The sequence below is a fragment of the Prionailurus viverrinus genome, chromosome B2 (genome assembly GCF_022837055.1).
Source record: "Prionailurus viverrinus isolate Anna chromosome B2, UM_Priviv_1.0, whole genome shotgun sequence".
Lineage (NCBI taxonomy): Eukaryota > Metazoa > Chordata > Mammalia > Carnivora > Felidae > Prionailurus > Prionailurus viverrinus.
Genome location: NC_062565.1, coordinates 29,906,526 through 30,194,883, shown reverse-complemented (window position 1 = coordinate 30,194,883; position 288,358 = coordinate 29,906,526). Strand labels below are relative to the sequence as shown.

Sequence of the window (288,358 nt, the reverse complement as noted above, 5' to 3'; positions counted from 1 at the left end):
ATTCCCACCAGCAGTGCAAAAGAGTTCCTCTTTCTCCGCATCCTTGCCAACATCTGTTGTTGCCTGAGTTGTTAACTTTAGCCATTCTGACTGTTGTGAGGTGGTATCTCATTGTTGTTACTGCTTTTTAATGGAATTCTTCTGGGCATTGTCCTCTCCATTAGAGTGTTTTTCCAACATTAACCAAGACTACATGGATATATCAGGCTCAAGATTATTATATGTCCTTCAGACATAGGGTAGTTTTAATTAATGTTCAGTAAGGGGGACCTGGGTGGCTCAGTCGGTTAAGTGTCCGACTTTGGCTCAGGTCATGATCTCACAGTTGGTGAGTTCCAGCCCCGCATCGGGCTCTGTGCCGACTGCTTAGAGCCTGGAGCCTGCTTCAGATTCTGTGTCTCCCTCTCTGTCTCTCTGCCCTTCCCCTGCTCATGCCATGTCTCACTTTCTCTCTCTCAAAAATAAATAAACTTTGAAAAATTAAAAAAAAATTAATGTCCAGTAGCAAGCTAGTAACTTTGAATGGAAATGCTCTAGTTCACTTTAGTAATCACTGAGAAGCACTCAGAGGCTTCTGCTGTAAGCTCCAGGACCTGCTGCGCATAGTGCTACTGGACAGAGTACGCCTTTGCACTGCACTCCAGCTTGTATTGTATGCTGTTTGAGCTTGGGCAGTCTTATTTTCACGTACCCTATCCAATTAGTATTGCTTATAGGGTGGATTGACATGCCTTCTGCTTTATAGTACTAGATAGAGAAGCGCTCCCCAGTCAGACATAATACCCATTCTCATGAAACATTCAGGCAAAGGAGACAGACTCTTCACTTAAAGATCATTTAAACATTCCAGTCCCACCCCGAATTTCTACCTTCATCCTGTAATCTCTTATTTTTCTGTATTTTTCAATCTAATCATAGGCCACATTAGTGCATCAGGAACAGGTTATCGTGCCGCCTTTGCATGTGGCTCCTGTGTAATGGAGTCCTGGAATCTTCTGCTCTCTATCCCCTGATCGTTTTACCCACTCTTATGTACAAGGCTTTGGATCCCCAGCAAGGGGTCAGGTCAAACTACCTTACCTATCTTGTCAATCTTATCTCAGGTAATTTGCCTGACTGTTCCTGATCAGAGTTTTCATTGTGATCTTTGCTTTCTTACTTTTTAAATTCTTCCAAACTGGGGTAATAAGAGCCATCTTATTTGGGGCTAAAAATATATATATATATATATATATATATATATATATATATATATATATAAATGTTTACTTACTTATTTTGAGAGAAAGAGAGAGAGTGCACAAGTAGGGGAGGAGCAGAGAGTGAGGAAGAGAGAATCCTAAGCAGGCTCCACTCTGTCAGTGCAGAGCCCAATATGGGGCTTGAACTCACGAACTGTGAGATCATGACCTGAACTGAAATCAAGAGCCAGATGCTCAACCAACTGAGCCACCCAGGCGCCCCTTGTTTGGGGGCTTTTTAACGTTGGGGGCAAGCATGGGGTCTCTTTGGTTTACCCAACCTTCCATAGTGCTGTTTTAAGACCTGTATTTTAACTTCATCAATGTTTTATTTATCCCATTGCTTAATAGACATCTGTATTAGGATTCTCCCAGTCAATGGATAAAGAAATTGTGGTTTATATACACAATGGAGTACTATGTGGCAATGAGAAAGAATGAAATATGGCCCTTTGTAGAAATGCGGATGGAACTGGAGAGTGTGATGCTAAGTGAAATAAGCCATACAGAGGAAGACAGATACCATATGTTTTCACTCTTATGTGGATCGTGAGAAACTTAACAGAAACCCATGGGGGAGGGGGAGAAAAAAAAAAGAGGTTAGAGTGGGAGAGAGCCAAAGCATGAGAGACTCTTAAAAACTGAGAACAAACTGAGGGTTGATGGGGGGTGGGAGGGAAGGGGAGGGTGGGTGATGGGTATTGAGGAGGGCACCTTTTGGGATGAGCACTGGGTGTTGTATGGAAACCAATTTGACAATAAATCTCATATATTGGAAAAAAAATGAAAAAAAAAAAAAAAAAAAGGATTCTCCCAGTCAAGTATCTTGGAACCATGTCACCCAATCAAGTTGACACATAAAATATACAAGTCCATACTTTGTCAACTTGCCACTGATAATGCATCTCCTTAAACCGTACTTAATTTCCAAATAAAAGCAATACCAGGGTCATAAGTTTATTTAAAATTATTCAACTATCCTGAATACAGCTGAAAACACACTAGTGTTACTGCCCTTCAGACCCAAAGACACACACTGACAGAAAGTGAAGGGATGGAAAAACATTTACTATGCAAATGGGAATGAAAATTTAAAAAAGCAAGTGTAGCAATACATAGACAAAATACACTTTATTATTTTTTAATTTAATTTAATTTAATTTAATTTAATTTGACTTTTTACTTAAATTTTAGTTAGTTAACATACAGTGCATACAGTCCTAAAACTATTGGTTTTAGGAATAGAATTCAGTGATTCCTCACTTACATATAACACCCAGTGCTCATCACTAGTGCCCTCTTTGATACCCATCCCTTATCTAGCCCATCTCCCCACCTCCTTCCATCAGCCCTCAGTTTGTTCTCTATCATTAAGAGTCTCTTGTGTGGGAATGCAAGCTGGTGCAGCCACTCTGGAAAACAGTATGGAGGTTCCTTAAAACACTAAAAATAGAGCTACCCTACACCCAACAATTGCACTACTAGGCATTTAGCCACAGGATACAGGTGTGCTATTTCGAAGGGACACATGTCCCCCATGTTTATAGCAGCACTATCAACAATAGCCAAAGTATGGAAAGAGCCCAAATGTCCATCGATGGATGAATGGATAAAGAAGATGTGGTATATATATATACAATGGAGTATTACTTGGCAATGAAGAATGAAATCTTGCCATTTGCAGCTATGTGGATGGAACTGGAGGGTATTATGCTAAGCGAAATTAGTCAGAGGAAGACAAAAATCATATGACTTCACTCGTATGAGGACTTTAAGAGGCAAAACAGATGAACATAAGGGAAGGGAAACAAAAATAATATAAAAACAGGGAGGGGGACAAAACAGAAGAGACTCATAAATATGGAGAACAAACTGAGGGTTGCTGGAGGGGTTGTTGGGGGGGGGATGGGCTAAATGAGTAAGGGGTGTTAAGGAATCTACTCCTGGAATCATTGTTTCACTATATGCTAACTAATTTGGATGTAAATTTTAAAAAATAAATAAAATAAATGAAGAGTCTCTTGTGGAAAAATAAGATAAAAACATAGAGGGAGGCAAACCATAGGAGACTCTTGAATACAGAGAACAAACTGAAGGGCGATCAGAGTGGGGGAGGTTAAATGGGTGACAGGCATAAGGAGGGCACTCTTCAGGATGAGTACTGGCTGTCATATGTAAGAGATGAATCACTGGGTTCTACTCCTGAGGCCAAGACTACACTGTATGTTAACTCATTTGAGAATAAAATAAAAAGTAAAACAAAAAATAAATGGATAAAGAACAAGGAATGAGTGAAGTGAAAAAAAAGAGTCTCTCATCTTTTGTTTTTCTCTTTCCTCTTTTTTCCCCTTCTCATATGTTCATCTATTTTATTTTTTTTAAGTTTATTTATTTTGAGAGAGGGAGGGGCAGAGGGAAAGGGAGAGAGATTATCCCAAGCAGACTCTGTGCTGCCAGTGCATAGCCTGATGCAGGGCTCGACTTCACGAACTGTGAGATCATGACCTTAGCCAAAATCAAGAGTCAGACACTCAACCGACTGAGCCAGTCATCTGGTTTATTTCTTAAATTCCACATATAAGTGAAATCATATAGTATTTGTCTTTCTCGACCTGACTTATTTCACTTAACATAATACACTCTAGGTCCATTCACGTCATTGTAAATGAAAAAGAAAAATATTTCATTTTTGATGGCTGAGTAATATTCCATTGTATATATATGCCACCTCTTCTTTATCCATTTATCAGTTGGGCATTTAGGTTCTCTCCATAGTTTGGCTATTGTAGATAATGCTGCTATAAACATCGGGGTGCACGTACCCCTTCGAATCTGTATTTTTGCATCCTTTATGTAAATACCTAATAGTGCCGTTGCAAAATTATAGGGTAGTTCTATTTTTAACTTTTTGAGGAACCTCCATACTGTTTTCCAGGTAGGTACACCGGTTTGCATTTCCACAAGCAGAGTAAGAGGACTCCTCTTTCTCCTATCATGCCAACACCTGTTGTTTCTTTGTTATTAATTCTAGCCATTCTGACAGGTGTGAGGTGGTATCTCATGGTGGTTTTGATTTGTATTTCCCTGATGATGAGTGATATTGAGCATCTTTTCATGTGTCTGATGGCCATCTGTATGTCTTCTTGGACAAGTGTCTATTCATGTCCTCTGCCCATTTCGTAACTGGATTATTTGTCTTTTGGGTGTTGAGTCTGGTAAGTTCCTTATAGATTTTTGATACTAACCCTTTATCCAATATGTCATATGCAAATATCTTATCCCATTATGTAGGCTGCCTTTAATTTTTGTTGATTGTTTCCTTCACTGTGCAGAAGTTTTTAACTTGATGAAGTCCTAATAGTTCATGTTTGCTTTTGTTTCCCTTGCCTCTGTGTCTAGTTAGAAGTTGCTCTGTCTGAGGTCAAAGAGGTTGCTGCCTGTGTTCTCCTCTAGGATTTTGATGGTTTCCTGTCTCACATTCAGGTCTTTCATCCATTTTTAGTTTATTTTTGTGTATGGCATAAGAAAGCGGTCCAGTTATGTTCTGCATGTTGCTGTCCAGTTTTCTCAACACCGTCTGTTGAAAAAACTGTCTTTTTTCCATTGGATAGTCTTTCCTGTTTTGCTGAAGATTAGTTGACCATATATTTGTGGGTCCATTTCTGGGTTCTCTATTCTGTTCCATTGATCTATAAGTTTGTTTTTGTGAGAGTACCATACTGTCTTGATGATTACAGCTTTGTAATATAACTTGAAGTCTGGAATCATGATACCTCCAGCTTTGCTTTTCTTTTTCAGAATTTCTTTGGCTATTCAGGGTCTTTTTTGGTTCTATATAATTTTAGGATTGTTTTTTCTATTTTTGTGAATAATGCTGGTGATGTTTTGATAGGGATCACATTAAATGTGTAGATTGCTTTGGGTAGTATAGACATTTTAACAATGTTTGTACTTCTAATCCATGAGCATGGACTGTTTTTCCATTTCTTTATGTCCTCTTCAATTTTTTTCATAAGTGTTCTGTAGTTTAAGAGTTCAGATATTTTCCCTTTTGGGTTAGGTATCTTATGGTTTTTGGTGTAATTATAAATGGGATCGATTTCTTGATTTCTCTTTCTGATGCTTCATTACTTGTGTATAGAAACACAACAGTGGGGTGCTGGGTGGCTCAGCCAGTTAAGCGTCCAACTCTTGATTTAGGCTCAGTCATGATCTTATGGTTGTGAGATCAAGCCCTGTGTTGGGTTCTGTGTGAGCATGTAGCCTTCTTGGGATTCTCTTTCCTCTCTCTCTCTCTCTCTCTCTCTCTCTCTCCCTCTGCTCCTCTCCCCTGCTAGCACTTTCTCTCCCTAAAAGAAAAAAAAAACCCAAAAAACAAAACAAAAAAAGAAATGCATCATATTTCTACACATTGATTTTACATCTTGTGACTGCTGAATTCTAGCAATTTTTGGTGGAGTCTTTCAGGTTTTCTACATGGAGTATCATGTCATCTGTAAATAGTGAAAATTTGACTTCTTCCTTGCTGATTTGGATGCCTCTTTCTTTCTTTCTTTCTTTCTTTCTTTCTTTCTTTCTTTCTTTCATGTTTTTTTTCAATATATGAAGTTTATTGTCAAATTGGTTTCCATACAACACCCAGTGCTCATCCCAAAAGGTGCCCTCCTCAATACCCATCACCCACCCTCCCCTCCCTCCCACCCCCCATCAACCCTCAGTTTGTTCTCAGTTTTTAAGAGTCTCTTATGCTTTGGCTCTCTCCCACTCTAACCTCTTTTTTTTTTCTCCCCCTCCCCCATGGGTTTCTGTTAAGTTTCTCACGATCCACATAAGAGTGAAAACATATGGTATCTGTCTTCCTCTGTATGGCTTATTTCACTTAGCATCACACTCTCCAGTTCCATCCGCATTTCTACAAAGGGCCATATTTCATTCTTTCTCATTGCCACATAGTACTCCATTGTGTATATAAACCACAATTTCTTTATCCATTCATCAGTTGATGGACATTTAGGCTCTTTCCATAATTTGGCTATTGTTGAGAGTGCTGCTATAAACATTGGGGTACAAGTGCCCCCATGCATCAGCACTCCTGTATCCCTTGGGTAAATTCCTAGCAGTGCTACTGCTGGGTCATAGGATAGGTCTATTTTTAATTTTCTGAGGAACCTCCACACTGTTTTCCAGAGTGGCTGCACCAGTTTGCATTCCCACCAACAGTGCAAGAGGGTTCCCGTTTCTCCACATCCTCTCCAGCATCTTTCTTTCTTTCTTTCTTTCTTTCTTTCTTTCTTTCTTTTTCTTTCTTTCTTTCTTTCTTTCTTTCTTTCTTTCTTTCTTTCTTTCTTTCTTTCTTTCTTTCTTTCTTGTCTTATTGCTGAGGCTAAGACTTCCAGTACTATCTTAAATTGTAATGGTGAAAGTGGACATCCCTGTCTTATTCCTGACTGTAGAGGAACTGTAGAGACTGTTTATCCCCATTGAGGATGATATTATCTGTGGGTTTTTTGTATATGAACTTTATGATGTTGAGGTATGTTCCATCTATACTTTCTTTGTTGAAGGTTTTTTCTCAAGAATGGATGCTGTGCAAGCGCCTGGGTGGCTCAGTCAGTTAAGCTTCAACTTTGGCTCAGCTCACGATCTTGCAGTTTATGAGTTCAATCTCCGCATCAGGCTCTGTACTGACAGTGTAGAGCCTGGAGCCTGCTTCGGATTCTGTGTCTCCCTCTCTCTCTGCCACTTCCCTGCTCACACTCTTTCTCTCAAAAATGAATAAGCAGTAAAATATATTTAAAAAAAAGGAATGGAGGGGCGCCTGGGTGGCGCAGTCGGTTAAGCGTCCGATTTCAGCCAGGTCACGATCTCGCAGTCCGTGAGTTCGAGCCCCGCGTCGGGCTCTGAGCTGATGGCTCAGAGCCTGGAGCCTGTTTCCGATTCTGTGTCTCCCTCTCTCTCTGCCCCTCCCCCGTTCATGCTCTGTCTCTCTCTGTCCCAAAAATAAATAAACGTTGAAAAAAAATTTAAAAAAAAAAATAAAAAAAGGAATGGATACTGTATTTTGTCAAATGCCTTTTCTGAATCTATTGACAGCATCATATGGTTCTTATCCTTTCTTTTATTAATGTGGTGCATCACATTGATTGATTTGTGAATATTGAACCACCTCTGCACCCCAGGAGTAAATCCTACTTGATCATGGTGAGTAATTCTTTTAATGTTGGATTCAATTTGCTAGTATCTTGCTGAGAACTTTTGCATCCATGTTTATCATGGATATTGATCTGAAATTCTCCTTTGTAGTGGGGTTTTTGTCTGGTTTTGGAATCAATATAATGCTGTCCTCATAAAAGGTGTTTGGAAGTTTTCCTTCCATTTCTATTTTTTGGAACCGTTTGAGAAAAATAGGTATTAACTCTTCTTTAAATGTCTGGTAGAATTCCCCCGGGAGGCCATGTGGTCTTGGACTATTGTTTGTTGGGTAATTTGTGATTAATGATCAATATCTTTGATGGTTATGGGTTTGATCAAATTTTCTTCTTGTTTCAGTTGTGGTAGTTTGTATGTTTCTAGGAATATATCCATTTCTTCCAGATTGCCCAATTTGTTGGTGCATAAATTTTCCTCGTATTCTCTTGTGATTGTATTTCTGTGGTGTTGGATGTGATCTCTCCTCTTTCATTCATGGTTTTGTTTATTTGGGTCCTTTCTCTCTCTCATAAGTCTGACTAGGGGTTTATCAATTTTATTAATTCTTTTAGCCCCTAGAGTGAAAGCTTCAGGACATGTGTTTACCTTACACCCAGTCACTCCTCAGGACACTCTTCAGAAGCTGGTCTGTGCTGCGATCTATTCACCTCCTGAACACTGCTGGTTCAGAGTTTCCTGGGTACCTGAAGGGTGTTACACCAGTATGGAACTCAGTATGGAAAACTGTAATCCTTAAATTTCTGTATGATTTAACTTTCTTCTTTATAAGTCTTGGCTTTATAGTAATAAAATTATTTTAATTAAAAAATAATTCTTCCAGAGAACCAGCTCTTAGTTTCATTGATCTGTTCTACTCTTTGTTTGCTTCTATATCACTTATTTTTCTCCTAATCTTTATTATTTCCTCTTTTTCTGCTGGCTCTACACTTTATTTGCTCTTCTTTTTCTAGCTCCTTTAGGTGTAAAGTTAGGTTGCGTTTTGCTTCTTGAGGGAGGCCTTATTGCAATATACTTCCCTCTTAGGACCACCTATGCTGCATCCCAAAGGTTTTGGACTGTCATGTTTTCATTTTCACTTGCTTCCATGTATTTTTAAAATTTCTTCTTTAATTTCTTGGTTAACCCATTCATTCTTTAGTAGGATATTCTTTAATCTCTATGTATTTGTGGTCTTTCTAAATTTTTTCTTGTGGTTGACTTCAAGTTTCATAGTGTTGTGGTCTGAAAATGTGCATGGTATGATCTTAATCTTTTGTACTTGTTGAGGGCTGATTTGTGACCCAGTATGTGATCTATTCTGGAGAATGTTCTTTGTGCACTCGAAAAGAATGTGTATTCTGCTGCTTTAGGATGGAATGTTCTGAATATATCTGTTAGGTCCATCCAGTCCAGGGTGTCATTCAAAGCCATTGTTTCCTTGTTGATCTTCTACTTGGGTGATCTGTCCATTGTTGTAAGTGGGATGTTAAAGTCCCTTACTATTATTGTGTTATTATCAATGAGATTTTCAATGGTTAGTATTAATTGATTTATATATTTGGGTGTTCCAAGTTAGGGGGCATAATATTTATAATTATTAGATCTTCTTGATGGATAGACCCTTTAATTATGATATAGTGCCCTTCTTCATCTCTTGTTACAATTTCTGTTTTAAAATCTAGTTTGTCTGATATCAGTACAGCTACTCTGGCTTTCTTTTGATGTCTGTTAACATGATAGATGGTTCTCCATCTCCTCAGTTTCAATTTGTAGGTGTCTTTAGGTCTAAAATGAGTCTCTTGTAGGTAGCATATAGATGGATCTTGTATTTTTTATCCATTCTGATACCCTATGTTTTTTGATTGGTACATTTAGTCCACTTATATTCAGAGTAATTATTGATAGATATGAACTTAGCCACTGCCATACGGTGTTTCTGGTGATGTTTTCTGTTCCTTTCTAGCCTTTGTTGCTTTTGGTCTTTCTTTCCCACTCAAAGCATCCTCTTTTCCCTTTAACATGTCTTGCAGAGCTGGTTTAGTGATCACAAACTCCTTTAGATTTTGTTTGTCCGAGAATCTGTTTATCTCTCCTATTCTAAATGACAGCCTTGCTGGATAAAGTATTCTTGGCTGCATGTTTTCCCCATTCAGCACCTTGAATATATCATGGCACCCCCTTCTGGCCTGCCAAGTTTCTGTGAACAGACCTACTGCAAATCTGATTTGTCTTTTCTTGTAGGTTAATGACTTTTTTCTATTGCTGCTTTCAGGATTCTTTTCTTGTCTGTGTATTTTGTGAATTTGACTATGATATGTCTTGGTGTGGGCCAGCTTTTATTCATTTTGATGGGAGTTCTCTGTGCTTCTTGAATTTTGATGTCTGTTTTCTTCCCCAGATTAGGGAACTTTTCAGCTATCATTGCTCAAATAAACCTTCTCCCCCCTTTCATTCTGTTCTTCTTCAGGGACTCCTATGATACCAATATTAATACATCTTAAGGGATCACTGAGTTCCCTAAGTCTACATTCATGATCTAATACTTGTCTTTACCTCTTCTTTTCAGCTTCATTATTTTCCATAATTTTTCTTCTATATCACTGATTTTTTCCTCTGCTTCGTCCATCCTCGTTGTAATTGCGTCCAGTCAGTTTTGCATATCAGGTATAGTACTTTTTATTTTGGCCTGAGTAGTTTTTAGTTATTTTATCTCTTCAGTAAGGGACTGTCTAGTGTTTTCTATGCTTTTTCAAGGCCAGCTAGTATCTTTATGATTGTTGTTTTCAATTCTAGTTCAGGCATCTTATATCAGTTTTCATTAAACCCCTGGCCATTACTTCTCCCTGTTCTTTCTTTTGGGGTGAATCCCTCCATCTTGTCATTTTTTCTAGGTCACTTCTTTTTTGTGTGAATGTTAGGAAAGTCTGTTATATTCCTGCTCTGAGAATAGTGGCTATATTAAGAAGAGGTCTTATACCGTCTTGGGCCTGGTGCTTCAGGAGGTGTTTCAGATTGTGCATTCTGCTGTTGTGTTTTGGCTGTTCCTTCCCTCAAGTCAGTCCTCTGCAGAGTTTCTTTTTGCCTGTGTGTGGGGTGTTTGGACCTTGTCCACTGTGTGGCAAATTTTAACCAGGTATGTTTTGGTCTGCTTGGTAGAAGAAGCTAGATACTGTTTTCCCTAGAGCTGAAGCTTTGAAACACTCTATGATCATAGACTTGGTGCATGCCAGGGGTTTGTGCTGGTATTCTGGGGGAGGGTCCTGCTGCACTGATTCTCTGGTGGACATGCCCTTCGTGGAAATGCACCTGCAGGACACAGGGGGATGGGGCTTTGTGTAAGCCTTCACTGGGGGGTACTGTGTTGCTCACTGAAGTCAGTCAGTGCTGATGGGGGGGGGATGGCATCGTTCTGTTCTCTCCTCCAGGGAGCAGGGAGTTCACGCCTGCCAGTCTTCAGAAAGCCCCCACAGAAAAGCACACAATGACCCCTCTTGTGTCCCTGGTTTCCATCAGATCTCTGCCTTCACCCTGTCTGTGTCTAAGCTGTCTGTCTACCAGGCTGCACAGTACTCCCATGTTTCATCTCAGGCATGCAGCCGGGTTTCAAAACTCCAGATTTTAAGGATCCGTACAGCTCAGACTCATACTGAGCCTCTGAGGGAGGATCTTGCCACACTGTGATCTGTGCTGGTTTGTCCCAGAAAACAGTTGCATGAATGCACAGAGGTTTGGCATTTATGGTAAGGTGCAGCAAAAAGCTGGTACCAAGGTTTGCTGCCTTCAACTGGTGTCTTTGTTCCTATGCTAGTGAACAGGGCAGCACTTTGGTGGTGCTAGTTCTTTTGTCCTTGGAGATGCCATGCCACTACTCCCAAATACACTCCTAGAAAGGCAACTGTTTCAACCTGAGCGATCCAAGGGATCCTCAGACTACACTGTCTGCTCCTGGGTCTCCACCCTCCTTCCCTTCCAGAGCACTACTGAGCCTGCCAGGCAAGACCCCAGTGATGGTGCAGATTTCTAAAACCTCAGAATTCGAGCTCCACTGCTTATAAAAACTTGCAATAGTGAGCCCCTCTCCTTTGGTTTTGGGGAAGTGTTTTTCTTGTGCAATCCCCTGCGCGTGCTTCCTCTCTCTCTCTGTCTGGCTCCTCTCTTTGTGACCAGGACTCTCTCCCCTCTACAACACCTGAAATTCTCCCCCCATCCCATCAACTTTCCATAGCTCCTATCTTCCATGATGTGCTGTTTTTCTGCCTCTGGTTGTGTAGTCTTTAGATTAATTTCTTGGGTGTTCAGAATGATTTGATCTTTATCTAGCTGTGTTCAAGGGATAAGGTAAGCTTAGGGTTGCCCCTACTCCTCTCCCATCTTAACTCCTTCTCTTGCAAATTATATATCTGATAAGGGGTTAATACCCCAAAGATATAATTAACGCATACTGTTTAACATCAAACCTCCCAAACAATATGATTAAAAAATGGGCAGAAGATGGGGCATCTGAGTGGCTCAGTCAGTTAAGCATCCAACTTCAGTTCAGGTCATGATCTCATGGTTCAGGAGTTAGAGCCCCGCGTTGAGTTCTGTGCTGACAGCTCAGAGCTTGGAGCCTGCTTCAGATTCTGTGTCTTCTTCTCTCTCTGCCCCTCCCCAACCTGCACTCTCTCTCTCTCTCTCTCTCTCTCTCTCTCTCAAAAAGTAACTAAACATTAAGAAAATTTAAAAAAATGGGCAGAGGATTTGAATAGACATTTTCCCATTGAAGCAGGCAAATAGCCAACACACAAATGAAAAGATGTTCAAAATCACTACTCATCAGGGAAATGCAAATCAAAACCACAATGAGATATCACCTCACACCTGTCAGAATGGCCAACATTAACAACTCAGGCAACAACAGATGTTGGCAAAGATGCAGAGAAAGAGGATCTCTTTTGCATTGCTGGTGGGAATGCAAACTGGTGCAGCCACTCTGGAAAAGAGTATGGAGGTTCCTCAAAAAATCAAAAATAGAATTATCCTATGACTCAGCAATTGCACTACTAGGTATTTATCCAAGGGATACAGGTATGCTGTTTTGAAGGGGCACTGCTATAAACCAAAGTAGTCCTAAGAGGAAAGTATATTGCAACACAGGTCTTACTCAAGAAGAAAGAAAAGCCTCAAATACACAACCTAACCTTATACCTAAAGGAGTTAGAAAAGGAACAGAAAGCAAAGCCTAAAGCCAGCAGAAGGGAAATAATAAAGACTAGAGCAGAAATAAACAATATAGAAACAAACAAAACAAAATAAAACAACAACAAAATAACAGAAACAGATCAATGAAACTAAGCTGGTTATTCAAAAAAATTAATAAAATTGACAACCCCCTAGCTAGACTTATCAAAAAGAAGAGATATAACCCAAATAAATAAAATTGTGAATGAAAGAGGAGAGATAACATCCAACACCATGGAAATGCAAACAATTATAAGACAATATTATGAACAATTATATGCCAACAAACTGGGAAATATGAAAGAAATGGATAAATTCCTAGAAACATACAACCTGCAAAAAAACTGAAACAAGAAGAAGTAGAAAATTTGAACAGATGCATAATTAGCAAATAAATTGAATCAGTAATCAAAAATTTCCCAAAAAACAACAGTCCAGGGCCAGATAGCTTCCTAGGGGAATTTTACCAAACATTTAAAGAAGAGTTAATACCTATTCTTCTCAAACTGTTCCAAAAAATAGAAATGAAAGGAAAACTTCCAAACTCATTCTACAAGCTTAGCATTACCTTAATTCCAAAACCAGACAAAGACCCCACTAAAAAGGAGAATTATAGACCAATATCCCTGATGAAACTGGATGCAAAAATTTTCAACAAAACACTAGCAAATTGAATTCAACAGTACCTTAAAAGAATTATTCACAGGGGCGCCTGGGTGGCTCAGTCGGTTGAGCGTCCGACTTCGGCTCAGGTCATGATCTCACGGTCCGTGAGTTCAAGCCCTGCGTCGGGCTCTGTGCTGACTGCTCAGAGCCTGGAGCCTGTTTCAGATTCTGTGTCTCCCTCTCTCTCTGACCCTCCCCCGTTCATGATCTGTCTCTCTCTGTCTCAAAAATAAATAAACATTAAAAAATTAAAAAAAAAAAGAATTATTCACAATGACCCAGTGGAACTTATTCCTGGGCTGCAGGGCTGGTTCAATATTTGCAAATCCATCAAGGTGATACACTCATTAATAAAAGCAAAGAACAATATGATCTCAATAGATGCAGAAAAAGCATTTGACAAAATACGCCATCCTTTCTTGATAAAAACCCTCAAGAAAACAGGGATAGGAGGAACATACTTCAACATCATAAAGGCCATATATGAAAGACCCATTTGGAATTCTCTGTCTCTCTCTCTGCCTCTCCCCCACTCACTTTCTCTCTCAAAATAAATAAACAACAACAAAAATATTCTCTCTTTCCCTCTGCCCCCTCCCCAACTCGTGCAAGCACTGTCTCTAAAATTAAAATAAATCTTAAAAATAAAATACAACTAAGGGGCACCTGGGTGGCTCAGTTGATGAAGCATCTGACTTCAGCTCAGGTCATGATCTTGAGGTTCATGAGTTCTAGCCCTGAGTCAGGCTCTGTGCTGACACCTCAGAACCTGGAGCCTGCTTCGGATTCTGTGTCTCCCTCTCTCTCTGCCCCTCCGCTGCTTGCACCTCTGTCTCTGTCTCTGTCTCTCTGTCTCAAAAATAAATAAAACATTTTTAAAAATCTAATAAAAAATAAAAACACAACTATGAATCCTCTATTTTATTCCCCCTTTGCTTCTTTGTTTTGTTTTTTAAATTTCACATATGAGTGAAATCAATAAACAAAGAGAAAAAGGGAGAGAGAGAGAAACAAAGAAATAGACTGTTAACTATACAGAACAGACTGATGGTTACCAGAGGGGAAGCCGGTGGGGGGATGGGTGAAATAGTTCGTGGGGATTAAGAATTACACTTGTGATGAGCACAGAGTGATGTATAGAATTGTTGAATCACTGTATTGTACACTTGAAACTAATATTACACAGTATATTAACTAAGTAGAATTTAAAACTTAAAAAAATTTTTTTAATATTTATTTATTTTTGAGAGAGAGAGAGAGAGAGAGAGAGAGAGACAGAGTGTGAGATGGGGAGAGAAAGAGAAAGATACAGAATCCAAAGCAGCCTCCAGGCGCTGAACTGTCAGCACTTAGCCAACGTGGGGCTTGAACTCACAAGCTACAAGATAATGACCTGAGCTGAAGTTGGATGCTTAACTGAGTGAGCTACACAGGTGCCCCTAAATTAAAACTTAAAAAAAAAACAACCATAAAAGAGACACAATATATATATATATATATATATATATATATATATATATATAATGTGCAACAACTTAGGAGCTTTATGAGTCTGATTGCAATATTCTTAGACACATTTCTACACCAAGGGGCTAACTAAAATCACCACAACCAGAGCGAGGCCAGTGAACGAAGCTGAGTGGATCGCAGGTCACGAGTCTCCCTATCTCCCATGGGCAGGACAGCGTCTTCTCTAGACTCTGGTTTGGAGCTTCCTCTGGAGGCCTCAGAATCCAACCCTGACCCTCCACCCAGGGAGACCCCGCAGGGATTCCTCCACTGTTGAATTGGAAACTGGTTGTGACCAATCACCACCCCCCATCATTGAGGCAGGCAGGCAGGGGGTGCTTCAAGGGAGTGGGACTATGTGCAGGGCTGACTTTGGGGGCATGGTCTGGGTCTCACCTTCCAGGTGACCTATGGTTGCCCGGTGGGTTCGTGGGTTCTTATGGACCCCTGCTCAGTAGACATTGGCAGTTTGCCTACAACTGTGCCTGAATGAGGACCTGTGTTCCTGAACCGTGGCGGACACACACAGGTCACCTGCCACAAGTGGCAGGCGGCCAGTGTGGCGGAGCATCAGAGGAACTACCTGGAGGTCACGTGCATGCGTGGTATAGGCTCCGTAGGTACCTGGAGAAAGGGAAGGAGAGGTTGCAGCGCGCAGTTGGGAGGGTCACCTCAGCACTTCTGCGATCTCTCCAGAGACTAGGGCTGTGCTCCCTGGAAGAGGGGAGGAAAATGGAATAGATGCCCGAATACCATAGGTCAGGAGTCGAGGGATTAAGCCTTGGCTGTTCAGATCCTCTGCCAGAAGAGTGACTAACTAGCCTAGAGGTCCAGCTCTTCTCTCAGAAACAATGAAGGGATCCAGTCCCCCAGGGATGGAGGAAGAAACCATCCATCCCTGCAATAACCAACTAGCAATACCCTCTGGTTCTCTGTTAGCAGCTTTAAGAATTGTGGGGGACTTTCTCTCTCAGGCCTTGTTCTCTGCCCCATGTACTATGTGTTTGAACTTTTCTGAGTCACTCTGCTTCCACCCAGGTCAGAAGCAGAAATCCTTTTCTTCCCTCAGAGAGCTATAGCGTCCTAGTCTGTCCTGTCTTGTCTTCATCCTAGAACTTTTCAAGGAATAAGAAATGATCTCAGGTCCCTGTGTCCAGGCTGGCATCTGGGTTTTGTGCTCCCTTCCCCCACTTCAGTTGCCACATCCATTCTCAGGATAGTCACATGAATGCTGCTGGTGTGACCTATGACCAAAGCAAATTTTTTTTTTAATTTTCTGAGCCTTTTTCTCAGATTCCCCAAAGACACACATGACCTACCACCCCCTCTGACATGAGGTGACCCTGAGGTTCTGGGCCTTGGGCTACCCTGCAGAGATTACTCTGACCTGGCAGCATGACAGGGAGGACCACACCTGGACACAGCACTTGTGGACACCAGACTTTTGGGGGATGGGACCTTCCAGAAGGGGGCAGCTATGGTGGTGCCTTCTGGAGAGGAGCAGAGATACATGTGCCACAGGCAGCATGGTGGAACTGCCTAAGCCCCTCATGCTGAGACAGGATAAGGGGGGAGACCTGGACATAGACCCTCTTCTCAGAGGAATCAGGAGCTCTTGTGGAGAACTCCAGCAGGGTGGGGGCTGATTCCTGGGGTCAGGGCCCTCACCTTCCTTCCCCTCCCCAAAGTCACTTCTCAGCCCTCCATCCCCATCATGGGCATCATTGCTGGTCTGGTTCTCCTTGGAGCTGTGGTCTGGCATTGAGATCTGGAGGAAGAAGAGCCCAGGTAGGGAAGAGGTGGGAGGATCTGAGTTTTCTGACTCCACTGAAGGGTTTCAAGTCCAGGTGGCAGATTGTCCTGCTTTGTTAATAAGAAGTACCATCCACATGCATGTGCTTGCTCATTTTGGAGCTGACTGATGACACTCACACTTTTAGTAAATCACATGTGAAAGTGAAGGGCAAATTTTCACCCTAATGAATCTGATGATGGGGACCTGATTCCCAACAGTCATAGGACAGAAGGGAATTCCCCTGCTGAGGACAGACTCCAGAAGTGCAGTTGGTCTGGTCCACACACATGTACTTTTCTTATGTTTTCTGATCCTGCCTTGGGTATGGTTAAGAGTTCTGGAAACTTTCCTGGGATCCAGGACTAGGGAGATTCCTTTAGGACATCATAGCTTTCTCCCTGGCCTCTGTCATGATGTCTTCTTCCCACAGGAGGAAAAGGACTGAGCTACTCTCATGCTGCATGTAAGTATGAAGGGGGTGATCCCAGAAACCCTGGGATAGTGTAGACAGGACCCCATGGGGAGCTCACCCCCCACCATAGCTCCTCCTTTAGTCTCATTTCCCATGGCTCTGATCATGTCCTGTTTGTTCTACCCCAGGTGATGACGGTGCCCAGGGCTCTGATGTGTCTCTCACAACTCCTAAAGGTAAGGCCCTGGGAGACCTGAAGTGTGGGGTTGAGCAGAGGGGGCACGACTGGGTTATGGGGATTCTTTGAGTGGGACATTTTGAGCATATGGTGGGCTGCTCATAATGTCACCACTTAAAGCGACTGACTTGAATTTGTTCATGATTATTTTCTTTCACAGTGTGAGCCAGCCACCTTGTGGGGGACTAAGTAATACAAGGTTAGTTCTCAATCCCACTCCCCATTGTGACTTCAGGAATCTCTGACTGCACTTTCTTTCTGCAAAGTGTGTCTGAATGTGACTTAGCATAATGAGAGGAGGTGGAGAGACTGGCCCAACACGCTGCCCACCACGACACCTCCCCACATTGACCTTTGCCCCTTTCTAATCTACTTTCTTGTTCTAGCAGAGGCAGGACTAGATGTCTCTATCTCTGTCTTAACTTCACATTGCACTGAGTTGCAACATTTTTTATATTGAAAATAGGAATCTGAATATAAATTTGGTTTTTTTTTCCACATTCTTATCATGGGGGGGTTGCTTGATGGGTTATTTAAAAGAGATGATTCCTTACATTTGAGAAAAGAAATAAATGGAAGCACCGAGAACCTTCCAGAATACACACGTTTGCTGTCCTTCGTCTGTTGCATGTGGTTACAGGAGAGGCTGTGAGGCACCAGCATGGATGGGACTGTGACCAGTTGGTGCTCAGTGCATTTTGGGCTTTGACATGGTCACTTCTAAGCAGAGTCATTTTCTCTGCTCCTTTGTCCTTGTCTCTTCAGTGGAACTTTGTCCCACCAGGATCTGTGATGACAGGGACTGGGACATCACCCAGGCCTGTGCTGTGTCCAGGACAGAGATAGTTTATGTGGCCAGGTCAGCCTAAGGTCAGGCTTGGGTTAGGCCCTCAGCCCCCATCTTTGAATTTTTGATTTTTTTTCCTTTGTTTCCTTAAAGGATTGTGCCCATTCCTGCTCTTATTTTGAGCAATGGGGAACACTTATAGACTGTGTGGTTATGAGAGATCCAAACACCAAGAGCTCCTGAGGCTTTGGGTTTGTCACATATGCCACTGTGGAGAAGGTGGATGCAGCCATGAATGCAAGACCACACAAGTTGGATGTAAGAGTTGTAGAACCAAAGAGGGCTGTCTCCAGAGAAGATTCTCAAAGACCTGGTGCTCACTTAACTGTGAAAAAGATTTTTGTCAGTGGCATTAAAGAAGATACTGAAGGACATCATGTAAGAGATTATTTTGAACAGTATGGGAAAATTGAAGTGATTGAAATCATGACTGACCGAGGCAGTGGCAAAAAGAGAGACTTTGCTTTTGTAACGTTTGATGACCATGACTCAGTAGACAAGACTGTCTACAACACCATACTGCGAATGGTCACAACTGTGAAGTAAGGAAAGCTCTATCTTTTTTTTTTTTTTAATTTTTTTTTCAACGTTTATTTATTTTTGGGACAGAGAGAGACAGAGCATGAACGGGGGAGGGGCAGAGAGAGAGGGAGACACAGAATCGGAAACAGGCTCCAGGCTCTGAGCCATCAGCCCAGAGCCTGACGCGGGGCTCGAACTCACGGACCGCGAGATCGTGACCTGGCTGAAGTCGGATGCTTAACCGACTGCGCCACCCAGGCGCCCCAGGAAAGCTCTATCTAAGCAAGAGATGGCTGGTACTTCATCCAGCAAGGAGATCGAAGTGGTTCTGGAAACTTTGGTGGTGGTCATGGAGGTGGTTTTGGTGGGAATGACAACCTGATAGTCTGTTATAGGATCCAGCTCTTGTCTACACCAGTTTATACTTACAAATAAGTGGAGTGGCATTGTAGGCCAGTGAAGTGACTACTCAAAATGTCTTTTCCCTGTGTTTGTTCTTACTAGATTTTAAAGATCCAGTCTGTGCACTGACATTTTATATTAATTTTTTATACTTCCTCATACTTGGATATATTTCTAAGGAAAGGATCCCTAACATTTATCCAGTTTTTTTTGTTGTTGTTTATTTATTTTTGAAAGAGAGAGAGAGAGAGAGAGCGTGCACAAACGGGGGAGGGGCAGAGATAGAAGTGGGACAGGGTATCTGAAGTGGGCTCTGCAACTGACAGCAGTGAGCCCGAGGAGGGGCTTAAACTCTTGAGCCATGATACCATGACTTGAGCCGAAGTGGTACACTCAACCAACTGAGCCACCCGGGTGCCCCTAACATTTATCAGTTTTTATGTAACACCTCCAAAAAGCTTTTTTTTTTTTTAAAATCTAGTTTCTTAGTTTAAAGATAGTTCTACTCAAATGTGGTCTACAAATAGCTGATCAGCAAATTGTTTAGTAGACTCAAGGGAATAATATAAATCCTTATATTTTGCTTATAAGGAAACCTTTGTAGAGCTTTCCAGTTTACTCTCACTCTCCAGTTCTCATGGTGGGCTGGTAACAAAACATTGTAGACTGGTATAGACTAGCGTTGGCTCACAGACTACAAATAGCTTTAGTTTAGATGGACTTGCTTCCTAGCACCTGTCCTGGTCAGGTAAATACTAGTTATTATCATTATTTAAAAAAATTTTTTAACGTTTATTTATTATTGAGAGACAGAGAGGCACAGAGCATGAGCAGGGGAGGGGCCGAGGGATGGAGAGACACAGAATCTGAAGCAGGCTCTGTGCTCTGAGTCGTCAGCACAGAGCCTGATGTGGGGCTCAAATTCACAAACCGCGAGATCATGACCTGAGCCAAAGTCGGACACTTAACTGACTGAGCCACCCAGGCGCCCCAAATACTAGTTATTATTAAGAAGTTAATGAGGTTCCATTTTCAGTAATGTGGTCTTTTTTAATTGCAGTATAGTTGACACACACTGTAACATTAGTTTCATGTGTACAACATAGTGATTTGACAACTCTACGTGATGCTATGCTCACCACAATGTATAGCTACCATCTGTTATCATACAATGCTATAACAATACCACTGACTATATTCTCTACGCTGTAGCTTTCACCCCTGTGACTTAAATAAAAGCCTGTACCTCACAGTTCCCCTTCACCCATTTTGCCCTTCCCCCACTTACCTCCCCCTGACAACCATCAATTTGTTCTCTATGAGTCTGTTTCTACTTTTGTTTGTGTTTCTTCATTTGTTCTGTTTTTTAGATTTCACAGGTAAGTGAAATCATATGGTATTTTTCTTTTTCTGCCTGACTTATTTCACTTAACATAAGTCCATCCATGTTGCCAAAATGGCAAGATTTCACAATTTTATGGCTAAGTAATATTCCACTGCATATATACTCCACATCTTCCTTATTCATTCATCCATTGATGGACACTTAGGCTGTTTCCATATCTTAGCTATTGTAAATAATGCTACAATAAATATAGGAGTGCATGTATCCCTTTGAATTAGCGTTTTTGCTTTTTCAGGTAAATACCCAGTAGTGGAATTATTGGATCATATGATATTCCTATTTTTAATTTTTCCACAATGGTTGTACCAGCTTACATTCCCACCAACAGTGTACAAGGGTTCCTTTTTCCCCACATCCTCACCAACACTTGTTATTTCCTGTCTTTTTTATTTGAGCCATTCTGACAGGTATGATATCTCACTGTGGTTTTGTTTCTTTTTTTTTTATTTATTTTTTTAATTTACATGCAAGTGAGTTAGCATATAGTGCAACAATGTTTTCAAGAGTATATTCCTTAATGCCCCTTACCCATTTAGCCCATCCCCCCCCACAATCCTTCCAGTAACCCTCTATTTGTTCTCCATATTTAAGAGTCTTTTATGTTTTGTCTCCCTCTTTGTTTTTATATTTTTGCTTCCCTTCCCTTATGTTCATCTATTCTGTGTCTTAAAATTCTCATATGAGTGAAATCATATGATATTTGTCTTACCCTGACTGACTAATTTTGCTTAGCATAATACCCTCTAGTTCCATCCACCCAGTTGCAAATGGCAATATTTCATTCTTTTTGATTGCCAAGTAATACTCCATTGTATATATATACCATGTCTTCTTTATCCCTTCATCCACTGATGGACATTTAGGCTCTTTCCATACTTTGGCTATTGTTGATAGTGCTGTTATAAACCCATTTTTTCCTTGTTGATCTTCTGTTTAGGTTATCTGTCCATTGCTACAAGTGGGGTGTGAAAGTCCCCTACTATTATTATATTGCTATTAGTGGGCTTCTTTAAGATTTTTATTAATTGAGGGTGCCTGGATGGCTCAGTCAGTTGAGTGTCTGACTCTTGATTTCGGCTCAGGTTATGATCTCATGGTTTGTGAGATCAAACCCTGCATTGGGTTCCATCCTGATGGCGTGGAGCCTGCTTGGGATTCTATCTCTCTCCTCTCTCTCTGCTTCTTCCCCCTCGCTTGTGCTTTCTCTCTCTCTTTATCTTAAAATAAAATAAACATTTAAATTTGTTATTAATTGATTTATATATTTGGCTGTTTTCACATTAGGGGCATAAATATTTGCAATCGCTAGATCTCAAAAAAAATTTTTTTAATGTTTATTTGAGAGAGAGAGAGAGAGAGAGAGAGAGAGAGAGACAGAATGTGAGCAGGGAGGGGCAGAGAGAGAGGGAGACACAGAATTTGAAGCAGGCTCCAGGCTCTGGGCTCCGGGCTATAAGCACAGAGCTTGATGTGGAGCCTGAACCCACAAACTGTGATATCATGACCTCAGCCAAAGTCAGACACTCAACCGACTCAGTCTCCCAGGTACCTGGAAATTGTTAGATCTTCTTGTTGGATAGACCCTTAATTATGATATAATGCCCTTCTTCACCTCTTGTTACAGTCTTTGGTTTAAAATCTAGTTTGTCTGATATCAGTATGGCTACTCTGGCTTTCTTTTGGCATCCATTAGTATGATAGATGGGTCATCATCTCCTCACTCTCAATCTGCAGGTGTCTTTAGGTCTAAAATGACTCTCTTGTAGGCAACATATATATGGATCTTTTTAAAAATCCATTCTGATATCCTATGTCTTTTGATTGGAGCATTTAGTCCAGTTACATTCAGAGTAATCAGTGATGGATATGGATTTGGTGCCATTGTATTACCTGTAAAGTTGTTGTTCCTGTAGATTGTCTCTGTTCCTTTATAGTCTTTGTTGCTTTTGGTCTCTCTTTTCTTCTCAAAGAGTCCCCTTTAATATTTCTTGCAGAGCTGGTTTAGTGTTCATGAACTCCTTTAATTTTTGCTTGTCTTGGAAACTATCTCTTCTTCTATTCTGAATGATAGCCTTGCTGGATAAAATATTCTTGGCTGCATATTTTTCCCATTTAGCACATTGAATATATCATTTCCCTTCTATCTGCCAAGTTAGTGGTCTGCTGCTAATCTTATGTGTCTACCCTTTTAGGTTAAGGACCTTTTGTCCCTACCTGCTTTCAGAATTCTCGTTTTCTTTGTATTGTGCAAGTTTTACTTCTATATGTCTTGGTGTTGACCTGTTTTTGTTGATTTTGAAGGGGTTCTCTGTGCCTCTTGTCCTTGAATGCCTGTTTCATTCCCCAGATTAGGGAAATTCTCAGCTATAATTTGTTCAAATAAACCTTCTGTCCTTTCCCCCACTTTTCTTCTGGAACTCCTATGATATCGATATTATTGTGCTTTAAGGAGTCGGTGAGTTCCTTAAATATACATTTGAGATCTAACAGTTTCCTTCCCCTCTTCTTTTCACTTTCATTATTTTCCATTTTTTTAAGAGAGGGAGAGAGAACATGAGTGGGGTTGGGGCAGAGAGAGAGAGGGAGAGAGACAGAATCATAAACAGGCTGCATGCACCAGTGCAGAGGCCTACACGGGACTCCATCTCATGATGCTGAGATCATGACCTGAGCTAAAAACAAGAGTTAGATGCTGAGATACCCAGGGGCCACCATAATTTTATCTTCTATGTCACCTATTCATTTTCTGTTTCTTCCATCCTTGTTGTGATTATATACAGTCAGTTTTGCATTTCAGTTATAGCATTTTTTCTTATTTTGGCCTGGCTAGTTGTTAGGTCTTTTGTCTCTGAGGCAAGGGCTTCTCTGGTGCCTTCTATGCTTCTTTAAAGCCCAGCTAGTATTCTTATGATTGTTGTTCTAAATTCTTGTTCAGATATATTGCTTGTATCTGTTTTGAGTAAATCCATAGTTGTGATTTCTTTTTGATGTTTCTTTTGGGGACAATTCCTCCATCTCAGCATTTTGTATAGGTTTCTGTCTTTTGTGTGTTATGAAAGCTTGTTATGTTTCCTGCTCCTGAGAGTAATGCTATATTAAGAAGGGGTATTACACTGTCCAGGGGCTGGTGCTTCAGGAAGTGTTTCTGGTGTATGCTGGGTGCTCTTGTGTTTGGCTGCTTTTTCCTTCAGGTTAGTTCTCCGTAGTGTTCTTCCTTGCTTGCAGTGGGGAGTTTTTGGACCTTTAACTAGGTGTGCTTTGATTTGTTAAAATAAACCTGATTAAAAAAAAAAAAAGAAAGAAACCTGAGCCATTGATGTTCTATTGTGTTCCTCTGCCTATAATCTCTTGTCCCAGGCATCCATGGGTCTGCATTTCACCTATAGCTTTCACAGGTTTTAGCACTTATCATTACCTTCTGCAGATGTTCCCAGCATGAGATATATATTATACTAGGTTTCCCTATGTGAGTTCTGAGTCAGATGAAACAGAGAACAATCCCTTCCCTGGGTAGCCAAGAGGTTAGAATGTTGAAAGTAGGTTCTACTTTGTTCCTTCCAGCCTGCAGAAAGAAAGTGGGAATTGAGCTCTTTGTCCCAAATGCCCCATGCCATCCTGGAGTGGGAGTTGGACGAGGATGAGTAAAATGTCACAACATTTCCTACCATTTTGAATGTTACTTTTCTTGACTGGATGTTTGCTTGGTGGCTATACCTCTTTGAGCAATTTCCAGAATTCCTATATAATTATTTTTGTCAGTCTCTACTTATTGTTTCAAACATTTTTGTGGAGGAATAGGGCCTAGTCTACAATCTTACTGATGTCCTGAGCAAGATTCTTCCCTTTGTATTGCAATATAATAATTCAGAGCTTGATATGTAGATGAACCCGAATACCAGAAATATCAATGTATCAGTCAAGTTACCTCGAAAAACTGAATAGTATCAGGGAAATACAAATCAAAACCATACTGAGATTTCACCTCATGGCAGTCAGAGTGGCTAAAATGAACAAATCAGAAGACTATAGATGCTGGAGAGGATGTGGAGAAATGGGAACCCTTTTGCATTGTTGGTGGGAATGCAAACTGGTGCATCCACTCTGGAAAACAGTGTGGAGGTTCCTCAAAAAATTAAAAATAGATCTACCCTATGACCCAGCAATAACACTGTTAGGAATTTACCCAAGGGATACAGGAGTGCTGATGCATAGGGGCACTTGTACCCCAATGTTTATAGCAGCACTTTCAACAATAGCCAAATTATGGAAAGAGCCTAAATGTCCATCAACTGATGAATGGATAAAGAAATTGTGGTTTATATACACAATGGAATACTACTTGGCAATGAGAAAGAATGAAATATGGCCTTTTGTAGCAACGTGGATGGAACTGGAGAGTATTATGCTGAGTGAAATAAGTCATACAGAGAAAGACAGATACCATATGTTTTCACTCTTATGTGGATCCTGAGAAACTTAACAGAAGACCATGGGGGAGGGGAAGGAAAAAAAAAGTTAGAAAGGGAAGGAAGCAAACCATAAGAGACTCTTTAAAACAGTGGGGCGCCTGGGTGGCGCAGTCGGTTAAGCGTCCGACTTCAGCCAGGTCACGATCTCACGGTCCGGGAGTTCGAGCCCCGCGTCGGGCTCTGGGCTGATGGCTCGGAGCCTGGAGCCTGTTTCCGATTCTGTGTGTCCCTCTCTCTCTGCCCCTCCCCCGTTCATGCTCTGTCTCTCTCTGTCCCAAAAAAAAAAAAAAAAAAAAATTAAAACAGAATAAATTGAGGGTTGATGGGGGATGGGAGGGAGGGGAAAGTGGGTGATGGGCATTGAGAAGGGCACCTTTTGGGATGAGCACTGGGTGTTGTATGGAAACCAATTTGACAATAAATTTCATATTTTTAGAAAAAAAATTTTTTTTTCAACGTTTTTATTTATTTTTGGGACAGAGAGAGACAGAGCACGAACGGGGGAGGGGCAGAGAGAGAGGGAGACACAGAATCGGAAACAGGCTCCAGGCTCTGAGCCATCAGCCCAGAGCCCGACGCGGGGCTCGAACTCCCGGACTGCGAGATCGTGACCTGGCTGAAGTCGGACGCTTAACCGACTGCGCCACCCAGGCGCCCCTAAATTTCATATTAAAAAAAGAAAAACTGAATAGTATATATATTTATCTTATAGAAATATATTTATATTATATATTTTATATATAAATATTGATAAACATAGATATAGCTGATATAGATATAGATGATATAGATATAGATGTATCTCCCAAATCTTTATCCCTGAAAGGTCTGGGTCATTAATAGTCCTGCCTGAATAGTTTTCCATTGACTTTAATTAGAGGTCATGATAGTACTAAGTGATGCCCTAAGTTATCTTCTCTATTTTAGACATACTCTTTCTTAGCATCACTGTGTAGTAGCAGCTCAATTGCCCTTGATAATCATGATCAATCACTCCAGTCAGTACAGTAATTACTGTCTTTGAGTGTTTAGAGGCATGACGAGCCAAAGTGGGTGCGTGGTAGTCTTAGATTCCATTTCAATGGAATCATTGCTGTGTCTTCTAGTGAAAGCATTCCTCTCTTTGGAACTGATACCTCTAAGCCACATAGCATAAGGTCATGCGGATAGGGAGCAAAAATGTTGCTAGTGGATCCCTAAATAGTGAGTGGTGTCACTTCCATTTCCACATCCTTGATTTTTGAACCTGTAAATCCTGGCTATGAGAGAAATGGCAGCATATATTGGACTCTGTTTAGAGCCTCCTGGAAAACATTGCCCCAAATCTGCAAGGGATTAGCACCTAGATGGCATTCTGAGTCTTCAAAAGGTCATTCTCCATTCTATCAAGCCAGCTCCTTCAGAATAATGAAGAACATGGTAAAACCAATGAATTGAATGCCCATGAACACCTTGCCATACTTTATTTTCTGGAAATGAGTTGCTTGATCAGGAGCAGTGCTGTGTGGAATACCATAATAGTAGGTGTTGCATTCTGTAGTCCATAGATGTTGTTTGGCAGAATCATTGGCAAAGGCAAGTACATATCCAGAGAAAATGTCTATTCTAGTTAGAGCAAAATGTTGCATGTTCCATAATGGAAGCAAGTCTAATGTAATTAACGTGCCACAGGTATCTGGATAATTACCCCAGAGAATATTGTCATATCAGGGACTCAATGGTGGTCTCTGCTGTTGGCAAATTGGGAACTCATCAGTGGCTGTAGCTAGGTTGAGATTAGTGGGGAGAAATCTATGTTGCTGAGCCTATGTATAATCTCCACCCCTGTCATCATGGCCACTTTGTTCATGAGCCCATTAAGCAAAGAGGCTGACAGGTTTCCATAGGATGAGTCATCTTATCCACTTTATTAAAATCATCCCTTTCTGAGGTCACCTTTTGATGGGCATTTGCATGGGACATAAATATCTTTACATTTTTGTCCCCAGAGAATTCTGTCCACACACCTATTGCCCAGTTCTTCTTGCCACCAACTTTTCAGTCATGTTCCTTTCAAGTCCATCCAGTCAAAGCACTGGCCATAGCCTATGAATTGGTATACAATCACACCTCTGGTAATCTCTCCTTCCAAACAAAATGTACAACCAGCTGCATTACTGGGAAGATTTTCCCTCACAGCTGTCCTTAGGAGATGACCTTGAAAGGGGCTGTCATGCTGCTATTCAGTTTTGTAGTGCCTGTGTACTATGCAGAGCTATCTATAAACCAAGCCTGACTTTTCTCTTCCTTAGGCAACCATGTGCAGTGAATTCATAAATCCAGGCTGGGAGAGATTAGGTAAAAATGTAGAAGGAATTGGGGCAGTGGACATTTGATCCGTTTCCTCACATAATTTACACATGTCTTCAGAGCCTGGTTGAGCCCAATACCATTATATTTGGTGATGGAGTGCTGCTATATACAACCAACTTTATGGTTTGGTGAGTTGTACAAACCCAGTTCATGATGGGCAATTCAGATGGGGGACAAGTTATTCTCAATTGATGGCAGAACTTTGCCCCTAAATCCTGTGTGCACACTGTTATTCACACATAGGGGTCTCTGCCAAAGGCTCCAAAGAGTAGCTATATCTGTCACAATTCAAGCATGCGTGGACCTGCAAGATTATATAGTCCAAGTGGCAAAGCAGCTTGTAACCAGCCTGTACCTGTAGTTCTCTTGTTCTTGGCCCTGCTCAAAACTAACGGTTTTTCAGATCACTCAGTAAATGAGCTAGAGTACCACACATAAATGAGGCATATGCTGACCCCCAAATCCGAAGCGGACAAGGCATTATGCCTCTTTTGCGGCTGTAGGAGGGGTCAGATGTAACTACTTACCTTTCACATTAGAAAAGGTATGTTAACATGCCCCAGAACACTGGACCCACTACAAATTTCATTTAGGTGGAAGGCTCCTGAACTTACCAGATTTATTTCCCACCCTCTAACACACAAATGTCCTACCAACAAGTCTGTAACAGTTGCTACTTCTTGATCACTAGATCCAATAAGCAAAATGTCATGAATGCAATGTACCATTGAATGTCTTGTCGTAGGGAAAGGTGATCAAGATTTCTGCAAACTAAATTATGACATAAGGCTGGAGAGTTAATATACCCCTGAAGTAGGACAGGGCAGGTATATTGCTGGTCTTGCTAGTTGAAATCAAACTGCTTCTTGTATTCTTTATCAACAAGTATGGAAGAAAAAAGCTTTTGCCAGATTGATAGCTGCACTCCAGGTAACAGGAAATATGTTAATTTTCTCAAGGAAACCACATCTGGCACAGCACCTCATTGGGGTCACCCTTCTGATTAAACTTATGATACTCCACTGCCATTCATCAAGACTTATCTGTTTTTTGCATATACCAAATAGGCAAGTTGAAAGGGGATGTTGTGAGAAACACTACCTCTGCATCCGTATGTCTTTGATGGTGACACTAATCTCTTTATTCCCTCCAGGAATGCACTATTGCTTTTGGTTAACTCTTTTCCTAGGTAAAGGCCTTTCTAGTGGCTTCCACTTAGCCTTTCCTACCACAATATCCCCGACTCCACAGGTCAAGGAACCAATGTGAGGGTTCTTCCACTTGCTGAGTAGGTCTATTCAGATTATGTATTTCAGAGCTGGGGGAAGTGACTAAGTTCAAGACTCACAAGGCCTGCTGTGAGATTGACCTGAGCTAAAACTTCATTCATCACCTAACCTCCAGACTGTGACCGGTAGCCCACAGTGCAGTTTTGGGTCTCCTGGAGTTAGTATCAGCTCAGAGCCAGTGTCTAGTCTTCCCTCAAATATCTGATTATTTCCTTGTCCCCAGTGCATAGACACCCTAGTAATATGCCATAGGTTCCTTTAAGGAAAGCTGGGACAAAGATTAACAGTACAATTTTTTTGCAATATACCAGTGTCATTCATAAAGTGGATCCAGTCCCCATTTTGTTCATAGGGTCTTGGGTCTATAAACTGGCTCAAGTCTGGGAATTGACTGAGGAGGCTCTCTGTTTGGGTGATTCCATTTAGAACTCTGCTCACTAGATCTAGAACACTTCTGCTTATATAGATCAAATAAGGATTGAGTAGATTGCCCATTTGTTTAAATTTTAGGGACATCATCCATGGTCAACTAGCCACTGCCAGTCAGACTATTGTGATTAATGCTTTAAGTATGCTGTCCATTATGGCAACCCTGCATTTGGTGATTAAGTGCCTTCTCTTGGACCCTGCCACCCCAGGTTACAATGATCTTCATTGCCTTTAGGAGTCCCAGTTCAGGGGCCCCTGGCTGGCTCAGTTGGTTAAGCATCTGACTTTGGCTCAGGTCATGATCTTGAGGTTTGTGAGTTCAAGCCCTACATTGGGCTCTGTGCTGACAGCTCGGAGCCTGGAGCCTGCTTCAGATTCTGGGTCTCTCTCTCTCTCTGCTCTTCCTCCACTTGAGCTCTGTCTTTGTCTCTTTTTCTGAAAAATAAACATTAAAAAAAAAAAAAGAGTCGCAGTTCAGGGTAGTACTTCTCATGGTAATTCCTGACCTACAGAGAAGAGTGACCACAGAGTTCTTCAAGGAAGCTGGGGTTTCCCTCACAAACTGATTTCTCACATTCATGGTGAAAGATGTGTCCTCTGGACCCTCTTAACATGAATAAGCATGTATTATAAGACAAATGTATTCTAACATTCTAATTTCCCTAAGCCTTTGGGTATCTTCCTCTACATTATATAAAGGCAGTTCTGGCATTTCAAATTTCTTTAGTGTAGGCCACATTTTGGTCCATGTTTCAGTCAACCAAAATACAACCTGTTAGAACCTTGTCTATCTCCTTAAGCTACAATATTGAGTCCAGAATCTCTTCTAGTGGGCTCATGTCAATAACTATAGACTCACCCAACTTTACATTTCTTCTACCATAACTCCAGACCCCTAATGTTCATTCCCACACATATTGCCTGGATTTCTTTCTTCTTTCTTTCTTTCTTTCTTTTTTTTTTAAATTTTTTAAAGGTTTATTTATTTTAGAGAGAGAGAAAGAAAGAGAGAGAAGCGGAGAGAGATAGAGACACAGAATCTGAAGCAGGCTTCAGGCTCTGAGCTGTTAGCACAGAGCTGGTCACGGGGCTTGAACTCACAGGTCATGAGATCATGACCTGAGCTGAAGTCAGACACTCAACCGACTGACTGAGCCACCCAGGCGCCCCACATGTTGCCTGGATTTCTGTCTGTATAAATTAGAAAAATCATGCAGTGCTTTTGGGGTGAAGCTCACTCCTAATGGTTTACATTATCAATCTTACCTTTCAGGGCCTGCTGGGACTAGAGTGTAGTTATAGGTCTATAAGCAAATGAGCGAGGGGTGGGAATCAGTCCTGAGAGGGGAATCAGCAGTGTCTTACAAGGTGACTACCTCAGGGGAGGCCATTACAGTGTCCATAGGCAAAGCAGGGTTAACTTCCTCAGATGGGGGTCAAAGGACTGATTCTACTGTTAAAGAAGACTGTGCAGAATTTGGGAGTTCAATGTCTCTAGTTATCAGGATCTGCCCATATGTTCCTATTCCAATTTTCAGGATCCCACTCCTTTCCAATAAATGCCCTCACTTTAACAGCAGACATAATATCAGTTTGGGAATTCAATTTGTAATTTATCCACTTGCGAGATGAGACTGCAGGTTTGGTGTTTGGAAAGTTAAGCTCTGACAACAGAAGATGAATTTTTGTTTCAGAGCAGACAGAAATTTTCAGGTGATTTACGTGGCCCTTGAGCTGGGAAGTTGAATCCCTGAGCCCATCCTTTCCTTTCCTTAATTTGTCTAACACAATTAGCAGCAAACAGTCAATCTTATTATGTTTGTTAGTTTGATGAAAGTGTTCTAATATATCAAATACATGGTCACCTATGTACTTTGCCTTTTATAAGTATTTGATTAGAGTATCTAGTTGTGACATTCTGAGTATCTCTATTGCCATGGATTGTCAAGTGCCCTTTTTACTACTTAAAATAAAGTCATTAGTGCCTTTAAATCTTATCAGATTGAAGAACCAATTCCAGAAACCCCATAATCATTTCAGGCCTTAATAAATATTAAGGAATTAGCTTATACAATTGTAGAGAGTGGCAAGCACGAACCCTGTATATGTTATCAGAATGGAAATTCAGACAGGAGTTGGTGTGGTAGTTCTGAGGCAGAATTTCTTCTTCTCCGGAAACCTCAGTTTTTGCTCTTAGGGTCTTCAACTGAGTAGAATAGGCCCACTCACATTATCAAGGGTAACCTCAATTTACTTAAAGTCAAATGATTTCAGATGTTAACCATATGTGCAAACCCAATCCTAACATGTACAAAATGTCTTCACATTACCACTTAGATTAATGTTATTAAAAAACTGGGTGCTATAGCCTAGTCAAGATGACATAAAACTAATCAGCATACATAAGGTATGAAAAGGAGATAATCGTTCAGTGTGTGAGAAAATAATAAAAATTTAATTACTCCCTAAGCTCTAAGTAAGTTGTTTCATTGATTTGTGTTTAGCAAATGTGGGGATAAAAGAAATAGTAAACAAAAATTTATGTCCCTTAAAATTTCAATAAATTACAAAAATCCCTTCATGGGTGGCACTGTGTATACCCATCACATCCATCTGGTTTCACATGTAGAGACATTAACATTGGTTAGTGGGTTCAGGTGGCGACCACCTTATATCCAACCACTATAAAGTCCCCTCATCACTCTTTCAACTAATAGTCAAATATCCACTGATGATCTTTACCTATACTCATTACTTCATTAGGGGCTATAAAAGGATGATTTTTCCCTCATTCATTCTGAATTTGTTAATTGGAATCCTGTTGGAAAGATGATGCTTCCCCATCATTAATTTGGGTCCTCTGAAATAAATTTCTGACCAAAAAAAAAAAAAATAGGATAATGGCTTGAATTCCCTATTTATTTGTTTATTAAAGTGAGTTTGTAAACAAAAACAAAAAAGAAAAAAATATATAAAACAAAACAAAAGAAGAAAAAGGAGTTTGTGCCAAAAGTGATAAAAGATTCATTTATATTTTACTAATTCAAGTGTAAAACACACGGATCATCAGTAACAGCTTAATTTTCAAAAAATTAACACACCTCTTTTACAACCCATAAGTCAAGAAATAGAACATTACCAGCACCACAGAAAGCCTTCTCACACACCCCTCAATCACTGAGCTCTTCTTCCTGCCCCCAAATAACCATTAATCTGAATTTTAGCAACAGATTACTTTTTTCTGTTTAAAACTTTATATAGATGGAATCATACATTGTGTGTTGTGTGCATGACAATATTATTTGTGAGATTCATCTGTGTAATTGTGGGTAGCTGTCTTTTGTCCATTTTTGTTACTTGTGTAGCATCCTATTATGTGAACATGAGTCAGTTTATCCACTGTACTGCTAATAAATTTTGGGATTGTTTCCATCTTTTGACTATCACAACCAAAACTGCTTTGAATAATACATCAATGTTTCACATATTTTGTTGTTGTTGTTGTTGTTGTTGTTGTTATATACCTAAAAGTGGAATCCACAAGTATAGGGAAGGTGAATCTTTATCTTTGGAAGATAAGGACAAGCCAATTTTCAAATTGGCTGAACATATTTATTCTTTTCAACAGCAGTGCTCAGCTCTTTCACATCCTTGTCAACAGTTGACATTGACAGATTCTCTCATTTAGAACATTATGGTTGATGCATAGTGGCTTTTAATTTTGGGGAAATTTTTTTTGACTCAAAGGACACCGAGTCTATATGCTCAATGTGGAAATAAAAGAATGTCACTGGATCATTTCACAAGGTCATGTACTACTTATAGACTTGCTCTTAAGGTCAGTCACTAGACTGGAACTTACAGGCAAACCACAGACTGAAGATTCTAACTAAAGAAGGGAGTAAAAATATAAAAAAAAAAAAAAAAAGAAGGGAGTAAAGACTATGCCTTACTTTGTCATGCACTATATTGCAGAGAGAGAGAGTTCTTTTGCTTCAGGTTAAGGAAAGTCAAGGTGAACTATCAGGGCCCAGGGTAGTGATAAAGAGCTGATGGAAATGATTAAGGATGCTGCAATACGTAGAGTTACACACTGTCTAAATGCACCAGATAGTGTCAGTTCCTATGGTGAATTTCCTTCACTGAAAAAGCCTGGGGGAAGAAACAGGCCTCAGAAAAAGGCTTAAGATGGTAATAATAAAACAACAGCCAAAATAATACTAACAATTATATAGTGCTTTGCACATGTTAAGACATTTCACCCTTTTAATAAATGACTGGTGTCTTTTCCAGTTTTCAAGATGAGCACACAGGTACAGAGAGTTTAATTCACTTATCTAAGGCCACACAAAAAGTAAATGGTGGAGCCTGAATTAGAACCCAGGCAATCTGGCCTCAGGGCTCTGCTCCTGACTCTGTACTATCCATTGAATCAGGTTTGGGGGTTGGGGGATTCATGCAGAGAGATTCTGGGAAAGGAAGAAAAGGAAAAGGGGACAAGTAATCTTATTATCATCCAATAGACTTAAAAAAAAAAAAAAGCATGTCTGGACTAATGGGATACATCCTACCCTGTTGCTGAAAATAAAATAATGAAAGCCTGAACATGTCTAGGTTCGGATCTCAAAATCTTCAGTGCACATTGAGCATAATGGCTCGGTAGGGAAGCCCAACTTAGCAGAGATCCAAATGGTGGGGACTGCAAATCATTCTGGGAGTTACCCTTAGTTTTTACACACCTGTGTCAGGTATTTATGATTGCTTTAGCAAAGCACAGATGACACAGAATTATGTCTAGTTTCCCCTGGGTTTTGAGGTTGTAGAGAAGCCAATCAGGTTAGTTAATAATCTACATTTATATTATCCACACCAGTGGGTAGGGACCTTGTATTTGGCCCCAAGTCCAAGGCATTCAGAGGCCAGACCATGAGGTTCCAAACCCTCCTTCTGCTCCACTCTGGAGCCCGTTTACTGATTATGGTAAATCTGGAGTCATTTTACTGATTAAGCTCACTATGGGCTGGTGAACATGGAGTCTGGAGAAACTGATAACGAGAAAGGAGGAGCAAAGGAAAGCTATCTGAGTGGGTGCTTGGGCAAAGAGAATAGCCCATCTCTACTTCCTCCCAAAGCCCTGGACATCTCCTCTTCCCTACACCTTTCTACCCTTTCTGTCCTCGTCCCCTAGCTCTCTTTCTTCCCTACTTGCCTTCTCTATCAACAAAAATAAATTGCCTTTCCTTGGAGAAAAGTTCACTCTATGAAGTAGGGAGAGCAAGAAGGATTGCCTGGGGCTGGAGCAGCCAGATGACCTTGATGGTTCACCTAGAGTGTCCCAAGATCAAGTGTCCAAGGTAGAATGGGCCAATGATTGCTCCATGGGTAAAGAGAAGCCTCAGGGAAGACGCTTACAGAGCCATGTTTGCATTTGAGCATCTCCAGTTTAAGGAGGCAGATGTGAAGCAGAACCCTGCCCTCAGGGTTGCCCTCTCCCTAGGACTTTTTCCAGGCTTTTACTTTCCACCCCCCACCCCACATCCTTCAGTTTCTTCTGATAGTTCTCATGACTCATATGCACTTTTGTTGGGATTAGATTTTAGGATTCTGGAAAAGCCCATCAAAGTTAGTGGAGGTTTGTGTTTATAGAAGTGGGTGGGGATTTCAGAGTTAGTTCTCCACAGATATTGAGATGTCTGGAGAAGCTGGTGCAAGCAGTTCCTAACCATCTTTCTACTCATTTGGGGATCCCTGACCCTGACTGAAACCCAGGCCGTCTCCCTAACTCTGGTTCCTTATGTCCACCCTGTCCCTCTCCTGGCCTCTCTGTCTTTCTGTCCCTCTCATCTGTCCCAGCTGCACAAAGCAATAACAGGCCCCCAGGGATGCCTCTCTGAACAAAGGTGGGGTGCAGAAGAGAGCCCAGGGAGTAGCAGAGCCAGAAGGGGGGAGGGTGGGTTCACAGCCCACTCCCTGTTGGACCCCAAGGTAACTGTTTCCACCCCTGGCACTCACTGCCTGTTGTATTTCCACACCATGTCTGTCCACCTGGCATAAGCAAGCCTGGCTTCCTGCCACTGCCTTCATGGACCACAAACAGTTCCGGCACTTGGACAGGCCACTGTGCTCATCACAGCATGAGCTGTGGGCAACGTGGCTGGAGGACAGGAGACCTAACTATTGAGATCAGAAGGATAAGGGTACAGAAATACTTCTGTAGTGTTAGCGGTGCCAGCAGAGTTTGGACTGTCCAGCAAGGCTTGTGAGTGATGTCGAGATTCTTGTAAGGACAAGCTGGGCTTTCCCAACTTTAGAACAAAGGGTTTTCACCATGTTGTGTCCCGGGAATGCACTCACCACCCTTCCCCCTATCAGCCTGGGAAATGTGTGTAGCATTTTGCTTCAGCTGTCATATTCAATCTGGTTTGTCACTGATTCTTGGTCCCTGGTCTCAGTCTTATAGATGTTGGTGACCCCAATGGGAGCTTCTCCAGGGGACACTTTTAGCCCCTTAGAATGGTGAGGATTTCATCTCTCTGAAGGAAGACTAACAGTATGGACGATGGCAGGCAGGTTGGCTACTGAGGCCAAGGACGATGGAGGAAAGATAATGGAAAGATCTTTTGCAAAGATCCTGAGGTGCTACTTGACTCGTGTGTGGGCTCACAACTCCATCTGGAGGTCACAAATGAGCTGCTGCTGCCCTAAGATTCTGGGGGGAACCCACCACATCCATGGTCACCTGTTGGGGAAGGAAAGAGTCCTCTGTTGGCCTCACTCAAGGGAGGGTGGGGACAGGACTGACCCCTGCATCCACCTCTTGTCCCGACAGATAACTGGGCTATGTGAGATTTCAGACATATTTTCTGTGGGTAGCTTGCCTAGAATGACCCCAATTCCATTCATGTCCTTTTTAATGAAAGATCCTGAGGTTTGAGTAAGGTCAGAGAAAGGGCCAGTGAGAGAGAAGAAGGGAAAGTGAGTGACCGCAGAGAAACAGAAGGTCCCTTTGGCCTCATAATTGAATATGGGACCAAGTATACACGGGAGACTCTTTGTCCTTCCCCTCTGTCCCCAGCGTTCCCCTCTTAGACCTGTGATCCTTACCCTGACCTTGTGAGCTGGTGCCCACTCTGATGTTGCCCCATCTGGATTAGCTTTCAACACTGTACTCTGACATTCAGCCTAGAGAGTAGTTTGTCTTCTGACTACTGGTTAGGGAGGTAATTTAGGAACTCATGATCCCACTGAGAACAACTGAGAAAGCCTGATGAAACATAGTTTATCTTATTAAAATTTTCAACATGTAGACACAGTGAAGAGGCCCAGCCAACATCTAGGAGAGGACTGTAGCCTGGAGAGGTGAGGTCAGGGAGCCCAGAGCTCCAGATTCACTTTTGCTCTGAGGACATCAGCCAAGACTGAGGAGATAAGCAAGAAATCCATCCGAGCTTTTGGCTGCTTTGTGGTGCTGAGCAGAGAAAGACGTGAAAGCCTGGTGCCTAACAGGAGTGAGACCCTGATAGACTAACCCCCACAGTAAGTGGTGATTCTAAAATGCTGCTTCCTGGGGCGCCTGGGTGGCTCAGTCAGTTGGGTGGCCGACTTCACCTCAGGTCATGATCTCACGGTTCACAAGTTCAAGCTCTGCATCGGGCTCCATGCTGACAGCTCAGAGCCTGGAACCTGCGTCAGATTCTATGTTTCCGTCTCTCTCTGCCCCTCACCTGCTCATGCTCTGTCTCTCTCTCTCAAAAATAAATTAAAAAAAAAATTTAAATGATGCTTCCTCTAACCAGAAGAGACTCTTTAAAAAAATTTTTTTTAATATGAAATTTATTGTCAGATTGGTTTCCTTACAACACCTAGTGCTCATCCCAACAGGTGCCCTCTTCAATGCCCATCACCCACTTTCCCCTCCCTCCCAGTCCCCATCAACCCTCAGTTTGTTCTCAGTTTTTAAGAGTCCAGAAGAGACTCTTTTTAAAACATTTTTTTAAGTTTATTTATTAATTTTGAGAGAGACAGAGACAGCGTGAGTGGGGCAGGGGCAGAGAGAGCGGGGGAGAGAGAGAGAGAATCCCAGGCAGGCTTCATGCTGCCAGTGCAGAGCTGACGAGGGGCTTGAACTCATGAAACTGTGAGAACATGACCTGAGCCGAAACCAAGAGTTGCCCGCTTAACCAACTGAGCCACCCAAGTGCCCCAAGAGACTCTTAATGATGCAGAGAGCAAACTGAGGGTTGCTGGAGGAGAGGTTGGTGGGGGATGGGTTACATAGGTGATGGGTATTAAGGAGAGTACTTGGGATGAGCACTGGGTGTTATATACAAGTGATGAATCACTAAAATCCACAATAGTATATGTTAACTAACTAGAATGCAAATAAAATTTTCAAACAAGCCATTTTTTTTTTCTCAGTTGAGTTGTTAGCTAACAGTTCAGACTTTGAGGAACACTACGGCCACACTAGAAGACCAAGGTGGTGTTTTGGTTTTTTGGTTGGCTTGTTGGTTATTTAGTCCTCTGCGAGGGTCACATAAAAACTGATAAATGTTACAGACTCTCTCCCCAGAGTACTTCCATGCAGAGGGAAATAAAAACGTTAACATGACACGTCAGTGCACGCAGAGGCCCCCTGAAGTCTTACAGACCTAGGTGTTCTGTTGTCAGAGACAACGGGTGATGACATCTTGAATAATCATTTCAACACCCCCAATACCTTTCCGTATATTTGTCAGCATAAACTGGAGTAGACAAAAGCTGGATCTAATAGTATCAGGGGAATGAGAGGAGATATGCCATCTATTGGCTTGTTCTTTCAGCCGAACCTGAGTGCCTGCAGGGCACCGGATCAAGCTGCAACCTCAGGTCTGTGCTCTGAGAACAGCAATCAGCCATCCTTTCTCCAGCCCTCGCCCCCAGCACCCGAACTGCCATCCTGTTATTCGACTCTCACATTGAGAGTCTTCTTAGGAGGTAGAAGCCACCTCTCTGCATAGAAAAGGAAAATCTATTTTCCTACCATTCTTCTAGTTAGACAGCACGAGGCTCCACTAGGCAGCTGACCATGTGCTGGCCCTGACTCAGGAGGTGGTGTCAGCAAGGCTAACACTGTGCAGAAAGCATTTGCACAGGAGCCGTGTGGGCAGTTACTACCTCCTGTTGCCAGGAGCAGCAGCAACGTCAGTCCTGGACTCAGGGCCCAGCGTCCTGCATCAGGGGAGTCGGTGGTGTGACAGGTGATGTCTGTGCAGAGCAGTAGGGGCAGTGGGTTCCTGTGTGGGCTTCAACCTAGGGTGGGATTATGTATTCCATTCCTGGCTCTGTAGCCCCAAGCCTTCCCCAACATAATCTCATATTTAGAAAAAAGTTGGATTCCATTGTTCGCTCCAAAAAATTGATCAGGGGAGTAGTTGCAGAGAGCAAGCATTCAGAGGTGTTTGTCACACCGAACCGTGAACCACTCCCTAGTCCTCCCACTCGTCTAGACCCCAGGATACAACAATGACATGTGTCTCACAACATCACGTCTCCTATTGACAAGGTATGTGCTCCCCTCTCTTTACAAAGGAAAAGAAAACGTATTTAAATGTGGTTTTAATGCCCCTCCCCAGGCTGGCTGCTCTGATCGCTGACCTCACTGGCTCCAGATCTGGCTGAGCGCCAGGCTTCTCACAAAATGCACAGGCCTCTCCCCAGACCCACAGACTCAGAGTCCACTTTGCAAGATCAAGGAATCGCTAATTTAACGAGCCCTGCAAGTGAGCCCGATGCATAGCCGTGTGGGAATCCTCATCTCCATTCTTGCTACTGAAAGTGTGATGTAAAGACCAGCAGCAGCGCCTTGTCCTAAACGCAGAATCTCATACTCTACTCCACACTTTGTGAGCCTTAAGACGGTGTTTGGGGGAGTCCTGTGAACTGGGAAGTTTGGGACTCCCTGGTCTAGGTGCCTTTAAGGTGAAGCCAGGACTGTGCAGACTGCTCTGAGTGTGGGGTCTGATCGGATCTTTTGGAACTGGGGGTCCAGGGTTTGGTCCTTTTTCCTTTTTCTTCTATGGCCATCACCCCTTTAGTGACCTCATCTATGCTGAAGGCTCTAAACATCATCTATGTGGTGTCATCTCCAAAATCGGTTTCTCTAGCCCAGACATTTCTCCTAAATTCCATACTCATCCATGCTCATCTGACTGCCAAGTTGATTCTCTCACATTTCTAATAGACATCTCATCTCATGTCTCTTCACTGACTGTCTGTGATGCCTCTCCCCAAATATGCTCCTTCCAGAATTTTCCCCATCTCTGCTGACAGCAACTCCATCTTTCCACTTGCATAGTCCAGAATTTTGGGGTCCTCCCTGGCTCCTCTTTCTCATACTCAAGATCTAATTCATTAGATTGTGCTGTAAGGTCCATTTACAGATTGCTTCCAGAATCCCATCACTTCACACTCTTTCCACTGCTTAGACCCCAGTGGAAGGAGCAGACATCCCCAACCTGGAACACTGAGCTGGTTTCCTGGATTCAGGAACACTGAGCTGGATTCAGATCACTCACTGTAAGTGGCGACAATCTCACCCCACTGCATCCTCAAAACGTCCCACTCAAAGAATTCTCATAACCCAGTCGTGTTCCCTCTGCCCAACCCCTCCCCACTTGAGGTCCTCCAGGATCTTACTTTAGGAGCCATGAGAGACACATCAGAGCCCTGGGTACGGTCACTGCCCGGGTTAATACAAACAGGATGAGGTCAGGAGATGAGACTAAAGGAGGAACTATGGAGTGGGTGAGCTCCCCATGGGATCCTGTCTACACTATCCTAGGGTCTCAGGGATCACCTCCTCCATACGTACTTGCAGACTGAATGTAGCTGCCTCCTTTTCCACCTGTGGGAAGAAAACACCGTGTTTGAGGCCATTTAGGAGGCAGGGCCATGAGGTCCTAGACCTAGTTCTGAACCCCAGGGAAACTTCCAGAACTGTGGCTACAGATTGAGGGCAGGATCAGGAAACATGAAGAAAGTACCTGTGTGGGGAATGGACAAACTGCCCTCCTATAGTCTGTCCTCAGCAGGGGCCTTCCTCTCTGTCCTATGACTGCTGTGAATCAGGTCCCCATCACCAGATTCATCAAGGTGAAACATTTGTCCTTCATTTTCACGTGTTTTACTACAAAGAAATTGTTAGCATTCCACTCCACACTGGACTAGCACATGTGTGTGGGTGGTACTTCCCATTAAGTGGGATAGGAAAACTCAGAGTATAGCCTCTCCCTACCTGAGTGCTTCTTTCTCCAGATCACAGCTCTAACCAGCACAGTAACCACAGGAGAACCAGACCAGCAACCATGTCCATGATGAGAGGAGGAGGCTCTGGGAGAGAAGAGAGGGACCCTGTACCCCAGGCATAAGCCCCTACCTTGCTGAAGTTCTTCAGAAGGGACATCTCCCCGAGAAGAGGCTCTGTGCCCAGGTTTCCCTCCTTACCCCATCTCAGGTCGACGGGCTCCTGTAGCCCCTCGTGCCGCACATGGCATGTGTATCTCTGCTCCTCTCCAGGGGGCACCACCACAGCCACCAACTTCTGGAAGGTCCAGTCCCCTGCAGGCCTGTGTCCAGAAGCTCTGAGTCCTGGGTCAGGTCCTCCCCATCACGTTGCCAGGGTAGAGCCCAGGGCCCAGCACCTCAGGATGACATCACTGTCAGAGATGGGGTAGTGGGTTACCTGTGTCTTTGGAGGGTCTGAGGAGAAGGGTCAGAAAATAAAAAAAAATTCATGTCTGTCTTGGGCCACTGCAGCAGCATTCATGTGACCATCCTGAGAAAGGACAGTTCAACTGGGGTGGGAGAAGGGAGCAATAACCTAGACACCAGCCTAGGCATAGACATCTTGGATGATCTCTTCTTGTCTGGAAAGTTCTTTAATTAGGACAAGATAGCCTAAGGTAGGAGGCAGATCTGGGGGGGGGGGGGGGCGGGCGGAGAAAAAGTATTTCTGGTCCCGACCTGAGGCCCAGTGACTCAGAGAAGCTGGAGTCCGAATTCAAACACATTGGTTTTGGGGTAGAGAACAAAACTAAGAAAGTCCCCATGGTTCCTAAAGCCGCTGCCAGAGTCGCTGATCAGTTACTTCAGAGATGGTTTCCCCTTCCATCCCCGAGGGATTGCATTCCTTAATTGTCCAGGGAGAAGCGTGGGCACTCTGGACAGGTTGCTCTTTGGTACCCAGTCTGAACACCAGAGCTGTTTCCTTCCTCTCTCCACCCCTGGAGTGGGGGGCGGGGGGCATTCTGGCATCAGTCCCATTTATCTCTCCTAATAGAGAGACACTGGCCCCAGGCTGAGGGAAGACTGGGGAAGTTCCTTGCCCCCTCGTCCCTGCGAGCTGCGGCATCTGCTCTCTGTTCTGCAGGTGCCTACGGAGACCCTCCACCCACTCTCCGTCCAGGTGGTTCCTCCAGCCCTCGGCCACACCGGCCACTTCCCACTTGAGGCGGGTGATCTGCCGGGTGAGGAGCGCAGGTCCTCGTTCAGGGCCCCGTAATCCGCGCCGTTCTTGGAGAATTGACTGTACCCGCGGGGGACCCGCCTGTCCCGCCCCACTTCTCATCCAGAAAGCCCCAGTCCCGGTGAGACCCTGGCCCCGCCCCCGCGAGAAATCCCTGGGTTGTTCTTGATCTGAGCCTGTTCAGCTTAAATTGGAAACAAAACCCGAGCAAGCCCTCTGGGCTCTTTCCCAGTCTAGGGGCTTGTCGGTGGACCTCGGGGTGACCTTCGGACCTGGAAATAAGGGCGGACATTGGGATGGGGGTCGTGACCTGGACTCGGGCCCGCTCACCGGACTCGCTCTGGTTGTAGTAGCCGCGCGTGTTCTGCAGGCTCACTCGGAAAATCTGTGCGTTGTCCTTGTAAATCCGCGTCTGCTCGTCCCAATACTCCCGCCCCTCCTGCTCCATCCACTGCGCCCGCGGCTCCATCCTCTGATTCGGGGCGTCGCTGTCGAACTGCTCGAACTGCGTGTTGTCCACGTAGCCCACGGAGATGAAGCGGGGCTCCCCGAGGCCGGGCCGGGACATCGCTGTGTGGAAATACCGCAGGGAGTGGGAGCCTGCGGGCGCGGAGGGGCTGAGACCCCGCCCGACCCTCCTCCTTGCGCGGGGCCAGGGTCCCAGGGGGAGGCGGCCGGGAGGGCAGGGGGAGGGGGACCAGAGTGGGTGAGAGCGGGGCCTAATCTGGGAGGGACGGGGGAGGACAGGTTGGGGGTGGGCAAGGGGCAGGTGCTGGTCTGGGGTCAGGGCGGCGGACAGTCGCCTTCCTCGGGGTTCTGCATCCCCGCGGGCGGTCCCCGCGCTCCTGCCCCGCAGAGGCCCTTTCCTCCCGACCCCGCAGTCACCCGCCCAGGTCGCGGTAAGAAGTAGGCCTCCCGAGAACAGGAGGAGGACGGGTTGTGGGGTCCATGCAGCAGACCCTCGGGGTCTTGGGAAAAGCTGAACGGAGCCTGTTCCCGAGAATTTTGTATGCGGCAACAGCGGTGACGCTAATTGTTTCTCTAAAACGGGAAACTCAATGGGAGTGCGCACTGGGCTTCCGTCATCAGTATCCAGGCAGGAGGACGTGACCCAGGCTGTGAGAAGGAGAAGTAAAACCAGGGGAGTTAAGGACTCCCTAACCCTGGCCTTCCCTGCGCCAGACACCGCCCTCGTGAGGGTACACGAAGAGTCAGGCCCTCCCGGGAGTTCTGAGACTTTGCCCTGACCTCTCTCCGCATGCACGGTGGTCAGGTGACGTTGTCATCCTGTCTTCCTGAGTCCTGGCCCAGGGGCTGTCTGAGGAAAACAGGGAAAGACGCACAGGCTGGGCTCAACTCCTTTTCCTGCACAGTCCTTTCCGGAATATTCGCTGAACTGGATTCTCTTACCTCCTACCCCTTACCTTTCTTCCTCTGGATTATTCTAGAAAACTCACTCCCAGGGAATTCGATACAAGAGAATGAGCTCACCCTGGGGACAGAAAAGGAGGGACAGAGGTTTTCTCTTTAGACATGGAGAAGCTGTACCTGATTCCAGTTTCCTTCTTGTTGATTAACGCTAGTGGTAGCACAATGTTGGTAACCCCTGAACATCAGGAATCTAAACTGTAAATGTGATTTTGGCCCCACCCTACAGAAAAGTGACCACCCAGCACAGCAGTCAGACTCACAAAGCTCTTAAGTTTTCCCAAACAATGTATCAGTGACTCCTGTGTTTTATTCATTTTTGAAAGACAGAGAGAGACAGAGCACAAGCAGGGGTGGGGTGGAGAGAGAGGGGGGACACAGAATCCAAAGCAGGCTCCAGGCTGTCAACACAGAGCCTGACGCAGGGCTCAAACTCACAAACCGTGAGGTCATGACCTGAGCCAAAGTCAGATGCTCAACCGACTGAGCCACCCAGGGGGCCCTGACTCCTGTGTTTTAACATTACCTTCATTCCATAGCCCCAAGATTATCTGTGTGAATGCTGGCCATTTCCTCAGTCCATGGATACACAACTGTTATGTATATTTCTGCTGGAAGAGTGGGCAAGCTATAATCACCTCCCAGTTGCAAGTGTTCAGTGCAGCCAGATGCCCTTCACCAGTGTTCTTCCATTTCCTGTGTTTGAATTAATACTTAAATTATGTGCATATTGTTGGGGCACTTGGTATTGTTTTCTTTACCCTGAATATCATAAGGAGGCAATGGGTTTTCAGGGAGCCCCCAGAGTATAGTAAATAGGAGATGCAAAGAATGTCTTGCTACATCCTGTAGATAGAGATTTATTAAAAATCTGTATAACAATGTATTTAAATCTGAGAATTCCACTGCTTAGAATTCTTTCCCTCTGCTTCTTTTCCTCACCCTGTGCCTGCAGCCCTTCTCTCTGTCTCTCTCATCCCTCAGGCCCTCTCCTCCCCTTAGTCTCCACCATCCTGTCCCTCCTGGATTGTGGCCCTGGTGCCCTGCATCACCTGCTACCTGGGGCTCATCTCCCCACAGGGGAGTCTAATGTCCTGCTAATGTGAGTCAGCGGTCTTGCTAATATGAGTCAGGTCACATCATGTGTTCACTGAAAATGTTCCAGTGGCTCCGTCTCACTCTTGAGAAGCCTCTAGAATGTAGGGCACATGAGCACAGGGGCTTTGGGCTATTTTGGTGAAAGCTGTCTCCCAGCATAGAAAGCCATTCCTGGTGTATAGTAGGCTCTAAATTAATTGTTGTTGAATGAATGAATGAAATGTGACTATTAGTATTTAATTGCATCACATAAAAATCATAAAATGAAAAATACATAAGCAAAAATAAGGAAAGTTAAACAATTTTTTTTAAGTTTTTATTTTTGAAGGAGAGACAGAGACTGAGCATGAGTCGGGGGGAGGAGCAGGAAGAGAGGGAGACACAGAATTCGAAGCAGGCTCCAGGCTCTAAGCTGTCAGCACAGAGAGCCTGATGTGGGGCTTGAACCCACAAACCGTGAGATCATGACCTGAGCTGAAGTTGGATGCCTAACTGACTGAGCCACCCAGGCACCCCAAGGAAAGATTTTATTTCATCCATCTAGTGTGCATGAAGTTTCATAAATTCATTCCAGGGGCAAGACCTCTATGTACACTTGAGGCTGTGCAGTGGTTTCCTATTGCCGCAGAACAAATTCCCACAACCATAGTGACTTACGACAGCAGCCATCCATGTGTCCCAGTTCTGCAGGTCAGCAGTCCAGTGTGATGCTGAGGGTTCTCTCCGGTGTGTCACAGGCAGTGTTTGCACCTAGCGCTCAACATCCCCTCCAAGCTTGAACAGAGCTGTTGGCAGAATTCCATTTCCTGGAGCTGGAGGACTGCGGTCCTCCCCCTGCAAGGGTCCACTTCCTTGCACAATGTCAGTGGGATGCTGCTGTCAGCTCCTGTGGCCACCAGCACTGCTTGCCTGGTGGTCCCTTCCATGGTCAAGGCCTCCCTTGGGGTGCCTGGGTGGCTCAGTCAGTTAAGTGACAGACTTCAGCTCAGGTCATGTGATCTTGCTCAGGTTCATGAGTTCAAGCTCTGCATCAGACTCTGTGCTGACAGCTCAGAGCCTGGAGCCTGCTTTAGATGCTGTGTCTGCCTCTGTCTCTGCCCCTCCCTGCTCATGCTCTGTATTCTTTCTCCCAAAAATTAAAAACAAAACAAAACAAAAAAACCTTTTTAAAATAAAATAAAAATTAAAAAAGGCCTCCCTCACCCTGAGTCCTGCTCATTCAGCCAGGCCTTCAGTCAGGAAGAACTCCATCCTGTTAAGGGCTCACCTGATGAGGTCAGGATTACTCACAATAACCCTCCACTTTTAATTCAGCTGATATGACCCTTAACTGCGCATGCAAAGTCCATTCACACTAGCACCTGGATTAATGTTTGATCCAACAACTGGGAGAATATGAACAACCTGAGGTTGGTAAGGGCATCCATTGGAATCTGCCCGAGACAGCCTGGTTCTTCCTTTTTCTCTAATTGGATCACAGTCAGAGACCAAAGTCCAAATAAATAGATTGTTTGAATGTTAATAGTATGTATTCTGTCCCCTTAGATATAGATATTCTTCTTAAATCTTAAAACTAATGGATGATTGTTTAACATCTCATAGTTAATTTAGAGCCAACAGAGAAAGAGAGAGAGAGAGAAACCCAGCTGGAAGCTGCCGTGTGTTTTATGTTCTGGGACCCAGAGTCACACACCATTACATCAGCCTTTTCTGTCTGAAGTGAATCCTTCAAGGCAGCCCACACCCAAGAGAAGGACATTCAGATCCACCTCTGGAAGGGAGGCTCTCAAAGGATTTAGGTACACGGTAAAACCAAAATTAAAATTAAATATTGTTTTTTGGATTTGGTAAGTCAAATCTTACTTTCACCCATTATTTTTATTGAATGCTTCAGAATTCTCTTTGGAAGGTAATAATGAGAAGTTTATATAAATTGAACATCCATAATAAATTTAACATGTCTCAGTATGTTTTTCAGTGAGATTTGGTAGAAGAGATTTAGGCATCTACAAATTCTAAAAAGCACTGTTACTATGTACCATTTTTTTTTTAAAGCAGCTCTGTTGTCATTTCCATTCATTTCTTCGATTTCATCGGTGGTTATTCCTTTGTATGATTTCCAGCTTAATTTACATTGAGCAACGATGTACTTTTTTGTTCTGTGAATGTACTGAATCTAGGTGAATGTGAGGTTAATGTGCCCCCTCAAATCCTTCACAAGACAGAATTGCCTTGCACACTGTATGCAACATTGTATGCTGGAAATCAATTGAGATGCCAGTGAGCAAAAGATCAAATGCCCTATGTGTAGCCAAAGCTATTGTTGTTATAACATTCTGTATCCTCTCTCTAACATAGTGCAGAATAATTGACCATGGTTTTGTTCCAAATGCAAATAGTTCTTTCGAAGTATCTTTGAAACGAACTTTGGTATTTCATTTTTAATTTCCTTAGAAACATTAACCTGGAATGAATGGTTAACAAACTCCAATCTGAAAAATGACATTTTAAGGAGTTCTGATACAGTAAACCCCTGGGCACCTGCACTGGGACAAGAAACAGAAGGAATGAAGCCCTGTTGACCACTGCCCAGTCCCATCCCCCCATGTGTAACCTCTGTCCTGAGACTCCTGGTTACAATTCCTTTGAGTTGCCCTAAAGATATTACAATAAGTGTATATATTTCCAAACAAAATATTATTAGTTTTTGCCTGTTTTTAACCTTTCTGTAAGTGAACACATGCTGCACATATTTTTCTGTGACTCAGTGTCTTCTCTCGTTGACTTCTCTCTGATTTGTGAGACGTAGTTCACTCATTTTTACTGGTGTAAAGTTTTACATTTTGTGACTCATTTCCTATTTATGTTTATGTTGTCATTCCAGTTTTTCCCATAAACATTACTGAACGTGTCTTCTGGGACACAAGGGCCAGGGATTCCCCAGAGTGTACGATCAGGGTTAGGATTGCTGGACTGTATGCAGGATGTGCTGTAACCAGACCAGCACACGCGAACTTGATTTCCAAAGTGCTTGTGTCAGTGTAACCTTTCACCAGGCGTGTGCATGTGTCTCTGTTGCTGTTTCTATTGCTCTGAAAATGAAAACTGAGAGGCAGCTCTTTCACCTGAAGGGCAGGCAATAAGTGTGAACATTACTGCTTGGTTGCAGGACCGCCCAGGTCTGACCCTATTAATAACTTGATTTCCTTTACTTGTATTCCATATACCTAGTTATTATACTTGCAGCCTCTAAGTCCAGATATGCTTCCTCTCTGAATCACCATATAGTATTATTTTATTCGTTTGGAATCTTTTATTGTATATGTTTAGAATCATCCATAATGGAGACAGCGGAAGGGAAAAGTGGGGGCAGATGGACACAAGCAAAGACAAAAGACAATAGAAAATAAAAGCAAGAACAAGAAGAGAGGAATTGCAAACAGTGAGTAAAGACAACATTTTCAAAGTGCAAGGAAATAAAAGAGAGGTAGAATAAAATAAGTTTTAGAGAACTTTACTAGAGATCTATTGCTGTGTACCAGATGACCCCCCCAAATTACTGGCTTAAAACAACAAACACCTCTAAGCTCATGAGATACTACAAAGACAAATGCAATGGAGCAGAGGCTGATGGGAGGAGCTGGACAAAGAGGACGAATTTATAGATGGAATAGGCAGTAGGTGGTTGGTTTACAGATGGAAATGACTTTGTTAGTCCTCCTGGAAGCAGATGCCAAAACAAGACAGGGTTAAATTCATTGTCATATTATCAGAGGAAACACCTATCAGAGCATAGGAGAGGGAGACAGAAAATGCTGGAAGAGCCAGCAGACCAAGATGCCAGTCTGACCCCACATTATGGCCTGCAGGAGAAAGTTGTGTTGCACTATCACAGATCACCAGGCAACCTAAGTGAAGGTGAGCAAGGCTGGAGAGGAGTCCTCAGCTACAGTCAGCCCTCAGAGAACCCCATGCCGCCTGGAAACCAGCCTGCCTTCATGTCCCTGCTGTGACCTGTTACTGTATAACCCAGCCCATGAGAAGCAGGGCCTCTGCAGAAATACTGACATGGATTGCAGAGCACAGGTGTGGGGGCCCTTGTGGGCTACCTGGGAGTGTGACCCAAATCTTCCTATCTGAGGGGTCTGGGCCCTCGGAAATCAAGCCATTTTCAGGCTGGGTTCCTGCACTTGTCCCTTCATAGTTACAATGGGGTGAGGGAGAACCAGGAGGCACCCACGTCTGTCACCCAGGTTCCCCCTACATTGCTCTTATCCCAGTTGTGTAAGAGGAGTCCCACCCCCTCCAGAGGATCAGGGTGGATTACTTCTGCCTGGAGAAGAGCAGACTCCTACCCTGGGCACAGGGAGTCCAAACATCCCTGGTGACGGCCATAATGTGTATGAGGTTCAATCGATCCTTATTCCAGGACCTCCAACCTGCCACTCCCAGAACTACAGAGAACAGGAGCATAACCTCCCCCAGTGGGTGATTGGAAGCAATGGTACATGGATCGATACCTGCTTCCACCCCTTGGTTCCTGGACTCACATACTCTTCCTATTGAGACCACAGCACCATATAGAGATGTCTGATTCCATAAATATGTTGCATCATGGAAAATGGCAGGGTTTTCCCCCTAAAACTGACATCTTGTGCCTTAGAAGGCCATCCAGCATTTTGTGTGGCCGACTAGATCTGGACCATCTGAAATGTGACATGACAGGTAGATCCCATAGTCATGGCATATCCTGTACCTGCTTCACTGCGAGGGATCTCCCAGCCACATACCGTGTTAAGAGCAATTCTGAGCCCATTGATCAGGCCTTTTGATAGCCCCTAGACAGTGTCACTGGCTCTGTGGGGAGGAAAGGAAAGCGCTCACATGGCATAGGTGTCTGTCCCTGTGAGGATGAATGTCTAGCCCTTCCAGGATGGAAGGGGCTCAATGCAGTCAACTTGTCACTTCATGGACAGTTGACCACCTGAAGAGATGGTGTTATAGCAGGGCCCAGTGTTGGTCTCTGTTTCTGACAGGGTGGACATTCAGAGGTAGCAGTAGACTAAATGCGAATCATTGCTGCTGGATTCCTATGTGGCTTTATCTCTGCCATGTGGTCACTCCATTCATGCGCCCATTCCACCGGTCCTGGGCTGACCACTGATAAAGGCTTGCTAAGGTCAACTTGTCTGCTTAGTGTTTCAGTGTCTCTTCAGGGGTGGATGATTTCTGATGAGTGTTAACATGTGATTCAGGCTTCAGTGCAGAGAAACCATTTCCATTTAGGATGGACTGCTGTGGACCTGGCTAATTTATGACTTAGTGTGTTATACAGAACCCAGCATATATGGTCATTTTTTAAAAGTTTATTTTGAGAGAGAGAGAGAGAGAGAGAGAGAGAGAGAGAGAGAATCCCAAGCAGGCTCCACACTCAGCATCACGAACTGTGAGATCATGCCCTGAGCTGAAATCCAGAATTGGATGCTTAACTGACTGAGCCACCAGGCGCCCTGCATATGATCATTTTCAATCATGTGCCTGCTTGGTGTCCCATGGACAAGCATTCTCTCTTCTCAGGTCCTGAAACACACCACGTGTTACCTCTAAAAGGGAATCTACTACTCTTTGTGGATGGCATGGGCTTTACTACAATACCTGAGGTGCCAGCATGTGATTCTCCTACTAGTGCTTTCCTTTAGCTCCACACTGCATCCTTTCCCAGCATCGACCCTTCTACCATCAAGAGGTCCAATAGATGGTATCTGAATGTAGCATGGCCTGGATCTTTCTGTTCTGGTCCCACTCAAAGCTAGCATCCCTCTAGGTCATCCAGACATGGGCCAAACGTAACACCTATGTGTGAAGTGTGTGCTGCTGGAACCCCACGTGTCCCCTGGGCCATGTCCTTCCTTCTTTGCAGTGAGAGATGCAACTGGCAATAATCAGTGTCTTACCTTGGAGGGAATATCCCTGCATGCCCCTGACGTCTAGATCCATAAACCTTAATCAGGTGGCTATTCCCTGCACCTTAAAAAAAATTCATTTACTTAATTTTTAATGTTTAGAAAATGATGGTAGTTAGCATCAATGACCAAATTTACCATAATTTTATTTTATTTATTTATTTTTTTCAACGTTTATTTATTTTTTGAACAGAGAGAGACAGAGCATGAATGGGGGAGGGGCAGAGAGAGAGGGAGACACAGAATCGGAAACAGGCTCCAGGCTCTGAGCCATCAGCCCAGAGCCCGACGCGGGGCTCGAACTCACGGACCGCGAGATCGTGACCTGGCTGAAGCCGGTCGCTTAACCGACTGCGCCACCCAGGCGCCCCCAAATTTACCATAATTTTAAAGAATAAAATGTAAAATTTACCATCTTAACCATTTTTAGGTGTACTGTTCAGCGTATTAAGTACATTTTTATTCCAAGGCAACTGTTAACACCATCTATCTTCAACTCTTTTCATATAGTCAAGACTGAAACTCTTTATCCATTTAACAAAAATCTGTCGTTATCCCCTTCTCACATCCCCTGCAAACTATCATTCTATTTCCTGTCTGTATGGATTGGCCTATTCTAGGCCCCATATGTAAGTGGAATCATACAGTACCTGTGTTTTGGTGGCTGGTGTATTTCAGTTAGCACAATCCTCTCAAGGTTCATTTGTGTTGTAGCGTGTGTCAGGTTGTTCCTTCTTTTTAGGGTCGTATTGCATTCCATTGTATGTATATACCGTATTTTGCTTATCCCTTCATCCCTTGCTTAATTCTTTTGGCTAATGTAAATAATACTGCTTCTAAGTATGGGCTTATAAATATCTGTTGATATCTCGTCTTTCAATTTTTGGGGGTATATACCCACAAATGGAATGGCTGGATCATATGATAATTCTATGTTTAATTTTTTGAGGAAGCTTCATACCGTTTTCCATAGTGGCTGCTCATTTTACATTCCCAACAGTGTACAAGGGTTCTAATCACTTTTCCTGTTCACTGGCACTTGTTATTATTTTTAAAAGAGTAGCCATTCTCGTGCGTGTGAAGTGGTATCCATGGACCCTCATTTGTCCCCTTGTACGAGGGCTGGAAGAAACCACTTCTTCCCCTAAGAATTGGTATCTCACTGTGGTGTTGATTTGCATTTCCCTAATGATTATTGATGTTGCATATTTTCTCAGATGCATTGGCCATTGTATATCGTCTTTGGAGAAATATCTGTTCAAGTCCTTGGACCGCTTTTTAATCAGGTTGTCTTTTTTCATCTCAGGAGTTGTCTAATGTGTTCTGAATATTAATCCCTTATCAGATTTGTGATTTGGAAATATTTTCTCCCATGTTTGGATTGAATTCTTACTCTGTTGATACTGTCCTTTGATGCACAAAAGTTTTAAATTTTCATGAGGACCAATTTGTCTATTTTTTCTTTTGTTGCCTGTGCATTTCATGTCACATTCAAGAAATCTTTGTCAAATCTAATGTTGTGAAGCTTTGAACCATGCTTTTCTTCTAAGATTTTTAATTTTGGCCTTTATGATGAGGTCTTTAATCCATTTTGAGATTATTTTCAATGTGGTATTAGGTATGGTTCACCTTTTTTCTTTTGGATGTGGGTATCCAGTTTTCCCAATCATTTGTTGAAATGATTGTCCTTTTCCAACGAATGGTCTTGGCACCCTAGTCAATAACCACTTGACCATATATCCAAGTTATTTTCTGGACTCTGTTATTCCATAAGTATGTATATCTATTTTTATGCCAGTACCACACTCTTTTGATTACTGTCACTTTAAAGTAAGTTTCAAAATTACAAAATTCAAAACTAGGCCTTCAAATTTGTCCTTTTTCATGATTGTTTTGGCTTTTGGTGTCCCTTGACCCCAAATAAAATTCCATATGATTTTTCTATTTCTGCAAAATATATCATGAGATTCTGATAGGGATTGCATTGAATCTTTTGATCGTTGTGGGTAGTATTAGCAGCTTAATAATATTAAGTCTTTCAATCCAGAAAAGTCTTTCCATTTCTTAATGTCCTCACTGATTTCTTTCAGCAGGTTTCTTAGTTTTCCCTGTACCAGTTTTTGCCTCCTTGGTGAGGTCAGTTTTCCACATATTTTATTTTTATTCATGCTATTGTAAATAGAATTGTTTTATTAATGTCCTTTTGAACTGTTCATTGTGAGTGTATAAAAATACAAATGATTTTTTCATGTGATTTTGTATCCTGCAACTTTCCTGAATCCATTTATGAATTAAAATTTTTTTTTTGCAGAATTAAAAAAAATTTCTACATAGAAGGTTGTATAATGAAACAGGGATAGATTTACCCCTTCCTTTCCAATCTGGATGCCTTTTATATCTTTTTCTTGCCTAATTGTTCTGGCTGTAACTTCCAATACCATATTGACTAGAAACGGTGAAAGCAGGCATCCTTGCCTTGTTCCTGATCTTAAGGGAAAATCTCTTAGGCTTTCAACACTGATATTAACTGGGACATTTATAATTGGATTTTATTATGTTGGGGTAATTTCCTTTTATTCCTTGTTGTATAAGTCCTTTTATAATGAAAGGGTGTTCAATTTTTTCTTTTTCTGCATTAATTGAGATTATCATGTGTGTGTGTTTTTTTTAACCTTAATTTTGTTAATGTGATGTATTACTTGATTTCCTATGTTGACACTTCCTTGAATTCCAGGAATAAAACTCACTTGGTCATGATGTATAATCCTTTTAATATGCTCTTAAATTCAATTTGCTACTATTTTGTTGAGTTTTGCACCAATATTCATGGGGGATATTGATCTGTAGCTTTCTTCTCTTGTAGTGTGTTTGTCTGGCTTTGGTATCAGGACCATGCTAACTTTATAGAATGACTTCAGAAGAGTTTCCCTTTTCTTCAAATTTTTGGGAAGAGTTTGAAAAGGATTGGTGTTAGTTCTGTAAGTGTTTGGTAAAACTCACCAGTAAAGCCATGAGGTCCAAGGCTTTTCTTTGTCAGGTGTTTGATTACTAATTTAATATCCTTTCTGGTTATAGGTCTATTCAGATATTCTATTTTCTTATAATTGTGTCTTGGTAGGTTTTAGTTTCAGGGAATCTATCCATTTCATCTAGGTTTTCCAGTTTGTTGGCAAGCAATTGTTTATAGTGCTCTCTTATAATCCTTTTTATTTCTGTAGAATAGGTAATAATATCTACACTTTCCTTTCTGATTTTATTATTATTATTTTATTATTTTATTTTTTATTTATTTTTGAGAGACAGAGAGAGAGAGAGAGAGAGAGAGAGAGAGAGAGAGGCAGAGTGTGAGCGGGGAAGGGGCAGAGAGAGAGAGAGGGAGGCACAGAATCCAAAGCAGGCTCCAGGCTCTGAGCACAGAGTCTGATTAGGGCCTGAATTCAGGAACTGTGAGATCAAGACCTGAGCTGAAGTTGGATGCTTAACCAATTGAGCCACCCAGGCGCCCCTCCTTTCTGATTTTAGTAGTGTGTTTTCTCTCTTTATGTCTTTAGTCAGTCTAGGTAAAGCTTTGTCAATGTTATTGATCTTTGCAAAGAATCCGTTTTTGGCTTCATTGATTTTCTTCATTGCTTTTCTATTCCCTGTTTTATTTATCTCTGATATAATATTGATTCTTAACTTTCTTCTGCTTGCCGTGAGTTTATTTGTTGTTTGTTTACTAGTTCTTAAGTTGTAGAGTTTGATTGTTGATTTGAGATCTTTTTTGATAAAAACATTTGCAGCTATAAATTTCCCCATTAGCATTGTGTTCCTGTATTCTATAAGTTTGGATATATTGAGTTTTGTTTTCAGGTGTCTCTAAATATTTTCTGATGATTTTCTTTGGTGGTATACTTGTTTTACTGTTAAATTGACACATCTGAACCAAAATATTCACAATACTTGATACACTTTAAAGAGAATCATGTACTATAGTCTTAGATGTAACCACAGAACAAGCAGAACAAAAGGCTTTAAAATATATCCATAGTGTGTATTATTTCAATATTCATTCATTTACAAGTTAGACTTTTTCTTTTTGTAATTCTTTAAAGTTATTTATCTAGTTCTTTATTTATTTATAGCATGTGTGGGTGAGTGGGGAGATGGGCAGAGGGAGAGAAAGAATCTTAAGCAAGCTCCATGCTCAGCATGGAGCCCAAAGCAGGGCTCGATCTCATGACCAGGAGTTCATGACCTGAGCTGAAATCAGAAGTCTGATGCTTAACCAATGGAGCCACCCAGGTGCCCCTCTTTTCCTTTTTCTTTCATTGTTTTATTTATTTATTTATTTACAAAAATTTAAAAATGTTTATTTTTGAGAGACAGAGAGAGACATGGCATGAGTGGGGGAGGGGTAGAGAGGGAGACACAGAATCCAAAGCAGGCTCCAGGCTCTGAGTTGTCAGCACAGAGCCCAATGAGGGGCTCGAACCCACGAGCTGGGAGATCATGACCTGAGCTGAAGTCAGATGCTTAACCAACTGAGCCACCCAGGCGCCCCACTGTGAATTATTTTTAAACATCAAAATGAGTACTGTATGAAATTTTAATTCTATAAAATCAAATGCTGTAAAATTATTGCCAACTGCTTTTGCATATCAGAAACAAATTTATAGATATTTTTATTTTATTTATTTTTTTTTAAATTTTTTTTCAACGTTTATTTATTTTTGGGACAGAGAGAGACAGAGCATGAACGGGGGAGGGGCAGAGAGAGAGAGGGAGACACAGACTCAGAAACAGGCTCCAGGCTCTGAGCCATCAGCCCAGAGCCTGACGCGGGGCTCGAACTCACGGACCGCGAGATCGTGACCTGGCTGAAGTCGGACGCTTAACCGACTGTGCCACCCAGGCGCCCCTATAGATATTTTTAAACATCTCAGGGCACACGGGTGGCTCAATTGGTTAAGCATCTGACACTTGGTTTCAGCTCGGGTCACAATCTCACGGTTCGTGAATTCGAGCCCCACATCAGGCTCTGTGCTGACAGTACAGAGCGTGCCTGGGATTCTGTATCTCCCTCTCTCTGCCCCTCCCCTGCTCTCTCTCTCTCTCTCCCTCAAATAAACTTAAAAAAATATTTTGAAAACAGCTCAATGTACTAAGTCTTATCCAGGTGTACAACGTAATATTTTTTCAATAAAAAGCTGTATATCTAAAACAATTCAAGAACTCACAATAGAATAAACTGTTAAAAATGTGCAAGTTCACTAGACATGACCTACACTCTGTTGTATATGGATAGAGGTTTAAATGCTTATCTTATTGTAAAATACATTGAGTTTTTTGTATTCCCTGGTTATCATACATTGTCTCCTTTAAGAGGAGGTATGGTACTGTTACCTCCAGTTTCTAGTTCTGGTAATGAAACCTCCATGAAGTCTGTTAACAATTCATTACTGGTACATTTATGAAGGCAGCTCACATGATTTGCAAACAAAAACTTCAGGCCTCGTGTTATTTACCAAAGAATTCAGTGCAGCAAGAAGAGAAAGCCCAGTATGCAAATTTACAGACTAATCTACAAACTAACCAGTTTCTGTGATCCAAACTGTGTCAAACTTTCAAGGTATTGTCCATAAAGTTCCATATCATTGTGACCTGCCCCTTCTACCCACAGAGGCTGCATTGGTCTTTGACAAGACTCAAACAATGTGAGGCCACGTGAAGGGTCAAGATGACTTCATCTTCAGTCCCGTGAATTAATACTGGAGAGGTTATCTTAGAGACTTTGTCAATGTTTGGGAATGCATCCAAACAGTAGGTCTTCATGGTATCAGGAAAAGTGACTGGCATTGCCGAGGTCAAAGGGGAATGAAGAATTATGCAAGAACTCTTACACCAAGCCACAAGATCCACAGATGGTACTGTCCCTCTCTAATTTGGTCATTATAGAATCACATTTTCAGGGCGTTAATCCATATCTTGTCCTAAGAGCAAGCCAAGCAGCTTCTATATCTGCATAGAGGTTCTTGTCTGGTGGTTTCCCAGAACTTGGGCCATACCCAGAATAATCCTATGAGAGCATATGACAATTACTCTGTGATCCCAGTCCTATATAGAGTTGCTCATCTGACCAAGATCAACAGCACTTCCATGTGAGAAGAATAAAGTGTACTTGACATTGGGTGAACAACGTGCAAACATGCAGACAATTCTGTTGCCTTTACTGGTTCTAGTCATGAAACACTAATAGCATCTCTTTGTTTAGAAGAGTGCTGCCAGTCTGCTGGTTGTGATCAGTGTAAAGTCCAGAGGCCTCCACGTTCATCATACATCAGCATATAAATTGAATAAGGAGGCAAAAATGCTAATTTTGAGGCCATTTTCCCAGGAAAGGCGGACAGCAGAAGAGGCCACATAGTTCACTAAAGGAGAGGTTATTCTTCTATACCTGAGGTGTGGGGAGGAAAGGGCCAGGAGGGAGTCCCTGCCCATGCACTGTTCTCCACAAGATGCGACCCACGCTGCAGCCACTGCCGCCACCTCCCCTTCTGGCAGAGCAGACACCTCTCCAGATGCAACCAGGTCTTCTTCACCCTTACTTTCCTTTCTATGCTCCTCCTCAGCCTCCTCTGCGGGGCCGGCTCTCCTGATGGGAGGAAGGTGGACATGGAACCGAGGGGGCGGGGGGGGGGGGGTGGGGTGTGAGCAGAACTCTCGCTAAGGAAGGAGTTGGTCACTGACTTAAATGTTTTTTAAATAGTTCACTTGGGATTTCTTTGGGCCCATTGGTTAAGAGTGTGTTTAATTTCCTCCAATTTGTATATTTTCCGGTATTCCTTTTGTTTTTGATTTCTTTTTCTTTTTCTTTTTAAAAAATTTTTTTTTCAATGTTTTTATTTATTTTTGGGACAGAGGGAGACAGAGCATGAACGGGGGAGGGGCAGAGAGAGAGGGAGACACAGAATCGGAAACAAGCTCCAGGCTCCGAGCCATCAGCCCAGAGCCTGACGCGGGGCTCGAACTCCCGGACCACGAGATCGTGACCTGGCTGAAGTCGGACGCTTAACCGACTGCGCCACCCAAGCGCCCCTTGTTTTTGATTTCTAACTGCATCCCATTGTGGTTGGAAAAGATATTTTGTGTCATATCTCCTTTCAATACTGTTGAGTCTTAATTTGTAGTCTAACATATAGTGTATCCTGGACAATGTCCCATGTGCGCTGGAGAAGAACGTGTATTCTGTTATTCGTGGGTAGAGTGCTGTGTATGTGTGTGTCAGATCTAGCTGGTTTCTTGTGTTGCTCCAGACCTGTGTTTCCTCACTTTTCTTCTGCGGGGTGCTCTATCCAGCTTTGAGAATGGGACAGTGAATTCTCCAGCTACTATTGTGGGTCCCTACTTCTCCTTTTCCTTCTATTAAACTTCGATTCATAGATTTTGTTGATCGGGCATTAATGCTAAAAGTTTATCATTGTCAGATATTCTTGCTCTATTGAAACTTTGTTGTTTTGTCTCTTCTAAATTTCTTTTATTTAAAACCTATTTGGTCTGATATCAGTAGAAAATACTCCAGTTCTCTCTTGATTACTGTGTGCAGGGGATACCTTTTCCTTCTTTTCACTGTCAAACTATTTGTGTTTTTCGAAAAAGTGAGTCTCTTTTAGACAACATAGAGTTAGATCATCTTTCTGTCACCATTCTGCCAGCCTCTAGTTTTGACTGGAGTATTTAATTCATTTACATTCAAAGTAATTGCTGATAAGGAGGGACGTGTCTCTGTTATTTGGCTATTTTCTACATGCCTTATAAATACATTGTTCCTCATTTCTGGATTTGTTGTTTTAGTTTAGCTTTTTTAGTGAAATGGCTTAATTCTCTCTCATTTCCTTTTGCATATATTACTCTTTAGACATTTTCTTTATGTTTGCCATGGGGATCACATCACACATCCCAAAAGTATAGCCCTCTAATGTGTATTTCTACAAGCTTATCTTCAATAACAGACCAAAAGTCTCATTTTATGAAGCTCAATCTGATCCCCTTGCAGTAATTGATGTCAGAAAATTACATCTTTATACATCATCCCAAAACATAGACTAATAATTGTTTTCGTGTTATTTGTTAAATCAAGTCAAAAACAAAAAGTGGAGTTACAATTCAAAGTTACAATAATAGCGGCTTTAAAAAAAATATCAGTCTTTTAAATCATGTAGAAAACAAAAACTGGACTTATAAAAAGTCACACTAAAACGATGTTTATAATTGCCCATTTATTTACCTTCACTGAGATCTGTATTTCTTCACACAGCTTCAGTGACTGTCCAGTGTCCTTTCACCCTGAAGGATTCCCTTTAGCAAACCTTGCAGGGCAACTATGGGGAAATGAACTCTCTACCTTTGTTTACCAGAGAATGTCTTCATTTCTCCCTCACTTTGAAGACCCATTTTGCAGATATAGGATTCTTGATTGGAATATTTTTCTTTCAGCACACAGCATATCAGCCCATTGCCTTCTGGTCTCTAGGCTTTCTGATGACAAATCTGTCAACTTTTTAAGGAACCATTGTACTTGATGAGTCACTTTTCTCTTAGTGCTTTCAAGACTCTTTGCCTTTGGTTTTCGTTTCATTATAATGTGTCTTGGTGTGGATGTCTTTGCGTTCATCCTAAATGGAATTTACTATTCTTCTTGGATGTTTATATTCATGTCTTTCATCAATTTGGATCAAGTTTTCAACCATTATTTCTTCAAATAATCTCTCTTACTTTATTCTCTATCTTCTGTCTGGGACTCCCAAAATGCATATGTTGGTCCCTTTTCTGGTGTCTCAGTGCTCCCTTAGACTGTTCACTTCTCTTCAATGTTTTTCATTTGGCTCCTCAGACTAGATAATTTCAACTGTTCTCTCATCAAGCTCAGTGATTCTTTGTTCTGCTTACTGTAGTCTGCTCTTGAATACCTCTAGCAAATTTTTCATTACAGTTGTTGTACATATCAGCACCAGACTTTCCTTTCAGTTTCTCTTCATGTTGTGTATCTCTTTGTTGATATTTTACTTTATTCATAGCTCAATGTTTTGACTTTTTGGGTCTTCCTTTAATTCTTTGAACATCTTACAGACTGTTGATTTAAAGTACTTGTCTAGGAGTGGCTGGGTGGCTCATTTGGTTAAGCATCTGACTTCAGCTCGGATCAGGATCTCATGGTTCATGGGTTCAAGCCTTGCATCGAGCTCCATGCTGTCAGCTCAGAGCCTGGAGTTTGCTTCAGATTCTGTATCTCTCTCTCTCTCTCTCTCTCTCTGCCTCTCCCGTGCTCACACTCTGTTTCTCTCTCCCCCTCTCTCAAAAATAAATAAACATTAAAGAAATTTTAAAAATTAAACAAAATACTTGTCTAGTAAGTCCACATTCTGATCTTTCATGGGGTATTTTCTGGGTTTTTTGTTTGTGGGTTTGTTTGAATGAATCTTATTTTCCTGTTTCTTTGTATAATTTTTGTTTTGTTGTTGAAAACTGGTCACCTCAATCTTATAATGTGGTAACTCTGAAAATCAGATTCTTCCCATCAGCAGGTTTATTTTTGTTTTGATTTTTGATTGTTGTAGTCTGTGTGCCAGAAATCAGCCTGAGGTGTAAATTTCAGCTCTTCTCATGTCATTTTTCAGCCTACACTTTTCCCTGAGCATGTGTGTGGTAATTTTCTACATCCCTGCTCACCTCCTCTACCAGTGATGTTCAGAGAGGCTCTGAGAGCACAGTGGCAATGCCCCTGGGTGGCCAAGGGCTGACAACAAAAGCCCTTATACCTGCTTAGCCAGGACATCCCCCAGGGACTCCCTGGGCTACTGCACCAGGACAGGGCTCTACATAGGGTTTGGCTTGTAAATTGTTTCCCCAAATATACTCTGACTTTGATGCTTCCTCCCCACTGAGTAACCAGGGACTTTGGCCTTACAGAAGAAAAGGTCTGTAGGCCATTAAAGTTGGTTCCCAGATCTGAAGCCAGATCCACAAACATGCTGGATGTTCCAATGCATAATCTGGCACTTTCCATGGAGAGGACATTGGACTAGGAGTCCCTGTCACTTGTTCCTGCTGCAGCATTTGATGCTGGAGGCTGGGATACTGGTTCTTTCTTTCAGTCATGTAAATGCCATAATCTTCACTCCTGACAACTTCAGGTCCCTCTGTCTGCTATCCATAACACTTGAGTCAGGAGCTCTGGTACCCAAGTTCAAATCTCATTTATACCCCGATGGCTAACCAAGGGGTTTGAGAGTGGCTAGCCAGGAGCTCCCAAGGGCCTCAATCTCTGTAGCTGAGCCAATGACCTACAACAGGAAAAGCCCCTTCCTGAGTCCCAGACATCTCAAAGGCATCTGGTGGTTAAGCACTGCTTGTCTACAGTGCCCAATGTGATTGAAATGTGAGGCACTGTGCATAGTCCTGGTTGCTTGCTCAGGCAACCAAGGCCAGCAGGCAGGCAGTAAACTCAAGTAGGAACATGTGCAGATGCATCCACACATGTACAGGACCCACCACACCAAACACCCATAAACTTTCCTCTTTCCAGCCTTCAAGTAAACATTAAGGAATTCTGGTCACAGCGTTCATTCCCTCTTTCCTTCTCTTCCTTCCTTCCTTCCTTCCTTCCTTCTTTCCTTCCTTCCTATTTCCAAGTATATTAAGTGGATATCTCTGTGCCCATCTGTGTGTTAGGCTTGGTAATCATTTAATGAAACAGACAGAACATATATTCTCCTAATGCTTACAATCTGATAGAAAAGAGACAATAAATAAAACATAATAATAGTAGTACCTTATATGGTACAGCTTGATTCGGGGCTGGACCCACGAACCATGAGATCATGACCTGAACTGAGGTCAGATGCTTAACCCACTGAGCCACCCAGTACCCTCACTTGTTTTCCTCTCTCATCCCTTTTCCCAGCCCTTGCTGGTCTCTACCCATGATCCTTCAGCATCCCTCTGCTTCCACCACTCACCAGACAGCAGCAGGAAAGGGCCCCATGATCAAGGACAACACCCTGGAGCAGAACTCAATGTCTTCTTTCCTCTCAAGCTTCGACCCATCCCCCAGCAGAGTACAGGCCCTCCCTGAAAGACACGTCCCTGTTGCGTGTTGGTCCCGGCTGAGCAGTGGCACAAACACAGCTCCTTCTCTCCCTAGCTGTCCGGCTCCCCCCTTGCATAAACACCCACGCGCAGGTGTTTGCTTGCTGGCCCCTCTGCCACAGGCACAGACTCCACCTGCAGCTCAGCTTCCCCCCTCCTGTAGCACTGAGCCAGCAGCTCCTAACTGGAAGGCACATCAGAAAGCCCAGGTGACCAGCAGGTCCCATCTAGAAGAAGTGGGCTGCAGAGGGGTCTGCACTTGACCTGACTCGGGAGCACTCCACCTTCATAGAGGCCTGACCTTGCCCTTCAACCTCACCCCTGGCCCAGGCTTGCAGACTGCACTTGGCCTTCCCTCCTCCTTCCTGGCCCACATGCACCTGGAATCACAGCTTCTTCCCAGTGCTGCTTGGTCCAGGCTGCCAGGGCCTTCCTGCCCCGATCCTAGCAGGGACTGGACAAGGCAATGCAGGCAATGCTGTAGCAACGTTCTTCTAAATGAGGTCTAGGTGGTAATTGAGACTTCCTAGGTGACGCTGTCTGTCTACCCTCTGTATCCTGAGACTGCCACCACACCACCTCCCCCCACTGCCCACATGGAACCCTCCCAGACAGGGGCCCCCTTGGAATTTCTGTTCCACTTTACATGCCTGGAAAGCTCACTGTTCAAGGAAATTCTTCCTATCAAAGTTAATTAGTGGAAATCACTTGTTTTGACACCAACATTTAAAGTAGGCATTTGAGAAATTAGCGCATGATTTCATGCTCTTTCTCCAGCAAGTGCACCAATGACGTATGAGGCAACCATTTTGATCCCAAGGAACTAGAACTGATGTTCCCTTGGGGAGGACCACCCCAAGAGATAGCAGGAGCAACCACAGACCTGCATGGTCCTTACTCTGGTTGTGATATGGTCACAGTCCCTCAATGTGGGGCAGGATGACTAACCATCCCAGGCAGCCCCAGACTGGGCAATGTATAAACACATTAGGACCAATGTATAAACACATTAGGTTCACAAGTGAGAAGGCAGTCACCCTCCATGATGGTCACAAATAAATGGTGGAATCAACAGAAAGTCCCCAGGCCCTGCACTCTCCACCTTTTCTTGTTTCATGTGTCACCTTGTTCTTTGACCAAACACAAAATGTGTTTTCCTATTTCCCTCCCCTCAAGCAGCTTGATTATGGGGAAATCACGTTGACCATCCCTTCCTTCAAATCTACAGGGCAGAGACCACCATAAGGAAGCGCTGGCTCAAAGAGGGCAAGGTGAGGCCATAGGGTACAGTCCACATGCTCTGCTCTAAATGGTCTTTTGGGCTGTGCCCTGAGAGGCTGGACAGGGAAAATCCTGGAGGCAGGATCAAAACAGAGGGCACAGCTGCCCCGAGAATGACTTGCCCCCCTCTCCCCAAATGGTCAAGGGGGCCTGCATCTCCTTTTGCATATGTTCCGAAGAGAAACTCCAACAAGAATGGGGGCAGGTGGAGGGAACCAGAAAAGAGTACAGGTGGAAGTAACCCAGAGGAACAATTCAGGACACAGGTCCTGGAGGAACAGTTTTAGGGGCTGCATAGTGGACAGAGGTGACCATCTGTGCTTAGGACTCATCTATCTGCTATAAGTGGATCCTCCCAGTGGAACATTATAGTCAGGGCTCTGGCACCACAGACTGACCCCTAGGTGTGGTCTTGTGGGTCTTTTTCTTGGATTCCTCATGATGGCTGGAGAGATTGGGGAAAGGGTGCACATAAGAAGGAAATAGGGTCATCAACTCTTGTCTGGATTCCTCCCCAGTGTTGAATCCCTCCCTGCTAGCTCTCTGACCCTTTCTTGCTTGTGCCCCTCTGATCCCATGATCTCCTGAGCCCTCTGCAGTCAGGACATAATTGCCACGCATCACCCCGGGGTGAGCCCTGCTGAGTCTGAGAGTAGAGAGAGGTAGGGTCAAGTGCTGAGCAGGGAGCGCAGCCCTCGCTGCCCAATCCTCAGCCAGAGCCAGAAGTGGCCATGCTCCACACTCAAGGCCCCGGTGACCCTGGCTGTGAGCTAAGGGTGTGGATGCAGATGCGGCTCACAGGCCACCTCAGCACTCACACTTCCCACTCCTGTTACAGGAGCTTGTCGTCCCCTCCGATCTGTGCGGATACAGATGAGGGATCCCATACCCCAGGAAAGCCCCTCCCATCCCACCATCTGCCCAGACTCTCACCTGGGCTTCCCTCAGCTGCTGGTGATTTCTTCCTGCATGAAAGGACACACACAACAATGGCAATAACAAAAGCAACAGAAGCAACCATAGCACCCCAATGGTTGGTCATCCATTCTGGTGCACCAGGGCATTTCTTGGAAAAAGGCCTTATATTAACCTGGGATCCCTACTTTCCTCTCCCCACCCTGGTTCCTGACCTGATCAGGGCCAGAGCCTCCTCCATGATCACTGCAGTCTCACCTGAGGGTACACAGTATGCAATGTGGTTCCAGGGGCTTCCATGTAGCAAGAGAACCTCTGCTCCTCTCCCTGGGAAATCCTTATGACCACACACATCCAGTAGGTCCCCTTCCCATCAGGAAGGACTCCCTAAACTTCTGGGCATCTTGGCTCACAGGATCCTCATCCTGAAGCAGGTCAGGAAGATATTCCCGGGAGGGAAACTGAAAGCCCAGCACGTCACAGTGACCATGCCCTCCAGGGCCTGGCTGCAGGTGACCTTTACTGTTGGGGACACTGGGGAAGAAAGCACAGAGCCAGCCATTCACATGGCAGAGCACTGCTGCCCTCTAAGTGAGACAGAGAGGACAGGTTTGCTTCTCTCATCTTTCCAGCTCTGGCTGAAGCCATCATTGACGCCAGACTTTCTCCAAGTCCCTTCTGCACCCTACAACCCAATTCCTTTCAGCTGGCAGGAGGATGCACCTGGGATCCAGGCCTCACTCTCACGGATTCTCATTTTGAGGCTGAGGAGGGGATATGGAGGGGGGGTGGGCTCCTGGGCTGAGGGGACTATAAGGGAACTCTCTGTGACAGGGTGGATGGAGCTTCCTCTCCTGCTTGACACCCACCTTCCTGGTTCAGTTTTCTGTCAGAGGGTCCATGGCTTTCCTGGACTAATGACACTGGGAGGGTGCATTTCCATCCCCACCTGCTTGGTGTCTCTATCCAGAGGCTGTAACAGCACAGGTGGGTCACGGTACCAGGGACCAACAGAACACACGTGCATCCCACAGGTCAAGGAGGGTTTCCTTGGACAGTGTTGCTGGGGGGAGGTCAATGGGTCTGGGGGAGGGGAAGGGCCCACACCAGGGTTGAACCTGTTCTGCCCCAGAAGTCCATCCAGGATTCTAGATATTTCTGCAGGCTTCCACCAAGCTCTCCCTGCACATAGGCTGAGGCAGCCTGGTTTGAAAGCCATCTGCACCGTGATTTCCTTAGCCAAGGTCTGCGCTGAGGACCAGGGAACTGGCCATTTATGGTCTTTGAGTCATAGAGAGGGAAGAGCTCCCATCATAGCGGAAATGACCGAAGCCCCTGGTGCTGTTGTCCTCTCAGATCTCTCAGCCCCAGATCTCCTGGAGTGGATATGAGCCTGCCCCCAGCCAACAATGACAAATCCCATCCTGTGTTCCTCTGCTTTCCCCACACCAGTGACAGATTCCCACCAGAGGGGCCCCTCTCTGCTCTCTTCCACATCTTTCCTGTGCTGGGTGAGTGATGACCACCCCTGGGCTGAAGTCCACAGAACCTCAGTCCTCACCCCCACCCTCAGGTAAAATCCAGTGGAAAGAGACAGGTCTCTGGTCTTGGCCTGGAACTTCCTTGGGAAAGCCCTCCCATCACCCTTGCACCCACCCTGCACTCACCTCCTTTCTGGGCCTGCAGGGCCACAGTGTCTGCCAGAGTTTTTGTGAGGCTCTTCCTGCGCTCTCTCAAGTCCTTGGTCTCTGTGTCCCACTTCTTAGGTACCAGGACTGCCTTGCCCACAGTCCCTGTGCCTCTGCCATGTCTATGTTACTGTCATCATGCAGGAAGGCCTGGCCCTCCATGCGTCCTTCTGTGAAAAATCTCCAATGCACAGATCCATCCTGGGACAGCACTATCAGGTTATAACAAAGACTGAGGGATCCTGGCAAGGGGGAAACTACAACTGAAACTGCCTCCTGGAAGTAACTGCTTGTCAAATATTTCTCAGTAAAGCTCTGCTGCCCTGAGCTGCTTGAAGTCTTGAGGATGCAGAAAATGCACATGTACAAGGGACAGGAAGGAGGCTTTCCAGTACAGGAAGATAGGCAAGGGGCCTGAAGGAGAGGGAAGAAGGAATGGCGGTGGGGGACGGGGGTGAAGACGGGTAAACATGCAGGACAGGAGCCAGGAGAGGGAGGCACAGGCTCCTGTAGGTGGTGTGGGTAGGAGGTCAAGAGCAGAGTTAGCCTGCAGGGAACAAGCGAGGGTAAGAAGGCCAAGGTGAAGGAGAGGTCTTGTCAGCAGAGAGGGAAGGGCATTGGGGAAGGGATCAGCATTTTTCAGAGCTAGAGCAAATAATCTTAAAATTTGTATAGAACCACAAAAGACCCCAAAGAGCCAAAGCAACTCTGAAAAAAAAAAAAGGAGGATTCCAGATTTCAAGTTACATTACAAAGCTGTAGTCATTAAGACAGTATGGTACTGGCACAAAAGCAGACACATAGAACAAATGGAACAGAATAGAAACATTCAGAAATGGAACCACAACTATATGGTCAACTAATTTTCGACAAGGCAGGAATGAATATCCAATGGAAAAATGACAATCTCTTTAACAAATGGTGTTGGGAACACTGGACAGCAACATGCAGAAGAATGAAACTGGACCACTTTCCTACACCATACACAAAAATAAACTCAAAATGAATGAAAGACCTAAATGTGAGACAGGAAACCATCATAATCCACAACAACTTAAAAAAATTTTTTTTTAAATGGTTATTTATTATTGAAAGAGAGAGTCAGAGCATGAGCAGGGGAGGGTCAGAGGGAGAGGGAGACACAGAATCTGTAGCAGGCTCCAGGCTCTGAGTTGCCAGCACAGAGCCCGATTCGGGGCTGGAACTCACAAACCACGAGATCATGACCTGAGGCAAAGTTGGACGCTTAACTGACTGAGCCACCCAGGTGACCCCACAACAACTTATTTTTTTTTTTTAATTTTTTTCAACGTTTATTTATTTTTGGGACAGAGAGAGACAGAGCATGAACGGGGGAGGGGCAGAGAGAGAGGGAGACACAGAATCAGAAACAGGCTCCAGGCTCTGAGCCATCAGCCCAGAGCCTGACGCGGGGCTCGAACTCCCGGACCGCGAGATCGTGACCTGGCTGAAGTCGGACGCCCAACTGACTGCGCCACCCAGGCGCCCCCCACAACAACTTCTTACTAGACACATTGCTGGAGGCAAGCCAGACAAAAGCAAACATGAACTACTGGGAGTTCATCAAGATAAAAACCTTTTGCACAGCGAAGGAAACAACCAACCAAAGTAAAAGACAATCTAGAGAATGGGAGAAGATATTTGCAAACAACATATCTGGTAAAGGATTAGTTTCGAAAATCGATAAAGAAGTTAGCAAACGTCACAACCAAAAATGCAAATAACCCAGTTAAGAAATGGGCAGAAGACATGAATAGACGCTTTTCTAAAAGAGACATCCAGATGGCTAATAGACATGTGAAAATATGCTAACATCATGAGAAAGAATGAAATCCTGCCATCTGCAGCAACATGGATGGAACTGGAAGGTATTATGCTAAGTGAAATAAGTCAGTCAGAGAAAGACAGGTTATCATATGTTTTCACTGTTATGTGGAACTTGAGAAACTTAACAGAAGACCATGGGGGGAGGGAAGGGGAAAAGATAGTTAAAACAGAGAGGGAAGGAGGCAAACCAGAAGAGACTCTTAAATACAGAGAACAAACTGAGGGTTGCTGGGGGGCTGGGGAGAGGGGAAAATGGGTGATGGACATTGAGGAGGGCACTTGTTGGGATGAGCAGTGGATGTTGTATGTAAGTGATGAATCACGGGAATCTACCACCCAAACCAAGAACACACTGTATACACTGTATGTGAGCCAAGTCGACAATAAATTATATTAAAAACAAACAAATAAACAAACAAACAAATAAATAAATAAACAAACATTAAAAATAAAGAAAATATGCTAATATTTTGCTAAAATGAGCAGCACAAGAAACAACAGATTTTGGCGGCCATGTGGAGAAAGGTGAACCCTCTTGCAGTGTTGGTGGGAATGTAAACTGGTGTAGCCACTCTGGAGAACAGTATGGAGGTTCCTCAGAAAACTAATAATAGTTTTATTATTATAAATGATCCAGCAATGGCAATACCAGGTATTTACGCAAAGGGTACAAAAATACTTATTTGTAGGGGTACATGCACCCCAATGTTTATAGCAGCATTATCAACAATAGCTAAATGATGAAGAGAGCCCAAATGTCCATCTACTGATGAATGGATAAAAAAGGGGTGGTATACACACACGTGCGCGCGTGCGCACACACACACACACACACACACACACTCACACGCAGACACACATACATATAATGGAATATATATGATTTATCCTCAAGAAATCTCCACGTGCATTTGAAAAGAATGTATATTCTGTTTATGGCTGGAATGTTCAATAAATGACAGATTTCTACTAGTGGTTTACAGTATGGCTCAAGTCTTCTTTATGTTTATTGATCTCTGCATAGATGTTCGATTCATTATGAAAAGTGATATATTGCAGTTTCTGACTATTACTGTTGTCTGTTTCTCAATTTCTGTCTGTTTTGTTTTCATGTATTTGGCGCTGAGTTATTAGGTGTTATATGTTCAGAATTGTTTCATCCTTCTGATAATTTGACCCTTTTATCATTATAAAGTGATGCTGTTTATCTTTACTAGCATTTTTTCTTTATGTCATATACAAATATTTATTCAAATAACATATATTTATATATTTATATCATATCCTGGTCGTGTTATATTTTATGTCTTATGAGTGCAGTATTGAATATTTGTGACCTTGTTTTTACTACCTATTCTCTCTAAAGTTACTCAATCACAGTCTTTTTCTCATTTGTATTTTACATTTTATGTTACGAATTGCTCTTTTTCTTTGTGCAAATTTTTTGACACATAGGTTAAATGTAGATTTCTGTAGGGAAATTTGTTTCTTTCTTATACATTTGAGTCAATATCAATCCAGGACAATAATAAACTAAACTAGGGGCGCCTGGGTGGCTCGGTCGGTGGGGCGTCTGATTTCAGCTCAGGTCATGATCTCACGGTCTATGAGTTTGAGCCCCGCGTCGGGATCTGTGCTGACAGCTCAGAGCCTGGAGCCTGCTTCGGATTCTGTGTCTCCCTCTCTCTCTGACCCTCCCCCATTCATGCTCTGTCTCTCTCTGTCTCAAAAATAAATAAACATTAAAAAAAAATAATAAACTAAACTAATGACTTGAAGGCATTTTGACCCAAAATAGCAAAGCAAATTTGAACTACAAATCACAGAAGCGTTAGTCTGTCATTGCAAATTCTTTGAAGTAGCTGTTTGCTCACTTCGGGCTAGCTCCAAGCAAACCTCCTTAGAATAATATCTTCTTGTTCTTGAAGATAGAGTCAATCTGATTCGTGTCACCCTTTCCTGAGGATATGAATCTATGAAGCTTAGGTTCCCATATTTTCAGGAAGGGATGTTTCTCATGAAGTAGAATAAGCTCTGGGCATTATTTCCTGTCTAGTAAGTTCATGAGCCTGAGAAGGCAAGCTAAGATTTTCTAGATTTGAAATACACCTTAAGTATCAGAGCAACCATCATCCCTGGCTTTTTGCCCATTATTATGTTTTGGCCTACATGATTATATATATATATATATTATATATAATATGTATATATTATATATAATATATATAATATATATTATATATAATATGTATATAAGATATGTATATTCTGTTTATGTATATATATATATATAATATATATAATCATTTTTAGTTGTTTTTATAGGAAGAGTCAGCCTTAAAACTTAGTCTACTGTGTTATTGGAAGAGGATCCCCATTCACAATTGTTTCATTTCTGCTGCTTATCCAGCACCAAAGGAGGTGGTAGAGTGCAAGTCCACCCAAACCAATGGTGATCTGTGTCTTGTGTGAGCCAGCACTGGTCTGTGAATGTGCATCAGCCCACAAACAGAGACAGAAATGAAAGTGAAACCTTATTCTGTCTCAGACTGGCAATTAAGACAAATATAAGCCTGCATATTGTCATTGGATCTGCTAAAAACAGTTTGATTATTAGCTGTTCGTGGACCAGAGGTGGAGGAGCACAGTGTTTAACCTGGAATGATTTTGCAGACTTTTGTGAGGGTCACATAAAACCTGGTAAATTTTGGATACTCTGCCCAGAAATACGGGCATGTACAAAGAAATATGAAGTGTCAGTGTATATATAAGGATCATCTGAAGTGTTACAGATCTGGATTACTTAATCCTAGGAAGAGACAAAGGCTGGAGAAGACATTTTGAACAACCACTTCATCACCCGACAGTGCTACTCCACTTAATTGTGAGTAGAACTGGAGTAGACAAAAGCTGGATCCCATAACAACTATCAAGGGGAAAAGTTGAAAGATGCCATTTTTTAGTCGCTCCTGCCTCCAATCTGACCTGAGTGCCTACAATGTATCATATCAAGTTGTAGTGTCAAATCACTGCTCCAAATGTTGCAATTTGTCATTCTTTTTCCATTCCTGGCCCCCAGTTTCCACGCCCAGAACTTGTATCCTCTTCTCACGTAAAAGGTTTCTACATTTAAAAATCTTGATGGAGGGCAGACACCAAAGAGAGGAGAACCCACTTTGCCAAACAGTCTTGCATTGGACATGGCATGAAACTTCACAGTCATGTGACCACCTGCCAGACTCTGCCTCGGGACATGTGACAGATAGGCTGGGACAGCACAACATGGCATTTGGCGCAGGTGTCTGAGTGACATTGGTGTCATGCAGTTGCAAGCGGCAGCAGCAATAACAGTCCTAGCCTCAGGATCCAGTGTCCTACATGAGGGGACTCTGGTGTGAACAGTGGCATCTATACTCAGCAGCAGGGCCCTGGTTATATGTGAGCCTCCACTTAGGGTCCATTGTGGATTCTGTTCCTGTTTGTGTAGACTCAAGCCTGTTCTGTGACTTTCCTTGAAATAGAACAAGGCCCCACATTGTCTCTCTTCCCAAGTCTCTGTAAATGTACATATGTATCACAAAGAGTCAGAAGTCAATGCAGGGAATAGCTTCAGAGAGCATGATTTCAGACTTTTTTTTTTCCAGTTTTACTGAGATATAACTGACATACACCATTGTGTCAGTTTAAGGCTACAGTTTCTTGACTTGATACATTTCTATGCTGCAAAATGATTACAATATGTTGTAATTAGCATTAGCTAAGACCTGCATTGTGTCACATTGTTACCATTTCCTTTTGTGTGGGGAAAACATTTAAGATCTACACTCTTGTTATCGCAGAGATTTTATGTTGAGCTGATAACCACTTCCTCAAGCTGCGACCTGGCTGTGCCCCATGGGAGAGAAAATATGTATCTCCCAGCAGGTCTTGCATTTTTCTTCCTAGAAAAACAAAATAAAACAAAACCGAAAAACCGAAAAAAAAAAAAAAACCCAAAACAAAACAAAAAACATTTCAATGTGCATGTAAGACCCCTTGCCACGATGAGGGCTCTCATCAATGACCTCACTGTATCTCTGTCTGGTGGAACACCTGGATTGCTTGTTGGTTTGTTACAAAATGCCCAGGCCTTTCCCCATCTACCACGTTAGAGTGTTGGGCGTGGACCCAGGAATCACTTAGTTAATAAAACCCAGAGGAAAGGCTGATGCACAGCCACGTGGGAATCCTGCTTTATGTACTTGCTTCTCAGTGTGTGATCTGAAGACCAGAAGCAGCACCAACCTTGTTATAAACCCAGAATCTCATGCTCTACTCCAGATTGTCTAGCTCTTCCTAAGTCCAGGAAATTCCTGTGCACACTGAAGGCTGGGTCCCCTGGAGTGTGTGCCTTCTAGGTGCAGAAGCAGAACTGTGCAGCATGCTCTAGGTTTGCTCTGATCCGCTTGCTTAGTGCTGACAAGTCCAGGGTTTGGTCCTGTTCCTCTCTCTTCTATGGCCATCATCCCCTTGGTGACCTCATCTATGCTAAAGGCTCTAAACATCATTTATATGGTGTCACCTTCCATATCTATTTCTCCGACCTAGATATTTCTCTACTCTGTGATCTGTATCCAACAGCCAACCTCACTTGTATTTCTAACAATCTCAGTTTCCACCCTCCTAAATTGGGTGCCTGTGATGCTGCTTCCCCAAATGTCCTACTTCCAGAGTCTTCTCTTTTCAACGGAAGTCACTCCACATTTCTACTTGTAGTCTGAAGGATTGGGTGCCATCCTTGATTCCTTCTTTTCACAACCCAAAATTAATACATTAGGAAATGTTGTAAAGTCCATCTTTAAATGTATCCAGGACATAAACACACACACACACACACACACACACACACACACAAACCAGAGCACAGTCACTTCTTATTATTTTTTCTCCTCAAACCCCAACATAAATCCAACATCCCCCCTACTGGTGCTTGACCTTCACCTCTCGATTCTGCACAGCAGCAAACAGATGCTTCTAAAAAGAAGTAGTCCCAGGCAGACCACCTGTTCTAAACCATCTAGTGACTCCACATGTCACTCAGAGAAAACTCAAAACCCTTCTAATCCTAAGGTCTAGACATCAGACGGCATTTCACATGCTCTCTGCTCCAGCCACAGTGGCCTCTCACCCTTCCTTGAACACAGGACACACTCTTGCCCTAGTGCATGTACCTTGAGGTTCCCCTGCCTGGAATTCCTTGAGACATGCTCTTCAACAACTCCTTGTGTCCCGCACATCTCTCAGAGGTCAGCTTCCCAGTGAGGCTCACACTTACCACCATAGTAAAGTAGCCACCTTCATTGTCCCCACACAGGTAACTCTCTGGGTCACCTTCCTCAAATCACCTACCAATTTCCAATTTAAACACTTCCCTCATTTACCACATTTATACAATATACGGTTGACTCTGAATTACACTGCTTTGAAATGTGCACATCCACCAATATGTGGACTTTTTTTTACAATAAGTACTGTCAATGAAGTTTCTCTTATGTTTTCTATTTTCTCCAGCTTAATTTACTGTAAAAATACAGGTACATATACATGTAATGTACAAAATATGTGTTAAATGACTGTTCTTGTTTTCAGTAAGACTTCTTATCAACAGTAGGTTATTATTAGTAGTAGTTAAGTTTCAGGAGAGTCGAAAGCTACACTTGGAGTTCTGACTGCACAATGGGGTCATTGCCCTCAGTCCCCACACTGTTCCAGGGTCAAGTGGAGTCTGTCCCTCACCCCTAGGACATATTCTCCACAAGACCAGCACGTTTGCCTCTTCTTACTTACTGAGGTGTCCTAGATGAAAAAAATAGCAGGTCCTGTATGTGGCACACGACATTGTCAGTGGAACGAGTGGTCAGTGGAGAGGGTCTCTCTCTTCTGGATGAGTCTCAGGCACAGCTGGTCCGTGGCAGCTCCCACACAAAGTGCCCACACCTCATCATCAGTGCAGCCTCTACTTTCCCCCAGGGCTGCTCCCCACTCCCTCTCTCTGCTCAGCTCCCTCCTCCCATAGCGTTTCCCTTGCACAGCACAGCACAGCACAGCACAGCACAGCACACAGTTACAGTCCTGTCTTCAGAATCACTGTACTTAGGCTCTATGGGGCCCTTTCTCCAATCAAATAGAAATCTACATTAGACGCTGCTTTATAAATCCATGAACTTGGATGGGAACAAGCACCAGCATCACTAGAACTAAGGGCAGGGAGAGGGGGCAGAGAGGCACGGAAGGTAGAAACTAACTGAAGTTTCATAAGATTGAGAAAATCTTAAATTCCTCTTCTGTCTACCTCCAGATCTAAAGAATAATCCAGAAGACAGCTCTAGAGGGAGGGGAGGAGATGGATGACTGAAAATTCATCTCTCCAAACCCCAGAGACTCCTGCGTACAGGGCCCACCTACGCCTGTGGAACAACAGCCCAAAGGACTCCTGGTGCTATAACCACCGGGGTCACCCGGGTAGAATGAGACAGGAACTCGGACACCAAGAGCAAGAACAGGCCTGATGCTGCATAGAAACAAGGGGGGGAAAACACCCAAAGATGGGGCTGAGGTCACGACCCAGGATGGAGCCTGGGCTGACTCAGTCACAGGAAGCTCTTGCTCCACAAGGTCCTGGTGACAGATAACATCCAAGCCCCTATGATCACAGGTCCTGGTGAGACAAGGTTCCACAGAAGGGACAAGGACAAGGAGCAGAGACATGACCCAGCTGAGGAGTGAGCATGTCATGCCAATGGTGCACTGAGCACCGACTGGACACAGGCCCTGTCCACACTCGGTTCCTCCAGCCCTCTCCTGTCCCCACCTGCAACAGACATGGCACAGGAAACATGCGGGTTCTGGAAGGTTCTCAGGGCTTTCATTTATTTTTTGTTCCAACTGTACAAATCCTCTCTTTTATTACCTCGTCATGCCCACATACCAAGAATTACAAAACGCAATTCATATCTGGATTCTCATTTTCAGTGGGGAAGTAAGGCAACAATACTCTGCCCAACATGAAATGAAGACAGGGATGGAGACGGTCCAGCCCTACCTCTTCTGGAATAAGAAAGCAGATCAGAAAGGGCACAGGAATCAGTATGGGGAGGGGTCATGGTGGGCAGGGTGGGGGCAGTCTCCTGCATCCTCACAATATGCTAATAGGAACGCAGACACATTCTGACACCATCCGCAGAAAGTCAAGGGATCTCGATGCCACCACGTGGGAGTGTGAACAGATCCTGCATCGCTCAGTGCACCACAGGCAGCGGGTCTCACATTGTGAAAAAAAATCATCATGAACACATTTAGGTCAGTTACATAAGTGCCACACACTCAACAGGCCCCCTCATGCTCAAAGTGTCCCTAGTGCCCCCACTCCTCCCCACTTCACCCTCCAGAGTCTTACCTTTAGGAGCCATTAGAGTTGAATCAGAGCCCTGGGTACTATAATCGCCTGGGGCAGAACAAACAGGACGTGATCAGAGCCACAGGAGTTGAGACTAAAGGAGGAGCTATGGTGGGGGGTGAGCTTCCCATGGGGTCCTGTCTACACTGTCCCAGGGTTTCAGGGCTCACCTCCTCCATACTTAAGTGCAATAAGTATGCTTGCACTCTGTCTCTCTCTTTCTCTCAAAAATGAATAAATGTTAAAAAATCAAAACAAAGTCATTTCTTTTAATATCCCAAATCCCAACAGAAAAGATGGTCAGTACTGAGAAACTGTCAAGCTTCTGGGAGGGTCGCAGGTTAAATGGGTTGAGTTACATGGGTGATGGGTTCTAAGGAGGGCACTTGTTGTGATGAGCACGGGGTGTTGTATGTAAGCGATGAATCACTCAATTCTACTCTTGAAACTAATATTAAACTGTATGTTAGCTAACTGAAATTTAAGTAAAAACTTGAGATAAACAAAGAAATGGTAAAAAGCAGCGATTGCTCAGTAACCAGCACAGGGGTTACTGTGGGTCGTATGGTGCCTTGTTTTTGTCTCTAATTAGACAAAGTAATATCATGGTTTCACAGTCTCCTTGTGTGCTGTCGATGTTCCGTGAGATGACTGGCTCATGTCCCACAGGAATAGTATGGCCCGTGGTGGCATCAGTCAGCTTCTCACCACACTGAGGCCCAGCTGTCAGTGTCAGACCAGTTCCCGATGTGGGGGCTGCTGTTTCTTCTGTCTTCAATTGCATATTTTAAAGCACCTACAACCTATCAATAATAACTATAGAATCGGTGTTTTGGGGAGCCTGGGTGGCTCAGTCGGTTAAGGGTCGGACTCCTGATCTCATGGTTTGTGAGATGGAGCCCCGTGTCAGGCTCTGTGCTGACAGTGTGGATTCTCTCTCCCTCTCTCTCTGCCCCTCCACCATTCATGCTCACTCTCTCCTTCTCTCTCAAAGTGAATAAACAAACTTAAAAAATATATTTAAGAAAAAATTTATCCAATTGAGGGAAATTTTTCAAAGAATGTAAAAACTACCACAATATCCCTGACCTATTAAGAAAATTGGTATTTTTACAGTTTATTCTTTCTAATTAATTTCTTTGAAAAAAATTTAAATTTGAATATATTCGACGCAAGATTACATTAGTTTCAGGTGTACAACACAGTGACTCACTTTGTGTCTATACCATGCCCAGCTCACCACAGTGTAGATACCATCTGTCACCACATAATGATGTTACACTGTCACTGACGATATTCCCTGTGCTGTACCTTTTATTCTTATGACCTTTTCCTTCCAGAGGTGGAGCCTGTGTTCCCACTCCCCTCATCCGGGTGCTCATCCTCCCAACCCCCTTCCCTCTGGCAATCATCAGTTTATTCTCTGTATTTATAGGTCAGATTCTGCTGTTTGTTTCTTTATTCATTTGTTTTGTTTTGTAAATTCCACATATGAATGAGATCATACGGTCCTTGTCTTTCTCAGTCTTAGCAGACACACTGCCCTGTTTGTCCATCCATGTTGTCACAAGTGGCAAGATCTCATCCTTTTTGTGGCTGCATAATATTCTGTCGTGTGTATTTGTATATGTGTGTATATACCACACATCTTCCTTATCCATATGTCTATGGGTGGACACAGGTTGTATCAGTGTGACTTTTACAAGAACCTCACACACTGAACATCATCTGGGATGAGGGCGCCCCCTGGTGTCTGGGTCCCTGTCCAGGTGCTGGAGCTGAATGAGACCCTAGGGAGGGCCGGGCTGAGGAGGAGAAAGGCAGCTAGGTCTTCTCTCCTTAGTCCTGTGGCTGCACGTGGCATGGAAGTTAAGGGGACACCCCTTCCCCCACCCCACTGTTCTGCTCTCAGGTGGATTCTGACTGAGAAGCCTGAGTGGGGTCTGGACTATAAGTCAGGTAGACATGTCTGACCAGAAGCCTGGGCGTCAGTGGGGAGAGGAAGAAACTTCCGACCAGCCATGGACTCCACAGGGGTCAGCCTCAGGGGTGAGGCAGGATTGCAGGAGAGGAGAGCTCAGGAGCCGGTGCCATTGCTGAGGTGTCTGTGTCCCTGTGCACCTCATCCTCTAACCCCTTGATGGTGATACAGGGAAAACCGAAAAGTAGAAACACACTTTTTGGACACCTTATTTATAAAATTCAAAACTCAGTTAAACAAAAATCATTTCTGATGTGGAAATAGCATCTCAATGTCTATATGGTAGTCTACAGTGTAGATGTGCACACTGGGTTATAGGACTAAGATGACAACTTCCCTAAAACTCCTGCCAGAAAATATAAAAGGGGTCCTTGTGGCGGAGGCACAACCTGGTCCCCAGAACTCTCTCTCCGAAGGCATATGACCCAGCTGACACCTGGTGTGAGTGCATCCTGTGCCACAAGTGTTAAGAGTGAACACACACGCTTCATTTAACACCCATCCTCCCCTGGGGATTGCACACATACATTTGTGGGTATTTTCCTCTACTGGACAGGGATCACAGCAGGAAAGGTTGTCTGAGAATTGGCTGCCTAATATCACTGGGGATGATAGGGCCCTGAAGAGATACATACCAGTAGAGGGAGTGCCATGACAGGCATATTGCATGAAGAACCTCCAATAAGTAGCTCCTGGTTACTCAGCTTTCCCTCAGCTGTTCAATCAAACACTAATGTAGGTGCTGCTGGGCAGGGACTTTGAAGATACAAGCAAGGTCTCGTATCAGTTGACCTTAAGTAAGGGAGATTACCTTAGGTTGGACGGCCCTAATCAGGTGAGTTTTTAAAAGGACTTGGTTCTTCCTGAGCAAAAGGATTCGAAGTGTGAGAGGGATTCAATGTGAATGGGTTCCCTATTGTTGGCGCTGAAAATGGAGAGGCACAATGGCCAACAATCCTTGTGGGCACTAGGGACCATTCCCGCTGGCAAGGAAATGGGGACTTCAGCCTTATAACTGTAAGAAACAGAATTCTGCCTCCAGCTCTGTATGAACTTGAAGGAGAAATCCACCTAAAGACGACAACGCAGCTTTGTAAAATCATGAACAGAGAAGCCATCTACATCATGTCTAGATTTCTGACTAAAAAACTGTAGGGAAATGAATGTGTGTTGGGGCACCTGGGTGGCTCAGTTAAGCGTCTGACTCTTGATTTCAGGTCAGGTCATAATCTCAACAGCTTGTGAGTTCGAACCCCTCTTTAGGCTCTGCATTCATAGTGCAGAGCCTGCTTGGGATTTTCTCTCCCCCTCTCTCTGCCCCTCCCACCCTCTCAAAATAAATAAATGTTTAAAAATTAATGAGTGTCCTTTAGAGCCACTAAGTGGTGGTAATTAGCTCTGCAGTAATAGAAAATGAATATACAAGCTCACTATGCAACAAATCAGCTCATTGCACTTTTTCCACTGAAATGAATGTGAACTACCATGCACACTAGTTGCATGAAACCAAACCTTTCCTGACTTTTCGGTGTATACCATTTAGTGGTTTTTATGTGATGCAATGAAGTTCTAATACAGTCATATTTCATTCATGTATTCAACAATTAATTCAGAGCCTACTAGGCTTTCTATCCTGGGGATACAGGTGTCACCAAATTAGCTCAAAGCCCCTGTGCTCATGAGCCTTACATTCTAGAGGCTTCCCTAGAGTGAGACGGAGCCACTGGAGCATTTTCAGTGAACACATGATGTGACCCGACTCACATACCAGGATCACTGACCCTGTGGGGAGAAGAGCCCCAGGTGGCAAGTGATGCGGGGCACCAGGGCCACAATCCAGCAGGGAGAGGGTGGTGGAGACTAAGGGGAGGAGAGGGCCTGAGGCATGAGAGAGACGGAGGGATGGGCTGCAGACACAAGGTGAGAAAAGGAGAGGTAAGGAATTCTAAGCAGTGGAATTCTCAGATTTAAATATGTTGTTATACAGAGTTTTAATAAGTATCTACAGGGCGTAGCAAGATATTCTTTGCATCTACTATTTACTATACTCTGGGGCTGCCTGCAAACCCATTGCCTCCTTATGATAATCAGGGTAAAGAAAATAATACCAAGTGCCCCAATAATATGCACATAACTTAGGTATTCAAACACAGGAAATGCATGGATGTTGGTGAAGGTCGTTTGACTGCACTGAACACTTGCAACTTGGAGGCTATTAAAGCTTGTCCACTCTTCCAGGGGAAATATACATAACAATTGTGCATCCATGGACTGAGGAAATGTCCAGGGCTCACACAGAGAATCTTGGGGCTATGGAATGAAAGTCATGTTAAAACACAGGAGTCACTGATATATTGTTTGGGAAAACATAGGAGGTTTGTGGGTCTGACTGCTGTGCTGGATGGTCACTTTTCTGTCGGCAGGGGCCAAACTCACTTTTACAGATTAGATTCCTGATGATCGGGGGTTACCACCATTGTGCGACCAGTAGAGTTAATCAACAAGAAGGAAATTGGCCTCAATGGGAATCTCTGGCCGGTGCATCAGGCACAGCTTCTCCAGGTGTAAAGAGAAAACCCCTGTCCCTCCCTCTCTGTTAGCAGGGGTAGCTCGCTCTCTGTTATTGAGTGCCTTGGAGGTGAGTTTCCTTCTAGAAGAGTCCAGAGGGAGAGAGTTGAGGGGTGGGAGGTAAAAGTCCAGTTCAGTGAATATTCTGCGAAGGACTATGGAGCAAAAGGGGGCTGAGCCCAGCTTGTGGGTCTCTCCCTGGTTTCCTCAGACAGCCCCTGGGTCAGGACTCAGGGAGACAGGATGACAAAGTCACCTGACCACCGTGCAGGAGGAGAGGGGTCAGGGCAAAGTCTCAGAACCCCGGGGAGGGCCTGGCTCTCCGTGTCCCCTCACAAGGGCGGTGTCTGGCTCAGGGAAGCCCAGGGTTGGGAGTCCTAGTCTCCCCTGGTTTTACTTGCTCTCACAGCCTGGGTAACGTCCTCCTGTCTGGATACTGATGACGCGACATCTCTTCGCACTTCCATTGGGTTTCGGGTTTCTGAAGAAGCCAATCAGCGGCACCGTGGTTCTGGGTTATAAAGTCCTTACAACATCACCAAGGTCTCCTCTATGCCTCAGACCCGCAGTGTCTGGGTCATGCATGGGTCTTCGCACCCTCTCCCGGCTGCTGTCCGGGCCCTGGCCGTGACCCAGACCTGGGCGGGTGAGTGAGGAGTTGGGAGGAACGTGCCTCTGCGGGTCAAGAGCAAACGGACAGCCCAGGGGGACACGGGACCCCAGGAAGACGGGCTTGACTACGCCCTCACTCGGGGAAAGTATCTGTCCGCTGTCCTCGCCCCAGACCTGCACCTGCCCCAGGCCCCGCCCCGGCCTGTCCTTCCTTGTGCTTCCCCGACTCCGCCCTGCTCTCCCTGACTAGGGTACACCTCCCCCTGCTCTCTAGGTCCCTTCCACCTGGGACCTGGACCCTGGGCGGGAGGAAGGTCTGACGGGGTCCATCACCTCAGGCTTCCACTCCCTGAGGTCTTTCCTCCCGGCCCTGTCCAGGCCCGACCGCTGGGAGCCCAGATCCGTCCTACTCCTGCCCCACACTGCCCTGTCTTCTCCCTCATGTGCTCTCCTGTTCCTGCAGAGGGGGCACGGGCCTCTCTGTCCCTGTCTGTGCCTCGTGTCCCACGGAGCTACAGCTCTTACTCCCTCGTTGAAGGTAAAACATTAGATGCAGGTATGTTTTCTTCTGTGCTTGCCTTATGGGGTTGATGGATTAATTAAAAAAGAATACTCCTTAAGTTTGAGAGAGTAAATCAATAGAAACCCTGAGAACCATCCAGAGTCAGCATGTTTGCCTTACTTCCTCTGGGGCTTGGGGACAGGAGAGGCTGTGAGGAGCCAGCATGGTTGGGATTGTGCCCAGTAGGTGCTCAGTGCATCCTGGGCTTTAATATGGTCACTCCTCAGCTGCATCATCAGTGCTGCTCCCTTGTCCTTGTCCCTTCAGTGGAACCCTGTCCCATCAGGCTCTGAATCATAGGGACTCTGATCTCTCCTGTGTCCAGGACCTTGTGCAGCAAGGCCTTCCTGTGACCAGGAGAGCCTAGGTTCAAGCCTGGGTCAGGACTCAGCCCCTAAGTTTTGCTTGTTTCAGTTTGTTTCTATGTTTCTATGGAGACTTAGGCTTGTCCTTATTCTTGTAGGATGATGGTCCCATTTTTCTCCTGTGTCCCCCAGTCTGGGGCAGCCTCAGGGGTCCCTGGGCCTTTTGTTGTCCCCACAGGCCCAGTGAGCCCCAGCACACAGGAGTCTCTGTGGATTTGCAGGATGAATTTTCAGACTCATCCATCCCTTCTCCTCTTTCTAGCGCTGTTCTGGATCATTCTTTCCATCTTTTCCCCATCTTTTTAAAAAAGCAGATTCTGTATCTTGACACAGCCCCAAAGGCAAGGGAATTAAAAGCAAAAATGAACTATTGGGACCTCATGAAGATAAAAAGCTTCTGCACTGCAAAGGAAACAATCAACAAAACTAAAAGGCAACCAATGGAATGGGAAAAGATATTTGCAAATGACATATCGGACAAAAGGCTAGTATCCAAAATCTATAAAGAGCTCACCAAACTCCACACCCGAAAAACAAATAATCTGGTGAAGAAATGGGCAGAAAACATGAATAGACACTTCTCTAAAGAAGACATCCAGATGGCCAACAGGCACATGAAAAGATACTCAACGTCGCTCCTTATCAGGGAAATACAATCAAAACCACACTCAGATATCACCTCACGACAGTCAGAGTGGCCAAAATGAACAAATCAGTAGACTATAGATGCTGGAGAGGATGTGGAGAAACAGGACCCCTCTTGCACTGTTGGTGGGAATGCAAATTAGTGCAGCCACTCTGGAAAACAGTTTGGAGGTTCCTCAGAAAATTAAAAATAGACCTACCCTATGACCCAGCAATAGCACTGCTAGGAATTTACCCAAGGGATACAGGAGTGCTGATGCATAGGGGCACTTGTACCCCAATGTTTATAGCAGCACTTTCAACAATAGCCAAATTATGGAAAGAGCCTAAATGTCCATCAACTGATGAATAGATAAAGAAATTGTGGTTTATATACACAATGGAGTACTACGTGGCAATGAGAAAGAATGAAATATGGCCTTTTGTAGCAACGTGGATGGAACTGGAGAGTGTTATGCTAAGTGAAGTAAGTCATACAGAGAAAGATACCATATGGTTTCACTCTTATGTGGATCCTGAGAAATTTAACAGAAGACCATGGGGGAGGGGAAGGAAAAAAAAAGGCTAGAAAGGGAGGGAGCCAAAGCATAAGAAACTCTTAAAAACTGAGAACAAACTGAGGGTTGATGGGGGGTGGGAGGGAAGGGAGAGTGGGCGAGGAGTTTCGAGGAGGGCACCTTTTGGGATGAGCACTGGGTGTTGTATGGAAACCAATTTGACAACAAATTTCATATTAAAAAAAAAAGCAGATTCTGAAAAAAAGCAGATTCTGGAGTGAGAGACAGGATCTGTTGGTTTCTCATCCTTATTAAATTTCAGTTAGTTTTTGTCTTCTCTGCTCACCTGCTGACCCCCTGCCCTTAGCTCTAGAGCTCCTGGTCCTGGTTCCAACCCTTATTCCTAGAGGGAAAGCAGTGTCTAATCTTCATTCACATTTGTCTTCAATATATGACCTTTGGGCCTAGGTACACCTTTTGTGAAGGAGAACTGTCATTGTGTCCTGTGCTGTGCAGGAGGGACGGTGTGGGATGGAGGAGGTGAGGTGTAGGGGGGAGACCAGCACTGGTGAGAAAAGTGGTGGCTTCCATGAACAGGTGTGGCCTGCGACTGATCTGGAAGGGACAGGCGCTCTATGCTGATCGTTTATCCAACTGATAATTGAGCGTCAGATACAGGAACACTGTTGTAGCATCTAGGACACTTCAGTGATGTAAAAACAGGCAGAATTTTCCGGCCCCATGGGGATATGTTCTGGTAGTAAGGGACAGAATATGTGCTAGTAAATAAGGGAAGTGTGTGTGTGTTAGAAGTTGGGAAGGGCTTTGAAGGAAGCTGACCCAGAGTTACCTGTGTTGGGCCAGGGAAGGTGGCTACTTTAGTACCAGAGGGAGCCTCACTGGGAAGGTGACCTCTGAGAGATGTGCAGGACACAAGGAGTTGTTGAAGAGCATGTCTCAGGGAGTTCTTTCCAGGCAGGGGAACCTCCAGGCACATGCACTAGGGCAGGAGCATGTCCTTGTTCAAGGAAGAGTGAGAGGCCTCTGTGGCTGGAGCAGAGAGCATGTGAAATGCGGTCAGATGTCTAGACCTTAGGATTAGAAAGGTTTTGAGTTTCCTCTGAGTGACATGTGGAGCCACCAGATGGTTTAGAACAATGGTCCACCTGGTACTACTTCTCTTTCGAAGCATCTGTTTGCTGCTGTGCAGAATTGAGAGGTGCAGGGCGAGAAACCAGTAGGGAAACTGAGGGAAACTAGTGCAGTGTCCAGGAGGGGGATGTCGGCTGGAGCTCTGGGGTGTGAGGAGGGAGAGTAATAGGAAGTGACTGTGTTCTGGATGTATTTAAAGATGGACCTTGCAGCATTTCCTAATGCATTAATTCTGGAGTATGAGAAGGAGGGCATCCAATATTTCAGACTGCAAGTAGAAATGTGGGGTGCCTTCCGTGGAAACCAGGAAGACTCTGGGAGTAGGACATTTGGGGAAGCGGCACCACAGGCACCCAATTTAGGAATGTGGAATCAGAGGTGTCTAGTAGAAATGAAAGTGAAGTTGGCAGCTGGATATAGAGTGCAGGGTGGGAGAAATAGGTTGAAGAAATAGATGTGGGAGGTGACACCATATAAATGATGTTTAGAGCCTTCAGCACAGATGAGGTCACTAAGGGGATGATGGCCATAGAAGAGAGAGGAACAGGACCAAACCCTGGACTCCGCAGTGCTAAGCAAGCTGATCAGAGCAAACCTAGAGCACGCTGCACAGTTGTGGTTCTGCACCTAGAAGGCACACACTCCAGGGAGACCCAGCCTTCCGTGTCCACTGGAATTTCCTGGACTTAGGAAGAGCTAGACAGTCTGGAGTAGAGCATGAGATTCTGGGTTTATAACAAGGTTGGTGCTCCTTCTGGTCTTCAGATCACACACTGAGCACCAAGCACATAAAGCAGGATTCCCACATGGCTGTGCCTCTGCCTCTCCCGTGGGGCTTATTAAGTAGTGTTTCCTGCCCTCCCCTCTCCCTGACACACACACACACACACCCCACTTTTTTTTTTTAATGTTTATTTACTTGTGTGAGAGAGAGAGACAGACAGACAGACAGAAAGAGTGTGAGCAGGGGAGGGGCAGAGAGAGAGGGAGAAACAGAATCTGAAGCTGGCTCTAGGCTCTGAGCTGTCAGCATAGAGCCTGGTGTGGGGCTTGAACTCACGAACGGTAAGATCATGACCTGAGCTGAAGTCAGACGCTTAACCAACTGAGCCACCCAGGTGGCCCAACACACATACACACACTCTTAAGATTATGGGCCAGGGGAGATGCCTGGGTATTTTGTAACAAAGCCACAACCCACCCCAGGGTTCCACTAGGACCACTGAAGTCATTGATGAGAACCTTCATTGTGGGAAGGAGTCTTACATTCACATTTAAATGTTTTTTTTTTTTTTTTTGGAAGAAAAATGCAAGGAAGATATGCTGGGAGAAACACAGTTTCTCTCCCATGGGACACATCAGGTGGCAGATAGAGGAAGTGGTTACAGGCTCAACATAAAACTCTGAGATACTAAGAGGTAGATCTTAAATGTTTGCAACACACACAGACACACACACACACACACACACACACACAAACGCAAGTTACTGAGACATATGCAGGTGTAGCTGACTCTATGGTGGTAATCATTTGCAGTATACAAATGTTTCCAATCAAAAGGTTGTGCCCTTAAACTTATAAAATGTTGTATATCAATTTTATCTCCATGAAAGTGGAAAAAAGTACTGAATCCTTGCTCTCTACAAGTATTCCTTCACAGATCCTCACTCTTTGTTTTAAACAACAGAGTCCAAGTTGTTTTAACTGAAACAATGTATATTTATAAGGAAATATATATATATATATGTATATACATATAGTCAGGGAGAAATATAAATATAAAATTTAAATATGTAATATAAGGAGAAGAAGGGAAGATGGCGGCGTAGGAGGACGCTGGGCTGACCGCGCGTCCTGCTGATCACTTAGATTCCACCTACACCTGCCTAAATAACCCAGAAAACCGCCAGAGGATTAGCAGAACGGAGTCTCTGGAGCCAAGCACAGACGAGAGGCCCACGGAAGAGGGTAGGAAGGGCGGCGAGGCAGTGTGCGCTCCATGGCGGGAGGGAGCCGGGCGGAGGGGCAGCCTGCCGGCCAAGCAGAGCCCCCGAGTCTGGCTGGCAAAAGCGGAGGGGCCAGACGGAGTGTGTTCTGACAGCAAGCAGGACTTAGCATCTGGGAGGTCATAAGTTAATAGCTCTGCTAGGAAAGTGGGAAGGCTAGAGGACAAAGGGAGGGAGAGCTTCTGAGCCCACGGACGACAGAGCTCAGTTTGGTGGGGAACAAAGGCGCTCGCCAATGCCATCTCCCCCCCCATCCCCCAGCCAAAATCCCAAAGGGAACCAGTTCCTGCCAGGGAACTTGCTCGCTCCGCGCAAACACCCAACTCTGTGCTTCTGCGGAGCCAAACCTCCGGCAGCGGATCTGACTCCCTCCCGCTGCCACAGGGCCCCACCTGAAGTGGATCACCTAAGGAGAAGCAGCTAAGCCTGCCCCTCCTGCCCCCATGCACCTTGCCTACCCACCCCAGCTAATATGCCAGATCCCCAGCATCACAAGCCTGGCAGTGTGCAAGTAGCCCAGACGGGCCACGCCACCCCACAGTGAATCCTGCCCCTAGGAGAGGGGAAGAGAAGGCACACACCAGTCTGACAGTGGCCCCAGCAGTGGGCTGGGGGCAGACATCAGGTCGGACTGCGGCCCCGCCCACCAACTCCAGTTATACACCACAGCACAGGGGAAGTGCCCTGCAGGTCCTCACCACTCCAGGGACTATCCAAAATGACCAAGCGGAAGAATTCCCCTCAGAAGAATCTCCAGGAAATAACAACAGCTAATGAACTGATCAAAAAGGATTTAAATAATATAACAGAAAGTGAATTTAGAATAATAGTCATAAAATTAATCGCTGGGCTTGAAAACAGTATAGAGGACAGCAGAGAATCTCTTGCTACAGAGATCAAGGGACTAAGGAACAGTCACGAGGAGCTGAAAAGCGCTTTAAACAAAATGCAAAACAAAATGGAAACCACCACAGCTCGGCTTGAAGAGGCAGAGGAGAGAATAGGTGAACTAGAAGATAAAGTTATGGAAAAAGAGGAAGCTGAGAGAAAGAGAGATAAAAAAATCCAGGAGTATGAGGGGAAAATTAGAGAACTAAGTGATACACTAAAAAGAAATAATATACGCATAATCGGTATCCCAGAGGAGGAAGAGAGAGGGAAAGGTGCTGAAGGGGTACTTGAAGAAATTATAGCTGAGAACTTCCCTGAGCTGGGGAAGGAAAAAGGCATTGAAATCCAAGAGGCACAGAGAACTCCCTTCAGACGTAACTTGAATCGATCTTCTGCACGACATATCATAGTGAAACTGGCAAAATACAAGGATAAAGAGAAAATTCTGAAAGCAGCTAGGGATAAACACACTCTAACTTATAAAGGGAGACCTATAAGACTCGTGACTGATCTCTCTTTTGAAACTTGGCAGGCCAGAAAGAATTGGCACGATATCTTCAGTGTGCTAAACAAAAAATATGCAGCCGAGAATCCTTTATCTAGCAAGTCTGTCATTTAGAATAGAAGGAGAGATAAAGGTCTTCCCAAACAAAAACTGAAGGAATTTGTCACCATTAAACCAGCCCTACAAGAGATCCTAAGGGGGACCCTGTGAGACAAAGTACCAGAGACATCACTACAAGCATAAAACATACAGACAACACAATGACTCTAAACCCGTATCTTTCTATAATAACACTGAATGTAAATGGACTAAATGCACCAACGAAAAGACATAGGGTATCAGAATGGATAAAAAAAAAAACAAACAAGAGCCATTTATTTGCTGTCTACAAGAGACTCATTTTAGACCTGAGGACACCTTTAGATTGAGAGTGAGGGGATGGAGAACTATTTATCATGCTACTGGAAGCCAAAAGAAAGCTGGAGTAGCCATACTTCTATCAGACAAACTAGACTTTAAATTAAAGGCTGTAACAAGAGATGAAGAAGGGCATTATATAATAATTACAGGGTCTATCCATCAGGAAGAGCTAAAAATTATAAATGTCTATGCGCCGAATACCAGAGCCCCCAAATATATAAAACAATTACTCATAAACATAAGCAACCTTATTGATAAGAATGTGGTAATTGCAGGGGACTTTAACACCCCACTTACAGAAATGGATAGATCACCTAGACACACAGTCAATAAAGAAACAAGGGCCCTGAATGATACATTGGATCAGATGGACTTGACAGATATATTTAGAACTCTGCATCCCAAAGCAACAGAATATACTTTCTTCTCGAGTGCACATGGAACATTCTCCAAGATAGATCATATACTGAGTCACAAAACAGCCCTTCATAAGTTTACAAGAATTGAAATCATACCATGCATACTTTCAGACCACAATGCTATGAAGTTTGAAATCAACCACAGGAAAAAGTCTGGAAAACCTCCAAAAGCATGGAGGTTAAAGAACACCCTACTAACGAATGAGTGGGTCAACCAGGCAATTAGAGAAGAAATTAAGAAATATATGGAAACAAACGAAAATGAAAATACGACAATCCAAACGCTTTGGGACGCAGCGAAGGCAGTCCTGAGAGGAAAATACATTGCAATCCAGGCCTATCTCAAGAAACAAGAAAAATCCCAAATACAAAATCTAACAGCACACCTAAAGGAACTAGAAGCAGAACAGCAAAGGCAGCCTAAACCCAGCAGAAGAAGAGAAATAATAAATATCAGAGCAGAAATAAACAATATAGAATCTAAAAAAACTGTAGAGCAGATCAACGAAACCAAGAGTTGGTTTTTTGAAAAAATAAACAAAATTGACAAACCTCTAGCCAGGCTTCTCAAAAAGAAAAGAGAGATGACCCAAATAGATAAAATCATGAATGAAAATGGAGTTATTACAACCAATCCCTCAGAGATACAAACAATTATCAGGGAATACTATGAAAAATTATATGCCAACAAATTGGACAACCTGGAAGAAATGGACAAATTCCTAAACACCCACACGCTTCCAAAACTCAATCAGGAGGAAATAGAAAGCTTGAACAGACCCATAACCAGCGAAGAAATTGAATCGGTTATCAAAAATCTCCCAACAAATGAGAGTCCAGGACCAGATGGCTTCCCAGGGGAGTTCTACCAGACGTTTAAAGCAGAGATAATACCTATCCTTCTCAAGCTATTCCAAGAAATAGAAAGGGAAGGAAAACTTCCAGACTCATTCTATGAAGCCAGTATTACTTTGATTCCTAAACCAGACAGAGACCCAGTAAAAAAAGAGAACTCCAGGCCAATATCCCTGATGAATATGGATGCAAAAATTCTCAATAAGATACTAGCAAATCAAATTCAACGGCATATAAAAAGAATTATTCACCATGATCAAGTGGGATTCATTCCTGGGATGCAGGGCTGGTTCAACATTCGCAAATCAATCAACGTGATACATCACATTAACAAAAAAAAAAAAAAAAAAAAAAAAAAAAAAAAGAGAAGAACCATATGATCCTGTCAATCGATGCAGAAAAGGCCTTTGACAAAATCCAGCACCCTTTCTTAATAAAACCCTTGAGAAAGTTGGGATAGAAGGAACATACTTAAAGATCATAAAAGCCATTTATGAAAAGCCCGCAGCTAACATCATCCTCAACGGGGAAAAACTGAGAGCTTTTTCCCTGAGATCAGGAACACGACAGGGATGCCCACTCTCACTGCTGTTGTTTAACATAGTGCTGGAAGTTCTAGCATCAGCAATCAGACAACAAAAGGAAATCAAAGGCATCAAAATTGGCAAAGATGAAGTCAAGCTTTAACTTTTTGCAGATGACATGATATTATACATGGAAAATCCGATAGACTCCACCAAAAGTCTGCTAGAACTGATACATGAATTCAGCAAAGTTGCAGGATACAAAATCAATGTACAGAAATCAGTTGCATTCTTATACACTAACAATGAAGCAACAGAAAGACAAATAAAGAAACTGATCCCATTCACAATTGCACCAAGAAGCATAAAATACCTAGGAATAAATCTAACCAAAGATGTAAAAGATCTGTATGCTGAAAACTATAGAAAGCTTATGAAGGTAATTGAAGAAGATTTAAAGTAATGGAAAGACATTCCCTGCTCATGGATTGGAAGAATAAATATTGTCAAAATGTCAATACTACCCAAAGCTATCTACACATTCAATGCAATCCCAATCAAAATTGCACCAGCATTCTTCTCGAAACTAGAACAAGCAATCCTAAAATTCATATGGAACCACAAAAGGCCCCAAATAGCCAAAGTAATTTTGAAGAAGACCAAAGCAGGAGGCATCACAATCCCAGACTTTAGCCTCTACTACAAAGCTGTCATCATCAAGACAGCATGGTATTGGCACCAAAACAGACACATAGACCAATGGAATAGAATAGAAACTCCAGAACTAGACCCACAAACGTATGGCCAACTCATCTTTGACAAAGCAGGAAAGAACATCCAATGGAAAAAAGACAGTCTCTTTAACAAATGGTGCTGGGAGAACTGGACAGCAACATGCAGAAGGTTGAAACTAGACCACTTTCTCACACCATTCACAAAAATAAACTCAAAATGGATAAAGGACTTGAATGTGGGACAGGAAACCATCAAAACCCTAGAGGAGAAAGCAGGAAAAGACCTCTCTGACCTCAGCCGTAGCAATCTCTTACTCGACACATCCCCAAAGGCGAGGGAATTAAAAGCAAAAGTGAATCACTGGGACCTTATGAAGATAAAAAGCTTCTGCACAGCAAAGGAAACAACCAACAAAACTAAAAGGCAACCAACGGAATGGGAAAAGATATTCGCAAATGACATATCGGACAAAGGGCTAGTATCCAAAATCTATAAAGAGCTCACCAAACTCCACACCCGAAAAACAAATAATCTGGTGAAGAAATGGGCAGAAAACACGAATAGACACTTCTCTAAAGAAGACATCCGGATGGCCAACAGGCACATGAAAAGATGTTCAACGTTGCTCCTTATCAGGGAAATACAAATCAAAACCACACTCAGATATCACCTCACGCCAGTCAGAGTGGCCAAAATGAACAAATCAGGAGACTATAGATGCTGGAGAGGATGTGGAGAAATGGGAACCCTCTTGCACTGTTGGTGGGAATGCAAATTGGTGCAGCCGCTCTGGAAAGCAGTGTGGAGGTTCCTCAGAAAATTAAAAATAGACCTACCCTATGACCCAGCAATAGCACTGCTAGGAATTTACCCAAGGGATACAGGAGTACTGATGCATAGGGGCACTTGTACCCCAATGTTTATAGCAGCACTCTCCACAATAGCCAAATTATGGAAAGAGCCTAAATGTCCATCAACTGATGAATGGATAAAGAAATTGTGGTTTATATACACAATGGAATACTACGTGGCAATGAGAAAAAACGAAATATGGCCTTTTGTAGCAACGTGGATGGAACTGGAGAGTGTGATGCTAAGTGAAATAAGCCATACAGAGAAAGACAGATACCATATGGTTTCACTCTTATGTGGATCCTGAGAAACTTAACAGAAACCCATGGGGGAGGGGAAGGAAAAAAAAAAAGAGGTTAGAGTGGGAGAGAGCCAAAGCATAAGAGACTGTTAAAAACTGAGAACAAACTGAGGGTTGATGGGGGGTGGGAGGGAAGGGAGGGTTGGTGATGGGTATTGAGGAGGGCACCTTTTGGGATGAGCACTGGGTATTGTATGGAAACCAATTTGACAATAAATTTCATATATTAAAAAAAATAAATATGTAATATAAAATATAAATTATACATAATACATACTAAAATGTCTTTTAAGATAAATATATGAAGTATAAAACAAATTATATTTGTATATTATGAGTATATATATTTATATATAATTTATATATTATATTTGTATATAATAAAATATATAACAAATTATATTTGTATAAAGTATAAAACAAATTATATTTGTATATTATGAGTATATATATTTATATATAATATATATTATATTTGTATATTATAAATATATACATATTTATAGGGAAATATGTATCATGTATATATTTAGTTAGAGTATTATGCATCATTTATTTCAGCGAAGGCCACAGAACACCCTGAGACCAAGGGCCAGGAGGAGAATCCATAGTCCCACCCTAGGTCAAGGCCCAAATAGGAACCACTGTCCGTGGTGCTTGGTAACAGATGCCACTGTCCACACCACTAGACCATGAGGTGATGACTGCTGTCGCTGCTGCTCCTGGCAGGAGCACATCGCCTGTGCCAAATGCAACAGCACTGTCCCAGCTTCCCTGTCTCCACATCCTGAGTCAGAGTCTGCTATGTGGTCACTTAACTGGTGGAACCTTAGGCCGTGTCCAGCTGCAACAATGTTGGCATCATGATTTTGATCTGGATTCCCGGGGAGTGAACACTAGCACCCTTGTACATGTTCATTTATACCAGTCTGCATTCCTGGCCATAGCCCTGTGAGAGGCCATGCATTCAGGTGGTCCCCAAGGTCACCCCTGTTGTAGGCAGACTCTAAGATGACTCCAAAGTGCCCATCCTCTTGTATTCATGCCCTTGAGTGACAGCCACTGTGGGAACAGAAGCTGGTTATAGTGACTTGCTGGTAACAAATAGAATAGGGTGAAGTCATACAAAGTATATCTGGGATCACCAGGCACAAGACATGAGGGACCTGGAGTCAAGTGTGCCCAGGTGGGCCATCAAGCCAGGCTGGAGAAGTAGGGGTTTCTGATGGAACCCAATGACAAATGACCCTGCATTCCTTTCCCTCCTGAAGGGTTCTTCTATAGACCTCAACCTCTACAACCACTGCCATCAGATGACATGAGGAGGAGGAAAAAGGTCACCAGCAGTGATGGTCATTGTGGCTGGAAGGACAGGTGAACTCTGTAAACAGGACAGGAAGAGCAGGGAAGAAACAAAGCCTCCCAAAGGTAACATCTGGGGAGCCAAACACTCCCCCAGGGCAGCCCCATGGCCACAAAATGAGGAGGAGAATAGTCTCTAGTCTCCCTGTGATGCCCCTGTGGGCCAGCTCTCCCTTCCTCCAACCCAGGACACTGTCCCAAGGAGCCCACACTGGTGCACCCTGTTTATATATCTCTGCTCATCTCCAGAACAGACCACCATGGCCACCCACTCTTGGAAGTCCTCCTCCCTCTGTATGTATTAGTTCAGTCGTGTGCAGCAGAAATCCAGCTCCCAGTAGGATGAATGGGACACAGCTTCTATGTGTCTCCCATGAGTGAGTCAAGCCATCCAGGGTTGTGAGGGTATGTCTGCCCCACAAGGCTATCCAGGCATGCAGCTTCCTGTGACTTGGCAAGTTGCCCTTATTAGCATGAGCCAGAGTACCTAAGACCATGTCCGTGGTCCATGTGCAGTTAGAGAAAGCAGGAAAAGAGGAAGTTTCCTTCCTTTAAGGGCAACACCTACTACTTCATTCTGCTTCACCACGATGGCCGGAATGTAGTCACACAGACAAACATAGCCTCAAGGGAAGCTGGTGAATGGATCTGTTTTTAATATGAGTTACCCTGTGCTCCCGTGAAACTCTATCACTATGGAATAAGGATGATTTTTGCTCTACTTAAATTTTTAAAAGTGGATAGGATGGAGGAGGAAATTTACTGTTCACTCTGTACTCCTTTATGTTATATAAAGTTTTTAAATCTTGTGCATGTCTCAGTCAGGTGACATGAATTTTGAATTTTTTTTTAATTTTTTTTCAACGTTTATTTATTTTGGGACAGAGAGAGACAGAGCATGAACGGGGGAGGGGCAGAGAGAGAGGGAGACACAGAATCGGAAACAGGCTGCAGGCTCCGAGCCATCAGCCCAGAGCCTGACGCGGGGCTCGAACTCACGGACCGCGAGATCCTGACCTGGCTGAAGTCGGACGCTTAACCGACTGTGCCACCCAGGCGCCCCTAATTTTGAATTACCAAGAAAGCCTACCTCATTTAGCAGACAGATATTAGGCAGTAATAGATGGTCAGCTCTCCGCTAGGCTGAGTTACAGAAATAAAAATTCACAGTGGGGTGAATAACCTGGTAAATGCAACTATTATAATGAGTTCTGGGACATACCCTCCAGACAGAAGCTTTTTGGTGCCTAATGTGGGCCAGGTGTTGTGCCACATGCTAGGGACAAAAAGAAGATGCAGGTACATACCTTGTGACATAAATGTCTCCTGCTGATGACCTTCTGTGCCAATCCCTGACTTTCCAGGAACCCTACCTCTGTGTCTTGTCCCGGTATGGGAATGGACTGAGACTTGGAAAGAGAATCTGCCCATTTTGTCCAAAAATTAGCGAAAATGTTTAGGTAGAGAATACTAACTTTCTTGTGTAACTGACTCATCAATACAAAAAAATACCACCAAGAAAGAAAATGGATGAAGGGAAAGAAACCAACAAAGTGGAATCACAAGAAGTGACTTTGTGGGATCCTGTATGTGGCAAACTGGAAGAAATAGTGGGAGACCAGGATTTGCCTGGGAGCATGACACAGGAAAGCAAAAAAAAAAAAAAAATGTTCAGTTTAGTGATGGTGCTTTCCTAGAGGTTTAGAAGGTCTGACAAGGCAAGGGGGAAATGTTCAGAGAGGATGACCTCTCAGGCTCGACAAAGGTGAGCAGACCTTTCCAAACGATAATGTGAATCTTGTATCTAGAACTCTGCTTTAATAACACAGCTCAGAGGGCGCCTGGGTGGCGTAGTCGGTTAAGCGCCGGACTTCAGCCAGGTCACGATCTCGCGGTCCGTGAGTTCGAGCCTCGCGTCAGGCTCTGGGCTGATGGCTCAGAGCCTGGAGCCTGTTTCCAATTCTGTGTCTCCCTCTCTTTCTGCCCCTCCCCCGTTCATGCTCTGCCTCTCTCTGTCCCCAAAATAAATAAACGTTGAAAAAAAAATCTTAAAAAAAATAACACAGCTCAGCTGTGCAGTTCTCTTCTCCAACAAGACACTCAGAATGATAATCATCTTGTTCAGTGATTGTGCACCTGTGTTTGAATCCACCCAGTATAGAGAATGTGCTACCCTCCATTCCTGCCATCTGTCAACTGGAACACCCTCATACACACAGATTCTATAATAAAGCCCAATGGGCTCCACCTTTTGGTCCACTGGCCTTGAGGAGTCTCCTCCCACTGAGTGTGGGTGGGGCCTGGAAAATCCTCTAACCAATGAAATGTGGCAGTGGTGATGTTGGATCATATACCACCTTGCCAGTTTTCTACTATATTCTCAAATTACAAGCTTTGCTGAGGCCAGCAGCTGCATTAGAAAGACCAGACACTGAGTTCAGCCTTCTGCCTACATCCAGCACCCCCAGCCCAACCAACAAGGGAACTCTCAGTCCTCCCCCTAAGGCAGGCTTTCCATTTCTTGAAGACAGAAATCCTATTTTCTCTTTACAACGTGAATGTCAAGTTCTTTGCTCTCCCTGCATCTGGGAGGCCCCATGAGTGAGGAAAGGCAGGATAGGAGGAAGTACCTTGAGGAGAGTGAGGCTAGACTTGGCCTCACCTCTCACCTTGGAGAGCAGGTATCACCAGGAGGTCAAGTAGAAACAGAGAAGACAGAGACAGCAGGGATTAGAAGGACATGAATGGCCACCCCAGTGTCTCTCAGGCCTGCACAGGGCTGTGCTTTGGGGCTGTGAATAGAACAGTGATGAAGAAACTCTGCCCCCACCCCCCATAGCTGGTCTTTCCCCCTCAGCATTGTGGACAGGCCACCTCACAGTCCAGATGCACACACCGTGGACTCTGTACAGCTTAAGTGTGACCCTCTCTCCCACCATCTGCAGCAAACGAACTCCATCAGCCAATGTAGAACCAACTCTTCTGTCACTTCAAACCCCATGGACTTACTTATAGGGACTGTGAGAAATGCATACCTTTCACAAGACTCAGTGCTGGCGGAGGAGAAGCTGTCAGAGCCACAGAATGAGGTGACTCTTAATGCAGCAGGTGAAAAGTTCCAGGAATGAAAAACAAAACAAAACAAAACAAAAAACGGTGGGCTCTTGGGTTCAGGAGTCTGACTGTTTTGTTAGAATCATCGTTCAGTGAATTGAGTCACTTAACTTCTAAGTGATCTTGATTTCTTTGCCTGTAAACTGGAATTGATAGCTTTCCCTGTCTCATGGGACTATTATGAGGTTGAAATGATTCAATTCATGCAAATCCCTTAAACCAGAACTCTGGTGAGGAAGAGAGTCCCACCAATGTAGCTCCTGTTTCTTCCTCCTACATGACATGTACCAGTTCTCCCTGTCACTCATCAGCCTGAGCCCCTCTCACTTCCTGCAGATGAAGAGCTGTTCTATCACATATATCCCATGGGGGTGGTGGTGAGGCAACCATGAAATGGCCAGTGTGGAGGTACAGTTGAGGGATCCTCAGAGCAATGGGTGCTGTCTCTCTCTCTCGCTCTCTCCCATATATATGTTCAATTATACACATCTATACAAACCTCCATACACAAATACCCATACACATTTCTATGGGATTGTGAACCCACCCAGAGAGACAGACACACAATCACATAACGCACTCCCTTCACATTTGCCATTTCAACTGGGGTCTGGCTGACCCCCACTTCATCTTTTTAAAAATTTTAGTATCTTGAGGGAGAAAAACCAGAGAATATTTGTCTCACTAGAAAGAATCCCACTCCCTAGGGACTCTGGTACTTTCTGGATCTCAGCATGCCTGCTCCTGGAGCTCTCCTGAGTGGGAGATGTGCCCTTAGATGGAGATCCTGGAATCCAGCGGCAGCCATGTGCACTGCCCGCCTGGTATTGGGACTCTGGGCGTCCAGCAGGTCTTCAGCCTCTCACCTTCTTCTGACTGCTCTCCCACCCTGGTGTGCCCCCCACTCCCCACCCCAGGATTTGCTACACAGAAGGATGTTGCCACATTACCTTCAGAATGAACAGAACACTGAGGTTAGGAAGTTCTAGATCAGAAGGAAGAAACCTGGACCTCTTCCCCACCCGAGTTCTTGTTGTTCTAGAGCACACCTCCAGCAACTCTACTTCCGACCATCTAAACTGCTGCTCAAACAACCCCAGTGATGAGAGCTCCAAGGAGAACCTGGTCAGCAGATGCCCCCTCGATGAGCATAGTGGCTGGGAAAATGGATCTGAGGAGTAAAGGAAAGGTGAGGGGTGTCTCTGTGCCTGGACTCTGCTGCAAGTCTCTAGAAGGGCTCCTGTTTCCCTGATATGTGGCTCCACTCCTCATCCTCTCCCTAATCCTGTCTCATGGTGATGGGCTTACGCAGTCCTTCATGTTACACATGGCATGTGAATCTGTGCTCCTCTCAAGAAGACAGCACAATGGCCAAGCACTTCTGGATGGTTCCATCCTCTTCTGCCTGGTCTCCACAAGCTTCTTGTCCTGGGTCTGGTGCTCCCTGGCACACTGCTAGGTCAGGGTGATATGTACGGGTGGAAGCCCAGGGCACACCATACATCAGGGTGACCTGACAGTCAGAGAGGGGGTGGTGGGTCACATGTGTTCTGGTAGGGTCTGTGGTAGACAAAACAGGGAGGGCTAAGGCAAAGCCTTCTAAAGCATCTACTACAAACCATGATGCCTACTGGCCTCCCATCTGTGCCAGGATAGCGGGCAATGATGAAATGACCATAGATGGCAGAGGTCCATGTCCAAACTCAGGTGGTTGTCAATGTCCTAGCCATCCTGCCACCGCCCACCGTCCTGTGTCCTCCTGGAGCCCCAAGTCACAGTGAACTGCAGGGTTGGGGGCCTGCCCAATCCTCTCCAGGACTAGGCAGTGTCAGTCAGGGCAGAGCATGCCGGCAGAGGCCCTCCAGCTTTTGTCCCTGCACCACCCCACCGGGCTGCTCTGCAGGGAACATTCACCCTGTAGACTATGACATTGTGATATAATAGAAGGATATATGTTGGTCCTCCAACAGTTCCTGCACACAGCTCGTAAAATGTTTGTCATTTCCTACATGATGAGAATCATAGGAGCATCTCTTTTTAGATTTGTTCCCACTTCCTGAGAAAGCTTTACAAAAGATCCTGGTCCATTACTTACACACAGTACCCAACTTCACTGCCCAATGTCTCTCTCCTATGCTGTGAGCCCTTAGGAGCCAGGACTCTCGGTGCCTGTAACCAAACCATTTGGCAAACTGTGGAATTCAAGCTTCTGTATGGATCTCATGGTAAAATCTGAGCAGCCTCCGTCTTCAGCTTTAGTTGAGCCTCTCGCTGATTTATGCCGTGAATCCACATGCAAATCTCTTCCCTGTTTCATAGGCTAAGTTCTCATGACATTTACTAGAAATTATTAAACTATAACCTATGCCCTGAAATCACTCTGTCCACTTTCACCCCACACCTTGCCCACCCTAACCTCTCCCTGCTTGGAACCCCACCCCTCTCCCATCAACCCAAATCATACACACACACACACACACACACACATCAGGCTCTACACAAAGTTCCACCTCATTCATGACACTTCCCTTCTCACTGGGGTGTCTGGCCTATCGACTCTGTGACCATTTCTCTACTTTTCATTTGACATCTAAGGAGGTACCTGTCTTCAGGATCTCTCAGTGTGCCTCACAAGCTCAATAACGTGAGCACAGAAGTATGGCTGCTTCCCCATCTTAATTGTAAGCTCTATGAGGTCAAACAGTAGGTCATACTTCCAGGTGCCCAACCTACAGTGACTTAAAGAAGTGTCCCTGGCCCACTGGGTCGGCTTAGTCAGTTAGCTAATTAATCAATGATACAAAGACCCTGCCCCTCTGACCAGACTGTAGCCGCCTTCACTCTCCAGTGACAGCTTGTGCACACCTGCCTGCCCCAGCTGCCACTAGGGGCATTCCTGACAAGAGGGTCTCACGTCCCTGGGGGTTGGGCTGATGTCGTCTGCACAGCACCTTCTGCTTTCTTCCCGGCACCAACCTGCCTGCTTTCGTGGGTGCTCTTTGTTCAGACTGTGCTCCGTGGTTTGGTTGTAGTATCGCTGCACATTTCTCAGATTTAAGTGCTTACTCTTCCTCTGGCCTGTGAAGAACTTGGTCTTGCCAACAAAATGCCTTGGCTCCTCCATCAACCCCTGGACTCAAGACTTTGTCTTCTTCTCACTGTCATGGCAGATGAAGGGTTGGTCACCCATGGAGCCCAAGGCACTAAATGCAGGGACTCCTGGAGGTGACTGAGACACAGCTGAGGAGAAACACTGCACACAGTGCATTCCTGAAGCCAGAACCAGTGCGTTCAGAGGAAGCTCCAGTTCTTACTGAGGACCTAGTTATCCATATGTGGGGAAGGAGTGTGAGCGTGTGTGCGTGTGTGCTGTGTAATAGGAGAGTAGGGCACACAAGATAAAAGAATAAGAAGGCAATTACACAACACTCTTCCCTGACCCCCTCTCCTCACACAAGTGATTGTGATATTCAAATCTCACACCCATCGTGCACTGGTATAATTTAGAGAACTAAAAAGGAAATCTTCCTCCATATCTGAAAAGTGCCATGAAGAACCTGATCTTGAGCAGGGCTTGAAGAACTGGAGGCATCAGGAGGAGTGGGGGACAGTTAGACATGTTCTCATGGCTCAGAGTGAGGTGTGAGGAGCCTGGAATGGGACCCTCCCAGGTCCCCCGTGTGATCTTGTAGCATCCCAACCCCTGCTGGTCCCACCGCTCTCCTGACCAAGGTCCCCTTCCTTCACATCACCCTCCCTGTCACTGTGGAAAAGGCACTGGCCTCAGAGTCAGGGTCTTTCGGCCCCCCCACACCCCCTGTTTCCTGGGAAACCCACTCCCCTCTGTGGCCAAGGCTTCTTTATCTCTAGAACAAAGCCATGAGGCTGGAAGGCCCAGGGCCTCCCAGCTCTGCTATGGGACAATTGTAAGGCCCTGGAAGTCACCCAGGATCCAGGTGATGAGTGTGAAGGAAGAAGTACAGGTGGAGGGAAGGATGCCCCGAGAGAAGGCACAGGCTTCAGCTCTTCTTGTCCCAGAGTCCCTGCTCCTGTTCTGTCCTCAAACTCATCCATCCCACCCCAGGACCTTTGATCTCTCCTTCTTCCCTCATGTGGCACACTCTCCCCACCTCCCTGCCACAACCTTTGGTCTGGCCTCCCTCTGGTGTCTGCTGACATTACTTCCTCAGGGACAGTTTGCCGCACCCCCTTCCAGCTGCACCCCATGGAAGGTGAGTAGCTCCTGCTCACGTGCAACCATGGCCAGTGAGCATCACATGATTGCATATTTACCACCTGCCACTGTACTTCCCATGACAACAGTAAGTTTTCTTTTTTGTAGGTCCCTATCCTTCGTGCCCCTCACAGTACTGTGTTAGTCAGGGTGCTCAGAGAAACAGACACAATAACATACGTGCATCGAGAGAGAGGTGGGTGTATTTTAAGGAACAAGCTCATAGGACTGGAGTGGGGCCGGAGGTCCAAAATATGCAGGGCAGGCGGGGGGGGGGGGGGCTGGGTGTGCTAGAAGAGCTGACGTGGCAGACGTGATCCGAAAGCAGTTTGGACAAGGACCTGGGTTGTATTTGTTCCGTCTGAGATTAGGAGAGTCTTCAATTTATCATTACCCTCATGTTGCACAACTTTTCCTTTGTTTTCAGTGTCAGTCTGCCACAATTGTGGAAATAATAGATACAGATTCAAGAACATAAATACAATACTAAGAATAAACAGAATGATGTGACAAAGCTTCAGTGCGTTTTAACATTGTTTGAAATATACTAATCATGAATCTTCTGGGTCTGAGAGGGAACAGGGAGACATAACACCAGCAATGAATCACAACCTGCTGTGTCACAGAGCATCTAATACTGTACAAACGTTATAACGCTTGGGAATGGCTTCCAGACTGTGTATGATTTAGTTCAAAGAAAACACTGTTTGACATTTCTAAAATTAAAACAAAATCCCTGCTACTTTTGTCAAAACTCACTGATGTCTTACACTTGCTAAACATGTAAATATTACATGCAAACAATGCTCCAAAGCTGTGTGAATGTGATCATGCTAAGCACATGCTGTCAGTGTTCAGAATGCAATGAACAATTAGCAATAATCAGGAAGAAAAGTGTGAAGAACATTATAAATTACCTTACACAGCAAGTTATTGGATTAGTAAAACTTTGTATAATAATCCTTATAGGGCTGATAAGAGCAACCAACATGGGAAAAGTGCCATGAGAAGTCACACTATCTACTGTGCAGTGAAGCAGAGCATTTTACATGGTGAACGAAGGCTGTGACCGGACTGTGAGCAGCACATGTCCCTGTGGTCCCTGTCACTGTGCTGCTGGCTGCAAACCGTGTGTCTGCCAGAATAAGACAAGTATTTGGACAACTTAGAGATCAAGCAAAAAACCATTATCAGTGTCGTTTCAACTATGTCACCAGAATGTGTTTTAATCACTTCAATACTAAATTGAAGACGTGTAAGAAGGAGGGTTTGGTTGATCTGAGAATCCAGGGCATCAAAGGTAGTCATCAGTGCTCAAACAAGATGTGACACGGTTACACGTCTACCCATGGTGCCAGTGTGGTCACAAAGTTCAGGGTCTCACACAAAGTTTTAGAGAAATTTCTGGATATTCTAACTTGGTACTGCGTAAGTCAGGTATTCAGTGATTTCAGGATGATACAGTGAAATGTGAATTGAAATAAATCACTTTAAATATTTACTTCAGGACACTTTGTATTCACATGTATTATATACAGTAAATGAACATCTGAGTTAGTTCCCAGAGGGGAGGGTGTGGGGGTTGGGACAGCGGGTGAGGGGGAGCAGGAACACAGGCTCCAGTTAGGGAATAAAGAAGTGACTGAATAGAAGGCACAGCATGAGGAACAGTCACTGATACTGTAACAGGATGTGTCGGGGCAGCTACACCTGTGGTGGAGAGAGCACAATGTGTGAACTTGTCATACGTTACCTTGTATACCTGGAACCAATGTGACATTATGTGTCAACTCTACTCAAATTTTAAAAACTATTTAAAATGACTCTATTACAATTTTGGTGCTTTTTGACTTTTTAAAAAAGTGTTTATTTATTTTGAGAGAGAATCTTAAGCAGGCTCCATGCTCAGCACAGAGCCAGAATTGGGGCTCAGTTTTACGACCCTGAGATCACGACTCGACTGAAATCAAGAGTCCGATGCTTAAATGACTGAATTACCCAGGTGACCCTCTTTTGGCATTATTTTAACATTTACTTATTTTTAAGAGAGAGAGACAGAGTGCTAGCAGGCAAGGGGCAGAGAGAGAGAGAGAGACACTGAGTCCAAAGCAAGCTCCAGATTCTGAGCTGTCAGCACAGAGCCCACAGGGGGCTCGAACTCAGGAACCACGAGATCATGACTTGAGCTGAAGTCGGACACTTAACCAACTGAGCCACCCATGCATCCCAACATTTTAAATGAAGTGAATGTGCATAACAAATTCTAATCTTGGGTATGAGAATTGATAAATAAAACGTATAATGATGGTATCTATCTTCCACAAAGTCAGCTATAAAAACAACAGGTAAATAAATAAACACTAAGAAGATTAAATAATTTCTGAATATTTGTATGGAAACCAGGACACTGGGCAGGTCTGGGCTCCTGCAGTGCTAAGATGCCAACAGCAGCTGGAAATAGTATCAAACCTGTTAGGGTCACTTTATAAGCATTCATGCAATTGGAGTAGGTAAAGGTTTGGAAGATAAACTTTTTTTCAGAGAGTTGGCGTTAATAACTTGTCTGTGAACAGTGAGGTCACTACTGTCTTTAGCCTTACCAGAGAGATTTGTTACTTATTACAGAAGCTGGATTAATCTGAGAAAGGAAGAAGTAATTAACTTACAAAATTAGTAATGGAATCAAAGGGGAAAACTATATAATATCATGTTTCCAAAAAAGTAATAGGACATACCATTTTAAAGAAAAACCCCCGGGGCACCTGGGTGGCTCAGTCAGTTAAGCGCCTGACTTCGCCTCAGGTCATGATCTCGCAGTTCGTGGGTTCGAGCCCCGCATAGGGCTCTGTGCTGACAGCTCAGAGCCTGGAGCCTGTTTCAGATTCTGTGTCTCCTTCTCTCTCTGACTCTCCCCCATTCATGCTCTGTCTGTCTCTGTCTCAAAAATAAGTAAACATTAAAAAAAATTAAAAAAAATCCCATATCAAGAGAAAGACAATTATTTAAAAATATATGTGATTTCACTTCTCATTTGAAATAAATAAACACATACAGAAGTTTTAAGTTTAATTTAATGAACCCTGATTATTTACCAAAGTATATAGATTTTATTTATTAAATGAATAAAATTAATCTCACTTAATCAAAAATGTCATTGTAATAAATGATATTTGTGCCTCAGTTAACTACAGCGACATTGAATATGTAACAACTTCAGCCAGTATTACAATAGAAAAAAAAATTTAATGTAATAGTTAAAGTGAGAGAGAATCTAGTACCGTGAGCAGCATAATGTTTATGTGCTGTTACATTAAAGACAATTCAATGGGAACACATTGAAAACTTGTTATGGGCTCACTTGTCCAACCAGGGTTCACAATGGCATATCACTTTGCTAATGACAACTGTATAAAAAAATCAGTCCAAAATACTTTTATTTTTTTTAGTTATTTACCTATTTTGAGAGAGAGAGAGAGAGAGAGAGAGAGAGGTAGGAGAGAGGGAGAGACAAAATCCCAAGCAGGGTCCCTGCTGACAGCAGAGAGCCCTATGAAGGGCTCGAACCCTCTAACCATGATGAGACCATGACCTGAGCTGAAGTCAGACACTTAACCGACTGAGCCACCCAGGTGCCACCCCAAAATACTTTTAAATCTCGACAACTAACTTTTTATAATAGTTTAAGAAATAAAATAGACTATAACTTACATCATTTGTGAGCAGTTTTCTAATACATGGTTTATTTAGAACATAGACACAGTATAACTTACATCTTTTTATTTATACATTGTATTATTGTACTGGTGCTCAAATGTTTTTCAATAATATCCTTGTCTAACATATGGTTTTCTGGCAGTATTGTTGACTCGCTGAATACCTGACATAAGAAATAAATGAAGATGACAAGGTGGGCACATGGGACAACTCAGAGTGAAGGGTTCAGGGAATTCAGAGTTTGTAATCTGGACTGTTAGCAGGGATGTTTAGAACCAGAAAGAATACACACACGCAGGAACATAATAGCAGCAGTCCCCTGACTTTCGTGCTCACCTTCCCTGTGTTTGAACCCTGCTGACCCATCCACATGGGCATCTCCATGTGATCACAAGACTCAGATCCCAGCACAACGGTACTTCTCTCTGAATTCACGAAGCCAGGACCTTGTTGGTTTCTTTGGTGGCCCCCGCTCACTGTGCTGTAGGACTGCACACATGTGGGCAGGATTCATGAAAATGTAAGTTCCCCCAACAACTCCCAATGGAGGGAAGGGTGGCTGGGGATTCCTGAGTAACTGACTAACCAGGGCTGACTCAGGGTTACCAGCACTAGCCAGAACCAGTTAGGAAAGGAATCACTTCCTGACTGTCTGTGGGGGGAAAAGAAACTTTCATCTTCAGGTTGAATAGTCTGGACGGGCTCCCACATAGGAAGGGAGAGTGAGGGCAGAGCACTCCCCCAAAGAGGGGCAGACAGGGGCGCCATCCATTCCCACAGCCCAGCAGGCCTGCAGTCCTTGCAGGAGCCCCCTGGCCCCCAGAATGTGCTCCTCGCCCTGTGGCCCCACCCTGCTTGAAAGAGGTGAGGAGGATGGTGGGGACAGGAGGAGAGGGCGCCCTGGCTGACCTGCCCCCAGGGCTCAGCATGCACACAGGCAACACCAATCACTCCCTGAACCTCTAACCCTTTAGGGAGCAAGGGGGTGGGGCATGTTGCTGGAGTTCCCTGAGGACAGTTTAAAGTCAGAGCTGGAAGAGGACTGTTTGCTTGTGCTTTCGGGTCCCCATCTCTCCCGGGCTGAGCACGGGATTTACACACGAATTTACACATGTTACCGAGTTTAAACCATTTGTGACTCTGCGAAGTCAGTGCCATATTACTGTCACAGCGTCACTATCCAATGTGAGGATAGCGGGTAGAAGTGCCAGATGACAGAGCTGCTGGAGCCCAAGCCTGTGACAACAGCCCCAGGGCTCTGTCTCCTGTGGCAACTTCATGAGGGAGGGGCTCAGAGGGCCTGCACTTGTCACGTCATGATGCCACAGTTCCCTGTATAACGTCAACACCACAGAGTGTGACCCTTTCAATGATGGAGGATTATAACCTAATCCTACTACAGAAATGCATTCCTGTGCTATGTCTGATTTGAAAACAAAAGTAAAACAAACCTTATGATGATGCCCAATTCTGTCTCCCTGAAGATTCTACAGAAATGAATGATTTCTGGGGTACCTGAGTGGCTCTGTTGATTAAGGAGCTGACTCTTGATCTGAGCTCAGGTCTTGATTTCAGGGTTTGGAGATTAAGGTCCACTTTGGGCATGGAGCCTACTTAAAAAAAATGAATGATTTCTGGGGTGCCTGGATGGCTCAGTTTTTAGAGCATATGACTCTTGGTCGTGAGTTCAAGCTCCACGTTGGGTGTAGAGTTTACTTAATAAAATAAAATAATTTAGAAATGGTCAATTTCTGAGGCACCTGGGTGGCTCAGTCAGTTAAGTCTCTGCCTCTGGATTTCAGCTCAGGTCATGATGTCAGGGTTCCTGATCACGAGTCCCACGTTGGACTCTGTTCTGAAGGCAAGTAGCCTGTTTGGGATTTTTTCTCTTTCTGTCTCTCTCAACCCCACCCCCATGCTCTCTCTCTCTCAATAAATAAACATTTTTAAAACTACTAAAAAAAAAAAAAGAGAAATGACAGATTTTTGAACCCTGTAAGTCAAAGAGAATAAATGTAAGTCTTCACATGACACCCTTCAAATACTTTAACTCATGTCACAGACAAGGTATATTGCATCAATATAAAAACAAATAAACAAAAGTGGGCTGCTTTCAGTAGGAGGGTGGATGCAATTATTCCAGCCCACCATTACTAGAAGCATGAGGTTCTCCCTAAGTCCTTTTGATGATGCTGATTAACTGATTAACTCTGATGATATATATTTGGGGCCTGATCTCTGCTGGGCACTGGGGATACAGCAGTAAGCAAGTAAAACAGGCTTGTGTGTTTATATATTAAATATTCAGCCTAAAGAGGCAGACATTTGGATCATGGAGCAGGGACACCATCCTGGAAGCAGGCCAGGATATCCTCCCTGAGCAGGTGACATTAACCTGAGCCCCCAGGACGAACAGGGGCTGACACGGGAGGAATGGCTCACTAGGAGAGCAGCTGGGGAGAAGTCCTGGCTGGTGGCCGGTGTGGCAGACTCTCAGGTCTGACCAAGTGCAGGGAAGCCGGCGGCGGCTGCAGCCTGGAGCTGAAGAGTGCGAGCCTGGACCCGGCCTACCTGGATCCCAGGATGTCCTCCACCGGCTACTTAGCTTGGGACCCAAAAAAGTTCCTCACCCAGGGACGCATCAGCCTCCTCCCTGTACCACAGCTAATGCTCTAGAGATGAGGTGACACCTGTGAAGGGCTCGGAACAGTGCCTGGCACACAGCTGATGCTCGAACACTGTTTGCTCTCATGGCTGGAGGGAAACAAGGTGGAGAGAGGGGAGGCTGAGGACAGAGGCCGGGCCCTGGAGCTCTTCCTGCCTGGTGTGGGAAACACAGTGAGGGTGGCAGTCCATGTGGAGGAAGGCTACTCGGGTGCAGTGTAGGGAAGAGATGGAGAGGAGGAGATACGGGGACCTGTCAGAAGGCCACTGTGGGGGCCACACTAGTGGCACATGTCAACCCTGTGTCTCCTATACCACCCCTGTGCCATCTCTACTCCTTTTCACACTCCTCACCTCATCGTCCTCCCATCACAGGTCAGCCTTAGGTGAGAAGAATTATTGACCACAATTGGGCAGCAGTCATCGTGACCGAGCCAACTATATGGAACCTTCTGGAAGAGGTGACCTGTAGTGTCTACCTGGTGAACTGGAAGGACCCTAGGAGCATCTTCTGTGGCCACAGTTTCTCCAGGCCCACATCACCATGTGCTGTGTCACTCTCAGAGCCACCAAGGAGCCATGGGCTGTCCATCCTCAACAAAGCCATTTCAGGAGGGGACATCAGGCCCAACTGGACACTTGCCAGTGTGGTGTCAGCCTCCTAACCCCACAGCCCATGAGTGGGAATTCAGCACAGGAAGTTTTCTCACCAAACCCACCCACATCCCTCTACCCAAATGCACAGTGAAGCCAATGACTGAGACCCCAGGGTCAGCAAGGAAAGGGTTTATTTGAGAAGCAGCCCAATGAGAGGTAGGAGGCCAAGGCTAAATATCCTCCCTGAAGGGGAAGGAACAATTTTTTTAAATGTACTCATAAGGGCTGAGATTATGTACATATTGATGGAAAGGGCGGGACATGTAACTATTGATGAGGAAAGATGGAGCGTGCACATCAAAAAACCGTATGTGTCACATACAGCCTGTGTTCACGTTGGGGTGGAACCAGCTTCAGCAGGAGGATAAATGTAGCCCCTGATCTCCTGAGGTTGTCTTGGGACAAGGAGTGAGGCACGGGGCACGCTCTAAGAGCCGGTATAAAGGGGATGGGGTCTCTGGCTCATTATCTTGATAAAGAATGCAGGACCTCACTTGTTCACAGGCTGGAGCCACAGCACCTGACCTTGATCCCAGGCTCCTGCAGGGACAGGAATCTGAAAAGAAACCATAGCTGAGTGAGGAGAAACAGTCCTCTGAAAAATAAACTCTAAATGTTCTGCTAGCTTCAACCACATGAATGCTGTGGGGCATGGATTCAGTTTGCTCCTGTGAGCAGCACAAGCAAGGGGCCTTCTGCTCTTGACAGAAGGATCCACCATTCCTGCGTGTGGTTTGCAATATCTCACAGAGCTGAATGCCCCTCGGTGCTGCGGAGGGAGGAGGTGCCCGGCCTCAGGAGGTAGAGAAACCCTGTGCTGTCTTGTGTAACTTGGGATGATCTTTGGACGCTTGCACAATTATTGACTTTAGAACTGATAAGGACATTTTCAGCTTCCGCTTTTTGTGGGCCCTGCTCGTGGGCTCCCAGGGAAGCTAGACTTTAACACTTGCCAGGATCAGAATGACTTCCCCAAACTGGAAAACATGGGCTCTACTTCTGGCCTGAGCACACATTGTGCCTCTGCTTCATTAGCAAAGAACCTAAAAGACACATATCAAACTAAAATAAGAGGAAAATTCTTCCTAAGTTCTGCCCCCATATTTTGGAAGCCTGCAAACTTGCATGTACAGAAAGCACAACTGAAGTTTGTAATTTTCTGGAATGTCTTTCATTGTGATGGTTTCTGACTCTTTTCATAAAAACACAAATACTCTGAACAAATATTCCTTCCTTCGAAGCACTATCTTCTTTGTGAGGATTGTGTATCCTGGGCAGCTGTCCTCACTATGGCTTGAATAAAACGCCCTTCCACTTTTTTAGAAATTCTGAAAGTTTTTTTCATTTTGCATGGACAGAACATTACAGAAAAGTAAATTGTTCAATTCTAAACATAATAGTAATGCACCAGGGCTTCCCTTTCAAACCAAGGGCTGTCCTGTGCCCTTGCTGCCACTATGGAGTGAGGGTGCGACTGATTCGGGTTTCCTTGTGAAGAAGCCATGTGGCTCTCACACTCAGCTATGCCCGACAACTTCCATGCTCTTGGGCCAGAAAGGATCACTGGACCTCCTGCTACCTTATTCTGCTCTCTCTAGTTGTTGGTGAGGAAAGAGGCCATTTATCGAGGCCCCTCACAGATGACTACAGTGCTGGTCTCTCAGGCTGGAGGAGCCTCTCCCTCTCAGAGAGATGTCTGGGGTCATGGAACCACGGTCCTTTCCTTTCCTCCAGGAGGAAGTGGGTGCATCTTCCAGCCCCCAGAGCTGTGTCCCCAGCCCTTGAAAACAGACTTCCTGAAATCACAAGGAAGACGGACGTGCTGCAGAGTCTGGAGCATTTCAGAGTTCAGAAGGGAATCTGATGTAGACACTTGTTGTCCTGTCTACCTTGTAAAAGTGCAGAGGTTATAATGTAGTGTGAGATTATGGGTCTTTGCCATACAGGGGAAGGAAGAGAGCAAGTTCTATACTGGGAATCCAACTCACAGACATGCCATTTATGGTCATTAAAGAGTGGGAAAATTATAGAGAAACTAAAGGAGCACTGTTTTCTACTCACATCACTTATGACCAATTCTTTTAGTCATGATAAAACCAAACCTAAAGAATTTCTATCATCTCTTCATTTTGCACAGCTTGGACACAAAATCAGGATCAAACACAATGTCCCTTCATTTGAAATGTCTTGCTCGTTGCTGCAGTTCACTTGACAGCTTCTCAAAGTGACCCAACAAACAACACACATCCCTCAAATTCAAGGACCTCTGAGGAAGACATGCCCTGAATGAGTTCACCTCATGGCGGGACCAGCTCGAGGCCAGATTTTGTGGCCCTTCTTCCTCTTTTAAATGAACTTGACTCCACGGTGAACAAATTGTCTTTCATTTCTTCTTCCAGAGCCCGTGTCAGCTGATTTGGACCGGGGATCTGGGACCCATCACAGCACCAGGAGGAAGCATCCAGGACAAGCCAAGTGAAGACCATTGTGGCACCAAAGAGAGGGAGTTTACACTGCGTATCATGAATGAGGAGGTGCTTTTCCTTCCCACTCTGTGTAACAGACACAAACAGCTCCTCAGCACCTTCTCCTCCTCCCCACTTTGTGGAAGGTCCTTGGCGCTTGCCCTGCCACAGTCCTGGGAGACAGGAGCTTTCCTGAGGTCCTAAGGACTCCTGAGAATCATGCTCAGGGTCCAGGGAGAGGGACTCATGGTTTTTGCACCAAAAGGCATCTTGGTTACTTCTCTGGAGTTTGATTAACTAGAGTTTGGAAAACTTTGTGAGAGATTAGAGATTTGGAAGATGTCGTCTCATTGAAACTCAGTTAGCACCTAACACCTTCTCCGTTATTTTCCAGCCAGAACATGAGGGACTCCAACCTGACAGACTAACAAAGAAACACATGGGCACAATCAGATGCAGGGACATTTCAAAGTCTAATAATGTGACCAAAGTCAAAGATGAACTGAAAGGAGAATATTTATTTATTTATTTATTTATTTATTTATTTATTTATATGAGAGAGACAGAGTGAGAAGGAGGGACAGAGGAAAAGAGAGAAACTCAAGCAGGCTCCATGCTCAGCACAGAACCTGACTTGGGGCTCAATCCCACCGACCTGGGATCGTGACCTGAGCTGAAATTAAGAGACTCAGCCAAATGAGCCACTCAGGGGTCCCACGAATGGAGACTACATAGAGGCTTGTAAGAGGTTGCAAAGGTACTGAACTAAAGTAGTCCCCTTCTTCGCAGGAAGTATGTTCCAAGACCCCAGGGGCTGCCTGTGATGGCGGATAGTACCGTACCCTACGTGTCCTATGAGGTTTCCTGTATGTTCCCACCCATGATCAAGCTTCATTTATGAATTAGGCACAGTAATAAATTAACAACAATAACTACAAAAAAAGAGAACAAGCCTAAGAGTATACTGTAGTCAAACTTTTGCATAACTGCCCCCAACTAATCTGATGTACTGTGCTCATTCTGCTTCTTGTGATGATGTGAGATGATAAGTGGCCTGCATGAGGAGATAAGGGAGGTGAGTGAGGTTATGCTTACTACTGACCTTCAACCCTATGCCACAAGGAGGATCACGTGCTTCCAGGGTGCACTTGACCTGAGCAATAGACAACACAGACAGCCACACCAGGGACAAGGAAGGACAGCTATAGTGACACTTCTATGTGGCCATGTGAGAGTGACGAGAATGTACCAGGAGACTCAGGGACCCAGGTCTTCCATGTATGATTGTGCATCCTCCTAATGATGATGCATCCAAGGACAATTCTAGCATACAGAACTCATGATGAGGAAGCAGATACTCAGGCAAAATCTTTCACATGTTCAGATCACACAGCATATAGGCTGTTTAGTCAGAATCCATCCGGGCTCTGGCTGCCCTTTGCTTTTGGGGTCTACTCTCCCAGCCCACCCTGCTGCTTGTACAGCCCTCCAGCCTGGTGTGCAGGCAACACATGGGCCCACAGATGCAGAGCAGGCACCACAGCACCAGGCTTGGGGGAGGGGACGTCCCGGGAGGGGGAGGGCCCGGACTGTGCCCTCCCTCCCTGAGGGCCCACGTCCACTGGCATTGTCCTGTGACAGAAGTCATACAGATGAGGCACAGGACAGGGATTGAGAGCCATCTCTACATGACTCTTCAGCAGGGACCAGGCAGGAGCACAATAACGACACCCCAGGGAGCGCAGGGTGTATCTTTTCAAAAGGTCACCATGTTACTGTTCAGGACTCCTTCACAGGGAAAATAGTCCCATTCTTTACCTTCAGTGGACCAAGGATCAGCAGACCCTGTATCCCTGAACTGGACATGCTTTCCCACGGCCTCTCATGACACCTTCACAGAAGTGTGTTCATTACCAGAACCACGTTGCACCCATACTGGGCATCCACGAGGAGACAAATGTGACAGACTCCCTGCCATCACATCAGGTGACTCTCAAGGAGAGCATGACATCTGTGTTGTCCACGTATCAGACGTCTCTGCCGCACTGGCTGCTGTGAGAAGACTCGGCGGGTGTGTTCCAGGTGCCTCACATCATTGTCCCATCCACAACGCACAGCCCACAGCCCACAGCCCAGCAGTGCCCAGGTTTCCTACCATATACAGCACAGTCCTGAAGCTTCGAATGCACAAGAACCTAGGTGCTTGTTGACAAGGCACCTTCCTGGGTGCATCTACCGACAGAGAAGCAGACGCACCACCTCTGGGACAGAGCTTGTGAATGTGCTCTTGAGCGGTGCCCCAGGTGCTTGGAGACCACACCTTGAGGAACATGGTCCTAGAACCGTGCTTCTGACGTTCCAGCACGTAGCAAATTCTGTGAGGATCTTGTTAAAAATGCAGATCCTGATCCTGTAAGTGGGTGCTTGAGCTTGGCCCTCAAGAAATTGTGCCATGTCCACTTCCCAGGGAGGATTCCATACACTTTTCATACCTTGGTGACGGAAGAAGACCCCTTGTGAGATGAGAAATCCTCCGTTTTTCTTTGGGGGGATAACAATTGTTGCTCAGGAGGATCTGATGACATCGATGCACTTACAATCCAAGGGCTGATGCTCCTCAGAACTGGAGCATCAGCGCAAATGCCCAGAGCACAGGGAGGAATACGGGCATCTCCCTGATGAAGGCTACAAGCAGCCATCAGATGGGGAGAGTCATGGTCATTGCAGCTTCTGAGGATGATGGAGGACAAAGCAGAGCTTGTTTCAGATTTAACTCAACCCCTTCCAAGGCCTCCATTCAAACTTTACTGCCTTTCTGGTGACTCAGTGCAGAGAATGTAAGAAAATTATCATGTACAGAGCGTATTTTTGCTAATACTATAGAAGCAGTGGATGAGAGGTGGCATGGCGGCATCCTTCTATGTCACTATGGGTTATAGGTAGTCAGCTTGTGCCCAGATCCCAGGCCTCCCCGGACTTCAGCTGGATATGCCTGAACACGGAAACTCAGGTGCCTGAATCCACCTTGTTCTCACAAGATCAGATCATGGGCTGGGACCTTTTCACCCCAAATCCTCTCTCAGGGGAGACTTCAGAAATGGCAGGAGGAGGGGGTAGAGTTAGTTCCTCCCCAGAGGACAATTATCAAAACTGAAGAAAAACATTAAAATAAATACTTAAAGCCCATGAAAAGGAACTGCAGGCAGGCAGAAACATGAGAACTTTAATCTTGAATGACCACCACTACAATAGACGAGAACCACAAGTTCAGAGCTTTCTCCCCTCTGGGTGCTCCCCTCCCCCAGTGTAACTGCAGCCCAGTGGCTCACAGGGCAGATGACAGCAGTCACAGTGCCAAGGAGCTGGATATTTAAAGGGGAAATTTGAAAGTGAGGGAGCAGCAGAGGGTTGAGACCTGAAATCTGAATAGAATCTCGGTCTAAATCCCTAGATGAGCACTTCACTCTTCATGGCTTGGGGACAATCAGGAAAGAGTGCTGATAATGCAGGAGGAACCAGAAGGAGGCCTCGTTTTATTTTTTATTTTATTTTTTTATAACAAGATATAGAAGTTTATCTAATAATTGCCATTATTTTCTTTTTTTTTAATATGAAATTTATTGTCAAATTGGATTCCAACAACACCCAGTGCTCATCCCAACAGGTGCCCTCCTCAGTGCCCTTCACCCACTTTCCCCTTCCACTGCCCCCCCTGCCCCCCTTCCCCCCATCAACCCTCAGTTTGTTCTCAGTATTTAAGAATCTCTTATAAAGCATCCAACTCTTGATTTTGGGACCATGAGTTCAAGCCCCACATAGGGCACAGAGTTGACTTAAAAGATAAGACCATAATGGTTGAAGGATGGACAGACTTTGTGGCTGGGAGGACATTTAGAAGTTTGGGGGAAATACCAGGAACAAGACGACCACAGAGGAGGTGAGGACCAAATTCTGAGGAGAACCTGCACAAACCTTGACTGACCCCCAAACCACACAGCTGGACAGAGGCTCACTCAAGACCCAGGATAAATTGCAGCCCCTGGAGGTGGGAAAAACTGGGTATAGATAACACCAGTCAACAATGTTCATGTCATAGTGGGGTCCATGCTAGTGAAACACTTTTAGGAAAAACACAATTGTCAAAAAAGAAAAAGAGACAATAGATTTCAGATTTGCTAAAACTAAAACACACAATCCACTTTTAAAGGACATATTTTAAAGGACATGCAGAGAAACAAAACTGTGTGACTATGCAAAAGTCAACACAAGCATGTTCCCTGTGTGACGATTTCCAGATATTGCAATCAGCACCAAACCCGGCCACGAGCATCAAAGAATGAATAAATATATGTTGAAAGAATTTAAGAAAATCGAATTATCAAAGGGTGAACAGAAAGGAAATCTGAATGAAGAAGTAGACTGTACAAAGAAGACCAAATTGACATTCTAGAACTGAACGGGGAAAAAAATGCAGTGACGGTTCAATGGGTAAACTTCACAGAAGGCCTGGGAAGGCAGAGTAAAGAATCAATGAGATTGAATACAAATCAATAGAAATTACCCAATCCAAAACATCAGAGAAAAAAGATTGAAGAGAAACTTATAAAACCTCAGAAGTCCACAGACAATAAAAAAAGGCAAACTGAAGATCAGACTCCAAAAACGGGAAGGAGGAAAAAGGCAGAAAAATGAAGAAATCCCGTTTGAAAACTCCTCTAATTTAGTGCAAAAAGCTTGAGCATATAGATGTGAGAAGCTCATCACTCACCAGAGAAGAGAAGCAAAAGAAAGCCACACTGAGGCTCTTCATGTCCACATGAGAGAATCAAAAAGAAGACAGGGGCACCTGGGTGGCTCAGTCGGTTAAGCGTCTTGACTCTTGATTTCGGCTCAGGTCATGATCTCTGGGTCGTGTGATGGAGCCGCGGTTGGATCTCCCTGCTGAGCATGAAGCCTACTTGGGATTCTCTCTCCCTCTCTCTTTGCCCCTTCCCTGAAATTGCACTCTCTCTCTCTCTCTCTCTCTCTGTCTTAAGATAAATATACATTTAAAAACAAAGCAAAAAAAAAAAAAAAAAAGAAAAAGAAAAAGAAAAACCAAAGGCAAATCTTCAAAGTTGACAACACCTTCCACACAGGATGTATGGTATTAAAATGTTCACAGATTCACTGATATTCCCCCCATGAAAAGGTGGAACTAATTCTCCTTCTCTTGTGTGAAGACTGGACTCAGTGACTCACTTCTCATGGACAGAATAAGGGAACGTGATAGTGTGTGACTTCAGAGATCAGGTCCCAAAGGGACTGTGGTTTTCTTCTCCCCCTTCTTCTCTTTCTTTCCCTCTCTCAGATCCTAGATTTGGAAGAAGGCAGGTGCCCTGTCAGAAAGATCCTCACTTGCAGACGGGCCCACGAGTGAGGAGCTGAGGCTTCCCCCTGAGAGCCCGCGGACACTGAAGTTCCCTGCCAGCAGCCACACGTGGGGGCGTGAACTTGATCCTCCAGCCCATGTCACACCTTCGCATCACTGCGATTCTAGTTGCATCTTGGCTGCAACTTAATGAGAAAGCTTAGCTGGAGCTGTCCTGGTCCCCTGTCTTTACACTTTAATTATTATTATGTTTATATTATTATTATTATTGCTATAATAATGTCATATGAAGCTGCAGGATCATGTTATAATCTGTGGCATCGCAATGGATAATGACGCAGACCTTGGAAACTGGACAGGGGTGCTGGCATTACAGACACTTTACACGAGGCAGATGCTGAAGAGCGGGGCAGGGTGGAGTCGGAAGGACTGTGAGGTGAGAGTTTAGGAGGAAGAGATGAGCAGAAATGCTGGAAATGTTCAAGGAAAGGGGCAGAGACATAGAAAAGGAACAGAGTCCTCTGGAGCCCTACAATTCTTCTGGGGAGAAGTAGGCTGAAGATGTTACGCCCCTGTAGACACAGCCACATGTCCGACTGCGTGCTGTGTACAAGACGTGCACTTTCAGGGCACCTGGGTGGCTAGGTTGGTTAAGCATCCGACTTCAGCTCAGGTCATGACCTCATGGTTTGTGAGTTTGAGCCTCAGTTCAGTCTCTGTGCTGACAGGATGGCGCCTGCTTCGGATTCTCTGTCTCCCTCCTCTCCACTCCCCACTCTCTCCCTCTCAAAAAGAAAGATAGAAACATTAAAAAAAATACTTGCACTTTAAGTATGAGGACACAGGCGGAATGTAAGTTGATGGAACAGCTGTGCCAGGCAAACTGACAGGAGGAGGCTGATATGTTAACATCAGGAGCAAAAGAGATTTGAAAAGAGAGCACATTGCTGGAGATAAGGAGAGCCTCCTCGTGAGAAATGTAATAGAATGAGAAATGTCACAAGTGCAGACAGAAAGGAGACCAGTGGCCGCCCAGGGCTGGGGGCTGGGACAAGGACCAGATGCAAAGGGGCATCAGGAAACTCAGGATCAGGGACGTGTCTCTATTGCCCTCATCTTACTAGTTCCATGGGTCTAAACCATTGGTGACATTCCTCTAACTGTGCATTCACACCTGGGACATTTTATCTCATCTGAAAACCTCAAGAAATAAAACAATAGTAGGGAGGAAATGGCACAGGAAAGATAAATTTAAACTAGTAAATATAAGTGAGGAAGTAAGTTTTAGGTCAATGTATTATAGATAAATAGAAGCTAGGAGAATTCATTGCAAGCTCCCTGCCATGAACTCATCTTGAAGGAAGTCCTGCAGGCCAAAAGAAATGACACCAGATGTTAACTCTGTTTATGAGTTTATGAGTGGAGTAATTAACACCAGAAATGGTGTTATTCTGTATATGTACATTTTCTTCCTAACTTCTTTAAAAGACATATGACTGTTGCAAACACTAAGAGGTACATGATATTATCTGACAATGTATGCTGGTGACACATGTAACAATACTAGCATTGAGAAGGCTAAGTGAAACTCTATCCTTGTATGTACTGGATGGAGTTCAATGTTGCCTTAAGTAGATTGTGAAAAGTGAAAGATGCAGGTTTCATCCCTACAACTTCAATAAAAATTAACGGAAATAAGTATAGCTAAAGAGCCACCGGAAGAATCGAAGCATAAACAAAAACTGATTGCTTGAAACAAAGGACGGTAGAAAAAAGGCACAAGAATGGAAAAGACATGACACACTTCAGAAACAAAGAGCAAAATGACAGACCCAAATCCTACCATGTCAGGAATCATATTCAATATAAACCAAGTAAAATTCCAATCAAAAGGTTGCCGTTATCCGAGTGCATAAATATCAAGATGGACTATGCACTGTGTAGAATAGAAACACTTGAACTACAAACTGAAAAATAAGTTAAAACTTAAAGAGTGAAGGAATGAATATCCCATGGGAATAGAAAGTATAAGAAGTCTGGTCTGTTGCATTAACCTGAAGCAAAATAGGCTGTCACATAGGGAGCATCGCTAGAGACAAAGAAGGACTTTCTCTAAGGACAAAAGGTCAGCATTGCAGCAAAACAAAGTAATGAATGGAGAAGACCCTCAGTACAGAGCTCTAAAACAGGTGACACATAAAGTGGAAGTAAGGTAAAGAGATGGAGAAATTAGCTATTATATTTGAAGATCAATACTCTTCTCTCATTAATAGAACAGATAAGGATTATATGACTTCAACCATTTCATGGGCCAAAATAGACCACAGACTGGCCCTAAATAAATGTGAAGGCAGGGAAATTATAGAGTACACTCTGTAACCACAGTGACACTAAGTTAGGAACTTGAGTATCTCTGGAAAATCCCCAAATATTTGGAAATTAGAACACACCTCAAACCCATGGGTCGTCATGGCTTAGAGAGGCAATCACAGGGAGGTCAGAATTGTCTGCACCTGAGTGACAATGTACAGAAATGACAATGTGAGGTCTGCAGATGCAACAGAAACAGAGGTTGTGATTTCACAGTTTGCAGGGACAGGAAGCCAGGCCTGAGGGACCCAGACAGCAGTCTGGGTTTCGAGGGTGCACCAAGACCCTGTTTCAAGGGTGCACCAAAGGGAGGAAGAGGCAGCACACCAGGGTCCTGCGCTCTCCAGGTGGGGGAGGGGGCCACCCTCCAGGTTCCAAATGTGGGGGTCTGACCCCCTGGCACAGGGGCTTCTCCCCTGTCAATCTTGGGCATGGTGTTGAGATGCCTGGGTCCTGCAGGCCTGGGGAGCAGGGAGGGGACACATTTGGGTCCTGGGGGAAATGGTAGGCAGAAGCCTGGGCCTGACTCATGGTTCATGTCCTTGTAGCCCCTGCAGTGTCCAGCCTCCACCCCACATCCTGTCTCTGAGCTCCAGGAACCCAGCTTCCATGACCCCAGCTGCTGGGCACCTCCCTGTTGGAGGCCCTGGGGCAGCTCCTCCTGGAGGAGTGTTTCCCGTGTTCACAAAGAGAGAAGGTCTCCAGGTGACACAGGGGTGGACAGCAGGTGGCTGTGAGATCTTAGCCCAGGGAGTGGGATCCGGAAACTCCAGAATTAGAACCAGGTCCCTTCAGGGTGCACAGACTTTGCTGTGCCTCCTCTCTGTTCTTGCCTCTCTCTGCCTCCCCAGCAAAAGGGGGTCTTGCTCTGGAAGAAAGGGAGCCCCTTAACCACCTCCCCTCTCTTCTTTCTCCTTCATTCCGGGATGTTTGAACTATTCCTATTGTAAGTATGGAAAAATGTCTAAACCTAAGTACAGTTTCCTGACCAATTACAGGGCTAAATCCTGTGTAATGACCATCAAGTGCAAACAGGGACATCCATCAGGGCCCCACCCAGATACCCCTGTGCCCCTTCCAGAACCCCTCCTCCCCCCACAAGGGTCCCCTAAGATGACCCTTCCCCTACCTCTGGCCCCTGGTTCCTCCTCCTGTTCTCTTGTTGGCCTTCATCCCCTAATGTCCCAGTTTCCTACCTCTGCTCACTTCTCCAGAAGCCTCCCCAGATTCCAGGTCATTATCCGCCTCCTCCTCTTCCCCTTCTTCGACCACATCTTAGGAGTGGACAATCCAGACTTGGTTCCCTGGAGGAGGATCCTGTAGCTCTGGAGGCAGAGGCAGGAACACCTGACAGGGACTCCAGGGTCAAGGTCCCAGCAGGAACCTGGGGAGAAGCCCAAAGGGCACTCGGGTTTTCTGTCGTCATCCCTGTGGCCACACGGGGGCGCTGCCGCTCTCCGGTTCTGCACCGCCAGGGGAGAGGAGTGGGCTGAGGTGAGTCAGGCTGAGCAGCGAGGGAGGGGGATGAAGGTACCTTCTGAGCAGTCCTGGGGGCAGGTGCAGGGGTGGGGCAGGGAGCAGAGGAGAGGAGATTCTGGAGCCCTGTCCTGTGTCTGTAGTTTCCCTCTGTCCTCCCCTCAATCCCTCTCTCCAGGCCCTTGAACAACCCCAGGAAAACTGAAAAGTAGACAGTTTTTCCTCCTGGACCTAGTACTTGTCTGAGGGCTACTGTAAAAAAGAAACTGTTTTATTTTAGAATAGTTTGAGATTTACAGAGAATTACAAAGTTAGCGCATAGTCCCTGTACACCCCACACTTGGTTGACCTGTTGTTAAAACCACCCTGAACCTCATGCATTTACCATAGATGATGACGCAATACTCATCATTCCTACTACTGAACTCCACACGGGATTTGCTTTTATCGGTTTCGTTTTCTCTTCCAAGATCCTACCCAAGATTCCACACTGAGTTAAGTCCAGTCATGTCTCCTTCAGGTTCCTCAAGCTGTGACCATTTCTCAGACTTTCCTGTTTGTTTGTTTGTTTGTTTGTTTTATGTTTGATTTTTTTTTTTATTTTTTTTTATTTTTTTTATTTTTTTATTTTATTTTTTTTTTCTGAAATTTATTGACAAATTGGTTTCCATACAACACCCAGTGCTCATCCCAAAAGGTGCCCTCCTCAATACCCATCACCCACCCTCTCCTCCCTCCCACCCCCCATCAACCCTCAGTTTGTTCTCAGTTTTTAACAGTCTCTTATGCTTTGGCTCTCTCCCTTTCTAACCTCTTTTTTTTTTTTTTCCTTCCCCTCCCCCATGGGTTCCTGTGAAGTTTCTCAGGATCCACATAAGAGTGAGACCATATGGTATCTGTCTTTCTCTGTATGGCTTATTTCACTTAGCATCACACTCTCCAGTTCCATCCACGTTGCTACAAAAGGCCATATTTCATTTTTTCTCATTGCCATGTAATATTCCATTGTGTATATAAACCACAATTTCTTTATCCATTCATCAGTTGATGGACATTTAGGCTCTTTCCATAATTTGGCTATTGTTGAGAGTGCTGCTATGAACATTGGGGTACAAGTGGCCCTATGCATCAGTGCTCCTGTATCCCTTAGATAAATTCCTAGCAGTGCTATTGCTGGGTCATAGGGTAGGTCTATTTTTAAGGAGAACTTCCTGGTACATTATAGACTATCCCTCATTGTGAATTAGGTTGCCCAAGGCTATGGGCCCAGGGAGACCACAACTGGACGGGCCATTCTCAACACAACATACCAAGAGCATACAGTGATCACTTGGTCATCACTGATGAAGTTACCCTTCACCCCCTGGCTAAGGTCGTCTTGCCCAGATTCTCCCCGTGAAGTTCTTCTTTATGCTTTGTCCCTTTCCACGAAGTAGTGTTAGAAGGAGGTCAGGATGTGCAGCCCAGAGATATGGGCTGTCCCAGTATGAAAATGTGCATGCAGGTTGTTGTGCAGACATGAGTTCTGTGATGAGTTGGGTAAACACCTCATAGAGGGATCAGCAGGTCCCATGCTTAGTCTGTGTTTGGCTTTACAAGAAACTGCTGACTGACGCCCACAGTGACTGTGTTACTTTGTATTCCTGCCATTAGTGACTGAGGCTTTCTGTTGCTCCAAGTCCTGGTCAGCACTTGATATTATCAGTGTTTGGATTCCCGCCATTCTGACAGGAGTGTGATGGCAGACCACTGTTGTTCCCTTTGCATTTCCCTAATGACACCTTCTGTGAGCACCTTCTCCTGTGCTTATTCGCCAGGAGTATATGTTCTTGGTGAGCTGTCTGCTCAGGCGTTTACTCATTTTTTTAATGAGTTTGGCTTATTGTTGCTTTTTAAGGGTTTTATGGGTGTTCTAAAACAAGACCTTTATCAGACATGTGATTTGCAAATGTCTTCTCCCAGTCTCTGGCCTGAACTTCTTTATAAACTAACAGTAGACATATATGCACGGATGTATTTGGGGGGTGGGTAGGAGAAAGGAGAAATGGCTCATTGTAATGTATTTTGGGGAGAGAACTTGGGTGACTGGGGGGGATGAGGGATTACCATGTAACATCTTTATTTTTGGATATCTGTGGTTATCTGCTGGATTCCCTCGTATGTGCTGGAGTGATGTTTTCAAAACATAAACTAGTTTAAAATACCTAACAGTTGAAAGATCATCCTCAGACCATTAATCAAGACTCGGGTTCTGATCTTCTACTTTAGGACCAATCGTCTTTTCCCTGAACTATTTTGCCTTTGAATTTTCATTTCTGAAGCAGGTGGGCTTGATTGTATAGACAAGTACTCCTAGGAGAATAGCTTAATATGCCCTGTAACATACAAAACCCATCATCTAGAAAGTATTTAAACTGACAAGATAGTAATAAATGAATAAAGGAGCACACCCCAGAAGCAAGAGAAAGATCGTGCTTGCCCCCGCCCTCCCACCCCCAGAGAACAGGGTCCTGAGAAATGGAGCAAAGTCTCTGTGAGTCCCCTGCCCAGGGCGCAGACAGGCAGGCCCAGTCCGCTCCCCCCGCCCTCCCCCCCCCAGCTCTGTGGCCTGAGCTGCTGACTTTCCTACTATCTCCTTCCTTGCTAAAGTGTAAAGAAACATGTATAAACTGGTTATGATGTGTACATATGATGTACAATATATATGAGGTGATGTATATTCCCTGTAGAAAAATTATAAAATGAGAAAAGCGAATGAGGACAAAGTAGAAAGGATGGTAATTCTCACACCTGAGCTACTTTGTTGCATTTTCTCCTAGTCTATGATAGATGCTCCTGCTGCTGGAACTCTGTCTCTAAGGTGATGAGGACAGAGTTCAGGGGTCCCAGCCCTGCTCTCTCCAGATGCCATTTCCCCAGTCAGCTCACTGTCCCCCTCCTGAGAGGGCTGCTTCTCACTTCCTCCCCTCTCCTCAGTCTCCTGCACCCCTCCCTGCTCCCCTCCTGAGGTGATGAGCTCCTTTGTTTCTCACTCAGATGAGAAGTACACCTTCTCCCTATCCTCTCGCCCATCTGCACCTGTGTCCTCACCTCCTAAGTGATAGTTGAGGCACCCCTCCTGTCTCAGGCTGCCCCTCCATTTGGGCACCTGCATCATCCATTTCCCCTTCTCTGCTGACTCAGCAGTTCCCCATACAAACATGCTGTCCTGGGGCGCCTGGGTGGCGCAGTCGGTTAAGCGTCAGACTTCAGCCAGGTCACCATCTCGCGGTCCAGGAGTTCGAGCCCCGCGTCAGGCTCTGGGCTGATGGCTCAGAGCCTGGAGCCTGTTTCCGATTCTGTGTCTCCCTCTCTCTCTGCCCCTCCCCCGTTCATGCTCTGTCTCTCTCTGTCCCAAAAATAAATAAACGTTGAAAAAAAAATTAAAAAAAAAAACAAACATGCTGTCCTGACTCCTATGCAAGAACATGAAACACAACTAAATACATGCAAACAAAATCCTCCCCTAAAAATCCAACATGTTTACATGACTCCGCCAACTCCTGCCCCATCTCTATTGCCTCCGTGCAGAACTTTCCTCACTCCGTTTCTCACCCACCATGTTGTCTTTAGCAAATGATAGAGACACAGAGTTTTAAAAATTCTAATACTCCTGCAGTACTTGAGGTCAAGTCAGATGTCCCCAATCTTCCATGCCCCCCCATCCTGAATCTCAGAGATTCATAATCATACCATCTTCACCACTGCTAATGGCTCAATTGGCACAGTGGGGGATTTTCTGCGTCCATCCTCATTTACAACCAGGAGCCTTACAAAAGCATCTATGGAAATTAACTGCTGCCCCCCACCCTTTCCATACCTGCAAGGGCACATAGTATAAAAACAGCTCCAGCAACATTTCTACTTTATCTTTCACGGTCAATAGTACCTGGTACATACGGGCTTGTGTCCGTTTGCCATGCATACTATTAAAGGGACAGAGAGTTTGGAATGATTCTGAGGCCCTTATGATCTGTGTTAACTGCGCATTATACAGTTGTCTTAACAATTCTATACCCTTTACTCCCTCATCCAAAGGCTTATATTTACTTAGAGCACACCATGGCCTATGGCTGCCACTTCCCATGTCTCCACCATGGCAACATTGTTCAGAAATGTATCTGATGGGCCATACTCTATGAGTTCTTCACGGATCCTGACAGTTTCCTGGAATGCTTGTTGCAGCTACTGCGGCTGTCTTGTTGCACCAATCTGTGCAGACAGTACAATTTGTGCAACAATGGCACGAGAAATCGCTCCAACATTGGAAGACACAATGGGATATTGACAGTCGACTGTCCAGTGAGATTGCAGGCCTACAACAGGCTGTGTGATGCTGCTGGGAGGTCAATTACTGAGCCTACAAAGACAAATATCATCACTATGTGATTGGAACACTACATCAATATGTGTAGCCGCATTACCGTTTAATAACACTAAATTTCCATGGAATGATGTTAGAGACAATTGCTCGGACAATCTAACGTGTCTATGGACATTCAACATCTGCAAGCACAGATATATGAGATTTTCAAAACCAATCTGGACATGTTATCCTGTTCTAAGGTCTTAGAAAGTATAACAGAAGGATGAGGAAAATTAAGCCCTGTAGAGCATGTTAAGATATTTAGCTTCTCTACTGCTATTCTGTTTGCATTAACATGCAATGTGTTTATCTTTGCATGTACAATCTGTGCCAGAGATGATGAGCCTGTCAACATATCGACCGACGACAGTTCGGGTTATGCCATGTCCTCCTACAGTCCATCGTATACAAAGAGAAAGGGGAAGATGCTGGAGAACAGCAGGCCAGATGCACCGTAAGAATGTCCTGAAGGAAAGGGACAGAGCAGCAAGAAACCGAAAGCAGTTTCATTCCCAGGACAAAAGGCCACCGGGACTGCTCCTTCTCTCCAGAAGGACATCATCCGGGCACCACCCTGGGGATAAGAATGTTTTGTCTGGTGCCAGATGAACTCATGACCCAGTATGGAAAACACTGCAGGTACATGACCTGACAAGAGGCCAAATACTACATTGTATGTGCTTGCTGTTGTCAACAAGTTGCAAAAATGAAAGAGGCTTGAGCCAGGGGACCGAGGCTTTGGCTCCTGGAGAATCTTAGCCCCCTGCTTTGCAATCCTCTCATCACCACACCTCTAGGACCAGTCTCTCTACATATTCCACACTCTCATTTTCTTTGTGTTTATTTATTACCAATATAGGTGTGTGACATTTCGTGTCTTCCTTTCCAAAGTGTTCTCCAATATTTCTAATAATCTTTATTTTTCTTATTATTTGAATGCAGCTTACACACACTGTTCCATTCCTTTCAGGTTTACAACATAGTGACTCGTCATATAATCCAATAATTGCACTCTTGGGTATTTACCCCCCAAAGTGAAAACACCAATTCTTTTATTTTTAAGGTTTATTTATTTTCACTGAGAGATGGAGAGAGAGTACAGAAGCAGGGGAAGGGGAGAGAGAGGGAAAGGGAGGGAGAGAGAGAGAATCCCTAGTGGACTCAGTGCTGTCAGCCAGGCACCTGATGTGGGGTCAACTCACAAACTGTGAGTGTACATGTCCACACTATAGAGCATTATATAGACACTGAGATGCTATTTCCAAATCAGAAATGATATTTGTTTCACTGAGTTTTGAAACATTTAGAAGTAGGAGTCCAAGGAAGTGTTTCTACTTTTCGGTTTTCCCTGTATCACCATCACGGGGCTGGAGGACAAGGTGCACAGGGACACAGACACCTCAGCAATGGCACGGGCTCCTGAGCTCTCCTCTCCTGCAATCCCACCTCACCCCTGAGCCTGACCCCTGTGGAGTCCAGGGGTGCTCAGAAACTTCTTCCTCTCCCCACTGTTGTCCAGGCTTCTGCTCAGACATCTCTACCTGGGTTACAGTCCAGACCCCACTCAGGCTTCTCAGTCAGAATCCACCCGAGAGCAGAGCAGTGGGGGATGTCCCCTTACCTTCCACCCCAGGGGCGCCACAAGACTAAGGAGAGAAGACCCAGCTGCCTTTCTCCTCCTCAACCAGGCCCTCCCTAGGGTCTCCTTCAGGTCCAGCACCTGGACAGGGGCCCGGACACCAGGGGGCGCCCTCATCCCAGATGATGTTCAGTGAGTGAGATTCTTTTCAAAAGCCACAAGGATACAACCTGTGTTCCCACCACAGACAAATGGCTAAGGAATTGTGTGGTATATACACACATATATACACACACACACTAGAATATTATGCAGCCACAAAAAGGATGAGATCTTGCCACTTGTGACAACGTGGATGGACAAACAGGGCAGTGTGTCTGCTAAGTGAACGAAATCAGACTGACAAAGACAAGTACCATATGATCTCACTCATATATGGAACTTAGAAAAGAAAGCAAATGAATAAATAGACAAGCAAACAGCAGAATCAGACCTATAAATACAGAGAACTCACGGATGACTGCCAGATGGAAGGAGGTTGGGAGGATGGGCACAGTGGGTGAGGGGAGTGGGAGACACAGGCTCCAGGTATGGAAGGAACAGGTCTTAGGAATAAAAGGCACAGCACAGGGAATATCATGAGTGATACTGTAACATCACTGTCCGGTGACAGGTGGCAGCTACACTCTGGTGAGCACAGCATGGTGTAGACAGAGGGTGAAGGGCCCCTGGGTGGCAGTGGGTTCTCTGATCATGGTCCCATGGTCATGGGATCCAGCCCCACAGGAATCAGCCTGCTTGAGAATCTCTTATTCTCTCTCTCTCTCTCCCTCCCTCCCTCTTTGCCTCTCTTCCCTGCTCTGGCTGTCTCTCAAAAACAGAGAATGTATTTAGAATTTGAGTCACTGTGTTGTACCCCTGAAACTAACGTAATCGTGTCTTTCAGCTATATTCAAAGTTAAAATATTTTTAAAAAGAAATTATTAGGAAGTATAAATTGTAGGGGTGCCTGGGTAGGTAAGTTGGTTGGGCATCCGACTCTTGATTTCAGCTCAGGTCACGTATGATCTCCTGGCTCTCCTGGCTCCTGGGTGTGAGACCTGCATCAGGCTCTGTGAAATGGTGCGTCCTCTCCCATGGCTGCAACTGCAGAGAAAACGTGCAGTTACAATAAGGCATGGGAAGGCTAAGTGAGACTGGCAGAAACACAGACCTCTATACATGCAGGTGTTCATGTGGTGTGTGGGGACAGAAGTGAGACTCGGGTGCAAAAAAAAGAAAATTAATTGGATGTGAGAGGAAAGGGACCGGACATAGAAATTATCAAAACATCCCAACACGGCATCAAGGTCGGGGGACATAAACTTGTCAGGCACCCATTAGGCATCAGGCACCATTGCCTGCACTACATGGTTCAAGACAAAGTCTCTAAGGAACAAGGAGACTCTGAAGAGTTGGAGGAACCAATTTCATGAGATCCTCACTCACTCACTGGAGGAGGAAATGTCCATCTCCTCAGGCAGTTCAGTACCATCGACCTCAGTTTGACCCTGCACCTCACTGAGGATCTTGGCACTGTTTTCACTTGACACAAATGTGATGGACAATCCCCTCGGGCAACTGGCCTGCACAGGCCTCCTGGAAGGGGACAGAGGGTAGCACTGGAAGACCCCAAAGTAGGAAGACACCCAAAAGGAGGGACGAGGGTGTAATGTATGAAGACATAGGAAATCAGGGGCTGAGAGAGGACACTGGGAGGTCCTTGTGGGTGTGCAGCTTACCCAATGCAGGTTGGTGTGGGAATCGCCAGGCCGGTGGTAGTTGATGGCAGAGTTCACCTGCTTAATGTCCATGCCTTGGCCACATAGGTTGCTGGCCACAAGAATTCGTTATTGAAGACCTTTGAACTACTGATACCAAGAAAGCCTTTGTCATAAAGACAATCATAAAAATGTTCACAGTCCTTTATCTCAGGGATTTCATTTCTTCCCAAGGACACAAGACATCTTTCCATCTCTCCCTCACCTCTCCTCCTGAAGGGTCTCACAGTGGATGGCAATGGCTGGCAAGTTCTGCTCCACTAGGAGCTGGGCCAGGGCAATGCAACACTGCACAGACTTCACAAAGATCTCACCTGTGTGTGGAGAGCAGGGGGATGTGGGCCCCTGGGTGTGTGTGGAGGGGAGAGTGACAATGTGCCAGAGTGCGAGATTTCCGGAAGTACACCCTCCACATGAAACCACTAAGTCCCTCTTATTCCCCACTACATGATTCCTTTTTTCCTCTAAGTATAATTACTCTTCCTTTCTCTCCTTTGCTTTGGATTTTCCTGAGCAAATCAGCCTCTGAGGAGATACAGAGAACAGTAACCAAATCTGGCAGACATGTTAGGAGACAGGAAGGAGGTACTCCATGACAAAGGGATAAGTATTGGAACTAGGGTCTGGAACGACCATGACCAATATTCCTGCTTATGAAGTATTAAACCTAAGACCTACCCTAATTCTGGGAGTAGTTTTAGTGTGAAAAAGTTGCACAATCCATAATCTGAAAAAAAGCTTCTCCTCAGGGTGTCATACAAGAAGAAATAAACATATTTAAGAACCCTAACAGGGCCAATGTATATGGGAATATTTAAGGATTTAAAAGTCCTCCAGATTTTTTAAAAAGTTTATTTACTTATTTTAGGACAGAGAGAGACAGAGTGAGTATGAGCAGGGGAGGGACAGAGACAGAGACAGAGAGATCAAGAGAGAGAATCTCAAGCAGGCTCAACACTGTCAGCACAGAGCCTGACACAGGCCTCCATCTCACAAACCATGAGATCAAGAGTCTGACCCTTAACCGACCGAGCCGCCCAGGCTCCCCAAAACACCAAGTCTTTAATTATTATTGATGGGTTGTAGCTATTTTAAAATATGCAATTGAAGACAGAAGAAACAGCAGCCCCCACAACAGGAACTGGTCTGACACTGACAGCTGGGCCTCAGTGTGGTCAGAAGCTGGCTGATGCCACCACTGGGCCATATTATTCCTGCGGGACATGAGCCAGTCATCTCACAGAACATCAACAGCACACAAGTACACTCTGAAACCTGACATAACTTTGTCCAATTACAGACAAAAACAAGGCACCATATGACCCACCAAATACCAAACATCTCCCTGTGCTGGTTACTGAGCAATCGCTGCTTTTTACCATTACTTTGTTTATCTCAAGTTTTTATTTAAATTCCAGTTAGTTAACATGCAGTTTAATATTAGTTTCAAGAGTAGAATTGAGTGATTCATCGCTTACATACAACACCCAGTGCTCATCACAACAAGTGCCCTCCTTAGAACCCATCACCCATGAAGCCCATCCCATAAACCTGTGACCCACCCAGAAGCTTGACAGCTTCTAAGTACTAACCATCTTTTCTGTTGGGATTTGTGGTAATATTAAAACAAATGACGTTCTTTAAAATTTTTTTAACGTTTATTCATTTTTGAGAGAAAGAGAGAGACAGAGTGCAAGCAGGGGTAGGGCAGAGAGACAGGGAGACACAGAATCCTAGTCAGGCTCCAGATTCTGAGCTGTTAGCATGGAGTCCCACGCAGGGCTTGAACTCATGGACCGTGAGATCATGACCTGAGCCAAAGCCAGATGCTTAACCAACTGAGCCACCCAGGTGCCCCAAAACAAATGACTTTTTGATAATTCGATTCCACTCTAATCAATGCTGGAAAACCTATATTACTTAGCGAAACAACACACAACACGTTACTTAAAAACATTCACGCATTAGTACGAGATCCATTCCATGTGCAGATGGGCCTATGGATTTAATGTAACAGAAAAACACAGTTAATGATACTGTTTCAGGTCCAGTTTGCAAAGAACCTCAGAGAAAGTACACATTGTGTAGTTTTAATATAGTATCAAAGATGAATGTCCATAATTATCTGAAACGGTTATAACACATACTATTCTCCTATATTTGGTCAAGGACATAAATTTTTTCATATACTTCAACCAAAACAACACAATAGATGCAGAAGCAAATTGAACATCCAGTGGTCTTCCAACCAGACAGACAAGAAAGAGACTTGCAAAAATGTACAATGGAACAAAACCAGTATTCTCACTGCCCCTTTTATTTGGGAACATTGGTACTTTCCACACAAACAATATTTCTGTTTTCATGTGATTTTACATGAATTAATAAATATATGAACCTGTTTTAGTCCTACTGTGGTAAATAAGGATCGATAGAATCCACAGACACAAAATTCTCCCTGGGAGCCTCACTAATTTGTAAGACTGTAGAGATATCCTGAGAACAAAATGCTGGAGAATCAGTGACTCACACAGCTCCTGGTCCAAGACTCAGGGACACAGTGTGACAAAGAGCGCTCTGTGCAATAGGTGAGGAGTCCAGGCCAAGTCCCAGGTCCCCAGGCCCGCCTCTCAGGGACTCTGGCCCCAGGGCGGCGTCGGGGGCGGGCAAGTCCAGTGTTGGGGAGTCCCCATCTGCCCTGGTTTCACTTCTCCCTGTCACAACCTGTGTCAGGTCCTTCTGCCTGGATACCGATGACGCGGCCTCGGTTCACACTCCTATTAGTGTCCAGTTTCCGGAGAAGCCAATCAGCGGCACCGCGGTTCCGGGGTATAAAGTTTCCGCACCGGCCTCCTGAGACTCACGTTTCTCCCTAAACCCCGAGGATGCGGTTCGTGATGTCCCGAACTGTGCTCCTGCTGCTGTTGGGGGCCCTGGCCGTGACCCAGACCTGGGCGGGTGAGTGCGGGGTCGGGAGGAAAGGGCTTGTGAGGGGCAGGAGGGAGAGGACCGCCCGGCGGGGACGCGGAACCCCCGGGGAGGCGACTGTCCTTCGCCCCGACCCCAGACCCCCACCCGCCTCCCGCCCTGCCCCGGCCTGCCCTCCCCCGACCCTCTCGGACTCCGCCCTGCTCTCCCCAACTCGGGTCCCCCTCCCCCTGCCCTCCCGGCCGCCTCCCCCTGGGACCCGGGCCCCGCGCGGGGAGGAGGGTCGGGCGGGGTCTCAGCCCCTCCGCGCCCGCAGGCTCCCACTCCCTGAGGTATTTCGATACCATCGTGTCCCGGCCCGGCCTCGGGGAGCCCCGCTTCATCTCCGTGGGCTACGTGGACGACACGCAGTTCGTGCGGTTCGACAGCGACGCCCCGAATCCCAGGGAAGAGCCGCGGGCGCCGTGGGTGGAGCAGGAGGGGCCGGAGTATTGGGACCGGAACACGCGGATCGCGAAGGACACCGCACAGATTTTCCGAGTGGACCTGAACACGATGCTCCGCTACTACAACCAGAGCGGTTCCGGTGAGCGACGCGGGCCCGGGTCCGGGTCACGACCCCCATCCCCACGGACGGGCCGGGGTCGCCCCGAGTCTCCGGGTCAGAGCGCTGCCCCGAGGCCGCGTGACCCCCGTCCCACGACCCTGGAAGAGCCCGAGGGAGGTTTTAGGCGGGTTTACTTTCGGTTTCACCTTAATCACTGCTGCTCTGGGGGCGGGGCGGGGACAGTGTCGCACAACATCCAGACAATGTATGGCTGTGACGTGGGCCCAGACCGGCGCTTCCTCCGCGGGTACAGGCAGGAGTCCTATGACGGCAAGGATTACATCTCCCTGAACGAGGACCTGCGCTCCTGGACCGCAGCGGACACCGCGGCGCAGATCACCCGCCGCAAGTGGGAGGAGGCCGGTGTGGCGGAGCAGGAGAGGAACTACCTGGAGGGCACGTGCGTGGAGTGGCTCGCCAAATACCTGGACATGGGGAAGGAGACGCTGCTGCGCGCAGGTACTGGGACCGCGGGGCCTCCTCGATCTCGCCTCCACTGGGGCTGGCTGCCCACGAGGAAGGGAAAATGGACTCAGTGTCACGATAGCGCCCCTCCCACGGGTGGGAAGAGGGAGATCCGCCTCGGAGTTCATCTGCCTACTAGTGGCTGAATCACCTTGACGGTGTTTTTCTCTATAAAGGACAGACAGGAATCCAGTCTCTCCCTGGGATGCAGGTTGAGACATCCCAGAAATAACCCATCAGCAGTTCCCTCTGACCCTGGCAGCCACCTTGTGAACCCTGACCTCCCCTCTCAAGGCCTTGTCTCCATCTGGGAACATATTTGGAGATCTGACTCCGGGTTTTCTGAGTCACTCACCCTCCACCACACTCAGGACCATAGTGTGTTCCCCCCTTGGACCTGCAGCCTCCTACCTGGGTTCTCTCCTTGATTCCAGAACTTAACAAGGATCAGGAGATCCCAAAGGCTAGACTGGGGTCTGGGTTTTGTGCTTCTTCCATCCAGACCAGTGGTCCTGTCCACCTCAGGATGGTCAGGTGGATGCAGTTTCAGTGGCCCATAAAGCTAAACCACAGTGTGGATTCTCTGTTTCTTCTTCCTCAGAATCTCCCAACACACGCATGACCCGCCACCCCATCTCTGACCGTGAGGTGACCCTGAGGTGCTGGGCCCTGGGCTTCTACCCTGCGGAGATCACCCTGACCTGGCAGCGTGATGGGCAGGACCACACCCAGGACGCAGAGCTTGTGGAGACCAGGCCTGCGGGAGATGGAACCTTCCAGAAGTGGGCGGCTGTGGTGGTGCCTTCTGGAGAGGAGCAGAGATACACGTGCCATGTGCAGCACGAGGGGCTGCCCGAGCCCATCACCCTGAGATGGGGTAAGGAGGGTTGGGGGTAGAGCCCCGTGTCAGGGAAAGCAGGGCCCTTCTAGAAATTTCAGAGTCAGGACTGAAGCTGGAGGTCTGGGCCCCTCACCTTCCATCCCTTTCCAGAGCCATCGTCTCTGCCCTTCATCACAATTCTGGGCATCATTGCTGGTGTGGCTGTCCTTGTGGTCACTTTGGTGGTTGGAGCTGTGATCTGGAGGAAGAAGTTCTCAGGTAGGAACAGAGTGGGGGGATGTGAGTTCTCTTGTCCCACTGGGGGTTTTCCTAGGTAGCACATTGTCCTGACTGGTTCCTGGGAAGTACCATCCACACACATGGACGTGCCCACTCTGGATCCGTTACTAACAATCACTCTGTAGCAAAGCACTTGTGAAAATGAAGAACAGATTTTCACTTGGTAATTCTGGTGATGGGGACCTGATTCCCAGCAGTGACAGGACAGAGAGGAAGGTCCCTGCTGAGGTCAGACCTCCAGCAAGTCAGATGGTCCTGTGACCCCACACCTCTTTCTTCATGTGTCCCAATCCTGTCCTGGGTGTTCAGTCAGAACTCTGGAAACTTCGTTGTGGACCAGAACTAGGAGGTTGCTCTAGGATCACATGGCCCACCTGTCCCAGGTCTCTAACATGCTATTTTCTTCCACAGGAGGAAAAGGACCAATCTATTCTCACGCTGCACGTAAGTATGGAGGGGGTGATCCCTGAAACCTGGAATGGTATAGACAGGACCCCATGGGTCACCCCCCTTCCCCCTTGGCTGCTCCTTTAGTCTCAACTCCTATGGCTCTGATCATGTCCTGTTTGTTCTACCCCAGGCGACGACAGTACCCAGGGCTCTGATTCGTCTCTAATGGCTCCTAAAGGTAAGACTCTGGAGGGTGAACTGGGGAGGAGTGGTGGCACTAGGGACACTGTGAGCATGTGGGGGGCTGTTGAGTGTGTGGCACTTATGTGACTAAATGTGTTCATGATGATTTTTTTTCACAGTTTGAGACCCGCTGCCTGTGGAGAACTGAGCGATGCAGGATCTGTTCACACTCCCACTTGGTGACATCAAGATCCCCTGACTTTCTTCAGATGGTGTCCGATGTGTCTGTGTTCCTATTAGCATATTGTGAGGACGCAGGAGACTGGCCCCCAAACCCACCATGACCCCTCCCATACTGATTTGTGTTCCGTCTCCATCCCTGTCTTTACTTCATGTTGGGCTGAGTACTGACGCCTTACTTCCCTACTGAAAATGAGAATCCTGATATGAATTTGTGTTTTGTAATTCTGGGTATGTGGGGATGATGAAGTAATAAAAGAGAAGATTTGTAAAATTGCAAGAGAAAATAAATGAAAGCCCTGAGAACCTCCCAGAACCGCATATTTCTTGTGCTGTGTCTGTTGCAGGTGGGGACAGGAGAGGGCTGGAGGAGCCAAGCGGGGATGGGGCCTGGGTCCAGTCGGTGCTCAGTGCATCCTTGGTGTGTCAAGCTCCATCCTCAGCTGGATCATGTCTCTGCTCCTTGTCCTTGTCCCTTCTGCGGAAACTTGTCTCACCAGGACCTGAGATCATAGGGGCTTGGATGTCACCTGTCACCAGGAGCTTGTGCAGCAAGAGCTTCCTGTGACTGGGTCAGCCCAGGCTCCATCCAGGCTCATGACCTTAGCCACATCTTTTGGGTGGTTTTCTTTTCCTTGTTTCTGTGGAGCATCAGGCCTGTTCTTGCTCTTGTGTCCAAGTTCCTGTCTCATTCTCCCCGGGTGACCCCGATAGTTATGGCACCAGGAGTCCTTTGGGCTGTCGTTCCGCAGGCCTAGGTGGGCCCTGCACACAGGGGTCTCTGGGGTTTGGAGAGGTGAATTTTCAGATTCATCCAATCTTCCCCTTCCTCTCGAACTGTCTTCTGGATTATTCTTTAGATTCTGGAGGTAGGAGGAGTCTGAGAGTTTCTCATCGTTATTACACTTCAGTTAGTTTCTACCTTCCCTGCCTCTCTATGCCCTCTCCCTGCCCTTAGTTCTAGTGATGCTGGTTCTGGCTCCCATCCACGTTCATGGATTTATAAAGCAGGGTCTAATGTAGATTTCTATTTGGTTGGAGAAAGGGCCCGTAGAGGCTGAGTACAGTAATTCTGAAGACATGACTATAACTGTGTGTTGTGCTGTGCAGGGAAAACGCTGTAGGAGGGGGGAGCTGAGCAGAGAGGGGGGGGAGCAGCCCTGGGGAAAAGTAGAGGCGGCACTGATGGTGAGGTGGGGGCACTTTGTACGGGAGCTGCCACGGACCGGCTGTGCCTGAGGCTCATCCAGAAGACAGAGGTCCTCTCCGCTGACCACTTGTTCCACTGATAATACCGTGTGCCACGTGCAGGACCCGCTATTTTTTAATCTGGGACACCTCAGTAATTAAGAAGAGGCAAACATGCTGGTCTTGTGGAGAATATGTCCTAGGGGTGAGGGACAGACTCTACTTGGCCTTGGAGCAATGTGGGGACTGAGGGCATTGACCCCATTGAGCAGTCAGAAATCCAAGTATAACTTTTGACTCCCCTGAAACTTAAATACTGCCACTAATAACGTACTGTTGATAAGAAGCCTTACTGAAAACAGGAACAGTCATTTAACACATATTTTGTTGTTACATGGATACGTAACATGTATTCTTACAATAAATTAAGCTGGAGAAAATAGTTAAGAAAACATAAGAGAAACTGCATTGACAGCACTTTATTGTAGAAAAGACCACATATCGGTGGATGTGCACAGTTCAAACCAGTGTTAATTCAGAGTCAACCGTATACTGTATAAATGTGGTAAATAAGGGAAGTGTTTAAATGGAAATTGGTAGGTGCTTTGAGGAAGGTGACCCAGAGAATTACCTGTGTGGGGACAGGGAAGGTGGCTACTTTACTACGGTGGTAAGTGTGAGCCTCACTGGGAAGCTGACCTCTGAGAGATGTGTGGGACACAAGGAATTGTTGAAGAGTATGTCTCAGGGAGTTCTTTCCAGGCAGGGGAACCTCCAGGCACATGTACTGGGGCAGGAGCGTGTCCTTGTTCAAGGAAGGGTGAGAGGCCACTGTGGCTGGAGCAGAGAGCATGTGAAATGCGGTCAGATGTCTAGACCTTAGGATTAGAAGGCTTTTGAGTTTTCTCTGAGTGACATGTGGAGTCACCAGATGGTTTAGAACAGATGGTTCACGTGGTACTACTCGTCTTAGCAGCATCTGTTTGCTGCTGTGCAGAATTGAGAGGCGAAGGGCAGGACACCAGTAGGGAGACTGTAGGAAGCCTGTGCCTTTTCCAGGAGGGGGGATGTTGGATTTATTTTGGGGCTTGAAGAGAGAAAATAAGAGGGAGTGACTGTACTCTGGTTAGTGTCTGCGTGTGTGTGTGTGAGTGTATGTTCTGGATACATTTAAAGATGAATTTAGCAGCATGTCCTAGTGTATTAATTCTGCGTTGTGAGAAGGAGGAATCACGGACAGCATCCAATACTTCAGACTGCAAGAAGAAAGGGGGGTTGTCTTCCAATGAAACAGGGAAGATTTTGGAAGTAAGACATTTGGGGAAGCAGCATCACAGGCACCCCATTAGGAGTGTGGAAACTGAGATTATTAGAAATACAAGTGAGGTTGGCTGTTGGATACAGATCACAGGGTAGGAGAAATATCTGGGTTGGAAAAATAGATATGGATGTTGACATCATAGAAATGATGTTTAGAGCCTTTAGCATAGATGAGGTCACCAAGGGGATGATGGCCATAGAAGAGAAAGGAACAGGACCAAACCATGGACTCATCAGCACTAAGCAAGCTGATCAGAGCACGCCCAGAGCACACTGCACAGTTCTGGTTCTGGACGTAGAAGGCACACACTCCAGGGAGACCCAGCCTTCCGTGTGCACTGGAATTTCCTGGACTTAGGAAGCTGTAGACAGTCTGCAATAGAGCATGAGATTCTGGGTTTATAACAAGTTTGGTGCTCCTTCTGGTCTTCAGATCACACACTGAGCACCAAGCACATAAAGCACGATTCCCACATGGCTGTGCCTCACCCTCTTCTGTGGGGCTTATTAAGTAGTGATTCCTGGGTCCACGCCCAACACTCTAACATGGTTAGTGGGTAGAGGCCTGAACATTTTGTAACAAACCCACAAGCAATCCTGGGGTTCCACCAGGTAGAGATGCAGTGAAGTCACTGATGCAAGAGCCCTCATTGTGGGAAGGGGTCTTACATCCACATTGAAATGTTTTTTCTAGGAAGAAAAATGCAAGACCTGCTGGGAGATACATATTTTCTCTCCCAGGGGGCACAGCCAGGTGGCAGATTGAGGAAGTGGTTGTCAGCTCAACATAAAATCTCTGAGATAACAAGAGTGCAGATCTTAAATGTTTGCACCACACAAAAGGAAATGGTAACTAAGTGACAAGGTGCAGGTCTAGGGTAATGCTCTGTTTGTAAGCATTTTGCAGCATAGAAACGTATCAAGTCAAGAAACTGTAGCCTTAAACTGACACAATGGTGTATGTCAGTTATATCTCAGTAAAACTGGTGGAAAAAAGTCTGAAATCATGCTCTCTAACGCTATTCCCTACATCGACTTCTGCCTCTTTATGATACATGTGCACAGTTACAAACTGGGATGAGAGAAAGAGAATGTGGGGCTTTGTTCTACTTCAAGGAAAGTCACAAACCAGGCTTGAGTCTACACAGACGGGAACAGAATCCACAATGGACCCGATGGGGAGGCTCACATATAGCCAGGGCCCTGCTCCTGGGTATAGATGTCACCCTCACAACAGAGTCCCCTGACATAGGACACTGGATCCGGAGGCTGAGACTGCTGTTGCTGCTGCCCCTTGCAACTAACTGCATGACACCACTGTCACTCAAACACCTGTGCCAAATGCCATGTAGTGCGGTCCCAGCCTATCTGTCCCATGTCCTGAGAGAGATTCTGGCAGGTGGTCACGTGACTGTGAAGTTTCATGCCACGTCCAATGCAAGAGTGTTTGGCAAAGTGGGTTCTCCTCTCCATGGCCTCTGCCCTCCGTCAACATTTTTAAATGTGGAAGTTTTTCATATGGAAAGAGGATACTAGCTCTGGGCATGGAAGTTGGGGGCCAGGAATGGAAAAAGAATGACAAATTGCAACATTTGGAGCAGTGATTTGACACTACAACTTGATATGATACATTGTAGGCACTCAGGTCAGATTGGAGGAAGGAGTGACTAAATATGGCGTCTTTCAACTTTTTCCCTTGATAGTTGTTATGGGATCCAGCTTTTCTCTACTCCAGTTGTACTCACAAATAAGTAGAGTAGCACTGTCGGATGATGAAGTGATTGTTCAAAATGTCTTCTCCAGCCTTTGTCTCTTCCTAGGATTAAGTAACCCGGATCTGTAACACTTCAGATGATCCTTATACATACACTGACACTTCATATTTCTTTGTACATGCCGGTATTTCTGAGCAGAGTATCCAAAATTTACCAGGTTTTATGTGACCCTCACAAAAGTCTGCAAAGTCATTCCAGGTTAGACATTGTGCTCCTCCACGTCTGGTCCACGAACAGCTAGTAATCAAACTGTTTTTAGCAGATCCAATGACGATATACAGGCTTATTTTTGTCTCGATTGCCAGTCTGAGACAGGATAAGGTTTCACTTTCATTTCTGTCTCTATCTGATTGTGGGCTGATGCACATTCACAGACCAGTGCTGGCTCACACAAGACACAGATCACCATTGCTTTAGGTAGACTTGTATTTTACCACCTCGTCTGGTGCTGGAACAATCACAGAAATTAAACAATTGTGAATGGGGATCCTCTTCCAGTAACATAGTAGACTAAGTTTTAAGGCTGCCTCTTCCTATAAAAACAACTAATCATGATTTATACATACATGTATAAAATAAATGTATACAATATATATTATATATTGTATATATTTCACCCACAAGAAAAATCAGGAGAATAATAATCATTTAGGCCAAAATATAATAATGGGCAAAAAGCTAGGGATGATCGTTGCTCTGATACTCAAGGTGTATTTCAAATTTAGAAAATCTTAGCTTGACTTCTCAGGCTCATGAACTTACTAGACAGGAAATAATGTCCAGAGCTTATTCTATTTCATAAGAAACATCTCTCCCTGAAAATATGGGAGTTAAGATTCATAGATTCATATCCTCAGGAAAGGGTGACATGAATCACATCAACTCTATCTTCAAGAATAAGAAGAAATTATTCTAAGGAGGTTTTCTTGGAGCTAACACAAAGTGACCAAAATAGCTACTTCAAAGAATTTGCAATGACAGACTAACCCTTCTGTGATTTGTAATCTAAATTTGCTTTGCTATTTTGGGTCAAAGTACCTTCAAGTCATTAGTTTAGTTTATTATTGTCCTGGATTGATATTGACTCAAATTTATAAGAAAGAAACAAATTTCTCTAGAGAAATCTACATTTAAGCTATGTGTCAAAAAATTTGCAGAAAGAATTGCACAAAGAAAAAGAGAAACTCGCAGCATGAAACGTAAAGTACAAACGGGAAAAAGACTGTGATTGAGTAGCTTTAGAAAGAATAGGTAGTAAAAAGAAGGTCATAAAACTTCAATATTGCACTCATAGGACATAAAATATAACATTACCAGGATATTATATAAATATATAAATATATGTTATTTGAATAAATATTAGTATATGACATAAAGAAAAAATGCTAGTAAAGATAAACAGCAACATTTTATAATGATAAAAGTATCAAACTATCAGAAGGATGAAACAATTCTGCATATATAGTCACCTAATAACTCTGCCAAATACATGAAAAGAAAACAGACAGAACTTGAGAAACAGACAATAGAACAGTAAGAGTCAGAAACTGCAATACATCACTTTCCATAATGAATAGAACATCTATGCAGAGATCAATAAACATAAAGAAGACTTGAGCCGTACTATAAACCAATAGTACAAATCTGACATTTACTGACCATTCCAGCCATCCACAGAATATAGATTCTTTCAAATGCACTTGGAGATTTCTTGAAGATAAATCATATATATTCCATTATACGTGTGTGTGTCTGCATGTTAATGTGTGTGTGTGTGTGTGTGTGTGTGTGTGTGTGTGTGTGTATACCACCTCTTTTTTATCCATTCATCAGTAGATGGACATTTGGGCTCTCTTCATCGTTTAGCTCTTGTTGATAATGCTGCTATAAACGTTGGGGTGCATGTACCCCTACAAATAAGTATTTTTGTATCCTTTGCCTAAATACCTGGTACTGCAATTGCTGGGTCATAGGGTATTTCTATTATTAGTTTTCTGAGGAACCTCCATACTGTTCTCCAGAGTGGCTACACCAGTTTACATTCCCACCAACACTGCAAGAGGGTTCCCCCTTCTCCACACACTTGACAACATCTGTTATGTCCTGTGCTGTTCATTTTAGACATACTGGCAGCAAAATGTGAGCATATTTTCTTCCATTTTTTTAAACATTTGTGTTTATTTATTTATTTTTAATATAATTTATTGTCAAGTTGGCTAACATACACTGTATGAAGTGTGCTCTTGGTTTTGGGGGTAGATTCCCACGGTTCATCACTTACATACATCACCCACTGCTCATCCCAACAAGTGCCCTCCTCAAAGCCCATCACCATTTCCCCCTCTTCCCTGCCCCCTATAAACCCGCAGTTTGTTCTCTGTATTTAAGAGTCACTTATGGTTTGCCTCCCTCCATCTCTGTGACTATATTTTCCCCTTCCCTTCCCCCATGGTCTTCTGTTAAGTTTCTGAAGTTCACATATCAGTGAAAACATATATCTGTCTCTCTCTGACTGACTTATTTCACTTAGCATAATACCTTCCAGTTCCATCCACGTTGCTGCAGATGGCAGGATTTCATTCTTTCTCATGATGTTAGCATATTTTCACATGTCTGTTAGCCATCTGGATGTCTTCTTTAGAAAAGTGTTTTCTAAAGTCATGTCTTCTGCCCATTTATTAACTGGGTTATTCGCTTTTTGGGTGTGGAGTTTGTTAAGTTCTTTATAGATTTGGGAAACTAATCCTTTATCAGATATGTCATTTGCAAATATCTTCTCCCATTCTGTAGATTGTCTTTTACTTTGGTTGGTTGTTTCGTTCCCTGTGCAGAAGGTTTTTATCTTGATGAACTCCCAGTAGTTCATGTTTGCTTTTGTTTCCCTTGCCTGCAGCAATTTGTACAGTAAGAAGCTGTTATGGATTTTGATGGGTTCCTATCTCAAATTTAGGTCTTTCATCCATTTTGAATTTCCTGTTGTGTATGGTGTAAGAAAGTTGTCCCATTTCTTTCTTCTTCCTGTTGCTGTTCAGTGTTCCCAACACCATTTGTTACAGAGACTATCTTTTTTACATTGGATATTCATTGCTGCTTTGTCAAAAATTAGTTGACCATATAGTTGTGGGTCCATTTCTGAATTTTCTATTCTGTTCCATTGATCTATGTGTCTGCTTTTGTGCCAGTACCATACTGTCTTGATGACTACAGCTTTGTAATACAGCTTGAAATCTGGAATTGTGATGCCTCCAGTTTTTTTGTTTTTCAGAGTTTCTTTGGCTATTTGGGGTCTTCTGTGGTTCCATACAAATTTTAGGATTGTTTGTTTTAGCTCTGTGAAAAATGCTGGTGGTATTTTGATAGGGATTGTATTAAATTATAGATTGCTTTGGGGAGGATAGACATTTGAACAATATTTGTTCTTCCAATCCATGAGCATGGAATGCTTTCCCATTTCTTTGTATCCTCAATTTCTTTATAGGTGTTCTATAGTTATCAATGAGAGTGCAAAACTTTTTCCTCTTTAGTTAGGTTTATTCCTAGGTATCTTATTGGTTTTGGTGCAATTCCAAACAGGGTTGATTCCTTGTTTCTTTTTTTGTTTCCTGCCTTGTTATTGGTGTATACAAATGCAACAGATTTCTCTACATTGATTTAACAATCTGTAACTTTTCTGAATTCATGTGTTAGTTCTAGCAATTTTGGGGTGGAATCTTTCAGGTTTTCTACACAGAGTATTATGATTTCTGTGAAGAGTGAAAGCTTGAATACTTCCTTGCCAATCTGGATCCCTTCTCTTTCATTTTGTTATCTGATTGCTGAAGCTAAGACTTCCAGTAGTATGTTAAATAGTAATGGTGAGACTGGACATTCTTGTCTTGTTCCTGACCATAGGGGAAATGTTCTCAGTTTTTCTCCATTGAGGATGATTTTATCTATGGGTTTTTCATAAATGCCCTTTATGATGTTGAGGCATATTCCATCTATCCCTATTTGTAGAAGGTATTTATCAAGCATGGATGCTGTATTTTGTCAAATGCTTTTTCTGCATGTATTGACAGGATCATATGGTCCTTGTTTTTCTTTTATTGATGTGGGGTATCATGTTGATTGATTTGCAACATTGAACCAAACCCACAGCCCAGGAATAAATCCCACTTGATCATGGTAATACTTCTTTTAATGTATTGTTGAATTCGATTTGCTAGTATTTTGTTGAGCATTTTTGCATCCTTGTTCATCAAGGGTTTTCGCCCATAATTCTCCTTTTTGATGGGGTCTTTATCTGGTTTTGGAATCAAGGTAATGTTGGCTTTGTAGACTCAGTTTGGACGTTTTCCTTCCATTCCTATTTATTGGAACAGTTTGAGAAGAATAGGAACACTTTGAGAAGAATTCTTTAAATGTCTGGCAGAATTCCCCTGGGAAGCCATCAGGCCCAGGACATTTGTTTGTTGGGAGATTTTTGAATACAATTCAATCTCTTTGCTTGTTATATATCTGTTCAAATTTTCTATTCCTGTTTCAGTTTTTTTAGTTTGTAAGTTTCTAGGAATTTTCCATTTCTTCCAGATTGCCCAGTTTTCTGGAATATAATTTTCATAGTATTCTTTCATAATTGTTTGTATTTCTGTGGTGTTGACTGTGATGTCTCCTCTTTCATTTATAATATTATCTTTTGGGGGTCCTTTCTCTTTTCTTTTTGATATGTGAGGCTAGAGGGTTATCAGTTTTATTCTTTCAAAAAAACAGACTTAGTTTTGTTGATCTGTTCTACTAGGGTTTTGTTTGTTTGTTTGTTTCTATATGGTTTCTTTCTGCTCTAATCTTTATTATTTCCCTTCTCTGCTGGCTTTAGGCTGTATTTGCTGTTCCTTTTCTAGCTCCTTTAGGTGTAAGATTATGTTGTGTATTTGAGACCTTTCTTGCTTCTTGAGATAGGCCTCTATTGCAATATACTTTCCTATTAGGACTGCCTTTGCTTCATCCCACAGGTTTTGAACCGTCACGTTTTCATTTTCTTTTTTTTTTCCACTCAAAGACTCCCCCTTACAATTTCTTTCAAGGGGAGCCATGGTGGCTAAGTCGGGTAAGCATGTGATTTCGGCTCAGGTCATGATCTTACAGTTTTTGAGTTTGAGTCCTGCATAGGGTGAGCTGGGGCCTCAGTTCAGCTGAGCCTGGCCTCTCTCTCTCTCTCTCTCTCTCTCTCTCTCTGTGCCTCATGGGATTCTCTCTCTCTCTCCCTTGCTCACTTGCACCCTCTCTCTCTCAAAAAAATATTTTTTCCTTCAGGACTGGTCTTAAACTCCTTTAGTTTTTGTTTGTCTTGGAAACTATTTATCTCTCCTTCTGTTCTGAATGGCAACGTTGCCGGGTAAAGAATTCTTGGCTGCAGGGGCGCCTGGGTGGCGCAGTCGGTTAAGCGTCCGACTTCAGCCAGGTCACGATCTCGCGGTCCGGGAGTTCGAGCCCCGCGTCAGGCTCTGGGCTGATGGCTCAGAGCCTGGAGCCTGTTTCCGATTCTGTGTCTCCCTCTCTCTCTGCCCCTTCCCCGTTCATGCTCTGTCTCTCTCTGTCCCAAAAATAAATAAATGTTGAAAAAAAAATTAAAAAAAAAGAAAAAGAATTCTTGGCTGCATATTTTTCCCGTTCATCACATTGTATGTGTCCTGCCACTCCTTTGTGGCCTGCCAAGTTTCTGTGGACAGGGCTGCTGAGAACCTGTTCTGTCTTCCCTTGTATGATAAGGACTTTTTTTTCCCCTTGCTGCTTTCAGGATTCTTTCCTAGTCTGTGTGTTTTGTGAATTTCACTATGATATGCCTTGGTGATGATCAGCTTTTGTTGAATTTAATGGGAGTTTTCTGTGCTTTGGATTTTGATGTCTGTGTCCTTACACAGATTAGGGAAACTTTCAACTATAATTTGTTTGAATAAACCTTCTGCCCCTTTTTCTTTCTTCATCTTCTGGGACTCCTATGATGCAAATTTTATTCCATTTTAGGAAGTCCTGAGTTTCCTAAGTCTACCTTCATGATACAGTACCTTTCTTTCCTTCTTTTCAGTTCATTATTTTCCATCATTTTATCTTCTATATCATTGTTTCATTCCTCTAATTCATCCATCCTCGTTTTTATGAACTCTATTTGGGTTTGCATTTCAGTTACAGCATTTTTTAAAACTATTTCTTAAATTTACATCCAAATTAGTAAGCATATACTGCAACAAAGATTTCAGGAGTAGATTCACTAATGCCCCCTACCCATTTAGCCCATCCCCCTCCCTCAACCCCTCCAGTAACCCTCAGTTTGTTCTCCATATTTATGATTCTTTTCTGTTTTGTCCCTCTCACTGTTTTTATATTATTTTTGCTTCCCTTCCCTTATGTTCATCTGTTTTGTCTCTTAAAGTCCTCATATGAGTGAAGTCATATGATTTTTGTTTTTCTCGGACTGACTAATTTCACTCAGCATAATACCCTCCAGTTCCATCCACATAGTTGCAAATGGCAATATTTCATTTTTTTGATTGCCGAGTCATACTTCATTGTATATACTTACCACTTCTTCTTTATCCATTCATCCATCAATGAACATTTGGGCTCTTTCCATACTTCGGCTATTGTTAGTGCTGCTATAAACATGGGGATGCATGTGTCCCTTCGAATCAGCATACCTGTATCCCTTGGATAAATACCTAAGAGTGCAATTGCTGAGTCATAGTAGTTCTATTTTTAATTTTTCGAGGAACCTCCATACTGTTTTCCAGAGTGGCTGCACCAGCTTGCATTCTCACCAGCAATGCAAAAGAGATCCTTCTTTCCCTGCATCCTCGCCAACATCTGTTGTTGCCTGAGTTGTTAATGTGAGCCATTCTGACAGAAGTCAGGTGGTATCTCATGGTGGTTTTGATTTGCATTTCCCTGATGATGAGTGATGTTGAGCATTTTTTCATGTGTCAGTTGGCCATCTGGATGCCTTCTTTGGAGAATTGTCTATTCATGTCTTTTGCCCATTTCTTCACTGGATTATATGATTTTAGGTGTTAAGTTTGGCAAGTTCTTTATAGATTTTGGATATTAACCCTTTATCTCATATGTCGTTTGCAAATATCTTCTCCCATTCTGTCAGTTGCCTTTGAGTTTTGCTGATTGTTTCCTTCTCTGTACAGAAGATTTTTATGTTGATGAGGTCCCAGTAGTTCATTTTTGCTTTTGTTTGCCTTGCCTCTGGAGACGTGTTGAGTAAGATGTTGCTGTGGACAAGATCAGAGAGGTTTTTTTCCTGCTTTCTCCTTGAGGATTTTGATGGCTTCCTGTCTTACACTGAAATCTTTCATCCATTTTGAGTTTATTTTTGTGTATGGTGTAAGAAAGTGGTCCAGGGTCATTCTTCTGCATGTCGCTGTCCAGCTTCCTCAGCACCACTTGCTGAAGAGACTGTCTTTATTCCATTGGATATTCTTTCCTGCTTTGTCAAAGATTAGTTGGTCAGATGTTTGTGGGTCTATTTCTGGATTCTCTATTCTGTTCCATCGATCTGAGTGTCTATTTTTGTGCCATCGGCTACAGCATTTTTAATTTTGACCTGACTAGATTTTAGTTGTTTTATTACTGCAGAAAAGATTCTGTGGTGTCTTCTATGTATATTTCAAGCCCAGCTAGTATTCTTATAATTGTTGTTTTAAATTCTAGTACAGACATTTTACTTACATCAGTATTGATGAAATCACTGACTGAGAGATCTATTTCTTGCTCTTTCTTTTGGTGTGAATTCCTCTCTCTTGTCATTTTTCCCAGAACAGAAAAGAAAGAAAAAAAACAAAGCAAAACAGAGACTATCAAAAAAGTGAGATCCTGGGTGTGTTTTGTCTGTTTGTTAAAATAATCTATATCCAAAAAACAAAAATTATAATCATAATAAAAATAAAATAAAATGAAAATACACAAATACACAAAATAAAATATATATAAATTAAGAAAATGAAAATAAAACATAAAAAAGGAATTTTTAAAACTAATAAATGAAAAAATAATGTAAAAAACAAAGAATAAAAGTAAAAGAGGAGCTCGATCCTATTTTCCCTAGAGCTGAAGCTTTGCTGTATTTTATGATCAGTAGAGATGGTGGGAGCAAGTGCTGGCCATCTGGAGGAGGGGCCTGTTGTGCTGATTCTGAGGTAGAAATGTGACTTCAAAGCGCAGTGGTCAGGGCTTGATGTAAGCAGTTCTCGCGTCCGCTAGATGGCGCTGATTTGCTTCCCGAAGCCTTTCAGGGCTGATGGGCTGATGAATGCGGAAGCTCCCACTCTCCAGCACTGGAGCTGAAAGATTGCGCCCCCAATTTTTCAGAAATCTCTCACAGAAAAGCAAGCAATTACTTCGCTTAGGTCCCGTTTCCCTTCTCTTGCATGTGGCTATCCAGTTTTCCCAATATCATTTGTTAAAACAACTGTCTTTTCCCAATGAATTGTTTTGGCACCCTTGTCAATAATCACTTGGCATATATCCAAAGAAATTTTCTGGACCCTGTTTTTTCATAAGTCTGTATACCTGTTTTTATGCCAGTACTATAATGCTTTGATTTCTGTAGCTTTATAGTAAGGCTTGATAGCTCTGGGTCTGACCTTTTTTACCACAAGCATGTGACTGAGTTTCAAAACTCCAAGTTTTAGGGATTCCCCTGGCCCGGACCAGCGCTGTTCCCTAGGAGAGGATCTCGCTCCACTTTTGCTGTTTGCGGGCGATGCCAGGAAAGTGGTGGCACAACCATGCAGTTGTTCCGAATTTCTGGAAAACAGAGCAGAATTCGGCACCACAGCTCTCTCCCCTCAGCTGAAGGCCCTGCTCCTACACTTGGGAGCAATGGAGCACGTGGGTGCCCCCGTCCTTCTTGTGACCTGGGGATCCTCAGAGCAGACTGTCACTCCTGGGACTCCTCCCACGTTGCCACTTGAGCACCTGTAAGCCAGGCACACCCCCACAGCAGCGGGCTAAAGTTCAGATTGTGCGCTACTTATAATTCTTGTGGTAGCTCTGTAAGCAGGCTCCCTGCCTGCTGCCCTAACTGCAGCTTTGGCTCCCCCAAATCAATCTCCTGCCTCCTACCTTCCAGAAGGTGGTCACTTTTCTACTTGTAGACTTAGAGTTTTTGTTCACTCCAAACTCCAATTGATTTCTCTGGTGTTCAAAGTGATTTGATAACTATCTGGCCGAGTTCCAGGGATGAGACAAACTTACGGTCCCCCTCCTCCTCTGCCACCTGAACTCCTCCCCAAGAACCCACTCTTACAAGGCCTGTGTCCGGCCTCACACCCCTCAGGACTCAGCTAAACAGCAGTTTGAAAAGTGCCCAGGACCTACGTGAAGGGCACCCACTTACTAATCTTGTTTTTGTTTTCTCCTGTTTTTGTTTTACTTCCAGCGTGGTTAATGAGCAGTGTCATATGAGTTTTGGATGTACAATTTAGGGAGCCCACAATTTTATACATTGCTCTGTGCCTGTCGGGATAAGTGTATTCTTAATCCCCTTCACCTGTTTCACCCCATCCCCCACCCCCACCTGCCCTCTGGTAACCATCCATATGTTCTCTATAGTTCTGAGTCTGGTTTTCGGTTTATCTCTTTTTCGCTTGGTTCCTTTGTTTTGTTTCTTATGTTCCACATATGACTGAAATCATATTGTATTTGTCTTTCTCTGACTTATTTCACTTAGCATTATACTCTCGTGATCCATTCATTTTGCTGCAAATGGCAAGATTTCATTCTTTTTTGTGGCTGAGTAACAGTCCGTTGCATAAATATCACCGCATCTTGGGGGCACCTGAGTGTCTCATTTGGTTCAGCCTATGACTCTTGATTTTGGTTCAAGTCATGGGATCGAGCCCCGTATGAGGCTCAGTGCTGACAGTGGGGAGCCAGCCTGCAGTTTTCTGCCTCCTTCTCTCTCTGACCTCCCTCGCTTGTGCTATCAAAATAAATAAATAAACTTTAAAACATAATATACCACAGGCTCTTAATCCATCTCTGGAAGGACACATGGACTACCTTCATAATTTGGCTATTGTAAAGAATGATGCAATAAGCATCGTGGTGTATATCTTTTTAAATTAGTGTTTTCATATTCTTTGGAAAAATACCCAGTAGTGGAATTACTGGGTCATCTGGTAATTGTATTTTTAATTTTCTGAGGAACCTCCGACTGTTTTCCACTGTGGCTGCACCCATTTGCATTCCCACTAACAGTGCACAGGCCTCCTTTTCCTCCACATCCACACCAAGACCTGTTGTTTCTTGTGTTTTGATTTCAGCCATTCGGACAAGTATGAAGTGATATCTCCATGTGGTTTTGATTTGTATTTCTCTGATGATGAGTGATGCGGAGTTCTCAGTTTGTCCCCTATTCAAGATGATGTTAGCTGTGGGTTTTCATATATGACCTTTGTTACGTAGAGGTGTGTTCCTCTAAACCTACTTTATTGAGGGGTTTAACCGCAAATTTATATTGTACTTTGTCAAGTGCTTTTTTCTGCATCCATTGAAATGATCATATGGTTATTATCCTTTCTCTTATTGATGTTATGCATCATGTTGATTGATTTGCAAACACTGAACCACCCTTGCAACCCAAGAATAAATCCCACTTGATTGTGGTGAATCATTTTTTTGATAACACTGTTGAATTTGGTTTCTACAGGAGTGAGGGGAGGTCTGTGCTGCTCTGGGCAACAGTGGTCTGGAGCTCCTGAGGTTGGGGCCCTAACACCCACCTGCTCAGAGCCTGTCCCTGCACCATTTGGCTGCACTGCCCTGCAGCCTAACCCTGCTTGGGATCCCAAACCACAGGCTTTCCAGCTTCTCCGGGTTTCCCTGTGCCACCAGCCCTAGCCTGCTGAGGTCTTCTGGTGGTCTTGGTGTGTGTTCCCTCAGCCCTGGACTTAGGGGACTTCCGTGGTCACCCGGGAGGCACACGTCCTGCTCTTGATTGGTAGACTATTCTAGGCATGGGGGGTAGAGGCCTAGGGCTTCCTTTGGACTGTACTTTTTTCCCTGGATTCTCGACTGCTCCGCTGAGCCCGGTGCCCATCACCCACCTGGAGGTGGTCACAGTTGCAGACATGGGACAGCTTGTCCCACTGCTCTGAGCCCCGCTGTGACTTTTGCCTTTCTGCTGGGGAGCGCCACTGCTGCCTGGGGTTCACTGTGGTAGTTGGAGGGGCAGTGGCCTCAGTGAATGTTGTGGGGGCCCCATCATCCGCCAGACTGCCCAGGGAAGGAGGGGGCCTGTTGCCCTCAAAGCTCAAGCCTGCTTCTCCAATCTCTTCACCTCTCATCGGGGTCCCCCATGTCCCTCACTCTTTCCCTGACATTCTCCTTGGTTTCTTTCTCTGAACCGCTTCTGGGTCCATCACCTCACCCCTCCTCACCCCCGCCAATTTCACTCCTCCCATGGGCCATTGCCTGCAAGGAAACTTCTGGCCTACTTCCCTCTCCCTAACTTTCCTCCACTCTAATTTTCTGAGGGGGTATTTTGCCCAGAGCGTCTCCCTCCAACTGCCGTCCTGCCATCACTAAGGGGAGCACTGCGGCATGGGGTGCAGCTTCTTGGCCAGACTTGTTCCTTGTTTTGGTGCCCCTCCTCCTCCCTCCCCTCCATTGCAGGCACCTGCTCTTGGACGTTCTCCATCCTGGGCCAGCACCCACACCTCCCTGTCCCCTCTCCTTCATCCCACCCTCACACTCTCGAGGCTTCCACTCTCCCTGTGGACTGGACTCTGTGTCTCCCTGGTCCCTCTGCACCCCTCTCCCATGGTCCCATGCCTGCTCACACCCCTTGCCCACATGCTGGGCCCTCACCAAGCTCTCCTCTCTCAGGAGCCCCTCCCATGGGGCCCTGCCATCCACACCCTTCCTCCTGGCTCTTGGCCCAAATCCCCTCCTCTCCTGTCAGCCTCTGATTCAAGTTTGTTCTGAGACATTCAGTGCCCCCTTCCCAGACCCTCAGCACTAGTCTCCCCTGCTGCCTCTTGCCTTCCCCTCTCCCCCACTGACCAGAAAACTTCTTGAGGTCCAGCTACCCAGATCCTTGGCCCTCACCCGCTCCTTTGGTTCCTTGACCCCAGTGGACCCCACTCCTGACATCTGGTCTCCAAACTTGTTGTTTCTGCCAGGTGGTCAGCACCAGCCTTTCCACACAGCCAGCCTTCTCCCAGCCTGCCAGTCCTGGGCTGGAAGTCCTTCCTTGGAGGGATGACCCGCCCCCCTCCCAGAACCACGCCCACCATGCCGGTCCTTCCCTAAGGTGTGCACCGAGGTGTGTCGGGTCTATTTTCTCTTCCACTGACCCTCCTTTCTAATATAGACTACCTTGGGCTCGCTGCTCTGTCTCTCAGAGACCCTCTGACTGCGTCTCCCCAGGGACACTGGCAGGTCCATCCCATTCCCCACCTGGGGGCCTCACCCTGCCATGCTTCCGCTCTGGTCCCAGGCCCACACCTTCCCCCCTCACCCCTAGGGCACTGGGCCACCCTAAACTCCCTTGTGGTCACAATCCACCCCACAGGCCCTCTGTGTCACTGTCCCCATCCTGCCTCTGGCTCCCTCTCCTGGCTCCTGTCCTCCACCCCCACCCCCCACGGACATTCCTTCTTCCCTCTCCTTCAGGCCCCTTGCCTATCTTCCTGTACTGGAAAGCCTCCTTCCTGTCCCTTGTACATGTGCATTTTCTGCATCCTCAAGACTTCAAGCAGCTCAGGACAGCAGAGCTTTTGTGAAAAATATTTGATGAACGGTTCCTTCCAGGAGGCAGTTTCATTTGCAGTCTCCTCCTTGCCAGGATCCCTCAGTCTTCGTTATAACCTCACGGTGCTGTCCCAGGATGGATCTGTGTATCAGAGATTTTTCACTGAGGGACGCGTGGATGGTCAGGCCTTCCTGCAGATGACAGTGAGATAGACATGCCAGAGGCACAGGGACTGTGGGCAGAAGAAGTCCTGGTACCTAAGACATGGGATACAGAGACCAAGGACTTGAGAGAGAGCAGGAAGGGCCTCAGAATGACTCTGGCAGACCCCCTGGCCCTGTGGGCGCAGAAAGTAGGAGATAGTGGAGTGGGGGCAAGAGTGATGAGAGGCCTTTCCCAGGGAAGTTCACGACCAAGAGCAGAGACCTGTTTTCCTTCCACTGGATTTACCTGGGAGTGGAGGTGAGGCCTGAGAGTCTGTGGACTTCCGCCCAGAGGTGGTCATTACTCAGCACAGGGAAGAGGTGGAGGAGAGGAGGGAGGGACCCTTCTGGCTGGATTCTGTCACTGGTGTGGGGAAGGCAGAGGAACACAGGATGGGATTTGTCACTGCTGGCTGGGGGCAGGGTCCTATTCACTCCAGGAGATCTGGGGCTGGGGAATCCGAGAGGACAACAGCACCAGGGGTTTCATTCATTTCCACTATGACGGGAGCTCCTTCCTCCCCTATGACCCAAAGACCCGTGGATGGCCAGTTCCCTGGTCCTCGGTGCAGTCCTTGGCTAAGGAAATCACGATGCAGATGGCTTTCAAACCAGGCTTCCTCAGCCTATGTGCAGGGAGAGCTTTGTGGAAACCTGCAGAAATATCTGGAATCCTGGATGGACTTCTGGGGCAGAACAGGTTCAACCCTGGTGCAAGGCCTTCCCTTCCCCCAGACCCATTGACCACTCCCCAAAAACACTGTCCAAGGAAACCCTTCCTGTCTTATGGGATGCCCGTATGTTCAGTTGGCCCCTGGGACTGTGGCCCCCCTGTGCTGTTATAGCCTCTGGATAGAGACACCAAGCAAGTGGGGATGGATATGCACCTCCCAGTGTCAGTCCAGGGAGGCCATGGACCCTCTGAGAGAAAACTGAACCAGGAAGGTGGGTGTCAGGCAGGAGAGGAAGCCCCAGCCTCCCCATCACAGAGAATTCCTTATTGTCCCCTCAGTCCAGGAGTCCTCAGGGACAGTTTGCTCCCTCCCCTCCCCCAGCTGCACCCCAGGGAAGGTGAGTAGCTCCTGCTCAAGTGCAGCCGTGACCAGTGAGCATCACGTGACTGCATGTTCACCACCTGCCACTGTACTTCCCATGACAATGGGGAGTTTTCTTTTTTGTAGGTCCCTATCCTTAGTGCCTGTCACAGTACTGTGTTAGTCAGGGTGCTCAGAGAAACAGATACAGTAAGATACGTGCATCGAGAGAGAGGTGGGTGTATTTTCAGGAACCGGCTCATGGGACTGGGGCGAGGCTGGAGGTCCAAAATATTCAGGGCAGGCGGGCCGGCTGGGTGTGTGAGCAGAGCTGATGTGGCAGACGTGATCCGAAGGCAGTTTGGACAACGATCTGTGTTGTATTTCTTCCCTGTGAGATTAGGAGAGTCTTCAATTTATCATTACCCTTATGTTGCACAACTTTTCCTTTGTTTTCAGTGTCAGTCTGCCACAATTGTTGTGGAAATAATAGATACAGATTCAAGAACGTAAATACAATACTAAGAATAAACAGAATGAAGTGACAAAGCTTCAGTGCCTTTTAACATTGTTTGAAATAGGAATCGTGAATCTTCTGGGCCTGAGAAGGAACAGGGAGCCATAGCACTAGCAATGCATCACAATCTGCCGTGTCACAGAGCATCTAATACTGTACAAACGTTATAACGCTTGGGAATGGCTTCCAGACTGTGTATGATTTAGTGCAAAGAAAACACTGTTTGACATTTCTAAAATTAAAAAAAGATCTCCGCTATTTTTGTCAAAACTCACTGATGTCTTACTCTTTTTAACCATGTAAATATTATGTGCAAATAATGCTCCAAAGCTGTGTGAATGTGATTGTGCTAAGCGCTTGCTGTCAGTGCTCAGAATGCAATGAACAATTAGCAATAATCAGGAAGAAAAGTGTGAAGAACATTATCAATGAACTTCACACAGTAAAGTCTTTGAAATAGAAAAACTTTGCATAATAATCTTTACAGGTTTGGTAAGAGCAACCAACATGGAAAAAGTGCCATCAGAAGTCACACTCTCTACTGTGCAGTGAAGCAGAGCATTTTACATGGTGAACGAAGGCTGTGACCGGACTGTGAGCAGCACATGTCCCTGTGGTCCCTGTCACTGTGCTGCTGGCTGCAAACCATGTGTCTGCCAGAATAAGAAAGTATTTGGACAACTTAGAAATCAAGCAAAAAATCAGTGTCATTTCAACTATGTCATGAGAATGTGTTTTCATCACTTAAATACTAATTGAAGACGTGTAAAAAGGAGGGTTTTGTTGATCTGAGAATCCAGGGCATCAAAGGTAGTCATCAGTGCTCAAACAAGATGTGACATGGTTACACGTGTACCCATGGTGCCAGTGTGGCCACAAAGTTCAGGGTCTCACACAAAGTTTTAGAGAAATTTCTGGATATTCTAACTTGGTACTGCGTAAGTCATGTATTCAGTGATTTCAGGATGGTACAGTGAAATGTGAATTCAAATAAATCACTTTAAATATTTACTTCAGGACACTTTGTATTCACATGTATTATATACAGTAAATAACATTGAGTTAGTTCCCAGAGAGGAGGGTGTGGGGGTTGGGACAGCGGGTAAGGGGGAGCAAGAACACAGGCTCCAATTAGGGAATGAAGAAGTGACGGGAATAGAAGGCACAGCATGAGGAACAGTCACTGATACTGTAACAGGATGTGTCGGGGCAGCTACACCTGTGGTGGAGAGAGCACAATGTGTGAACTTGTCATACGTTACCTTGTACACCTGGAACCAATGTAACATTATGTGTCAACTCAACTCTACTCAAATTTTAAAAACTATTTAAAATGACTCTATTACAATTTTGGTAGCTTTTTGACTTTTTAAAAAGTGTTTATTTATTTTGAGAGAGAATCTTTTTTTTTTTTTTGAGCGAGAATTTTAAGCAGGCTCCATGCTCAGCACAGAGCCAGAATTGGAGCTCGATCCCATGACCCTGAGATCACGACACGACCGAAATCAAGAGTCCGATGCTTAAACAACTGAGTCACCCAGGTTTTGGCATTATTATAACATTTACTTATTTTAAGACAGAGAGAGAGACAGAGTGCTAGCAGGCGAGGGGCAGAGAGAGAGGGAGACACTGAGTCCAAAGCAAGCTCTAGATTCTGAGCTGTCAGCACAGAGCCCACAGGGGCTCGAACTCAGGAACCACGAGATCATGACTTGAGCTGAAGTCAGACACTTAACCAACTGAGCCACCAACATTTTAAATGAAGTGAATGTGCATAACAAATTCTAATCTTGGGTATCAGAATTGATTAATAAAATGTATAATGATGGTATCTATCTTCCACAAAGTCAGCTATAAAAACAACAGGTAAATAAATAAACACTAAGAAGATTAAATACTATCTGAATATTTGTATGGAAACCAGGACACTGGGCAGGTCTGGGCTCCTGCAGTGCTAAGATGGCAACAGCAGCTGGAAATAGTATCAAACCTGTTAGGGTCACTTTATAAGCATTTATGCAATTGGAGAAGTTAAAGGTTTGGAAGATAAACTTTTTTTCAGAGAGTTGGCGTTAATAACTTGTCTGTGAACAGTGAGGTCACTACTGTCTTTAGCCTTCCCAGAGAGATTTGGATTAATCTGAGAAAGGAAGAAGTAATTAACTTACAAAATTAGTAATGGAATCAAAGGGGAAAAACTACATAATATTATGTTTCAAAAAAAGTAATAGGACATACCATTTGAAAGAAAAATCCCTTATCAAGAGAAAGACAATTATTTAATAATATGTGATTTCACTTGTCATTTGAAAGAAATAAACACATACAGAAGTTTTAAGTTTAATTTAATTAATCCTGATTATGTACCAAACTATATAGATTTTATGTATTAAAGGAATAAAATTAATCTCAATAAAAAAGGTCATTATAACAAATGATATTTGTGCCTCAGTTAACTACAGCGATATTGAATATGTAACAACTTCAGCCAGTATTACAACAGAAAAAAATATTTAATGTAATAGTTAAAGTGAGAAAGAATCTAGTACCATGAGCAATATAATGTTTATGTGCTGTTACATTAAAGACAATTGAATGGGAACACACTGAAAACTTTTTATGGGCTCACTTGTCCAACCAGGGCTCACAAGAGCATATCACTTTGCTAATGACAACTGTATAAAAAAATCAGTCCAAAATACATTTATATTTTTTAGTTTATTTACTTATTTTGAGAGAGAGAGAGAGAGAGTGGGGGAAGTAGGAGAGAGGGGGAGACAGAATCCCAAGCAGGGTCCCTGCTGACAACAGAGAGCCCTATGCAGGGCTCAAACCCTCTAACCATGATAAGACCATGACCTGAGCTGAAGTCACACACTTAACCGACTGAGCCACCCAGGTGCCACCCCAAAATACTTTCAAATCTCAACAACTAACTTTTTATAATAGTTTAAGAAATAAAATAGACTATAACTTACATCATTTGTGAGCAGTCTTCTAATACATGGTTTATTTAGAACATAGACACAGTATAACTTAAATCTTTTTATTTATACACTGTATTATCGTACTGGTGCTCAAATGTTTTTCAATAATATCCTTGTCTAACATATAGTTTTCTGGCAGTATTGTTGACTCACTGAATCTGACATAAGAAATAAATGGAGATGATAAGGTGGACACGTGGGACAACTCAGTGAAGAGTTCAGGGAATTCAGAGTTTGTAATCTGGACTGTTAGCAGGGATGTTTAGAACCAGAAAGAATACACACACACAGGAACATAATAGCAGCAGTCCCCTGACTTTCTCGTGCTCACCTTCCCTGTGTTTGAACCCTGCTGACCCATCCACATGGACATCTCCATGAGATCACAAGACTTGGAACACAGCACAACGGTACTTCTCTCTGAATTCATGAAGCCAGGTCCTTGTTGGTTTGCTTTGGTGGCCCCCGCTCACTGTGCTGTAGGGCTGCACACATGTGGGCAGGATTCATGAAAATCTAAGTTCCCCCAACAGCTCCCAATGGAGAGAAGGGAGGCTGGGGATTCCTGAGTAACTGACTAACCAGGGCTGACTCAGGGTTACCAGCACTAGCCAGAACCAGTTAGGAAAGGAATCACTTCCTGACTGTCTGTGGGGGGAAAAGAAACTTTCATCTTCAGGTTGAATAGTCTGGACGGGCTCCCACATAGGAAGGGAGAGTGAGGGCAGAGCACTCCCCCAAGGAGGGGCAGAGAGGGGCGCCATCCATTCCCACAGCCCAGCAGGCCTGCAGTCCTTGCAGGAGCCCCCTGGCCCCCAGAATGTGCTCCTCGCCCTGTGGCCCCACCCTGCATGAAAGAGGTGAGGAGGATGGTGGGGGCAGGAGGAGAGGGCGCCCTGGCTGACCTGCCCCCAGGGCTCAGCATGCACACAGGCAACACCAATCACTCCCTGAACCTCTAACCCTTTAGGGAGCAAGGGGGTGGGGCATGTTGCTGGAGTTCCCTGAGGACAGTTTGAAGTCTGAGCTGGAAGAAGACTGTTTGCTTGTGCTTTTGGGTCCCCATCTCTCCCGGGCTGAGTACTCTGTGGCAGCAGGTGGAGGATCCCAGACAAATGCCAGGATTTTCCTCCACCCTCCTCCCTCCCACCCTCATCATGTACTGTGTTCGGGAGAATTCCCTGGTATGATGTTTGCAGGGGAAAGTGCAAATGGCAGTGGCTTGGATCTCGACCACGAATCTGCATGCAGCCCCTGAGGAGACAGAGGAACATGGAGGGGACGGAACAGGTCATGTTGCTCAGTGCACTTGAGAAAGGAGAAAACCACGTGCATTCATGGCCTCTCACCCCCATACACCTCCTCTTCCGTTTTCCCTCCAACCCTCCAGAGCAACAGCACCTTTAATGTTCTGTCCCATGGAGCTGGGGGCAGGGAGGGGGCTCAGGGGACAGTGGCCTTCCTGCACAGTTCCCTCTGTGGTTCCCAGTTACAGCTACAGTCATCCTTCCATCCTGGCTCACAGCTGAATGCAGCAGACACAGGGCTGCTGTCCCTTAAGGTAGAGGAATTGCAGCTGAGGGGCTGGGCTTTTTCTCATTTAAAAAATTCTTTCCTGTTGTTGCTGCAGGATGTTGTGCAATCAGAAACGGGAAATGGGAGAAGGAAAGAGTTGACTTGGATTCTCAGAAGGCAAAGACAAATGAACACAAAATAAGAAACCAACAAACAGGAATTTACACATGTTACGGAGTTTAACACCATTTAAAACTCTGCGAAGTCAGTGCCATATTACTGTCACAGTGTCACTATGCAATGTGAGGACAGCGGGTAGAAGTTCCAGATGACAGAGCTGCTGGAACCCAAGCCTGTGACGGGCACCGCAGGGCTCCATCTCCCGGGACAACTTAAGTGAGGGAGGGGCTCAGAGGGCCTGCCCTTGAGCCTTCATGATGCCACAGGTCCCTGTACAACGAAAGCACCACAGAGTGGGACCCTTTCAGTGATGGAGGAGCACAACCTAATCCTAATCCTACTACGGAAGCGCATTCCTGTGTTATGTCTGATTTGAAAACAAAAATAAAACAAACCTTATGATGATGCCCAATTCTGTCTCCCTGAAGCTTCTACAGAAGTGGATGATTTCTGAGGCACCTGAGTGTCTCAGTCCATAGAGCACATGACTCTTGATCTTGGGGCTGTAAATTCAAGCCCCACGCTGGATGTAGAGTTTACAGAAAAAACTAAAATAATTTAGAAATGGCCAATTTCTGGGGTGACTGGGTGTCTCATTCGGTTTAGCATCCAACTCTGGATTTCAGCTCAAGTCACCATCTCACAGTTTGAGAGATCGAGTCCCGTATCAGGCTCTGAGCCAGCAGGAAGGAGTCAGCTTGGGATTCTCTCTCTCTCTCTCTCTCTCTCTCTCTCTCTCTCTCAAAATAAATAAATAATCATTAGAAAGAACTGTTAAAGAAAAGAAATGACCACTTTCTGACCCCTATAAGTCAAAGAGAATAAGTGTAAGTCTTCACATGACACCCTTCAAATACTTTAACTCATGTCACAGACAAGGTATATCGCATCAATATAAAAAAATAAACAAAAGTGGGATGTTTTCAGTAGGAGGGTGGATGCAATTATTCCAACCCAACATTACTGGAAGCGTGAGGTTCTCCCTACGTCTTTTTGATGAGGCTGATTAATTGATTAACTCTGATGATACATATTTGGGGCCTGATCTCTGCTGGGCTCTGAGGATACAGCAAGCAAGTAAAGGATACAGTGAGCAAGTAAAATAGGCTTGTGTGTTTATATATTAAATATTCGGCCTGAAGAGACAGACATTTGGATCATGGAGCAGGGACACCATCCTGGGAGCAGCTCAAGACATCCTCCCTGAGCAACCTGAGCCCCCAGGATGAACAGGAGCTGACATGGGAGGAATGGCTCACTAGGGGAGCAGCTGGGGAGAAGTCCTGGCTGGTGGCTGGTGTGGCAGGCTCTCGGGTCTGACCAAGTGCAGGGAAGCTGCCGGCGGCTGCAGCCTGGAGCTGAGGAGTGGGAGCCTGGACCCGGCCCACCTGGATCCCTGGATGTCCTCCACCGGCCACTAGGCTTGGGACCCAAACAAGTTCCTCACCCAGGGGCACATCAATCTCTTCCCTTGTACCATGGCTGATGCTCTAGGGATGAGGTGACACCTGTGAAGTGCTCGGAACAGTGCCTGGCACACAGCTGATGCTCGAGCACTGTTTGCTCTCATGGCTGGAAGGAAACAAGGTGGAGGGAGGGGAGGCTGAGGACAGAGGCCGGGCCCTGGAGCCCTCCTTGCCTGGTGTGGGAAACACAATGAGGGTGAAAGTCCATGTGGAGGAAGGCTACTCGGGTATATTGTAGGGAAGAGATGGAGAGGAGGAGAGGATATGCGGGGACCTGACAGGAGGCCACTGCGGGGGCCACACTAGTGGCACATGTCAGCCCTGTGTCTCCTAAACCACCCCTGTGCCATCTCTACTCCTTTTCACACTCCTCACCTCATTCTCCTCCCATCACAGGTCAGCCTTAGGTGAGAAGAATTATTGAGCACAACTTGGGCAGCAGTCATGGTGACCGGGCCAACTATATGGAACCTTCTGGAAGAGGTGACCTGTAGTGTCTACCTAGTGAACTGGAAGGACCATAGGAGCATCTTCTGTGGCCACAGTTTCTCCAGGTCCACATCACCATGTGCTGTGTCACTCTCGGAGCCACCAAGGAGCCATGGGCTGTCCATCCTCAACAAAGCCATTTCAGGAGGGGACATCAGGCCCAACTGGACACTTGCCAGTGTGGTGTCAGCCTCCTCACCCTGGAGCCCAGGAGTGGGAATCCAGCACAGGAAGTTTTCTCACCAAACCCACCCACGTCCCTCTACCCAATGCACAGTGAAGCCAATGCTTGAGACATCAGGGTACAGCAAGGAAAGGGTTTATTTGAGAAGCAGCCTTGGCTGCTAAATGTTCTCCCTGAAGGGGAAGGAACAAGTTTTTTTTTTCTGTAGTCATAAGGGATGAGATTATGTACATATTGATGGAAAGGGCGGGACACGTAGCTATTGACAAGGAATGATGGAGCATGCGCATCAAACAACCATATGTGTCACATACAGCCTGTGTTCACGCTGGGGTGGAACCAGCTTCAGCAGGAGGATAAATGTAGCCCCTGATCTCCTGAGGTTGTCTTGGGACAAGGAGTGAGGCACGGGGCACGCTCTAAGAGCCGGTATAAAGGGGATGGGGTCTCTGGCTCATTATCTTGATAAAGAATGCAGGACCTCACTTGTTCACAGGCTGGAGCCACAGCACCTGACCTTGATCCCAGGCTCCTGCAGGGACAGGAATCTGAAAAGGAACCATAGCTGAGTGGGGAGAAACAGTCCTCTGAAAAATAAGCTCTAAATGTTCTGCTAGCTTCAACCTCATGAATGCTGTGGGGCATGGATTCAGTTTGCTCCTGTGAGCAGCACAAGCAAGGGGCCTTCTGCTCTTTCCAGAAGGATCCGCATTTCCTGCGTGTGGTTTGCAATATCTCACAGAGCAGAATGCCCTTCTGTGCTGAGGAGGGAGGAGGTGCCCGGCCTCAGGAGGTAGGGAAACCCTGTGTTCTCTTGCGCAACTTGGGACAGATCTTTGGACGCTTGCACAATTATTGACTTTAGAACCAATTAAGGACATTTTCTGCTTTCAGTGTTTTGGGCCCTACTCATGGGCTCTCAGGGAAGCTAGACTTTAACACTTTCCAGGCTCAGAATGACTTCCCCGAACTAGAAAGCATGGGCTCTACTTCTGCCCTGAGCACACATTGTGCCTCTGCTTCATTAGCAAAGAAGCTAAAAGACACATATCAAACTAAAATAAGAGTAAAATTCTTCCTAAGTTCTGCCACTATATCTTCGAAGCCTGCAAACTTCCACGTACAGAAACACAGTTGAAGTGTGTAATTTTCTGGAATGTCTTTCATTGTGATGGTGTCTGACTCTTTTCATAAAAGCACAAATACTCTGCACAAATATTCCTTCCTTCGAAGTACTATCTTCTTTGTGAGGTTTGTGTATCCCGGGCAGCTGTCCTCACTATGGCTTGAATAAAACGCCCTTCCACTTTTTTCGAAATTCTGAAAGTTTTATTCATTTTGCATGGACAGAACATTACAGAAAAGTAAACTGTTCAATCCTATACATAATAGTAATGCACCAGGGCTTCCCTTTCAAACCAAGGGCTTTCCTGTGCCCTTGCTGCCACCATGGAGTGAGGGTGTGACTGATCCAGGTTTCCTTGTGAGGAAGCCCTGTGGGTCTCACACCCTGCTATGCCTGTCAACTTCCATGCTCTTGGGCCAGAAAGGATCACTGGACCTCTGGCTACCTTATTCTGCTCTCTCTAGTTGTTGGTGAGGAGAGAGGTCATTTATTGAGGCCCCTCACAGATGACTACAGTGCTGGTCTCTCAGGCTGGAGGAGCCTCTCCCTCTCAGAGAGATGTCTGGGGTCATGGAACCACGGTCCTTTCCTTCCCTCCAGGAGGAAGTGGGTGCAGCTTCCAGCCCCCAGAGCTGTGTCCCCAGCTCTTGAAAACAGACTTCCTGAAATCACAAGGAAGATGGACATGCTGCAGGGTCTGGAGCATTTCAGAGTTCAGAAGGGAATCTGATGTAGACACTTGTTGTCCCGTCTACCTTGTAAAAGTGCAGAGGTTATAATGTAGTGTGAGATTATGGGTCTTTGCCATACAGGGGAAGGAAGAGAGCAAGTTCTATACTGGGAATCCAACTCACAGACATGTCATTTACGGTCATTAAAATGTGGGAAAATTATAGAGAAACTAAAGGAGCACTGTTTTCTACTCACATCACTTATGACCAATTCTTTTAGTCATGATAAAACCGAACCTAGAGAATTTCTGTCATCTCTTCATGTTGCACAACTTGGACGCAAAATCGGGATCAAACCCAATGTCCCTTCATTTGAAATGTCTTGCTTGTTTCTGCAGTTCACTTGACAGTTTCTCAAAGTGACCCAACAAACAACACACATCCCTCAAATTCAAGGACCTCTGAGGAAGACATGCCCTGAATGAATTCACCTCATGGCGGGACCAGGCTGAGGCCAGATTTTGTGTCCCTTCTTCCTCTTTTAAATGAACTTGACTCCATGGTGAACAAATTGTCTTTCATTTCTTCTTCCAGAGCTCGTGTCAGCTGACTTGGAGCAGCACGGGGATCTGGGACCCATCACAGCACCGGGAGGAAGCATCCAGGACAAGCCAAGTGAAGACCATTGTGGCACAAAGAGAGGGAGTTTACACTGTGTATCATGAATGAGGAGGTGCTTTTCCTCCCACTCTGTGTAAGAGACACAGCCAGCTCCTCAGCACCTTCTCCTCCTCCCCACTTTGTGGAAGGTCCTTGGTGCTTGCCCTGTCCACAGGCCTGGGAGACAGGAGCTTTCCAGAGGCCCTAAGGATTCCTGAGAATCATGCTCAGGGTCCAGGGAGAGGGACTCATGGTTCTTGTACCAAAAGGCATCTTGGTTACTTCTCTGGAGTTTGATTAACTGGTTTTTGGGAAACCTTGTGAGAGATTAGAGATTTGGAAGATGTCGTCTCATTGAAACTCAGTTAGCACATAACACCTTCTCCATTATTTTCCAGCCAGAACTTGAGGGACTCCTACCTGACAGACTAACAAAGAAACACATGGGCACAATCAGATCCAGGGACATTTCAAAGTCTAGTAACGTGACCAAAGTCAAAGATGAACTGTAAGGAGAATATATATATATATATATATATATATATATGAGAGAGACAGAGTAAGAAAGAGGGACAGAGGAAATGAGAGAAACTCAAGCAGGGTCCAAGGTCAGTGCAGAACCTGACTTGGGGCTCAATCCCACCAACCCGGGATTGTGACCTGAGCTGAAATTAAGAGACTCAGCCGAATGAGTCACTCAGAGGCCCCAAGAACAGAGAACACATAGACGCTTAGGGGAGATCGCAAAGGTACTGAACTAAAGTAGCCCCCTTCTTCGCAGGAAATACGTTCCTAGACCCCAAGGGCTGCCTGTGATGGCAGATAGTCCGGACCCTAAGTGTACTATGAAGTTTCCTGTACGTTCCCCCTATGATCAAGTTTCATTTATGAATCAGGCACAGTAATAAATTAACAACAATAACTACAAAAAAGAGAACAATCATAACAGTATACTGTAGTGAAACTTATGCATAACTGCCCCCATCTAATCTGATGTGCTACGGTCATCCTGCTTCTTGTGATGATGTGAGATGATAAGAGGCCTGCATGAGGAGATAAAGGAGGTGAGTGAGGTCAGCACTGGGATGCAGCGTTAGGCTACTATTGACCTTCAACCTTATGTCAGAAGGAGGATCACATGCTTCCAGGGTGCACTTGACCTGAGCAATACATAGCACAGATAGCCACACCAGGGACAAGGAAGGACAGCTATCGTGACCCTTCTATGTGGCCATGTGAGAGTGAAGAGAATGTACTGGGAGACTCTGGGACCCAGGTCCCTGTGTGCACGATTGCACATCCTCCTAATGATGATGTATCCAAGGAAGATTCTAGCACACAGAACTCATGACGAGGAAGCAGGTATTCAGGCAAAATCATTCACATGTTCAGATCACACAGCCTGTAGGCTGTTTAGCCAGAACCCATCCGGCTCCGGCTGCCCTTTGTGTGTGGAGTCTGCTCTCCTGGCCCACCCTGCTGCCTGTCCAGCCCTCCAGCCTGGTGCCCAGGCGACAATGGGCCCACGATGCAGAGTATGCACCAAAGCACCAGGCCTGGGGAGAAGGGACATCCTGGGATGAGGCGGGCCCAGATTTTGCCCTCCCTCCCTGAGGGCCCATGACCACTGGCATTGTCCTGTGACAGAAGTCATACAGATGAGGCACAGGACAGGGATTGAGAGCCATCTCCACATGACTCTTCAGCAGGGACCAGGCAGGAGCTCAATAATGACACCCCAGGGAGCCCAGGGTGTATCTTTTCAAGAGGTCACCATGTTACTGTTCAAGACTCCTTCACAGGAAAATGGTTCCATTCTTTATCTTCAGTGGACCAAGGATCAGCTGACCCTGTATCTCTGAACTGGACATGCTTCCCCATGGCCTCTCATGACACCTGCTCAGAAGTGTGTTCATTACCAGAGCCATGTTGCACCCATACTGTAATCCATCGGAAACAAATGTGACAGACTCCTTGCCATCACATGAGGTGACTCTCAAGGAGAGCATGACATCTGTGTTCTCCATGTATCAGACGTCTCTGCCACACTGGCTGCTGTGAGAAGACTCGGCGGGTGTGTTCCAGTTGCCTCACATCATCATCCCATCCACAGCCCACAGCCCAGCCCTGCCCAGACTTCCCACCATCTACAGCGCAGTCCTGAAGCTTCGAGTGCACAAGAACCTAGGTGCTTGTTGACAAGGCACCTTCCTGGGTGCATCTACCCACAGAGAATCAGACGCAGCACCTCTGGGACAGAGCGTGTGAATGTGCTCTTGAGCGGTGCCCCAGGTGCTTGGAGACCACACCTTGAGAACATGGTCCTGGAACCGTGCTTCTGACGTTCCAGCATGTAAGCAAATTCTGTGAGGATCTTGTTAAAAATGCAGATCCTGATCCTGTAAGTGGGTGCTTGAACTTGGCCCTCAAGAAATTGTGCCATGTCCACTTGCCAGGGAGGATTCCATACACTTTTCATACCTTGGTGACGGAAGAAGACGCCTTGTGAGATGAGAAATCTTCCGTTTTTCTTTGGGGGGATAACAATTGTTGCTCAGGAGGATCTGATGACCTGATGCACTTACAATCCAAGGGCTGATGCTCCTCAGAACTGGAGAGAAGCCTCCAGCGCAAATGCCCAGAGCACAGGGAAGAATACGGGCGTCTTCCTGGTGAAGGCTACAAGCAACCGTCAGATGGGGAGAGTCATGGACATTGCAGCTTCTGAGGACGATGGAGGACAAGGTGGAGCTTGTTTCAGATTTAACTCAACCCGTTCCAAGGCCTCCATTCAAACTTTGCTGCCTTTCTGGTGACTCAGTGCAGATAATGTAAGAAAATTCTCATGTACAGAGCATTTTTTTGCTAATACTATAGAAGCAGTGGATGAGAGGTGGTGCAGGGGTGTCCTCCTCTGTCACTGTGGGTTATATGCAGTCAGCTTGTGCCCAGATCCCAGGCCTCCCCGGACTTCAGCTGGATATGCCTGAACACGGAACCTCAGGTGCCTGAATCTTGTTCTCACAAGATCAGATCATGGGCTGGGACCTTTTCACCCCAAATCCTCTCTCAGGGGAGACTTCAGAAATGGCAGGAGGAGGGGGTGGAGTTAGTTCCTCCCCAGAGGACAATTATCAAAACTGAAGAAAAACATTAAAATAAATACTTAAAGCCCATGAAAAGGAACTGCAGGCAGGCAGAAACATGAGAACTTTAATCTTGAATAACCACCACTACAATGGACGAGAACCACAAGTTCAGAGCTTTCTCCCCTCTGGGTGCTCCCCCTCCCCTAGAGTAACTGCAGCCCAGTGGCTCACAGGGCAGATGACAGCAGTCATAGTGCCAAGGAGTTGGACATTTAAAGGAGAGATTTGAAAGTGAGGGAGCTGCAGAGCGTTGAGATCTGAAATCTGAATCGAATCTCGGTCAAAATCCCCAATGAGCACCACACTCTGCATGGTTGGGGGACACTCGGGAGACAGTGCTGATAACGCAAGAGGAACCAGAGGGAGGTCTCATTTTATTTTTTATTTTATTTTTTATAATAAGATATAGAAGCTTATCTAATAATTGCCATCATTTTCTTTTTTTTTAATACGAAATTTATTTTCAAATTGGTTTCTATACAACACCCAGTGCTCATCCCAACAGGTGCCCTCCTCAATGCCCTTCACCCACTTTCCCCTCCCCCCCTGCCCCCCATCAACCCTCAGTTTGTTCTCACTATTTAAGAGGCTCTTATAAAGCATCTAACTCTTGATCTTGGGACCATGAGTTCAAGCCCCACATAGGACAGAGAGTTGACTTAAAAGACAAGACCATAATGGTTGAAGGATGGTCAGACTTTGTGGCTGGAGGTCATTTAGAAGGTTGGGGGAAATACCAGGAACAAGACAACCACAGAGGAGGTGAGGACCCAAAACTGAGGAGAACCTGCACAAAACCTTGACTGACCCCCTAACCACACAGCTGGAGGGAGGCTCACTCAAACCCAGGATAAAATGCAGCCCCTGGAGGTGGGAAAAACTGGGTATAGATAACACCAGTCAACAATGTTCATGTCATAATGGGGTCCATGCTAGTGAAACACTTTTAGGAAAAATACAATCGTCAAAAAATAGTTTTCAAAACAATAGTTTTCAGATTTGCTAAAACTAAAATGCACAATCCACTTTTAAGGGACATATTTTAAAGGACATGCAGAGAAACAGAAATGTGTGACTATGTAAAAGTCAACACAAGCATGTTCCCTGTGTGACGATTCCCAGATATTGCAATCAGCACCAAACCGGCCATGAGCATCAAAGAATGAATAAATATATGTTGAAAGAATTTAAGAAAATCGAGTTATCAAAGGGTGAACAGAAAGGAAATCTGAATGAAGAAGTAGACTGTACAAAGAAGACCAAATTGACATTCTAGAACTGAACGGGGAAAAAAATGCAAAGACAGTTCAATGGGTAAACTTCACGGAAGGCCTGGGAAGGCAGAGTAAAGAATCAATGAGGTTGAATATAAATCAATAGAAATTACCCAATTCAAAAAATCAGAGAAACAACATTGAAGAGAAAATTATAAAACCTCAGAAATCCACAGAGAATATAAAAAGCAAACAGAGGATCAGACTCCAAAAATGGGAAGGAGGAAAAGGGCAGAAAAATAATTGAAGAAATCCCATTTGAAAACTCCTCTAATTTAGTGCAAAAAGCTTGAGCATATAGATGTGAGAAGCTCATCACTCACCAGAGAAGAGAAGCAAAAGAAAACCACACTGAGGCTCTTCATGTCCACAGGAGAGAATCAAAAAGAAGACAGGGGCGCCTGGGTGGCTCAGTCAGTTAAGCGTCTTGACTCTTGATTTCGGCTCAGGTCATGATCTCTGGGTCGTGTGATGGAGCCGCAGTTGGATCTCCCTGCTGAGCATGAAGCCTACTTGGTATTCTCTCTCCCTCTGTCTTTGTCCCCTGCTCATGCACTCTCTCTCTTTCTCAAGATAAATATATATTTAAAAACTAAGCAAAAAACAAAAAAAAAACAAAAAAAAAACAAAAACAAAAAAAAAAAAACAAAAAAAAACACCAAAGGCAAATCTTCAGAGTTGACAACACCTTCCACACTGGACATGGTGGTTTTAAAATGTTCACAGATTCACTGATACTCCCTCCATGAAGAGGTACAACTAATTCTCCTCCTCTTGTGTGCAGACTGGACTCAGTGACTCAGTTCTCATGAACAGAATAAGGGGACGTGATAGTGTGTGACTTCAGAGATCAGGTCCCAAAGGGACTGTGGTTTTCTTCTCCCCCTTCTTCTCTTTCTTTCCCTCTCTCAGATCCTGGATTTGGAAGAAGGCAGGTGCCCTGTCAGAAAGATCCTCACTTGCAGACGGGCCCACGAGTGAGGAGCTGAGGCTTCCCCCTGAGAGCCTGCGGACACTGAAGCTTCCTGCCAGTAGCCACACATGGGAGCGTGAACTTGATCTTCCAGCCCATGTCATGCCTTCGTATCACTGTGATTCTAGTTGCATCTTGGCTGCAACCTAATGAGAAAACTTAGCTGGAGCTGCCCCGCTTCCCTGTCCTTACACTTTAATTATTATTATGTTTATATTATTTTATTATTGTTATTGCTATAATAATGTCATATGAAGCTGCAGAATCATGTTATAATCTGTGGCATCGCAATGGATTATGACACAGACCTTGGAAACTGGACAGGGGTGCTGGCATCACAGACACGAGGCGGGGCTGAGGAGTGGGGCAGCGTGGAGTCGGAAGGACTGTGAGGTGAGAGTTTAGGAGGAAGAGATGAGCAGAAATGCTGGAAATGTTCAAGGAAAGGGGCAGAGGCATAGAAAAGGAACAAAGTCCTCTGGAGCCCTACAGTTCTACTAAGGAGAAGTAAGCTGAAGATGTGACACCCCTGTAGACACAGCCACATGTCCCACTGCGTGCTGTGTACAAGACGTGCACTTTCAGGGCACCTGGGTGGCTAGGTTGGTTAAGCATCCGACTTCAGCTCAGGTCATGACCTCATGGTTTGTGAGTTTGAGCCTCACGTCGGTCTCTGTGCTGGCAGCATGAGGCCTGGTTTGGATTCTCTGTCTCCCTCTCTCTCTCCACCCGCCCACCCTTTCTCCCTCTCAAAAATAAAGATATAAATATTAAAAGAAAACCAATAAGTGCACTTTCACTATGAGGACACAGGCAGAACGTAAGTTGATGGAACAGCTGTGCCAGGCAAACTGTGACATGAGGAGGCTGATATGTTAACGTCAGGAGCAAAAGAGATTTGAAAAGAGAGCACATTGCTGGAGATAAGGAGAGCCTCCTCGTGAGAAATGTAATAGAATGAGAAATGTCACAAGTGCAGACAGAAAGGAGACCAGTGGCCGCCCAGGGCTGGGGGCTGGGACAAGGACCAGATGCAAAGGGGCATCAGGAAACTCAGGATCAGGGACCTGTTCTCTATCGTCCTCGTCGTACTAGCTCCATGGGTCTAAACCATTGGTGACATTCCTCTAACTGTGCATTCACACCTGGGACATTTTATCTCATCTGAAATCCTCAGAAATAAAACAATAGTAGGGAGGAAATGGCCCAGGAAAGATAAATTTAAACTAGTAAATATAAATGAGGAAGTAAGTTTTAGGTCAATGTATTATAGATAAATAGAAGCTAGGAGAATTCATTGCAAGCTCCCCGCCATGAACTCGTTTTGAAGGAAGTCCTGCAGGCCACAAAGAAATGACACCAGATGTTAACTCATAAACAGAGTGGAGTAATTAACAACAAGAATGGTGTTATTGCCTTAAGTAGATTGTGAAAAGTGAAAGATGCAGGTTTTAATTCCTACAACCTCAATAAAAATTAACGGAAATAAGTATAGCTAAAGAGCCACCGGAAGAATCGAAGCATAAACAAAAACTGATTGCTTGAAACAAAGGACGGTAGAAAAAAGGCACAAGAATGGAAAAGACATGACACACTTCAGAAACAAAGAGCAAAATGACAGACCCAAATCCCACCATGTCAGGAATCATTAAATATAAACCAACTAAAATTCTACTCAAAAAGTTGACATTATCAGACTGCATAAATATCAAGAGGACTATGCACTGTGTAGAATAGAAACACTTGAACTACAAACCCAAAGATAAGTTAAAACTTAAAGGGCGAAGGAATGAATATCCCATGGGAATAGAAAGTATAAGAAGTCTGGTCTGTTGCATTAACCTGAAGCAAAATAGGCTGTCACATAGGGAGCATCGCTAGAGACAAAGAAGGACTTTCTCTAAGGACAAAAGGTCAGCATTGGAGCAAAACAAAGTAATGAATGGAGAAGACCCTCAGTACAGAGCTCTAAAACAGGTGACACATAAAGGAGAAGAAATGTAAAGACATTGAGAAATTAGCTATTATATTTAAAGATCAATACTCTTCTCTCATTAATAAACAGGTAAGGATTAGACAACTTCAACCATTCCATGAGCCAAAATAGACCACAGACTGGCCCTAAATAAATGTGAAGGCAGGGAAATTATAGAGTACACTCTGTAACCATGGTGACATTAAATTAGGAACATAAGGATCTCTGGACAATCCCCAATATTTGGAAATTAGAACACACATCAAACCCCTGGGTTGTCATGGCTTAGAGAGGCAATCACAGGGAGGTCAGAATTGTCTGCACCTGAGTGACAATGTACAGAAATGACAATGTGAGGTCTGTAGATGCAACAGAAACAGAGGTTGTGATTTCACAGTTTGCAGGGACAGGAAGCCAGGCCTGAGGGACCCAGACAGCAGTCTGGGTTTCGAGGGTGCACCAAGACCCTGTTTTGAGGGTGCACCAAGGGGAAGAAGAGGCAGCAAGCCAGGGTCCTGTGGTCTCTAGGTGGGGGAGGGGGCCACCCTCTAGGTTCCAAATGTGGGGGTCTGACCCTCTGGCACAGGGGCTTCCCCTGTCAATCTTGGGCATGGTGTTGAGATGCCTGGGTCCTGCAGGCCTGGGGAGCAGGGATGGGACACATTTGGGTCCTGGGGGAAATGGTAGGCAGAAGCCTGGGCCTGACTCATGGCTCATGTCCTTGTAGCCCCTGCGGCGTCCAGCCTCCATCCCACGTCCTGTCTCTGAGCTCCAGGAACACAGCCTCCATGGCCTCAGCTGCTGGGCACCTCCCTGTTGGAGGCCCTGGGAATGCTCCTCCTGGAGGAGTGGTTCCCCGTGTTCACAAAGAGAGAATGTCTCCAGGTGACACAGGGGTGCATGGCAGGTGGCTGTGAAATCTTAGCCCAGGGAGTGGGATCCGGAAACTCCAGAATTAGAACCAGGTCCCTTCAGGGTGCACAGACCTTGCTGTCCCTCCTCTCAGTTCCTTGCCTCTCCCTGCCTCCCCAGCAAAAGGGGGTCTTCCTCTGAAAGAAAGGGAGCCCCTTAACCACCTCCCCTCTCTCTTCTTTCCCCTTCATTCCAGGATGTTTGAACTATTCGTGTTGTAAGTATGGAAAAATGCCTAAACCTGAACACAGTTTCCTAGTCAATTACAGAGCTGACTCCTGAGTAATGGAGTGTAAAACAGAGACGTCAGGTGTAAAACAGAGACGTCCACCATGGCCCCACCCAGTTGCCCCCGTGCCTCTTCCAGACAGAACCCCTCCTCCCCCCACGAGGGCCCCCTAAGATGACCCTTCCCCTGACCTCTGGTCCCTGGTTCCTCCTGTTGTCTTGTTGGCCTTCATCCCCTAATGTCACAATTTCCTACCTCTGCTCACTTCCCCCAAGGAGCCTCCCCAGATTCCAGGTCATTACCCAGGGGAACTCTGCCTCCTCATTCTCCCCTTCTTCGACCACATCTTAGGAATGGAGAATTCAGACTTGGTTCCCTGGAGGAGGATCCTGTAGCTCTGGAAGCAGAAGCAGGAACACCTGACAGGGATGCCAGGGTCAAGGTGCTTTTAGGTCCCTGGGGAGAACCCCAAAGGGAACTCGCGTTTTCTGTCGTCATCCCTGTGGCCACACGGGAGCGCTGTCGCTCTCCGGTTCTGCACCGCCAGGGGAGAGGACTGGGCTAAGCTGAGTCAGGCTGAGCAGGGAGGGAAGGGGGGGGATGAAGGTGCCTTCTTAGCAGCGCTGGGGGCAGGTGCAGGGGTGGGGCAGGGAGCAGAGGAGAGGAGATCCTTGAGCCCTATCCTGTGTCTGTAGTTTCCCTCTGTCCTCCCCACAACCCCTCTCTCCAGGCCCTTGAACAACCCCAGGAAAACTGAAAAGTAGACAGTTTTTCCTCCTGGACCTAGTACTTGTCTGAGGGCTACTATAAAAAAGAAACTGTTTTATTTTAGAATAGTTTGAGATTTACAGAGAATTACAAAGTTAGCGCAGAGTCCCTGTTCTCCCCACACTCGGTTGCCCTGTAGTTAAAACCACCCTGAACCTCATGCATTTACCATAGATGATAACGCAATACTCATCATTCCTACTACTGAACTCCACACAGGATATGTTTTATTGGTTTGTTTTCTCTTCCAAGATCCCATCCAAGATAGTCCAATCATGTGTCCTTCAGGCTCCTCAGGCTGTGATCATTTCTCAGACTTTTTTTTTTTTTTTTTTTTTTTAATGTTTGAGGAGAACTTTCAGGTCCATTGTAGACTATCTCTCATTGTGAATTAGGCTGCCCGAGGCTATGGGCTTGGGAAGACCACAACTGGACGGGCCATTCTCAACACAACATATCAAGAGCACACAGTGATCACTTGGTCATCACTGATGAAGTTACCCTTCACCCCCTGGCTAAGGTCGTCTTGCCCAGATTCTCCCCGTGAAGTTCTTCTTTATGCTTTGTCCCTTTCCACGAAGTAGTGTTAGAAGGAAGTCAGGATGTGCAGCCCAGAGATATGGGCTGTCCCAGTATGAAAATGTGCATGCAGGTTGTTGTGCAGACATGAGTTCTCTAATAGGTTAGGTAAACACCTCATAGAGGGATCAGCAGCTCCCATGCTTAGTCTGTGTTTGGCTTTACAAGAAACTGCTGACTGATGCCCACAGTGACTGTTACTTTGTATTCCTGCCATTAGTGACTGAGGCTTTCTGTTGCTCCAAGTCGTGGTCAGCACTGGATGTTATCAGCGTTTGGATTCCCGCCATTGTGATAGGAGTGCGATGGCAGATCACTGTTGTCCCCTTTGCATTTCCCTAATGACACTTTCTGTGAGCACCTTCTCATGTGCTTATTCGCCAGGAGTATATGTTCTTGGTGAGCTGTCTGATCAGGCGTTTGCTCATTTTTTTAAATGAGTTTGGCTTATTGTTGCTTTTTAAGGGTTTTATGGGTGTTCTAAAACAAGTCCTTTATTAGACATGTGATTTGCAAATATCTTCTCCCAGTCTCTGCCCTGAACTTCTTTATGAACTAACAGTAGACATATATGCACGGATGTATTTTTTTTGGGGGGGGGTAGGAGAAATGACTCATTGTGATGTATTTTGGGGAGAAAACTTGGGTGACTGGGGGATGAGGGATTACCAGATGACATCTTTATTTTTGGATATCTGTGGTTATCTGCTGGATTCCCTCGTATGTGGTGGAGTGATGTTTTCAAAACATAAACTAGTTTAAAATCCCTAACACACGACAGATCATCCTCAGACCATTAATTAAGACTCGGTTCTGATCTTCTACTTTAGGACCAATCATCTTTTCCCTGAACTATTTTGCCTTTCCTGAAGCTGGTGGGCTTAATTGTATGGACAAGTACTCCCATGAGAATAGCTTAATATGCCATGTAACATACAAAATCCATCATCTAGAAAGTATTTAAACTGACAAGATAGTAATAAATGAATAAAGGAGCACACCCCAGAAGCAAGAGAAAGATCGTACTTGCCCCCGCCCTCCCACCCCCAGAGAACAGGGTCCTGAGAAATGGAGCAAAGTCTCTGTGAGTCCCCTGCCCAGGGCGCAGACAGGCAGGCCCAGTCCGCTCCCCCCGCCCCCCCCCCCCCCAGCTCTGTGGCCTGAGCTGCTGACTTTCCTACCATCTCCTTCCTTGCTAAAGTGTAAAGAAACATGTATAAACTGGTTATGATGTGTACGTATGATGTACAATATATATGAGGTGATGTATATTCCCCGTAGAAAAATTATAAAATGAGAAAACGAATGAGGACAAAGTGAAAAGGATGGTAATTCTCACACCTGAGCTACTTTGTTGCATTTTCTCCTAGTCTATGATAGATGCTCCTGCTGTTGGAGCTCTCTCTCTCTCTAAGGGGATGAGCACAGAAATCAGGGGTCCCAGCCCTGCTCTCTCCACATGCCATTTCCCCAGTCAGCTCACTGTCCCCCTCTTGAGAAGGCTGGTTCTCACTTCCTCCCCCCTCCTCAGTCTCCTGCACCCCTCCCTGCTCCCCTCCTGAGGTGATGGGCTCCTTTGTTTCTCACTCAGATGAGAAGTGCATCCCCTCCCCACCCCCTCGCCCATCTGCACCTGTGTCCTCACCTTCTAGTGAAGGTGGAGGCGCCCCTCCTGTCTCTGGCTGCCCCTCCATTTGGGCAGCATCATCCATTTCCCCCTCTCTGCTGACTCAGCTGTTCCCCATACAAACATGCTGTCCTGACTCCTATGCAAAAACATGAAACACAACTAAATACATCCAAACAAAATCCTCCCCTAAAAATCCAACATCTTTACATGACTCCGCCAACTCCTGCCCCATCTCTATGGCCTCCGTGCAGAACTTTCCTCACTCCGTTTCTCACCCACCATGTTGTCTTTAGCAAGTGATAGAGACACAGAGTTTTAAAAATTCTAATACTCCTGCAGTACTTGAGGTCAAGTCAGATGTCCCCAATCTTCCATGCCCCCCCATCCTGAATCTCAGAGATTCATAATCATACCATCTTCACCACTGCTAATGGCTCAATTGTTTGGCACAGTGGGGGATTTTCTGTCCCCAGTCCTCATTTACAACCAGGAGCCTTACAAAAGCATCTATGGAAATTAACTGCTGCCCCCCACTCTTTCCATACCTGGAAGGGCACATGGTATAAAAACAGCTCCAGCAACATTTCTACTTTATCTTTCACTGTCAATAGTACCTGAACATATGGGCTTGTGTCCATTTGCCATGCATACTATTGAAGGGACAGAGAGTTTGGAATGATTCTGAGGCCCTTATGATCTGTGTTAACTGCGCATTATACAGTTGTCTTAACAATTCTATACCCTTTACTCCCTCATCCAAAGGCTTATATTTACTTAGAGCACGCCCTGGCCTGTGGCTGCTGATTCGCATGTCTCCACCATGGCAACATTGTTCAGAAATGTATCTGATGGACCCCGCTCTATGAGTTCTTCACCGATCCTGACGGTGTACTGGAATGCTTGTTGCAGCTCTCATAGGCACTATTGCTGTGACTGCGGCCGCAGCTACTGCAGCTGGCTCGTTGCACCAATCTGTGCAGACAGTACAATTTGTGCAACAATGGCATGAGAAATCGCTCCAACATTGGAAGACACAAGGGGATATTGACAGTCGACTGTCCAGTGAGATTGCAGGCCTACAACAGGCTGTGTGATGCTGCTGGGAGGTCAATTACTGAGCCTACAAAGACAAATATTACAATGTGATTGGAACACTACATCAATATGTGTAGCTGCATTACCGTTTAATAACACTACATTTCCATGGAATGATGTTAGAGACACTTGCTCGGACAATCTAACTTGTCTATGGACATTCAACGTCTGCAAGTACAGATATATGAGATTTTCAAAACCAATCTGGACATGTTATCCTGTTCTAAGGTCTTAGAAAGTATAACAGAGGGATGAGGAAAATTAAGCGCTGTAGAGCATGTTAAGATATTTAGCTTCTCTACTGCTATTCTGTTTGCATTAACATGCGATGTATTTATCTTTGCATGTACAGTCTGTGCCAGAGACGACGAGCCTGTCAACATATCGACCGACGACAGTTCGGGTTATACCATGTCCTCCTACAGTCCATCGTATACAAAGAGAAAGGGGGAGATGCTGGAGAACAGCAGGCCGGATGCACCGTAAGAATGTCCTGAAGGAAAGGGACAGAGCAGCAAGAAACTGAAAGCAGTTTCATTCCCAGGACACAAGGCCGCCAGGACTGCTCCTTCTCTCCAGAAGGACATCATCCAGGCGCCACCCTGGGGATAAGAATGTTTTGTCTGGTGCCAGATGTACTCATGACCCAGTATGGAAAACACTGCAGGTACATGACCTGACAAGAGGCCAAATATTATGTTGTATGTGCTTGCTGTTGTCAACAATTTGCAAAAATCAAAGAGGCCTGAGCCAGGGGACCGAGGCTTTGGCTCCTGGAGAATCTTAGCCCCCTGCTTTGCAATCCTCTCATCACCACACCGTTAGCACCAGTCTCTCTACATATTCCACACTCTCATTTTCTTTGTGTTTATTTATTATCAATATAGGTGTGTGACATTTCGTGTCTTCTTTTCCAAAGTGTTCTCTAATATTTCTGATTATCTTTTTCTTCTGATTATTTGAGTGTAGCTTACACACACTGTTCCATTCCTTTCAGATTTACAACATAGTGTCTCGTCATATAATCCAATAATTGCACTCTTGGGTATTTACCCCCCTAAAAGTGAAAACACCAATTCTTTTATTTTTTAAGGCTTATTTATTTTTATTGAGCGACGGAGAGAGAATACACAAGCAGGGGAGGGGGAGAGAGAGGGAAAGGGAGGGAGAGAGAGAGAATCCCTAGCGGACTCAGTGCTGTCAGCCCAGCGCCTGATGTGGGGTCAACTCACAAACTGTGAGTGTGCACGTCCACACTATGGAGCATTGTATAGACATTGAGATGTTATTTCCACATCAGAAATGATTTTCGTTTCACTGAGTTTTGAAACATTTAGAAGTAGGAGTCCCAGGAAGTGTTTCTACTTTTCAGTTTTCCCTGTATCACCATCACGGGGCTGGAGGACCAGGTGCACAGGGACAAAGACACCTCAGCAATGGCACTGGCCCTGAGCTCTCCTCTCCTGCAATCCCACCTCACCCCTGAGCCTGACCCCTGTGGAGTCCAGGGCTGCTCAGAAACTTCTTCCTCTCCCCACTTGATGCCCAGGCTTCTGCTCAGACATATCTACCTGACTTACAGTCCAGACCCCACTCAGGCTTCTCAGTCAGAATCCACCCGAGAACAGAGCAGTGGGGGTGTCCCCTTACCTTCCACGCCACGTGCGGCCACAGGACAAGAAGAGAAGACCCAGCTGCCTTTCTCCTCCTCAGCCAGGCCCTCCCTAGGGTCTCCTTCAGGTCCAGCACCTGGACAGGAGCCCAGACACCAGGGGGCGCCCTCATCCCAGATGATGTTCAGTGAGTGAGGTTCTTTTCAAAAGCCACAGGGATACAACCTGTGTCCCCCACCCCCCGCCCGCCCACACACACACACACAAATAAATAGGTAAGGAAGATGTGTGGTATATACACACACATATATATACACACACACACACACTATAATATTATGCAGCCACAAAAAGGATGAGATCTTGCCACTTGTGACAACGTGGATGGACAAACAGGGCAGTGTGTCTGCTAAGTGAAAGAACTCAGACTGAGAAAGACAAGTACCACATGATCTCACTCCTATGTGGAACTTACAAAACAAGACAAATGAATAAATAGACAAGCAAACAGCAGAATCAGACCTATAAATACAGAGAACTCACTGATGACTGCCAGAGGGAAGGAGGTTGGGAGGATGGGCACAGTGGGTGAGGGGAGTGGGAGACACAGGCTCCAGTTATGGAAGGAACAGGTCTTAGGAATAAAAGGCACAGCACAGGGAATATCATGAGTGATACTGTAACATCACTGTCTGGTGACAGGTGGCAGCTACACTCTGGTGAGCACAGCATGGTGTAGACAGAGGGTGAAGGGCCCCTGGGTGGCAGTGGGTTCTCTGCTCATGGTCCCAGGGTCATGGGATCCAGCCCCGCAGGAATCAGCCTGCTTGAGAATCTCTTATCTCTCTCTCTCTCTCTCTCTCTGTCTCTCTCTCTGTCTCTCTCTCTCTCCTTCCCTCCTTCTTTGCCTCTCTTCCCTGCTCTGGCTGTCTCTCTCTCAAAAACAGAGAATGTATTCAGAATTTGAGTCACTGTTTGTGCACCTGCAACTAATGTAATCGTGTCTTTCAACTATATTCAAAGTTAAAATATTTTTAAAAATAAATTAATTAGGAAGTATAAATTGTAGGGGTGCCTGGGTAGGTAAGTCAGTTGGGCATCTGACTCTTGATTTCAGCTCAGGTCATGTATGATCTCCTGGCTCGTGGGTGTGAGACCTGCATCAGGCTCTGTGAATGGGTGCGTCCTCTCCCATGACTGCAACACAGAGAAAACATGCACAGTTACAATAAGGCATGGGAAGGCTAAGTGAGACTGGCAGAAACACAGACCCCTATACATGCAGGTGTTCATGTGGGGTGTGGGGACAGAGGAGAGACTGAGGTGCAAAAAAAAATTAATTGGATGAGAGAGGAAAGGGACCGACATAAAAATGAACAAAACATCCCAACATGGCATCAAGGTCGGGGTGCATAAACTTGTCAGGCACCCATTAGGCATCAGGCACCATTCTCTGCACTACATGGTTCAAGACAAAGTCTCTAAGGAACAAGGAGACTCTGAAGGGTTGGAGGAACCAATTTCATGAGATCAATACTCACTGGAGGAGGAAATGTCCATCTCCTCAGGCAGTTCAGTACCATCGACCTCAGTTTGACCCTGCCCCTCACTGAGGATCTTGGCACTGTTTTCACTTGACACAAACGTGATGGACAATCCCCTTGGGCAAGTGGCCTGCACAGGCCTCCTGGAAGGGGACAGACGGTAGCACTGGAAGACCCCAAAGTAGGAAGACACCCAAAAGGAGGGACGAGGGTGTAATGTATGAATACATAGGAAATCAGGGACTGGGAGGTGCACTGCGATGTCCGTGTGGGTGTGCAGCTTACCCGATGCAGGTAGGTGTGGGAATCGCCAGGCCGGTGGTAGTTGATGGCAGAGTTCACCTGCTTAATGTCCATGCCTTGGCCACATAGGTTGCTGGCCACAAGATTTCATTATTCAAGACCTTTGAACTACTGATACCAAGAAAGCCTTTGTCAGAAAGGCAATCATAAAAATGTTCACAGTCCTTTATCTCAGGGGTCTCATTTCCTCCCAAGGACACAAGACATCTTTCCATCTCTCCCTCACCTCTCCTCTTGGGGCATCCTACAGTGGATGGCAATGGCTGGCAAGTTCTGCTCCACCAGGAGCTGGGCCAGGGCAATGCAATGCTGCGTAGACTTCACAAAGATCTCGCCTGTGTGTGGAGAGCAGGGGGATGTGGGCCCCTGGGTGTGTGTGGAGGGGAGAGTGACAATGTGCCAGAGTGCGAGATTTCCGGAAGTACACCCTCCACATGAATCCCACTAAGTCCCTCTTATTCCCCACTACATGATTCCTTTATTCCTATAAGGATAATTACTCTTCCATTCCCTCTTTTGCTTCGGATTTTTCTGAGCAAATCGGCCTCTGAGGAGATACAGAGAACAGTAACCAAATCTGGCAGACATGTTAGGAGACAGGAAGGAGGTACTCCATGACAAAGGGATAAGTATTGGAACTAGGGTCTGGAATGACCATGACCAATATTCTTGCTTATGAAATATTAAACTTAAGACCTACCCTAATTCTGGGAGTAGTTTTAGTGTGAATAAGTTGCACAATCTGTAACCTGAGAGAAAGCTTCTCCTCAGGGTGTGATAAAAGAAGAAATAAACATATTTAAGAACCCTAACAGGGCCAATGTATATGGGAATATTTAAGGATTTAAAAGTCCTTCCAGATTTTTTAAAGTTCATTTATTTATTTTACGACAGAGAGACACATAGTGAGTGGGGCAGGGAGGGGCAGAGACAGAGACAGAGAGATCAAGAAAGAGAATCCCAAGCAGGCTCCACTCTATCAGTGCAGAGCCTGACACAGGGCTGCATCTCACAAACGATGAGATCAGGTTAACCGACTGAGCTGCCCAGGTTCCCCAAAACACCAAGTCTTTAATTATTTTTGATGGGTTGTAGCTATTTTAAAATATGCAACTGAAGACAGAAGAAACAGCAGCCCCCACATCGGGAACTGTTCTGACACTGACAGCTGGTCCTCACTGTGGTCAGAAGCTGACTGATGCCACCACTGGGCCATTCTATTCCTGTGGGACATGAGCCAGTCATCTCACGGAACATCGACAGCACACAAGGACACTTGGAAACCGTGACATTACTTTATCTAATTAGAGACAAAAACAAGGCACTGTACGACCCACCAAATACCAAACATCTCCCTGTGCTGGTTACTGAGCAATCACTGCTTTTTACCATTACTTTGTTTATCTCAAGTTTTTATTGAAATCCAGTTAGTTAACATACAGTTTAATATTAGTTTCAAGAGTAGAATTGAGTGATTCATCACTTACATACAACACCCCGTGCTCATCACAAGTGCCCTCCTTAGAACCCATCACCCATGAGCCCATCCCATTTAACCTGTGACCCACCCAGAAGCTTGACAGCTTCTCAGTACTGACCACTTCTTCTTTTGGGATTTGTGGTAATATTAAAACAAATGACGTTCTTTAAAATTTTTTTTAACGTTTATTCATTTTTGAGGGAAAGAGAGAAACAGAGTGCAAGCAGGTGTAGGGCAGAGAATCAGGGAGACACAGAAACCTAAGCAGGCTTCAGGCTCCGAGCTGTTAGCTCAGAGCCCCATGCAGGGCTTGAACTAACAGACCATAAGATCATGACCTGAACCGAAGCCAGATGCTTAACCAACTGAGCCAACCAGGTGCCCCAAACAAGTGACTTTTTTATAATTCGATTCCACTCTAATTAATGCTGGAACACCTATATTACTTAGCGAAACAACACACAACACGTTACTTAAAAACATTCATGCTTTAGTACAAGATCCATTCCATGTGCAGATGTGCCTATGGATTTAATGTAACAGAAAAACACAGTCAATGATACTGTTTCAGATTCCAGTTTACTAAAACCTCACAGAAAATAAACGGTGTGTAGATTTACTATAGTACAAAAGATGAATGTCCATAATTATCTGAAAAGGTTATGACACATACTATTCTCCTATATTTGGTCAAGGACATACATTTTTTTCATATACTTCAACCAAAACAACACAATAGATGCAGAAGCAAATCTGAACATCCAGTGATCTTCTAATGAGACAGACAAGAAAGAGACTTGCAAAAATGTGAAATGTAACAGAACAACTATTCTCACTGCCCCTTTTATTTGGGAACATTGTTACTTTCCATACTAACAATATTTCTGTTTTCATGTGATCGTACATGAATTAATAAATATTTGAACCTGTTTTAGTCCTACTGTGGTAAATAAGGATCCATAGAATCCACAGGCACACAATTATCCCTGGGACCCTCACTAATTTGTAAGACTGTAGAGATATCCTGAGAACAAAATCCTGGAGATTCAGTGACTCACACAGCTCCTGGTCCACGGCTGAGGGACACAGTGGGACAAAGAGAGCTCTGTGCAGTAGGTGAAGCGTCCAGGCCAAGTCCCAGGTCCCCAGGCCCGCCTCTCAGGGACTCTGGCCCCAGGGCGGCGTCGGGGGCGGGGAAGCCCAGTGTTGGGGAGCCCCCATCTGCCCTGGTTTCACTTCTCCCTGTCACAACCTGTGTCAGGTCCTTCTGCCTGGATACTGATGACGCGACCTCGGTTCACACTCCTATTAGTGTCCGATTTCCGGAGAAGCCAATCAGCGGCACCGCGGTTCCGGGGTATCAAGTTTCCGCACCCGCCTCCTGAGGCTCACATTTCAGCCCAGACCCCGAGCATGCGGGTCGTGATGCCCCCAACTCTGTTCCTGCTGCTGTCGGGGGCCCTGGCCGCGCCCCAGACCTGGGCGGGTGAGTGCGGGGTCGGGAGGAAAGGGCTTGTGAGGGGCAGGAGGGAGAGGACCGCCCGGCGGGGACGCGGAACCTCCGGGGGAGGCGACTGTCCTTCGCCCCGACCCCAGACCCCCACCCGCCTCCCGCCCCGCCCCGGGCTGCCCTCCCCCGACCCTCCCGGACTCCGCCCTGCTCTCCCCAACTCGGGTCCCCCTCCCCCTGCCCTCCCGTTCCCTTCCCCTGGGACCAGGGCCCCGAGCGGGGAGGAGGGTCGGGCGGGGTCTCATCCCCTCCGCGCCCGCAGGCTCCCACTCCCTGCGGTATTTCTACACCGCGATGTCCCGGCGCGGGGAAGCCCGCTTCATCGCCGTGGGCTACGTGGACGACACGCAGTTCGTGCGGTTCGACAGCGACGCCCCGAATCCGAGGATGGAGCCGCGGGCGCCGTGGATGCAGCTGGTGGGACCCGAGTACTGGGACGAGCAGACGCGGATCGCGAAGGACAACGCACAGAATTTCCGAGTGAACCTGCAGACCGCCCTCCGCTACTACAACCAGAGCGAGTCCGGTGAGCGCCGGGGCCCGGGTCCAGGTCACGACCGCCATCCTCACGGACGGGCCGGGGTCGCCCCGAGTCTCCGGGTCAGAGCGCTGTCCCGAGGCCGCGTGACCCCCGTCCCACGACCCTGGAAGAGCCCGAGGGAGATTTTAGGCGGTTTTACTTTTGGTTTCACCTTAATCACTGCTGCTCTGGGGGCGGGGCGGGGACAGGGTCGCACAGCGTCCAGAGAATGCATGGCTGTGACATCGGCCCTGATAGACGCCTCCTCCGCGGGTACAGTCTGTTGGCCTACGATGGCGCGGATTACATCGCCCTGAACGAGGACCTGCACTCCTGGACCGCAGCGGACACCGCAGCACAGATCACCCGCCGCAAGTGGGAGGAGGCCGGTGGTGCGGAGCAGGAGAGGAACTACCTGGAGGGCACGTGCGTGGAGTGGCTCGCCAAATACCTGGACATGGGGAACGAGACGCTGCTGCGCGCAGGTACTGGGACCGCGGGGCCTCCTCGATCTCCCCTCCACTGGGGCTGGCTGCCCACTAGGAAGGGAAAATGGACTTAGTATCAGAACGATGCCCCTCCCATGGGTGGGAAGAGGGAGATCCGCCTCGGAGTTCATATTCCTACTAGAGACTAACTCACCTTGAGGGTGCTTTTCTTTATAAAAGACAGACAGGAATCCAGTCTCTCCCTGGGATGCAGGTTGAGATCATCCCAGAAATAACCCATCAGCAGTTCCCTCTGACCCTGGAAGCCACCTTGTGAACCCTGACCTTCCCTCTCAAGGCCTTGTCTCCATCTGGGAACGTATTTGGAGATCTGACTCCGGGTTTTCTGAGTCACTCACCCTCCACCACACTCAGGACCACAGCGTGTTCCCCCCTTGGACCTGCAGCCTCCTACCTGGGTTCTCTCCCTGATTCCAGAACTTAACAAGGATCAGGAGATCCCAAAGGCTAGACTGCTCTCTGGGTTTTGTGCTTCTTCCATCCAGACCAGTGGTCCTGTCCACTTCAGGATGGTCACGTGGATGCAGTTTCAGTGGCCCATAAAGCTAAACCACAGTGTGGATTCTCTGTTTCTTCTTCCTCAGAATCTCCCAACACACGCGTGACCCGCCACCCCATCTCTGACCGTGAGGTGACCCTGAGGTGCTGGGCCCTGGGCTTCTACCCTGCGGAGATCACCCTGACCTGGCAGCATGATGGGCAGGACCACACCCAGGACGCAGAGCTTGTGGAGACCAGGCCTGCGGGAGATGGAACCTTCCAGAAGTGGGCGGCTGTGGTGGTGCCTTCTGGAGAGGAGCAGAGATACACGTGCCATGTGCAGCACGAGGGGCTGCCCAAGCCCATCACCCTGAGATGGGGTAAGGAGGGTTGGGGGTAGAGCCCCGTGTCAGGGAAAGCAGGGCCCTTCTGGAAATTTCAGAGTCAGGACTGAAGCCAGAGGTCTGGGCCCCTCACCTTCCTTCCCTTTCCAGAGCCATCCTCTCTGCCCTCCATCCCCATCCTGGGCATCGTTGCTGGTGTGGCTGTCCTTGTGGTCACTGTGGTGGTTGGAGCTGTGATCTGGAGGAAGAAGTTCTCAGGTAGGAACAGAGTGGGGGGGATCTGAGTTCACTTGTCCCGCTGGGGGGTTTCCTAGGTAGCACATTGTTCTGCCTGGTTCCTGGGAATTTCCATCCACACACATGGACCTGCCCACTCTGGAGCCGTTACTAACATTCACTCTGTAGCAAAGCACTTGTGAAATTGAAGAACAGATTTTCACTTGGTAATTCTGGTGACAGGGACCTGATTCCCAGCAGTGACAGGACACAGAGGAAGGTCCCTGCTCAGGACAGAACCCCAGCAAGTCAGGTAGTCCTGAGACGCCCCCACCCCCACCCCCTCCCCCACACACACCTCTTTCTTCATGTATCCAATCTTGTCCTGGGTCTTCAGTTAGAATTCTGGAAAGTTCATTGTGAACTAGGATTAGGAGGGTGCTCTAGGATCACATGGTCCAGTTGTCCCAGGTGTCTAAATGCTGTTTTCTTCCACAGGAGGAAAAGGACCAAGCTACTCTCACGCTGCACGTTAAGTATTGAGGAAGTGATCCCTGAAACCTGGGATAGTGTAGACAGGACCCCATGGGGAGCTAACCCCCCCCCCACCCCCCCATAGCTTCTCCTTTAGTCTCAACTCCTGTGACTCTGATCATGTCCTGTTTGTTCTACCCCAGGCGACGACAGTACCCAGGGCTCTGATTCGTCTCTAATGGTTCCTAAAGGTAAGTCTCTGGAGGGCCTGATGTGGGGTGGAGTGGTGGCACTAGGGACACTTTGAGCATGCGGGGGGATGTTGAGTGTGTGGCACTTATGTGACTGACCTAGATGTGTTCATGATGACTTTTTGTCACAGTGTGAGACCCACTGCCTGTGGTGGACTGAGCGATGCAGGATCTGTTCACACTCCCACTTGGTGACATCGAGATCCCCTGACTTCCTGCAGATGGTGTCAGAATGTGTCTGTATTCCTATTAGCATATTGTGAGGACCCAGGAGACTGGCCCCCTTGCCCACCATGACCCCTCCCATACTGATTTGTGTTCTGTCTCCATTCCTGTCTTTACTTCATGTTGGGCTGAGTACTGACGCCTTACTTCCCTACTGAGAATGAGAATCCTGATAAGAATTTGTGTTTTGTAATTCTGGGTATGTGGGATTGAAGAATTAACAAAAGACAATGTTTGCAAAGTTGCAAGAGAAAATAAATGAAAGCCATGAGAACATTCCAGAACCTGCATGTTTCTTGTGCCGTGTCTGTTGCAGGTGGGGACAGGAGAGGGCTGGAGGAGCCAAGCGGGGACGGGGCCTGTGTCCAGTCGGTGCTCAGTACATAATTAGTGTGACGTGCTCCTCCTCAGCTGGGTCATGTCTCTGCTCCTTGTTCTTGCCCCTTCTGTGGAACCTTGTTTCACCAGGTCCTGTGATCATAGGGACTTGGTTGTCACCTGTCACCAGGAGCTTGGCAGCAAGAGCTTCCTGTGACTGGGTCAGCTAGCCTCTATCCTGGGTCATGACCTCAGACCCATCTTTGGGCATTTTTTTTTCCTTGTGTCTGTGATGCATCAGGCCTGTTCTTGTTCTTGTGTCCGAGTTCCTGTCTCATTCTCCCCAGGTGACCCTGGTGGTTACAGCAGCAGGAGTCCTTTGGGCTGTTGTTCCCACAGGCCAAGGTGGGCCCTGCACACAGGAGTCTCTGTGGTTTGGAGACATGAATTTTCAGATTCATCCATCTCCTCCCTCTAGAGCTGTCTTCTGGAATATTCTTTAGATTCTGGAGGTAGAGAGGAATCTGAGAGTTTCTCATCCGTTTTCAACTTCAGAGAGTTTCTACCTTCCCTGTCTCTCTGCCCCCTCTCCCTGCCCTTAGTTTAGTGATGCTGGTGCTGGCTCTCATCCATGTTCATGGATTTATAAAGCAGGGTCTAATGTACATTTGTGTGGTTGGAGAAAGGACCCCATAGAGGCTGAGTATAGTGATTCTGAAGACAAGACTGTAACTGTGTGCTGTGCTGTGCTGTGCAGGGGAAACTCTGTGGGAGGGGGGAGCTGAGCAGAAAGAGGGAGGGGGGAACAGCCCTGGGGGAAAAGTAGAGGCGGCACTGATGGTGAGGTGGGGGCACTTTGTGCGGGAGCTGCCATGGACTGGCTGTGCCTGAGGCTCATCCAGAAGACAGAGGTCCTCTCCGCTGACCAATTGTTCCACTGATAATGTCGTGTGCCACATACAGGACCTGCTATTTTTTTTCATCTAAGACACCTCAGTAAGTAAGAAGAGGCAAACGTGCTGGTCTTGTGGAGAATATGTCCTAGGGGTGAGGGACAGACTCCACTTGACCCTGGAACAGTGTGGGGACTGAGGGCAATGACCCCTTTGAGCAGTCAGAAATCCAAGTATAACTTTTGACTCTCCTGAACTTAAATACTACTATTAATAACGTACTGTTGACAAGAAGCCTTACTGAAAACAGGAACGGTCATTTAACACATATTTTGTTCTTACATGTATATGTAACATGTATTCTTACAATAAATTAAGCTGGAGAAAATAGTAAGAAAACATAAGAGAAACTGCATTGACAGCACTTATTGTAAAAAAGTCCACAGATAGGTGGATGTGCCCAGTTCAAACCAGTGTAATTCAGAGTCAACTGTATATTGTATAAATGTGGTAAATAAGGGAAGTGTTTAAACTGGAAATTGGTTGGGGCACCTGGGTGGCCTAGTAGGTTCAGCATCTGACTTTGGCTCAGGTCATGATCTCATGGTTCCTGGGTTGGAGCCCCGCATCGGGCTCTGTGCTGACAGCTCAGAGCCTGGAGTCAGATTCTGTGTCTCCCTCTCTCTCTGCCCCTCCCCCACTTGCGCTCTGTCTCCCTCATCTCAAATATAAATAATCATTAAAAAAATACAAAAGAAATTGGAAGTTGGTAGGTGCTTTGAGGAAGGTGACCCAGAGAGTTACCTGTGCGGGGACAGGGAAGGTGGCTACTTTACTATGGTGGTAAGTGTGAGCCTCACTGGGAAGGCAACCTCTGAGAGATGTGTGGGACACAAGGAGTTGTTGAAGAGCATGTCTCAAGGAATTCTTTCCAGGCAGGGGAACTTCCAGGCACGCACACTAGGGCAGGAGCGTGTCCTTGTTCAAGGAAGGGTGAGAGGCCACTGTGGCTGGAGCAGAGAGCATGCAAAATGCCATCAGATGTCTAGACCTTAGGATTAGAAGGGTTTTGAGTTTTCTCTGAGTGGCAAGTGGAGTCACTAGATGGTTTAGAACAGCTGGTCCACCTGGGACTACTTCTCTTTAGAAGCATCTGTTTGCTGCTGTGCAGAATTGAGAGGTGAAGGTCAAGCACCAGTATCTTTTAAGATAAATATAAGAAGTATAAAGCAAATTATATTTATACATTATGAGTATGTATATTTATAGGTAAATGTATATCACGTATATATTTAGAGTATTATGCGTCATTTACTTCAGCCAAGGCTACAGAACAGTCCTGAAGCCAACGGCCAGGAAGAGAATCCATAGTCTCACCCTAGGTCAAGAACCACTGTCCGTGCTGCTGGTCACAGATGCCACTGTTCACACCACTGGTCCGTGAGGTAAGGACTGCTATGGCTACTGCTCCCGGCAGGTGGATGACAGGACTGCCACTCACATCGCTTGTGCCAAATGCATCAGCACTGTCCCAGCTTCCCTGTCTCCACATCCTGAGTCAGAGTCTGATGTGTGGTCACCTGACTGGTGGAGCCTTAGGCCACGTCCAGCTGCAACAACGTTGGCATCATGATTTTTATCTGGATTCCCAGGGAGTGATTACCAATACTGTTGGACTTGAACTCCTCATTTATACAAGTCTGCATTCCCGGCCATAGCCCTGTGAGAGGCCATGCATTCAGGTGGTCCCCAAAGTCACCCCTGTTGTAGGCAGACTCTAAGATGACTCCAAAGTGCCCATCCTCTTGTATTCATGCCTTTGAGTGACAGCCACTGTGGGAACAGAAGCTGGTTACAGTGACTTGCTGGTAACAAATAGAATAGGGTGAAGTCATACAAAGTATATCTGGGATCACCAGGCACAAGACATGAGGGACCTGGAGTCAAGTGTGCCCAGGTGGGCCATCAAGCCAGGCTGGGGAAGTAGGGGTTTCTGATGGAAATAATGACAAATGACCCTGCATTCCTTTTCCTCCTGAGGGGTTCTTCCATAGACCTCAACCTCCATAGCCACTGCCATCAGATGGTATGAGGAGGAGGAAAAAGGTCACCAGCAGTGATGGTCATCGTGGCTGGAAGGACAGGTGAACTGTGTAAACATGACAGGAAGAGAAGGGAAGAAACAAAGCCTCCCAAAGGTAACACCTGGGGAGACAAACTGTTCACACCTCTGTCCATATACAGTGTAGAGAAAGCAGGAAAAGAGGAAGTTTCCCTCCTTTCAGGGCAACACCTACTACTTCATTCTGCTTCACCATGATGGCCGGAATGTAGTCACACAGACAAACACAGCCTCAAGGGAAGCTGGTGAATGAATCTGGTTTTAATCTAAGTGACCCGGTGTTCCCATGAAACTCTATCACTATGGAATAAGGATGATTTTTGCTCTACTTAAATTTTTAAAAATGGATAGGATGGAGGGGGAATTTACTGTTCACTCTGTACTCCCTTATGTTATACAAAGTTTTTATGTCTTGTGCATGTCTCAGTCAGTTGACATGAATTTTGAATTACCAAGAAAGCCTACCTCCATTTAGCAGACACATATTAGGCAGTAGTAGAGGGTCAGCTCTCCACTAGGCCACAGTTACAGAAATAAAAGGAATTCACAGTGAGGTGAATAACCTGGTAAATGCAACTAGTATAATGAGTTCTGGGAAGCACCCTCCAGGCAGAAGCTTCTTGAGTGCCTACTGTGGGCCAGGTGTTGTGCCACATGCTAGGGACAGAAAGAAGATGCAGGTACATACCTTGTGACCTAAATGTCTCCTGCTGATGACCTTCTGTGCCAATCTCTGACTTTCCAGGACCCCTACCTCTGTGTCTTTTCGCTGTGTGGGAATGAGCCGAGACTTGGAAAGAGAATCTTTGCCCATTTGGTCCATAAATTAGTGAAAAGGTTTAGGTAGAGAATACTAACTGTCTTGTGTAACTGACTCATCATTACAAAAGAATATCATTAAGAAAGAAAATGGATGAAGGGAAAGAAACCAACAAAGTGGAATCACAAGAAGTGACTTTGTGGGATCCTGTATGTGGCAAACTGGAAGAAATAGTGGGAGACCAGGATTTGCATGGGAGCATGACACAGGAAAGCAAAAAGAAAAAGTTCAGTTTAGTGATGGTGCTTTCCTAGAGGTTTGGAAGGTCTGACAAGTCAAGGGGGAAATGTTCAGAGAGGATGACCTCTCAGGCTCGACAAAGTTGAGACAGACCTTTCCAACGATAATGTGAATCTTGTATCTAGGACTCTGCTTTAATAACACAACTCAGCTGTGCAGTTCTCTTCTCCAACGAGACACTCAGAGTGATAATCATCTTGTTCAGTGATTGTGTACCTGTGTATGAATCCACTCAGTTTAGAGAATGTGGTACCTTCCATTCCTGCCATCTGTCAACTGGAACACCCTCTTGCAAACAGATTCTATAATAAAGTCCAATGGTCTCCACCTCTTGGTCCACTGGCCTTGTGGAGTCTCCTCCCACTGAGTGTGGGTGGGACCTGGAAAATCCTCTAACCAATAAAATGTGGCAGTGGTGATGTTGGATCATATAGCATCATGACTTCCACCTCTCCAGTTTTCTACTATCTTCTCAAGTTACAAGCTTTGCTAAGGCAAGCAGCTGTGTTAGACCAGAAACTGAGTTCAGCCTTCCATCTACATCCAGCAAGACACTATGGCCCCCAACCCACCAACCAACAAGGGAACTCTCAGTCCTCCCCCTAAGGCAGGCTTTCCATTTCTTGAAGACAGACATCCTGTTTTCTCTTTACAACGTGAATGTCAAGTTCTTTGCTCTCCCTGCATCTGGGAAGCCCCATGAGTGAGGAAAGGCAGGGTAGGAGGAAGTACCTTGAGGAGAGTGAGGCTAGACTTGGCCACACCTCTCACCTTGGAGAGCGGGTATCACCAGGAAGTCACTTAGAAACAGAGAAGACAGGGACAGCAGGGATTAGAAGGACATGAATGGCCACCCCAGTGTCTCTCAGGCCTGCACAGGGCTATGCTTTGGGGCTGTGAATAGAACAGTGATGAAGAAACTCTGCCCCCACCCCCCATAGCTGGTCTTTCCCCCTCAGCATTGTGGACAGCCCACCTCACAGCCCAGATGCACACACCATGGACTCCGTACAGCTTAGGTGTGACCCTCTCTCCCACCATCTGCAGCAAATGAACTCCATCAGCCAATGTAGAACCAACTCTTCTGTCACTTCAAACCCCATGGACTTACTTATAGGGACTGTAAGAAATGCATACCCTTCACAAGACTCAGTGCTGGAGGAGGAGAAGCTGTCAGAGCCACAGAATGAGGTGACTCTTAATGCAGCAGGTGAACAGTTCCAGGAATGAAAAACAAAACAAAACAAACAGAAAACGATGGGCTCTTGGGCTCAGGAGTCTGACTGTTTTGTTAGAATTATCGTTCAGTGAATTGAGTCACTTAACTTCTAAGTGATCTTGATTTCTTTGCCTGTAAATTGGAATTGATAGCTTTCCCTATCTCATAGGACTATTATGAGGTTGAAATGATTCAATTCATGCAAATCCCTTAAACCAGAACTCTGGGGAGGAAGAGAGTCCCACCAATGTAGCTCCTGTTTTCTTCCTCCTACATGACAAGTACCAGTTCTCCCTGTCACTCATCAGCCTGAGCCCCTCTCACTTCCTGCGGATGAAGAGCTGTTATGTCACGTTATCCCATGGGGTGGTGGTGAGGCAACCATGAAATGGCCAGTGTGGAGGTACAGTTGAGGAATCCTCAGAGCAGTGGGTGCCCTCTCTCTCTCTCTCTCTCTCTTTCTCTCTCCCCCATATGTATGTTCAATTATACACATCTATACAAACCTCCATACACAAATACCCATACACATTTCTATGGGATTGTGAACCCACCCAGAGAGACAGACACACAATCACATAACGCACTCCCTTCACATTTGCCATTTCAACTGGGGTCTGGCTGACTCCCACTTCATCTTTTTAAAAATTTTAGTATCTTGAGGGAGAAAAACCAGAGAATATTTGTCTCACTAGAAAGAATCCCACTCCCTAGGGACTCTGGTACTTTCTGGATCTCAGCATGCCTGCTCCTGGAGCTCTCCTGAGTGGGAGATGTGCCCTTGGATGGAGATCCTGGAATCCAGCGGCAGCCATGTGCACTGCCCGCCTGGTATTGGGACTCTGGGCGTCCAGCAGGTCTTCATTCTCTCACCTTCTAACTGCTCTCCCACCCTGGTGTGCCCCCCACCCCCTACCCCAGGCTTTGCTACACAGAAGGATGTTGCCACATTACCTTCAGAATGAACAGGACACTGAGGTTGGGAAGTTCTAGATCAGAAGGAAGAAACCTGGACCTCTTCCCCACCCAAGTTCTTGTTGTTCTAGAGCACACCTCCAGCAACTCTACTTCCGACCATCAGAACTGCTGCTCAAACAACCCCAGTGATGAGAGCTCCAAGGAGAACCTGGTCAGCAGGTGCCCTCTCGATGAGCATAGTGGCTGGGAAAATGGATCTGAGGAGTAAAGGAAAGGTGAGGGGTGTCTCTGTGCCTGGACTCTGCTGCAAGTCTCTAGAAGGGCTCCTGTTTCCCTGATATTTGGCTCCACTCCTCATCCTCTCCTTAATCCTGTCTCATGGTGATGGGCTTATGCAGTCCTTCATGTTACACATGGCATGTGAATCTGTGCTCCTCTCAAGAAGACAACACAATGGCCAAGCACTTCTAGATGGTTCCATCCTCTTCTGCCTGGTCTCCACAAGCTTCTTGTCCTGGGTCTGGTGCTCCCTGGCACACTGCTAGGTCAGGGTGAGATGTACAGGGCAGAAGCCCAGGGCACACCACACCCCAGGGTGACCCGATAGTCAGAGAAGGGGTGGTGGGTCACGTGGTTCTGGTAGGGTCTGTGGAAGACAAAACAGGGAGGGCTAAGACAAGGCCTTCTAAAGCATCTACTACAAACCATGATGCCTACTGGCCTCCCATCTGTGCCAGGATAGCGGGCAATGATGAGACGACCACAGATGGCAGAAGTCCATGTCCAAACTCAGGTGGTTGTCATTGTCCTAGCCATCCTGCCACCGCCCACTGTCCTGTGTCCTCCTGGAGCCCCCAGTCATGGTGAACTGCAGGGTTGGGGGTCTTCCCAACTCCTCTCCAGGACTAGGCAGTGTCAGTCAGGGCAGAGCATGCCAGCAGAGGCCCTCCAGCCCTTGTCCCTGCACCACTCCACTGGGCTGCTCTGCAGGGAACATTCACCCTGTAGACTATGATCTTGTGATATAAAAGAAGGATATATGTTGGTCCTCCAACAGTTCCTGCACACAGCTCGTAAAATGTTTGTCATTTCCTACATGATGAGAATCATAGGAGCATCTCTTTTTAGATTTGTTCCCACTTCCTGAGAAAGCTTTACAAAAGATCCTGGTCCATTACTTACACACAGTACCAAACTTCACTGCCCAATGTCTCTCTCCTCCTATGCTGTGAGCCCTTAGAAGCCAGGACTCTCGGTGCCTGTAACCAAACCATTTGGCAAACTGTGGAATTCAAGCTTCTGTATGGATCTTGTGGTAAAATCTGAGCAGCCTCCATCTTCAGCTTTAGTTGAGCCTCTCGCTGATTTATGCCATGAATCCACATGCAAATCTCTTCCCTAACTGTTTCATATGCTAAGTTCTCATGACATTTACTAGAAATTATTAAACTATAACCTATGCCCTGAAATCACTCTGTCCACTTTCACCCCACACCTTGCCCACCCTAACCTCTCCCTGCTTGGAATCCCACCCCTTCCTATCAACCCAAATCATACACACACACATCAGACTCTACACAAAGTTCCACCTCATTCATGACACTTTCCCTTCTCAGTGGGGTGTCTGGTCTGTCAACTCTGTAACCACTTCTCTGCTTTTCATTTGACCTAAGGAGGTACCTGTCTTCATTACCTCTCTTATGCCTCACAAGCTCAATAACGCGATCACAGAAGTATGGCTGCTTCCCTATCTTAATTTTAAGCTCTATGAGGTCAAACAGTAGGTCATACTTCCAGGTGCCCAGCCTACCGTGACCTAAAGAAGTGTCCCTGACCCACTGAGTTGGCTTAGTCATTTAGCTAATTAGTCAGTGACACGAAGACCCTGCCCCTCTGATTAGACTGTAGCCGCCTTCAATCTCTAGTGACAGCTTGTGCACACCTGCCTGCCCCAGCTGCCACTAGGGGAATTCCTGACAAGAGGGTCTCAGGTCCCTGGGGGTTGGGCTGATGTCGTCTGCACGGCGCCTTCTGCTTTCTTCCCGGCACCAACCTGTCTGCTTTCGTGGGTGCTCTTTGTTCAGACTATGCTCCGTGGTTTGGTTGTAGTATCGCTGCACATTTCTCAGATTTAAGTGCTTACTCTTCCTCTGGCCTGTGAAGAACTTGGTCTTGCCAACAAAATGCCTTGGCTCCTCCATCAACCCCTGGACTCAAGACTTTGTCTTCATCTTCTCACTGTCATGGCAGATGAACGGTTGGTCACCCATGGAGCCCAAGGCACTAAATGCAGGGACTCCTGGAGGTGACTGAGACACAGCTGAAGAGAAATACTGCACACAGTGCATTCCTAAAGCAGGAACCAGTGCATTCAGAGAAAGCTCCAGTACTTAGTGAGGACCTAGTTATCCATGCGTAGGGAAGGCAGGTGACTGTGTGGGCATGTGTGTTGTGTAATAGGAGAGTAGGGCACACAACATAAAAGAATGGGAAGGCAATTACACAACACTCTTCCCTGACCCCCTCTCCTCACACAAGTGATATTCAAATCTCACACCCATCGTGCACTGGTATAATTTAGAAAACTATAAAGGAAATCTTACTCCATATCTGAAAAGTGTCATGAAGAGGCTGATCTTGAGCAGGGCTTGAAGATGTGGACGCATCAGGTGGAGTGGGGGACATTTAGAAATGTTCTCATGGCTCAGAGTGAGGTGTGAGGAGCCTGGAATGGGACCCTCCCCAGGTCTCCCGTGTGATCTTGTAGCATCTCAACCCTTGCTAGTCCCACCGCTCTCCTGACCAAGGTCCCCTTCCTTCACATCACCCTCCCTGTCACTGTGGAAAAGGCACTGGCCCCAGAGTCAGGGGATTCCGGCCCCCCCCCCTCTGTTTCCTGGAGAAACCACTCCCCTCTGTTGCCTCAGCTTCTTTATCTCTAGCACTAAGCCATGAGGCTAGAAGGCCCAGGGCCTCCCAGCTCTGCTATGTGACAATTGTAAGGCCCTGGAAGTCACCCAGGATCCAGGTGATGAGTGTGAAGGAGGAGGTACAGGTGGAAGGAGGGATGCCCCGAGAGAAGGCACAGCCTTCAGCTCTTCTTGTCCCAGAGTCCCTGCTCCTGTTCGGTCCTCAAACTCATCCATCCCACCCCAGGACCTTTGATCTCTCCTTCTTCCCTCATGTGGCGCACTATCCCCACCTCCCTGCCACATCCTTTGGTCTGGGCTCCCTCTGGTCTCTGCTAATATTACTTCCTCAGGAGCAGTTTGCCGCACCCCACCCCCCCCACCCCTGAGCTACACCCAGGGAAGGTGAGTAGCTCTGCTCATGTGCAGCCGTGGCCAGTGAGCATCATGTGATTGCATGTTCACCACATGCCACTGTACTTTCCATGACAACGGTGAGTTTTCTTTTTTGTAGGTCCCTATCCTTCGTGCCCCTCACAGTACTGTGTTAGTCAGGGTGCTCAGAGAAACAGACACAATAAGATACGTGCATCAAGGGAGAGGTGGGTGTATTTTAAGGAACCGGCTCATGGGACTGAGGTGGGGCTGGAGGTCCAAAACGTCCAGGGCAGGCGGGCCAGCTGGGTGTGTGAGCACAGCTGACTCAGCAGATGTGATCCAAAGGCAGTTTGGACAAGGACCTGGGTTGTATTTTTTCCCTCTGAAATTAGGAGAGTCTTCAACTTATCATTACCCTCGTGTTGCACAACTTTTCCTTTGTTTTCAGTGTCAGTCTGCCGCAATTGTTGTGGAAATAATAGATACAGATTCAAGAATATAAATAAAATACTAAGAATACACAGTAAGAATGAAGTGTAAAAGTTTCAACACCTTTTAACTTTGCTTTGAAATATACTAGTCATGACTCTTCCGGGTCTGAGAGGGAACAGGGAGCCATAACACTAGCAATGAATCACAACCTGCCATGTCACAGAGCATCTAATAATGAACAAATGTCATAATGAGTGGGAATGGCTTTCACATTGTGTAAGATCTAGTTCAAAGGAAACACTATATGGCTTTTCTAAAATTAAAAAATATCCCCGCTACTTTTGTCAGAACTCACTGGTGTCTTACCCTTGCTAACCATGTATATAATACATGCGAATCATGCTCCAAAGCTGTGTGAATATGAACGTGTTAAGCGCTTGCTGTCAGTGCTCAGAATGCAATGAACAATTAGCAATAATCAGGAAGAAAAGTTTGAAGAACATTATAAATGAACTTCACACAGTAAAGTCTTTGAAATGGAAAAACTTTGGGGCACCTGGGTGGCTCAGTTGGTTAAGCGTCCGACTTCAGCTCAGGTCACGATCTCACGGTCCGTGAGTTCGAGCCCCGCGTCAGGCTCTGGGCTGATGGCTCAGAGCCTGGAGCCTGCTTCCGATTCTGTGTCTCCCTGTCTCTCTGCCCCTCCCCCGTTCATGCTCTGTCTCTCTCTGTCCCAAAAAGAATAAATAAACGTTAAAAAAAAATTAAAAAAAAAAAAGAAATGGAAAAACTTTGCATAATAGTCTTTATAGTTTTGGTAAGAGCAACAAACATGGGGAAAAGTGCCATCAGAAGTCACACTCTCTACTGTGCAGTGAAGGAGAGCATTTTACATGGTGAACGAAGGCTGTGACCAGACTGTGAGCAGCACATGTGACTGCGGTCCCTGTCACTGTGCTGCTGGCTGCAAACCGTGTGTCTGCCAGGATAAGACAAGTATTTGGACAACTTATAAATCAAGCAAAAAATCATCAGTGTTGTTTCAACTATGTCACCTGAATGTGTTTTAATCACTTCAATACTAAATTGAAGACTTGTAAGAAGGAGGGTTTTTGTTGATCTGAGAATCCAGTGCATCAAAGGTAGTCATCAGTGCTCAAACATGATGTGACACAGTTACACGTGTACCCATGGTGCCAGTGTGGTCACAAAGTTCAGGGTCTCACACAAAGTTTTAGAGAAATTTCTGGGTATTCTAACTTGGTACTGCATAAATCATGTATTCAGTGATTTCAGGATGATACAGTGAAATGTGAATTCAAATAAATCACTTTGAATATTTACTTCAGGACACTTTGTATTCACATGTATTATCATACAGTAAATGAAGATCTGAGTTGGTTGCCAGAGGGGAGGGTGTGGGGGTTGGGACAGAGGGTGAGGGGGAGCGGGAACACAGGCTCCAGTTAGGGAATGAAGAAGTGATGGGAATAGAAGGCACAGCATGAGGAACAGTCACTGATACCGTAACAGGATGTGTTGGGGCAGCTACACCTGTGTTGGATAGAGCACAATGTGTGAACTTGTCTTACGTTACCTTGTACACCTGGAACTAATGTAACATTCTGTGTCAACTCTACTCAAATTGAAAAAAAAACTATTTTAATTACTCTATTACAATTGTGGTAGCTTCTTTGACATTTCATTTTTTTAATGTTTATTTATTTTGAGAGAGAGAGTAGTGGATCAGGGCAGACGGAGGGAGAGAGAGAGAATCTTTAAGCAGGTCCATGTTTGGCACAGAGCCATACTCCGGGCTCGATCCCACAACCCTGAGATGACTTGTGCCAAAATCAAGAGTCTGATGCTTACCTGACTGAGCCACCCAGGCGCCCATTTTTTGACATTGTAAATTAAGTGAATGTACATGGCAAATTCTAATCTTGGGTATGAGAATTGATAAATAAAATGTATAGTGATGGCATTTATCTTCCACAAAACCAGCTGTAAAAAATTTAAATAAGACAAATAATTAAATAAACATCTAAAAGATTAAATAATACTCTCTGAATATTTGGATGGAAACCATGATACCTAGCAGATCTGGCCTCAAGTAGTGCTAAGATGGCAAAAAGCAGCTGAAAATGACATCGAACTTGTTAGAGTCACTGTAAAGGAATTTGTGCAATCAGAGGAGGTAAATGGAAAATAAACTTTTTTCAGAGAGTTGATGTTCATAAGTTATCTGTGAACAGTGAGGTCAATACTGTCTTTAGCCTTACCAGAGAAATATGTTACTTATTACAGAAACTGGATTAATTTGGGAAAAGAAAAGTAATTAACTTACAAAAGTAATAACGAAATCAAAGGGGAAAAGTAGACAACATTATTTTTCAAAAGTTAATAAGGCTTACGATTTTAAAGAAAAATCTCATATCAAGACAAAAAACAATTAGATTATTTAATAATTTATGTGATTGCACTTGACATTTGAAAGAAATAAACACATAAAGAAATTTTAACTTTTAAATTAATTAACCCTGATTGTTTACCAGACAATATATATTTTATTATTTAAATCAATAAAACTAATCTCACTGAACAGATATGTCACTTACAACAAATGATTTCTGTGCCTAGTTAACTACAGAAATATTACATATATAGTAAAACTTTGGAATGTGGGTAACTTGCTTCTGAGTGTTCTGCAACATGAGTGAACATTTCTAATAAATTTTAATATGATAATGGAGTCATGTCTTGCAACTCTTAGTACGTGATGCCGAATATCACATGATCACAACTGAGCCAATGGTTCTTGAAATTCTCTTTGCTATACCAGTGCTTTGGATTACAAGCATGTTTCCTGACTGAATTATGCTCACAAACCAAGGTTTTATGGTCTAACAATTTCAGATGTATTATAATGGAAAATAATCTTTAATGTAATAGTTAAAGTTAGAGAGGAAGAGCAATATACTTGACACTTTATGTGTTATTACATAAAAGGCAAATAAATGGGGAAAGCATTGAAAATTGTTTATGGGGCTCCCTTGTCAAACCAGGGCTCACATTGGCATATCACTTTGCTAATGACAACTGTATTCAAAAATCACTCCAGAATACATTTTTTAATCTTTAAAAAAGTTTATTTATTTATTTTGAGAGAGAGACAGACAGAGTAGGGAGAGGCAAAGAGAGAGGGAGAGACAGAAACCCAAGCAGGCTCCCCACTTTCAGCAGGGCTTGAACTCATGAAAACTGACTGAGCCACCCAGGCACCCCCTCCAAATGTTTTTAAATCTCAACAACTAACGTACTCCTTTTCATAATGGTTTTAGAAATAAACTATACTACCCCTTCTATCATTTGTAAACAGTTTTATATTACATAATTTATTTAGAAAGTAGGAAGGCTATATTTAAACTTTTAAATATACACATTACATTATTCTGGTGGTCAAAAAATTTTAATACTTTCCTTGTCTCACATGTAGTTGTCTTGCGGTATTGTTGACTGACTGAATGTCTGACATGAGAAATAAATGGATCAGCTTCCTTTCTTGATAAAAACCCTCAAGAAAGTAGGGATAGAGAGATCATATCTCAAGATCATAAAAGCCATATACGAACGACCCAATGCTAATATCATCCTTAATGGGGGAAAACTGAGAGCTTTCCCCCTAAGGTCAGGAACAAGACAGGGACGTCCACTCTCGCCACTGTTATTCAACATAGTATTGGAAGGCTTAGCCTCTGCAGACACCACAAAGGAAAAAAAAGGCACCCAAATCAGCCAGGAGGAGGTCAAACTTTCACTCTTCACAGATGACATTATACTCTATATGGAAAAGCCTAAGGATTCCACCAAAAACCTGCTAGAACTGATTCATAAAATCAGTAAAGTTGCAGGATATAAAATCAACGCACAAAAAATGGTTGTATTCCTATACACCAACAATGAAGTGACAGAAAGAGAAATCAAGGAATTGCTCCCATTGACAGTTGCACACACACACACACACACAAAAACCCATAAAATACCTAGGAATAAATCTAACCAAAGAGGTGAAAAATCTATACACTGAAAACTATAGAAAGCTTATGAAAGAAAATGAAGAAGACACAAAAAAATGGAAAAAGATTCCATGCTCCTGGATAGGAAGAACAAATATTGTTAAAATGTCAGTGCTACCCAAAGCAATCTACATATTCAATGCAATCCCTATCAAATAACACCAGCATTCTTCAAAGAACTAGAACAAATAATCCTAAAATTTGTATGGAACCAGAAAAGACCCTGAATAGCCAAAGCGATCTTAAAAAAGAAAACCAAAGCAGGCGGCATCACCCAGACTTCAAGCTATACTACAAAGCTGTAATCATCAAGACAGTATGGTACTGGCACAAGAACAGACACTCAGATCAATGGAACAGAATAGAGACCCAGAAATGGACCCACAAACGTATGGCCAACTAATCTTTGACAGAGCAGGAAAGAATATCCAATGGAATAAAGATAGTCTCTTCGGCAAGGGGTGCTGGAGAAACTGGACAGCGCCATGCAGAAGAATGAACCTGGACCACCTTCTTACACCATACACAAAAGTAAACTCAACATGGATGAAAGACAGGAAGCCATCAAAATCCTCGAGGAGAAAGCAGACAAAAACCTCTTTAGTCTTGGCCGCAGCAACTTCTTACTCAACACGTCTCCAGAGGCAAGGGAAACAAAAACAAATATGAACAACTGGGACCTCATCCAAATAAAAAGCTTCTGCACAGTGAAGGAAACAATCAGCAAAACTGAAAGGCAACCGACAGAATGGGAAAAGATATTTGCAAACGACATATCAGATAAAGGGTTAGTATCCAAAATCTGTAAAGAACTTATCAAACTCAACCCCCAAAAAACAAAACACCCAGTGAAGAAATGGGCAAAAGACATGAATAGACAATTCTCCAAAGAAGACATCCAGATGGCCAACCATAACATGAAAAAATGCTCAACTTCATTCATCATCAAGGAAATACAAATCGAAACCACCATGAGATACCACCTTTAACCCGTCAGAATGGCAAACATTAGTCAGAATGGCTAACATTAGAATGGCTAACATTAACAACTCAGGCAACAACAGATCTTGGCGAGGATGTGGGGAAAGAAGATCTCTTTTGCATAGTTGATGGGAATGCAAGCTGGTGCAGCTACTCTGGAAAACAGTATGGAGGTTCCTCAAAAAACTAAAAATAGAACTACCCTATGACCTAAATACTAGGTATCTATCCAAGGGGTACAGGTGTGCTGTTTCGAAGGGACACATGCACCCCCATGTTTATAGCAGCACTATCAACAGTAGCCAAAGTATGGAAAGAACCCAAATGTCCATCGATGGATGAATAGATAAAGGAGATGTGGTATATATATATATATATATATATATATATATATATATGCAATGGAGTATTACTCAGCAATCAAAAAGAATGAAATCTTGCCATTTGCAACTATGTGGATGGAACTGGAGGGTACTATGCTACGTGAAATTAGTCAGAGAAAGACAAATATATGACTTCACTCATATGAGGACTTTAAGAGACAAAATAGATGAACATATGGGAAGGGAAGCAAAAATAATACAAAAACAGGGACAGGAACAAAGCATAAGAGACTCATAAATATGGAGAACAAACTGAGGGTTACTGGAGGGGTGGTGGGAGGGCGGATGGGCTAAATGAGTAAGGGGTATTAAGGAATCTATCTACTCCTGAAATCATTGTTGCACTATATGCTAACTAATTTGGATGTAAATTAAAAAAAACTGAGAGAAAGAAGGAAAGAAAGAAAGAAAGCAAAGAAAGGAAGAAATGGAGATGACAACAAGGTGGACGCCCAAGACAACTCAGAGTGAAGAGTTCAGGGATTTCAGAGTTTGTAATCCGGACTGTTAGCGGGGATGTTTAGAAACACAAAGAATACACAAATGCAGGAACATAATAGCAGCAGTCTCCTGACTTTCTCGTGCTCACCTTCCCTGTGTTTGAACCCTGCTGACCCATCCACATGGGCATCTCCATGCGATCACAAGACTCGGAACACAGCACAACGGTACTTCTCTCTGAATTCATGAAGCCAGGTCCTTGTTGGTTTGCTTTGGTGGCCCCCGTTCACTGTGCTGTAGGACTGCACTCATTTGGGGAAGATTCATGAAAATCTAAGTTCCCCCAACAGCTCCCAATGGAGGGAAGGGTGGCTGGGGATTCCTGAGTAACTGACTAACCAGGGCTGACTCAGGGTTACCAGGACTAGCCAGAACCAGTTAGGAAAGGAATCGCTTCCCTGTGGGGGGAAAAGAAACTTTCATCTTCAAGTTGAATAGTCTGGACTGGCTCCCACATAGAAAGGGAGAGTGAGGGCAGAGCACTCTCCCAAAGAGGGGCAGACAGGGGCGCCATCAATTCCCACAGCCCAGCCGGCCTGCAGTCCTTGCAGGAGCTCCCTGGCCCCAGAATGTGCTCCTCACCCTGCTGCCCCCACCCTGCTTGAAAGAGGTGAGGAGGATGGTGGGGACAGGAGGAGAGGGTGCCCTGGCTGACCTGCCCCCAGGGCTCAGCATGCACACAGGCAACACCAATCACTCCCTGAACGTCTAACCCTTTAGGGAGCAAGGGGGTGGGGCATGTTGCTGGAGTTCCCTGAGGACAGTTTGAAGTCTGAGCTGGAAGAGGACTGTTTGCTTGTGCTTTCGGGTCCCCATCTCTCCCGGGCTGAGCACTCTGTGGCAGCAGGTGGAGGATCCCAGGCAAATGCCAGGATTTTCCTCCACCTTCCTCCCTCCCATCCTCACTGTGTGCTGTGTTTCGGAGAATTCCCTGGTATGATGTCTGCAGGGGAGAGTGCAAAAGGTAGTGGCTTGGAACTTGACCACAAATCTACACGCAGCCCCTGAGGAGATAGAAGAAACGGAGAGGACAGAACAGGTCATGTTGCTCAGTGCACTTGAGAAAGGAGAAAACCACGTGCATTCATGGCCTCTCACCCCCATACACCTCCTCTTCTGTTTTCCCTCCAACCCTCCAGAGCAACAGCACCTTTAATGTTCTGTTCCATGGAGCTGGGGGAGGGCGGGGGCTCAGGGGACAGTGGCCTTCCTGCACTGTTCCCTCTGTGGTTCCCAGTTAGAGCCACAGCCATCTTTCCATCCTGGCTCACAGCCAAATGCAGCAGACACAGGCTGCTGTTCCATGAGGTAGAGGGACTGCAGCTGAGGGGCTGGCTTTTTCCCATTTTAAAAATTCTTCCCTGTTGTTGCTGCAGGACGTTGTCCAATCAGAAACGGGAAATGGGAGAAGGAAAGAGTTGACTTGGATTCTCAGAAGGCAAAGACAAATGAACACAAAATAAGAAACCAACAAACAGGAATTTACACATGTTACGGAGTTTAAACCATTCATAACTCTATGAAGTCAGTGCCATATTACTGTCACAGTGTCACTATGCAATGTGAGGACAGTGGGTAGAAGTGCCAGATGACAGAGCTGGTGGAACCCAAGGCTGTGACAGTCACCTCAGGGCTCCATCTCCTGGGGCAATTTCAGTGGGGGAGGGGCTCAGAGGGCCTGCGCTTGACCCCTCATGATGCCACAGGTCCCTGTACAACGAAAGCACCACAGAGTGGGACCCTTTCAGTGATGGAGGAGCACAACCTAATCCTACTACGGAAGCGCATTCCTGTGTTATGTCTGATTTGAAAACAAAAATAAAACAAACCTTATGATGATGCCCAATTCTGTCTCCCTGAAGCTTCTACAGAAGTAGATGATTTCTGAGGCACCTGAGTGTCTCAGTCCATAGAGCACATGACTCTTGATCTTGGGGCTGTAAATTCAAGCCCCACGCTGGATGTAGAGTTTACAGAAAAAACTAAAATAATTTAGAAATGGCCAATTTCTGGGGTGACTGGGTGTATATATATATATATATATATATATATATTTATATGAGAGAGACAGAGTAAGAAAGAGGGACAGAGGAAAAGAGAGAAACTCAAGTAGGGTCCAAGGTCAGTGCAGAACCTGACTTGGGGCTCAATCCCACCAACCCACGATTGTGACCTGAGCTGAAATTAAGAGACTCAGCCGAATGAGTCACTCAGAGGCCCCAAGAACAGAGAACACATAGACGCTTAGGGGAGATCGCAAAGGTACTGAACTAAAGTAGCCCCCTTCTTCGCAGGAAATACGTTCCTAGACCCCAAGGGCTGCCTGTGATGGCAGATATCCGGACCCTAAGTGTACTATGAGGTTTCCTGTACGTTCCCACCTATGATCAAGTTTCATTTATGAATCAGGCACAGTAATAAATTAACAACAATAACTACAAAAAAGAGAACAATCATAACAGTATACTGTAGTGAAACTTATGCATAACTGCCCCCATCTAATCTGATGTGCTACGGTCATCCTGCTTCTTGTGATGATGTGAGATGATAAGAGGCCTGCATGAGGAGATAAAGGAAGTGAGTGAGGTCAGCATTGGGATGCAGCGTTAGGCTACTATTGACCTTCAACCTTATGTCAGAAGGAGGATCACATGCTTCCAGGGTGCACTTGACCTGAGCAATAGATAGCACACACAGCCACACCAGGGACAAGGAAGGACAGCTATCGTGACCCTTCTATGTGGCCATGTGAGAGTAAAGAGAATGTACTGGGAGACTCTGGGACCCAGGTCCCTGTGTGCACGATTGCACATCCTCCTAATGATGATGTATCCAAGGAAGATTCTAGCACACAGAACTCATGACGAGGAAGCAGATACTCAGGCAAAATCATTCACATGTTCAGATCACACAGCCTGTAGGCTGTTTAGCCAGAGCCCATCCGGCTCCGGCTGCCTTTTGTTTGTGGAGTCTGCCATCCTGGCCCACCCTGCTGCCTGTCCAGCCCTCCAGCCTGGTGCCCAGGCGACACATGGGCCCACAGATGCAGAGTATGCACCACGGCACCAGGCCTGGGGAGAAGGGACATCCTGGGATGGGGCGGGCCCAGATTGTGCCCTCCCTCCCTGAGGGCCCACGACCACTGGCATTGTCCTGTGACAGAAGTCATACAGATGAGGCACAGGACAGGGATTGAGAGCCATCTCCACGTGACTCTTCAGTAGGGACCAGGCAGGAGCTCAATAATGACACCCCAGGGAGCCCAGGGTGTATCTTTTCAAGAGGTCACCATGTTACTGTTCAGGACTCCTTCACAGGGAAAATAGTCCCATTCTTTATCTTCAGTGCACCAAGGATCAGCTGACCCTGTATCTCTGAACTGGACAGGCTTCCCCATGGCCTCTCATGACACCTGCTCAGAAATGTGTTCATTACCAGAGCCACGTTGCACCCATACTGTAATCCATCGGAAACAAATGTGACAGACTCCCTGACATCACATGAGGTGACTCTCAAGGAGAGCATGACATCTGTGTTCTCCACATATCAGACGTCTCTCCCGCACTGGCTGCTGGGAGAAGACTCGGCGGGTGTGTTCCAGGTGCCTCACATCATCGTCCCATCCACAGCCCACAGCCCAGCAGTGACCAGGTTTCCTACCATCTACAGCACAGTCCTGAAGCTTCGAGTGCACAAGAACCTAGGTGCTTGTTGACAAGGCACCTTCCTGGGTGCATCTACTGACAGAGAAGCAGACGCACCACCTCTGGGACAGAGCTTGTGAATGTGCTCTTGAGCGGTGCCCCAGGTGCTTGGAGACCACACCTTGAGAACATGGTCCTGGAACCGTGCTTCTGACGTTCCAGCATGTAAGCAAATTCTGTGAGGATCTTGTTAAAAATGCAGATCCTGATCCTGTAAGTGGGTGCTTGAGCTTGGCCATCAAGAAATTGTGCCATGTCGACTTCCCAGGGAGGATTCCATACACTTTTCCTACTTTTATGATGTGAGAAGAACCTTTGTGAGATGAGAAATCCTCCATTTTTCTTTGGGGGGATAACAATTGTTGCTCGGAAGGATCTATGACACCAATTCACTTACAATCCAAGGGCTGATGCTCCTCAGAACTGGAGAGAAGCCTCCAGCACAAATGCCCAGAGCACAGGGAAGAATAAGGGTGTGTCCCTGATGAAGGCTACAAGCAACCGTCAGATGGGGAGAGTCATGGTCATTGAAGGTTCTGAGGATGGAGGACAAGGCAGAGCTTGTTTCAGATTTAACTCAACCCGTTCCAAGGCCTCCATTCAAACTTTGCTGCCTTTCTGGTGACTCAGTGCAGATAATGTAAGAAAATTATCATGTACAGAGCATTTTTTTGCTAATACTATTGAAGCAGTGGATGAGAGGTGGTGCAGGGGTGTCCTCCTCTGTCACTGTGGATTATATGCAGTCAGCTTGTGCCCAGATCCCAGGCATCCCCGTACTTCAGCTGGATATGCCTGAACATGGAACCTCAGGTGCCTGAATCTTGTTCTCACAAGATCAGATCATGGGCTGGGACCTTTTCACCCCAAATCCTCTCTCAGGGGAGACTTCAGAAATGGCAGGAGGAGGGGGTGGAGTTACTTCCTCCCCAGAAGACAATTATCAAAACTGAAGAAAAACATTAAAGTAAATACTTAAAGCCCATGAAAAGGAACTGCAGGCAGGCAGAAACATGAGAAGTTTAATCTTGAATAACCACCACTACAATGGACGAGAACCACAAGTTCAGAGCTTTCTCCCTTCTGGTTGTTCCCCTCCCCTAGCGTAACTGCAGCCCAGTGGCTCACAGGGCAGATGACAGCAGTCACAGTTCCAAGGAGCTGGATATTTAAAGGGGAAATTTGAAAGTGAGGGAGCAGCAGAGGGTTGAGACCTGAAATCTGAATAGAATCTCGGCCAAAATCCCTAGATGAGCACCACACTCTGCATGGCTGGGGGACACTCAGGAGACAGTGCTGATAACGCAAGAGGAACCAGAGGGAGGTCTCATTTTATTTTTTATTTTATTTTTTATAATAAGATATAGAAGCTTATCTAATAATTGCCATCATTTTCTTTTTTTTAAATAAGAAATTTATTGTCAATTGGTTTCCATACAACACCCAGTGCTCATCCCAACAGGTGCCCTCCTCAATGCCCTTCACCCACTTTCCCCTCCCCCCTCCCCCCATCAACCCTCAGTTTGCTCTTGGTATTTAAGAGTCTCTTAAAAAGCATCCAACTCTTGATCTTGGGACCATGAGTTCAAGCCCCACATAGGGCACAAAGTTGACTTAAAAGATAAGACCATAATGGTTGAAGGATGGTCAGACTTTGTGGCTGGGAGGACATTTAGAAGTTTGGGGGAAATACCAGGAACAAGACAACCACAGAGGAGGTGAGGACTAAAAACTGAGGAGAACCTGCACAAACCTCAACTGACCCCCAAACCACACAGCTGGACGGAGGCTCACTCAAGACCCAGCATAAAATACAGCCCCTGGAGGTGGGAAAAACTGGGTATAGATATCACCAGTCAACAATGTTCATGTCACAGTGGGGTCCATGCTAGTGAAACACTTTTAGGAAAAACACAATTGTCAAAAAAGAAAAAGAGACAATAGATTTCAGATTTGCTAAAACTAAAACACACAATCCACTTTTAAAGGACATATTTTAAAGGACATGCAGAGAAACCGAAATGTGTGACTATGCAAAATTCAACACAAGCGTGTTCCCTGTGTGATGATTCCCAGATATTGCAATCCGCACCAAACCCGGCCACGAGCATCAAAGAATGAATAAATACATGTTGAAAGAATTTAAGAAAATCGAGTTATCAAAGGGTGAACAGAAAGGAAATCTGAATGAAGAAGTAGACTGTACAAAGAAGACCAAATTGACATTCTAGAACTGAAAGGGGAAAAAAATGCAAAGACAGTTCAATGGGTAAACTTCACGGAAGGCCTGGGAAGGCAGAGTAAAGAATCAGTGAGGTTGAATATAAATCAATAGAAATTACCCAATCCAAAACATCAGAGAAAAAAGATTGAAGAGAAACTTATAAAACCTCAGAAATCCACAGACAATAAAAAAATCAAACAGAGGATCAGACTGCAAAAATGGGAAGGAGGAAAAGGGCAGAAGAATATTTGAAGAAATCCCGTTTGAAAACTCCTCTAATTTAGTGCAAAAAGCTTGAGCATATAAGATGTGAGAAGCTCATCACTCACCAGAGAAGAGAAGCAAAAGAAAACCACACTGAGGCTCTTCATGTCCACAGGAGAGAATCAAAAAGAAGACAGGGGCGCCTGGGTGGCTCAGTCAGTTAAGCGTCTTGACTCTTGATTTCGGCTCAGGTCATGATCTCTGGGTCGTGTGATGGAGCCGCGGTTGGATCTCCCTGCTGAGCATGAAGCCTACTTGGTATTCTCTCTCCCTCTGTCTTTGTCCCCTGCTCATGCACTCTCTCTCTTTCTCAAGATAAATATATATTTAAAAACTAAGCAAAAAAAAAAAAACCAAAAAAAAAACCCCAAAAAAACACCAAAGGCAAATCTTCAGAGTTGACAACACCTTCCACACAGGACATGGTGGTTTTAAAATGTTCACAGATTCACTGATACTCCCTCCATGAAGAGGTAGAACTAATTCTCCTCCTCTTGTGTGCAGACTGGACTCAGTGACTCAGTTCTCATGGACAGAATAAGGGGGACGTGATAGTGTGTGACTTCAGAGATCAGGTCCCAAAGGGACTGTGGTTTTCTTCTCCCCCTTCTTCTCTTTCTTTCCCTCTCTCAGATCCTGGATTTGGAAGAAGGCAGGTGCCCTGTCAGAAAGATCCTCACTTGCAGATAGGCCCATGAGTGAGGAGCTGAGGCTTCCCCCTGAGAGCCTGTGGACACTGAAGCTTCCTGCCAGTAGCCACACGTGGGAGCGTGAACTTGATCCTCCAGCCCATGTCATGCCTTCGCATCACTGTGATTCTAGTTGCTATATAGTAGCATTATATACTATCCCTCATTGTGAATTAGGCTGCCCGAGGCTATGGGCCTAGGGAGACCACAACTGGATGGGCCATTCTCAACACAACATATCAAGAGCACACAGTGATCACTTGGTCATCACTGATGAAGTTACCCTTCACCCCCTGGCTAAGGTCGTCTTGCCCAGATTCTCCCCGTGAAGTTCTTCTTTATGCTTTGTCCCTTTCCACGAAGTAGTGTTAGAAGGAGGTCAGGATGTGCAGCCCAGAGATATGGGCTGTCCCAGTATGAAAATATGCATGCAGGTTGTTGTGCAACATGAGTTCTCTAATGAGTTGGGTAAACACCTCATAGAGGGATCAGCAGCTCCCATGCTTAGTCTGTGTTTGGCTTTACAAGAAACTGCTGACTGACACCCACAGTGACTGTGCTATTTTGTATTCCTGCCATTAGTGACTGAGGCTTTCTGTTGCTCCAAGTCCTAGTCAGCACTTGATATTATCAGTGTTTGGATTCCCACCATTCTAACAGGAGTGTGATGGCAGATCACTGTTGTTCCCTTTGCATTTCCCTAATGACACTTGCTGTGAGCACCTTCTCATGTGCTTATTTGCCAGGAGTATATGTTCTTGGTGAGCTGTCTGCTCAGGCGTTTGCTCATTTTTTTAATGAGTGTGGCTTATTGTTGCTTTTTAAGGGTTTTATGGGTGTTCTAAAACAAGTCCTTTATCAGACATGTGATTTGCAAATATCTTCTCCCAGTCTCTGGCCTGAACTTCTTTATGAACTAACAGTAGACATATATGCACGGATGTATTTTTGGGAGGGTAGGAGAAAGGAGAAAAATGGCTCATTGTGATTTATTTTGGGGAGAGAATTTGGGTGACTGGGGGGACGAGGGATTACCAGATGACATCTTTATTTTTGGATATTTGTGATTATCTGCTGGATTCCCTCGTATGTGCTGGAGTGATGTTTTCAAAACAGAAACTAGTTTAAAATCCCTAACACTTGACAGATCATCCTCAGACCATTAATCAAGACTCGGATTCTGATCTTCTACTTTAGGACCAATCATCTTTTCCCTGAACTATTTTGCCTTTGAACTTCCATTTCTGAAGCAGGTGGGCTTGATTGTATGGACAAGTACTCCCATGAGAATAGCTTAATATGCCCTGTAACATACAAAACCCATCATCTAGAAAGTATTTAAACTGACAAGATAGTAATAAATGAATAAAGGAGCACACCCCAGAAGCAAGAGAAAGATCGTGCTTGCCCCCGCCCTCCCACCTCCAGAGAACAGGGTCCTGAGAAATGGAGCAAAGTCTCTGTGAGTCCCCTGCCCAGGGCGCAGACAGGCAGGCTCAGTCCACCCCCCCCCCCCAGCTCTGTGGCCTGAGCTGCTGACTTTTCTACCATCTCCTTCCTTTTTAAAGTGTAAATAAAGATGTATAAACTGGTTATGATGTGTACGTATGATGTACAATATATATGAGGTGATGTATATTCCCTGTAGAAAAATTATAAAATGAGAAAAGCGAATGAGGACAAAGTAGAAAGGATGGTAATTCTCACACCTGAGCTACTTTGTTGCATTTTCTCCTAGTCTATGATAGATGCTCCTGTTGCTGGAACTCTCTCTCTCTCTAAGGTGATGAGCACTGAGCTCAGGGGTCCCAGCCCTGCTCTCTCCACATGCCATTTCCCCAGTCAGCTCACTGTCCCCCTCTTGAGAAGGCTGGTTCTCACTTCCTCCCCCCTCCTCAGTCTCCTGCACCCCTCCCTGCTCCCCTCCTGAGGTGATGGGCTCCTTTGTTTCTTGCTCTGAAAGAAGGACTCAGGTGAGAACTGCACAGTCCTCCTTCCCCTCCCCCACATCTGCACCTGAGTCCTCACCTTCTAAGTGATGGTGGAGGTGCCCCTCCTGTCTCAGGCTGCCTCTCCATTTTGCCACCTCTCTGCTGGCTCAGCCGTTCCCCATACAAACATGCTGTCCTGACTCCTGTGCAAAAACATGAAATACAACTAAAGAAATCAAAACAAAATCCTCCCATAAAAATCCAACACTTGTTTCCATGACTCCGCCAACTCCTTCCCCATCTCTATGGCCTCCGTGCAGAACTTTCCTGACTCCATGTTGTCTTTAGCAAATGGATAGACACAGAGTTTTAAAAAGTCAAATACTTCTGCAGTGCTTGAGGTCAAGTCAGGTGTCCCCAATCTTCTATGCCCCCCTTTCCTGAATCTCAGAGATCACCTGCACTAGTTCTTTCAGCCGATTCTCTGATTATTGCTTCTGTGCCTCTAAATAGCCTGCTTCTTGCACCCATTCTCTGGTTTTCAGGTTTATGCATCATCTTTACTGAATTTGCTCTTTCATACTCTCCCATATGCCCCGTATAATTATTTTATAACTTTGATTAGCTCAATGTGCACTGTTTGCATTTGTATGACTGTGAAATGCTACTCACAACTGAGCATTTAGTAGACTATGATTACTTTACCTTTCCTGACTCACCTTATTATTTTCCCGGAGTAAATACATATCTTATCCTTCATTTGCTTAGTGTCTGTTGTTCTCATTTAAATCCTTCCCAAGCTCCCCTGGGTAAATCTTCATGAATCTATTCGAGCCCATCCACTATTCCACTTCATGTCTGTGCAGATGCCCATCCTGCAGCCCTCAGTCCTGCCCCATGTGGACGGGATGCCTGCACACCTGGGGCAGGGCCAACAGCCGGATCCCCTCAGCTCAGCCTCGGTGCCCTCTGCCTCTCTCCTTCTGGCCCCCTGTTGCCTGGATCCCATGTGCTCCCTTTTGGTTTTCTCCATCATTTTCCCCTTTGCCTAGTGGTATCCCATGGAGGGAACGTGGAAAGTAGACACTGACACTCTAAACATCTGACGTGCCTCTGGGCTACCCTCACCCTGATTCCCACGGTGATGGGATAGAGACTCTGTCCTGGACACAGTTGTCCTCAGGATTTGGGGACCGTGGGTCATGTCTCCCAGCTGCTAGTTCTGTGTTGTTGTGTCTGGAGTTTCCAAGGTGTCTGCTCCTCTACCCTCCTCCTGACATTTCATTGTGACGTGTCTTCGTGTGGGTCTCTTGTCATCCACTCTAGTTAAGAACTTGGGTAGGATTTTCAACATATGCGTTGCTCCCTGTCAACTCTGAGAAATATTCTTGAAATTTTTAGAAACAAATTTTAAGAACCAAACAGGTCCTCTCTCCTGCTGCCTCCACCTCCCGACTGCACTACTTCGAGGAAGTACAACTTTAATCATCCACTTTATCGACTAAATTATTCATTTCTAGAGTCATCGTTTTAACTCCCAAGAGCTCTTTCCTGTTCTAGGGTTGTTCACCAGTGTGTGTGGTTCAGATTCTGTTCCATATGCCATATGCTTCTTACACTCTGTAGAATGATTGATTCTAGTGACTGGGGACCTGTTAGGTCCTCGGGACATCCTGATCTTTCTCCACACACACTCACCTCAGGAGTGACTTACATTTTCTTGTCATTTCTGGTAATGCCCACCTCCCACAGGACAGTGCCAGCATCGTGTCACCAGGGGCTCACGCTTGTTCTTTTTTTTACATCTGGAGTCAGCTGACCCTGAGTCACTGGAGGCCTCGAGATGTACATGGGATGATGGGCTTTAGTTTGATTTGTGCAGGTAAGTCACACTGCCTCTTAATGTCCTCTTAGTCTCTGAACCTAGCAGCATCCCATTGCAGAACACTCCGGAACATTGCAACAGTTCACTTGCATGGAGTGCACACTCATACCCACCTCCCGATGGACAGAGAACCAAAGAAAGACAAGTCGACAAAGCCTCTGAGTGCAAACGTTCTGGATTGAACCCTGGTTCCACTACCTTCTTATCCTCCCTGAGTCTCCCTCTCCCTGTGTGTACAAAGGGATCCCCTAGAGGGTGCTCATGGGTTTGCTTTGATGATTAACTTTGACCCCTGTGTACATCACATGGGGATAATGCCTGAGACATATTCCATTACTTATACTTATCATTATCATATTGATCCTAGCACTTAGATATAGTTCCATTCTTTGTTTTTATAAACCACAATTCAAGAAACTTCCCTGAAAATATAGTGTTGAAGTTTTTTTAAAAATATTTTTAAAGGTTTATTTACTTTTGGGAGACAGAGAGAGAGAGAGAGACAGACAGACAGAGCACGAATCAGGGAAGAGTAGAGATGGAGGGAGAGCCCAGAATCTGAAGCAGGCTTCAGGCTCCTTGCTGCCAGCACAGAGCCCTGATGCAGGGCTCGAACTCACAAACCATGACAGATCACGACCTGAGCTGAAGCCAGAGGCTTAACCAACTGAGCCACCCAGGTGCCCCTAGTTTTGAAGTGTTTTAACATATATTTATTTTTGAGAGGCCCAGCACAAAAAGGGGAGGGGCAGAAAGAGGGAGAGACACAGAATCCAAGGCAGGCTCCAGGCTCTGAGGTACCAACACAGAGTCTGAATGGGGCTCAAACTCCCAAATCTTGAGATCATGACCTGAGCCCAAGTCCGGCACTTAACTGAGTCACCCAGGTGCCCCCCTGAAAATATAGGTTTGAGAACATATGTGATTATCTCCTCAGGATAAACTCCTACCTGTGTGGCTTAGTGCTGTAAGCATGAACCTCTTGATTTCAGCTCAGCTCATGATCTCTGGGTTCTTGAGACCCAGCCTGGCGCCTACTGCTTGGGATTCTCTCTCCTCTCTCTCTTGGCCCCTCTTCCCGCTCCTGCATGCACTCTTTCTCATTTTTCTCAAAATAAATACATAAATTTTTTAAAAAGGATAAACTTCTAAAAGAGAATGTCTATGTCACAGTTTAAGCACACTTAAATTGTGGAGACATTTTGCAGTACCCTTGAAAATTTTTATAACAGTCGTCACTCCCATTATCCTTTATAACAGTGTATTTTCCCGACCCTCTGTTGGACACTCTCTTCACCTACTTTCGTCTTTGCCAAGTGAAGATACTAAATTTTATTCCCGTTTTTTATTCTGTTGGAGAACAAGAAGCGGGAGGCACTGTAAGAATATCCGGAAGGAAAGGGACAGAACAGCAAGAAACTGAAAGCAGTTTCGTTCCCAGGACGGAAGGCCACCGGGACTGCTCGATCTCTCCATAAGAACATACTATGGGCATCAGGCCTGGGATAAGAATGTTTTGTCTGGTGCCAGATGTACTCACGGCCTAGTATAGAATACACTGCAGGTGCACAGCCTGTCAAGATGCCAAATACTACGTTGTATGTGCAAATTATCAGACAATTTGCAAAAATAAAAGAGGCTTGAGCCAGGAGACAGGTGCTTAGGCTCCTGGAGAGTCAGCCCCTTGCTTTGCAATTCTCTCCTCACAGCACCTTCAGGCCCTGTCTCTCTACAGCTGGCACCAGAACGGGGACATGAAGGTGGACGTTTGCCACACTGCTGAAGAAGTGCCACAGGAACCGAAGGGAACTTTGGAGCCGAGAAGCTCACCCTTCAGGATTTCTGCAGGGTAAGTATGGGGGATTCTACCTCATGTAGTTAGGACTCATGTCTTCAGCCCTTGCAGACTTTATTAAAGAGCTCAGGGGTAGAAGTGAACCTTTCAGTGTTTGAGGACTTGTTTTATTTGGTAAAGAAACATTGTTACTGGTTTACGCCCTCTGGCAAAAATGCTTTGAATCAGAAACTATGGAATTTGGTCTTATGTGCTTTGCATTGGTCTTATGTGCTTTGCATGATGCTCATCAGGAAGGAGAAGTAATCCCTCTCTCTGTATGGTCTTTATGTAATTTAATTTCCCTGGCTTTGCAGCCCTTGCAGTCAGAATCCGAGAAAAAGGGGGCATTGGTTCTCACAACCCCTCACTGGCTGAAAGTGATCATGAGCCTGTGGATAATGACTGGAAGCCGAGCCCCTACACCCACCACCGGAGGGACAGAGACCTATGGGGGTCCTGGGTTAATGGCTCAGAGATAGTTGCAGCTTAAGCCTCGGGACCCCTGCCTCCCGCACTGCCCCATGGTCCTGAGCTGGTTGATCCTTTTGAGGAAACTAAATGTTCTGCTTATTCAAAAAACCTATCTCTTGATACGTCCGCTGGGAGCATCGCAGTTCCTGTTTCCTCGATGATGCAGATGCTTCAACAAGCTAAGCCTGCGGGGGACACTGAATTAATGGCTAGTATGCCTTCAGTTTAGCCTGTCAACATTACCCAAATTCCTTCTCATCAGCAATATCCTCAGGGAGGGCAACGATTTGATCATCATTACCTTTAAGTTTTAAGGTCATTAAGGATTTGAAACAGGCTTGCACGCAATATGGTGTTATTCCCCTTATATGTTGGGATTGGTGCGTGGTTAGCAAATTCAGAGCCACTCATTCCATGGGACTGGGAGGTCCTAGATCACACTTTTCTAAGTGCTTCTGAATTTTTGCAGTTTAGAACTTGGTGGGATGAAGAAGCACAAATACAGGCCCGGAGTGATGCCACCATCAATGTTCCTGTGCCCATTATTGGAAAACAACTTACGGGACCGGACAATGGTTTGGCTTACAGGTTCAGCTTCAGTATGATGATCAAGCTGCGATACAAGTTATATTGTGCTGCCTTGGTGCCTGGGAGAAAATATCTACCCTGGGACAGGCTACAACCTCTTTTGTTCAAGTTAAACAGAGTCCTAAGGACCCCTATGTAGATTTCATGGATGGGCTAAAGGATGTTATTATAAAAACTGTTTCTCGGGAGGGCTTAGGGGATCTCCTCTTAGAGCTGCTGGGTTTTGATAACGCTAATAAGGAATGCCAAAAGCTTTATGCCCAGTGAAATCTCAGTGAGGTGATTGAACTGATTATTTAAAGGCCTGTCAAGATATTGGCTCAGAGATCTATAAAATGGGACCACTGGCAACGGCTATTCAAGACACTGGACCTTACAAACAGTCCAAGTGTTTTCGCTGTGGCAGATTGGGACATTATAAAAGAGATTGTCAACAGCCCAGTCCTAACTATTTAGGTGATCCACCTTGGCCACCAGAAGGAAATACTAAACCTCCTGGGTTATGCCTCTGATGCAATAAAGGCTATCACTTTGCAAATCAATGTAGATCTAAATTCCATAAGAATGAAGCTCCCCTGTCATCTCTGTGAGGAAAGGGGATAATGCCACCCACCCCAGGGCCTGAATGTAAACAGTATGGGGAGTCAGATTCTACATCAGGCAAATCTGTCCATGATCCCCTCCAGACCACAGGAGGGAGCTCTGCATTAGATATCCCAGCCCCAGATTCCCTGGTCATGGAATCCGCCACGGGAATTTATAAGGTTAAAACTGGGATTTATGGCCCCTTGGCCTTCTTATTGGACAAAGTACTCTTACATCCAAGGGAGTTCATGTCCACTTAGGAATTAGAGATGCTGATTTTAAGGATGAAATTTTAGGAATGGGTAGTACTTCTGTTCCTTACTGTGTCATGGCAGGAGATCCCATTGCTCAACTAATTACATTGCTTTAAATTCCATGACGATAGAACGGCAGGGAGGGTTTGGACCTACTGGCAAACCGGTATCTTGGCAAATGTTTCTAAAGGACGGAAGGCCTGAGATGACCTTACAAATAAACGGAAAATTGTTTACTGGCCTGGTAGACTCAGGAGCTGATGTCACCATCATTGCTTCTAAGTTTTGGCCCAAGAATTGGCCTCTTCGACCTGTATCTGCAGTCTTTACAGGTGTAGGAAAAGCTACTGATATCCCACAGAATGTTGAAATTTTTCTATGTAAAGGGCATGAAGGCCAGGCTGCTACTATCCAGCCTTATGTTACTGATAGAGCTACTAATCTGTGGGGAAAAGACCTATGAAGTCAATGGGGAGCATACATTAATATTCTTTATGTTTCCCCTGCTGCAACCAATATGATGTCCAAAATGAATTATAATCCAGTAAAAGGGCTTGGACAACAAGAAAATGGGCATATGAAGCCAATTATTGCTGAAATGTGGCCTCCTTGTGTGGAACTGGGATATCCTGTACAGATTCAAATTTAGTGTAAGGGCCACTGTTCCTGAACAATGTTATGTCTTACCATTAAAATGGTTGACAACTGTCCTGGTGTGCGTGGAACAGTGGCCCCTTCCAAAAAAGAAATTAGAGGCTTTAGAGCAATTAGTGCAAGAACAATGGGATGCCGGTCATATAGAAATGTCCACCAGTCCATGGAATTCTCGGGTGGTTGTGATAAAGAAAAGATCTGGGAAATGGAGAATGGTAATGGACTTAAGGAAGGTAAGCGAGGTTATACAACCTATGGGACCTTTGCAACCTGGGCTCCCATCCACTGCTATGATTCCTCAGAAGTGGTCATTAATTGTAGTAGATGTAAAAGATTGTTTTTTCACAATTCTACTACAGCCAGATGATAGAGAAATATTTGCTTTTTCTGTACCTTCATACAATCATATGGTTTCTGAACAACGTTAACAATGGAAAGTGCTTCCGCAAGGTATGCTTAATACCTACTATGTGTCACCATTTTGTTAATCTGCCGCTTTCACAATTAAGCATTCAGTTTCCACAGGTGTTGATTATCTATTACATGGATGATATTCTGTTTGCTGCAGAAACGCCTACATAGGTAGAAGATCTTTATCAAGCTGCTAGATTATTGTTACCCAAATATGGCCTAATAATAGCAGAGGATAAGGTGCAAACCCAAGATCCCTTCCTTTATCTTGGTGCCAAAATTCACAAAGCAACCATCATTTCCCCAAAAGTACAAATATGAAGAGATGATTTAAAAACTTTAAATGATTTCCAGAAGTTACTAGAAGATATAAATTGGTTGCAACCTGCTTTGGGAATCCCAACTCCTAGCTTATCTCATCTTTTCCAAACATTAGCCCGAGATCCCAACCTTAACAGCCCTAGGGTCCTCACAAAAGAGGCAGAGGCTGAACTACAATGGATTAAAAATCATACTGATTGTCAGCTCACTCGTATTTGACTTAATGTCCCTCTTCAATTATGGATTTTTCCTACTCCACGTTGTCCAACTGCGGTCTTATGGGAGGATGGGGGAATCATTGAATGGCAGTTTTTACCAAAAAAGGACACTGAACTTCTTACCATATATCTGAGTAAAATTAGGATTATAATTTGGAGAGGCTGATCCCAACTACGTGTGCTTAATGGTGGTGATCCCTCCTCTGTAATTATTCCCTTATCATATCAACAAATTGATATGGCTTACCAAACTAATATACAAAGGCAAATAGCCTTGTCCCATTACGTAGGAAAATTAGACAATCACTATCCAAGGGACAAAATTTTGTCATTTCTCAAGGTACATCATTCTCTTTGGCCAAAGAGAATTCGAGACTAGCCTCTAGCAGATGCTGACACATGTTTTACACATGGAAATGGTCATGGTAGAGCTTGTATACATGGTCCTATTTCTAAGGCCTGACAGACACCCTATACATCCACTCAAAAGGTTGAATTAGCAGCTGTTATGGAATTGTTGCATCTAGTACCTGCCTCCCTCAATGTTGTGACAAGTTCACAATATGTGTGGCCCACAGTCCTAAATACTGAAACAGCACATATTGTTCTAGGAAATGAATTACATCGTCTGTTTTTGCATTTACAAGAATTAATACAGCAAAGCCAACACCTCTATATATCATTCATATTCACAGTTATTGTAACCCCCTGGCCCGTTAGGCTTAGGAAATTCCACTGCTGATGAGTTATTACAAGACACCTTACAGATGACACAACAGGAGCATATGCTTCCCCATACTAATGCTTGAGGACTTGCCCATAGACACACTGCAACACATCTTCAGTTAAAAGACATTGTTAGTGCCCGTCCTTCTTGCAAGCCCCTCACTGTGGCTCCATACACCTCTGGAGTGAATCCTTGTGGACTATAGGCAAATGAAGTGTGGCAATCTGATGTTACCCATATTGCAGCTTTTGGTAAGCTCCCTTATGTGCGTGTTACTGTGCATACCTTCTCCAGATAGATCTGGGCCACGGAATGTACCAGAGAAAAGGCTATGCACATCATTGCTCATTTTCTTGAAACCTTTGCAATTCTAGGTATCCCACAATGCATTAAAACTGATAATGGCCCTGCATACGTATCTCATAAGGTAGCCTGCTTCTTTGCAGCCCAACAAATTACTCCTCTTACTGGAATTCCCTATAACCCTCAAGGTCAAGGGATCATAGAATGCACTCATCAGGTACTTAAAATTATGTTAATTAAACCAAAAGGGGTAAAAGAAGAAGGACTTAGACCTACACCATGGGGACAATTACACTAAGTCTTATATACTTTAAACTTCTTGGACACACAAGGACCCCATACATGTCCTGCTGCTGAGGTACACTGGCACAAGCAAAAGGCCACCCCTGTTTATCAGCTGGTATATTGGAAAGATGAGAAGGGACACTGGGAAAAGGGAGAGGGTGTTGTGTGGGGCAAACGGTATGCTTGTGTCTCTACGATCAAGGCTACCAGTGGTTACCCAGTTAGGGCTTGAAACCCAGGCATGAGCTGATCCAAGTGACCTCAGTTCAACATGACTCCACTAATCAAAGAATTTTGCTGAGTGTCCATCCAGAAACTGATAATTGTGCACCATCCCTTTTCCGAGGCACTCTAGGATCGCTCAACCTCCTACTTGGGGACAAGTTAAGAGGTTGACACATGATGCTGAAAAAATATTGATGCAGACTTGCAGCCCACAAACTCCTGTTCAGCTTTTCCTTGCGATGCTCGCAGTTATAACTACTACAATAAGTGCTGATAACTATACTTCCTGGGCTTATATCCCTCATCCACCTCTCAGTCAGCATATGAATGAATTGGTATGACTGCCTTGTCCTGGTATATATAAATGACACTGAATGGACACCTGGGCCATTTGACAGCAGAGGACCACATAGGCCAAATGAAGAAGGTACTGTTATGGATGATTATACTATACGGATTGAAGGGCCTCAAATATGTTTTCGTTATGGGAAACACTGCCTTAAAAGTAAGCCTCAAGCATGGCTATCTATTATTAAAAATGGTACCAGCACAAACATATATTCATACTATCAGCCCATTCTCTGATTGGCTCCAATCTTACAATTAATGACAACCTCCAATGCTTCCGTCTTGTACTACTTGTACATTGTCAGAATGGGACGGATGGGCGACTTGGGAAGCATGTAGAGGGGAGATAGGGTGAGTTCTTTTTTTTTTTTTTTTTTTTTTAAATTTTTTTTAACGTTTATTTATTTTTGAGACAGAGAGAGACAGAGCATGAACGGGGGAGGGTCAGAGAGAGAGGGAGACACAGAATCTGAAACAGGCTCTGGGCTCTGAGCAGTCAGCACAGAGCCCGACGCGGGGCTCGAACTCATGGACAGTGAGATCGTGACCTGAGCCGAAGTCGGATGCTTAACCAACTGAGCCACCCAGGCGCCCCAGGGTGAGTTCTTTTAAATATTTCCTATGGAAACATCATTGATTGGAGCCCTATGGGCTCAGCTTGCCTTAAGAATTCGTTACAAAATCTACAATGGTGTGTTCATAATCATACTATCCGCACCACTCCTAATGGCTCAATTGTTTGGCACAGTGGGGGATTTTCTGCGCCCAGGCCTCATTTACAACCAGGACCCTTACAAAAGCATCTATGGAAATTAACTGCTGCCCCCCACCTTTTCCATATCTGGAAGGGCACAAATTATAAAAAAGGCTCCAGCAACATTTCTATTTTATCTTTCACGGTCAATAGTACCTGGTACATACGGACTTGTGTCTGTTTGCCATGCATACTATTAAAAGGGAGAGTTTGGAATGATTCTGAGGCCCTTATAATCTGTGTTAACTGCTCATTATACATATATATGTTGTCTTAACAATTCTATACCCTTTACTCTGTCACCCGAAAGCTTATATTTACTTAGAGCATGCCCTGGCCTGTGGCTGCCGCTTTGCGTGTCTCGACCACTGCAACATTGTTCAGAAATGTATCTGATGGACCACGCTCTATGGCGAGCTCTTCATGGATCCCGACGGTTTGCTGGAATGCTTGTTGCAGCTCTCATAGGCATTATTGCTGTGACTGCGGCCGCAGCTACTGTGGCTGTCTCCTTGCACCAATCTGTGCAGACACTACAATTTGTGCAACAGTGGCATGAGAAATCTCTCCAACATTGGAAGACACAATGGGATCTTGACAGTCGACTGTGCAGTGAGATTGCAGGCCTACAACAGGCTGTGTGATGCTGCTGGGAGATCAATTACTGAGCTACAAAACAAATATCATTAAAATGTGATTGGAGCACTACATCAATATGTGTAACCCTGTTACCGCTTAATAACACTAAATTTCCATGGAATGATGTTAGAGACACTTGCTCCGACAATCTAATGTGTCTATGGACATTCAACATCTGCAAGCACAGATCTATGAGACTTTCAAAACCAATCTGGGCATGTTATCCAGATCTAAGATCTTAGAAAGTATATCAGAGGGATGAGGAAAATTAAACCCTGTAGAGCATGTTAAGATATTTAGCTTCTCTGCTGCTATTCTGTTTATATTAATATGCGGTGTATTTATCTTTGCATGTACAGTCTGTGCCAGAGACGATGAGCCGGTCAACGTACCGACTGACAGTTTGGGATATGCAATGTCCTCCTACAGTCCATCAAATACAAACAGAAAGGGGGAGATGCTAGAGAACAACAGGCCGGAGGCACCGTACGAAAGTCCTGGAAGAAAGGGACAGAACAGCAAAAAACTGAAAGCAGTTTCATTCCCAGGACAGAAAGCCGCTGGGACTTCTCCTTCTCTCCAGAAGGACATCATCCGGGTGCCACCCTGGGGATAAGAATATTTTGTCTGGTGCCAGATGTACTCATGACCCAGTATGGAATACGCTGCAGGTGCACAGCCTGTCAAGAGGCCAAATACTGTGTTGTATTTACTTGCTGTTGTCAAATATTTGCAAAAATAAAAGAGGCTTGAGCCAGGGGACCCAGGCTTTGGCTCCTGGAGAGTCTTAGCCCCCTGCTTTGCAATCCTCTCATACCACACCTTTATAGGACCAGTCTCTCTACATATTCCACACTCTCATTTTCTTTGTGTTTATTTATTACCAATATAGGTGTGTGACATTTCGTGTCTTCCTTTCCAAAGTGTTCTCTAATATTTCTAATTCTCTTTTTTTTTTCTTATTGAGTGTTCCATTCCTTTCAGGTTACAGCATAGTGACTCGTCATATAATCCAATAATTGCACTCTTGGGTGTTTACCCCCTAAAAGTGAAAACACCAATTCTTTTATTTTTTAAGGTTTATTTATTTTTATTGAGAGATGGAGAGAGAGTACACAAGCAGGGGAGGGGCAGAGAGAGGAAAAGGGAGGGAGAGAGAGAGAATCCCTAGCGGACTCAGTGCTGTCAGCCCAGCGCCTGATGTGGGGTCAACTCACAAACTGTGAGTGTGCACGTCCACACTATGGAGCATTGTATAGACATTGAGATGCTATTTCCACATCAGAAATGATTTTCGTTTCACTGAGTTTTGAAACGTTTAGAAATAGAAGTCCCAGGAAGAGTTTCTACTTTTCGGTTTTCCCTGTATCACCATCACGGGGCTGGAGGACAAGGTGCACAGGGACACAGACACCTCAGCAATGGCATGGGCTCCTGAGCTCTCCTCTCCTGCAATCCTGCCTCACCCCTGAGCCTGACCCCTGTGGACTCCAGGCCTGCTCAGAAACTTCTCCCTCTCCTCACTGACGCCCAGGCGACTGCTCAGACATCTCTACTTGATTTACAGTCCAGACCCCACTCAGGCTTCTCAGTCAGTATCGACCTGAGAGCAGAGCAGTGGGGGATGTCCCCTTACCTTCCACCCCAGTGTGGTCACAGAACCAAGGAGAGAAGACCCATCTGCCTTTCTCCTCCTCAGCCAGGCTCTCCCTAGGGTCTTCTTCAGCCCCAGAACCTGGACAGGGGACCGGACACGAGGGGGCGCCCTCATCCCAAATGATGTTCAGTGAGTGAAGTTTTCAAAAGCAACAGGGATGGGGCGCCTGGGTGGCGCAGTGGGTTAAGCGTCTGACTTCAGCCAGGTCACGATCTCGCGGCCCGTGAGTTCGAGCCCCCGCGTCAGGAGCCTGGAGCCTGGAGCCTGTTTCTGATTCTGTGTCTCCCTCTCTCTCTGCCCCTCCCCCGTTCATGCTCTGTCTCTCTCTGTCCCAAAAATAAATAAATGTTGAAAAAAAATTAAAAAAAAAAAAAAGCAACAGGGAAACCTGTATCACCCCTCCCCCCCCCCCCCCCCACCACTCCCCCCCTCCCCCGCCCCACACAGACACCACACAGACAAATGCTAAGGAAGACTTGTGGTATATAACACACATATATACACACATGCTAGAATATTATGCAGCCACAAAAAGGATGAGATCTTGCCACTTGTGACAACATGGATGGACAAACAGGGCAGTGTGTCTGCTAAGTGAAAGAAATCAGACTGAGAAAGACAAGGACCGTATGATCCCACTCATATGTGGAACTTACAAAACAAGACAAATGAATAAATAGACAAGCAAACAGCAGAATCAGACATATAAACACATATAAACACAGAGAACTCACTGATGGCTGCCAGAGGGAAGGAGGTTGGGAGGATGGGTACAGTGGGTGAGGGGAGCCGGAGATACAGGCTCCAGTTATGGAAGGAACAGGTCATAGGAAGAAAAGGCACAGCACAGGGAATATCATCAGTGATACTGTAACACAGTCTGGTGACAGGTGGCAGCTACACTCTGGTGAGCACAGCATGGTGTAGACAGAGGGTGAAGGGCCCCTGAGTGGCAGTGTGTTCTCCGGTCATGGTCCCAGGGTCATGGGATCCAGCCCCTCAGTAATCAGTCTGCATGATATTCTCTCTCTCTCTCTCTCTCTCTCCTTCTCTCCCTCTTTGCCCTTCTTCCCTGCTCTGGCTGTCTCTCTCTCAAAAACAGAGTATGTATTCAGTATTTGAGTCACTGTGTTGTACAACTGCAACTAATGTAATTGTGTCTTTCAACTATATTCAAAGTTAAAATATATTTAAAAAGAAATTAATTAGGGAGTATAAACCGTAGGGGTGCCTGGGTAGGTATGTCGGTTGGGCATCCGACTCTTGATTTCAGCTCAGGTCATGCATGATCTCATGGTTCATGGGTGTGAGACCTGCATCAGGCTCTGTGAAATGGTGCGTCCTCTCCCATGGCTGCAACTTCAGAGAAAACATGCGCAGTTACAATAAGGCATGGGAAGGCTAAGTGAGACTGGCAGAAACACAGACCCCTATACACGCAGGTGTTCGTGTGGGGTGTGGGGTCAGAGGAGAGACTCGGGTGCAAAAAAAAAAAAATTAATTGGATGAGAGAGGAAAGGGACCGGAGATAGAAATGAACAAAACATCCCAACACGGCATCAAGGTCGGGGGACATAAACTTGTCAGGCGCCCATTAGGCGTCAGGCACCATTCTCCACACTACATGGTTCAAGACAAAGTCTCTAAGGAACAAGGAGACTATGAACAGTTGGAGGAACCAATTTCATTAGATCAATACTCACTGGAGGAGGAAATGTTCATCTCATCAGGCAGTTCAGTACCATCAACCTCAGTTTGACCTTGCACCTCACTGAGGATCTTGGCATTGTTTTCACTTGACACAAATGTGATGGCCGAGCCCTTGGGGAAACTGTCCTGATCAGGCCTCCTGGAAAGGGACAGAGGGTAGCACTGGAAGACCCCAAAGTAGGAAGACACCCAAAAGGAAGGACGAGGATGTAATGTACGAAGACACAGGAAATCAGGGGCTGGGAGAGGACACTGGGATGTCCGTGTGGATGGGTGTGCAGCTTACCCAATACAGGTAGGCGTGGGAATCATCTGGCAGGTGGTAGTTGATGGCAGAGTTCATCTGCTTAATGTCCATGCCTTGGCCACATAGGTTGCTGGCCACAAGAATTCGTTATTGAAGACCTTTAAACTACTGATACCAAGAAAGCTTTTGTCAGAAAGACAATCATAAAAATGTTCACAGTCCTTTATCTCAGGGGTCTCATTTCCTCCCAAGGACACAAGACATCTTCCCATCTCTCACTCACCTCTACTCCTGAAGGGTCTCACAGTGTAAGGCAATGGCTGGCAAGTTCTGCTCCACCAGGAGCTGGGCCAGGGCAAATCAATGCCGCACAGACTTCACAAAGATCTTGCCTGTGTGTGGAGAGTAGGGGGATGTGGGCCCATGGGTGTGTGTGGAGGGGAGAGTGACAATGTGCCAGAGTGCGAGATTTCTGGAAGTACACCCTCTGCATGAATCCCACTAAGTCCTTCTTATTCCCTGCTACACGATTCCTTTTTTCCTCTAAGTAAAATTACTCTTCCTTTCTCTCCTTTGCTTTGGATTTTCCTGAACAAATCGGCCTGTGAGGAGATACAGAGAACAGTAACCAAATCTGGCAGACATGTTAGGAGACAGGAATGAGGTACTCCATGACAAAGGGATAAGTATTGGAACTAGGGTCTGGAAAGGCTATGACCAATATTCCTGCTTATGAAATATTAAACCTAAGACCTACCCTAATTCTGGGAGTAGTTTTAGTGTGAAAAATTTGCACAATTTGTAAGCTGAGAGGAAGCTTCTCTTCAGGGTGTGATAAGGGAAGCAATAAACATATGCAAGAACCCTAACAGGGCCAATGTATATTGGAATATTTAAGTATTTAAAAGTCCTGCAGATTTTTTTAAAAGTTTATTTATTTATTTGAAGACAGAGAGAGACAGAGTGAGTATGAGCAGGGGAGGGGCAGAGACAGAGACAGAGACAGAGACAGAGAGATCAAGAGAGAGAATCCCAAGCAGGGTCCACACTGTTAGCACAGAGCCTGAGACAGGGCTCCATCTCACAAACCATGAGATCAGGAGTCTGACCCTTAAATGACTGAGCTGCCCAGGCTCCCCAAAACACTGAATCTTTAATTATTATTGATGGGTTGTAGCTATTTTAAAATATGCAATTGAAGACAGAAGAAACAGCAGCCCCCACATCGGGAACTGGTCTGACAGTGACAGCTGGGCCTCAGTGTGGTCAGAAGCTGGCTGATGCCACCACAGTCCATACTATTCCTGTGGGTCATGAGCCAGTCATCTCACGGAACATAAACAGCACACGAGGAGACTCGGAAACCGTGACATTACTTTATCTAATTAGAGACAAAAACAAGGCGCTGTACGACCCACAAAACACCAAACATCTCCCTGTGCTGGTTACTGAGCAATCACTGCTTTTTACCATTTCTTTGTTTATATCAAGTTTTTATTTAAATTCCAGTTAGTTAACATACAGTTTAATATTAGTTTCAAGAGTAGAATTGAGTGATTCATCACTTACATACAACACCCCGTGCTCATCACAAGTGCCCTCCTTAGAACCCATCACCCATGAGCCCATCCCATTTAACCTGTGACCCACCCAGAAGCTTGACAGCTTCTCAGTACTGACCACTTCTTCTTTTGGGATTTGTGGTAAAATTAAAACAAATGACTTTCTTAAAATTTTTTTTAACGTTTATTCATTTCTGAAAGAAAGAGAGAAACAGAGTGCAAGCAGGGGTAGGTCAGAAAGACAGGGAGACACAGGATCCTAAGCAGGCTCTAGGTTCCGAGCTTTTAACACGGAGTCCCACGCGGGGCTTGAACTCATGGACCATGAGATCTTGACCTGAGCCCAAGCCGGATGCTTAACCAACTGAGCCAACCAGGTGCCCCAAAACAATTGAGTTTTTGATAATTCGATTCCACTGTAATCAATGCTGGAACACCTACATTACTTAGTGAAACAACACACAACACGTTACTTAAAAACATTCATGCATTAGTACAAGATCCATTCCATGTGCAGATGGGCCTATGGATTTAATGTAACAGAAAAACACAGTTAATGATACTGTTTCAGGTCCAGTTTGCAAAGAACCTCAGAGAAAGTACACATTGTGTAGTTTTAATATAGTATCAAAGATGAATATCCATAATTATCTGAAATGGTTATGATACATACTATTCTCCTATATTTGGTCAAGGACATAAATTTTTTCATATACTTCAACCAGAACAACACAATAGATGCAGAAGCAAATCTGAACATCCAGTGGTCTTCCAACCAGACAGACAAGAAAGAGACTTGCAAAAATGTACAATGGAACAAAACCAGTCTTCTCACTGCCACTTTTATTTGGGAACATTGGTACTTTCCACACAAACAATATTTCTGTTTTCATGTGATTTTACATGAATTAATATATATTTGAACCGGTTTTAGTCCTACTGTGGTAAATATGGATCGATAGAATCCACAGACACACAATTCTCCCTGGGAGCCTCACTAATTTGTAAGACTGTAGAGATATCCTGAGAACAAAATGCTGGAGAATCAGTGACTCACACAGCTCCTGGTCCACGACTCAGGGACACAGTGGGACGAAGAGCGCTCTGTGCAGTAGGTGAGGCTTCCAGGCCAAGTACCAGGTCCCCAGGCCCGCCTCTCAGGGACTCTGGTCCCAGGGCGGCGTCCGGGGCAGGGAAGCCCAGTGTTGGGGAGTCCCCATCTGCCCTGGTTTCACTTCTCCCTGTCACAACCTGTGTCAGGTCCTTCTGCCTGGATACTGATGACGCGGCCTCGGTTCACACTATTAGTGTCAGGTTTCCGAAAAAGCCAATCAGCGGCACCGCGGTATAAAGTTTCCGCACCCGCGTCCTGAGACTCACATTTGTCCCCAGACCCCGAGGATGGGGTCCCTGATGCCAGGAACCTTCCTCCTGCTGCTGTCGGGGGCCCTGGCCGCGCCCCAGACCTGGGCGGGTGAGTGCGGGGTCGGGAGGAAAGGGCTTGTGAGGGGCAGGAGGGAGAAGACCGCCCGGCGGGGACGAGGAACCTCCGGGGGAGGCGACTGTCCTTCGCCCCGACCCCAGACCCCCACCCGCCTCCCGCCCTGCCCTGGCCTGCCCTCTCCCACCCCTCCCGGACTCCGCCCTGCTCTCCCCTACTCTGGTCCCCCTCGCCCTGCCCTCCCTGTCGCCTCCCCCTGGGACCCGGGCCCCGCGCGGGGAGGAGGGTCGGGCGGGGTCTCAGCCCCTCCGCGCCCGCAGGCTCCCACTCCCTGAGGTATTTCTCCACCGCGGTGTCCCGGCCCGGCCGCGGGGAGCCCCGCTTCATCGCCGTGGGCTACGTGGACGACACGCAGTTCGTGCGGTTCGACAGCGACGCCCCGAATCCGAGGATGGAGCCGCGGGCGACGTGGATGGAGCAGGAGGAGCCCGAGTATTGGGACGAGCAGACGCGGAACGTGAAGGACAACGCACAGCTTTTTCGAGTGAACCTGCAGACTGCGCTCCGCTACTACAACCAGAGCGGTTCCGGTGAGCACCACGGGCCCGGGTCCAGGGCACGACCCCCATCCCCACGGACGGGCCGGGGTCGCCCCGAGTCTCTGGGTCAGAGCGCAACCCCGAGGCCGCATGACCCCAGTACCACGACCCTGGAAGAGCCCGAGGGAGCTTTTAGGCGGGTTTACTTTTGGTTTCACCTTAATCACTGGTGCTCTGGGGGCGGGGGCAGGGTCGCACACCTTCCAGGATATGTTTGGCTGTGACGTGGGACCGGACGGCCGCTTCCTCCGCGGATACAGACAATGGGCCTACGACGGCAAGGATTACATCGCCCTGAACGAGGACCTGCGCTCCTGGACCGCGGCGGACACCGCGGCGCAGATTACACGCCGCAAGTGGGAGGATGCTGGTGTGGCGGAGCACTACAGGAACGACCTGAAGGGCATGTGCGTGGAGTGGCTCCTCAAGTACCTGGAAAACGGGAAGGAGACACTGAGGCGCACAGGTACTGAGGCCGCGGGGCCTCCTCGATCTCCACTCCACTAGGGTGGCTGCCCACGAGGAAGGGAAAATGAACTCAGTGTCAGGACAGCGCCCCTCCCACGGATGGGAAGAGGGAGATCCGCCTCGAAGTTCATATTCCTACTAGAGGCTGACTCCCCTAGAGCGTGCTTTTCTCTAAAACAGACAAGAATCCAGTCTCTCCCTAGGATGCAGGTTGAGACCATCCCAGAAATAACCCATCAGCAGTTCCCTTTGACCCTGGCAGCCACCTTGTGAACTCTGACCTTCCCTCTCAAGGCCTTGATCTCCCTGAAACATCTTTGGAGATCTGACTCCGGGTTTTCTGAGTCATTCACCCTCCACCACACTCAGGACCACAGTGTGTTTCCCCCTTAGACCAGTAGCTTCCTACCTGGGCTTCTCTCCCTGATTCCAGAACTTAACAAGTATCAGGAGACCCCAAAGGCTAGACTGGAGTCTGGGTTTTGTGCTTCTTCCATCCAAACCAGTGGTCCTGTCCACCTCAGGATGGTCACGTGGATGCAGTTTCAGGGGCCCATAAAGCTAAACCACAGTGTGGATTCTCTGTTTCTTCTTCCTCAGAATCTCCCCAAACACGGGTGTCCCGCCACCCCATCTCTGACCGTGAGGTGACCCTGAGGTGCTGGGCCCTGGGCTTCTACCCTGCGGAGATCACCCTGACCTGGCAGCGTGATGGGCAGGACCACACCCAGGACGCAGAGCTTGTGGACACCAGACCTGCGGGAGATGGAACCTTCCAGAAGTGGGCGGCTGTGGTGGTGCCTTCTGGAGAGGAGCAGAGATACACGTGCCATGTGCAGCACAAGGGGCTGCCCAAGACCATCACCGTTGATGGGGTAAGGAGGGTTGGGGTAGAGCTCCGTGTCAGGGAAAGCAGGGCCCTTCTGGAAATTTCAGAGTCAGGACTGAAGCCAGAGGTCTGGGCCCCTCACCTTCCTTCCCTTTCCAGAGCCATCCTCTCTGCCCTCCATCCCCATCCTGGGCATCATTGCTGGTGTGGCTGTCCTTGTGGTCACTGTGGTGGTTGGAGCTGTGATCTGGAGGAAGAAGTGCTCAGGTAGGAACAGAGTGGGGGGATGTGAGTTCTCTTGTCCCACTGGGGGTTTTCTTAGGTAGCACATTGTCCTGCCTGGTTCCTGGGAATTTCCATCCACACACATGGACCTGCCCACTCTGGAACTATTACTAACATTCAATCTGTAGCAAAGCACTTGTGAAAATGAAGAACATATTTTTCACATGGTAATTCTGGTGATGGGGACCTGATTCCTAGAAGTGACAGGACAGAGAGGAGGTCCCTGCTCAGGACAGACCTCCAGCAAGTCAGGTTCTCCTGTGACCCCCCCCCCCTACACACCTCTTTCTTCATGTATCCAATCTTGTCCTGTGTCTTCAGTCAGAAATCTGGAAACTTCATGGTGACCCAGGATTAGGAGGTTCCTCTAGGATCACATGGCCCAGCTGTCCCCAGTGTCTAACGTGGTATTTTCTTCCACAGGAGGAAAAGGACCAAGCTACTCTTATGCTGCACGTAAGTATGGAGGGGGTGATCCCTGAAACCTGGGATAGTGTAAAGAGGACCCCATGGGGAGCTCACTGCCCCCACCCATAGCTGTTCCTTTAATCTCAGCTCCTGTGGCTCTGATCATGTCCTGTTTGTTCTACCCCAGGCGATGACAGTACCCAGGGCTCTGATTTGTCTCTAATGGCTCCTAAAGGTAAGACTCTGGAGGGCCTGAAGTGGGGAGGGGTGGGGGCATTAGGGACATGTTGACATGTGGGGGGCTGTTGAGAATGTGGCACTTATGTGACTGATCTAAATCTGTTCATGATTAATTTTTTCACAGTGTGAGACCCGCTGCCCCTCAGGGACTGTGCAATACGGGATCTGTTCACACTCCCTCTTGGTGACATCGAGATCCCCTGACTTTCTGCAGATGGTCTCAGAATGTGTCTGCGTTCCTATTAGCATATTGTGAGGACACAGGAGACTGGCCCCCCCCTGCCCACCATGACCCCTCCCCGTACTGATTCGTGTTCCCTTTCTGACCTGCTTTCCTGTTTCAGCAGAGTCAGTGCTGGACCATCTCCATCCCCATCTTTTTTTCATGTTGAACTGAGTACTGATGCCTTATTTCCCTACTGAAAATGAATATCCAGATATGAATCTGTGCTTGTAAATCTGGGTATGTGGGGATGATGAGGTAATAAAAGAGAAGATTTGTAAAGTTGCAAGATAAAATAAATGAAAGCCCTGAGAACCTCCCAGAACCCGTATGTTTCCTGTGCCATGTCTGTTGCAGGTGGGGACAGGTGAGGGCTAGAGGAGCCGAGCGTGGACGGGGCCTGTGTCCAGTAGGTGCTCAGTGCATAATTAGTGTGACATGCTCCCTCCTCAGCTGGGTCATGTCTCTGCTCCTTGTCCTTGTCCCTTCTGTGGAACCTTGTCTCACCAGGACCATGACCACAGGGACGTGGACGTTACCTGTCACCAGGACCTTGTGGAGCAAGAGCTTCCTGTGACTGGGCCAGCCCAGGCTCCATCCTGGGTCGTGACCTCAGGCCCATCTTTTGGGTGTTTTTTTTCCCTTGTTTCTGTGGAGCATCAGGCCTGTTCTTGCTCTTGGTGTCCGAGTTCCTGTCTCATTCTCCGCGGGTGACCCCAGTTGTTACAGCACCAGGAGTCCTTTGGGCTGTCGTTCCCACAGGCCTAGGTGGCTCCTGCACACAGGAGTCTCTGGGGTTTGGAGAGATGAATTTTCAGATTCATCCATCTCCTCCCTCTTGAGCTGTCTTCTGGATTATTCTTTAGATTCTGGAGGTCGAGAGGAATCTGGGAGTTTCTCATCCTTTTTCAACTTCAGTTAGTTTCTACCTTCCCTGTCTCTCTGCCCCCTCTCCCTGCCCTTAGTTCTAGTGATGCTGGTGCTGGCTCCCATCCACATTCATGGATTTATAACGCAGGGTCTAATGTAGATTTGTGTGGTTGGAGAAAGGACCCCATAGAGGCTGAGTATAGTGATTCTGAAGACAGGACTGTAACTGTGTGCTGTGCTGTGCTGTGCAGGGGAAATGCTGTGGGAAGGGGGAGCAGAGCAGAAAGAGGGAGGGGGAGCAGCCCTGGGGAAAGTAGAGGCGGCACTGATGGTGAGGTGGGGGCACTTTGTGCGGGAGCTGCCACGGACCGGCTGTGCCTGAGGCTCATCCAGAAGACAGAGGTCCTCTCCGCTGACTGATCATTCCACTGACAATGTCGTGTGCCACGTGCAGGACCCACTATTTTTTCATCTAGACACCTCAGTAAAGAAGAAGAGGCAAACGTGCTGTCTTGTGGAGAATATGTCCTAGGGATGAGGGACAGACCCTACTTGACCTTGGAGCAATGTGGGGACTGAGGGCAATGACCCCACTGAGCAGTCAGAAATCCAAGTATAACTTTTGACTCCCCTGAAACTTAAATATTACCACTAATAACATAGTGTTGATAAGAAGCCTTACGGAAAACAGGAACAGTCATTCAACACATGTTTTGTACATTACTTGGATATGTAACATGTATTCTTATAATAAATTAAGCTGGAGAAAATAGTAAGAAAACTTAATTGAAACTGAATTGACAGCACTTATTGTAGAAAAGTCCACATATCGGTGGATGTGCATAGTTCAAACCAGTGTAATTCAGAGTCAACTGTATATTGTATAAATGTGGTAAATAAGGGAAGTGTTTAAATTGGAAATTGGTAGGTGCTTTGAGGAAGGTGACCCAGAGAGTTACCTGTTCGGGGACAGGGAAGGTGGCTACACTACTACGGTGGTAAGTGTGAGCCTCCCTGGGAAGCTGACCTCAGGAGAGATGTGCAGGACAAAAGGAATTGTTGAAGAGCATGTCTCAGGGAGTTCTTTGCAGGCAGGGGAACCTCCAGGCACACGCACTAGGGCAGGAGTGTGTCCTTGTTCAAGGAAGGGTGAGAGGTCACTGTGGCTGGAGCAGAGAGCATGTGAAATGCGGTCAGATGTCTAGACTTTAGGATTAGAAGGGCTTTTGAGTTTTCTCTGAGTGACATGTGGAGCCACCGGATGGTTTAGATCAGATGGTCCACGTGGTACTACTTGTCTTAGCAGCATCTGTTTGCTGCTGTGCAGAATCAGGAGGTGAAGGGCGGGAGACCAGTAGGGAGACTGTAGGAAGCCAGTGCAGTCTCTAGGAGGGGGGATGTTGGATTTATGTTGGGGTTTCAGGAGAGAAAATAATAGGAAGTGACTGTGCTCTGGTGTGTGTGTGTGTGTGTGTGTGTGTGTGTGTGTGTTTATGTCCTGGATACATTTAAAGATGGACTTCACAGCATTTTCTAATGTATTAATTGTGGGTTGTGAAAAGGGGGAATCAAGGATGGCAACCGATACTTCAGACTGCAAGAAGAAAGGGGGGTTGTCTTCCAATGAAACAGGGAAGACTTTGGAAGTAGAACATTTGGGGAAGCTGCATCACAGGCACCCAGTTACGAGTGTGGAAACTGAGATTGTTAGAAATACAAGTGAGGTTGGCTGGTGGATACAGATCACAGGGTAGGAGAAATATCCAGGTTGGAAAAATAGATATGGAAGCTGACACCATATAAATGATGTTTAGAGCCTTCAGCATAAATGAGGTCACCAAGAGGATGATGGCCATAGAAGAGAAAGGAAGAGGACCAAACCCTGGACTCGTCAGCACTAAGCAAGCTGATCAGACACACCCAGAGCACACTGCACCGTTCTGCTTCTGCACCTAGAAGAAACACACTCCAGGGAGTCCCAGCCTTCAGTGTGCACTGGAATTTCCTGGACTTAGGAAGAGCTAGACAGTCTGGAGTAGAGCGTGATATTCTGGGTTTATAACAAGTTTGGTGCTGCTTCTGGTCTTCAGATCACACACTGAGCAGCAAGCACATAAAGCAGGATCCCACGTGGCTGTGCCTCAGCCTCTCCTGTGGGGCTTATTAAGTAGTGATTCCTGGGTCCACGCCCAACACTCTAACAGGTTACGTGGAGACAGGCCTGAGTGTTTTGTAACAAACCCACCAGCAATCCTGTGGTTCCACCAGATAGAGTTGCAGTGAAGTCACTGAGAGAGCCCTCATTGTGGGAAGGGGTCTTACATCCACATTTAAATGTTGTTGTTTTTTCTAGGAAGAAAAATTCAAGATCTGCTGGGAGATACATAGTTTCTCTCCCAGGGCAGATTGAGGAAGTGGTTTTCAGCTCAACATAAAATCTCTGAGATAACAAGAGTGTAGATCTTAAATGTTTGCACCACACAAAAGGAAATGGTAACTATGTGACACAGTGCAGGTCTTAACTAATGCTATGGTAAAATCATTTTGCAGCATAGACATGTATCAAAACAAGAGCATGTAGCCTTAAACTTACACAATGGTGTATGCCAGTTATATCTCAGTAAAGGTGGAAAAAAACGTCTGAAATCATGCTCTCTGAAGCTATTCCCTACATCGACTTCTGACTCTTTGGGATACATATGTACATTTACAGAGACTTGGATGAGAGACAATGTGGGGCTTTGTTCTATTTCAAGGAAAGTCACAGAACAGGCTTGAGTCTACACAAACAGGAACAGAATCCACAACGGACCCTAAGTGGAGGCTCACACATAGCCAGGGCCCTGCTCCTGGGTATAGATGCCACCCTCACAACAGAGTCCCCTGACATAGGACACTGGATCTGGAGGCTGAGACTGCTGTTGCTGCTGCCCCTTGCAACTAACTGCATGACACCACTGTCACTCAAACACCTGTGCCAAATGCCATGTAGTGCTGTCCAAGCCTATCTGTCACATATCCTGAGGCAGAGTCTGGCAGGTGGTCACGTGACTGTGAAGTTTCATGCCACGTCTAATGCAAGACTGTTTGGAAAAGTGGGTTCTCCTCTCCATGGTCTCTGCCCTCAGTCAAGATTTTTTTTAAAATTTTTTTTAATGTTTATTTATTTTTGAGACAGAGAGAGAGACAGAGCATGAATGGGGGAGGGTCAGAGAGAGGGAGACACAGAATCCGAAACGGGCTCCAGGCTCTGAACTGTCAGCACAGAGCCCGACGCGGGGCTTGAACTCACGGACCGCGAGATCATGACCTGAGCCGAAGTCGGCCGCTCAACCCACTGAGCCACCCAGGCTCTCCCCTCAGTCAAGATTTTTAAACGTGGAAATCTTTTTTTTTTTTTTTCAACGTTTATTTATTTTTGGGACAGAGAGAGACAGAGCATGAACGAGGGAGGGGCAGAGAGAGAGGGAGACACAGAATCGGAAACAGGCTCCAGGCTCTGAGCCCTCAGCCAGAGCCTGACGCGGGGCTCGAACTCCCGGACCGCGAGATCGTGACCTGGCTGAAGTCGGACGCTTAACCGACTGCGCCACCCAGGCGCCCCTAAACATGGAAATCTTTTATGTGGGAAGAGGGTACAAGTTCTGGGCATGGAAATTGGGGGCCAGGAATGGAAAAAGAATGACAAATTACAATATTTGGAGCAGTGATTTGAGACTACAACTTGGTATGATACACTGTAGGCACTCAGGTCAGATTGGAGGAAGGAGTGACTAAAAAATGGCATCTTTCAACTTTTCCCCTTGATAGTTATTATGGGATCCAGCTTTTGTCTACTCCAGTTGTACTCACAAGTAAGTGGAGTAGCACTGTCGGATGATGAAGTGATTGTTCAAAATGTCTTCTCCAGCCTTTGTCTCTTCCTAGGATTAAGTAACCCAGATCTGTAACACTTCAGATAATCCTCATACATACAGTAACACTTCATATTTCTTTGTACATGCCCGTATTTCTGGGCAGAGTGTCCAAAATTTACCAGGTTTTATGTGACCCTCACAAAAGTCTAAAAAATCATTCCAGGTTAAACACTGTGCTCCTCCATCTCTGGTCCACGAACAGCTAGTAATCAAAGTGTTTTTAGCAGATCCAATGACGATATACAGGCTTATTTTTGTCTTGATAGCCAGTCTGAGACAGGATAAGGTTTCACTTTCATTTCTGTCTCTGTTTGTGGGCTGATGCACGTTCACAGACCAGTGCTGGCTCACAGAAGACACAGATCACCACTGGTTTATGTAGACTTGTATTCTACCACCTGGTCTGGTGCTGGATAAATCGCAGAAATGAAACAATTGTGAATGGGGATCCTCTTCCAGTAACACAGTAGACTAAGTTTTAAGGCTGACTCTTCCCATAAAAACAACTAATCATGATTATATATATATATATATATATATATGTGTGTGTGTGTGTGTATTATATATACATATGTATATATTTTATATATATTTGGGTGATGTGTATATATATCACCCAAAAAAACAATCAAGAGAATAATAATCATTTAGTTCAAAATATAATAATGGGCAAAAAGCCAGGGATGATGGGTGCTTTGATACTTAAGGTGTATTTCTTTTTTTTTTTTTAATTTTTTTTCAACGTTTATTTATTTTTGGGACAGAGAGAGACAGAGCATGAACGGGGGAAGGGCAGAGAGAGAGGGAGACACAGAATCAGAAACAGACTCCAGGCTCTGAGCCATCAGCCCAGAGCCCGACGTGGGGCTCGAACTCACAGACCGCGAGATCGTGATCTGGCTGAAGTCAGACACTTAACCGACTGCGCCACCCAGGCACCCCTTAAGGTGTATTTCAAATCTAGAAAATCTTAGCTTGCCTTCTCAGGCTCATGAACTGAATAGACAGGAAATAATGCCCAGAGCTTATTCTATTTCATGAGAAACATCCCTCCCTGAAAATATGGGAACAAAAGATTCATAGATTCATGTCCTCAGGAAAGGGTGACACGAATCATATCAACTCTATCTTCAAGAACAAGAAGATATTATTCTAAGGAGGTTTTCTTGGAGCTAGCACAAAGTGAGCAAACAACTACTTCAAAGAATTTCCAATCACAGAAACACTTCTGTGATTTGTAGTCCAAATTTGCGTTTATTTGGGGCCAAAATACCTTCTAGTCATTAGTTTAGTGTATTATTGTTCTGGATTGATATTGACTCAAATTTATAAGAAAGAAACAGATTTCTCTAGACAAATCTACATTTAACCTGTGTGTCAAAAAATGTACACAAAGAATTGCCCAAAGAAAAAGAGAAACTCGTAGCACGAAATGTAAAGTACAAACAGGAATAGACTGTGATTGAGGAACTTTAGAGAGAATAGGTAAAAAGAAGGTGTTAAAATTTCAATATTGCATTCATAGGACATAAAATATAACATGACCAACATATGCTATAAATATATGTTATGTGAATAAATATTATGTATATGACATAAAGGAAAATTGCTAGTAAAGAGAGACAGCAACATTTTATAGTGATAAAAGGGTCAAACTATCAGAAGGATGAAACAATTCTGAATATATAATCACCTCAGCGCCAAATACACGAAAACAAAACAGACAGAAATTTAGAAACAGATAATACAACTGTAATAGTCAGAAACTGCAATATATTACTTTCCATAATGGATAGAACACCTATGCAGAGATCAGTAAACATAAAGAAGACTTGAGCCGTACTATAAACCAATAGTACAAATCTGACATTTATTGAACATTCCAGCCATCAACAGAATACACATTCTTTTCAAATGCATGTGGAGATTTCTTGAGGATAAATCATATATATTCCATTATATATGTGTGTGTGTGTGTGTGTGTGCGCGCGTGTGTGTGCGCGTGTGTGCATGTGCGTGTGTGTGTATACCACCTCTTTTTTTATCCATTCATCAGTAGATGGACATTTGGGCTCTCTCTATCATTTAGCTATTGTTGATAATACTGCTATAAACATTGGGGTGTTTTATGTACAAATACGTATTTTGTACCGTTTGCGTAAATGCCTGGTACTGCAATTGCTGGATCATAGAATGTTTCTATTATTAGTTTTCTCAGGAATCTCCACACTGTTCTCCAGAGTGGCTACACCAGTACATTCCCACCAACACTGCAAGAGGGTTCCCCTTTCTCCACATGCTCGCAGAAATCTGTCTTGATGACTACTTCTTTGTAACGTAGCTTGAAATCTGGAATCGTGTTGCGTCCAGTTTTTTGTTTTTCAGAGTTGCTTTGGCTATTCGGTTGGGTCTTTTGTGGTTCCATACAAATTTTAGGATTATTTGTCCTAGCTCTGTGAAAAATGCTGGTGGTATTTTGATAGGGATTGCATTAAATGTATAGATTGCTTTGGGGAGGATAGACATTTTAACAATGTTTGTTCTAATCCATGAGCATGGAATGCTTTTCTATTTCTTTGTGTCTTCTTCAATTTCTTTCATAAGTGTTCTATAGTTATCAGAGTCCAGAACTTTTTCGTCTTTAGTTAGGTTTATTCCTAGGTATCTTATTGTTTTTGGTGCAACCCCAAATAGGATTGATTCTTTGTTTCTATTTTTTCTACCTTGTTATTCATGTTTACAAATGCAGCAGATTTCTGTACATTGATTTGACAATCTGCTATTTTGCTGAATTCATGTGTTAGTTCTAGCAATTTTTTGGTGGAATCTTTCGAGTTTTCTACACACAGTACTATGTCTTCTGAGAAGAGTGAAAGTTTGAGTACTTCCTTGCCAATTTGGATGCCTTTTGTTTCATTTTGTTGTCTCATTGCTGAAGCTAAGACTTCCATAGTATGCTAATTTTCTGAGGAGTCTTTTGCCCAGACTCTCTCTCCCACTGTCCTCCTGCCATCACCAAGGGGAGTGCTGTGGCATGGTGCTCAGAGCTTTGTCCAGACTTGTCCTCTGTCTTGGCGCCCCTCCTTGTCCCTCCCCTCCAGTGCAGGCACCTGCCCTTGGCCCTCCTCCATCCTGGGCCAACACCCACACTGCCCTGTCCCCTCTCCTTCATCCCACCTTCACTCCTTTGTGGCCTCCACTCTCCCTGTGCGCAGCAATCCCAGTCTCCCTGTTCCCTCTGCACCCCTCCCCTATGGCCCCATGCCTGTTCACACCCCTTGCCCACATGCTGGGCCCTCACTAAACTCTCCTCTCTCAGGAGCTCCTCCCCTGGGCCCAGCCATCAGCACCCCCTCCTCCTGGCTCTTGGCTCAAGTCCCCTCCTCTCCTGTCAGCCTCTGATTCAAGTTTGTTCTGAAACCTTCAGTCCCCCCTTCCCAGACCCTCAGCACTAGTCTCCTCTGCTGGCTCTTGCCTTCCCCTCTCCCCCACCAACCAGAAAACGGCTCGAGGTCCCGCTGCCTTTATCCTTGGCCCTAACCCCATCCTTTGGTTCCATGATCTCAATGGGCCCCACTCCTGACATCTGGTCTCCAAACTGGCTGTCCAGCCACGTGGTCAGCACAAGGCTTTCCACACAGCCAGCCTTCTCCTAGCCTGCCCGTCCTGGTATGGAAGTCTCCCTCTAACCCTCCTTGGAGATATGACCTGCCCTCCTCCCAGAACCACCACCACCATGCAGGTCCTTCCCCAAGGTGTGCACCAGGGAGTGTCGAATCTATTTTCTCTTCTACTGCCCCGCCTTTCTTTTCTTTCTTCTTCTTCTTTTTTTTTTTTTTTTGGAAGAATTACTGAGGCACTTTATTACCATTTTCTTTTTTTTTAAATATGAAATTTATTGTCAAATTGGTTTCCATACAACACCCAGTGCTCATCCCAAAAGGTGCCCTCCTCAATACCCATCACCAACCCTCTTCTCCCTCCCACCCCCCCATCAACCCTCAGTTTGTTCTCAGTTTTTAAGAGTCTCTTATGCTTTGGCTGTCTCCCTCTCTAACCTCTTTTTTTTATCCCCTCCCCCATGGACTTCTGTTAAGTTTCTCAGGATCCACATAAGAGTGAAAACATATGGGACCTGTCTTTCTCTGTATGACTTATTTCACTTAGCATAACACTCTCCAGTTCCATTCATGTTGCTACAAAAGGGCTTATTTCATTCTTTCTCATTGCCACGTAGTATTCCATTGTGTATATAAACCACAACTTCTTTATCCATTCATCAGTTGATGGACATTTAGGCTCTTTCCATAATTTGGCTATTGTTGAAAGTGCTGCTATAAACATTAGGGTACAAGTGCCCCTATGCATCAGCACTCCTGTATCCCTTGGGTAAATTCCTAGCAGTGCTATTCCTGGGTCATAGGGTAGATCTATTTTTAAGTTTTTGAGGAACCTCCACACTGTTTTCCAGAGAGGCTGCACCAGTTTGCATTCCCACCAACAGTGCAAGAGGGTTCCCGTTTCTCCACATCCTCGCCAACATCTATAGTCTCCTGATTTGTTCATTTTAGCCACTCTGACTGATGTGAGGTGATATCTGAGTGTGGTTTTGATTTGTATTTCCCTGATGAGGAGCGACGTTGAGCATCTTTTCATGTGCCTGTTGGCCATCTGGATGTCTTCTTTAGAGAAGTGTCTATTCATGTTTTCTGCCCATTTATTCACTGGATTGTTTGTTTTTTGGGTGTGGAGTTTGGTGAATTCTTTATAGATTTTGGATACTAGCCCTTTGTCCAATATGTCATTTGCAAATATCTTTTCCCATTCCATTGGTTGCCTTTTAGTTTTGTTGACTGTTTCCTTTGCAGTGAAGAAGCTTTTTATCTTCATGAGGTCCCAATAGTTCATCCTTGCTTTTAATTCCCTTGCCTTTGGGGATGTATCAAGTAAGGAATTGCTGTGGCTGAGGTCAGAGAGGTTTTGTCCTGCTTTCTCCTCTAGGGTTTTGTTGGTTTCCTGTCTCACATTCAGGTCCTGTATCTGTTTTGAGTTTGTTTTTGTGAATGATGTAAGAAAGTGGTCTAGTTTCAACCTTCTGCATGTTGCTGTCCAGTTCTCCCAGCACCATTTGTTAAAGAGACTGTCTTTTTTCCATTGGATGTTCTTTCCTGCTTTGTCAAAGATGAGTTGCCCATACATTTGTGGGTCTAGTTCTGGGATTTCTATTCTATTCCATTGGTCTATGTGTCTGTTTTGGTGCCAATACCATGCTGTCTTGATGATGACAGCTTTGTAGTAGAGGCTAAAGTCTGGGATTGTGATGCCTCCTGCTTTGGTCTTTTTCTTCAAAATTACTTGGCTATTCGGGGTCTTTTGCGGTTCCATACAAATTTTAGGATTGCTTGTTCTACTTTTGAGAAGAATGCTGGTGCAATTTTGATTGGGATTGCATTGAATGTGTAGATAGCTTTGGATAGTATTGACATTTTGACAATATTTATTCTTCCAATCCATGAGCACGGAATGTTTTTCCATTTCTTTATATCTTCTTTAATTTCCTTCATAAGCTTTCTATAGTTTTCAGCATACAGATCTTTTACATCTTTGGTTAGATTTATTCCTAGGTATTTTATGCTTCTTAGTGCAATTCTGAATGGGATCAGTTTCTTTATTTGTCTTCCGTTGTTTCATTGTTAGTGTATAAGAATGCAACTGATTTCTGTACATTGATTTTCTATCCTGCGACTTTGCTGAATTTACGTATCAGTTCTAGCAGACTTTGGGTGGAGTCTATTGGGTTTTCCATGTATAATATCATGTCATCTGCAAAAAGTGAAATCTTGACTTCATCTAGGCCAATTTTGATGCTTTTGATTTCCTTTTGTTGTCTGATTGCTGATTCTAACACTACGTTAAACAACAGCAGTGAGAGTGGACATCCCTGTCGTGTTCCTGATCTCAGGGGGAAAGCTCTCAGTTTTTCCCCATTGAGGATGATATTAGCTGTGGGCTTTTCATGAATGGCTTTTATGATGTTTAAATATGTTCCTTCTATCCTGACTTTCTCGAGGGTTTTTATTAAGAAAGGATGCTGGGGGCGCCTGGGTGGCGCAGTCGGTTAAGCGTCCGACTTCAGCCAGGTCACGATCTCACGGTCTGTGAGTTCGAGCCCCGCATCAGGCTCTGGGCTGATGGCTCAGAGCCTGGAGCCTGTTTCCGATTCTGTGTCTCCCTCTCTCTCTGCCCCTCCCCCGTTCATGCTCTGTCTCCCTCTGTCCCAAAAATAAATAAAACGTTGAAAAAAAAAAAGAAAGGATGCTGAATTTTGTCAAATTCTTTTTCTGCATCGATTGACAGGATCATATGTTTCTATCTTTTCCTTTATTAATGTGATGTATCACATTGATTGATTGGCAAATGTTGAGCCAGCCCTGCAGCCCAGGAATGAATCCCACTTGATCATGGTGAATAATTCTTTTCATATGCTGTTGAATTCGATTTGCTAGTATCTTATTGAGAATTTTTGCATCCATATTCATCAGGGATATTGGCCTGTAGTTCTCTTTTTTTGCTGGGTCTCTGTCTGGTTTGGGAATCAAAGTAATGCTGGCTTCATAAAATGAGTCTGGAAGTTTTCCTTCCCTTTCTATTTTTTGGAACAGCTTGAGGAGGATAGGTATTCTCTGCTTTAAATGTTGGTAGAATTTCCCTGGAAGCCATCTGGTCCTGGACTCTTATTTGTTGGGAGATTTTTGATAAGTGATTCAATTTCTTTGCTGGTTAGGGGTCTGTTCAAGTTTTCTATTTCTTCCTGTTTGAGTTTTGGAAGTGTGTAAGTGCTTAGGAATTTGTCCATTTCTTCCGGATTGTCCAGTTTGTTGGCATGTAATTTTTCATAGTCTTCCCTGGTAATTGCTTGTATTTCTGCAGAATTGGTTGTAATCATTCCATTTTCAGTCATGATTTTATCTATTTGGGTCATCTCCCTTTTCTTTTTAGAAGCTTGGCTAGATGTTTATCAATTTTGTCTTCCCTGGTAATTGCTTGTATTTCTGCAGAATTGGTTGTAATCATTCCATTTTCAGTCATGAATTTATCTATTTGGGTCATCTCCCTTTTCTTTTTAGAAGCCTGGCTAGATGTTTATCAATTTTGTTTATTTTTTCAAAAAACCACTCTTGGTTTCATTGATCTGCTCTACAGTTTTTTTAGATTCTCTATTGTTTATTTCTGCTCTGATCTTTATTATTTCTCTTCTTCTGCTGGGTTTAGGCTGCCTTTGCTGTTCTGCTTCTATTTCCTTTAGGTGTGCTGTTAGATTTTGTATTTGGGATTTTCTTGTTTCTTGAGATAGGCCTGGATGGCAATGTATTTTCCTCTCAGGACTGCCTTCGCTGCGTCCCAAAGCGTTTGGATTGTTGTATTTTCATTTTCGTTTGGTTCCATATATTTTTAAATTTCTTCTCTAATTGCCTGGTTGACCCACTCATTCGTTAGTAGGGTGTTCTTTAACCTCCATGCTATTGGAGGTTTTCCAGACTTTTTCCTGGGGTTGATTTCAAGCTTCATAGCATTGTGGTCTGAAAGTATGCATGGTATGATCTCAATTCTTGTATACTTCTGAAGGGTTGTTTTGTGACCCAGTATGTGATCTATCTTGGAGAATGTTCCATGTGCACTTGAGAAGAAAGTATATTCTGTTGCTTTGGGATGCAGAGTTCTAAATATATCTGTCAAGTCCATCTGATCCAATGTATCATTCAGGGCCCTTGTTTCCTTATTGATCCTGCGTCTAGATGCTCTATTCATTGTTGTAAGTTGAGTATTAAAGTCCCTTGTAACTACCACATTCTTATCAATAAGGTTGCTTTTGTTTGTGATTGTTTTATATATTTGGGGGCTCCCATATTCGGCGCATAGACATTTATAATTGTTAGCTCTTCCAGATGGATAGACCCTGTAATTATTATATAATGCCCTTCTTTATCTCTTGTTACAACCTTTATTTTATTTTTTTTTTTCAATGTTTATTTATTTTTGGGATAGAGAGAGACAGAGCATGAACGGGGGAGGGGCAGAGAGAGAGGGAGACACAGAATCGGAAACAGGCTCCAGGCTCTGAGCCATCAGCCCAGAGCCCGACGCGGGGCTCGAACTCACGGACTGCGAGATCGTGACCTGGCTGAAGTCGGACGCTTAACCGACTGCGCCACCCAGGCGCCCCAACAGCCTTTATTTTAAAGTCTAGTTTGTCTGATATAAGTATGGCTACTCCAGCTTTCTTTTGAGTTCCAGTAGCATGATAGATAGTTCTCCATCCCCTCAGTTTCAATCTGAGGGTGTCCTCAGGTCTAAAATGTGTCTCTTGTAGACAGCAGATCGATGGGTCTTGCTTTTCTATCCATTCTGATACCCTATGTCTTTTGGTTGGAGCATTTAGTCCATTTACAGTCAGTGTTAGTATAGAAAGATATGGGTTTAGAGTCATTGTGATGTCCGTAGGTTTCATGCTTGTCGCGATGTCTCTGGTACTTTGTCTCACAGGATCCCCCTTAGGATCTCTTGTAGGGCTGGTTTAGTGGTGATGAATTCCTTCAGTTTTTGTTTGTTTGAGAAGACCTTCATCTCTTCTTCTATTTAAATGACAGACTTGGTGGATAAAGGATTCTCGGCTGCATATTTTTTCTGTTCATCACATTGAATATTTCCTGCCATTCCTTTCTGGCCTGCCAAGTTTCTGTAGATAGATCCATCACTAGTCTTATGGGTCTCCCTTTATATGTTACAGTGTGTTTATCCCTAGCTGCTTTCAGAATTTTGTCTTTTCCTTGTATTTTGCCAGTTTCACTATGATATGTCATGCAGATTATCGATTCAAGTTACGTCTGAAGAAAGTTCTTTGTGCTCTTGGATTTCAATGCCTTTTTCCTTTCCCAGATCAGGGAAGTTCTCAACTATGATTTCTTCAAGTACACCTTCAGCCCCTTTCTCTCTCTCTTCCTCTTTTGGAATTCCTAGTTACGGATATTGTTCCATTTGATTGTATTACTTAGTTCTCTAATTCTTCCCTCATACTCCTGGATTTTTTTGTCTCTCTTTTCTCAGCTTCCTATTTTTCCATAGTTTCATCTCCTAATTCACCTATTCTCTCCTCTGCCTCTTCAGTCCAAGCTGTGGTCACCTCCATTTTATTTTGCACCTCACTTATAGCATTTTTTAGCTCATGACTATTTTTTAGTTCCTTGTTCTCTGTAGCCATAGATTGTCTGCTGTCCTCTATCCTTTTTTCAACCCCAGCGATTAATTTTATGACTATTATTCTAAATTCTTGTTCCAATTTGTTGTTGAAATCGTTTTTGATCAATTCGTTAGCTGTCACTACTTCTTGGAGTTCCTTTTGAGGAGAATTCTTCTCTTTCGTCATTTTGGATAGTCCCTGGGGTGGTGCGGAACTGAAGGGCACTTCCCCTGTGCTGGTTGGAGTAACTTGTGTTGGTGGGTGGGGCCGCAGTCAGACCTGAGGTCTGCCTCCAGCCCACCTCTGGGGCCACAGTCAGACTGCTGTGTCCCTTATCTTCCCCTCTCCCAGGGTCAGGACTCACTGTGGAGTGGTGTGGCCCCTGTCTGGGCTACTTGCACACTGCCAGGCTTGTGGTGCTGCTTCCATGGGATCTGGCATATTAGCCGGGTGGATCTGCTGCAAGGTGTGCAGGGGCGGGAGGGTCAGGGTTAGCTCACTTTGCCATCAGTGGTCCCCTGTGGGAAGGGCCCCACAGCACCAGGAGGGAGGCAGGCCCGTGGGAGGGATGGATCCACAGAAGCACAGCGTTGGGTTTTGTGCGGTGCAAGCAAGTTCAGTGATGGGAACTGGTTCCCTTTGGGATTATGGCTGGGGGATGGGAGACAGAGATGGCACTTGCCAGTGCCTTTGTTCCCCGTCGAGCTAAGCTCTGTCTTCTGGGGCACAACTCTCCCTCCTGGCATCCTCTCGCCCTCCCTGCTAACTAAGAGCAGAGCTGATGACTTATAACATTCCAGATGTTAACTCCCGCTGGCTGTCAGAACACACTCCATCCGGCCCCTCCGCTTTTGCCAGTCAGACTCGGGGCCTCTGCCTTGCCAGGTGGGCTGCCCCTCCACCACCCTGGCTCCCTCCTGCCAGTCTGTGTAGCACATACTGTCTCTCCACCCTTCCTACCCTCTTCCATGGGCCTCTTGTCTATGCTTGGCTCTGGACAGTCTGTTCTGCTAGTCTTCTGGTGGTTTTCTGGGTTATTTAAGCAGAATGGGTGGAATCTAAGTGATCAGCAGGATGTGGTGAGACCAGATCCTCCTATGCCACCATCTTCTAGTCTCTCCTGCCAAATAAAATTAATTTATAAACAGCTTTATTAGGGCATCATTGATCACCAAGATTTGCGTGTATTTAATGTGTACATTCTGATGACTGATCATGTGAATGCATCATGATACCATTACAGCATGTGTGTGTGGGAAGGGGTTGTGGTGGGGAGTGGGCCACTGTCCCTATCTCCTCACATTATGCACCAGGAACAAGGACACATTCGGACACCTTCTAGACATAAAGGAGTCTAGGGTTCTTGATGTCACTAAGTGGCAGTGAGAACAAACCTTGTATCATTCAGTCCCCCAGGAGGCAGCTGGCTCACACTGTGAAAACTAATCATGAACACATTCAAGTCGGTTATTATAAGTGGGGACATTTGGAAAAACCTTTCATGCACTCAAAATGTCCAAGTCCAGAGGATTCCCATAACCCCCAATCTCATCCCCACTGTCCCAACCGCTCCCCATGTTAGGCCCTCCAAGGACTCACTTTTATAAATAAATAAATAAATAAATAAATATATTATATATAATATATATATCACTTTTATAAATATATATATTATATATGTATATCATATATATAAAATTTGACATATGTATATATTGAATGTTTATTTTTGAGAGAGAGAGAGAGGGAGGGAGGGACGGAGGGAGGGAGAGAATTGGGGAGGGGCAGAGGGAGAGAGGGAGACATTATATCACTCAGTCCCCCACGAGGCAGCTGGCTCACACTGTGACAGAAAATAATCATGAACACATTCAAGTCAGTCATTCTAAGTGGTAACATTTGTAAAAACCCTCCACGCACTCAAATATCCAAGTCCAGAGGATCCCCTTAACCCAATCTCGTCCCCTGTGCCCCTTCCCACTTTAGCCCCTCCAAGGTCTCACCTTTATGTATAATTTGACAATTATATATATATATATATATATATATATATTAAATGTTTATTTTTGAGAGAAAAAGGGAGGGAGGGAGGGAGAGACAGTGGGGGAGGGGCAGAGAGAGAGGGAGACAGAGAGTCTAAGCAGGCTCCAGGCTCTGCACTGTCAGCACAGAGCTTGATGTGGGACTCGAACTCACGAACTCTGAGATCATGACCCAAGCTGAAGTCAGATGCTTAACCGACTAAGCCACCCAGGCACCCTGAAGGTCTCACCTTTAGAAGCCTTGAGAGACACATCAGAGCCCTGGGCACTGTTACAGCCACAGTACAACAGGATGTGGTCAGAGCCTCCAGGAAATGAGACAAGGGAGCTATGGGGTGGGTGAGCTCCTCATGGGGTCCCGTTTGCACTACCCAGGGTCTCAGGGATCACCCTGTCCATACTTACTTGCAGACTGAGTGTAGCTCCATCTTTTCCCCTGTGAGAACAAAGCATCGTATCAGAGGCCAGGGAGAAGGCTTGGGCCCTGAGGTCCTAAAGGGGCCCCTGAAATTTTGGCCTCCAAAGAAATTTCCAGAACTTTAACTACAGACCTAGGGCAAGATTACACAATGTGAGGTAAGAGGACATGTGGAAACTAGATCAAAGCCTCCTGGAGGTCTGTGTGCAGCAGGGCTTCCCCTCTGTCCTGTGACTGCTGGGAATCAGGTCCCATCACCAGAAGCATCGAGGTGAACGTTTTGTCTCTTTTTCAGGTGTGACTTTCGAAAGAGTATTAGCAAACAGGGTCCAACTGGGTGAGCACATGTGTGTGGATGGTGCCTCTCAGGACTGAGGCAAGACACTGGAAAATTACATATGGCTTGAACCCCTCCCTCCCTCCCCCCATCACTCTCCCTGCAACCTCGTGCAAGAAAACTCTGACCTCACCCCTTTCCCTGCGGGAGCTCTTCCTCCTCCGGGTCCCAGGTCCAGTGACCACAGCTCCAAGGACAGCCAGACCAGCAATGATTCCCATGATGGGGATGTTGGAGTGACGCAGGGGCTCCGGGAACGAAAGGGAAGGTGAGAGTTCTGACCCCTGGGCCTCAGCTGTGATGCCGCTGAAGGTCTACAGAAGGTGTCGTGTATTCTGCTGTCTGGATAGAATCCACCCCTTCATCCCCCTTCTTACTCCATCTCAGGCTGACGGGATCCTGTAGCTTCCCGTGCTGCACAGGCACGTGTATCTCTGCTCCTCTCCCGGAAGGCACCACTACAGCCGCCCATTTCTGGAAGGTCCCAGCTCGGCAGGCCTGGTGTCCACAAGCTCCGTGTCCTGGGTCAGGTCCTCCCCATCACACTGCCAGGTCACAGTAATCTCTGTCCGGTAGAAGCCCACAGCCCTTCACTTCAGGGTCCCCTCATGGTCAGAGATGGGGTGGCAGGTCACATGTGTCTGTGGAGGATCTGAGGAGAAGGGTCAGAGACTTTAGGAACTTTGCATCATCCCCCGGGGGCCACCGAAGCAGCACTCATGTGACCATGCTGAGAATGGAGAGGACAATGGGGTGGGCAGGGGAGTGCAAGACTCACATCCCAGCCTGAGCTCCAGGATCTGGGATAACTTCCCATCCCTTGGGAAGGTCTGGAGGCAGGGTAAGTAAGACAGCCTAGGGGAGGAGGCTCAGGGTCCCTGAGTGAGGGAACAGAGACTTCTAGTCCTGACCTGGTAGAGGAGGCCCAGTGGCTCAACACACCTGGAGTCAGCCCTCCAATGAAGTTGGGCATGGGACAGAGAGCAAGGCCTGAGGGAGGACGTCACCTGGGGGTGCCCAAGGTGAATACCAGGGTCAAGGAAACCTGCTATTGAATTCTTTTAGAGATATGTCTCTCCACAGAGACTGGATCCCCTCTGTCCTGAGAGAAGGATGGGTCCTGCGAGCCAGTCTCTCTCTCTGACACAGGATCTGAAAACCCAGGGGAACTCCTCACCCTCAGGACCCAAGGAGGGGGACAGGGAAGAATTCTGGTGTCAATCCTATTTTCCTCCCTTTCGGTGGGGCCAGCAGGACGTACAGCACCTGCCCAGGGGAGATCAGGAGGCCTGGCGGCCCCACAAACCTGCTTCCTACAAGGTGTCTTTCCCTTTCTCTAGGTACAGGCGGAGCCCCCGCACGCACTCCCTCTTCAGCTAACACCCGGTAGTGCTCGGCTGCTCAGGCCGCCTCCCACTGGCGCCCAGAATCCGAGCCGCCTCCTCCGCTGCCCTCCAAGAGTGCAGGTCCTCCTTCAGGGGGCTGTAATCGGCGCCCTCCTAGCGAATTGCTCACACCCGCCGAGGTGGTTCGCATCGAACCCTAAGTTGCAGCCAGAAGTCCCTTGGAAGGTGAGGCCCTGGCCCCGCCCACTCTCTCACCGAGCCTCGCGGGCATCCCCGCCCACTAGCTAGCTAGCCCTCCCCCGCCCCCCCCCCCCCCCCGCAGCCGTCCCCCACCCCCCAGCCCTGCAGCCAGGCTCTCCTGGCCTCACTCCTCAGGATACCTACCCGCAGTGATTGGTCAAAGACCCAGAAACTAGACAAAATCCGAGTGAATCCCCGCGGGCTCATCCTGGGTGGGGGCCGCGAAGGTCTCCTGGCGTCGGGGTGAATCTCGGACCCGGAGCTCAGAGAGACCTCAGCAGGTCCAAGGGGGATTCAGGGACTCGTCACCTGGACCCTGGCCCGGGTCATTCACCGGACTCGCTCTGGTCGTAGTGGCGGAGGGCGGTGTGCAGGTTCGGTCGGGAGGTCTGTGCGTGCACCTTGGCGATCTCCGTCTGCTCGTCCCAAACTGTGTCCCTCCCGCTCCACCCACGGCGCCCACAGCTCTACCCTCGGACTCGCGGCGTCGCTGTGGAATCGCAGGAACTGCGTGTGGTCCACTTGGCCCACCGAGACGTACAGCGCCTCCCCGCGACCGGTCCGGGACACCGCGGTGTGGAAACACCTCAAGGAGTGGGAACTGTGGGCACAAAGGGGCTGAGACCCCGCCCGACCCTCCTCCAGGCCCGGAGCCGGGTCCCAGATGGAGGCAGCCGGGAGGGCAGGGCGAGGGGCACTCCACCGGGGGGGGGGGGGGGGGGGGGCCGGAGAGCAGGGCGGAGTCGCAAGAAGGACTCAAGGGGAGGATGGCCCAGGCCTGGGCAGGGGTGGGTGGGGGTGTGGAGTGGGGGCGGTGGCCCCCTTCCCCAGTGGTCCAGCGTCCCCACCAGGCGGTCCCTTTGCTCCTACACATAACAGGCTCTTTCCTTCTGACCTCACACTCACTGGCCCAGGTCAGGGTCATGGCCAGGCCCCTGAAAGCACCAGGAGGCAGGTTCAAGGCCCCAGGATCCCCATCCCCTGGGAGAATCTAAGTCCCAGCCTGTCTGTGGCCAGGACAGGCCAGGGAACGCGGTGAAGCTGATATGATAGTCTTCTCTAGAAACCAGACAGGCAATGGGAGTGTGAACAGGGGCGCCTTCATGAATCCCAGACAGGGGGACCTGACACAGACTGTGACAGGGAGAAGTGAAACCAGGGGAGATGGGGACTCCCAACACTAAGCTTCCCTGCCTCTGTGCCCTTGCACCTTCCACCCTGAGAGCCACACCCTCTTGGGGACAAGGGACTGGGACCTGACCCCTCTCCTCTTGCAGGGAGCTCTCTTTGTCACACTGTTTCTCTGAGTTCTTGTCCAGGGACTTTCTGAAGGTGCCAGGTAGAGACAGCACACTGGGCTCAGCCCTTTCTCCTCACTTCCCTTCCTGGAAACACCCCCTCCCCCACCCCCATGAACTGGACTCCCTTCCTCTAACCCCTTATCTCTCTCCCTGGACTGACTGACTTACCTATTTATTTACTTATTTATTCATTGTTTTTATTTAAATTCCAGTCAGATAACATACAGTGTTATATTAGTTTCCAAGAACAACAAAGTGATTCAACAATTCCATACATCACCAGGTGCTCTCATCAGGAAGGCAACATGCCAAAGAAAGAATAAGGACCACTTCTCACACCATACACAAAAATAAATGCAAAATGGATTAAAGGCCAAAATGGCCTGAAACCATAAAAATCCTGGAAAAGAACACACACGCTAATTTCTTTGACATGGGGAGTAACAACTTCTTTCTAGATGTGTTCCCTGAGGCAAGGGAAACCAAAGCACAAATAAACTACTGGGACTACATCCACCTAAAAAGCTTCTGCACAGGGAAGGAAATAACCTCCTGGACTGTTTTAGAAGGAAACTTCGTCCCAGGGAATTTGATGTCAGAGACTGAGCTGGCTTCGGGATGGTTGGTAGAGAAACAATGGTTTCCTCTTGAAACCTGGGGCACCTGTGCCTGAGGCACCAGCTAGAGAATCTCACAGAGGCCTGTTTGCTTTTTGTTTATTAACCATCATCTTGGTCACCACTGAATGATCCAAATCTAATCTGTCAAAGTAGTGGTTTTATCCTTCCTAGATACATTTGTTTTCATAGCCTTGCAATAACTAAAGTTGTAATTTTCACTTTCCCAAACCATGGCGTAGAGCTTTTGTATTTTTTTAACGTTTTTTTAATTTTTTATTTATTTTTGAGACAGAGAGAGACAGAGCATGAACGGGGGAGGGGCAGAGAGAGAGGGAGACACAGAATCGGAAGCAGGCTCCAGGCTCTGAGCCATCAGCCCAAAGCCCCACGCGGGGCTCGAACTCACAGACCGCGAGATCGTGACCTGAGCTGAAGTCGGACGCTCAACCGACTGAGCCACCCAGGCGCCCCGAGCTTTTGTATTTTAAAATGATCTTCATTCCATAGCTCTGTGAGTCCCAGACAATCCTCGACACAAAGCAGCACATAGAAGTACAGTTTGCTACTGTATGTGATCTGTGCCTGGGCCTTTGTTTATCAAGGGGACTAAGTGACAGCTGGAGAGGCTGATGCCACTGCGGGAAGATTTCTTTTATCACTTACATTTCCCAAGGGGAGGGGCAGGGCACACCACACAGGGCCAAGTGGGGGCAGAAGGAGAGGAAGAAAGCATGGCTCAGAGCCTTGATTGTGTTTTCCTTGAGAAAGGGAAGGAGGGGCTGGGGAAACAGTTTAGAACTGACCAGTCTGAATAACGTTATCGGTGGGCTCTGGGGGATGGGAGTTCTCTCTAGAAGGCTGGTAGCTGACCCTGGGTCTTTGGAGCAGAGGAATATTGCCTCCTGGAGTGTATGCGCCTGACAGAGAGATGGTTCAGAATGTGGCATCTGGATTGTTGAGTTTGCAAAGGAAAGGTATGCTCCGGGGCAAGCACTTAGCTGTCTCTAAGAATTGTCCAGCCAGGGGACGGACAGTGTCTCCCCAGTGATGGGAGTCACAAATGTCAGAGCATCAGGAATACAGAAAATATCATTAATACAGTATATTTCGACCATAGTATGCAACCATCAATTCCTTCAAAGTCGCATGTATTTAGTGCAGTGAAAACGCCCTTCACCAGTGTTCGTGCACTGCCTGTGGTTGTGAATGAAAACCTAAGGAATATTTTATTGGGGTGTTATTGGTACCATTTTCTCCACCCTGATTAATGTAAGGAGGTAATTGGTTTTCAGGCAGCCCCAGAGTACAGTAAACAGTAGATGCAAAGAATTTCTTGCTAAGCCCTGTAGATAGAGGTTTATTAAAAATCTGTATAACAACATATTTAAATCTGAGAATTCCACTGGTTTAGAATTCTTTCCCTCTGCTTCTTTTCCTCACCCTGTGTCTGCAGCCCTTCTCTATGTCTCTCTCATCCCTCAGGCCCTCTCCTCCCCTAAGTCTCCACCATCCTCTCCCTCCTGGATTGTGGCCCTGGTGCCACCTCATCACCTGCCACCTGGGGCTCTTCTCCTTGCAGGAGTCAGCGACCCTGCTAATGTGAGTCAGGTTGTGTCATGTGTTCACTGAAAATGCTCCAGTGACCGCGTCCCACTCTTGGGAAGCCTCTAGAATGTAGGGCCCATGAGCACAGGGGCTTTGGGCTATTTTGGTGAAAGCTGTATCCCCAGCATAGAAAGCCATTCCTGGTGAATGGTAAACACTAAATTAGTTGGTTTTAAATGAATGAATGAATGAATGAATGAAATATGCTATTATAATTTAATTCCAGGGGTGCCTGGGTGGCATCAGTCCGTTATGCGTCCGACTTCCACTCAGGTCATAATCTCACAGTTCATGAATTCGAGCCCCATGTCAGGCTCTGTGCTGACAGTCAGAGCCTGGAGCCTGCTTCAGATTCTGTATCTACTTCTCTCTCTCGCTGTCCATCCCCCACTCATGATCTGTCTGTCTCTCTTTCTCAAAAAATAAAAGACAAATTAAAAAAAAAATTAAAGAATTTAATTCCATTATACAAAATCATAAAATGAAAAATACATAAGCAAAAATGAGGAAAGATTTTTTTCATGCCACTAGTATGCATGAAGTTTCATAGCTTCATTCCGGGGGCAAGACCTCTATGTACACTTGAGGCTGTGCAGTGGTTTCCTATTGCCGCAGAACAAATTCCCACAACCATAGTGACTTACGACAGCAGCCATCCATGTGTCCCAGTTCTGCAGGTCAGCAGTCCAGTGTGATGCTGAGGGTTCTCTCCGGTGTGTCACAGGCAGTGTTTGCACCTAGCGCTCACCATCCCCTCCAAGCTTGAACAGAGCTGTTGGCAGAATTCCATTTCCTGGAGCTGGAGGACTGCGGTCTTCCCCCTGCAAGGGTCCACTTCCTTGCACAATGTCAGTGGGATGCTGCTATCAGCTCCTGTGGCCACCAGCACTGCTTGCCCGGTGGCACCTTCCATTGTCAAGGCCTCTCTCACGGTGAGTCCTGTTCATTATGCCAGGCCTTCACTCAGGAAGAACCCGATCCTATTAAGGGCTCTCCTGATGAGGTCAGGATTACCCATGATAACCCTCCTGTTTTAACTCAGCTGATATGACCCTTAACTGAACATGCAAAGTCCCTTCACACCAGCACCAGGATTACTGTTTGATCCAACAACTGGGAGAATATGAACAACCTGAGGTTGGTTAAGGCAACCATCTTGGAATCTGCCCGGGTTTGTAAGTCAAATGCTTCTTTCACCCATTATTTTTACTGAATGCTTCAAACTTGTCTTTGGAAAGTAATAATGAGAAATTTATTGAACATTCATATAAACTTAACATCTCTCACTATGGTCTTCAATGAGATTTGGTAAAAGAGATTTAGGCATCAAAATTTTTATTTTATTATTTTATTTTTTTAATTTTTTTAAATTTATTTTTGAGACAGAGAGAGACAGCGCATGAACGGGGGAGGGGCAGAGAGAGAGAGGGAGACACAGAATCGGAAGCAGGCTCCAGGCTCTGAACCATCAGCCCAGAGCTGCCATCAGCCCAGAGCCCGACGCGGGGCTCGAACTCACGGACCGCGAGATTGTGACCTGAGCTGAAGTCGGACGCTTACCAACTGAGCCCACCCAGGCTCCCCAGGCATCAACAAATTTTTAAAAACACAGTTACTCTGTCCTAAAATATTTTAGGCAATTTTGCTTGTTGTCATTCCATTCAAATCTGCAATTTCATCAGTGGTTATTCCTTTGTATGATTTCCAGCTTAATTTGCATTGAGCAACAATGTACTTTTTCATTCTGTGAATACATTGAACCAGTTGAATGTGAGGTTAATGTGCCCCATCAAATCCTTCACGAGATAGAATTGCCTGCACACCATATGCAACATTGTATGCCAGAAATTAATGAGGTGCCAGTGAGCAAAAGATCAAATGTGTATGATATTCTGTATCCTCTGTGTAACACGGTTCAGAATAATTGGCTGTGGTTTTCTTCCAATGCAAATAGTTCTTACCTTGGCATGAACTTTGGTATTTCATTTTAATGGGCCGGAAATCCTCCTGAGTGTATGATCAGGAGTAGGATTGCTAGACTGTACACGGGATGTGCTGTAACCAGACCAACGCACGCCAGCTTGATTTCCAAAGTGTTCGTACCAGTGTAACCTTTCACCAGGCGTGTGCATGTGTTTCTGTTGCTGTTCCGATTGCTCTGAAAATGAAAACTGAGAGGCAGCTCTTTTACCTGAAGGGCAGGCAATAGTGTGAACATCACGGCCTGGTTGCAGGACTGCCCAGGTCTGACCCTATTAATAACTTGATTTCCTTTACTTGAATTCCATGTACCTTGTTACTATACCTGCAACCTCTAAGTCCAGATATGCTTCGTTTCCACATCACCATATAGTATTGTTTTATTCACTTGGAATCTTTTACCGTATATGTTTAGAATCATCCATAATAAAGACAGAGGAAGGGAAAGGGGGAGCAGACCGGTGCAAGGAGAGACAAAACACAATAGAAAACAAGAGCAAGAAAATAAAGGAGCAGAATTGAAGGCAGTGAATACAGACAACATTTTCAAAGTGCAAGGAGGGGTGCCCGGGGGGCTCAGTTGGTTAAAAGTCCGACTTTGGCTCATGTCAGGATCTCGTGGTTCATGGGTTCGAGCTCCGTGTCAGGCTCTGTGCTGACAGCTCAGAGCCTGTAGCCTGCTTCGGATTCTATGTCTCCCTCTCTCTACCCCTTCCCTGCACACCCTCTGTGTCTCACTAACTCTTTTTCTCTCTCTCAAAAATAAAAATAAACATTGAAAAACTCAAGTGCAAGGAAATAAAAGGGATGTAGAATAAAATAAGTTTTAGAGAGCTTTACTAGCAATCTATTACTGTGTAACAGACGACGCTCACAGTTAGTGGCTTAAAACAACAAACTCCTCTTTGCTCACAAGATACTATAAGACAAATGCCCTGGAGCAGAGGCTGAAGGGAGAAGCTGGATAAAGAGGAGGAATTTACAGAAGGAATAAGTAGTGGGTGGTTGCTTTACAGATGGAAAGATTTTGTTAGTCCTCCGGGGAGCAGGTTCCAAAACAAGACAGGGTTAAATTCTCCATGATATCATCAAACACCTGTCAGAGCATAGGAGAGGGAGACAAAAAATTCTGGAAGGGCCAGCAGACCTAGATGCCAGTCCGGCCCCACATGATGGTCCAGAGGAGACAGGTGTGTTGCACTATCACAGACCACCAGGCAACCTACGTGAAGGTGAGCAAGGCCGGAGAGGAGTCCTCAGCTACAGTCAGCCGTCAGACAGCCCCATGCCGCCCAGAAACCAGCCCGCCTTCATGTCCCAGACCTGTTACTGTGTGACTCAGCCCATGGGAAGTAGGGCTTCTGCACAAATACTGCCGTGGATTGCAGAGCCCAGGTGTGGGGGCCCTTGTGACTTATCTGGGAGCGTGACCCCAACCTTCCTACCTGAGCGGTCTGGGCCGCTGGAAATGAAGACCTTGTCAGGCTGGGTTCCTGCACTTGTCCCTTCATAGTTACAATGGGACAAGGAAGAACCAGCAGGCATCCGCGTCTTACCCGGGTTCCCCCTACATTTACTCTTATCCCAGTTGTGTAAGAGGACCCCGACCCCCTCCTGAGGATCAGGGTGGATTACTTCTGCCTGGAGAAGAGCAGACTCCTGCCCTGGGCACAGGGAGTCCAAACATCCCTGGTGGCAGCCATAATGTGTATGAGGTTCAGTCGATCCTTATTCCAGGACCTCCAACCTGCCGTGTTGAGAAATGCAGACAAAAGAAGCAAAATTTCTCCAGTGGCTGATTGGAACCAACGGTATGTGGATCGATACCTGTTTCCACCCCTTGGGTCCTGGACTCACATACTCTTCTTCATGAGACCACAGCACTATATAGAGAAATCTCATTCAAAAAATACATTGTCTTCTGGAAAATGGCACCCATCCCTTTGGAGTATTTTCTCAAAGCTGACAGCTTGTGCCCTAGAAGGGCCATTCTGTGTGGCTGACTATATCTGGACCATCTGAAATGTAACATGACAGGTGGATCCCATAGTCACGGCACATCCTGCACCTCCTTCACTGTGAGGGGTCTCCCAGCTGCATACCGTGTTGAGAGCAATTCTGAGCCTGTGGATCATGCATTTTGATAGCCCCTAGATAGTGGCACTGGCTGTGTGGGCACACATGGGATAGGTATCTGTCCCTGTGAGGATGAGTCCCTGGCCCTTCCAAGATGGAAGGGGCTCAATGCAGTCAACTTGTCACTTCATGGACAGTTAATCACCTAAAGAGATGGTGTTATAGCAGGGCCCAGTGTTGGCCTCTGTTTCTGACAGGGTGGACATTCAGAGGTAGCAGTAGACCAAATGGGAATCATGGCTGCTGGATCCATATGTGGCTTTGTCTCTGCCATGTGGTCACTCCATTCATGCGCCCATTCCACCAGTCCTGGGCTGACCAGTGATAAAGGCTTGATGAAGTCAACTTATCAGCTCAGTGTTTCATTTCCTGTTCGTGGGTGGGTGTTTGCTGGTGAATGATTCAGGCTTCAGTGCCGAGAGACCATTTCCATTTAGGATGGACTGATGCAGACCTGGCTAATTGATGACTTAGTGTGTTACACAGAACCTAGCACATAGGGTCATTTTAAAAAGTTTATTAATTTATTTTGAGTGGGCGTAGAGAGAGAGAATGAGTGGGGGGAGGTACAGAGAGAGGGAGAGAGAGAATCCTAAGCAGCCTCCATGCTCAGCACTGCGCCCAATCAGAACTCTATCTCATGAATTGTGAGATCATGCCCTGAGCCGAAATCTAGAGTCAGACACTTCACAGACTGAGCCACCAGGAGCCCTGCATATGGTCATTTTTAATCATGTGCCTTCTTGGTGTCCCATGGACAAGGGTTCTGTCTTACCAGGTCCTGAAACACACCACATGGCACTTTTATTCTAAAAGGGAATCTACTACTCTTTGTGGATGGCATGGCCTTACTACAATACCTGAGGTGCCAGCATGTGATTCTCCTACTAGTGCTTTCCTTTAGCTCCACACTGCATCCTTTCCCAGCATTGACCCTTCTACCATCAAGAGGTCCAATAGATGGTATCTGAATGTAGCATGGCCTGGATATTTCTGTTCTGGCCCCACTCAAAGCTAGCATCCCTCTAGGTCATCCAGACATGGGCCAAACGTAACACCTATGTGTGAAGTGTGTGCTGCTGGAACCCCACGTGTCCCCTGGGCCATGTCCTTCCTTCTTTGCAGTGAGAGATGCAACTCGCAATAATCAGTGTTTTACCTTGGAGGGAATATCCCTGCATGCCCCTGACGTCTAGATCCATAAACCTTAATCAGATGGCCCCTCCCTGCTTCTCTAAAATGATTCGTTTACTTCATTTTTAATGTTTAGAAAATGATGGTAGTTAGCATCAATGACCAAATTTATCATAGTTTTAAAGCGTAAAATGTAAGATTTACCATCTTAACCATTTTTAGGTGTACTGTTCAGTGTATTAAGTAAATTTATATTCCAAGACTACCGTTAACACCATCTGTCTTCAACTCTTTTCTTATAATCAAGACTGAAACTCTTTATCCATTCAACAAAATTCCGTCATTATCCCCTTGTCACATCCTCTGCAAAATGCCATTCTAGTTCCTGTCTCTATGGATTGGGCTATTCTAGATCCCATATGTAAGTGCAATCATACAGTACTTGTGTTTTGGTGGCTGGTGTATTTCAATTAGCACAATCTTCTCAAGGTTCATCCGTGTTGTAGCGTGTATCAGGTTGTTCCTTCTTTGTAAGGCTGTATTGTATTCCATTGTACGTATACACCTTATTTTGCTTATCCCTTCATCTATTGATGGACAATGGGTTGCTTAATTCTTTTGGCTCTTGTAAATAATGCTGCTTATAAGTATGGGCTTATAAACACCTGTTCACGTCTCTTCTTTCAATTCTTTTGGGTATATACTCACAAATGGAGTGGGTGGATCATACAATAATTCTATGTTTAATTTTTTGAGGAAGCTTCATACCATTTTCCATAGTGGCTGCTCATTTTACATTCCCAACAGTGTACAAGGGTTCCAATTTCTTTTCCTGTTCACTGGCACTTGTTATTTTGTTATTTTTAAAAGAGTAGCCATTCTATTTGGTGTGAAGTGGTATCGATGGACCCTCATTTGTCCCCTTGTACGAAGGCTGGAAGAAACCACTTCTTCCCCTAAGAACTGGTATCTCACTGTGGTTTTGATTTGCATTTCCCTAAGGATTATTGATGTTGCATATCTTCTCACGTGCTTGTTGGCCATTATATATCTTCTTTGGAGAAATATCTGTTCAAGTTCCCAGCCCACTTTTTAATTGGGTTGTTGGTCTTTTTTCATCTCAGGAGCTGTCTATGTGTTCTGAATATTAATCCCTTATCAGATTTGTGAGTTGGAACTATTTTCTCCCATTCTATGGGTTACATTCTTCCTCTCTTGATACTGTTCTTCAATGCATAGAAGTTTTAAATTTTCACGAGGACCCATTTGACTATTTTTTCTTTTGTTGCCTATGACTTTCATGTCACATTCAAGAAATCACTGTCAAAGCTAATGTTGTGAAGCTTTGCCCTAAGTTTTTCTTCTAAGATTTTTATAGTTTTTGCCCTGAGGATTAGGTTTTTCATCCATTTTTAGAGTAATTTGAGTGAGGTCTTAGGTATGGGTCAACTGTATTCTTTTGCATGTGGATATCCAGTTTTCCCAGTATCATTTGTTGAAATGACTGTCTTTTCACAATAAATGGTCTTGGCACCTTTGGCAATAATCACTTGACCATACATCCAAAGGTGATTTTCTGGACTCTGTTTCTGCTTAAGTCTGTATATCTATTTTTATGCCACTACCACAATGCTTTGATTTCTGTAGCTTTATATAAGTTTCAAAATTAAGAATTTCAGGGGCGCCTGGGTGGCGCAGTCGGTTAAGCGTCCGACTTCAGCCAGGTCACGATCTCGCGGTCCGGGAGTTCGAGCCCCGCGTCAGGCTCTGGGCTGATGGCTCAGAGCCTGGAGCCTGTTTCCGATTCTGTGTCTCCCTCTCTCTCTGCCCCTCCCCCGTTCATGCTCTGTCTCTCTCTGTCCCAAAAATAAATAAACGTTGAAAAAAAAAAAATTTAAAAAAAAAAAAAAATTAAGAATTTCAAAGTTAGGCCTTCAACTTTGTTCTTTTTCATGAATGTTTTGGCTTTTGGGGTCTCTTGACCCCAAATAAAATTCCATATGATTTTTAGAATGAATTTTTCTATTTCTGCAAAATATATCATATGGATTCCGATAGGGATTGCATTGAATCTGTTGATTGCTTTGGGTAATATTAACAAATCAAAAATGTTAAGTCTTTCAACGTAGAAAAGTCTTCCCTTTTCTTAATGTCTTCATGAATTTCTTTCAACAATTTTCTTAGTCTTCCCTGTACAAGTTTTTGCCTCCTTCGTGAGGTCAGCTCCCACAGTTTTATTCATGCTATTGTAAATAGAAGCGTTTTCTTAATGTCCTTTTGAACTGTTCATTGTGACTGAATAAAAATGCACATGATTTTTTCATGTGATTTTGTATCCTGCAACTTCGCTGAATTCATTTATTAATTTTACCATTTTCTTTTCTTTTCTTTTTTTTTTTTTTGGTTGGATTTTTTCTGGAGTTTCTACAGAGAAGTTTATGTAATGAAACAGGGATCAATTCATTCCTTCCTTTCCAATCTGGATACCTTTTACATCTTTTTCTTGGCTAACTACTCAGGCTATAGCTTCCAATACTATGTTGAACAAAAATGATGAGAGCAGACATCCTTGCCTTATTCCTAATCTTGGAAAGTTTTTAGGCTTTCAACATTGATGTTCACTGTGGGGTATTCATCATTGGATTTTATTATTTTGGGATAATTTCCTTTTCTTCCTTGTTGAATAAATGCTTTTATAAGGAAAGGATGTTGAATTTTTTCTTTTTCTGCATTGAGCATTGAGATGACCATGTGGTTTTTTTCACCTTAATTTTTTTAATGTGATGTATCACCTTGATTGATTTCCTATGTTGATACATCCTTGCATTCCACGAATAAATCCCACTTGGTCTTGGTGTATAACCATTTTAATATGCTTCTGAATTCAATTCGCTAGTATTTTGTTGAGTTTTGCATCAATATTCATCAGGGATATTGATCAGTAGCTTTCTTTCCTTGTAGGATCTTTGTCTGGCTTTGGTATCAAGACCATGCTAGCTTTATAGAACGACTTCAGAAGAGTTTCCCTTTGCTTCAAATTTTTGGGAAGAGTTTGAAAAGTGTTGGTGTTCGTTCTGTAGATGTGTGGTAAAGCTCACCAGTAAAGCCATGTGGTCCAAGACTTTTCTTTGTCAAGTGTACCCTTTCTGGTTATAGGTCTATTCAGATATTCTATTTTCTTATAATTGTGTCTTGGTAGGTTTTAGTTTCAGGGAATCTATCCATTTCGTCTAGGTTTTCCAATTTGTTTGCATACAGTTGTTTACAGTACTGTCTTATAATCCTTTTTATTTCTGTAGAATAGGTAATAGTATCTACACTTTCCTTTCTGATTTTAGTAGTGTGTTTTCTCTCTTTATGTCATTAGTCAATCTAGGTAAAGCTTTGTCAATGTTATTGATCTTTGCAAAAAACCAGTTTTTGGTTTCATTGATTTTCCAGATTACTTTTCTATTCCCTTTTCTACTCCTATTATTTATCTCTCTTCTATTCTATTCTATTCTCTCTATTGTCTCTGCTATTCCTATTCCAATTCCTAGAAGATTACTTTTCTACTCCTATTATTTATCTTTGATATAATACAGATTCCTAACTTTCTTCTGCTAGCCTTGTGTTTACTTTGTTGTTCTTTTACTAGTTCTTAAGTTGTAGAGTTTGGTTGTTGATTTGAGATCTTTTTTGATATAAGCATTTTCAGCTATAAATTTTCCCATTAGCCTTGTTTTCCCTGTATTCTATAAGTTTGGATATATGGAGTTTTGTTTTCAGGTGTCTCTAAATATTTTCCAATGATTTTTTTGGTGGTATACTTGTTATTTTACTGTTAATTTGACACATCTGGACCAAAGTATTCACAATACTTGATATACTTTGAAGGGAATCATGCACTATAGTTTTAGATGTAACCGGAGAACAAGCAAGAAAAAAGGCTTTAAAATATATCCAGTGTGTATTATTTCAATATTCATTCATTTACAAATTAGACTACATACTGTTCTTTTTCTTTTTGTAATTCTTTAAAGCTATTTATTTGGTTATTTATTTAGTTATTTATTTATAGCGTGGGTGGGTGAGTGGGGAAGTGGGCAGAGAGAAACTTGAGCAGGCACCACCTTCAGCATGGAGCCCAAAAGCAGGGCTCAATCTCATGACCAGGAGTTCATGACCTGAGCTGCAATCAGAAATCAGATGCTCAACCAACTGAGCCACCCAGGCACCCCTCTTTTTCTTTTTCTTTCATTGTTTTATTCAGGCAGGATTCATCCAAGGAAAAACAATTTAATTTTGTTTGCATTGCATAATACAAATGTTATGAGTGAAATGTTCTCTTATCTCCTGCATCCAGGAGAGAACCCATGAAATTCTCAGTTAGTATTCTAAACCAATAGGTCCTACTAAAAATAGGTCAAAATTTCAACAGCCAAATAACCAGCCTGTTTGTGGTCTTGAAGAATATCTAATGGACTCTCAGGTGTTCTTATAATGAGGAGTACTTCAATTCTATGAGATTTGTCAAAATTTCAAAGAGCATTGCATACAGAATCATTCTTGAAGTTCTAAATGCCATTTAAATGACAACAATGGGAATTTTAAGTGGTTGTCTCACAGGGCCAAACCTGTAAATCCTAACTAGCTGAAATTCAGTACTATCATGACTTCTCATTTACAAGGTAACTAGTTGGTAAATTAATAGATGGCATAAAAATTAATACTTGACATTATTTTTAAAGGAGACAATGTATGATAACCAGGGAATACAGAAAACTCAGTGTATTTTCCAATAAGATAACCATTTAAGCCTCTATCTGTATACAACAGCATGTAAGCCTGTATCTATAATGAACTTGCACATTTACCACAGTTAATCTTTTTTTTTTTAAAAAACATTTTTTTTAACGTTTATTTATTTTTGAGACAGAGAGAGACAGAGCATGAACGGGGAAGGGGCAGAGAGAGAGGGAGATACAGAATCGGAAGCAGGCTCCAGGCTCTGAGCCATCAGCCCAGAGCCCGACGCGGGGCTCGAACTCACGGACCGCGAGATCGTGACCTGAGCTGAAGTCGGACGCTCAACCGACTGAGCCACCCAGGCGCCCCTACCACAGTTAATCTTATTATGAGTTCTTGAATTATTTTAGATATACACCTTTTTATTGACTAAATATTATATTTGTATAGCTGGTGATGATGACTTAGGACATTGAGATGTTTTCAAAATATTTTTTAAGTTTATTTCTTTTGAGAGAGAGAGAGAGAGAGAGAGAGCAGGGGAGGGGCAGAGAGAGAGGGAGAGAGAGAATCACAAGCAGGCTCTGCACTGTCAGCACAGAGCCTGATGTGGAGCTAGGATTCACAAAACAAATCATGACCTGAGCTGAAATCAAGTCAGATGCTTCACTGATTGAGCCACCCAGTGCCCTGAGATGTTTTAAAAATATTTATAAATTTGTTTCTGCTATGCAAAAATAGCTGGCAATAATTTTACAGCACTTGGTTTTATAGAATTAAAATCTTACACAGTACTTATTTTAATGTTTAAAAAATTCACAGAAAAAATACAAATTACATAACCTGATTGCATGGTACTGTTATTTCCAGTTTCCAGTTCTGGTAATTAAAGCCTCCATTAAGTCTGTTTACAATTCATTACCGGTACATTTATGAAGGCAGCTCACATGATTTGCAAACAAAACCTTCAGGCTTCATGTTATTTACCAAAGAATTCAGCACAGCAAGAAAGGAAAACCCAGTATACAAATTTACAGACTAATTTGCAAATTGACCCGTTCCTGTGATCCAAACTGTTTCAAGCTTTCAAGGTGCTGTCCCTCATGTTCCATATCATTGTGACCGTCCCTTTTACCCACAGAGGATCCACGGGTCTTTGGGAAGACTCAAACAATGTGAGGCCATGTGAAAAGTCACTGACTTCACCTTCAGTCCCGTAAATTGTTAATACTGGAGAAGTTATCTTAGAGACTTTGTCAATGTTTGGGAATGCATCCAAACAGTAGGTCTTCATGGTATCAGGAAAAGCGACTGGCATTGCGGAGGTCAAAGGGGAATGAAGAATTATGCAAGCACTCTTACACCAAACTGCAAGATCCACAAATGGTACTGTCTCTCTCTAATTTGGCCATTATAGAATCACATTTTCAGGGCGTTATCCATATCTTGTCCTAAGAGCAAGCCAAGCAGCTTCTATATCCGCACAGAGGTTCTTCTCTGTTGGTTTCCCAGACCTTGCGCCATCCCAGAATAATCCTATGAGAACATATGACTATTACTCCGTGATCCCAGTCCTATGTAAAGCTGCTCATCTGACCAAGATCAACGGCACTTTCATGTGAGAAGAATAAAGTGTACTTGACATTGGGTGAACAAGCATAAACATGCAGGAATTCTGCTGCCTTTATTGGTTCTAGTCAGTAAACTCTAATAGCATCTCTTTGTCTGGAAGAGTGCTGCCAGTCTGCTGGTTGTGATTGATGTAAAGTCCAGAGGCTTCCACATTCATCATACATCAGCATGTAAGTTGGATCAGGTGGCAAAAATGCTAATTTTGAAGCCATTTTCCCAGGGAAGGCAGACAGCAGAAGAGGACACATAGTTCACTAAAGGAGAGATTACTCTTCTGCACCTGAGGTGTCAGGAAGAAAGAGCTGGAAGGGAGCCCCTGCCCACGCACTGTCCTCCACAAGGTGTGAACCACCTGTACTTTCTGCCACCTCCCCTTCTGGCACTACAGAAGCCCCCCAAGACGCAGCCAGGTCTTTCTTCACCCTTACTGTCCTTTCTCTGCTTCTCCTCAGTCTCCAAACACAGGGCTATTTCTCCTGGCAGGAGGAAGGAGGACAGAGAACCGAGGGGGCAAGCAGAACCCTTGCTAAGGAAGGAGTTGGTCACCGATATAAATATTTTTTAAATAGTTCACTTGGGATTTCTTTGGGCCCATTGGTTAAGAGTGTGTTTGATTTCCTCCACTTTGTCAATTTTCCAGTTTTCCTTTTGGTTTTGATTTCTAACTGTATCCCATTGTGGTAGGAAAAGATAGTTTGTCTGATAGCTCCTTTTTAATACTGTTGAGTCTTAGTATGTGGTCTAACATATGGTGTATCCTGGACAACGTCCCATGTGCGCTGGAGAAGAACGTGTATTCTGTTATTTGTGGGTGGAGTGCTGGGTACGTGTGTCAGATCTAGCTGGTTTATGTTGCTCCAGATCTGTGTTTCTCTACTTTTCTTCTGCGGGGTGCTCTATCCAGCTTTGAGAATGGGAGAGTGAATTCTCTAGCTACTATTGCTGATCCCTACTTCTCCCTTCTATCAAGTTTTGCTCACATAGTTTGTTGATCTGTTATTAAATTCTAGAAGTTTATCATTGTTATATCTTCCTGCTATATTAAAACTTTTATTAATATTTACTATTCTTTTTTGTCCCTTCTAAATTTCTTTGATTTAAAGTCTATTTGGTCTGATATCAGAAGAAATACTCCAGTTCTCTCTTGGTTACTGTGGGCAGGGGATACCTTTTCCTTCTTTTCACTGTCAAACTATTTGTGTTTTTGGATAAAGTGAGTCTCTTTTAGACAACATAGAGTTAGATTATCTTTCTGTTACCGTTCTGCCAAGCGTCTGGTTTTGATTGGAGCATTTAATTCATTTAGATTCAAAGTAATTGCTGATAAGGAGGGACATGTCTCTGATATTTGGCTATTTTCTATATGCCTTATAATTATGTTGTTCCTCATTTCTGGATTTATTGTTTTAGTGTTTGTTTAGTTTCATTTTTTAGTGAAATGGTTTAATTCCTTCTTATTTCCTTTTACATATATTACTCTATAGACATTTTCTTTGTGTTTACCATGGGGATCACATTACACATCCTAAAAGTATAGCCCTCTAATGTGTATTTCTACAAGCTTATCTTCAATAACAAACCAAAAGTCTCATTTTATACAGCTCCATCTGATCCCCTTGCAGTAATTGATGTCAGAAAATTACATCTTTGTACACTGTCCCAAAACAGACTAATAATTGTTTTCGTGTATTTGTCAAATCAAGTCAAAAACAAAAAGTGGAGTTACAATTCAAAGGTATGATAATAGTGGCTTTTTCTTTCATGTATCAGTCATTTAAATCATGTAGACAAGGGGCGCCTGGATGGCTTGGTCAGTTAAGCGTCCGACTTAGGCTCAAGTCATGATCTCATGGTCCGTGGGTTCGAGCCCCGCGTTGGGCTCTGTGCTGACAGCTCAGAGCCTGGAGCCTGTTTCAGATTGTGTCTCCCTCTCTCTCTGCCCCTACCCTGTTCATGCTCTGTCTCTCTCTGTCTCAAAAATAAATAAACGTTAAAAAAAATTAAAAAAAAATCATGTAGACAACAAACACTAGAGTTACAAACCAAAGTCACACTAATACTACGTTTATAATTGCCCATTTATTTACCTTCACTGAGGTCTGTATTTCTTCACACAGCTTCAGTGACTGTCCAGTGTCCTTTCATCCTGAAGGATTCCCTTTGCAGACCTTGCAGGGAAACTATGGTGGAAATGAATTCTGTCAGCCTTTGTTGACCAGCGAATGTCATCATTGCTTGCTCACTTTGAAGACCCATTTTGCAGATATAGGATTCTTAATTGAATATTTTTCTTTCAGCACACAGCGTATCAGCCCATTGCCTTCTGGTCTCTAGGGTTTCTGATGACAAACCTGCCATTTTTTAAAGGAATGCTTGTATACAATGAGTCCCTTTTCTCTTAGTGCTTTCAAGACTCTTTCTTTGCCTTTGGTTTTCAACAGTTTCATTATAATGTGTCTTGGTGTGGATGTCTTTGCGTTCACCTTAAATGGAATTTACTGTTCTTCCTGGATGTTTATATTTACATCTTTCATCAATTTGGACCAAGTTTTCAGCCATTATTTCTTCAAATAATCTCTCTTACTTTATTCTCTGTCTTCTGTCTGGGACTCCCACAATGCATATGTGGGTCCCCTTTCTGGTGTCTCAGTGCTCCCCTAGGCTCTGTTCACTTGTCTTTAGTGTTTTTCATTTGGTTCCTCAGATGTGATCACTTCAATTGTCCTATGTTCATGCTCAGTGATTCTTTGTTCTGATTACTGTAATCTGCTCTTGAAACCTCTCATAAATTTTTCATTACAGTTATTGTACATATCAGCACTGGACTTTCAGTTTCTTTTCGTGCTTTGTATCTCTTTGTTGATATTTTATTTTATTCTTAGCTCAATGTCTTGATTTTTTGTGATTTCCTTTAATTCTTTGAGCATCTTACAGACAGTTGGTTTAAAGTACTTGTCTATGGACACCTGGGTGGCTCAGTCGATTAAGCATCTGACTTCAGCTCAGGTCATGATCTCATGGTATGTGGGTTCGAGCCCCATGTCGGGCTCTGTGCTGACAGCTCAGAGCCTGGAGTTTGCTTCGGATCTGTATCTCCCTCTCTCTCTGCCTCTCCCTGCTCACACTCTGTTTCTCTCTGTTTCTCTCTCTCTCAAAAAAAAAAACTTTAAAAACAATTTTTAAAAATAAATAAATTACTTCTAGTAAGTCCACATTCTGATCTTTCACAGGGATGTTTTCTAGGTTTTCTTTGTTTGTTTCAATGAATCATATTTTCCTGTTTCGTTGTATACTTTGTGTTTTGTTGTTGTGGAAAACTGGTCATCTCAATCTTATAATGTGGTAACTCTGAAAACCAGATTCTTCCCATTAGCCGGTTTGTTTTTGTTTTGATTTTTGATCATTGTAGTCTGTGTGCCAGAAAGCAGCCTGAGGTTCACATTTCAGCTCTTCCAAAGTCATTTTTCAGCCATGCTTCCCCTGAGCATGTGTGCGTGGTAACTTTCTACATTCTGCCCACCCTTCCACCAGTGTTGTTCAGTGAGAAACTGAGAGCAGAGTGACAATGCCTCAGTGTGGCCACAGTGCTGAAGACAGAAGCCCCAAGCTCCCCTTTTACCTGCTTAGCCAGGACCTCCCCAAGGTCTCCCTCAACTACTGCATAAGGATAGGGCTCTACATACAGGGGGCAGACCCCTTGGGTCATGTTTGGCTTGTAAAGTGTTTCCCCAAATCTACACTGACACTGATGTTTCCTCCCCATTGAATAACCAGGGACTCTGGCCTGACAGAAGAAAAAGGTCTCTAGGCCATTAAGGTTGATTCCTAGATCTGTAGCCAGACCCACAAACATGCTGGATGCTCCAGTACACATTCTGGCACTTTCCACAGAGGACCTTGGACCTAGGAGTCCCTGTCACTTGGTCTTGCTGCTGCCTCTGATGCTGGAGGCTGGGATACTGACTCTTTCCTTTAGTGCTGTAAATGCCACAATCTTCTCTCCTGACCACTTCAGGTCGCACCATCTGCTACCCATAACACTTGAGTCAGGACCTCTGGTACCCAAGCTCAAATCTCATTTGTACCCTGATGGCTAACCAAGAAATTTGAGGTCAGCCAGTCAGGAGCTCCCAAGGACCTTAATCCCTGTAGCTGTGCTAATGACCTACAACAGGAAAAGCCCCTTCCTGAGTCCCAGACATCTTAAAGGCATCTGGTGGTTAAGCGCTGCCTGTCTACAGTTCCCAATTGATTGAAACGTGAGTGCAGGAGACACTGTGCATAGCCCTGGTTGCTTTCTCAGGCAACCAAGACCAACAGGCAGGCTCTAAACTCACATAGGAACACATGCAGATGCAGCCACATGTGTACAGGACCCACCACACCAAACACCCATGAACTTTCCTCTTTCCAGTCTCAAAGTAAACGTTAAGGAATTCTGGTCACAGCCTGCCTTCCTTCCTTCCTTCCTTCCTTCCTTCCTTCCCTCCTATTTCCAAGTATATTAAGTGAATGCCTCTGTGCCAATCTCTGTGTTAGGCCCTGTACTCATTTAATGAAACAGAACATATATTCTCCTAATGCTGACCATCTGATAAGAAAGACAGACAATAAATAAAACATACTAATAGCAAGCAGTACATTGTATGGTACATATTCCTGTGACCTGTTGCTAGGTAACCAAAAATCTACAAATAAAACAACCACTTCTTAGGGGCACCTGAGCGGCTCAGGTGGTTGAGCGTCAGGCTCTTGATTTCAGCTCAGGTCATGACCCAGGGTTGTGGGATGGAGCCCCCCATCAGACTCCTTGCTGAGCATGGAGCCTGCTTAAGATTCTCTCCCTCTCTTCCTCTGCCTCTTTCCCCTCTGCGTGCTCTCTCTCTCTCTCTCTCTCTCTCTCAAATTAAAAAAAAAACCCAACAACCACCTTTTAATTCTCTCTCATTCTGTAGGTCGGATCAGCTCGGTGGGCAGCTCTTCTGCTTCATGTGACATGAGCTGGGGCTACCTTCATCTGGAGATCTGAATGGTCCAGAAAATACCAAAAGGCCTCCTCACAGAGCTGCAGGTGGTGCTGGCTCTCAGTGGAGAGTACAGTGAGGCAGTTAAGTGCCCTGTGCTGCCATCTAGTGTTGATCCAGGTCTTGAAGGTCACAAGCTCTGGGGGAAAAGAGAAGCCAGTAGAAGCCCAACTGGTGTAGAATGTTGCTTTGTGAGTCTCAGGACTTCTCTTCAGATGCTGCAATCTCAGCTTGGCCTTTCTGTGAAGGAGGATAGAACCCTCATTTTTTTTATACAATATTTTTTCCTTTTTCTTTAATTCTCTTTATTAATTTATTTAAGAGACAGGGGGAGACAGAGGATCTGAAGTGGGCTCTGTGGTGACAGCAGACAGCTTGACTCGGGGCTTGACCCACGAACCATGAGATCATGACCTGAACCAAGGTGGGATGCTTAACCCACTGAGCCACCCAAGTGGCCCAGTACCCTCACTTTTTTTCCTCTCTCACCCTTTTTCCAACCCTTGCTAGTCTCCCCCCATGATCCCTCAACATCCCTCTGCTTCCACCAACCACCAGACAGGAGCAGGAAAGGGCCTCAGGATCAAGGACAACACCCTGGAGCAGAAATTCAATCTCTTCCTCCCTCTCAAGCCTCGACCCATCCCCCAGCAGAGTACAGACCCTCCCTGAAAGACATGTCCCTGTTGCTTGTTGTTCCAGGTCAGGCAATGGTCACAAACACAGTCCTTCTCCCTAGCTGTCCGGCTCCCCACCCGCATAAGCACCTGCGCACAAGTGTCTGCTTTCTGGCCCCTCTGCCACAAGCACTGACTCCACCTGCAGCTCAGCTTCCCCCTTCCTGTAGCGCTAAGCCAGCAGCTCCTAACTGGAAGGCACATCAGAAAACCCAGGTGACCAGCAGGTCCCGTCTAGAAGAAGTGGGCTGCGGTGGGGTCTGCACTTGACCTGACTCAGGAGCACTCCACCTTCATAAAGGCCTGACCTTGCCCTCCAACCTCACCCCTGGCCAGGCTTGCAGACTGCACTTGGCCTTCCCTCCTCCTTCCTGGCCCACATGCACCTGGAATCAGAGCTTGTCCCCAAGTGCTGCTTGTCTGAGGCTTCCAGGGCCTTCCTGCCCTGATCTTAGCAGGGACTGGACCAGGCAAGGCAGGCAATGCTGTAGCAAGGTTCTCTTGAGGTGTAGGAGTTATTAAGACTTCCTAGGTGAGGCTGTCTGTCCACTCTCTGCACCCTGAGATGCCACTGCACCACCTCCCCCCACCGCCCACATGGAACCCTCCCAGACAGTGCCTCCCTTTGAATTTTTGTTCCACTTTATATGCCTAGGAAGCTCACTGCTCAAGGGAATTCTTCTCATTAAGGTAAATTAGTGGAAATCACTTGTTTGGACACCAACATTTAAAGCAGGCGTTTGAGAAATTAACGCATGACTTTCCTGCTCTTTCTCCAGCAAATGCACCAGTGACATATGAGGCAACCATTTTGATCCCAAGGAACTAGAACTGATGTTCCCTCTGGGAGGACCACCCCAGGAGACAGCGGGAACAACCGCAGACCTGCATGGCCTTTACTCTGGTTGTGACATGGTCAGAGCGCCTCAACGTGGGGCAGGGTGAATATCCCAGGCTGCCCAGACCGAGGACCAACATATAAACAGATTAGGTTCAAGAGTGAGAAAGCAGCCAGCCTCCATGATGGTCACACAGAGGTGGTAGAATCAACAGAAGATCCCCAGGCCCTGCCTTCCCCAACCTTTCCCTGCTTCATGCGTCCACTTGTTCTTTGCCCAAATGCAAAACCTGTTTCCTTATTTCCCTCCCCTCAAGCAGCCTGATTACAGGGAAATCACGTTGACCATCCCTTCCTCTAAATCTACAGGGCAGTGGCCACCCTGAGGAAGGGAGCTGGATCAAAGAGGCAAAGTGAGGCCACAGGGCACAGTCCACATGCTCTGCTCTAAATGGTCTTTTGGGCTGTGCCCTGAGAGACTGGGCAAGGCAAATCTGGGAGGTAGGATCAAACCAGTGGGCACAGCTGCCCTGAGAATGACCTGTCCCCTCTGCCCAAAAGGTCAAGAGGGATCCACATCTCCTTTTGCATATGATCCACAAAGAAACTCTAGGAAGCATAGGGGCAGGTAGAGGGAGCCAGGAAAGAGTACAGGTGGGAGTGACCAAGAAGAACAATTCAGGACACAGGCCCTGGAGGAACAGTTTCAGGGGCTGCATAGTAGACAGAGGTGACCATCTGTGCTTAGGACTCATCTATCTGCTATAAGTGGATCCTCCCAGTGGAACATCATAGGCAGGGCTCTGGCACCACAGACTGACCCCTAGGTGTGGTCTTGTGGGTCTTTTTCTTGGATTCCTCATGATGGCTGGAGAGATTGGGGAAAGGGTGCACATAAGAAGGAAATAGGGTCATCAACTCTTGTCTGGATTCCTCCCCAGTGTTGAATCCCTCCCTGCTAGCTCTCTGACCCTTTCTTGCTTGTGCCCCTCTGATCCCATGATCTCCTGAGCCCTCTGCAGTCAGGACATAATTGCCACGCATCACCCCGGGGTGAACCCTGCTGAGTCTGAGAGTAGAGAGAGGTAGGGTCAAGTGCTGAGCAGGGAGCGCAGCCCTCGCTGCCCAATCCTCAGCCAGAGCCAGAAGTGGCCATGCTCCACACTCAAGGCCCCGGTGACCCTGGCTGTGAGCTAAGGGTGTGGATGCAGATGCGGCTCACAGGCCACCTCAGCACTCACACTTCCCACTCCTGTTACAGGAGCTTGTCGTCCCCTCCGATCTGTGCGGATACAGATGAGGGATCCCATACCCCAGGAAAGCCCCTCCCATCCCACCATCTGCCCAGATTCTCACCTGGGTTTCCCTCAGCTGCTGGTGATTTCTTCTTATATGAAAGGACACACACAATAATGGCAATAACAAAAGCAACAGAAGCAACCATAGCACCCCAATGGTTGGTCATCCATTCTGGTGCACCAGGGCATTTCTTGGAAAAAGGCCTTATATTAACCTGGGATCCCTACTTTCCTCTCCCCACCCTGGTTCCTGACCTTCACTGTTGAGGACACTGGGGAAGAAAGCACAGAGCCAGCCATTCACATGGCAGAGCACTGCTGCCCTCTAAGTGAGACAGAGAGGACAGGTTTGCTTCTCTCATCTTTCCAGCTCTGGCTGAAGCCGTCATTGACCCCAGACCTTCTCCAAGTCTGTTCTGCACCCTACAACCCAATTCCTGAGCTGGCAGGAGGATGCACCTGGGATCCAGGTCTCGCTCTCCCGGATCCTCATTTTGAGGCTGAAGAGGGGATATGGGGGGTGGGCTCCTGGGCTGAGGGGACTATAAGGGAACTCTCTGTGACAGGGTGGATGGGGCTTCCTCTCCTGCTTGACACCCACCTTCCTGGTTCAGTTTTCTGTCAGAAGGCCCATGGTCTTCCGGGACTAATGACACTGGGAGGGTGCATTTCCATCCCCACCTGTTTGGTGTCTCTATCCAGAGGCTGTAACAGCACAGGTGGGTCACGGTCCCAGGGGCCAACAGAACATATGTGCATCCCATAGGGTAGGGAAGGTTTCCTGGGACAGTGTTGTTGGGGGGAGGTCAATGGGTCTGGGGGAGGGGAAGGCCCTGCACCAAGGTTGAACCTGCTCTGCCCAGAAGTCCATCCAGGATTCCAGATATTTCTGCAGGCTTCCACCAAGCTCTCCCTGCACATAGGCTGAGGCAACCTGGTTTGAAAGCCATCTGCATCGTGATTTCCTTAGCCAAGGTCTGCGGCAAGGACCAGGGAACTGGCCATCCATGGGTCTTTGGGTCATAGGGGAGGAAAGAGCTCCCATCACAGTGGAAATGACCGAAGCTCCTTGGTGCTGTTGTTCTCTCGGATCTCCCAACCCCAGATCTCCTGGAGTGAATAGGAGCCTGCCCCCAGCCAGCAGTGACAAATCCCATCCAGTGTTCCTCTGCCTTCCCCTGACCAGTGACAGATTCCCACCAGAGGGGCCCCTCCCTGCTCTCCTCCACATCTTCCCTGTGCTGAGTGAGTGACGACCACCCCTGGGCTGAAGTCTACAGACCCTCAGTCTTCACCCCACTCCTGGTAAATCCAGTGGAAAGAGACAGGTTGCTGTTCTTGGCCTGGAACTTCCTCAGGAAAGGCTTCCCATCACCCTTGCCCCCACCCTGCACTCACCTCCTTTCTGGGCCTATAGGGCCACGGTGTCTGCCAGAATCTTTGTGAGGCTCTTCTCTCTCTCAAGTCCTTGGTCTCTGTGTCCCATGTCTTAGGTCCCAGGACTGCCTTGCCCACAGTCCTTGTGCCTCTGCCATGTGTATGTCATGTCATCATGCAGGAGGGCCGGGCCCTCTGAGCGTCCCACTGGGAAAAATCTCCAATGTACAGATCCATCCTGGGACAACACCATGAGGTTATAACGAAGACTGAGGGAACCTGGCAAGGAGGAGACTGCAGATGAAACTGCCTCCTGGAAGTAACTGCTTGTCAAATGTTTCTCAGTAAAGCTCTGCTGTCCTGAGCTGCTTGAAGTCTTGAGGATGCAGAAAATGCACATGTACAAGGACAGAAAAGAAGCTTTCCAGTACAGGAAGATAGGCAAGGAGCCTGAAGGAGAGGGAAGAAGGAATGGCAGTGGGGGCGGGGGAGGGGGGGGGAGATGTGCAAACATGCAGGACAGGAGCCAGGACAGGGAGGCACGGGCTCCTGTAGGTGGTGTGGGTTGGAAGTCAAGGCAGACGTTGGCCTGCAGGGAGCAAGGGACGGACAGGAAGGCCATGCTGAAGGAGAGGTTTTGTCAGCAGGGAAGGAAGGGCAGTCAAGGGCGGGGGAGGGGGGACAAGGCTGAGCGATGTTTGGCCAGGGCTGCCATGGTGCACAGGTGGGTGCTGGTGGGGTCCAGAGCCAGGGGCTGCTTCCTGTGGTGAAGACTCATCAGGAATGAGGTGGGGCCCCGGGGTAGGGGGGCAATGAGTGGGCTGTAGAGTGGATTGTGACCACAGGGAGTTTAGAGTAGCCCAGTGCCCTGGGAGAGGGGGGAAGGTGTGGGCCTAGGCCCAGAGTGGAAGCGCGGCAGGATGAGGCCCCCAGGTGAGGAATGGGATGGACCTGCCAGTGTCCCTGGGGAGAGGCAGTCAGAGGGTCTCTGAGAGACAAGACAGTGAGCCCAAGGGTAGTCTATATTAGAAAGGAGGGGCAGTGGAAGAGAAAATAGACCTGACATGCCCCAGTGCATACCTTGGGGAAAGACCTGCATGGTGGGGGTGCTTCTGGGAGGAGGGCAGGTCAATATCTCCAAGGAGAGTTAAGGGGAGACTTCCAAACCAGGACAGGCAGGCTGGGAGAAGGTTGGCTGTGGGGAAAGTCTGGTGCTGACCACGTGGCTAAACAACCAGTTTGGAGACCAGATGTCAGGAGTGGGGCCCACTGAGGTCATGGAACCAAAGGATGGGGTTAGGGCCAAGGATAAGGGCAAAGGGACCTCAAGCAGTTTTCTGGTTGGTGGGGGAGAGAGGAAGGCAGGAGCCAGCAGGGGAGGCTAGTGCTGAGGGTCTGGGAAGGGGGGACTGAATGTTTCAGAACAAACTTGAATCAGAGGCTGACAGGAGAGGAGGGGACTTGGGCTAGGATCCAGGAGGAGTGGGTGCTGATGGCAGGGCCCCATGGGAGGAGGTCCTGAGACAGGAGAGCTTGGTGAGGGCCCAGCATGTGGGCAAGGGGTGTGAGCAGGCATGGACCATAGGGAAGGGATGCAGAGGGACCAGGGAGACTGGGATTCCTGCGCACAGGGAGAGTGGAGGCCACGAAGGAGTGAGGGTGGGATGCAGAAGAGGGGACAGGACAGTGTGGGTGTTGACCCAGGATGAGGAAGGCCAAGAGACTGCACTGGAGGGGAGGGAGGAGGAGGGGCACCAAGACAGGGGACAAGGCTTGACAAAGCTCTGAGCACCATGCCACAGCCTTCCCCTTGGTGATGGCAGGAGGACAGTGGGAGGGAGAGTCTCTGGGCAAAGACTCCTCAGAAAATTAGCATACTACTGGAAGTCTTAGCTTCAGCAATGAGACAACAAAATGAAACAAAAGGCATCCAAATTGGCAAGGAAGTACTCAAACTTTCACTCTTCTCAGAAGACATAGTACTGTGTGTAGAAAACTCAAAAGATTCCACCAAAAAATTGCTAGAACCAACACATGAATTCAGCAAAATAGCAGATTGTCAAATCAATGTACAGAAATCTGTTGCATTTGTATATGCGAATAACAAGGCAGAAATAAAAAGAAACAAAGAATCAATCTTATTTGGGGTTGCACCAAAAACAATAAGACACCTAGGAATAAACCTAACTAAAGACGAAAAAGTTCTGGACTCTGATAACTATAGAACACTTATGAAAGAAATCGAAGAAGACACAAAGAAATGGAAAAGCATTCCATGCTCATGGATTAGAAGAACAAACATTGTTAAAATGTCTATCCTACCCAAAGCAATCTATACATTTAATCCAATCCCTATCAAAATACCACCAGCATTTTTCACAGAGTTAGAACAAATAATCCTAAAATTTGTATGGAACCACAAAAGACCCCAAATAGCCAAAGCAACTCTGAAAAGCAAAAAACTGGAGGCATCATGATTCCAGATTTCAAGCTGTATTACAAAGCTGTAGTCATCAAGACAGTATGGTCCTGGCACAAAAGCAGACACATAGAACAATGGAACAGAATAGAAAATCCAGAAATGGACCCACAACTGTATGGTCAACTAAGTTTCGACAAAGGAGGATTGAATATCCAATGGAAAAAAAGTCTCTTTAACAAATGGTGTTGGGAATACTGGACAGCAACAGAGGAATGAAACTACATCCCTTTTCTACAGTATACACAGAAAGAAATTCAAAATGGATGAAAGACCTAAATGTGAGATAGGAAACCATTAACATCCATAAAAACTTCTTCTAGACACAGCACAAACAAAAGCAAACAGGAGCTACTTGGAGTTCATCAAGATGAAGACCTTTTGCACAGTGAAGGAAACAACCAACAAAACTAAAAGACAATCTAGAGAATGGGAGAAGATATTTGCAAACAACATATCTGGTAAAGGATTAGTTTCAAAAATCGATAAGGAACTTAGCAAACGTCACAACCAAAAATGCAAATAACCCAGTTAAGAAATGGGCAGAAGACATGAATAGACGCTTTTCTAAAAGAGACATCCAGATGGCTAACAGACATGTGAAAATATGTTAACATCAGGAGAAAGAATGAAATCCTGCTATCTGCAACAATGTGGATGGAACTGGAAGGTATGCTAAGTGAAATAAGTCATTCAGAGAAAGACAGGTTATCATATGTTTTCACTGTTATGTGGAACTTGAGAAACTTAACAGAAGACCATGGGGGGAGGGAAGGGGAAAATACAAACAGAGAGGGAGGGAAGCAAACCAGAAGAGACTCTTAAATACAGAGAACAAACTGAGGGTTGCTGTGGGGCGGAGGAGAGGGAAAAATGGGGATGGACATTGAGGAGGGCACTTGTTGGGATGAGCAGTGGATGTTGTATGCAAGTGATGAATCATGGGAATCTACCCCCAAAACCGAGAGCACACTGTATACACTGTATGTGAGCCAAGTCGACAATAAATTATATTAAAAACAAACAAACAAACATGAAAAAAAAAGAAAATATGCTAACATTTTGCTAAAATGAACAACCCAGGAAACAACAGATTTTGGGGAGCATGTGGAGAAAGGGGAACCCTCTTGCAGTGTTGGTGGGAATGTACTGGTGTAGCCACTCTGGAGAACAGTATGGAGGTTCCTCAGAAAACTGATAATAGAAATACCCTATGACCCAGCAATTGCAGTACCAGGTATTTACGCAAATGGTACAAAAATACATATTTGTAGGGGCACATGCACCCCAACGTTTATAGCAGCATTATCAACAATAGCTAAACGATGAAGAGAGCCCAAATGTCCATCTACTGATGAATGGATAAAAAAGAGGTGGTATAGGGGCGCCTGGGTGGCGCAGTCGGTTAAGCGTCCGACTTCAGCCAGGTCATGATCTCGCAGTCCGTGAGTTCGAGCCCCGCGTCAGGCTCTGGGCTGATGGCTCAGAGCCTGGAGCCTGTTTCCGATTCTGTGTCTCCCTCTCTCTCTGCCCCTCCCCCGTTCATGCTCTGTCTTTCTCTGTCCCAAAAATAAATAAAAACGTTGAAAAAAAAAAAAAAGAGGTGGCATACACACACACACACACACACACACTCACACGCAGACACACACACATATAATGGAATATACATGATTTATCTTCAAGAAATTTCCACGTGCATTTGAAAGAATGTGTATTCTGTGGATGGCTGGAATGTTCAATAAATGTCAGATTTGTACTATTGGTTTATAGTACGGCTCAAATCTTCTTTATGATTATTGATCTCTGCATAGATGTTCTATCCATTATGGAAAGTGATATATTGCAGTTTCTGACTATTACTGTCATATTATCTGTTTCTCAATTTCTGTCTGTTTTGTTTTCGTGTATTTGGCGCTGAGGTGACAATATATTCAGGATAATTTGACCCTTTTATCATTATAAAGTGATGCTGTTTATCTTTACTAGCATTTTTTCTTTATGTCATATACATTATTATGTATATTTATATACATAATATACAATATTATGTATTATTATGTATTATGTGTATGTATGTTATTCACATAACATATATTTATATATTTATATAATATCCTGGTCATGTTATATTTTATGTCTTAGGAGTGCAATATTGAAGTTTTATGACCTTCTTTTTACTACCTATTCTTTCTCAAGTTACTCAATCAAGTCTTTTTCCCGTTTGTAGTTTACATTTCATGCTGCGAGTTTCTCTTTTTCTTTTTTTTTTTCAACGTTTATTTATTTTTGGGACAGAGAGAGACAGAGCATGAACGGTAGAGGGGCAGAGAGAGAGGGAGACACAGAATCGGAAACAGGCTCCAGGCTCTGAGCCATCAGCCCAGAGCCCGACGCGGGGCTCGAACTCACGGACCGCGAGATCGTGACCTGGCTGAAGTCGGACGCTTAACTGACTGCGCCACCCAGGCGCCCCAAGTTTCTCTTTTTCTTTGTGCAATTCTTTGTGTAAATTTTTTGACACATAGGTTAAATGTAGATTTCTCTAGAGAAATTTGTTTCTTTCTTATAAACTTGAGTCAATATCAATCCAGGACAATAATAAACTGAACTAATGACTAGAAGGTATTTTGGCCCCAAATAAACGCAAATTTGGACTACAAATCACAGAAGCGTTAGTCTGTGATTGGAAATTCTTTGAAGTAGCTGTTTGCTCACTTCGTGCTAGCTCCAAGAAAACCTCCTTAGAATAATATCTTCTTGTTCTTGAAGACAGAGTCGAGTCAATCTGATTCGTGTCACCCTCTCCTGAGGATATGAATCTATGAATCTTAGGTTCCCATACTTTCAGGGAGGGATGTTTCTCATGAAATAGAATGAGCTCTGGGCATTATTTCTTGTCTATGAAGTTCATGAGCCTGAGAAGCAAGCAAAGATTTTCTAGATTTGAAATACACCATAAGTATCAGAGCAGCCATCATCCCTGGCTTTTTGCCTATTATTATATTTTGGCCTAAATGATTATTATTCTCCTGATTTTTCTTGTGGGTGAAATATATACAATATATAATATATATTTTATACATATTATTGTATACATCTATGTATAAATCATGATTAGTTGTTTTTATTGGAAGAGGCAGTCTTAAAACTTAGTCTACTGTGTTACTGGAAGAGGATCCCCATTCACAATTGTTTCATTTCTGCGATTTATCCAGCACCAGACCAGGTGGTAGAATACAAGTCTCCCTAAACCAGTGGTGATCTGTGTCTTCTGTGAGCCAGCACTGGTCTGTGAATGTGCATCAGGCCACAAACAGAGACGGAAATGAAAGTGAAACCTTATCCTGTCTCAGACTGGCTATCAAGACAAAAATAAGCCTGTATATCGTCATTGGATCTGCTAAAAACAGTTTGATTACTAGCTGTTCGTGGACCAGACGTGGAGGAGCACAATGTCTAACCTGGAATGATTTTGCAGACTTTTGTGAGGGTCACATAAAACCTGGTAAATTTTGGACACTCTGCCCAGAAATACGGGCATGTACAAAAAATATGAAGTGTTACTGTATGTATTATTTGTAGTGTTACAGATCTGGGTTACTTAATCCTAGGAAGAGACAAAGGCTGGAGAAGACATTTTGAACAATCACTTCATCACCCGACAGTACTACTCCACTTACTTGTGAGTACAACTGGAGTAGACAAAATAACAACTATCAAGGGGAAAAGTTGAAAGACTCCGTATTTAGTCACTCCTTCCTCCAATCTGACCTGAGTGCCTACAATGTATCATATCAAGTTGTAGTCTCAAATCACTGCTCCAAATGTTGCAATTTGTCATTCTTTTTCCATTCCTGGCCCCCCCCCCCCCCCCCCCGTTTCATGCCCAGAGCTAGTATCCTCTTCCCATATGAAAAACTTCCACATTTAAAAATGTTGACGGAGGGCAGAGACCATGGAGAGGAGAACCCACTTTGCCAAACACTCTTGCATTGGACGTGGCATGAAACTTCACAGTCACGTGACCACCTGCCAGACTCTGCCTCAGGACATGGGACAGATAGGCTGGGACCGCACTACATGGCATTTGGCACAGGTGTGTGAGTGACAGTGGTGTCATGCAGTTAGTTGCAAGGGGCAGCAGCAACAGCAGTCCTAGCCTCCGGATCCAGTGTCCTATGTCAGGGGACTGTGTCGCGAGGGTGGCATCTATACCCAGGAGCAGGGCCCTGGCTATATGTGAGCCTCCCCCTCGGGTCCATTGTGGATTCTGTTCCTGTCTGTGTAGACTCAAGCCTGGTTTGTGACTTTCCTTAAAATAGAACAAGGCCCCACATTCTCTTTCTCTCATCACAGTCTGTAACTGTGCACATGTATCACAAAGAAGGAGAAGTTGATGTAGGGAATAGCGTTAGAGAGCCTGATTTCAGACTTTTTTTCACCAGTTTTACTGAGATATAACTGACATACACCATTGTGTCAGTTTAAGACTACAGTTTCTTGACTTGATACGTTTCTATGCTGCAAAATGCTTACAACCAGAACATTACCCTAGACCTGCAACTTGTCACATAGTTACCATTTCCTTTTGTGTGGTGCAAACATTTAAGATCTACACTCTTGTTATCTCAGAGATTTTATGTTGAGCTGATAACCACTTCCTCAATCTGCCACCTGGCTCTGTCCCCTGGGAGAGAAAATATGTATCTCCCAGCAGGTCTTGCATTTTTCTTCCTAGAAAAAACAACATTTCAATGTGGATGTAAGACCCCTTCCCACAATGAGGGCTCTCATCAGTGACTTCACTGCAACTCTATCTGGTGGAACCCCAGGATTGCTCATGGGTTCGTTACAAAACACTCAGGCCTCTCTCCACATACCCTGTTAGAGTGTTGGGCATGGACCCAGGAATCACTACTTAATAAGCCCCACAGGAGAGGCTGAGGCACAGCCACGTGGGATCCTGCTTTATGTGCTTGGTGCTCAGTGTGTGATGTGAAGACCAGAAGCAGCACCAACCTTGTTATAAACCCAGAATCTCACGCTCTACTCCAGACTGTCTAGCTCTTCCTAAGTCCAGGAAATTCCAGTGGACAATGAAGGTTGGTTTCCCTGGTCTATGTGCCTTCTAGGTGCAGAACCAGAACTGTTCAGTATGTGCGTGTGCTGTGATCAGCTTGCTTAGCAATGAGGAGTCCAGGGTTTGGTCCTGTTCCTTTCTCTTCTATGGCCATCAACTCCTTGGTGACCTGATCTATGCTGAAGGCTCTAAACATCATTTATATGGTGTCACCTCCCACATCTATTTCTTCAACCTAGATATTTCTCCCACCCTGCACTCTATCTCCAGCTGGAACTTCTCTTGTATTTCTAATAATCTCAGTTTCCACACTCCTAATGGGGTGCCTGTGATGCTGCTTCCCCAAATGTCTTACTTCCAAAATCTTCCCTGTTTCATTGGAAGACACCCCCCTTTCTTCTTGCAGTCTGAAGTATTGGATGCTGTCCTCGATTCCTCCTTCTCACAACCCAGAAGTAATACATTAGGACATGCTGCAAAGTTCATCTTTAAATGTATCCAGAACATACACACACACACACGCACACACACATGCACACACACACACACAATAACCAGAGTACAGCAACTTCCTGTTATTTCTCTCTTCAAACCCCAAAATAAATCCAACATCCCCCCTCCTGGAAACTGCACTGGCTTCCTACAGTCTCCCTATGGTCTCCCGCCCTCCACCTGTCGATTCTGCATAGCAGCAAACAGATGCTGCTGAGAGAAGTACTACCACGTGGACCATCTGATCTAAACCATCTGGTGACTCCACATGTCACTCAGAGAAAATTTAAAAGTCTTCTAATCCTAAAGCCTAGATATCTGAGCGCATTTCCCATGCTCTCTGCTCCAGCCACAAAGGCCTCTCACCCTTCCTTGAACAAGGACACGCTCCTGCCCTAGTGTGTGTGCCTGGAAGTTCCCCTGCCTGGAAAGAATTCCTTGAGACATGCTCTTCAACAACTCATTGTGTCCCACCCATCTCTCAGAGGTCAGCTTCCCAGTGAGGCTCACACTTACTACCATAGTAAAGTAGCCACCTTCCCTGTCCCCACACAGATAACTCTCTGGGTCACCTTCCTCAAAGCACCTACCAATTTCCAATTTAAACACTTCCCTTATTTACCGCATTTGTACAATATACAGTTGACTCTGAATTACACTGGTTTGACATGTGCACATCCACCGATCTGTGGACTTTTATACAATAAGTGCTGTCAATGCAGTTTCTCTTATGTTTTCTTACTATTTTCTCCACCTTAATTTATTGTAAGAATATATGTACATATCCATGTAACGTACAAAACATGTGTTGAATGACTGTTCCTGTTTTCAGTAAGGCTTCTTATCAACAGTATGTTATTAGTGGTAGTATTTAAGTTTCAGGGGAGTCAAAGGTTATACTTGGATTTCTGACTGCTCAATGGGGTCATTGCCCTCAGTCCCCAAATTGATCCAGGGTCAAGTAGAGTCTGTCCCTCACCCCTAGGACATATTCTCCACAAGACCAGCACGTTTGCCTCTTCTTACTTACTGAGGTGCTTAGATGAAAAAATAGCAGGTCCTGCACGTGGCACACGACATTATCAGTGGAACAAGTGGTCAGCGCAGAGGACCTATGTCTTCTGGATGAGCCTCAGGCACAGCCGGTCTGTGGCAGCTCCCGCAGAAAGTGCTCCCACCTCACCATCAGTGCAGCCTCTACTTTCCCCCAGGGGTGCTCCCCACTCTCTCTGCTCAGCTCCCCCCTTCCACAGCATTACCCCTGCACAGCACAGCACACAGTTACATTCCTGTCTTTAGAATCACTGTATTTATGCTCTATGAGGTCGTTGCTCCAACCAAATAGAAATCTACATTAGACCCTGCTTTATAAATCCATGAACATGGATGGGAGCCAGAACCAGCATCACTAGAACTAAGGGCAGGGAGAGGGCATAGAGAGGCAGGGAAGGTAGAAACTAACTGAAGTGTAGTAACGATGAGAAACTCTCAGACTCCTCCTACCTCCAGAATCTAAAGAATAATCCAGACGACAGCTCGAGAGGAAGGGGAAGATTGGATGAATCTGAAAATTCATGTCTCCAAACCTCAGAGACCCCTGTGTGCTGGGGCCACCTAGGCCTGTGGGAACAACAGCCCAAAGGACTCCTGGTGCTGTAACCACCGGGGTGATCCAGGGAGAATGAGACAGGAACTTGGACACAAGAGCAAGAACAGGCCTGATGCATCACAGACACAAGGAAAAAAAACCCCAAAAGATGGGCCTGAGGGCACAACCCAGGATGGAGCCTGGGCTGACCCAGTCACAGGAAGCTCTGGCTCCACAAGGTCCTGGTGACAGGTGATGTCCACATCCCTGTGGTCATGGTCCTGGTGAGACAAGGTTCCACAGAAGGGACAAGGACAAGGAGCAGAGACATGACCCAGCTGAGGAGGGAGCACGACACTCCAAGGATGCACTGAGCACCGACTGGACCCAGGCCCCATCCCCACTTGGCTCCTCCAGCCCTCTCCTGTCCCCACCTGCAACAGAAACGGCACAGGAAACATCCAGGTTCTGGAAGGTTCTCAGGGCTTTATTTTCTGTTCCAACCATACAAATCCTCTCTTTTATTATCTCATCATGCCCACATACCAAGAATTACAGAACACAAATTCTTATCAGGATTCTCATTTTCAGTAGGGAAGTAAGGCGTCAGTACTCAGCCCAACATGAAGGAAAGACAGGAATGGAGACAGAACACGAATCAGTATGGGAGGGGTCATGATGGGCATGGGGGCCAGTCTCCTGTGTCCTCACGATATGCTAATAGGAATGCAGACACATTCTGACACCATCTGCAGGAAGTCAGGGGATCTCGATGTCACCAAGTGGGAGCATGAACATATCCTGCATCGCTCAGTGCACCACAGGCAGCGGGTCTCACACTGTAAAAAAAATTATCATGAACACATTTAGGTCAGTCACATAAGTGCCACATTTCAACAGCCCCCCTCATGCTCAAAGTGTCCCTAGTGCCCCCACTCCTTCCCACTTCACCCTCCAGAGTCTTACCTTTAAGAGCCATGAGAGATGAATCAGAGCCCTGGGTACTGTCATCTCCTGGGGTAGATAAACGGGACATGATCAGAGTCACAGGAGTTGACACTAAGGAGCAGCTATTGGGGGTGGGGGTGGGGGCATGAGCTCCTCAAGGGGTCCTGTCTACATTATCCCAGGTTTCAGGGATCACTTTCTCAATACTTACGTGCAGCATGAGAGTAGCTTGGTCCTTTTCCTCCTGTGGAATAAAATACCATTTTAGACACCTGGGACAACTGGGCCATGTGATCCTAGAGCAACCTCCTAATCCTTGTTCACAATGAAGTTTCCAGAATTCTGACTGAAGACCCAGGACAAGATTGGATACATGAAGAAAGAGGTGTGTGTGTGGGAGCGGGTGGGGGTGGGGGCGTCTCAGGACTACCTGACTTGCTGGGGGTCTGTCCTGAGCAGGGACCTTCCTCTGTGTACTGTCACTGCTGGGAATCAGGTCCCCATCACCAGAATTACCAAGTGAAAATCTGTTCTTCATTTTCACAAGTGCTTTGCTACAGAGTGAATGTTAGTAACGGCTCCAGAGTGGGCAGGTCCATGTGTGTGGATGGAACTTCCCAGGAACCAGGCAGGACAATGTGCTACCTAGGAAACCCCCCAGCGGGACAAGAGAACTCAGATCCCCCCACTCTGTTCCTACCTGAGAACTTCTTCCTCCAGATGACAGCTCCAACCACCACAATGACCACAAGGACAACCACAGCAACAATGATGCCTGGGATGGGGATGGAGGGCTGAGAGGATGGTTCTGGAAGGGGAAGGAAGGTGAGAGGCCCAGATATCTGGCTTCAGTCCTCACTTTGTGAAATTCTCCAGAAGGGCCCTGCGTTCCCTGACAGGGGCTCGACCCCAAACCCTCCTTACCCCATCTCAGGGTGATGGGCTTGGGCAGTCCCTCGTGCTGCACATGGCACGTGTATCTCTGCTCCTCTCCAGAAGGCACCACCACAGCCGCCCACTTCTGGAAGGTCCCATCTCCCGCAGGTCTCGTCTCCACAAGCTCTGTGTCCTGGGTGTGGTCCTGCCCATCATGCTGCCAGGTCAGGGTGATCTCTGCAGGGTAGAAGCCCAGGGCCCAGCACCTCAGGGTCACCTCATGGTCAGAGATCCGGTGGCGGGTCATGTGTGTTTTGGGAGATTCTGAGGAAGAAGAAACAGAGAATCCACACTGTGGTTTAGCTTTATGGGCCACTGAAACTGCATCCACGTGACCATCCTGAAGGGGACAGGACCACTGGTCCGGATGGAATAAGCACAAAACCCAGAGAGCAGTCTAGCCTTTGGGATCTCCTGATTCTTGTTAAGTTCTGGAATCAGGGAGAAAACCCAGGTAGGAGGCTGCAGGTCCAAGGGGTCCTGAGTGTGGTGGAGGGTGAGTGACTCAGAAAACCCCGAGTCAGATCTCCAAATACGTTCCCAGATGGAGACAAGGCCTTGAGAGGGAAAGTCAGGGTTCACAAGGTGGCTGCCAGGGTCAAAGGGAACTGCTGATGGGTTATTTCAGGGATGTTTCAACCTGCATCCCAGGGAGAGACTGGATTCCTGTCTCTCTTTTAGAGAAAAGCACCCTCAAGGTGAGTCAGCCTCTAGTAGGCAGATGAACTCCGAGGCGGATCTCCCTCTTCCCACCCGTGGGAGGGGCGCTATCGTGACAGAGTCCATTTTCCCTTCCTCGTGGGAAGCCAGCCCCAGTGGAGGGGAGATCGAGGAGGCCCCGCGGTCCCGGTACCTGCGCGCAGCAGCGTCTCCTTCCCCATGTCCAGGTATTTGGTGAGCCACTCCACGCACGTGCCCTCCAAGTAGTTCCTGATGTCTTCGGCCACACAGGCCTCCTCCCACTTGCGGCGTGTGATCTGCGCCGCGGTGTTCGCTGCGGTCCAGGAGCGCAGGTCCTTGTTCAGGGAGATGTAATCCTTGCCGTCATAGGACACCTGACTGTACCCGCGGAGGAAGCGCCGGTCTGGGCCCACGTCACAGCCATACATCCACTGGATGTTGTGCGACCCTGTCCCCGCCCCGCCCCCAGAGCAGCAGTGATTAAGGTGAAACCGAAAGTAAACCCGCCTAAAAGCTCCCTCGGGCTTTTCCAGGGTCGTGGGACGGGGGTCACGAGGCGTCGGGGCAGCGCTCTGACCCGGAGACTCGGGGCGACCCCGGCCCGTCCGTGGGGATGGGGGTCGTGACCTGGACCCGGGCCCGCGTCGCTCACCGGAACCGCTCTGGTTGTAGTAGCGGAGCATCGTGTTCAGGTCCACTCGGGAAATCTGTGCGCTGTTCTTCACGTTCCGCGTCTCCCGGTCCCAATACTCCGGCCCCTCCTGCTCCATCCACTGCGCCCGCGGCTCCATCCTCGGATTCGGGGCGTCGCTGTCGAACCGCACGAACTGCGTGTCGTCCACGTAGCCCACGGCGATGAAGCGGGGCTCCCCGAGGCCGGGCCGGGACACCGCGGTGGAGAAATACCTCAGGGAGTGGGAGCCTGCGGGCGCGGAGGGGCTGAGACCCCGCCCGACCCTCCTCCCCGCGCGGGGCCCGGGTCCCAGGGGGAGGCGGCCAGGAGGGCAGGGGGAGGGGGACCCGAGTTGGGGAGAGCAGGGCGGAGTCCGAGAGGGTCGGGGGAGGGCAGGCCGGGGCAGGGCGGGAGGCGGGTAGGGGTCTGGGGTCGGGGCGAAGGACAGTCGCCTCCCCGGGGGTTCCGCGTCCCCGCCGGGCGGTCCTCTCCCTCCTGCCCCTCACAAGCCCTTTCCTCCCGACCCCGCACTCACCCGCCCAGGTCTGGGTCACGGCCAGGGCCCCCAACAGCAGCAGGAGCACAGTTCGGGACATCACGAACCGCATCCTCGGGGTCTGGGGAGAAACGTGAGTCTCAGGAGGCGGGTGCGGAAACTTGATACCCCGGAACCGCGGTGCCGCTGATTGGCTTCTCCGGAAACCCGACACTAATAGGAGTGTGAACCGAGGCCGCGTCATCAGTATCCAGGCAGAAGGACCTGACACAGGTTGTGACAGGGAGAAGTGAAACCAGGGCAGATGGGGACTCCCCAACACTGGGCTTCCCCGCCCCCGACGCCGCCCTGGGGCCAGAGACCCTGAGAGGCGGGCCTGGGGACCTGGGACTTGGCCTGGACGCCTCACCTACTGCACAGAGTGCTCTTCGTCCCACTGTGTCCCTCAGCCGTGGACCAGGAGCTGTGTGAGTCACTGATTCTCCAGCATTTTGTTCTCAGGACATCTCTACAGTCTTAGAAATTAGTGAGGATCCCAGGGAGAATTGTGTGAATGTGGATTATATCGATCCTTATTTACCACAGTAGGACTAAAACAGGTTCATATATTTATTAATTCATGTACAATCACATGAAAACAGAAATATTGTTGGTATGGAAAGTAACATTGTTCCCAAATAAAAGGGGCACTGAGAACAGTGGTTTTCTTGCATTTCACATTTTTGCAAGTCTCTTTCTTGTCTGTCTCCTTAGAAGACCACTGAATGTTCAGATTTGCTTCTGCATCTCTTGTGCTGTTTTGGCTGAAGTATATGACAAAATTTATGTCCTTGACCAAATATAGGAGAATAGTATGTGTCATAACCTTTTCAGATAATTATGGGAATTCATGTTTGATACTATATTAAAACTACACAATGTGTACTTTCTCTGAGGTTCTTTGCAAACTGGAACTTGAAACAGTAACATTGACTGTGTCTTTCTCTGTTACATTAACTCCAATGGCCCATCTGCACATGGAATGGATCTTGTACTAATGCATGATTGTTTTTCGGTAATGTGTTGTGTGTTGTTTCACTAAGTAATATAAGTGTTCCAGCATTGATTAGAGTGGAATCAAATTATCAAAAGTCATTTGTTTTGGGGCACCTGGGTGGCTCAGTTGGTTAAGCATCTGGCTTCGGCTCAGGTCATGATCTCATGGTCCGTGAGTTCAAGTCCCGCGTGGCGCTCTGTGCTAACATCTTGGAGCCCGGAGTCTGCTTAGGATTCTGTGTCTCCCTGTCTCTCTGCCCCACCCCTGCTTGCACTCTGTCTCTCTCTTATCTCAAAAATCAATAAACGTTTAAAAATTTTTTAAAGAAACTCATTTGTTTTAATATTACCACAAATCCCAACAGAAAACGTGGTCACTACTGAGAAGCTGTCAAGCTTCTGGGTGGGTCACAGGTTAAATGGGATGGGCTCATGGGTGATGGGTTCTAAGGAGGGCACTTGTGATGAACATTGGGTGTTGTAAGTAAGTGATGAATCATTCAGTTCTACTCTTGAAACTAATATTAAACTGTATGTTAAATAAGGAATTTAAATAAAAACTTGAGAAAAACAATGTAATGGTAAAAACCACCGATTGCTCACAATAACCAGCACAGGGAGATGTTTGGTATTTTGTGGGTCATACGGTGCCTTGTTTTTGTCTGTAATTGGACAAAGTTGTGTCATGGTTTTGGAGTCTCCTTTTGTGCTTTTGATGTTCCATGAGATGACTGGCTCATGTCCCACAGGAATAGTTTGGCCCAGTGGTGGCATCATTCAGCTTCTCACCACACTGAGGCCCAGCTGTCAGTGTCAGACCAGTTCCCGATGTGGGGGCTGCTGTTTCTTCTGTCTTCAATTGCATATTTTAAAACACCTACAACCTATCAATAATAATTAAAGAATCGGTGTTTTGGGGAGCCTGGGTGGCTCAGCCGGTTAAGGGTCAGACTCCTGATCTCATGGTTTGTGAGATGGAGCCCTGTCTCAGGCTCTGTGCTGACAGTGTGGAGCCTGCTTGGGATTCTCTCTTGATCTCTCTGTCTCTGTCTCTGCCCCTCCCCTGCTCATACTCACTCTGTCTCTCTCTGTCTTAAAATAAATAAATACACTTTACAAAAAATCTGGAAGGACTTTTAAATCCTTAAATAATCCAGTATACATTGGCCTTATTATGGTTCTTAAATATGTTTATTTCTTCTTGTATCACAACCTGAGAAGAAGCTTTCTCTCAGCTTATGGATTGTGCAATTTTTTCACACTAAAACTACTCCCAGAATTAGAGTAGGTCTTAGGTTTAATATTTCATAAGCAGGAATATTGGTCATGGTCGTTCCAGACCCTAGTTCCAATACTTATCCCTTTGTCATGGAGTACCTCCTTCCTGTCTCCTAACATGTCTGCCAGATTTGGTTACTGTTCTCTGTATCTCCTCAGAGACCGATTTACTCAGGAAAATCCGAAGCAAAGGAGAGAATGGAAGAGTAATTATCCTTAGAGGAATAAAGGAATCATGTAGTGGGGAATAAGAGGGACTTAGTGGGATTCAAGTGGAAGGTGTACTTCCTAAAATCTCCCACTCTGGCACATTGTCACTCTCCCCTCCACACACACCCAGGGGCCCACATCCCCCTACTCTCCACATACAGGCGAGATCTTTGTGAAGTCTACGCAGCATTGCATTGCCCTGGCCCAGATCCTGGTGGAGCAGAACTTGCCAGCCATTGCCATCCACTGTAGGATGCCCCAGGAGGAGAGGTGAGTGAGAGATGGAAAGATGTCTTGTGTCCTTGGGAGGAAATGAGACCCATGAGATAAAGGTCTGTGAACATGTTTATGATTGTCTTTCTGAGAAACAAACATGTTATGATTGTCTTTTTGGTATCAGTAGTTTAAAGGTCTTCAATAACGAATTCTTGTGGCCAGCAACCTATGTGGCCAAGCATGGACATTAAGCAGGTGAACTCTGCCATCAACTACCACCGGCCTGGCGATTCCAACACCTACCTGTAAGCTGCACACCCACACAGACTTCCCAGTGTCCTCTCCCAGCCCCTGATTTCCTATGTCTTCATACATTACACCCTCGTCCCTCCTTTTGGGTGTCTTCCTACTTTGGGGTCTGCAAGTGCTACCCTCTGTCTCCTTCCAGGAGGCCTGAGCAGGCCAGTTCCCCCAAGGGCTTGGCCATCACATTTGTGTCAAGTGAAAAGATCCTCAGTGAGGTGCAAGGTCACACTGAGGGCAGTAGCAGTGAGCGGCCTGATGAGATGCACATTGTCTCCTCCAGTGAGTATTGATCCCATGAAACTGGTTCCTCCAACTCTTCAGAGTCTCGTTGTTCCTTGGAGACTTTGTCTTGAACCATGTAGTCCAGAGAATGGTGCCTGATGCCTAATGGGCGCCTGACAAGTTTATGTCCCGCGACCTTGATGCCATGTTGGGATGTTTTGTTCATTTCTATGTCCGGTCCCTTTCCTCTCTCATCCAATTAATTTTTTTTTTGCACCTCAGTCTCTCCTCTGTCCCCACACACCACACGAACACCTGCATGTATAGGGGTTTGTGCTTCTGCCAGTCTCACTTAGCCTTCCCATGCCTTATTGTAACTGTGCATGTTTTCTCTGCAGTTGAAGCCATGGGAGAGGACGCACCATTTCACAGAGCCTGATGCAGGTCTCACACCCAGGAACCAGGAGATCATACATGACCTGAGCTGAAATCAAGAGTCGGATGCCCAACTGACTTACCTACCCAGACACCCCTAAGGTTTATACTCCCTAATTAATTTCTTTTAAAAAATATTTTTAACTTTGAATATAGTTGGAAAATACAATTACATTAGTTTCAGGTGTACAAAAATTGACTCAACTTCTGTACACATTTTCTTTTTTTGAGAGAGAAACAGCCAGAGCAGGGAAGAGACTCAGGGAGGGATGGAGGGAGGGAGGGAGAGAGAGAGAGAGAGAGAGAATAAGAGAATCTCAAGCAGGCTGATTCCTGCGGGGCTGGATCCCATGGCCCTGGGACCATGAGCGGAGAACCCACTGCCACCCAGGGGCCCTTCACCCTCTGTCTACACCATGCTGTGCTCACCAGAGTGTAGCTGCCACCTGTCACCAGACAGTGATGTTACAGTATCACTGATGATATGCCCTGTGCTGTGCCTTTTGTTCCTATGACCTGTTCCTTCCATAACTGGAGCCTGTGCCTCCACTGCCCTCACCCACTGTGCCCATCCTCCCAACTTCCTTCCCTCTGACAGTCGTCAGTGAGCTCTCTGTATTTATAGGTCTGATTCTGCTGTTTGCTTGTCTATTTATTCATTTGTCTTTTTTTGTAAGTTCCACATATGAGTGAGATCATATGGTACTTGTCTTTCTCAATCTGATTTCTTTCACTTAGCAGACACACTGCCCTGTTTGTCCATCCATGTTGTCACAAGTGGCAAGATCTCATCCTTCTTGTGGCCGCATAATATTCTAGTGTGTGTGTATATATGTGTGTGTATATACCACACATCTTCCTTAGCCATTTGTCTGTGGGGGGAACACAGGTTGTATCCCTGTTGCTTTTGAAAACAACCTAACTCACTGAACATCATGTGGGATGAGGGCGCCCCCTTGTGTCCGAACCCCTGTCCAGGTGCTGGAGCTGAAAGAGACCCTAGGGAGGGCCTGGCTGAGGAGGAGAAAGACAGCTGGGTCTTGTTTCCTTGGCCTTGTGGCCGCAGGTGGGGTAGAAGGTAAGGGGACACCCCCTCCCTCACCCCACTGCTCTGCTCTCGGGTGGATTCTGACTGAGAAGCCTGAGTGGGGTCTGGACTGTAAGCTGGGTACAGATGTCTGAGCAGAAACCTGGGTGTCAGTGGGGAAAGGAAGAAGTTTCTGAGCAGCCCTGGACTCCACAGGGGTCAGGCTCAGGGGTGAGGCGGGATTGCAGGAGAGGAGAGCTCAGGAGCCCGTGCCATTGCTGAAGTGTCTGTGTCCCTGTGTACCTTGTCCTCCAGCCGCATGATGGTGATACAGGGAAAACCGAAAAGTAGAAACACTTCCTGGGACTCCTACTTCTAAATGTTTCAAAACTCAGTGAAACAAAAATCATTTCTGATGTGGAAATAGCATCTAAATGTCTGTACAATGCTCCTTAGTGTGGACATGCATACTCGCAGTTTGTGTGTGGACCCTGCATCAGTCTCTGGGCCGACAGCACTGAGTCTGCTAGGGATTCTCTCTCTCTCCCTCCCTTTCCCTCTCTCTTTGCCCCTCCCCTGCTTGTGTACTCTCTCTGTGAGTACACAAATAAGGTACAAATAAACCTTAGAAATAAAAGAATTGGTGTTTTCACTTTTAGGGGGGTGAACACCCAAGAGTGCAATTATTGGATTATATGATGAGTCACTATGTTGTAAACCTGAAAGGAATGGAATAGTGTGTGTAAGCTACACTCAAATAATAAGAAAAAAAGAGAATTAGAAATATTAGAGAACACTTTGGAAAGGAAGACACGAAATGTCACACACCTATATTGGTAATAAATAAACACAAAGAAAATGAGAGAGTGGAATATGTAGAGAGA

At 45.5% G+C, this 288,358-nt stretch overlaps 4 protein-coding genes and 4 pseudogenes across 14 annotated transcripts; 3 read left to right on the top strand and 5 right to left on the bottom strand.

Annotated features, from left to right (window-relative positions):
* Positions 1 to 37,297: 37,297 nt before the first annotated feature.
* LOC125165702 (BOLA class I histocompatibility antigen, alpha chain BL3-7-like) lies at positions 37,298 to 42,186 on the bottom strand (annotated as a pseudogene).
* A 12,807-nt stretch (positions 42,187 to 54,993) lies between these two features.
* Positions 54,994 to 125,428, bottom strand: LOC125166420 (alpha/beta hydrolase domain-containing protein 17B-like; annotated as a pseudogene).
* A 2,765-nt stretch (positions 125,429 to 128,193) lies between these two features.
* On the top strand, positions 128,194 to 226,936 carry LOC125166135 (BOLA class I histocompatibility antigen, alpha chain BL3-7-like). 4 transcript variants are annotated; one of them, XM_047859865.1, is made up of 8 exons: positions 128,194 to 128,353; positions 128,640 to 128,909; positions 129,114 to 129,389; positions 129,997 to 130,272; positions 130,387 to 130,494; positions 130,927 to 130,959; positions 131,096 to 131,143; positions 131,268 to 131,649. In XM_047859865.1, the coding sequence occupies exons 1-8, from the start codon at positions 128,281 to 128,283 to the stop codon at positions 131,270 to 131,272; spliced, it is 1,089 nt and encodes a 362-aa protein (XP_047715821.1). In that variant the 5' UTR covers positions 128,194 to 128,280; the 3' UTR covers positions 131,273 to 131,649. The 4 variants fall into 4 exon arrangements, 1 of the variants encoding a protein (XP_047715821.1); XR_007152360.1 differs by lacking the exons at positions 128,640 to 128,909; positions 129,114 to 129,389; positions 129,997 to 130,272; ... (2 more) ...; positions 131,096 to 131,143; positions 131,268 to 131,649 and adding exons at positions 223,880 to 224,149; positions 224,349 to 224,624; positions 225,227 to 225,501; ... (2 more) ...; positions 226,336 to 226,383; positions 226,513 to 226,936 and having other exon boundaries at positions 128,209 to 128,353; XR_007152359.1 differs by lacking the exons at positions 128,194 to 128,353; positions 128,640 to 128,909; positions 129,114 to 129,389; ... (3 more) ...; positions 131,096 to 131,143; positions 131,268 to 131,649 and adding exons at positions 223,432 to 223,592; positions 223,880 to 224,149; positions 224,349 to 224,624; ... (3 more) ...; positions 226,336 to 226,383; positions 226,513 to 226,936.
* On the top strand, positions 178,258 to 226,936 carry LOC125166137 (DLA class I histocompatibility antigen, A9/A9 alpha chain-like). 6 transcript variants are annotated; one of them, XR_007152363.1, is made up of 9 exons: positions 178,284 to 178,392; positions 178,679 to 178,942; positions 179,146 to 179,421; positions 180,030 to 180,305; positions 180,420 to 180,527; positions 180,729 to 180,798; positions 180,984 to 181,016; positions 181,163 to 181,210; positions 181,342 to 181,716. XR_007152363.1 is itself a non-coding variant. In XM_047859869.1 (8 exons), the coding sequence occupies exons 1-8, from the start codon at positions 178,320 to 178,322 to the stop codon at positions 181,344 to 181,346; spliced, it is 1,083 nt and encodes a 360-aa protein (XP_047715825.1). In that variant the 5' UTR covers positions 178,258 to 178,319; the 3' UTR covers positions 181,347 to 181,716. The 6 variants fall into 6 exon arrangements, 4 of the variants coding, with proteins under 4 accessions (XP_047715825.1, XP_047715828.1, XP_047715826.1 ...); XM_047859869.1 differs by lacking the exon at positions 180,729 to 180,798 and having other exon boundaries at positions 178,258 to 178,392; XM_047859872.1 differs by lacking the exon at positions 180,729 to 180,798 and having other exon boundaries at positions 178,261 to 178,392; positions 178,785 to 178,942.
* A 15,488-nt stretch (positions 226,937 to 242,424) lies between these two features.
* On the bottom strand, positions 242,425 to 245,997 carry LOC125166141 (putative HLA class I histocompatibility antigen, alpha chain H; annotated as a pseudogene).
* A 13,557-nt stretch (positions 245,998 to 259,554) lies between these two features.
* Positions 259,555 to 263,861, bottom strand: LOC125166419 (alpha/beta hydrolase domain-containing protein 17B-like; annotated as a pseudogene).
* Positions 263,862 to 279,477: 15,616 nt separating this feature from the next.
* Positions 279,478 to 282,944, bottom strand: LOC125166136 (class I histocompatibility antigen, Gogo-B*0103 alpha chain-like). 2 transcript variants are annotated; one of them, XM_047859867.1, is made up of 8 exons: positions 282,785 to 282,944; positions 282,229 to 282,498; positions 281,749 to 282,024; positions 280,884 to 281,159; positions 280,660 to 280,767; positions 280,171 to 280,203; positions 279,978 to 280,025; positions 279,478 to 279,850 (listed from the first exon to the last, which is right to left on the bottom strand). In XM_047859867.1, the coding sequence occupies exons 1-8, from the start codon at positions 282,855 to 282,857 to the stop codon at positions 279,846 to 279,848; spliced, it is 1,089 nt and encodes a 362-aa protein (XP_047715823.1). In that variant the 5' UTR covers positions 282,858 to 282,944; the 3' UTR covers positions 279,478 to 279,845. The 2 variants fall into 2 exon arrangements, with proteins under 2 accessions (XP_047715823.1, XP_047715824.1); XM_047859868.1 differs by having other exon boundaries at positions 280,660 to 280,734.
* Positions 282,932 to 286,555, top strand: LOC125166142 (spliceosome RNA helicase DDX39B-like). Of its 2 annotated transcripts, XR_007152364.1 has the most exons (5): positions 282,932 to 283,212; positions 285,430 to 285,538; positions 285,669 to 285,789; positions 285,933 to 286,069; positions 286,411 to 286,555. XR_007152364.1 is itself a non-coding variant. In XM_047859887.1 (4 exons), exons 2-4 carry the CDS (start codon positions 285,713 to 285,715, stop codon positions 286,449 to 286,451), a joined length of 255 nt encoding a protein of 84 aa, XP_047715843.1. In that variant the 5' UTR covers positions 282,932 to 283,212; positions 285,430 to 285,712; the 3' UTR covers positions 286,452 to 286,555. The 2 variants fall into 2 exon arrangements, 1 of the variants encoding a protein (XP_047715843.1); XM_047859887.1 differs by having other exon boundaries at positions 285,430 to 285,789.
* Positions 286,556 to 288,358: the final 1,803 nt, after the last annotated feature.

What these genes read in the sequence shown, in the direction of transcription:
- LOC125166135 (XM_047859865.1), top strand. Translation starts at nt 128,281, where the DNA reads ATGCGGTTCGTGATGTCCCGAACTGTGCTCCTGCTGCTGTTGGGGGCC. An exon ending in CTACAACCAGAGCGGTTCCG is followed by an intron (nt 128,910 to 129,113) that starts GTGAGCGACGCG and finishes GGGCGGGGACAG; the next exon opens with TGTCGCACAACATCCAGACA. An exon ending in CTGGAGGAAGAAGTTCTCAG is followed by an intron (nt 130,495 to 130,926) that starts GTAGGAACAGAG and finishes TTTCTTCCACAG; the next exon opens with GAGGAAAAGGACCAATCTAT.
- LOC125166136 (XM_047859867.1), bottom strand. Translation starts at nt 282,857, where the DNA reads ATGCGGTTCGTGATGTCCCGAACTGTGCTCCTGCTGCTGTTGGGGGCC. An exon ending in GCCCATCACCCTGAGATGGG is followed by an intron (nt 280,768 to 280,883) that starts GTAAGGAGGGTT and finishes TTCCCCTTCCAG; the next exon opens with AACCATCCTCTCAGCCCTCC. An exon ending in CTGGAGGAAGAAGTTCTCAG is followed by an intron (nt 280,204 to 280,659) that starts GTAGGAACAGAG and finishes TTTATTCCACAG; the next exon opens with GAGGAAAAGGACCAAGCTAC.
- LOC125166137 (XM_047859870.1), top strand. Translation starts at nt 178,320, where the DNA reads ATGCGGGTCGTGATGCCCCCAACTCTGTTCCTGCTGCTGTCGGGGGCC. An exon ending in CGCGCCCCAGACCTGGGCGG is followed by an intron (nt 178,393 to 178,678) that starts GTGAGTGCGGGG and finishes CCGCGCCCGCAG; the next exon opens with GCTCCCACTCCCTGCGGTAT. An exon ending in AAGCTACTCTCACGCTGCAC is followed by an intron (nt 181,017 to 181,162) that starts GTTAAGTATTGA and finishes GTTCTACCCCAG; the next exon opens with GCGACGACAGTACCCAGGGC.
- LOC125166142 (XM_047859887.1), top strand. Translation starts at nt 285,713, where the DNA reads ATGTGGCCAAGCATGGACATTAAGCAGGTGAACTCTGCCATCAACTAC. An exon ending in GGCGATTCCAACACCTACCT is followed by an intron (nt 285,790 to 285,932) that starts GTAAGCTGCACA and finishes GTCTCCTTCCAG; the next exon opens with GAGGCCTGAGCAGGCCAGTT. An exon ending in GATGCACATTGTCTCCTCCA is followed by an intron (nt 286,070 to 286,410) that starts GTGAGTATTGAT and finishes TTTTCTCTGCAG; the next exon opens with TTGAAGCCATGGGAGAGGAC.